The 262,592-nt window shown below is 42.5% G+C and overlaps 5 protein-coding genes, 2 long non-coding RNA genes and 1 pseudogene across 21 annotated transcripts; 3 read left to right on the top strand and 5 right to left on the bottom strand.

The window, feature by feature from the left end:
* The first annotated feature begins 32,094 nt into the window (after positions 1 to 32,094).
* On the top strand, positions 32,095 to 45,733 carry THEMIS2 (thymocyte selection associated family member 2). 4 transcript variants are annotated; one of them, XM_004324419.4, is made up of 6 exons: positions 32,095 to 32,251; positions 34,497 to 34,637; positions 38,691 to 39,101; positions 40,716 to 41,779; positions 44,163 to 44,319; positions 44,751 to 45,733. In XM_004324419.4, exons 1-6 carry the CDS (start codon positions 32,158 to 32,160, stop codon positions 44,801 to 44,803), a joined length of 1,920 nt encoding a protein of 639 aa, XP_004324467.3. In that variant the 5' UTR covers positions 32,095 to 32,157; the 3' UTR covers positions 44,804 to 45,733. The 4 variants fall into 4 exon arrangements, with proteins under 4 accessions (XP_004324467.3, XP_019793907.2, XP_019793904.2 ...); XM_019938345.3 differs by lacking the exon at positions 32,095 to 32,251 and adding an exon at positions 32,527 to 32,617; XM_019938346.3 differs by lacking the exon at positions 32,095 to 32,251 and adding an exon at positions 33,596 to 33,712.
* On the bottom strand, positions 35,615 to 38,500 carry LOC109550353 (programmed cell death protein 2 pseudogene; annotated as a pseudogene).
* A 2,691-nt stretch (positions 45,734 to 48,424) lies between the features above and the next one.
* On the bottom strand, positions 48,425 to 64,703 carry RPA2 (replication protein A2). Its single transcript, XM_033839846.2, is given in 10 exon segments — positions 48,425 to 49,257; positions 50,414 to 50,508; positions 50,683 to 50,790; positions 55,338 to 55,454; positions 56,195 to 56,269; positions 59,213 to 59,326; positions 60,249 to 60,350; positions 64,055 to 64,161; positions 64,401 to 64,566; positions 64,568 to 64,703. Coding segments are annotated over 10 exon segments (1,089 nt in total). The 5' UTR covers positions 64,688 to 64,703; the 3' UTR covers positions 48,425 to 49,172.
* Positions 64,704 to 84,022: 19,319 nt separating this feature from the next.
* SMPDL3B (sphingomyelin phosphodiesterase acid like 3B) lies at positions 84,023 to 107,664 on the top strand. Its single transcript, XM_073803944.1, has 8 exons — positions 84,023 to 84,110; positions 94,330 to 94,543; positions 97,021 to 97,139; positions 102,154 to 102,297; positions 103,322 to 103,494; positions 104,631 to 104,811; positions 104,891 to 105,024; positions 107,299 to 107,664. Exons 1-8 carry the CDS (start codon positions 84,023 to 84,025, stop codon positions 107,662 to 107,664), a joined length of 1,419 nt encoding a protein of 472 aa, XP_073660045.1.
* A 219-nt stretch (positions 107,665 to 107,883) lies between these two features.
* LOC141276662 (uncharacterized) lies at positions 107,884 to 108,808 on the bottom strand. Its single transcript, XR_012326562.1, has 2 exons — positions 108,703 to 108,808; positions 107,884 to 108,195 (listed from the first exon to the last, which is right to left on the bottom strand). It is a non-coding gene; the product is annotated as an uncharacterized lncRNA (long non-coding RNA).
* On the top strand, positions 108,430 to 115,475 carry XKR8 (XK related 8). The gene is made up of 3 exons (XM_004324420.4): positions 108,430 to 108,866; positions 110,923 to 111,119; positions 113,875 to 115,475. The coding sequence occupies exons 1-3, from the start codon at positions 108,574 to 108,576 to the stop codon at positions 114,582 to 114,584; spliced, it is 1,200 nt and encodes a 399-aa protein (XP_004324468.1). The 5' UTR covers positions 108,430 to 108,573; the 3' UTR covers positions 114,585 to 115,475.
* Positions 115,476 to 117,950: 2,475 nt separating this feature from the next.
* Positions 117,951 to 222,062, bottom strand: EYA3 (EYA transcriptional coactivator and phosphatase 3). 12 transcript variants are annotated; one of them, XM_073793386.1, is made up of 20 exons: positions 221,932 to 222,019; positions 188,567 to 188,648; positions 184,824 to 184,924; positions 174,511 to 174,554; positions 171,417 to 171,496; positions 170,293 to 170,329; positions 166,533 to 166,599; positions 163,563 to 163,699; positions 156,039 to 156,176; positions 149,246 to 149,331; positions 146,265 to 146,448; positions 143,886 to 144,025; positions 139,731 to 139,814; positions 138,143 to 138,232; positions 136,012 to 136,070; positions 133,741 to 133,901; positions 131,414 to 131,528; positions 129,966 to 130,087; positions 123,118 to 123,218; positions 117,951 to 121,611 (listed from the first exon to the last, which is right to left on the bottom strand). In XM_073793386.1, the coding sequence occupies exons 5-20, from the start codon at positions 171,471 to 171,473 to the stop codon at positions 121,531 to 121,533; spliced, it is 1,659 nt and encodes a 552-aa protein (XP_073649487.1). In that variant the 5' UTR covers positions 171,474 to 171,496; positions 174,511 to 174,554; positions 184,824 to 184,924; positions 188,567 to 188,648; positions 221,932 to 222,019; the 3' UTR covers positions 117,951 to 121,530. The 12 variants fall into 12 exon arrangements, 11 of the variants coding, with proteins under 11 accessions (XP_073649487.1, XP_073649474.1, XP_019793889.1 ...); XM_073793373.1 differs by lacking the exon at positions 170,293 to 170,329; XR_012326557.1 differs by lacking the exons at positions 117,951 to 121,611; positions 170,293 to 170,329 and adding an exon at positions 127,825 to 128,000 and having other exon boundaries at positions 221,932 to 222,026.
* Positions 222,063 to 256,100: 34,038 nt separating this feature from the next.
* On the bottom strand, positions 256,101 to 259,422 carry LOC117312122 (uncharacterized). Its single transcript, XR_004526287.2, has 2 exons — positions 257,792 to 259,422; positions 256,101 to 256,392 (listed from the first exon to the last, which is right to left on the bottom strand). It is a non-coding gene; the product is annotated as an uncharacterized lncRNA (long non-coding RNA).
* Between the last annotated feature and the right edge of the window lie 3,170 nt (positions 259,423 to 262,592).

The raw sequence follows: 262,592 nt of genomic DNA, 5'->3' as shown, positions 1-262,592 counted from the left end.
ATGCAAAACCTATGGGATGCAGCAAAAGCAGTCCTAAGAGGGAACTTTATAGCTATACAAGCCTACCTCAAGAAACAAGAAAAATCTCAAATAATCTAATCTTATACCTAAAGGAACTAGAGAAAGAAGTACAAACAAAACCCAAAGTTAGCAGAAGGAAAGAAATCATAAAGATCAGAGCAGAAATAAATGAAATAGAAACAAAGAAAACAATAGCAAAGATCAATAAAACTAAGAGTTGGTTCTTTGAGAAGATACACAAAATTGATAAACCATTAGCCAGACTCATCAAGAAAAAGAGGGAGAGGACTCAAATCAATAAAATTAGAAATGCAAAAGGAGAAGTTACAACAGACACCGCAGAAATACAAAACATCCTAAGAGACTACTACAATCAACTCTATGCCAATAAAATGGACAACCTGGAAGAAATGGACAAATTCTTAGAAAGGTATAACCTTCCAAGATTGGACCAGGAAGAAATAGAAAATATGAACAGACCAATCACAAGTAATGAAATTGAAACTGTGATTAAAAATCTTCCAACAAACAAAAGTCCAGGGCCAGATGGCTTCACAGGTGAATTCTATCAGACATTTAGAGAAGAGCTGACACCCATCCTTCTCAAGCTCTTCCAAAAAATTGCAGAGGAAGGAACACTCCCAAACGCATTCTATGAGACCGCCATCACCCTGATACCAAAACCAGACAAAGATACTACAAAAAAAGAAAATTACAGACCAATATCACTCATGAATAGAGATGCAAAAATCCTCAACAAAATACTAGCAAACAGAATCCAACAACACATTAAAAGGATCATACACCATGATCAAGTGGGATTTATCCCAAGGATGCAAGGATTCTTCAATATATGCAAATCAATCAATGTGATACACCATATTAACAAATTGAAGAATAAAAACCATATGATCATCTCAATAGATGCAGAAAAAGCTTTTGACAAAATTCAACACCGATTTATGATAAAAACTCTCCAGAAAGTGGGCATAGAGGGAACCTAACTCAACATAATAAAGGCCATATACGACAAACCCACAGCAAATATCATTCTCAATGGTGAAAAACTGAAAGCATTTCCTCTAAGATCAGGAACAAGACAAGATGTCCACTCTCACCACTATTATTCAACATAGTTTTGGAAGTCCTAGCCATGGCAATCTGAGAAGAAAAAGAAATAAAAAGAATTCAAATTGGAAAAGAAGAAGTAAAACTGTCACTGCAGATGACATGATACTATACATAGAGAATCCTAAAAATGCCACCAGAAAACTACTAGCGCTAATCAATGAATTTGGTAAAGTTGCAGGATACAAAATTAATGCACAGAAATCTCTTGCATTCCTATACACTAATGATGAAAAATCTGAAAGAGAAATTAAGGAACCACTCCCATTTACCATTGCAACAATAAGAATAAAATACCTAGGAATAAACCTACCTAGGGAGACAAAAGACCTGTATGCAGAAAACTACAAGATACTGATGAAAAAAATTAAAGATGATACCAACAGATGGAGAGGTATATACCATGTTCTTGGATTGGAAGAATCAATATTGTGAAAATGACTCTACTACCCAAAGCAATCTACAGATTCAGTGCAATCCCTATCAAGTTACCAATGGCATTTTTTATGGAACTAGATCAAAAAATCTTAAAATTTGTATGGAGACACAAAAGACCCCAAATAGTCAAAGCAGTCTTGAGGGAAAAAAACGGAGCTGGAGGAACCAGACTCCCTGACTTCAGACTATACTAAAAAGCTACAGTAATCAAAACAACATGGTACTGGCACAAAAACAGAAATATAGATCAATGGAACAGGATAGAAAGCCCAGAGATAAGCCCACACACCTATGGTCAGCTTATTTTTGATAAAGGAGGCAAGAATATACAATGGAGAAAAGACAGCCTCTTCAATAAGAGGTGCTGGGAAAACTGGACTGCTACATGTAAAAGAATGAAATTAGAACACTCCCTAACACCATACACAGAAATAAACTCAAAATGGATTAAAGACCTAAATGTAAGGCCAGACACTATAAAACTCTTAGAGGAAAACATAGAACACTCTATGACATAAATCACAGCAAGATCCTTTTTGACCCACCTCCTTGAGAAATGAAAATAAAAACAAAAATAAACAAATGGGACCTAATGAAACTTAAAAGCTTTTGCACAGCAAAGGAAACCATAAACAAGGCGAAAAGACAACCCTCAGAATGGGAGAAAATATTTGCAAACAAAGGAACTGACTAAGGATTAATCTCCAAAATATACAAGCAGCTCATGCAGCTCAATATCAAAAAAACAAACAACCCAATCCAAAAATGGGCAGAAGACCTAAATAGACATTTCTCCAAAGAAGATATGCAGATTGCCAACAAACACATGAAAAGATGCTCAACATCACTAATCATTAGAGAAATGCAAATCAAAACCCCAATGATGTATCACCTCACACTGGTCAGAATGGGCATCATCAAAAAATCTACAAATAATAAATGCTGGAGAAGGTGTGGAGAAAAGGGAACCCTCTTGCACTGTTGGTGGGAATGTAAATTGATACCGCCACTATGGAGAACAGTATGGAGGTTCCTTAAAAAACTGAAAATAGGGGCTTCCCTGGTGGCGCAGTGGTTGAGAGTCCGCCTGCCGATGCAGTGGACGCGGGTTCGTGCCCCGGTCCGGGAGGATCCCACATGCCGTGGAGCGGCTGGGCCCGTGAGCCATGGCTGCTGAGCCTGCGCCTCTGGAGCCTGTGCTCTGCAACGGGAGAGGCCGCAACAGTGAGAAGCCCGCGTACTGCAAAACAAACAAACAAACAAAAAAACTAAAAATAGAACTACCATATGACCCAGCTATCCCAGTACTGGGCGTATACCCTGAGAAAACCATAATTCAAAAAGAGACATGCGCCACAATGTTCACTGCAGCTCTATTTACAATAGCCAGGACATGGAAGCAACCTAAGCATCCATCGACAGATGAATGGATAAAGAAGATGTGACACATATATACAATGGAATATTACTCAGCCATAAAAAGAAACGAAATTGAGTTATTTGTAGTGAGGTGAATGGGCCTAGAGTCTGTCATACAGAGTGAAGTAAGTTAGAAAGGGAAAAACACCATATGCTAACACATATATATGAAATCTAAAAAAAAAAAAAAAATGGTTCTGAAGAACCTAGGGGCAGGACAGGAATAAAGACGCAAACGTAGAGAATGGACTTGAGGGCACGGGGAGGGGGAGGAATAAGCTGGGACAAAGTGAGAGAGTAGCATGGACATATATACACTACCAAACGTAAAATAGATAGCTAGTGGGAAGCAGCCACATAGCACAGGGAGATCAGCTCTGTGCTTTGTGACCACCTAGAGGGGTGGGATAAGGAGGGTGGGAGGGAGATGCAAGAGGGAGGGGATATGGGGATATATGTATATGTATAGCTGATTCACTTTATTATACAGCAGGAACTAACACAACATTGTAAAGCAATTATGCTCCAATAAAGATGTTTAAAAAAATAGATCCCTAGTCATAGAATTGCCCCCACTCCTACAGCATCCAATCCAGAGCAAAGTCCTACTTCCTGAAGCCCTCCCAAATCATCTAACCGAAGTCCAAATCCCATAGTAATTCATTTCTAACACCCTCTTACTGAGTGACCCCACGGTCACCATGGAGTACGCTGTCCCTCACTACAAGTCAGAAACTCAACTTGATAACTGCCCTTTCTGGTGGTTTTTGGCTGGAGGTCCTTCACAAAGTCTTTACCCAGAGGTTACCATCTCCAGTGAAAACTGCAGCCTGCCCCACCCCCCAAGCCTCCCCATTCCCTTGCTCCGTTTCCATCATAGCATCCATCGCCTTCTCCCACACTGGATCGATTTCTTATTTGCTCTATATTGTGTGTGGTCTGTCTCGCCCGTCCCCAACCCCATCTGAATGTGAGCTCCACTAGGGGCATGGATTGCTGTCAGGATTGTTTCAGGTTGTATTCAGGATGGCTAGAACAGGGCCTAGCACATCGTAGGCACGTGGTAAATATTTGTTGAATGAATGAACCATTGCTAGGACCAGAGGTCCTAAGCAGCTTGGCCATCAGGAAGGCTTCCCTGGAAATGGGCTATGAAGGCTGGGATCTGATGGGTAAATAGAGGTAATCCTACCTGACAGTGGGGAGGAGCGTTTCCAGCATGTGCAAAAGGCCTGGGGAAGCGAGGGGATATTTCATGATTGGGGGATTGCAAGTGCTTTGAGATAGCTCAAGAGGGAGTTCTGGAAGGGGAAGGCAAGAGATGAGGTTGGAGAGTTGTCAGGGGCCAAGAGGGCTGGGTCACTGGGAACTCAGAGTTTACCCTGAGGGCCACCAGGAGCCATGGAAGTGCTTAAGCAGAAGGCAGCATTTTAAGAGCAGATGGCAGGAGGGGGACAGTGCCGTGGAAGAGGTGAGGCTGGAGGTGGGAAGACCAGTGGCAAGACTGTAGGAAAATGAGATGATGCCACCTGGGTCACGGTGGTAGCTGGAGAGAAGGGGCTGAGTCCAGGGAGAAGGAGAAAGACCCAGGTGCCTCCTGGGTCCTGGCCTGGGCATCCAGGTGATCAGAGGTGCCATTCACTGCAGAGGGGGAGGTGGGAGGGACACGTTACGGGGAAGGTGCTGAGTGTGAGACACTTCGTGCTGTGGAACATCAGGGGAGATGTCACGTGGGCAGTTGTATGTATACCTGGAGCTCAAAATTGGACTGGAGACACAGGTTTGGAAGATGGACACAGCAGTGCTGAGAGGAGTGGTGGAGAGAGGAATTCTGAAGACTTCTAGCTGAGAAGCCACAGCCTTGGGGGCTCAGGGCAGACAGGGTTTCAGGGAAGGCAGAGGAAGGCCCACTTCCCCCCGCCACCCCTCTTCCACTCTCTCTGGGGTCTCTAGGTCTCACCTTGCTCCCTGGAACTCCCAGTGGCTGGATCACTCGCTGGGACAGAAGAGTCCTCCCTCTCCTAATAATTCACCGCTCCAGGCTTGTTTAGAAAGCAGAGGGGGGGGCTCTGTGCTGCACACAGGCCCTGGGACCAAAGGCGCTCTGGGACCAAAGCCCCACCTGGAGGCGGAGATGGCAGCCCCTCCCCAGGACACAGGCCCCCATTATTCTGGGAAAGCTCAGAAGGGGGTGCTGAAGTCGGGGGGCGGGTAACCAGAGGAAGTCCAGGCACAATGTCACCATCAGCAGCTCACAGACAGCAGAGCCGGGGGGCAGGCCTGGCACTCTCCCTCCTTGTCCCAATGGCCCCAGCCACCTGCCCCCAAGACTCCGACCGGAGCTGACGGCAGCCCTGCCCGATGGAAGGGCTTAACCCAGACTCCCTGGGCTCCATTCTGCCTCCTACATGCCTCTCCCTTCCATCTGCCCACAGCCAGGTGGGACCTCCCTCCTCCCTCCTCCCTCCTCCGAGCACTGCTGCAGTGCCCTTCTCTGCCCACCAAGCCATCTTCCACATTTCCCCGGGGTCTTCTTCCTAAAATGCAATTCACAGCACATCACTCCTCCTTCAGATGTCCCTGAAGCAGGGGCTCATCCCCAAAACATTTGGGTCAAAGGCCAATCTCCCTCCTGGGGCCTCAAACCCTCCCATTTGACTCTTTTTTTAGTTCCTTAGTGTGCATCCTCCCTGCTGCCCTCCCCCTTCATCTGCTGTTCACTCTCGGCTCACTCATCACTTCCTCTGGGCAGCCTTCCTTGGTTCCCAGGCTGCGTAAGGAAGGTCTGCTTGAGTAACCCCCACTCACTGGGTTTTTCCCACTCGGGTGCTGGGAGGGCAGAGTCTGGGTCTATCGTATTCACCACAGCTTCCCAGCAAACCCACAGTGGGCCAGCCGTACAGACAGCATTGAGTTGGAATGCGTCATGAAGCTCTTTCACCCTCCTCCCCTCCCCCATCCTTGGATCCTGCCCCCGCTGGATCAGGTGAGCAGGAGGTGTTATTCCCCATCTCAGCGAGAAGGGGCAGCTGAGTGCAGAGCCGCGTCCCTTCACCTGTGCCACCTAGAGGGTCTCAGCCCTGAACCCAGTGACGTCCCAGGGGTGTTGGGAGGAGACACCAACAACGGAAGTCGTGTTTCATCAAGGCTCCCAAACCCTCAGGGGAAGTAAGGGCAATGAGATAGAGCAGGGGGAGGGCCCCTGAGAAAGGGAAATTGCCCTGTGGCTTCCTGCTCCGAGCAGCAGAGGGGATGCTGGCTCCTGGGAACCTGGTTCGGTCTCTTCCTGGCAGCGGAACTTGGGCACACCGCTTACACTTTCCCACCTGTAAAATGGAAAGCACCAGAGAACCCTGTCTCAGGTATGGTGAGCTTAGCGGAGCAGTGCGTGGAGAGCCCCTTGCACAGCGCCTGCCGCATGGGGAGGCAAGTTCCCCTTCCCAGGCCCCCAGGCCTTCCCATCAGCTTCATGCATATGAAAATTCAAGTGTGTGCAACATCCAGGCCGAGGGTGGATGGGACGGACCCGGCTGAGGGGACAGAGGACACAGGGGCAGAGCTGCTGACTAAGGGCTGTGGGACAGGGCCCTGGGGCTGAGGAAGAGCAGGAAGTCCTAACAGGAGGAATAGGGAGGGGACCTGTGGCCTCTTTCAGCCCCTTTTCATTGCAGCTGGGGAAACTGAGGCTTAGAGGAGGCAGAGCCAGGTTTGCGACTGCAGCTCTCCTGAACCTACCGCGCTGAACGCAAGCTTCGAGGCACACGCTTTAGACGCAGACAATTGTTTGACTCAAGATCACAAGGAAGAGGGTGTGACAAGCCAGGAACCCAGGGTCCTGACTCCCCAGGACCCTTCCCCCTTCCCCAGGAGGCCATCCTCACAGGGTCTGGAGGAAGATGTGGAGGCTGGGAGTGAGGGCAGATCACACAGTCCAGAAGCTTCCCATCATCTAGTCAACAAACGCCAGGCTCTGTGGAAATAGCAGAAAAAGAGACGCAGGCAGCTCTCAGGGAGCATATAGACTACTGGGGAAGAGATATTAAGAAATCACGAATGAATGTAACAGTATAACTGTAATGAGGGCTATGGAGAAGGGGTTCATGGGACTGTGCAAGGATGTAGTAAGGGACCACACTCTACCTGGGAGGTCAAGAAAGGCTTTTGAGGATGCGGTGCTTAGGCTGAGAATGAGGATGAAAAAGGTTACTGTGAGATAATAATTACATATCTATATCGATACCTGCCCCTGGTTCCTGGCCCAAGGCTCCTATAACCCTTGTAATTTCCTGACTGATGAGGACACTAGGAGCATCTTTTGTTTTACTGAAGTCACTTGGCTGGGGGGAGTGGTGGTCCCGAACGGCTCCTGGAGGGGGGCTGTCCACCAGGAAGACCAAGCCTTGATTAGAAGCTTGGAATTTTCACATACGCACTCCTCAATGCCAACTTCTCCAGAGAGGGGAGAGGGCTGGAAATAGTTGATCGTGTCTACACAAAAATCCAAATAGCACGGGTTTCGGGGAGCTTCTAGATGAGTGAACACATCCACGTTCTGAGAGGGTGACACAACCCAGCTCCACGGGGACAGAGGCTCCTGCGCTTGGGACCTTCCCAGACCTCGCCCTATGTGTCTCTTCATCTGGCCATTCATCCGTATCCTTTGTCATAACCTTTAATAAACTACAAAATGTAAGTGCTTCCCTAAGTTGTGTGAGCCACTCTAACAAATTGATTGAACCCTAGGAGGGGGTCGTTGGAACTTTCAATCTGTAGCTGGTTGGTCAGAAGCACAGCTAATTACCTGGGCTTGTAACTGGCCTCTGAAGTGTGTGTGTGTGGGGGGGCAGTCTTATGGGACTGAGCCCTTAACCTGTAGAATCTGATTATATCTCTGTGCAGATAGTGTCAGAATTCAGTTGAATTGTAGGACACCTAATTGGTTTCACAAAGAATTACTTGGTGTAGGGGAAATTCCCTGGGAAGATGTTTTTTTTTTTCCCCCACACAGTTACCCAGGCAAGAGGGTGGAGTGCATTCCAGGCAGAGGGAATGGCATCTGCAAATGTCCTGTCATAGGAGGAAGTACAACATACTCTAGAAATGTGCTCCAAGTTTGCCTTTTCAGGAAGGTGGAGTAAAGGCATCTTCTTCCCCTTTTCTTCTTGAAAATCACCCCATCACACACAGACAGACAGACAGACAGACACACACACACACACACACACAATGAGAACAAGAAACAGAAACTCCATCTTCTAAGAAGATAATTCTGACCTCAAAGTACAATATTGTAGAAAAGCATCAAATGTTCTAGACTCTAGTATTGTTAAATAATGGAATTATTAAACAATTTTGTCTTCTCTCTAGTTCTAGAACTTGGCTTCCTCAGCCCTGCTCTTTCTTATTGCATTAACTAATAAAATTCCAATGCCTGGCCCTAAGAATGAAAATTTTAATTAACAACTTCTATGAAAACAAGCCTCAGAAAGATGGGAAGTACCTGTCTTTTCTCCCCTGAAGCTGTAGAAACACAAATACTTATTATACTCCATCATAAAAATGAGTTTAAGAATCAGACATGATTGGGAATTCCCTGGCGGTTCAGTGGTTAGGACTCCACACCTTCACTACTGAGGGTGTGGGTTTGATCCCTGGATGGGGAACTAAGATACCGTGAGCCGTGGTGCGGCCAAAAAAAAAAAAAAGAAAAGAAGAAAAAGAATCAGACATGATACAGATCAAAACAAGAAATTTCACGAGTGTGTCCATCTTGTTTTTCTGTCCAATGTGGAGACTGTGGAACTATGTGTGAAAAACATGTTAGCTCTGTTAATACAAATCCATCCTGAGTGGGACTTCCCTGGTGGAGCAGTGGTTAAGAATCTGCCTGCCAATGCAGGGTTCGAGCCCTGGTCTGGGAAGATCCCACATGCCACAGAGCAACTTAGCCCGTGTGCCACAACTACTGAAGTCTAAGCGCCCTAGAGCCCGTGTGCCACAACTACTGAGCCCACGTGCCACAACTACTGAAGCCCACGCGCCTAGAGCCTGTGCTCCCCAACAAGAGACGCCACCACAATGAGAAGCCCATGCACTGCAATGAAGAGTAGCCCCTGCTCGCTGCAACTAGAGAAAGCCTGCATGCAGCAACAAAGACCCAACACAGCCAAAAAAACCCCCAACATCCTGGGAAAGGTTGTTTGCACAGAGAGTCTTGAAAGACAGCCAGACTTCAGGTTGTACAAAACTCTGTGGAAGTAACTTTTAAATTCCAAAAATAAGACTGGGATGGCAATTGGCTATTTTAACTGATAATTTGAGCCAGGATAATTATGTTACAATTGTCATCTGTACGGCCCTTATCATAACTGACACCATCTTGGGCCCATTCAGCTCCTCCTGTCCTTCCACTGACCCTAGCCAGGACTATACTGTCCTGTCATCAAGGACTTTGTAGTTAACAGATACTGTTTAATAATTGTGATGTCCAGGTGGCTCTATATTCTGTCAGTCTCCAAACAATGATGAAGACCTGCGCTGACTCTTCCCGGTGCCCATGCGACTAGTTACCCATTTATAAATCTTGACTAGAAATGCACTTCCTGTTTCCAGGCACCTACCCCCAAACCCTAAGTTCACTATAAAATTGTCGCAGTGGCCCCTTGGTGGTGCAGAGTGCAGCTGCCAGTGTTTCTGTATCGTTGTCTGCCCCATCCCACCTTGTGGTTACTCTGTAATAAACTGGTCCTCTGATTATATGGAGTTGCTTGCCTCATTTTTGGTCTCAAGATAACTTCTCAAGGAATTCCCTGGTTGTGCAATGGTTAGGACTCGGCGCTTTCTCTGCTGTAGCCCTGGGTTCAGTCCCTGGTTGGGGAATTAAGATACTGCTAGCCATACGGCATGGCCAAAAAAAAAAAAAGATACCTTCTCAGTTTGGTTTTTGTTACCTCCTACAGCCAACAATTAGCAAACCAGCCAGGAGACTGAAAACGACAGAGAAATGGGTAAAGGGATAGTGTAGAGGGGCTGGGGCGGGGGAGCCCATCTCTGGTGGGGGAAGCCCAGGCTGGCAAGCCACGGCCGCGTGGGGTGACCTGGCTAGGTTTCTGGAATGCTTCCGGAAGGTGTATGAGCATGGGGATGCCAGGAAAACACCAGAGGGCTTACTAGATATATTAATCCAAGCTGTGGGAAAGTGAAAGTGGAAAAAAGAAAGTGAGCAAGCTATCAGGTTGTTGCATTACCTTTGTTGTGTGTTCTGAAGATTAGCACAGACAAGGAATTGCGGCTCAGCAGTGGAACTAGAGCCAACTAGAGAGGCGCAGGGGTTAGAGAGGGATGTCCAGACACCATGGTCCACCACCTCAGACGTTATGTCAAAGAAAATACAACAAGAAGAGCACATTGAAGCGATGCATGTAAGATGGCTCAAATGAAGGGCTGTGGGCTGCCCCATTCAAAGGTGTTATTTCAAAGGTGTTATAAATCAGAAGATTGCCTCTCTGTCCCTTTCTGGTTTATGTTTCGCCCATACCTGATTATGCCGTGGGTTTGGATGTCCTACAGGACTTGGACCTCACAACCACCACGGGCGAGTTCCGGTTCCCGAGATCTGTCACTAGTGTCTCTGTGGAAGAATGATGGATAAGAGTGTATGGCTGTCATACACTCAAGATGTCAGGGGTGGAGTGTACGGCTGTTGGCATAACCGATGCCATCTTGGGCCCATTTAGCTCCTCCTGTCTTTCCACTGACCCTAGCCAGGACTTTACTGTGCAGTAAATGACTTCTCTGTCATCGAGGATTTTCTAGTTAATAGATACTGTTTAATAATCCTTAGGACCAGGTAACCTTTATGCTCTGTTAGTCTCCAAACAATGTCAAAGACCTTCGATGACATATTCCCAGTGCCCACCAGACTAGTTGCCCATTCATAAATCTTGATTTGGGAAGGCACTTCCTGTTTCCAAGCACGTACCTCCATACCCTAAGTTAACTAAAAAATTGTCCCAGTGGCCCCTCAGCCATGCAGAGTGCAGGTGCCAATGCTTCTGGATCATTGTCCACCGGATCCCACCCTGTGAGTAAGTTACCTTATAATAAACTGATCTGTTGAGTACATGGAGCTGTCCGCCTCGCTTTTCAGTCTCCAGATAGCTTCTCAGTTTGGTGGGCACTTTTCATTATCTCTATCCTCCAACAGTCATCTCTTAATTACTTCTAAGGTTTTCTTCTCTGGAAGAGTGAATCAAAGCAGAAGATAATCTTTGGCAACTCCCTCTCTCCCCATGAAATAAGAACAGGATGAATTAAAAGTAGAATTTTAAAGAACTGTTACCAAACCAAACTTGAATCCACTCGCCCATGCCCAGTAAAGCCAAGCTGCTGACACTGGGTTATGGTGAAGGAAAGTGCAGTGTTCATTGCAGGGCACCAAGCAAGGAGTCCGGGTGGCTAGGGCTCAAAAAGTCCAAACTCCCTGATGGCTTTCAGGGCAAGGTTTTTACAGACAGGGTGAGGGACAGGGGTTATGGGGTACACAATTAGCTTGTGGATACTCTTCTGATTGGTCAGTGGTGAGAAAATCAGGAGTCAACGTCATCAACATCATCAACCTTCCAACCTCTCTGGGGTCTACATTCTTTTTTTTTTTTTTTTTTTTTTTTGACAGATGGGGCAAGGGAACAAAACTAGCAAAATGAATTGTAATAAGGGTAAACATAGGTACTGCATTTAAAATTAAGATTCAACTCCATAACTGTAAGTGGGAAATACAGGTATTTTTTTTTTAAAACATCTTTATTGGAGTATAATTGCTTTACAATGGTATGTTAGTTTCAGCTTCACAACAAAATGAATCAGTTATATATACACATATGTTCCCATATCTCTTCCCGCTTGCGTCTCCCTCCCTCCCACCCTCCCTATCCCACCCCTCCAGGCGGTCACAAAGCACCGAGCTGATCTCCCTGTGCTATGTGGCTGCTTCCCACTAGCTATCTACCTTACGTTTAGTAGTGTATATATGTCCATGCCTCTTTATCGCTTTGTCACCGTTTACCCTTCCCCCTCCCCATAGCCTCAAGTCCATTCTCTAGTAAGTCTGTGTCTTTATTCCTGTTTCACCCCTAGGTTTTTCATGACATTTTTTTTTTCTTAAATTCCATATATATGTGTTAGCATACGGTATTTGTCTCTCTCTTTCTGACTTACTTCACTCTGTATGACAGACTCTAGGTCTATCCACCTCATTACAAATAGCTCAATTTCATCTCTTTTTATGGCTGAGTAATATTCCATTGTATATATGTGCCACATCTTCTTTATCCATTCATCCGATGATGGACACTTAGGTTGTTTCCATCTCTGGGCTATTGTAAATAGAGCTGCAATGAACATTTTGGTACATGACTCTTTTTGAATTATGGTTTTCTCAGGGTATATGCCCAGTAGTGGGATTGCTGGGTCATATGGTAGTTCTATTTGTAGCTTTTTAAGGAACCTCCATACTGTTCTCCACAGTGGCTGTATCAATTTACATTCCCACCAACAGTGTAAGAGGGTTCCCTTTTCTCCACACCCTCTCCAGCATTTGTTGTTTCTAGATTTTTTGATGATGGCCATTCTGACTGGTGTGAGATGATATCTCATTGTCGTTTTGATTTGCATTTCTCTAATGATTAGTGATGTTGAGCATTCTTTCATGTGTTTGTTGGCACTCTGTATATCTTCTTTGGAGAAATGTCTATTTAGGTCTTCTGCCCATTTTTGGATTGGGTTGTTTGTTTTTTTGTTATTAAGCTGCATGAGCTGCTTGTAAATTTTGGAGATTAATCCTTTGTCAGTTGCTTCATTTGCAAATATTTTCTCCCATTCTGAGGGTTGTCTTTTTGTCTTCTTTATGGTTTCCTTTGCTGTGCAAAAGCTTTTAAGTTTCATTAGGTCCCATTTGTTTACTTTTGTTTTTATTTCCATTTCTCTAGGAGGTGGGTCAAAAAGGACCTTGCTGTGATTTATGTCATAGAGTGTTCTGCCTATGTTTTCCTCTAAGAGTTTGATAGTTTCTGGCCTTACATTTAGGTCTTTAATCCATTTTGAGCTTATTTTTGTGTATGGTGTTAGGAGTGATCTAATCTCATACTTTTACATGTAGCTGTCCAGTTTTCCCAGCACCACTTATTGAATAGGCTGTCCTTTCTCCACTGTACATTTCTGCCTCCTTTGTCAAAGATAAGGTGACCATATGTGCGTGGGTTTATCTCTGGGCTTTCTATCCTGTTCCATTGATCTATATTTCTGTTTTTGTGCCAGTACCATACTGTCTTGATTACTGTAGCTTTGTAGTATAGTCTGAAGTCAGGAATCCTGATTCCTCCAGCTCCATTTTTCGTTCTCAAGATTACTTTGGCTATTCGGGGTCTTTTGTGTTTCCATACAAATTGTGAAATTTTTTGTTCTAGTTCTGTGAAAAATGCCAGTGGTAGTTTCATAGGGATTGCATTGAATCTGTAGATTGCTTTGGGTAGTAGAGTCATTTTCACAATGTTGATTCTTCCAATCCAAGAACATGGTATATCTCTCCATCTATTTGTATCATCTTTAATTTCTTTCATCAGTGTCTTATAGTTTTCTGCATACAGGTCTTTTGTCTCCTTAGGTAGGTTTATTCCTAGGTATTTTATTTTTTTTGTTGCAATAGTAAATGGGAGTGTTTTCTTGATTTCACTTTCAGATTTTTCATCATTAGTATATAGGAATGCCAGAGATTTCTGTGCATTAATTTTGTATCCTGCCACTTTACCAAATTCATTGATTAGCTCTAGTAGTTTTCTGGTAGCATCTTTAGGGTTCTCTATGTATAGGATCATGTCATCTGCAAACAGTGACAGCTTTACTTCTTCTTTTCCGATTTGGATTCCTTTTATTTCCTTTTCTTCTCTGATTGCTGTGGCTAAAACTTCCAAAACTATGTTGAATAAGAGTGGTGAGAGTGGGCAACCTTGTCTTGTTCCTGATCTTAGTGGAAATGCTTTCAGTTTTTCACCATTGAGGATGATGTTTGCTGTGGGCTTGTCATATATGGCCTTTATTATGTTGAGGAAAGTTCCCTCTATGCCTACTTTCTGCAGGGTTTTTATCATAAATGGGTGTTGAATTTTGTCAAAAGCTTTCTCTGCATCTATTGAGATGATCATATGGTTTTTCTCCTTCAATTTGTTAATATGGTGTATCACGTTGATTGATTTGCATATATTGAAGAATCCTTGCATTCCTGGAATAAACCCCACTTGATCATGGTGTATGATCCGTTTAATGTGCTGTTGGATTCTGTTTGCTAGTATTTTGTTGAGGATCTTTGCATCTATGTTCATCAGTGATATGGGCTGTAGTTTTCTTTCTTTGTGACATCCTTGTCTGGTTTTGGTATCAGGGTGATGGTGGTCTCGTAGAATGAGTTGGGAAGTGTTCCTCCCTCTGCTATATTTTGGAAGAGTCTGAGAAGGATAGGTGATAGCTCTTCTCTAAATGTTTGATAGAATTCGCCTGTGAAGCCATCTGGTCCTGGGCTTTTGCTTGTTGGAAGATTTTTAATCACAGTTTCAATTTCAGTGCTTGTGATTGGTCTGTTCATATTTTCTATTTCTTCCTGATTCAGTCTTGGCAGGTTGTGCCTTTCTAAGAATTTGTCCATTTCTTCCAGGTTGTCCATTTTATTGGCATAGAGTTGCTTGTAGTAATCTCTCATGATCTTTTGTATTTCTGCAGTGTCAGTTGTTACTTCTCCTTTTTCATTTCTAATTCTATTGATTTGAGTCTTCTCCCTTTTTTTCTTGATGAGTCTAGCTAATGGTTTATCAATTTTGTTTATCCTTTCAAAGAACCAGCTTTTAGTTTTATTGATCTTTGCTATCGTTTCCTTCATTTCTTTTTCATTTATTTCTGATCTGATTTTTATGATTTCTTTCCTCCTGCTAACTTTGGGGTTTTTTTGTTCTTCTTTCTCTAATTGCTTGAGGTGCAAGGTTAGGTTGTTTATTCGAGATGTTTCCTGCTTCTTAAGGTGGGCTTGTATTGCTATAAACTTCCCCCTTAGAACTGCTTTTGCTGCATCCCACAGGTTTTGGGTCGTTGTGTCACCATTGTCATTTGTTTCTAGGTATTTTTTGATTTCCTCTTTGATTTCTTCAGTGATCACTTCATTATTAAGTAGTGTATTGTTTAGCCTCCATGTGTTTGTATTTTTTACAGATCTTTTCCTGTAATTGATATCTAGTCTCATGGCGTTGTGGTCAGAAAAGATACTTGATACAATTTCAATTTTCTTAAATTTACCAAGGCTTGATTTGTGACCTAAGATATGATCTATCCTGGAGAATGTTCCATGGGCACTTGAGAAAAATGTGTATTCTGTTGTTTTTGGATGGAGTGTCCTATAAATATCAATTAAGTCCATCTTGTTTAATGTATCATTTAAAGCTTGTGTTTCCTTATTTATTTTCATTTTGTATGATCTGTCCATGGGTGAAAGTGGGGTGTTTAAGTCCCCTACTATGAATGTGTTACTGTCGATTTCCCCTTTTATGGCTGTTAGTATTTGCCTTATGTATTGAGGTGCTCCTATGTTGGGTGCATAAATATTTACAATTGTTATATCTTCTTCTTGGATCGATCCCTTGATCATTATGTAGTGTCCTTCTTTGTCTCTTTTAATAGTCCTTATTTTAAAGTCTATTTTGTCTGATATGAGAATTGCTACTCCAGCTTTCTTTTGGTTTCCATTTGCATGGAATATCTTTTTCCATCCCCTTACTTTCAGTCTGTATGTGTCTCTAGGTCTGAAGTGGGTCTCTTGTAGACAGCATATATAAGGGTCTTGTTTTTGTATCCATTCAGCTAATCTGTGTCTTTTGGTGGGAGCATTTAGTCCATTTACATTTAAGGTAATTATCGATATGTATGTTCCTATTCCCATTTTCTAAATTGCTTTGGGTTCGTTATTATAGGTCTTTTCCTTCTCTTGTGTTTCTTGCCTAGAGAAGATCCTTTAGCATTTGTTGTAAAGCTGGTTTGGTGGTGCTGAACTCTCTCAGCTTTTGCTTGTCTGTAAAGGTTTTAATTTCTCCATCAAATCTGAATGAGATCCTTGCTGGGTAGAGTAGTCTTGGCTGCAGGTTTTTCTCCTTCATCACTTTCAGTATGTCCTGCCACTCCCTTCTGGCTTGTAGGGTTTCTGCTGAGAGATCAGCTGTTAACCTTATGGGGATTCCCTTATGTGTTATTTGTTGTTTTTCCCTTGCTGCTTTTAATATGTTTTCTTTGTATTTAATTTTTGACAGTTTGATTAATATGTGTCTTGGCGTATTTCTCCTTGGATTTATCCTGTATGGGACTCTCTGTGCTTCCTGGACTTGATTAACTATTTCCTTTCCCATATTAGGGAAGTTTTCAACTATAATCTCTTCAAATATTTTCTCAGTCCCTTTCTTTTTCTCTTCTTCTCTGGAACCCCTATAATTCGAATGTTGGTGCGTTTAATGTTGTCCCAGAGGTCTCTGAGACTGTCCTCAGTTCTTTTCATTCTTTTTTCTTTATTCTGCTCTGCATTGGTTATTTCCACTATTTTATCTTCCAGGTCACTTATCCGTTCTTCTGCCTCAGTTATTCTGCTATTGATCCCATCTAGAGTACTTTTAATTTCATTTATTGTGTTGTTCATAATTGCTTGTTTCATCTTTAGTTCTTCTAGGTCCTTGTTAACTGATTCTTGCATTTTGTCCATTCTATTGTCCATTCTATCTCCAAGATTTCGGATCAACCTTACTATCATTATTCTGAATTCTTTTTCAGGTAGACTGCCTATTTCCTCTTCATTTGTTAGGTCTGGTGGGTTTTTATCTTGCTCCTTCATCTGCGGTGTGTTTTTCTGTCTTTTCATTTTGCTTATCTTACTGTGTTTGGGGTCTCCTTTTTTGCAGGCTGAAGGTTCGTAGTTCCTGTTGTTTTTTGTGTCTGTCCCCAGTGGCTAAGTTTTGTTCAGTGGGTTGTGTAGGCTTCCTGGTGGAGGGGACTAGGGCCTGTGTTCTGGTGGATGAGGCTGGATCTTGTCTTTCTGGTGGGCAGGTCCACGTCTGGTGATGTGTTTTGGGGTGTCTGTAGACTTATTATGATTTTGGGCAGCCTCTCTGCTAATGGGTGGGGTTGTGTTCCTGTCTTGCTAGTTGTTTGGCATAGGATGTCCAGCCCTGTGGCTTGCTGGTCGTTGAGTGAAGCTGGGTGCTGGCGTTGAGATGGAGATCTCTCGGAGATTTTTGCTGTTTGATATTATGTGCAGCTGGGAGGCCTCTTGTGGACCAGTGTCCTGAAGTTGGTTCTCCCACCTCAGAGGCACAGCACTGACTCCTGGCTGCAGCCCCAAGAGCCTTTCGTCCACAGGGCTTCTTAATTTGGGATGATTCGTTGTCTCGGGGTCTACATTCTTGTGGGCAGCATAGAGTTAACTTCTTCTGTCTGGTGGGGGTTACAGTATCAGCAAAACATCTAAAAGGATATGGCTCATCATATTATCTCTAGCCCTTGAACTAAAGGTCCTTGACTTTGTTTAATGGGAAAACTATTATTATTTCGTCTTTTGTTTTGTTTTAATATTTATTTATTTATTTGGCTGCGCAGGGTCTTAGTTGTGGCATGCAGGACCTTCATTGCAGCATGCGGGATCTTTTTAGTTGTGGCATGTGGGATCTAATTCCCTGACCAGGGATCGAACCCGGGCCCCCTGCATTGGGAGCATGGAGTCTTAACCACTGGACCACCAGGGAAGTCCTAGTATTTTGTCTTGTTTGACTGTTTTACTTTGTTTCTGCATTTTCTCACTTCTTGGATTAGATTTATCCTTTGGAACTAGGGGAAGGCCTAGGAGGCTAAAGTTTTTCCACAAATAAGAGGCAGGTGGAGGACCTGGGGGGGGGGTGGTCTGTCCCAGGAAGGCACCATAGCATCTTTCTCGGTTACAGAAGGTTCTGGAAATTAAAAATGTAAAAGCAGAAAAAAATTTTAAAAGTTGTAAAACAGTTAGAAGATGAAGTCTATGAAATCTCCTGGAAAGTAGAACAGAAACTCAAGGAGATGAAGAATTGGTCCAGAAGATACAACACACAAGTAAAAGATGCTAACAAAAGAGAGAAAAATGAAAAACAAACAACAAAAAAAAACCAAAACAAGAAAGTTTCTAGACCTGAAGGTGTGAGTCTCCATATTAAAAAGATTCACAAGTGCCCAGAAGCAAGAATGAAAGACCTGCAGAGGGCTGAGCATGTGAAAAGTCAGAGCACCAGGGACAGAGAGAAGACTCCCAACCTTCACACACAAGGAGTCTGGGGTAAAAATGACGCCGGACTCCCAACAGTAAACATGTTACTCCAAGACTATGGAGCCATGTTCCAAGTTTGGGGGAATACTGTTTACAACCTGGATTTCAATACCAGCCAGATCATTGCTGAAGAATAAACAATGCTGTACATTAGATTTAGGCTTAGACACAGTCTGAGAGAACTTGTTTTTTAAAGATCATGATAGGGACTTCCCTGGTGGTCCAGTGGGTAAGACTCCATGCTCCCATGCAGGGAGGAACTAGATCTCGCATGCTGCAACTAAGACCTGGGGCAGCCAAAATAAATAAATAAAAATAAATCTTAAAAAAAATAAAGATCATGATAAAACACACATAACATAAAAGTGATCACTAGGTATATGGTTCAGGAGTGTTAAGTATATTCACATTGTTGTACAACCCATCTCCAGAAATTTTTCATCTTACAAAACTGAAACTTGATCCCCATTTTCCCTCCCTCCAGGCCCTGGCAGCCACTCTTTTACTTTCTGTCTCTATGATTTTGACTACTCTAGATACCTTACATAAGTGGAATCATACAATATTTGCCCTTTTGTCAATGGCTTATTTCACTAGCATAATGCCTCAAGGTTCATCCATGTTGTAGCATGTGTCAGGATTTCCTTCCTTTTTAAGGCTGAATAATATTCCATTTTATGTAATATATACCACATTCTGTTTATCTATTCATCTGTTGATGAATACTTGGGTTCCTTCCACCTCCTGGGTATTGTCAATAACACTGTGATGAACATGTGGGTGTACGAATATCTGAGTCCCTGCATTCAATTCTTTTGGATATATACCTAGAAGTGGCATTGCTGGATCACATGATAAGTCTATTGTTAATATTTTGAGGGAGAGATAAATTCTTTTAATCTCTGCTGAAAGGAGACAGCAGACCCTGCTATTCCCTGCAAGCCCAGAAACTACATAGAGGTTTTTGTAGTGTTTGGAACCCAAAGCCTGACCCAGAGGTCTCTGAGACTGTCCTCAGTTCTTTTCATTCTTTTTTCTTTATTCTGCTCTGCATTGGTTATTTCCACTATTTTATCTTCCAGGTCACTTATCCGTTCTTCTGCCTCAGTTATTCTGCTATTGATCCCATCTAGAGTACTTTTAATTTCATTTATTGTGTTGTTCATAATTGCTTGTTTCATCTTTAGTTCTTCTAGGTCCTTGTTAACTGATTCTTGCATTTTGTCCATTCTATTGTCCATTCTATCTCCAAGATTTCGGATCAACCTTACTATCATTATTCTGAATTCTTTTTCAGGTAGACTGCCTATTTCCTCTTCATTTGTTAGGTCTGGTGGGTTTTTATCTTGCTCCTTCATCTGCGGTGTGTTTTTCTGTCTTTTCATTTTGCTTATCTTACTGTGTTTGGGGTCTCCTTTTTTGCAGGCTGAAGGTTCGTAGTTCCTGTTGTTTTTTGTGTCTGTCCCCAGTGGCTAAGTTTTGTTCAGTGGGTTGTGTAGGCTTCCTGGTGGAGGGGACTAGGGCCTGTGTTCTGGTGGATGAGGCTGGATCTTGTCTTTCTGGTGGGCAGGTCCACGTCTGGTGATGTGTTTTGGGGTGTCTGTAGACTTATTATGATTTTGGGCAGCCTCTCTGCTAATGGGTGGGGTTGTGTTCCTGTCTTGCTAGTTGTTTGGCATAGGATGTCCAGCCCTGTGGCTTGCTGGTCGTTGAGTGAAGCTGGGTGCTGGCGTTGAGATGGAGATCTCTCGGAGATTTTTGCTGTTTGATATTATGTGCAGCTGGGAGGCCTCTTGTGGACCAGTGTCCTGAAGTTGGTTCTCCCACCTCAGAGGCACAGCACTGACTCCTGGCTGCAGCCCCAAGAGCCTTTCGTCCACAGGGCTTCTTAATTTGGGATGATTCGTTGTCTCGGGGTCTACATTCTTGTGGGCAGCATAGAGTTAACTTCTTCTGTCTGGTGGGGGTTACAGTATCAGCAAAACATCTAAAAGGATATGGCTCATCATATTATCTCTAGCCCTTGAACTAAAGGTCCTTGACTTTGTTTAATGGGAAAACTATTATTATTTCATCTTTTGTTTTGTTTTAATATTTATTTATTTATTTGGCTGCGCAGGGTCTTAGTTGTGGCATGCAGGACCTTCATTGCAGCATGCGGGATCTTTTTAGTTGTGGCATGTGGGATCTAATTCCCTGACCAGGGATCGAACCCGGGCCCCCTGCATTGGGAGCATGGAGTCTTAACCACTGGACCACCAGGGAAGTCCTAGTATTTTGTCTTGTTTGACTGTTTTACTTTGTTTCTGCATTTTCTCACTTCTTGGATTAGATTTATCCTTTGGAACTAGGGGAAGGCCTAGGAGGCTAAAGTTTTTCCACAAATAAGAGGCAGGTGGAGGACCTGGGGGGGGGGTGGTCTGTCCCAGGAAGGCACCATAGCATCTTTCTCGGTTACAGAAGGTTCTGGAAATTAAAAATGTAAAAGCAGAAAAAAATTTTAAAAGTTGTAAAACAGTTAGAAGATGAAGTCTATGAAATCTCCTGGAAAGTAGAACAGAAACTCAAGGAGATGAAGAATTGGTCCAGAAGATACAACACACAAGTAAAAGATGCTAACAAAAGAGAGAAAAATGAAAAACAAACAACAAAAAAAAACCAAAACAAGAAAGTTTCTAGACCTGAAGGTGTGAGTCTCCATATTAAAAAGATTCACAAGTGCCCAGAAGCAAGAATGAAAGACCTGCAGAGGGCTGAGCATGTGAAAAGTCAGAGCACCAGGGACAGAGAGAAGACTCCCAACCTTCACACACAAGGAGTCTGGGGTAAAAATGACGCCGGACTCCCAACAGTAAACATGTTACTCCAAGACTATGGAGCCATGTTCCAAGTTTGGGGGAATACTGTTTACAACCTGGATTTCAATACCAGCCAGATCATTGCTGAAGAATAAACAATGCTGTACATTAGATTTAGGCTTAGACACAGTCTGAGAGAACTTGTTTTTTAAAGATCATGATAGGGACTTCCCTGGTGGTCCAGTGGGTAAGACTCCATGCTCCCATGCAGGGAGGAACTAGATCTCGCATGCTGCAACTAAGACCTGGGGCAGCCAAAATAAATAAATAAAAATAAATCTTAAAAAAAATAAAGATCATGATAAAACACACATAACATAAAAGTGATCACTAGGTATATGGTTCAGGAGTGTTAAGTATATTCACATTGTTGTACAACCCATCTCCAGAAATTTTTCATCTTACAAAACTGAAACTTGATCCCCATTTTCCCTCCCTCCAGGCCCTGGCAGCCACTCTTTTACTTTCTGTCTCTATGATTTTGACTACTCTAGATACCTTACATAAGTGGAATCATACAATATTTGCCCTTTTGTCAATGGCTTATTTCACTAGCATAATGCCTCAAGGTTCATCCATGTTGTAGCATGTGTCAGGATTTCCTTCCTTTTTAAGGCTGAATAATATTCCATTTTATGTAATATATACCACATTCTGTTTATCTATTCATCTGTTGATGAATACTTGGGTTCCTTCCACCTCCTGGGTATTGTCAATAACACTGTGATGAACATGTGGGTGTACGAATATCTGAGTCCCTGCATTCAATTCTTTTGGATATATACCTAGAAGTGGCATTGCTGGATCACATGATAAGTCTATTGTTAATATTTTGAGGGAGAGATAAATTCTTTTAATCTCTGCTGAAAGGAGACAGCAGACCCTGCTATTCCCTGCAAGCCCAGAAACTACATAGAGGTTTTTGTAGTGTTTGGAACCCAAAGCCTGACCCAGAGGTCTCTGAGACTGTCCTCAGTTCTTTTCATTCTTTTTTCTTTATTCTGCTCTGCATTGGTTATTTCCACTATTTTATCTTCCAGGTCACTTATCCGTTCTTCTGCCTCAGTTATTCTGCTATTGATCCCATCTAGAGTACTTTTAATTTCATTTATTGTGTTGTTCATAATTGCTTGTTTCATCTTTAGTTCTTCTAGGTCCTTGTTAACTGATTCTTGCATTTTGTCCATTCTATTGTCCATTCTATCTCCAAGATTTCGGATCAACCTTACTATCATTATTCTGAATTCTTTTTCAGGTAGACTGCCTATTTCCTCTTCATTTGTTAGGTCTGGTGGGTTTTTATCTTGCTCCTTCATCTGCGGTGTGTTTTTCTGTCTTTTCATTTTGCTTATCTTACTGTGTTTGGGGTCTCCTTTTTTGCAGGCTGAAGGTTCGTAGTTCCTGTTGTTTTTTGTGTCTGTCCCCAGTGGCTAAGTTTTGTTCAGTGGGTTGTGTAGGCTTCCTGGTGGAGGGGACTAGGGCCTGTGTTCTGGTGGATGAGGCTAGATCTTGTCTTTCTGGTGGGCAGGTCCACGTCTGGTGATGTGTTTTGGGGTGTCTGTAGACTTATTATGATTTTGGGCAGCCTCTCTGCTAATGGGTGGGGTTGTGTTCCTGTCTTGCTAGTTGTTTGGCATAGGATGTCCAGCCCTGTGGCTTGCTGGTCGTTGAGTGAAGCTGGGTGCTGGCGTTGAGATGGAGATCTCTCGGAGATTTTTGCTGTTTGATATTATGTGCAGCTGGGAGGCCTCTTGTGGACCAGTGTCCTGAAGTTGGTTCTCCCACCTCAGAGGCACAGCACTGACTCCTGGCTGTAGCCCCAAGAGCCTTTCGTCCACAGGGCTTCTTAATTTGGGATGATTCGTTGTCTCGGGGTCTACATTCTTGTGGGCAGCATAGAGTTAACTTCTTCTGTCTGGTGGGGGTTACAGTATCAGCAAAACATCTAAAAGGATATGGCTCAGCATATTATCTCTAGCCCTTGAACTAAAGGTCCTTGACTTTGTTTAATGGGAAAACTATTATTATTTCGTCTTTTGTTTTGTTTTAATATTTATTTATTTATTTGGCTGCGCAGGGTCTTAGTTGTGGCATGCAGGACCTTCATTGCAGCATGCGGGATCTTTTTAGTTGTGGCATGTGGGATCTAATTCCCTGACCAGGGATCGAACCCGGGCCCCCTGCATTGGGAGCATGGAGTCTTAACCACTGGACCACCAGGGAAGTCCTAGTATTTTGTCTTGTTTGACTGTTTTACTTTGTTTCTGCATTTTCTCACTTCTTGGATTAGATTTATCCTTTGGAACTAGGGGAAGGCCTAGGAGGCTAAAGTTTTTCCACAAATAAGAGGCAGGTGGAGGACCTGGGGGGGGGGGGTGGTCTGTCCCAGGAAGGCACCATAGCATCTTTCTCGGTTACAGAAGGTTCTGGAAATTAAAAATGTAAAAGCAGAAAAAAATTTTAAAAGTTGTAAAACAGTTAGAAGATGAAGTCTATGAAATCTCCTGGAAAGTAGAACAGAAACTCAAGGAGATGAAGAATTGGTCCAGAAGATACAACACACAAGTAAAAGATGCTAACAAAAGAGAGAAAAATGAAAAACAAACAACAAAAAAAAACCAAAACAAGAAAGTTTCTAGACCTGAAGGTGTGAGTCTCCATATTAAAAAGATTCACAAGTGCCCAGAAGCAAGAATGAAAGACCTGCAGAGGGCTGAGCATGTGAAAAGTCAGAGCACCAGGGACAGAGAGAAGACTCCCAACCTTCACACACAAGGAGTCTGGGGTAAAAATGACGCCGGACTCCCAACAGTAAACATGTTACTCCAAGACTATGGAGCCATGTTCCAAGTTTGGGGGAATACTGTTTACAACCTGGATTTCAATACCAGCCAGATCATTGCTGAAGAATAAACAATGCTGTACATTAGATTTAGGCTTAGACACAGTCTGAGAGAACTTGTTTTTTAAAGATCATGATAGGGACTTCCCTGGTGGTCCAGTGGGTAAGACTCCATGCTCCCATGCAGGGAGGAACTAGATCTCGCATGCTGCAACTAAGACCTGGGGCAGCCAAAATAAATAAATAAAAATAAATCTTAAAAAAAATAAAGATCATGATAAAACACACATAACATAAAAGTGATCACTAGGTATATGGTTCAGGAGTGTTAAGTATATTCACATTGTTGTACAACCCATCTCCAGAAATTTTTCATCTTACAAAACTGAAACTTGATCCCCATTTTCCCTCCCTCCAGGCCCTGGCAGCCACTCTTTTACTTTCTGTCTCTATGATTTTGACTACTCTAGATACCTTACATAAGTGGAATCATACAATATTTGCCCTTTTGTCAATGGCTTATTTCACTAGCATAATGCCTCAAGGTTCATCCATGTTGTAGCATGTGTCAGGATTTCCTTCCTTTTTAAGGCTGAATAATATTCCATTTTATGTAATATATACCACATTCTGTTTATCTATTCATCTGTTGATGAATACTTGGGTTCCTTCCACCTCCTGGGTATTGTCAATAACACTGTGATGAACATGTGGGTGTACGAATATCTGAGTCCCTGCATTCAATTCTTTTGGATATATACCTAGAAGTGGCATTGCTGGATCACATGATAAGTCTATTGTTAATATTTTGAGGGAGAGATAAATTCTTTTAATCTCTGCTGAAAGGAGACAGCAGACCCTGCTATTCCCTGCAAGCCCAGAAACTACATAGAGGTTTTTGTAGTGTTTGGAACCCAAAGCCTGACCCAGAGGTCTCTGAGACTGTCCTCAGTTCTTTTCATTCTTTTTTCTTTATTCTGCTCTGCATTGGTTATTTCCACTATTTTATCTTCCAGGTCACTTATCCGTTCTTCTGCCTCAGTTATTCTGCTATTGATCCCATCTAGAGTACTTTTAATTTCATTTATTGTGTTGTTCATAATTGCTTGTTTCATCTTTAGTTCTTCTAGGTCCTTGTTAACTGATTCTTGCATTTTGTCCATTCTATTGTCCATTCTATCTCCAAGATTTCGGATCAACCTTACTATCATTATTCTGAATTCTTTTTCAGGTAGACTGCCTATTTCCTCTTCATTTGTTAGGTCTGGTGGGTTTTTATCTTGCTCCTTCATCTGCGGTGTGTTTTTCTGTCTTTTCATTTTGCTTATCTTACTGTGTTTGGGGTCTCCTTTTTTGCAGGCTGAAGGTTCGTAGTTCCTGTTGTTTTTTGTGTCTGTCCCCAGTGGCTAAGTTTTGTTCAGTGGGTTGTGTAGGCTTCCTGGTGGAGGGGACTAGGGCCTGTGTTCTGGTGGATGAGGCTGGATCTTGTCTTTCTGGTGGGCAGGTCCACGTCTGGTGATGTGTTTTGGGGTGTCTGTAGACTTATTATGATTTTGGGCAGCCTCTCTGCTAATGGGTGGGGTTGTGTTCCTGTCTTGCTAGTTGTTTGGCATAGGATGTCCAGCCCTGTGGCTTGCTGGTCGTTGAGTGAAGCTGGGTGCTGGCGTTGAGATGGAGATCTCTCGGAGATTTTTGCTGTTTGATATTATGTGCAGCTGGGAGGCCTCTTGTGGACCAGTGTCCTGAAGTTGGTTCTCCCACCTCAGAGGCACAGCACTGACTCCTGGCTGCAGCCCCAAGAGCCTTTCGTCCACAGGGCTTCTTAATTTGGGATGATTCGTTGTCTCGGGGTCTACATTCTTGTGGGCAGCATAGAGTTAACTTCTTCTGTCTGGTGGGGGTTACAGTATCAGCAAAACATCTAAAAGGATATGGCTCAGCATATTATCTCTAGCCCTTGAACTAAAGGTCCTTGACTTTGTTTAATGGGAAAACTATTATTATTTCGTCTTTTGTTTTGTTTTAATATTTATTTATTTATTTGGCTGCGCAGGGTCTTAGTTGTGGCATGCAGGACCTTCATTGCAGCATGCGGGATCTTTTTAGTTGTGGCATGTGGGATCTAATTCCCTGACCAGGGATCGAACCCGGGCCCCCTGCATTGGGAGCATGGAGTCTTAACCACTGGACCACCAGGGAAGTCCTAGTATTTTGTCTTGTTTGACTGTTTTACTTTGTTTCTGCATTTTCTCACTTCTTGGATTAGATTTATCCTTTGGAACTAGGGGAAGGCCTAGGAGGCTAAAGTTTTTCCACAAATAAGAGGCAGGTGGAGGACCTGGGGGGGGGGTGGTCTGTCCCATGAAGGCACCATAGCATCTTTCTCGGTTACAGAAGGTTCTGGAAATTAAAAATGTAAAAGCAGAAAAAAATTTTAAAAGTTGTAAAACAGTTAGAAGATGAAGTCTATGAAATCTCCTGGAAAGTAGAACAGAAACTCAAGGAGATGAAGAATTGGTCCAGAAGATACAACACACAAGTAAAAGATGCTAACAAAAGAGAGAAAAATGAAAAACAAACAACAAAAAAAAAACCAAAACAAGAAAGTTTCTAGACCTGAAGGTGTGAGTCTCCATATTAAAAAGATTCACAAGTGCCCAGAAGCAAGAATGAAAGACCTGCAGAGGGCTGAGCATGTGAAAAGTCAGAGCACCAGGGACAGAGAGAAGACTCCCAACCTTCACACACAAGAAGTCTGGGGTAAAAATGACGCCGGACTCCCAACAGTAAACATGTTACTCCAAGACTATGGAGCCATGTTCCAAGTTTGGGGGAATACTGTTTACAACCTGGATTTCAATACCAGCCAGATCATTGCTGAAGAATAAACAATGCTGTACATTAGATTTAGGCTTAGACACAGTCTGAGAGAACTTGTTTTTTAAAGATCATGATAGGGACTTCCCTGGTGGTCCAGTGGGTAAGACTCCATGCTCCCATGCAGGGAGGAACTAGATCTCGCATGCTGCAACTAAGACCTGGGGCAGCCAAAATAAATAAATAAAAATAAATCTTAAAAAAAATAAAGATCATGATAAAACACACATAACATAAAAGTGATCACTAGGTATATGGTTCAGGAGTGTTAAGTATATTCACATTGTTGTACAACCCATCTCCAGAAATTTTTCATCTTACAAAACTGAAACTTGATCCCCATTTTCCCTCCCTCCAGGCCCTGGCAGCCACTCTTTTACTTTCTGTCTCTATGATTTTGACTACTCTAGATACCTTACATAAGTGGAATCATACAATATTTGCCCTTTTGTCAATGGCTTATTTCACTAGCATAATGCCTCAAGGTTCATCCATGTTGTAGCATGTGTCAGGATTTCCTTCCTTTTTAAGGCTGAATAATATTCCATTTTATGTAATATATACCACATTCTGTTTATCTATTCATCTGTTGATGAATACTTGGGTTCCTTCCACCTCCTGGGTATTGTCAATAACACTGTGATGAACATGTGGGTGTACGAATATCTGAGTCCCTGCATTCAATTCTTTTGGATATATACCTAGAAGTGGCATTGCTGGATCACATGATAAGTCTATTGTTAATATTTTGAGGGAGAGATAAATTCTTTTAATCTCTGCTGAAAGGAGACAGCAGACCCTGCTATTCCCTGCAAGCCCAGAAACTACATAGAGGTTTTTGTAGTGTTTGGAACCCAAAGCCTGACCCCTGCTCCCAGAACTGAGCCCACTTCCTTCCCTCTGCTCGCCAGCCATGCAGGTGCTGCAGTCCCTGCTGGGAGAGAAGCATCTGATGCAGGGAGCAGGGAGTTTCTGTTCTGTCCAGTCCCAGCTGGGACATGTCGGGGCAAAAAGCTCTTTGGGCTCACACTCACTTCCCCTGGCCCAAGCCCCATGGTTCCACTTTCTGTGTTCCCGCTCTGCTCTGCCCCCAGTTCCCTCCTCGGGACCTCGCTTGTTCCCAGGCCTGAGCAGCTCCTGCCCAGCCCCCCTCAGCTGTCACCCCTACTGATCTGCGCCCCTGCAAGATGTCTTGGGACCCTCCACTACCCACACCCCCAGAGCCAGCATGCCCTAGGCCTTCCCTGAGGTCCTGGGGCTTGAAGGGGACTTGCAGCTAACTTTCCACCACACAGGAGGGAGCAGAGTCAGTCCTTCGGAGATTCACAACCACACATGGCTCCTCCTTGAGGAGATGCGAGTACTGAATATCTTTTTCCAGAAGGGATGTTCCTCCAGTGAACATCTACCAGGGAGGGACATCCCTCCAGGATGGTCTCCACAGCTGTCTCAGGGAGGACTTAGCAGAGAGTCATTCATGTGTATAAACCAAGCTACAGAAAATCTAGCAAACAGGCAAAGAAGACAGATTACCCCTCAAGCCCCCATGGTTCCCAGCTCCGGGAGCGTTACTGGTTTCCCGTGAGTTTTCTGCACACGATGGGCAACTCGATGTGTGTCTGCTGCTCAGGTGGGGTGCCCTCGACACCCAGAGGTACCATCACGTGGCAGACTGTCGTTCGATTTGTGGAAGGGCACACGTCTCATAGCCATCAGGGCCAGTGCCAGAGGAGGAAGTCCACAGGAGCCCAGGGAAGGCTCCAGGCTGTGGGACAGAAGCCTCGTAACCTAGCAACCAGCATGCAGAGGGCTTCCAGCCTCTGCCAGCTCACTCACCCCTGAGCAGAGGCAGCCTCCTCCTCTCTCCCATACCCTGCCCTTGACCTTCCTGACTGCTGGCCTGTTTTCCACCACCTTGGGCCAACATGCCACACTGGTGGACATTGAAGTGGACAGCAGGACATTGTAACCACCATGTCCAGCACTGCACCATCATTAGTCCCCTTTTCTTCCTGGAAAGGATCATCCCACCCACTTGGATGTTGCCTGAAAACCCCAGGCCACATGACAACACCTGCAAGAGTGGACGATGCCAATGCAGCAGCAAGGGCCCCAGTCCCCAAAAGTCCCCCTGACCATCGGCTGCCCACAGCAGGTCCCGAGCCAGTCACCTTCAGACTCCAAAAACGCGACAGGGACTGTGGAGGAGACTCCAGCCCTTGGTCCTGGCAGGCACCCTCCTCTCAGCTCCTTCCCACGGCAGCTCCCCAGCCTCTCTGTGAGCCTGGGATTCCCTCTCCACACCCCACTCGGCTCTTGAGGGACCTGGGGAGGCCCAGATCAGTGTTTTGGGAGTGGAAAGGGCTCGGGTGACGGCCAGCATAGGCCTGGCTTCCAATTCCATTTCCTCCATTTGCATATTGCATAAGAGCAAAGAAGAGTTTCCCACTCAGACTATTTCCCTAAAATAGAAAGCAGGGTGCTGGGAGAAGGAAATAAGAGCTGAGATCTCTAAGAAATGACACAGGCACAGGAGGCCCTAGGGAAATAATAGTGATAACAGATATCGAGCGCTTGGCATGTGCCCAGATGCCTATGTTACACTATCATTTTCACCAACACCCCACTCTCACCAGTTCCCATTGTACAGAGGAGACTGAGATTCAGAGAGGTTAAGGAACTTGCCCAAGGTCACACAGCTAAGTGATGGAGCTAGGATTCAAGCTCAGCTCTATCTCCAAAGCCCACCTTTTTTTTTTTTTTTTTTTTTTTTTGTGGTACACGGGCCTCTCACTGTTGTGGCCTCTCCTGTTGAGGAGCACAGGCTCCGGACGTGCAGGCTCAGCGGCCATGGCTCACGGGCCCAGCCGCTCCGCGGCATGTGGGATCTTCCCGGACCAGGGCACGAACCCGCGTCCCCTGCATCGGCAGGCGGACTCCCAACCACTGCTCCACTGGGGAAGCCCCCCACACTGTATATTTCTTACTGATGACTCATTTATTTTGCAGGTGGAAGTTTGTACTACAGGAGCTTCTTCTTGAAGGTCAGGGCTGGACCTGATTTCAGCTGGTTCATGGGACAGGCAGTGGTGTCTGTAAACGTCTATGCAAGGAAAGAAAAAGACGGAAAGAAAACGACAAAAAGTACAGGCAACACAGTGGCAAGGAGCACTCTCAGCGACCAGAGCATGGTTTCTAAACACCATTCTCCAATAAAAGGAACCAAGGCTTCTGGGAGAAATGCCTGATTGTAGGGTGAGGGCAGGGAAAAGACAAGATGACCCTGGAGCATCTGATAGCACCAGGCAGTAAGGAGGTGCTCAGAGAAGGGAACAATGGGGGTATGGCAAAGGGTCCCAGGGGCCAGACTGGGGGAACTCCCAAAGCTGGAACAATCTGAGAAACAAAATAAATAATGTAGTATTAGATTATAGTCAAAAGTATAAATTAAATATACATGAGTCCATACTGACATAAATAATTGAATAAATAAATGGGGGAGAAGAGACAAATCTTTCTTACGGAAGAATTCCAGATAATTGATTTGGATGCTGCCCCTTCCAGGAAGCGGGGCTGAGTTCCCCCTGAGTTCCTTCCAAAGAGCAGCTTTACTGTGGTGAAACCTGGAAACACCACCTTAACCAAGTGGTCAAGTGTAACATCACAGTGAGAAGTCACGTGGATATGTCACGTGCCCCCCGGAGGGTGTGATGAGAAGGACACCTTACCTTGGTAGTATCCTCCCCCTAAAATTCATAACCCCAGTCTAGTCATGAGGAAGACATCAGAAAACAACAACAACAACAAATTGAGGGACATTCTGCAAAAATACCTGACCAGTACTCTTTAAGACGGTCAAGGTTATAAGAACAAGGTCAAGGAAAGGTTGAGAAAGTGTCACAGACAGGAGACATTATGACTAAATGCAATATGGAATCCTGGTTGGGATCCTGGGCCAGAAAAAGCACAGCAGTGAAAAAACAGATAAAATGCAAATAAAGTCTGTAGTTCAGTTAACAGCAACGCAGCAATGTTGGTTTCTTAGTTTTGGCAAATGCACCCTGGTAATGTGAGATGCTACCAACAGGGGAATTTGAAACTAGCTGAGGGATATATGGGAAATCTCTACTATTTTTGCAACTTTACTGTAAATCAAAAATTAAAAACAAACAAACAAACCACACACACACCCAGGCAAAATAAAGAGTAGAAAGAAACACAGCAAAATGTTCGTTATATTTGGGAAAAGAATGTCCTCTTTTTATTTGTCAAATGCCTTTAATTAGGGTTTATTCTTTTCATTTTAAACTTTTGTTATTATTTCTGATTAGAAGTCCTCTGTTATTTTATAGTGACAAAAAACGAAATAAAGCATTTTGTACAATATCTATATTATCTCATTTAATCCTCACGATCAGTTTAGAAAAGATTCTTTCTTCCATTTTACAGATGAGGAAACTAGAACTCAACACCAAAGTGATTTGCCTAAAGTTATATAACAAGCCAGAGGAGGAGCTGGGACTTGAACCTCTGTCTGACTCCTGAGGCACAGGGAGATGGAAAATCCTTATCCCCTCCGGGGTCAGGGGAAGTGGTTGGTCTCTCTCCTAAGCTGATTTCTCTTTAGCCCAAGGAAGAATTTTTAAGTAGAATTGCGTCCTGGAAAGGTAATAAGCGGCAGAGGACCATGGAGTGTCCCGGAGAGGGATTCGGGAGGCCTGATGCTCTATCTTCCTCCTCAGACCCAAAGGGCAGGCTGTGTTCCTCCTGTGAGACTCAGAACTACACCAGGAGGGCCGTGTTTCCTCGTTCGGAGAGGACAGGGGGTATAACGAGGGTGAGTGGGAGTCGGGGGTTTCTCCATCTTCATCCTCGTCTTCCCTCCACTATGGGGCACCTCACTGATGGCTGGGCTCGTAGGGACCAGCTCTTATTTACTCAGAGTCTCCCGGATGTCAGGTCCTGGTCTTGACCTTCTAAATCCTGCCGCCAATGTGAGAGGTGGGTACTGCAACCCCCTTGTAGAGACAAGGGAACTGAGGCCGGGAGAGAGAGGTGGCGCGTCCCAGAACGCGGCGTCGCATCCCCAACGCCCCTGGGCGGGGCGCTCCAGCCACCCCCGCCCCGCTGGGCCGGCCGGGCGGGGCTGCCGCGCTCGGCGGCGGGCGGGCCGTTCAGTGTGCGCCCAGCGAGCCGCGCGGACCATGGAACCTGTGTCGCTGCAGGACTTCGTGTGCGCCCTGGACCCCGCCTCCCTCCCGCGTGTGCTGCGGGTCTGCTCGGGTGTCTACTTCCAGGGTGAGTGAAGGGCCGAGACCCCTCCGACCTCGGCCCCGCGGCGGACCGGTTCTCCCTGCCAGGGCGTTAGAAACCCGGGACACTGCGCCCTGGGTTCGAATTCCGACGCTGCCGCTACCCAAGTTGTGTGATTTGGGGCCACACTCCAACTTCGCCGGGTCACGGCTTTTGCTTGCGTGGAATGCGGGATCACTGATTGCCCCGCAGGGTGGTGATGGGAAGTCCATGAGCTCAGATACTCAAGTGGGTGGAACCGAGCCAAGCTGGGGCGGAACTGCGTTGCGCATTGCATGAGGTCCTACCGTGCAGGGTTGCGGCATTCAGGCGCTCACGACGCCGGGCTATTGCTTGATTCTCAAGAGCCAGGTCAGCCTTCCCCTCCGTATGCCCTCCCACTCCTCCCCTTGGACGTTTATCTACACGTCCTTCTTTCAGTCCCCCCATCCCGCCTTTGCCCTCTGCTTGGCACTGGGCCGTACTTGATCCGATCAACTCTTCAGTTCTCAGCTAAAATGACTCCTCCTCCGGGAAGCCTTCCTGGCTCCTTGCACACCCGCACATCTGCCCACATGGCCGCAGCCCACCTGGTTCACAGGGATGGTACACAGCTGGGGCTTAGTAGTCATTGCCTGAAAGGGTGAGAGGGGAGGGATTGACAGGCAGTGAGGGGAGAGGCGGCGGCTCTGAGGGTGAGGGAGGACCTGTGGGTGACTGAGTAGGAAAGGTGGAGGGCGAGGAGAGAGGGAAGTGAGAGTCTGGGTGGGGTGCAGGAGGCTACTTCCTTAGAGAGCAAACTACGTCTGAGTGCCCTGCCTTATCCTGTTCCCTCCATCCGCTCCCTTGCTCCGCCACAGCAGCTTCCAGAAAAGTGTTCTGAGGCCCCAAGTGGGGTTCCTAGATCAAGGGTGAGACACCTGGAGGGCCCCACAGGGGGCAGGACGGGCCACCACACCATGGGGTCTCGCCAGGCCCACTTGGGAATCTGAGGGATCTGGGTTCAAATCCCGCTCTCCCTGGGGGCTTCCTGCAGGCATCTGTGCTCTGTTTGCCGTCCCCCTGACACCCCGTCCCACTGTGTGTCACAATACTTGCGTTTCCTCATTATGCTCCCCGCCGGGGGGGTGGGGGGGGCTGGAGTGGCGGAAGTGAGGGTAAGAGAAGAACCTGACAGGATGAGAGTGTGGGAGTGGGGTGAAGTGGAGAGGGGCAGATGGTGATACTGATGGGGCAGATGGCTGTGGTCACCGCGTGGTTAGGAGCCCCAATTCGGAGGCAGATTATGTCCTGGGCGGAGTCCCAGTTCTGCCTCCTATTACCTGATAATCTTGGGCGGCCCATTCACCCTTGCCAAGGCTCGGTTTCCGTCTTTAGAAAAGAGAAACTGTCCTTCCCTCCAGGGGCAGTCATGAGTCTTAAGTGTTACGACACGTCTGCAGTGCCGAGCACAGCGCCGGGCATATAGTAAGTGCTCAGCACCAGGGCTGCTCTTGTTACCAGCCCCGAGCGTCTGTAGACAGAAGTGTGTGTTTTATGAGTCTGTGTGTATTTTCCTGGGGATAAGGGGTGGGATTTTCATCAGTTTCTCAGGGCTGTTGTAAAGGACCCTGCCGGGGCTGCCCTGGGGGTACAGTAGCGTCAGGTGGCCTGGAGGCTTGCCCACCTGCACTGTCTGTCCCTCATCAGCAGGATGGGTCGCTGTGTGTGAGAGATCTTTACTGAGCATCTTCCATGCTCTGGACCCTGCTATAGCCCTTTAAACCTTGTAAGTCAGGGCCCAGACCCGCCTACTGGGCCCACCCTGTCAGCAGCCCGCCACCCCCTCCTGTGCTTCTCTTAACAGCAAGTCATCTGAAGAAGAAAACGCCAGTGTGGGTGTTTGGCTTTGTGTGATCTCAGGGCAGTCACCGAACCTCCCTGGGCCTGATTTTGTAGCTAATAAGGGAACTGGGATTTACTGGGTTGTTTATTCATTCATGACTTAAACACACACACTTCGAGGCTGGGCCTGTGCCGGCTGAGATGCATCAGTCCTGCCCTGTGAGCTAAGTTCAGGAGGCAAGGGGATGTGACCACAGAGGGGTACAGTCAGCGCTAAAAGAAGGCAGAGCGGCATCAGGGAAGAGCATTCCAGGCACCGGAACAACGTGTGCAAAGGTGTGACCGAGCAGTGCCTGGGGGGAACAGGGCACAGGCGGCGCAGCGCTTGGCCTTTGCTGAACGGGTGAAACTGACTCTGTCTCCGCAGGCTCCATCTACGAGATCTCCGGGAATGAGTGCTCCCTCTCCACAGGAGACCTGATCAAGGTCACCTGTGTTCGCCTCCAGAAGGTGGTCTGCGAGAACCCGGGGACGGGCCAGACCATGGAGCTCGCTCCCAACTTCCAGGGTAAGGCAGGCACCTCTATCTCCCTGAGTGTCCTGGAACCCTCCAGGCACACCCTCGGGCACATGTGACCCCAAAACAAACTCCCACCCCTCTGGGTTGGCACACACTGCTCTCACATCCACCACTACCCAGCCCCGAGACCCGAATGTCCTCTGAGTGCTCTGACGGTGTCCTGAGCTGGCATGGCTGTGTCCTCTCCGTGTCCATCTCTGATTACATCTGCCTCTTGGCTGGGCCTTTTTTTGTTTCATGTCTTTGTCCACGTGCCAGTTTTCATGTTCGCTCCCACATTCACTCACCAAACATTTATTGACACTTGCTGTGTGCCAGGCCTCGTGCTGGGGGCTGGGGTGTGGGGTTCAGGATGAAGCAGATGCAGCCCTCTCCGGCGGGGAGTTTCCAGGATGGCAGTGAGGAGGACAACAGCACAAGTAGGCACCAGGTTGGAGAGGGCTCCGGGCAAGAGTGGCCTGCCTCTCCAGAGGTCTGTGTAGGCTTCCTGGAGGAGGTGGCACCTCAGCTGGAGGAAGGATCCCAGCTAGAGGGAGTAGCATGAGCACACTGGTGCTCCAGAAACCCCCTGTAGCGCATTCATTGCAGGAGGTGTGTAGTGTGGTGGACCATGGGCCTGGACGCTGAAGCCAGCAGCCTGGATGGGAATCCCACCTCTGCCGGCTACTAGCTGTGGCCGTGGTTAGTTCCTGTGACCTCTCTGCGCCTCAGCTTCCTCTTCTGTAATGGGGCAGTCAGCCTTGATGTGACAAGTAAATGAGTTGCCATGTATGATGCACTTAGAACAGGGCTGGGCTCAGAGCAGGCACCCTCTGTGGGCTTGTCCTCAGTATGGTTTCCTGTGATCGCTGAAGGGGACCAGTGAGGGCATGGGTTCCAGGTGAGAGGCAAGTGGTGGGGAGGTGAGCGGGAGCCAGACTGCAGGGGGGCGGGGGGGGGCTTGTGTGGGGCACGGACACACTTCGTTCTTTTTTTTTTTTTTGACTTAATTAGGCACATAACCCATTTTTATTATAGAAAGAAATATACATATAAGTAAAAAGATCATGTCACTTAGTCCCACTGTTCAGTTAACCAGTTCACATCTAGTGCATATCATTCCAGATATTTTTGGTGTACATACACGTGTATAAATATTTTTACAAAAATAGCATACTATGAATACCATCTACAATGGTACCTTGGCATCTTTATCTTACTTGATGTACATATAAGTCTGTATCATTAAGACTGTGTAGCCTCCTGCTGGACAGATACACAACACCTAAAACAACATCTTTGTGTATCTCTGGTATAATTATTTCCTTAGGATAAAGTCCTAGAAATGGAATTGGAAGGTCTAAGAGATGATGAATATTTTGAGGCTTCACACCGTTGTCTTTAGGCGGTATCTGTTATATCTTGCTTCCAAACAAATTCCTCTGTGTAGCCAGTGCCCAGGCCACAGCTTTCAGCACAGGTGAAGACAGCCAGGACACCCCAGTCGACACTCCTGCCCAGTCTGTCGGCCTTCAGGTAGTTGAGCAGATGAGGCATGATGTGGAATTCAAATATTCTCTTGGCACCACAGGGGCAATCTGGGATATCCTTTTCTTGAGGGATATTTTCACCAGAGATCCAGATGGGGGCAATCCCTCTGCCGTATCTGAGAATCCGTTCTGGCTCAAGGGATATTTTGGTTTTAAACTTCTGGAAAATTCTATCTTCCCTAGATTCATGTTTTGCCATGGAATCCAATTCTTCCTCAGGTGCTTCACCCATGCTACCTATCATCTCTGATTCATCATCTTTTTCCACAACTTCAGGCATAATCTCATCTTCTGTTTCTATTACAATTTCAAATTCTGGAAAAAGGAAGCTGTGGTCTGGAACTGTTACTGTCCAATTCACCTTCTTGTGTACAAGCCTGCTTATGTCCCAATCTCCAGTCCAGAGTCTGATGCTCCTTGCTGCAGTAATGTGCCTTGCGACATCGGGAGCCTGTTTTGGGGCCTAAACAGCCACAAACTCTGCAGAGATGAGCACCGGACTCGAGCTGGAGGCACACGGATTCTCCTGTCTCCGGCGGAGGATCCTCAGAAGGTGGCTCATAGGCGTAGAAGTCATTTCTCCTAGGCAATTGATTTCTAAAAACTCGTAGGCCGGCGCAGCACGGTGGCGTTCGGCAGCAGAAAAGTAAGAGACCGAGGTGGAAGGCGAAGGCGCGGCCCTGAAGCGGTGCGTACAGCTGCAGCAGGAAGGCCAGTGGGCGGCCGCACAGCGCGCAGGCCAGCCCCGCGGGCCCCGGCAGCCCGGCTGCGCCGAGCCACTGCGGCCAGACGCCCACCTTGCTGGGGAACTGCTCGCTGCGCAGCCGCCACGCCGGCGCCGCCTCCACTTTTTTTTTTTTTTTAAAGTCTTTATAAATTTAATTATATTTTTTTATAAATTCATTTATTTATTTAATTTTTGGCTGTGTTGGGTCTTCGTTGCTGCGCATGGGCTTTTCTCTAGTTGCGGTGAGCAGGGGCTACTCTTCGTTGCAGTGCACGCGCTTCTCACTGCAGTGGCTTCTCTTGCTGTGGAGCACGGGCTCTAGGCGCATGGGTTTCAGTAGTTGCAGCACACAGGCTCAGTAGTTGTGGCTTGTGGGCTCTAGAGCACAGGCTCAGTAGTTGTGGCGCACGGACTTAGGTGCTCCGTGGCATGTGGGATCTTCCCAGACCAGGGATCGAACCTGTGTCTCCTGCATTGACAGGCAGATTCTTAAGCACTGAACCATCAGGGAAGTCCCCACATTTCAGCCTTTATTTTGAAGGTATTAAGTAGCCAAAGCGCTTTTAAATAGGGAAGTGATGTGTTTTGTTTTGTATTTTGAGGGTTTTTAAAAAATTTGAAATAATTTCAAATTTACAGAAGACTTGCTAGAACTCCTGTATACTGTTTATCCAGATTCACCAGTTAAGCATGTTGTTACATTTGCTTTCCCTCTCTCTGTATATTATATATACATACACACACACATATATACATATGAACATATTACTATATATGTGTGTGTATATATATCTTTTTTCTGAACCATCTGAGAGTTATAGACATGATGCCCCATTACATCTGAATACTCCTCCCAGTATTTAGCGTAACTCCTATAAAACAAGGACATTCACTCACAAAACTGTAGTTCAGTGATTAAATTCAGGAAATTTAATATTGATACAATACTACTGTCTAACCCACAGTCTGTATTCAGATTTCACCAGTCGCCCCACTAATGTCCTTGATAGCCCGGTGTTTGCCTTGATCCAGAATCTAGTCCCAGATTGCACATGACATTCAGTTGGCCTCCTTTAGTCTCCTTCAGGCTGGAATAGTTCCTCAGGCTTCCTTTGTCTTGCTATCAACATTTTTGAAGAGTCTAGATCAGTACGTTTGCAGAATGTCCCTCAGACCGTCTTTGTGTGGTGCTTCCTTGAATAGATTTGTGTTGAGGGTTTTGGGCAGGAAGACCCTGGAAGTGATATTATGTCCAGACATGGGGTATTTTAGGCCAGTCTGGTGGCAGAAGAATGGACAGGGCAGGGGGAGGGGTAGAGGGGTGGTCAGAGGTCATTTGGCCAGTAGCTCCTGGGTTTCTAGTTTGGGAGGGACTGTGGCACTCACCCACCCAGAATGGGGTGGTAGGTGCTGGTGTGTGGGAATGGAGCAGTGGTGAGGTATCTGGAGACAAAGATGGCAAAGTGAGAGGCAGGTGGGGTCGGCAGGTAGGAAAATGTGGCAGTGTGTCTGTTCTGTTCTGTCTCTGGTGACAATCCCTCTGTGTCCGTGCCTGTGTCAGAAGGAACTGTCCCCACCCTGCCCTCACTGTCCATTTGCAATGGTCACTTGCTGCCTGCCATCCCTCAGCCCTGCAGCCTGGATATCCAAATGCTGGCCCACCCTTGGCCCCTGTCCTCGGGGGATTCTGGCTGGTTCTCTGCAGCCAGACCTGGGCATGGGATATGAGGGCCTGGGCTCGGCAAAGGTCTGCCCCACCCTGACACCCCCTGCTGTGCCCCACAGGCAACTTCAGCCCCCTCACTGGCCCCCAGAGCTATGGAACCCTGGAGGAGCTGGTCTCTGCTGCAACCCAGAGCTCCAAGCAGCTGCCCATCTGCTTCATGTCGACCCACAGAATCACCACCAAGGCCAGGGTGGTGCCTCAGGAGCAGCCCCTCAAGCTTGAGGCTGTGGAAATGCACCTCGGGACCTGCTGTGCCCGCTGTGTGCTGGGCACCGGGGCCCAGCAGGTGATTCTGCACTTGCCCCTGTCCCAGAAGGGGCCCTTCTGGGAACTGGAGCCTGGGCCCCCTCGGACTCTGCTCCAGGTGCTGCAGGACCCGGCCCTGAGGGACACCATCCTCACCTGCCCTGCCCTCCCCTGGCACTCCCTGACCCTGATGCCCCAGTATGAGGTCGAAGCCATCATGCACTGTGAGTTCCCCGGGCAGGTGGGTGGGCCCGGGGGCGGGAGGGACAGAGGGGGCCCTGGGGAGCTGCTCTGATGGGAAGATGCCCCCTATCCCCGTGGATAGTCCAGGGATTCCAGGTGGTTTACCTGGTATATACAACGTAACAGAATAAAGAATCCCCAATAGTGGAAGTTAGGTGCAAAAGGAGATAGGAAAACGGGTAACTTGAGTGAGGTCCCACGTACTTTATAAAGTTTGGCAAAAGTTGGGCTGTGAGGTTGCCCGCAGCTAGGACAAAGAAACATAGTGTTAGAAAGTGCAGCGTTGACCATTTGCTCGGGAGAAATATATTTTCCTGTTGCTGGCGAGAGCAAGATTGTTCGTGAAGGGCCTCCTGTCTGGGAGGGTACTGTCTGGCTGAATCCCCCAGCTGTTTCATAGGTTACTTCTTAGGACAGGCTGGTGGCTGCACACAGAGGGTTGGTGAAACGGAGGCAGAAGCTGGCCAGGTCTGGCCGGTCGGAGGCCAAGCTGGAGCAGAGGTAGAAGAATGTGTAGAGGTCCCCAGGGCACCCCCATTCTTCACCCTCCACTCAGCCTTGGCCTCTTGACTGGCCAGGTTCTGCCTCTGCCCCACCAACCCTGCTCTGGATGCTGCCAGCAGCCTGACTCAGTCCTGTCCTAAGAAACAACCTAGGCTTTGTTTACTAGTTTTTGTAAAAATAACAAGTTGACTGCCCTGGAGAATGAGGCAGCTCAGGTAATTTATAAAGCATTCTGAATTAAAAAACAACAGTATAATGAACCCAGATGTGCCCATCTCCCAGCTTCAGCCGATTATCAGCTCATCTGGCACAGAGCAAAAATCCCAACCATGTGACCTGAGGGAAGTCACCACCACTCCTCGGAGCCTCAGTGTTCTCATCTGCAAAACAGGGAGAACATTCCGTGTGGTGTGGCTCAAACAACATAGTGGGTGGGCCAGTTTTCCTCAGACTCTTACAGAGTTTACGCACCAGGCGCTATCAATGCCAGGACAGGAGGAGGTTGTCCAAAGTCATGTAGTCAGTGTTTTTCTTGATTTGGTTCTATCTATTTAAATCCAGAAAGGATTTGGAAAGACAGCTTATAAAATGACATTCAAAATTCAATTAAAATTTTAAAAGTGAACTGATTGGATATTCAGTGATATTGAGGAATTATCAAATTATTATTATTTCAATGTGATCATAGCCTAGTGGTTATTATTTTTGAAATTTTAATTACCCCTTCTTTTAGCAATACACGTTGAAACAGTCACAGATGGCAAGATGTGATTATTCTGATTCCAAATAATCCAGTGGAAGGGGAATGGATAGATAGGGATATAAAGGAAAGAAAATGGGCCATGGGTTAAATGTTGAAGCTGGGTGACAGGTACATTGGGGTTCACTATACTATTCTACTTTTATAAATATTTTAAAAACTTTTTATAGTAACTTTTAAAAAAGAGGTTGAAGGAAAGAGTGGGCAAGGAATCTGGTACAACAGGAAAACGCTGGTAGGAAAGAAAAGATGAAGACAGGAGAGAGGTTAGCAGGCTCAGACCTCTGAGGGGTGGAGGGTGCGCACCTGAGCTGACCTCTCCCCTCCACAGTGCGCAGGACCATCGTCAAGATCCCCTCCACGCTGGAGGTTGACGTGGAGGATATCACCGCCTCCTCTCAGCACATCCACTTCATACAACCGCTGCTGCTGAGCGAGGCCCTGGCCCGGGGAGGCCCCTTCCCCCTGCCCACAGAGATCCTGGAAGTTCCGGAGGGGCCCCCTATCTTCCTCAGCCCGTGGCTGAGCTCCTTACGGAAGGGCCAGAGGCTCTGCATCTATGGCGTGGCCTCGCCACCCTGGCGGGTCCTGGCCTCAACCAAGGGCCGGAAAGTGCCCAGACACTTCATGATCTCTGGGGCCTACCAGGGCAAGCTGCGGCGGCGGCCGAGAGAGTTCCCCACGGCCTACGACCTCCTGGGTGCTCTCCAGCCAGGCCAGCCACTCCGGGTAGTGGCCACGAAGGACTGTGAAGGAGACGGGTTGGAGAACCCCGGGTTCATGTCCCTGGCCATGGGAGACAGGCTGGAGGTGTTGGGGTCTGGCCAGGCCCTTGGGGTTCAAGAGAGGGACATGAATGTCCTGGTGTGTCAGCGGCTGAGTGACCAGCCTGGGGAGGAAGAGTGTGAAGAGGCAGAGGACCAAGAACAGATTCTGCTGCCCCTCCACTTCTCTGGCGGCTTCGTGGAAGAGCTGGGTGATGGCCGGCGCTACAGCCTGCAGGATCTGATTGCCCAGTTCCCACTGCCCTGTGAGGTCAAGGTGGTGGCCAAGGATGCCAGCCACCCTGATGACCCTCTGCCCTCCTTCCTGGGCCTGCGGCTGGAGGAGAAGATCATGGAACCCTTCTTGGTGGTCAGCCTGGACTCCAACCCTGAGATGTGCTTCGAGGTCCCTCCCCGGTGGCTGGACCTGACTGTCGTGGAAGCCGAGGGGCAGCCAAGCCAGCCGGCTGGGCCCCTCCCCGTAGTCCCAGTGGAGGAGCTGACAGAGGCCTTCTATTATCACCTTCGGAAGTCACCGGCCTTTGAGGGTCAAGCTCCCCCGCCCAGGCCTCCGAAAAGTAAGGGCCTCAGTGGGCAGAAGAAGCAGGTCAGCAAGGCAAAAGGTGTCAAGGTACCAACAGAACCCAAGTGGGCAGGGAGGGGCCACCTGTAGGGATCATTAGGGTCCTGCCATTTCTTCTTTGTCTGTCTGGCATCATGCCTCTTACAGCTGTACAGGACATGCAGTTTGTTTATTTTTGAATTTTATTTTTTTATACAGCAGGTTCTTATTAGTTACCTATTTTATACACATTAGTGTATATATGTCAACCCCGATCTCCCAGTTCATCCCACCGCCGCCACTACCCACCCACCCCCACTTTCCCTCATTGGGGTCCATATGCTTGTTCTCTACATCTGTCTCTATTTCCAGAACGTGCAGTTTATAAACGTGCATGCTTTGTACCTATTATTCGATCCTGACCATCCTGACATTGGTGTGATCATTCATATTTTACAGTCGAGAAAATGAGGTCTCAGCGACTGTGAGACTCACTCAAAGTCACACAGTTTGTAAATGGGGGGGCCTGAACTGGAGCGGAAGCATTGTGACTCCAAGTTCACGGTGCTTTACCTCTCTCTGCTACCCCTGCTGTCACTCCCTAGCTCAAGCTACAGCATTTTTCACCTAAACTCTTCCAGCAGCCTCTTCAACCCCTCCCCACGGCTGTCAGAATGGCCTCCCACATCCTTCCCTGGTCACTATGGGGCCTCAGCCCCACCTCCTGAAACCTTCCATGGCTCCCCATTGCTGGGGGTAACGCGAACCCCTTAACATGGTATCCAGGGTCCTTCATAGCTGACTTCAGTCTCACCTTCCCAGGCCCACCTTCCACCACTGCTCAGCAGCTCCAACCACCGAGGAACTCCTGATGCTCTCGGTATGCCAGGATTCCCGCCTCAGCACTTCACACACACCAGCCCTTCTGCCAGGAACATTCTTGCTCCTTCAGGCTCACGGGCAAGGCTCAGCTCATTTCCTCCAAGGCGGTGACAGTTCTCCCTCTTCTGTAGTCACACTGCACGCTGTACATAGCTTGGAGGTGGGAGGCCATGTAGTTTTAATTAGTTGTACTTGGTCTCTGGCTAGAACAAGAGTCCTGTGGGGCAGGGACCTCCCACTCCAAGGCAGGCAGAGAAAGTGCCAGTGAGTCCGAACTGAACCAAACTGAATCACGACAAGCGGGCAAAGAACCTCAGAGTCAGAAACACGAAGTTCACGTCCCTGTTTCCTCACTCTGTGGGCTGTACTTCCTCTCTGGGCATGTTTCCTCACCAGTGAGCCTGGGATAACATCACTAACTCTCAGTGCTGTTTTGTTAGCCTCTACTCGTGGGGCGCTTACCCTGGGGTGGCCCCTTATGCATACGTACTGCCCCACCCAGCTCTCACGGCGTCCCTCTGAGGTGGGCGCTGATAGCCACGCTCTGCTGAGAATGGGGGGTGTGGTGGGGTGGGGGGAGTGATCTACATAAAAAGCACTTTGTAAACTGTAACAAGCATACTGTTTTGGGATGTGCAGAGACTTGGATTTCGTACTGTGTGGGGAGGCAGTGGGATGGCAGTGGAAGTTAAAAAGATGAACCCTGAGCGATCTCAGCCCCAGAAGGGGCTCGTATCTGTGGGGCAGGGGGTAGGGTAGTCGTTTTCTGACAGAACCAAAAATAGACTGGGACATCTGAAACACAGGCCTTGTGACAGTGCTGGAAAGAATGTGGTACAAAGAGTTGAGACCTCCGTCCCAGCCTTGGTTCCTGACGGCTCCTCTGGGATGGCTCCTGCTTGTTGCCCTAGAACCAGCAATTTCCCTCCCTGGGAATCAGTATTCTCCGCTGCTCATCAGGGAGCCGTACTGTTTGCTGTTGAAAGCATGACGTGGGGGGAAGAGGAGCAGCTTTACAGGTCACTGACATGGCTCTGCGTCTGAAGCCTGGCCCGGCCAGGGGTCCCGTGTGTGGCTTGACATGGCACACTCTTTCTGAGCCTGGTTCCTCACGTGTAAACTGGGAACTCAAACAGCTCCTCAGAGAGTCACTTGAGGGTGAATGAACGGATATGCATACAGCTTCTGGCACATGGTAGGATTTCAATAAAAGTCCTCTTCCTTCTGGGACCCCTCTCAGCTCTGTACTCTGTTTGTCCTGAGGCTTTGTGACTACTTTTTTCTCCTTTAGCAAAAGATTTGGAGGACAATGACCAAATCCCTGTGTAAAAATGCAGAGACAGCCTGTCTCTAGCCCCCAACCCTATCATGTTTCACCCTGGCCCCTTTCTCCCCTGCCAAAGAACAGTTCAAGTGCTTGTAGCAAAAACACCTGGCGTCCTGAGAAGCCATACACTGAAAAGTTCAGAGGGGAGCAGAGGAAGTGAGATTTGAAGGAAATTGCATTTCAGGTACTCTCTTACCCCATTTCTTGGGACCCTGCTAACTTCTGCTTTTTTTTACCACTTAGTCTTCTGAAGCCTTCGAATTGCAGGAACCACCTCTGATGCCTAAACCCAAGAGGAAGACCTTGCGAAAGGTCATCAAGGACAGCTGCAATTTATACAGTGCGATTCCTGGTCACAAGAAAGGTCTCAGGCCCACTAAGCCCATCACTCAGGATACAAGTGAGTCTGTCAGCCCCTGTTCACCCCTGTCTTTCCTTCTCCCCTCCCCCATGCCATTCTGCTGCTGCTTTTGCCTCTGATGGTGCTGGCCATACCCTCAGCAGGGCTCTGCTCGTGAGCGACCCTTCCACAGTCCCAGTTGGATGGACAGGCCTATATGAGATGGGCATAGGCTGAAGGGTCCCTACTGTCCTTCTCCCAGTGGCTCCAGGGCCCTGGCAAGGAAAATGAGTTCATCTCCCAACTACCCTCCCCAAGGCACACAGGAGAATGTTTGCAAAGTGTTCAGACACAACAAACTGTGGTTTCTGGGCTAGCAAGGACCTTAGAGCATCCAGACCAAGCCCTCCCCTGTTCAAGGGACGAAAGTACCCTAAAGAGGGGAAGGAACCTAAGGCCAAAGGTCCTCACTGACTTGGATTCTTTTGCAGATGATGAACACAATTACGAAGAAATACTTGAGCAGTTTCCGAAAACCCTCTAGGTGCTGGAGAAACCTTACTTCCTAACTGCTGCTTCTCAGGGAACCCGAGATATCAGCCAACTATTACAAGCCTTTAGAGGACTCTGGACAAGGTCTCTCAGAAATCAGACTGTGGACAAGGAGTGGCCGGGTGGGGACTGACTGGAAATAGGATAGACCCTGCACCAGCTTCCCTCTGGCTCCTCTGGGCCCAGCACCTTGCATTTGGCTCCTTCAGGTTCAGAGCTTTGGTATCAAGTAGCCAGCTGGGTTCTACTCAATCCTGCACCCCAACACCAGTTGTCCCACTTGTTAGTGCAGAAAGGAATCCAAGACACTGCCCACCTCGGTGACGGCAGCACAGTGCCTCCTGCCTCTTGGTAAAGGGGACTCAATCCTGATGACACACTGCACTGAGAGCCTTCTGTAATGCTGGCCGCCCCTGCTCCACTCTCTCCTCTCTCTCGCCGTCCCCCACCCAAGCTCCGAGCCCCTGAGGGACCAGGACTGTCTTCCTCATCTCTGCAGCACCCAGCACATGACCGTTGTAGGTGACTATCCAAGATTATTTCACTTTAAAAGCACAGAATAAAAATGACATCTGAGCTTCGGGAAAAATGATAAGAGATGATCACTTATTAAGTTCTGTCTGAGTACCAGACCCTTTACAAACCCTATCTAAATCAACTCTCTGAGGTAGACAAGGCCTGGTTTTAAAGATCGGGAAACAAACTAGTCTAGTGTGCTTCAGCAGGCAGGCTAGTCATGGGCCTGGGTCAGGATCCTTGCTCACCACCTACAAGTGATTTTAACCTCTCTAAGCTTCAGTTTCTTCACATGCAAAATGAAACTAAGTTATCTACCTCAAAAGATTGTTTTAAGGATCGACTGAGATAATATCTGTAGAGCATTTATCACAGTGCCTGGCTCATAATAAATATTCTGTAAACATGTTAGTATCATTACTGTTGACCAAGATCTGAGAGCTGTACCTGTCTCTAAAACCAACACCCCTTTCACATGCTTACACTGTCTCCTAGTCATGGAATTCATCCCAGTGTTTATACTGTGTTCCTGGGCTGTGGAGACAGAGCCAGTATAACGAGATAAGAGAAGAAATACAAGCCTGTGCCTATGCAGAGAATAACTCAGTTTCCAGGGTCAGTTAAGGCCTGTTTAGTAAGGTAAGACCACAGGCCTCACTTCCTAGAAGTAGTGGGACTTTGGTTTCTTGGGCTAATGCAGTCACGGAATTAAGCACCATGGTCAGCGGAGGACAGGAGAGAGACAAAAAGATGGAAGGAGTGTCCAGTGGAGGCGGGAGCCGAAAGAGGGTCAAATTCCCACTCCTGGATTCGAGGCACTACACCTGAGTGTGTCCTTCCTTTGCCTCCTAACATCCCTCTGGCTCTCTGGACCCATGTACTTCCCAGGCCGCCACACTCCAGCAGGGCATTCTCCAGGTGACCACTGAGCAGTGACTACGTGCTGCTGGGCCAGTCCCCAGTATCTAGCACCCATGCTCATCTCCACACCAGTTCCCACGCCCTCCTCCACAGACGCAATCTCTACCACACAGGAGGACCCTGAGGAAGAGAGTACTCTGGGAAAAGCAATAAGCAAGAGACAGAAAGTTCCTCCTTGGCACCGAACCCCTAGGGATCAGGACCCCATGCAAATGTCCACAGTTTCACGTTCGCGTTTGCAGTTAATCTTGGCGCCAAATTGAGCAAGATCACAAAAGGGGGGCAGAGGAGAGGGGCCACCAGTTCCCACAAAAGGGGGTTTCTGAGTGGCCAAATGCTGCCATGAGGAGAAAGCCACCAATTTCATAGCAGGGAAAGCTGGGCTTAAAAGGAAAACATGTTTGAAAACCACAACTGTGACTGTCTTACTAGAGCAGTAAGGGTAGGAAGGGAATGGACCAAAGGCAGATACCACCCTCAGGGTGCTTTTGTCTTCTTTACCTCTGGAATAAACCGCTGGGTGGTGGGGAGGGAACTATAATGGGGCTAGAGATTCCCCCAAGCAGTGGTCTCCAAAGTGAGGACACAAGATGATTGACTGGGAAACAGAGAAGAATTACAGTTGACCCCCAACACGGTCAAAAAATCCACATACAACTTTACAGTTGACCCTCCTCACCTGCAGATTCAACCAACTGCAGATCGTGTAGTATGTGTTTATTGGAAAAAATCTGCGTATAAGTGGACCTGCACAGCTCAAACCGTGATGTTCAAGGGTCAACTGTATTGGTACATCCTTTCATATTTATTTTTAATATCCTTTTTCATTTCTAATTTTGAGTGTTTTGTAATATATATAACAAACTAATATAGTAACTGATATAGTAAATAACTGCTAAGTAAATGAATATAACCTGGGGATGCATGCTCAAAAATTTATCGAGTTTTGAATTTCCCTCAACAACATTTTAAAAAACAAATCTATTACTTCACATAGGACACTAATTCTTACTGGCTTTTCTCTAGTTAAATCCAATAAAGTACCACTATTTCCCAAGGAGCCTCATCTCCCACTGTACACCTAAAGAGATCTTCCTGAGACTAGGCTAGACTCATGGCTTGGCTGTGACACTGGGGATTTCTGAGAACTTGGGTCATAGTGCTGTGCCTGCTGTCTCAACAATGTACCAAGAGAACACTGTATACCTGACATCCCAGGTGACGACAAATATCCAAAATGCAAGTTCCCCTGGCTTGAGCAGGTAGAAGCTCTACAGAGGCTGGCGTTTCACTCTGCTGAGCAGTGGCCTACCTCTGCTCAGCCCCACGGGCCTCCATAGTGCTCAGAATCCACAGAGCTCCTGTGATACCGTGTCAATGCCAAGGTGGCAGGGAATTCAGTACCCCTGAGTAGCTACTCTGTGTTATTGGGAATGCTGAATCAGCAAGTCCTGGGACACCAATTTCTTATTTTGCTTTATATTCCTAGTAGCTGACCAATGGGTTGACACAGTAGGTATTCAATAAACACTCGCTGAGGGCTCCCCTGGTGGCGCAGTGGTTTAAAGTCCACCTGCCGATGCAGGGGACGCGGGTTCGTGCCCTGGTCTGGGAAGATCCCACATGCCGCGGAGCGGCTGGGCCCGTGAGCCATGGCCGCTGAGCCTGCGTGTCTGGAGCCTGTGCTCCGCAACGGGAGAGGCCGCAACAGTGAGAGGCCCGCGTACCACAAAAAAAAACAAAAAAAAACTCGCTGAATTAATGAGTAAGTAGTTTTTGATTGCTAAATCATAGAATTCAAAATCAAAAGAAAAAGTGACTTCCACCCAGAACCACTGCTATTGCCCCCTTGCCCATTTGAGGGCATTAGCATGGTAACTAGAAAGAGAAGTCCACCACCCATAGAAGTATCCTATCATGCATTCCATATTCAAATGTATATGCTTTTTTAAACCTGTTTTTAGCCACTGTTCTTTCTTTTAGGCAAAAATCAAGAATGGACATACTTGCAAATGAACATACTGGTTGACTGACTTTTAAGCGTCTGCACAGCTCCCCAGATGGGAACTATCCTGCACGTACAGAAAATAAAAACCACATTGTTGTTCACTGTCAGAAACCAAGGGAGTGGAGCCTTCTCCACACAGCTGCTGGTAGATCTCATTTAGAAACACAGTTGAAGCAGTTACAGAACTTTTATTTGCATGTTACACCTCATTAACTTATCTCTGAATTAGCTGAGATGATAAAGTATTAATTATTACAGTGTAAAAAAAAAGAACATTTTTACAAGTTACTGCAATAATAGAACTATTTTATTAAGCATATGAATGTACTTATTTTGTACAAAACACGTATCTTTCTCTCTGCCCCATGAAGCCACCATTCTAGAACCCCATGCTTATAAAAACACACTTTGGGCAGCAATTATGACAAGGTGAAAGAAAGTGCAATTCTGAAAGTAACAACACATAACCACATAACCAAAGTGGGGAACAAAAACAGGCAGAGGTTAGTGGGCTTTGTGGCTAGCTCTCTGCTGACAGGCCCTAGTCCTGCTCTCAACAGGAAACAATTTAGGCATAAAAACTCCTGAGTATTATTATTATATTATTATTTAAGTAATACCGCCCAACCCTTCTTGGTAGCATCCCTCTTCCAATTCCATTTATCCTGATATTGCAACTAATTTGTAAGTTCTTTAAGAAATTCCGCCCTGGTTTACATCCCTGTCAGTTGCCCATATCCCTCCGAGCTTCAAAAACACAGAAGAGTAGTAAGTTTCAAAAGGATGTCAATTGAAACCTTTTATAGATGAAACCTACTACCTAGAAGTCAACCTGCCAAATATATGCACAGCTGGAGACGAGAGACTGCATAAAAGGTCCAGCTGGAAAATATCTCGGGTACCCAATTAGATCCAGTTATTCTGCATCTGTGGATTTAAAATGATCATCATCCACAGTGGAATAGATGTGTCCCTCGTTGCTTAGAAAATCCACAGCTTGCCTAGAAAGAAAGAAAAAACCAAATGCAGAAGAAAGGAAACTGCCTTTTGGATATGGCCGAATATGTAAACTTTACTCATTTCCCTACTTTCTATCTTAGCTGACAAGAATTCATGGCCATTTTGCTCATGGAAGGCTCTTGCAGGGAGAAACACCAGTAAAATTACAAAACTGAGGTAATCCTTGGAGACAAAGGCTTTAGGGCTGCCTTGGATGCCTCTCCCAAGTTGTGTAAAGCAAAGAAAATAGGACCTCACTTAAATACCAGTGTAAGCAAACTGAAACCAGGATCTAAAGCTATAGTTCCGGTTGCATATAATGTCTCCCAATATAAACAGCTATATAAAAAAATAGCTCCTCACTCATCCACCGACCCTCTCATTCCCCTCTGGGAAATCAAGTTGCAAGAAGGAAAGGAAAGGTCTTTCTAGAAATGGTATGACACCTTCAAATCCTTAAAGGCCCTCAGGGTCAGTGTCAGTAACATATTTAATAAGAGTAACAATTTATAGAGCACCTACTATTGTGACAGACATTCTGCACCTCATCATCACAGTAACTCTAAGATAGGAATTATTATCCTCATCTCATAGGACAGGAAATGGAATTAGACCTGAGTATTCTTTTCTGTCGAGACCTAGAATATCAACTGATTTATAGTAACAACTATCACAAACACCATAATACTCAGTTTGTTTGATTAGTTCATTAGAATCAGGAAGCTGCTTGTCTAACAGGTTATCAGGACAAGGATGTTGGAAGGACTGTCTAATGGCTTCAGGTCCAGATAGCCTGAGGAACACTGCACACTGGGGACAGCAATGCCAATGCAAATGTACACCTGAGGACTAGGAGCTTAGGATCTCATTCCTCCAGACTAAATTCCACGAGAGGTATCTGGTCAATTTTTGCTCAAAATTACATCCCTTGCACATAATGGTACTTAGTATTTGCTGAATGAAAAATGAATGAGTGAAGTGACAGGCAGCACCATCTTTGTGAGTCCTTTTTCTACTTTTCCATGACTGAACAACTTCGCTTTTGTTAGTCAACAGTTTTTTTTTTTTTTTTAAACTTACTTCTCATTACCGGGAAATCCTGGTGAGGGGAAACGGGTACAATTCTGGAGCCCTAGTTCACAGAAACCAAATACTCACTTGATGGAGGGTACGGTCATGTGTTGGAGCTGATTCTTGAGATCCTGAAAGTTCAATCCTTCAGGCCTTGGGCAAGCCTTAATCAAATTCAGTACCTGAAGATTCAAATCAGAAAGATTTTAGCAACTACTCTGAATCAGCTCCCCTATGTAAGCCAGAATCCCTTTATAGGAAAGAAATGAGTCAGGTACTTAGCACCATTAAGGAAGTAACATAATTTACAACTAACTGTCTGTGTCTTGCATGTCTGGAGCCACTCAGCTGTTTACCTGGTTCTGGGCCACAGTGAGGCCATTTGTTGGCATGAAGCTATTCCCACCAAAGTTCCCAGCTTCACCCATTCCTGGATTGCTGACAGGTGCTCTCCCTGCTGAGGGCTGAATTAAGAAATAAGTTTACAACATTAGTAAATTCACCAATTTAAACACAGTCCTTGCTCTTTTAAATAGCTTAATAAATAGTTTACAAAAAAACAATTTAAGCAGTTTTTTTTTTTGGCTGTGCCACACGGCTTGTGGGATATTAGTTCCCTGACTGGGGATTGAACCCAGGCCACGTGAAAGCGTGGTTAGAGTCCTAACCACTGGACTGCCAGGGAATTCCCTAAGCAGAGTTTTCCCAATAACAACTGCTTCCCTTGGAAAGGACAGCTATTATCTAATGAGTATTTCATAGGAAGATAAAGTCATTCTCTGAAGCATATCACATCAAACCGAGAGAAAGGTACTTCCTGGATCCTCCTTTTCTTTTGTGATGTGACAGGAGCCAGAGGAAAAATAGCACTGAGAAGAAAATTACTGAGATCTGCTATAGTGGTATCTACCTCTGGTGCTTCAATCATGCAAGCATTTACTGAGTGTCAACTAGGCATGAAGCATTACAAAGAGAGAAAAGGAGACATAGTTCTCATTACCCTCTCTTTTCTTCTTTTTTACCACCAAACTTTTAAAAAATAATAGATTATAGTCACTGTTTACATTTCCCAGCACTATTTGGATTCTCTCCAAATATACCTCTGAAACAGTTCTCACCAAACATACCAATGCTTATCAACCAACACAGCCAGTAATCCCTTTCAGTTCTCATAACACTTGACCTCTCAGAAGCAGACACTGCTGACCACACCCCTCTTGAAATGTACCCCTCCTTAGGCTTCCTGACACCATATTCTTCTGGTTCTCCACTTAATTTTCAAACTATACCTTCTCAGTATCCTTTCTCAGCCTCTTTGTCTACCTGTCTTCCAAAAAGCTGATAGTTCTCTCAGGATTTCATCCCAGACCTCCTCCGAGGCCACAAATCCTCGTTACCAACCATCTACTGAAGACCTCCACTTAGCTATCTCACGCACTTCAAAATAAAGTTTACTTTCCTCCCCAAACCTGCTTGCCCTGGTATATTCCATTTCTATTAGTAAGTCCAAGCCCAGTCCTGTAGACCTTGGCCATCTTTGAGTCTCCACTCGCTCACCTCCCACAGCCCGTCACCACAGCCCATCACCACAGCCCATTAATACAGCGTTCAGTGGCTCGAATTGATCCTCATCACCCCTGATCTCCTGACTGGTGTCTCAGCTGCAAGTCTCTCCTATTCCAATCAACCCTCCTCACTGCTCCAAGTAATAACTTCTGATCATGTCTCTCCTCCACCTAAAAGCTTTCAGCTGGCTCCCCCTGCCTGTGAAAATAATATAAAACTCCTGGATATTAGACTGACTACAACTAGACAACAAAGTCTGTATTTTATTCTTGACCATCCCCTTTCAACACAGGGAATTCTTGCCAGTCACACACACGCCTCTGACATGTTATTCCATGTCTGGAATGCTCCTCCCCTCATCTGCTTGGGAAACACCCTTCTCATCCTTCAAAGCCCAACTTCACTGCCTTTGTGAAGACTTCCCTGACATCCCCCCAGGCCAAAGTTAGTTGTGTTCTTCCTTCTTGGCTCTCACAGCATTTGGCCCACTCCCTCTCATAGTAGCCATCGCACTGTTTGCCTGTCACTTTCTCCCATAAGCCCCTTCAGCTTTGCACAGTGCCTGGTGGGCAGCAGGTGCTCAGTCAATGTTTAATTTATTGAACTGAATAAAGATGACAAAAGATTAAATATGTTAAGTACTCATTACAAGTAAAAGAGCATTGTGGAAGCTCATCAGTGAATCCCATGCAGTCAAGAGACTCATTCATTCAACAAACGTTCATTAGGGCTTCCCTGGTGGCGCAGTGGTTAAGAATCCACCTGCCAGTGCAGGGGACACGGGTTCGAGCCCCGGTCCGGGAAGATCCCACATGCCGTGGAGCAACTAAGCCCGCGTGCCACAGCTACTAAGCCTGTGCTCTAGTGCCCCTGTGCCACAACTACTGAGCCCACATGCCACAACTACTGAAGCCCGCACGCCTAGAGCCCGTGCTCCGCAACCAGAGAAGTCACCACAATGAGAAGCCTGCGCACTGCAATGAAGAGTAGCCCCCGCTCACCGCAACTAGAGAAAGCCCGCGCACACGCGCACAGCACGGAAGACCCAACGCAGACCAAAAAAAAAAAAAAAAAAAAAAAAAATCATTAAATGCCAATGCTTCGAGGTCATTTAAAAAAAACCCAAAATTCAGTCATGGTCTCCTGTTTTCAAGCTAGATGCCTTCACGTTGCTTGCTGGTGAGACAGAAGTCCTATTTTATGATCCAGTATTACTGAACTGAATGCTATTTCTTCCCTGGATACCTCTGCTGAAATGACCTCATAAACATGCTTCAGGTGCGCCCCTGCTCCCATATGTGTATTTTAAGACTTGGTTTAGGCATCACCTCCTCCAGGAGGCCGTTTTTGATGTCCAGGTCAGGACAGGAAACTCTTCTCTGTGGTTCGACAGCACCCTGCACTTGCCACTCCTCACTGCTTAAGTGATCTGAACCCTCAATGCTTAAGGCAAACTCTTTGAGGGAAAGGATTATTTTATTTACTCCTCAATATAACTGTCTATACTCACAACTTCCACCCATCCTCACTTTAAAACCATTTTTATCACAGAACATTTGATATATATGTATAGGTTATGAAGTATCGTCATAAAATAAACACCCTAAACTTTCTACCCAGTCCCATTCTTTTTAACCCACATTTCCCCTAACCATTGCTGAAGCCTCTCTTCTGAAGATCCACGTTTCCAAATCCGACGGACCTCTCTCATCACCTTACTTGACTTCTAGGCAGCATTCTACTGTTGAACTCCACTCCCTCCTTAAAGTACTCTTTTCAGAATATTCTATAGAACCACATTTCCTGATTTTCCTCCTGCCCAACTGGCAACTTCTCTTTCTCTGGCTCCTGCTGTGCCTCCAGACTCCTAGCTCTGTGTCTCAGAGCTTAGGTCTCTTACCTCTTAACTCACTAGTTATCTCGTCTCATCCGAGGCTTTAAATACCATCCACACAATGACTCCCAATGCTCTCTCTCTACCCCTGACCTCTCCTTTGAGTCCCAGCTTTATACAGTCAGCCGTCCATTCTGGTCTCCATTTGGGTGTCTGACACGTTGCATTTGCTAAGTCCAGAACAGAACTCTGGAGTTTGCCCTTCAAACCTGCTAGCTTCATCTAGTTACTCAAGCCCCAAACCTAGGAGTTATTTTTGAACCCTCTCTTTTCTTTATATCCTATATCTAAACCATTAAGTCCTGTCAGCTCTACCTTCGAAATGTATTAGAATCCAATCACTTCTTACCCAGCTGCTGCTACCATTCCCCAGAATTACTTCTGTTGCTATTGTTGGTGCCTCATAGTCTACTCTCCACACAGCAGCTCAAGTGAGCTTTTAAAAAGGTAAATCAGACCACATCACTTCCCTAGTCAAAACCTTCTAAAGGTTTAGTGTCAATTAGAAAAAAGTAATCCTTACCATGGCCTACAAAGCCCTACATGATCGGGGTCTCGCTCCCTTGCCTACATCCCTGTACCACGTCCCATGTCATTTGCTTCACTCCAGACAGTCTGGCCTTCTTGCTAGTCTCAAGTATGCCAAGCTTGTTCCAGTCTCATGGCTTCTGACACCGCTTGGAATGTTCTTCTCTCATTTAAAATTATACCATTCTTATTCCCTCCATCACTGTCTTCTCCTACTCTGCTTAATTTCAGAGTACCTATAACTACCTAAAATTATATATTTGTTTTCTTGTTGATGGTCCATTTCTCTCAAGAATATAAATTTGAGGGCAGACACTTTACCCATCTTGTTCACTGCTTTATTCCCAGGGCCTAGAATGATGATTGGCATATAGTAGGCTCAATAAATTGAATGAATGTATCTTTGTATCCCCAGGGCTTAGCAAAGTGCTTGGCACAAAACAAGAGGCAACAGCTCCAGTCCCTCCTACTGTAACCAGTCTTCCACCTTGCCACCAGAATCATCTAAGGGCACTCTAATACTCAGATCAGCAAACCCATTATGTGGTCCTAGATGGACTTGCCAAACTCAATTTGTACCACAGAAAATGTTGAGAAATTTCGATATGAAGCAAGAAATATAGTTGCAGGGACAAAATAATGGTGCATAAATAATCCTGTTTAGCCAATAGGTTGGAAGGAAAGCAGCAAAATGCTATCTTAGTTGGGGTTTTTCTCTGAATATGGACTGAAAATCCTGAAGCTAAGAGCTCAGCTGATAATTATGTGTCTACACTTGAAGCTTGTCTTGGCCTCAGCCATCCAAGCCACCGGGGTTAGAGGAACTTGTAATTTTGAGAGGAAAGTGTTTCACCAGGAATAAAATAGCACAGCAAAGCTCATGGAGAAAATTTTTTTTGAGGACTGAATGATGACTTTCTTGTGGCTCAATCTTCAAAATGTCAAGGAAATCAAAGCCGGAGCACAGAAGTGGTTTAGGTTTTTTCAGGGAAGAGAAAAAACGACGAGAATGAAGCTGCTCACCTGGCTGCTAGACTTGCTGAGCATCATGTGTGCATTGACTACTTCCAGAATATGTGTGGTGAACTCATTCATATCCTCCAGGGGCATGATCTTAAAGGCTACCAGGCTTTTCTTGTTCTATCAAAATAAAGAGAGAAATGTGAACAAATAATGAGCACATTCAAGTCAATTTCAGGTCAAAACATTGTGGCTCCTTTCTTGGTTATAGTATTTTACTAACTGAGGAAAATGTGTTATATACTGAAAATTTTTAACTCAGAGTTAATCCAAAAACAGTCAATGAAATATAGTCAAAAGAACAAAACTAGCACAGAGATGTTCAATGACTTTCCCAAGGTTATACAACCAGAGTCCAGTCTCCAAATCCAGTGTCCGCCTTCTACACCTAATGAATGCCATAGATGGCAACTGTAGGCTGAGATCTTGTTCTTTCTCTACCTTTCTGTTTGTTTTATATTGAGGAAACCCATTATTTCCTTTTGAAGAAGAAAATAATGAATTAACTTCAATATAACTCCCATTAAACATAGAGACTTACTAAGTCTTAAGTATCCTAAACTTAGGCATGACCCCAGAAACTGCTTCATGCAGATACATTTTTTTTCACCCCGTACGCGGGCCTCTCACTAATGTGGCCTCTCCCGTTGCGGAGCACAGACTCCAGATGCGCAGGCCCAGTGGCCATGGCTCACAGGTCCAGCCGCTCCGCGGCACGTGGGATTCTCCCGAACCGAGGCACGAACCCGTGTCCCCTGAATCGGCAGGCGCCACGAGGCGCCGTGTCCCCTCAATCTCTGCGCCACCAGGCAAGCCCCATGCAGATACATTTTAACTGTCGTTTTTTTTCCTGACTTTACCTGAAAAGATCTCAGATGACCAGCCACTTTCACATATGTTTCTGGAGGAACCACAGTGTTTTCACTGCTGGCATCCTAACAGAAAAAATACAAACACACCACTTAGGTTTTAGCGATGCTGGTGAAAGCCTCTTCAAAATTTCTAAATTATGTACAGAAAGAGAAAGTTACAAAGTAAGAGCTAAAGGATCCTAATGTAGCACTACCTAGTTTGCCCTGCCTTTTAGAATTTAATTTTTAAAAAATAAAACCAGGAATTAGAATAAAAATATCCAAGTTCTATGTTATGCACATCAAAAAACAAGCAAACGATTATGGCACTCTCATTCAGTGTTCTTAGGCACACAACTTTCTGGTGGACATACTTATTGGCATAGCAACTGTACTTTTAGAAATTTAAGAAAATAAAGAACATGTATTAAGATTTAGTTTTAATATGGTCAACTAATCTATGACAAAGGAGACAAGGATATACAATGGAGGAAAGACAGTTGCTTCAATAAGCGGTGCTGGGAAAACTGGACAGCTACATGTAAAAGAATGAAATTAGAACACTCCCTAACACCATACACAAAAATAAACTGAAAATGGATTAAAGACCTAAATGTAAGGCCAGACACTATAAAACTCTTAGAGGAAAACATAGGAAGAACACTTTTTTTTTTGGAAGAACACTTTTTGACATAAATCACAGCAAGTTCTTTTTTGATCGACCTCCTAGAGTAATGGAAATAAAAACAAAAATAAACAAATGGGACCTAATGAAACTTAAAAGCTTTTGCAAAGCAAAGGAAACTACAAACAAGACGAAAAGACAACCCTCAGAATGGGAGAAAATATTTGCAGACGAAAGATTAATCTCCAAAATATATAAACAGCTCATGCAGCTCAATATTAAAAAAAACAAACAACCCAATCCAAAAATGGGCAGAAGACCTAAATAGACATTTCTCCAAAGAAGACATACAGATGGCCAAGAAGCACATGAAAAGCTGCTCAACATCACTAATTATTAGAGAAATGCAAATCAAAACTACAATGAGGTATCACCTCACACCAGTTAGAATGGGTATCATCAGAAAATCTACAAACAACAAATGCTGGAGAGGGTGTGGAGAAAAGGGAACCCTCTTGCACTATTGGTGGGAATGTAAATGGATACAGCCACTATGGAGAACAGTACAGAGGTTCCTTCAAAACCTAAAAATAGAATTACCATATGACCCAGCAATCCCACCACTGGGCATATACCCAGAGAAAATCATAATTCAAAAAGACACATGCACCCCAGTGTTCATTGCAGCACTATTTATAAGAGCCAGGTCATAGAAGCAACCTAAATGCCCATAGATAGACGAATGGATGGGCTTCCCTGGTGGCACAGTGGTTAAGAATCTGCCTGCCAATGCAGGGGACACAGGTTCGATTCCTGGCCCAGGAAGATCCCACATGCTGCGGAGCAACTAAGCCCATGTACCACAACTACTGAGCCTGTGCTCTAGAGCCCGTGAGCCATAACTACTGAGCCCACATGCCACAGTTACTGAATCCCATGTGCCTAGAGCCCGTGCTCGCAACAAGAGAAGCCACGACGTGAGAAACCCGCGCATCACAACAAAGAGTAGCTCCCGCTCGCCGCAACTAGAGAAAGCCCGCGCACAGCAACAAAGACCTAACACAGCTAAATAAATAAATAAATTTTTAAAAATAATTAAAAAAAATAAAAAGGGTAAAAGGAATATATTTTCTTTAAGTCTATTTTCTGCATGTTTATACATATACTCATATATATGTTGCTTTGCAAAAATTGGGCCACACCATGCATACTACCTTTTTTTTTTTTTTTTTTTTTTTTTTGGTACGCGGGCCTCTCACTGTTGTGGCCTCTCCCGCTGCGGAGCACAGGCTCAGTGGCCATGGCTCACGGGCCCAGCTCCTCCGCAGCATGTGGGAACTTCCCGGACTGGGGCACGAACCCGTGTCCCCTGCATCGGCAGGCGGACTCTCAACCACTGCGCCACCAGGGAAGCCCCATACTACCTTTAACATGCTCTTTTCCTCTCAACAATTTATGGTAAACAATTCTTTGTGACAATACATACATTTCTACATCATTTGCAGTATTTTAAAAAATATACCAGGATTTAATTAATAATATCCTACTGCTAACATTGAGATTCCTTCTAGTTTTCCATTATTATAAATAATGATGATCAACAATCTTACAACTGAATCTTTGCGTGTATCTTTAATTATTCCTGAATGCAAATTTCTGGCAGTGGAGTGGTCAACATTTCTGAGATGATTTTGATCATCGGCTGATTTTTGAGAAAGGTGATGCTCATAACATCAAGGTAGGGCGGTATCCACTTCCCCAGACAAACAGTGACAAATCACTCCATAAATTAAGCTCCTACTACTCTCAATAGAAGTGGACATTGCCATTCTCTTTTCTCCTCTGCCAATTTAATAAACTAAAAATGGTATCTTAATGTTAAGTAAACTTGCTTTTCTTATTGTTGTTGCAATTTGTATTTCATCTATTATGAATTACTTGTGCATTTCTTTGCCCGTTTTCCTAAGGTGTGGTTGCTTTTTCCTTTTTGCTTTGTAAGAACTTTCAATAATTGAAAATTTTAAATGTTCGTAATATTTTGCAAAAAATTTTCCCACTAATTTAAATAATATTTACTCAGGGCCCACTATGTAACTGGCACTGTTCTAGGTGCTAGGGATACAGTGCCAACATAAAAATCCTTGTTCTCACAGAGTTTACATTCTAGTGTGTCCCGTCACTTGCCCTTTAACTTCGTTTATAGTATTTTGGGAAGTTTAAAAGATTTAAAATTTTTTATGACATCAAATGTATTGGCCTTTAATGTTAGGGTTTCTGCCTTTGATGTCTTGCTTATGTTTTATTTTTATAATAAGATCCACCTTTAAAAAGTAAGACTAAAAAAGTTCAACATCTCCAAAGTCCCAGAGTAACCCCACCCTGATTCAAAACCAACTACTTACATCTGTGTCAACCCACTGGCGAACATCCATGGGTGCAGCCGTCATGTCATCTATTTTGTAAACAATGTTGGTTGCAGCCTTCTCTGCATTTCTGATTATCCCCACAATAGTGACCTAGACCAGAAGAAAAAAAAATTTGGTTTTCTTGGAAACCAAAGCAACACTTATGTATTTTCTTAAAAATATTTATTTATTTATTTATTTGGCTGCACTGGGTCTTAGCTGTGGCACGTGGTATCTTCACTGCAGCATGCGGGATCTTTAGTTGTGGCACATAGGCTCTTAGTTACGGCATGCAGGATCTAGTTCCCTGACCAGGGATTGAACTTGGGCCCCCTGCATTGTGAGCATGGAATCTTAACCACTGGACCACCAGGGAAGTCCCTATGTTTTTTTTTCATAAATTTATTTATTTTAGGCTGCATTGGGTCTTCATTGCTGCGCGCAGGCTTTCTCTAGTTGCAGTGAGTGGGGGCTACTTTTTGTTGCAGTGCGCGGGCTTCTCATTGCGGTGGCTTCTCTCGTTGCGGAGTATGGGCTCTAGGCGCACGGGCTTCAGCAGTTGTGGCTCGCGGGCTCTAGAGCACAGGCTCAGTAGTTGTGGCGCACAGGCTTAGCTGCTCCACAGCATGTGGGATCTTCTCAGACCAGGGCTTGAACCCGTGTCCCCTGCACTGAGGCGGATTCTTAACCACTGCGCCACCAGGGAAGTCCCCTATGTGTTTATTTATTTTTTTTTTGTGGTAAGCAGGCCTCTCACTGTTGTAGCCTCTCCCGTTGCAGAGCACTGACTCCGGACGCGCAGGCTCAGTGGCCATGGCTCACGGGCCCAGCCGCTCCGCAGCATGTGGGATCTTCCCGGACCGGGGCACGAACCCGTGTCCCCTGCATCGGCAGGCGGACTCTCAACCACTGCGCCACCAGGGAGGCCCACCCCTATGTATTTTCACCCCTATGTATTTTGTTGAGATGTTAGTTTTATCTCATTCTTCATTCCTATGATTAAGTGACTCTTCCACAAATTATTTTCACTTACCTGTGAAATCTCAACATTTCCAATTCTGAACACTTCATCAACCAGAGTAGCAGAAAGCAGCTGAGATATGGTACAGGGTACAATATGCTGAGCTCGGGCTCTCTGAAAAAAAAGTATGCATACATCCAATTAAGAAAATAATAACTACTGTTCATTTAGCACCTGTTATGTGCCAAGCATTTTACATATATTATAACATTGAATCTTCAAAATGCACCTCATTATCCCTGCTTCACAGAGATGAAAACCAGGGTTATATAGCTAACAAATGCCACACTTTAGATTTCAAACCCAGGCTTGTCTGACTCCAAAGCTCCTGATGAATGGATAAGTTTGTGCAGTACTAGGGATCACCAAAATGAGTAGGCCAGAGTGCAAACAGCATAAGGAAGATGACCTGCTTCTGGAACAGACTTTTAAAGGAAACCCCACCTTTAGGAGCTGGCTTTTTATCACAGATGAGATGGTACTCAGAAGGGGTTTGAGAGATGGCCAGCAGAGACAGAACATTGGAGTTGTTCTAACTCTCATGATAAAATATAACAGAAAGTTAGAGGTACAGCTTTAGGATAGATGTTCTGACAATCAAACGTGAGTATGGGGAAAATGGGATAAGGGCTTGGCCACACTGGACATCTTAAAGGAAAGGGACAGGAGGTGATGGGCAGAAGAGGACACCCAAATCACATCCAGAAGCAGCCTAACACCAGCATAAATTCTTATTTTTGCCTACCACTGGGCAGAGGTTGTTTGGGGAACATAAAGATGAGTAGAATGGAATAGGATTTGCCTTCAACATACTCCTAACTTAGGGGAGGTAAAAATGTAAATAACGAGCCTGATCTTGATACACTATAGAATGAGATGCTCTATGTAGGATCTCGGAAATATTTTTGGCCATTTCAAGAAGAGGGAGCATTTAGGCTGGACCTTGAAGCACAAGAATTTCGACAGTGAAAAAATAGTGGGTAGGGAATATGCATTATAGGCTGAGGGCAAACATGCACTCTCATAGACTCTTAGAGGGACCATGTACAAGATGGAAAAAGCATGGTGGATTAAAGATTACGGTTCTTCCTGTTGGAGATCAACAGGATGTAACCCAGTAACTGTTCCACATGTAAGACTGAACATAGCAGACTCTTGGTCTTCATGGATTTAGCAGTTGAAGCTTATCCCTGAAGGTCCATGATACTCGCAACATTTCACTTTGCTGAAGCCTAATTTTGAATGGTGAGTACTGCCAGGATGGTAGAAAGTAAGCCTAGCCAACTACCAGCACACATGTCACAACAGGCAGCAGCCAAGCTTGAGTGTAAAGATTATGGCTCTACCACTCAGGAGCAGTGTGTTCTTGGTCACATTTCTCTATTCATCTGTACCTCAGTTTCCTCATCTATAAAACTAGGAATAATAAAATCATTAAAAATCATTATGAAAATTAAATATATGGTGAAGTACCTAGAATAACTGGCACACTGTAAGCACTCAATAAACATTAGGAATTATTAGGTCAGCTATTGTTCCTCACTCTTTATAGCTGCAATAGCTTTTAACAAGGATATAAAGGAATCAACTGTTTTTCAATTTTACTTTATAGTATTTTATAAGTGAAGTTATATGCTATATTAGTATTTATATATTTAAAATTTGCTGAGGTCCCAGGATTTAGCTCTCATAGTCTACTATACAGTTTTCACCTATCACACCTGAGATTTTCATTGTATCTTCAGCATAAGAAAACTAAGAGCCACTGTGGTAACAGCAGCAAGAATATGGGCTTTGGAGCCAGAAAGTCCTACAGACCTGTGTTCAAATCCCAGCTCCACAGCCCTGGACACACCACCACCTATTCTATAAAATGAGGATATCTACCTTTTGAGTTGTAAATGAAATATATAATGTATATGAAAATGCTAATCCCAAGCGCCACATGTAGTAGGTATTCAATAAATATTATTACTCCTCAGGGAAAAACGTTACAGATGGGTAATTATTGAGGTGTTAGTAAATACCTTCAAATTCATCTCAAATCACAGCAAGTTCTTGTTTTTTAATGAGCACCTATTATGTGCCAAGAACTGATCACAAAGAGTTTCCAGTTTGTTCCAAAGAGATTCACAGAGAGGGTGTCAGCACAAGTACTGATATGTTTAATTCTGAAAAAAATTCTTTTCTAGCTGACTATGAACCACTGGCTACTCTGACAGTACTATAAAAAACCCACCATTTTTAAAGGCAAAACATGGCATTAGAAATTTCACATGATTCAGTCAAATATAACAGGTTTATAGTCAACAGGAAACATTTTAGATAGAGTGTTTATCTAATTTACTGTGGAAAAGGCACTAGATTTAAACATAAAAAGACCTGGGTTTGAAACTCCAGTTTATAACCATCATTGTTCTCTGAAAAGCAGTCTTAATACACAGCCCCAGGGAGGGATACTGAGATTAAGAATTCTAACAACCAGAATGAAGAAAAATAGTTAAGATAAAGGAGAAAAGATGAGAACCAATGATCTATCTTTTGTTTTTTCCTTTACAGCCTCAAGGAAGACAAAGTTAGAGGACTTGGAGTCCCCTCTGGTCTTCCTGGGAAAAAGAAAATTACAATAGACAGAAGTTGCTCATCAGATTTTGGATTTGTGCAGCATCAATGTGTGGACTGTCTAACTAGCTATGCAAGCTCAGGTGTCCCTTAATCTCCCTGAGCCTCTGTTGTGCAATGCAGTAAATAATAATTAACTCACAGGATTATATAAAATAATCATATGAAAAATATAAAGCAATGCCCAAATGTATGGGAATTATCAATGGATTTTTTTCCCACTGACACACCCTTGTGAATTACCAGTTTAGGTAAAAGCTTATCAATCTGGACATAAAACACAGAAGCTACTAATACTGAATCTTAACACCAAATCCTATATTTTTTAAAGGATGAAATCAACAGCAGCTATTAAATTGAAACTCATTTCTGAAAGAGTGAGTAACAAGCATTTGGACAGCTTTTTACAGATCACTTTCCTATACGTTACCTCATTTATCAATTCTCAGAACCACCCTGGGACATGAGTAGTACTAGTACTATTATCAGATGAGAAAAATCAAGGGCCACCAAAACCAGCAGTGGAAGCTGCTTCGCTAAACTCACACCACCAGTTAAAAGGCAAAGTTGATTCTGGACACCACGTACTCTGGCTCCAATGCTCAGGTTCTTTTTAATAATACTCTCTGGGACCATTTACTGAAAGCAACTCTGGGGCAGGTGTAATTATATATATATATATCATAATATTAAGTCTCACAACAACCTCGTAAGGTATCTATTATTAATCCCATTTAGTAGGTGCCAAACAGATTTCCAAGAAGGTATCATTTGTCCAATGATACCCTGCAAGGAGTGTCAGAGCAATGGTGGATCATAGATCCACTAGACTTCAAAGACCATGTTCTTTCCACCGCATTAGAGCACCTCATTACATTTCATTTAAAAACGACTTCCAATACATGAAGAATGTAAACTAGGCTATACAAACAAGTTCACTTTTCCCACAAAGTTGATTTCATTAGTTCTATTGGTAAATTTCAAAATAAAGGCAAGGAAACAATGGATGCAAAATTAGGGGAATTTCATTTTTCAAAATTACAGCACTCAATTATAAGATTCGAAAAGATAATAATTGACAATTATCGTATCAGCTCAAGTTTAACACCCTTCCTTCATCGCATAAATTTTCTCTCACAGATGAGTCAGTAGCTTCCGGACAGTATAAGATAAAACGAAGTACGCTTTCAACCTACAGATTTCTTTTCGGCCTGGGAAGGTGTCGGTGATCCAAAGCCCCCAGGGGACTGTGTGTAGCTTCCGGTTCCCCCAAAAGAGGAACTGCTATAGCTTTCAAATCCACCTGGTTTTAAACAACAACGGTATTAATACCTGTTCCGCCCTCCAAGCCTCTGAAAAATCCACAGGACCCCCAGACTTCACCCTAGCCACTTCCAGCGTCTCCTTAACCTCCCCCCGACCCCGCACGCCCCCGCGGCCGGCCCCCGCCCCTCCCCCACCCCCGCCGCCACAGGCCTCTCCCACCCAGCCCCTTGCTAAATCCTTCTTGCGGGTCTCGTAATCCGCCCCACTCATCATTACTGGTCCACATCTTCGTCACGATTCCCTCAGGAAAGAGTTGCAGAAGGTTCCGGTCTGGTGGGTTCCCCTAACCGCCTCCGAGCCCTGAGGCGGCCGCTCCGCTATATCTACTTTTCGCAGGAGCCACAAACTCCTTCCCGCGAAAGACGGAGCCAGTCAGCAGCCAGAACTCTTCTCGCTTCAGCCAATCAGTGCTCACGAATCTTACGCCTTTTCCCGTCTTCTCCAGCCGCGCTCCCGAAAACGCGCACTCTGCTCCCGGGAGGGTAGGAAGCCTCTGCGGCCATCGTTACTAAGGGCAAAAAAGACTGCGCAAGCGGAAGTAAGGCTGAGGGACGTTGTGATAGGACGGTGTCTCGAAAAAATAACCAATCAAGATGATATTTCCGCTCCTCTGGCCGTGTCACCCCCCGTGACACCTTACATCACTTCCTTTGTACGGCCTCCTCCTGTTCCCGCCAAATTCTTCCCAAGCGACGCCTTAATCTAAAGGGTTGTAGTAGAATTCCTGCTTCCTCTTCTGGGCCTGGCGATCACGCAGCATTTGCGCACCCGGGGAAGTCAGTACTGGCTTCACGGCACCTCGTGGAGTTGCATGTTCTTTTCCTTAAAAAGCCAAGTTCAGTTCTTTTATTGCCACCTTCTCGTCCTGATTTTCCCCAGTGAGGCAATGAGAAACCTACACTGTCTTTCCCAGAATGGCAGAAGATCTGAGAATGACATCCCCCCAACCTGTTCCTCACCCCGCTCTAATCCAGTTTCGCATCCTCGGTTGCTTGAAGTATTCTTCATATAACACAGTTGTGTCCCTACTATAGAGAGTGGAACACGTCTGTCAGTTCTTTGCTCTAAATACTACTATACTGTTAGGACTCCTCCTCCCTCCCCCAATTAATTTATTAAAAAATATTTATTGGGCTTCCCTGGTGGCGCAGTGTTTGAGAGTCCGCCTGCCGATGCTGGGGACATGGGTTCGTGCCCCGGTCCGGGAAGATCCCACATGCCGCGGAGCGGCTAGGCCCGTGAGCCATGGCCGCTGAGCCTGCACGTCCGGAGCCTGTGCTCCGCCCACAACGGTAGAGACTGCAATGGTGAGAGGCCCAAGTACTGCAAAAAAAAAAGAAAAAAAAAATTTATTGATGTCTCTTTTGTTCCCAGCTCAGTGCTGGCCACTAGGATTCAATGGTAAATAAGATAGACATGGTCCCGGGCTTTTGGGCCATTGTATTTCCTTTGCTAAAACTGCAGGCACTGTTTTTTTTTGTTTGTTTTTGGGTTTTTTTTTTTTTGGCTACGTTGGGTCTTTGTTGCTACTGCACGGGCTTTCTCTAGTTGCGGCAAGCAGGGGCTACTATTCGTTGTGGTGCTCGGGCTTCTCGCTGCGGTGGCTTCTCTTGCTACGGAGCACGGGCTCTAGGCGCGCAGGTTCAGTAGCTCCACGACATCCGGGACCTTCCTGGACCAGGGATGGAACCCGTGTTCCCTGAATTGGTAGGCGGATTCTTAACCACTGCGCCACCAGGGCAGTCCCGCAGGCACTGTCTTAAATATTTTACATTAATTAACTCAGTCCTGTGAGGTAGGTAAATACTGCTGTTGTCCCCACTTTACAGATGAGAAAACTGAAGCTAAGTTGTGGGCGTCTATACTGAAGCCCAGGAAGTCTGATTCTATCAACCAGTGTAGTTAGTATACCTTCTTGAACATCCTAGACCTGGGGCACAAACTCACATGACAACTGGGCTCAGGCAGGAAAACTGTAAATATAGTGGATTGAATAATAGAGGGGAATTTTTTTTTAATTGAAGTATAGTTGACTCACATTGTGTTAGTTTCCGGTGTACAGCAAAGTGATTCAGATATATGTATGTTCTTTTTCCTTGTAAGTTGTTGTTTTTTTAAATTTTATTTTTTTATACAGCAGGTTCTTGTTAGTTATCCATTTTATACATATTAGTGTATACATGTCAATCCCCATCGCCCAATTCATCCCACCACCACCACCACCCCCCAGCCACTTTCCCCCCTTGGTGCCCATACGTTTGTTCTCTACATCTGTGTCTCAATTTCTGTCCTGCAAACCGGTTCATCTGTACCATTTTTCTAGGTTCCACATATACACGTTAATATATGATATTTGTTTTTCTCTTTCTGACTTACTTCACTCTGTATGACAGTCTCTAGATCCATCACATCTCTACACATGACCCAATTTCGTTCCTTTTTTATGGCTGAGTAATACTCCATTGTATATATGTACCACACCTTCTTTATCCACTCGTCTGTCAGTGGACATTTAGGTTGCTTCCATAACCTGGCTATTGTAAATAGTGCTGCAATGAATACTGGGGTGCATGTGTCTTTTTGAATTATGGTTTTCTCTGGGTATATGCCCAGTGGTGGGATTGCTGGGTCATATGGTAATTCTATTTTTAGGTTTTGAAGGAACCTCTGTACTGTTCTCCATAGTGGCTGTATCCATTTACATTCCCACCAACAGTGCAAGAGGGTTCCCTTTTCTCCACACCCTCTCCAGCATTTGTTGTTTGTAGATTTTCTGATGATGCCCATTCTAACTGGTGTGAGGTGATACCTCATTGTAGTTTTGATTTGCATTTTTCTAATAATTAGTGATGTTGAGCAGCTTTGCATGTTCTTCTTGGCCATCTGTATATCTTCTTTGGAGAAATGTCTATTTAGGTCTTCTGCCCATTTTTGGATTGGGCTGTTTGTTTTTTTAATATTGAGCTGCATGAGCTGTTTATATATTTTTGAGATTAATCTTTCGTTTGCAAATATTTTCTCCCATTCTGAGGGTTGTCTTTTCATCTTGTTTGTAGTTTCCTTTGCTTTGCAAAAGCTTTTAAGTTTCATTAGGTCCTATTTGTTTATTTTTGACTGGGGTCAGTCAGGAAAACTGTAAATATAGTGGATTGGATAATGGAGGGGAATTTTTAAAACTTTTTTCTCCACAGTAAGAAAAGCAACCACACAGGCATAATGGTAAATAGCAACTGACATGAAGAATATGGGGTCAGTGTTGCCAGGTCATCTTAAGTTTTTTTAGCAGGTACCAGAAGCCTGCATTTTTATGTAAACATTTCAGAATTTTGTTTATAAGTAAATTTAAAAATTAAAAGGAACTTCCCTGGTGGCGCAGTGGTTAAGAATCTGCCTGCCAATGCAGGGGACATGAGTTCGAGCCCTGGTCCAGGAAGATCCCACATGCTGCGGAGCAGCTAAGCCCGTGCGCCACAACTACTGAGGCTGTGTGCCACAGCTACTGAAGCCCGTGCACCTAGAGCCCGTGCTCCACAACCAGAGAAGCCACTGCAATGAGAAGCCCGAGCACCACAATGAAGAGTAGCCCCGCTTGCTGCAACTAGAGGAAGCCCATGTGCAGCAACAAAGAAACAAAGCAGCCAAACAAACAAACAAACAAAAAATTAAAAATGCTATGTAGGCCAAAGAAAAGGTATCTGTGGGCCAGATGTTGCTTGTGTGCCGTTTCTTTCCTACGTAAATTCTGTTAGCGTCCAAATCATTGCTGAGAAATAAACAAGATACAGCCAAGAAGAAAAGTCATATCAAGATAACATTATTATATTAAGCCTAAGGTGATTGAAACTTTCATAGTCTGACAAGTAAGAGCATATTTATGATATGTAGGATTAAATGTTAGCAATTAAGAGTAATTGGGAAATTTAAGATGTGGGTTCACTTGGAGTAGTCAGCCTCATTTGCGGTTCAACTAGTTATAAATTCAGCTGAGAGGATCATACTTTTAAAAATAAATAAAATGAAATATGAATATCTTAAAATATAACAATGCAAAACGTCAAACTAAGGTTTTTGCAAATCTTTTCAAGAGCTTGATGATCTGATAAATTGAGCAGAGGGCTCAGTTTTCAATTAGCGCTAAAATGATTAGTATTTACCTTTTGTTTGGGGAGGGGCAGTGAATTCTCTCAAGGTTTAGTTTTATCAAGTTGAAGTCTTCCTGTCACATAGAAGGGATTTCTGAGAAGTCTTCCGTTTCCCTCTCCAGGTAGACTGTTATCAGGGAAACCCACAGCAAGACTGAGAAAAGGAGAAATCACCCTTTAAAAGCAATCTGGTGACACATCCATTAGGATGGCTACTATTTTAAAAATAGAAAACAAGTGTTGGTGAGGACATGGAGAAATTGGAAACTTTGTGCACTGTTAGTGGGAATGCAAAATAGTGCAGCCACTATGAAATACGGTATGGCAATTCCTCAAAACATTGAAAATAGAATCATCATATGATCCAGCAGTTCCATTTCTGGGTATATACACCAAAGAACTGAAAGCAGGGACTCAGTTACTTGGACACCCATGTTCATAGCAGCGTTATTCACAAAAGCCAAAAGGTGGAAGCAAACCAAGTATCTATTGACAGATGAATCAATAAACAAAACGTATGGGACGTACAATGGAATATTATTCAGCTTTTAAAAAAGGAAAGAAATTCTGATACATGCTAAAATATGGGTGAACCTTGAAGACATTATTCTAAGTGAAATAAGCCAGTCACAAAGGACAAATATTGTATGATTCCACTTATATGAGGTACATAGAATAGTCAAATTCATAGGGACAGGAAGTAGAATAGTGGCTACCAGGGGCTGGAGAAAAGGAAGAATGGGGAGTTATCATTTAATGGGTATGGTTTCCACTCGGGAAGATTAAAAGTTTCCCTACTTCCCTGGTAGCAGAGTGGTTAAGAATCTGCCTGCCAACGCAGGGGACATGGGTTTGAGCCCTGGTCTGGGAAGATCCCACATGCTGCAGAGCAACTAAGCCTGTGCACCACAACTACTGAGCCTGCGCTCTAGAGCCTGTGAACCACAACTACTGAAGCCCATGGACCTAGAGCCCGTGCTCCGCAACAGAAGAAGCCACCACAATGAAAAGAATGCGCACCGCAAGGAAGAGTAGCCCCCGCTCGCCAAAAAGCCCACACGCAGCAACGAAGACCCAACGCAGCCAAAAATAAATTAATTAATTAAAAAAGAAAAGTTCGGGCAATAGATAGTGGTGATGGTTGCACAACAGGAATGTAGCTAATGCCACAGAACTGTACTTGAAAATGGTAAAAAGGTAAATTTTATGTCGTTTGTATTTTAACACAATTAAAATTTTTTTAAAATCCACCCTGGTATTCATTGAGTATATGCCACAGGCCAGAAACGTGCATTATCTCTGCTAAATTCTTCGTATGCATTATCTCCCAAAGTTTTTGACCTGCCATTTAAACCTCCAAGTTCATTTTGCCTCCACATTATAAATACACATATTTTAATCAGAATGTTCTCAATACTGATGAATTTTCATTTAGACTTAATTTCCTGTTCAATTTTTTGTACAGTGAGATTTAGCCATTTCTAATTTTTCCATTTTCAATTTTGCAGAAATCATTGTGAATCCATTCTTCCCTGGGCAAACTTTACAATGAGTGTTAAATTCATCATTCAAATTTGATTCATACCAAATTTTACTGGTTTTTCACATCTGCCACTATAGTTTCATGGGTGCTCATTTCTATCAAGTACAGTTTGATTCAGGGAATTTCTGGTAGTTTTCAATGTTCACAAGATGTGATTCTCCTTTTTTTTTTCCTAAGACAATTTTACTGGATGGAGTAGCTATTTTCAGTTTTATATTGTACTGATTATTTCCACCAGTAATAATCATTATGAATTGGATAATACTGATAGAATTCTTTTAATATCAAAGAGGTTTTTAGAAGTGGTGCAGAACACTATTTGTTTAATGCTCAATTTTTTAACTCTTATAGGTAATAATCCTTGAAATCAATCTTTTGGGTATTTAAACATTGTTTACAAACTTAAATATCCTTAAATTTTTTTTTTTTTTTTCGGTACGCGGGCCTCTCACTGCTGTGGCCTCTCCCACTGCAGAGCACAGGCCCCGGATGTGCAGGCTCAGTGGCCATGGCCCACGGGCCCAGCCGCTCTGCGGCACGTGGGATCCTCCCGGACCGGGGCACGAACCCGCGCCCGCTGCATCGGCAGGCGGACTCCCAACCACTGCGCCACCAGGGAAGCCCATCCTTAAATTTTTAAACTGCAATTAAAGTGCTAGTATGGCTGGCTGATTCTTATGAATACTTCAAATATCTTAAAGAGCAGACAAAATACAAAAATGATAATTGTGAAGTTAATGAAGTTGAAGTTTCAGGGCTCTTTGCTTGCACAGCCTCTTCCAAAGCCCTTCTTTTGTTTAGATACCTCTTTAATATCTTACTTTGCATTCTTTTTCTTTTTCTTTCTTTCTTTTTTTTTTTTGCGTTACGCGGGCCTCTCACTGTTGTGGCCTCTCCCGTTGCGGAGCACAGGCTCCGGACGCACAGGCTCAGCAGCGATGGCTCACGGGCCTAGCCGCTCCGCAGCATGTGGGATCTTCCCGGACCGGGGCACGAACCCGTGTCCCCTGCATCGGCAGGCGGACTCTCAACCACTGCGCCACCAGGGAAGCCCTGCATTCTTTTTCTTAAATAGGGCTACACAAATTGTTTAAGCCTCAGGCCCAACAAAATCTGGTGCCTCCTTTCTCCTGCTTCCTTGGATCATTGCTTTATTTATTTTATCATCCTATGGTTTCTGTAGTATTATCCTTGGCTTTCAAACATTCAATCAGACTGAAAAGAAAAAGATATGTCATCTTAATCCAGTTGAGGTTATTGGATCTGGGTCTTCAATCAATTTATTCTTAGTCAGGTCTCATGACTTGCTTGTGTGGTCCAAGGGGACTGTCACCAGGCCACAGATGACTAAGCTGAGCTTCCTTTTTGTAATATCTGTTAGACTTTTAAAGTCATACCTTTCTCTTAGGTTTTCATTGTTTGCAACCAAATGTCTTTTCTCAAAATCATGGGCTTTCAGTCTCACTTGGGCAGCATTATATAAACTGCTGTCCTGTTGTTTTCTTTTAATTAGTTAATTAATAAATTTATTTATTTATTTATTTTTGGCTGCATTGGATCTTCGTTGCTGGGTGCAGGCTTTCTCTAGTTGTGGAGAACAGTGGCTACTCTTCGTTGTGGTGCGTGGGCTTCTCATTGCGGTGGCTTCTCTAGTTGTGGAGCACAGGCTCTAGGTGCTCAGGCTTCAGTAGCTGTGGCATGCAGGCTCAGTAGTTGTGGCTCACGGGCTTATTTGCTCTGTGGCATGTGGGATCATTCCCGGACCAGGGCTCGAACCCGTGTCCCCTGCATTGGCAGGCGGATTCTTAACCACTGCGCCACCAGGGAAGTCCCCTGATGTCCTGTTTGATACATTGATGGGGACTTTTGCAAGTTTGAAAATTCATGTATTCTTATTGATATACTATTTTGTTATATTCATAGGGCCACCTGAAGGCTTCACTTCCTAGAAGAGGAGGAGTAGTCTTTGGTGTTAGCGGGACTCTAGGATGGTTGGCTAATTAGCTCTTGGAGCCCCTTCTTCTTGGTTATTGTTTGTGAGCAGTCCAGCCTGTCAGCCCATCTTGTTCTGCACACAATTCCCATTGTCTGGGACTATTTGACTTCTCACAGGTCTGTGAATTTCTTCTTTACCCAAGTGGGAACTGTACATATGTATACTTTATAAATAGGCATCTAATTAATAAAAGAAGCAAAGTGTCCATGTGTGTATACTTATGAAAATAAGTTAAACATATCCTGTACTAGTCACAGTCTTGTGTGTTTCAACTACCTTTTCGTGTTCTTTTCCTATGTGGACTGTTATCCTCATGGCCTTTCACAGATGCAACTTCTTCCAAAAACTGTGACAATAACAATAAGAAAATCGTTATCATATTATTATTAATGCTGCAGTTGTCACATCTTGGCCAGCAATGGGTTGGTTCCTTGGACCTATCAGCGCTAAGGAACCTCATGTTCCTTAAAGCCTTCTGGCTTTCTGGCAGCAGGAGCGCATCCCACCCCATCCAGCCTAAACTTTTTCCCTAGACACGGCCTCAGTGCTCCTCCTTTGAATGGAGAACGGTACAGGGGGCCGCTGCTGTTAGAGCCCTCTTAGTAGTCACTCAGGAAGGGAAACATTTATCTTTTAAGGTTAGGAGTTTACATGTATTTTTCCAGTTTAACATAGCATGTTGCTATACCTTACATTTGTTAAGCTGACAGATAAATTGTGGATAGTTTTTTTAATGTCTTGGAGGAAAGGGCATTAGATTGGCAAAGACATAGGATCTGGGTGTGTCTCTGGATTGGGAGGGCAGGATCTAATGCCCTGCTTTATTCACTTCATCTTCACAACAACCAAATGAGGTAAGCACTATCATCATCCCCATTTTACAGATGAGGAAACTGAGCTTCCCAACCTTTTTTAAAATTATATGCGCATGTAGAAAATAGTGCTTGTTGGCACACTGGACTAAACACATGAGGCTGGCAGGGGCCAGAGGTGCAGGGGCTAAAGGCGCACTCATCCCAATTTGCCCAGGACTTTCCCATTTTTAAAACTAAAGGTCGGAAAAAAAAAAAAAAAAAAAACTAAACTAAAGGTCGGGACTTCGCTGGTGGCCCAGTGGTTAAGAATCTACCTGCAATGCAGGGGCCACAGGTTCAAGCCCTAGTCCGGGAACATCCCACATACCACGGAGCAACTAAGCCTGTGCGCCACAACTACTGAGCCTGCTCTCTAGAGCCGGCGAGCCACAACTACTGAAGCCCGTGTGCCATAAGTACTGAAGCCTGCACGCCTAGAGCCTGTGCTCCGCAACAAGAGAAGCCACCGCAATGAGAAGCCCATGCACTGCAACAAAGAGTAAGCCCTGCTCAACACAACTAGAGAAAGCCTGCGCACGGCAACGGAAGACCCAGTGCAGCCAAAAAATAAACAAACAAACAAACAAATAAATAAATGAAATTAATCTATTAAAAAAAGAAAAAGAAAAAAAGAATTAAAAAAAAAAAAAGAATCCTCTTGCCGGTGCAGGGGACATGGGTTTGAGCCCTGGCCTGGGAAGATCCCACGTGCCATGGAGCAACTAAGCCTGTGCGCCACTACTACTGAGCTTGTGCTCTAGAGCCCATGAGCCGCAACCACTGAGCCCACAGGCCACAACTACTGAAGCCCGTGCACCTAGAGCCCGTGCTCTGCAACAAGAGAAGCTACCGCAATGAGAAGCCTGCGCACCACAACAGAGTAACCCCCGCTCGCTGCAACTAGAGAAAGCCCCGGTGCAGCAACAAAGACCCAACACAGCCAAAAATAAACTAAAAAAAAAAAGACACACACTCAAAAAAACTAAAGGTCTCTTGTCCTGGAAACCCCTCTAGTCCCATTCAAACCAAGATGGTTAATCACCCTTCAGAGGTGTTTGGTTAGCGTCTCCAGCTGCACTAAGCCCAGCCTGCCTGGCTGACCTATGGATGACTATCTCCTTGCTCCTGTGAACTTTTAGTGATGCACTGGTGTGCCTGGACATTCCATGTGAGACTCAATAATCAGCCTGAGGTCACAGAGCTAGCAAAAAGACCAACTGGATTGAATGCAGCTCTATGTGACTCCTGAGCCCAACTCTTTTTAAAAAATAATTAATTAATTAATTTATTTATGGCTGCATTAGGTCTTCTTTGCTGCACGCGGGCTTTCTTTGGTTGCGTTGAGGGCTACTCTTCGTTGTGGTGCACGGGCTTCTCATTGTGGTAGCTTCTCTTGTTGCGGAGCACAGGATCTAGGCACGCGGGCTTCAGTAGTTGCAGCACGCGGGCTCAGTAGTTGTGGCTCATGGGCTCTAGAGCACAGGCTCAGTAGTTGTGGTGCTTGGGCTTAGTTGCTCCGCGGCTTGTGGCATCTCCCAGACCAGGGTTCAAACCCGAATCCCCTGCATTGGCAGGCGGATTCTTAACCACTGTGCCACCAGGGAAGCCCCCTGAGCCCAACTCTTAATCATGATTTTTTTTTCCTATACCTCCTTTTTGTCCATCCCCTCACCCTTGTCAGCTCTTCTTTACCTTCAAATGCTTAGTACTTTGATGCTGTTGTCACATTAAACAAACAGAGGTGAAAGGGGCTTATTCTTGTTTTTCTCAAACATATTTGCAATTTTAAAGAGTGCCCAGGGTTTACTGCCGCACTATTTACAATAGCCAAGACATGGAAGCACCCTAAATGTCCATCAACAGACGAATGGATAAAGAAGATGTGGTAGTATATACAATGGAATATTACTCAGACATAGAACAGAATGAAATAATGCCATTTGCAGCAACATGGATGGACCTAGAGATTATCATACTAAGTGAAGTAAGTCAGAAAGAGAAAGACAAGTATCATATGATACCCCTTATATATGGAATCTAAAAAAAAAAAGATACAAATGAACTTATTTATAGAACACAACCAGACTCACATACATAGAAAACAAACTTATGGTTACCAAAGGGGAAAAGACAGGGAAGGGATAAATTAGGAGTTTGCGATGAACATATATACAGTTCTATATATAAAATAGATAATCAACAAGGACCTACTGTATAGCACAGGGAACTATACTCAGTATTTTGTAATAAGCTATAAGGGGAAGAAATCTGAATAAGAATATATATATGTATATGTATATGTATAACTGAATCACTGTGCTGTACACCTGAAACGAATACAACATTGTAAGTCAACTGTACTTCAGTTTAAAAAAAGACATTTAAGAAGACCTAAATACGTAAAGAAATAAACCAACTTCATGGGCAGAAAAATTCAATATCATAAAAATATCAAGTTGAGAAGAATTGGCCTGTAGATTCTATGCAATTCTAATAGAGATTCTCAACAAGGTTAAAAAAAAAAAAGGGTGCGCTGGAAGAGGACACGTGCCCAGGAGGACTGATAGAACAGAGATACCTACAAAAGGGTGACAGTGTCCGGTCTGGATGCCTTTTATGAACTTTGGACTTTTCCCCACAGTCATGGGGAACCACTGAAGGTTTTGAAGCAGAGCAATTACATGATCTTGCTGGCAGATTGAGGGAGTACTGACAGACAGATTGAGGGACTGCCCAAGACTGGAGACAGGGTTATCTGTTAGGAGGCTGGAGAAGCGACCAAGGTAGTAATGATGTGGGCCTGAATCAAGGCAGAGGGAGTGAGAAAGAGAGGGACAGATAAAACAGAAGTCATAGGAAAGGGGAAGGTTTAAAATGTCTTCAATTTATTAATTTTTTATTCATCCAATCAGTCTTATTTAGTCCACTATTTATTTATTCAACAAATATATTTTTAGTGCCTATTAAGTGCCAAGAGCTATGCTTCCCCTGAACTGACTCTAGTTTTTTTTTTTTTTTTTTGCAGTATGCGGGCCTCTCACTGTTGTGGCCTCTCCCGCTGCGGAGCACAGGCTCCGGACGCGCAGGCTCAGCGGCCATGGCTCACGGGCCTAGCCGCCCCGCGGCATGTGGGATCTTCCTGGACCGGGGCACGAACCCGTGTCCCCTGCATCGGCAGGCGGACTCTCAACCACTGTGCCACCAGGGAAGCCCCCTGACTCTCGTTTTGAAGCTGGGTCACAATGAGAAATAGATCAGGAACTCAAGAGCAGAAGCAGGCTTCTTCAGTTCATATTTGGCCATGTGAGTTTGTCAGTTGTGGCCAACTTCAGAATTTCTCTCTGGGACCTTTAAGGACCAACCATTACAAAAAACCCAGCTTAGAGAAGACACAAATTATATAGTATAATTTGAGGCCCCTCAGGTTTCCTCGTTAGATATTCATTCTTTTGGATCAGTCACTGCAGCTGCAAAGGGAAAATTCAATTAATTATTTTATGATCTTTTCACTTCCCTGCTCCAAAATCTTCAGTGGTTCCCCATGACCTATAGGATAATGTTCAAGGTCCTTGGAATGGAATCCTAACGGGGCACCATCACAGTTATAGTTTTAGGTTTATCTGTATGAATCTTACTGAAGCCTATTTGTCTCACAAAACTATAAATTAGTTTTGTTCATCATTGTATCGCCAGCACCTGGCACTGTTCTTGACCTTCTTGGACTAAGCCCTCTGTGGACTTGGACCCCAGGCCAACCACAGCTTCCCAGGAGCTCGGAGGCCAGGAATGGACAAAGGTCCTGGGCACTGAAGGACTGACCCCCTCATTCCCATTAGGGTATTTGTTTTATCTGCATCACTGAGGTTATAGAACTAAAAGGCTACAGCAAAAACGTGAAGAATGCTTGCCTTTATCAGCTTTCATACCACATGTTTTTCTCCTAAGAGTGATGTGTATTTTCTGGAGATGACAGCTGCCAAGAATCAAATAAGTGCTTTGGGACAATTTGAAGAAAAGCCGCTGTTTTGTACTTAAGAAGGAATGGTCCCAACCCTTCGGATTTCTCTGCCTCACTTACCTTTTCCAGCAAACCCAGGTCCAGCAGGCCAGGCTGAACCCAGGGAGAAGCCATTATCATTTAGGTAACCGGCTCCTGGCAGAGGGCTGAGTAGGGCCTGAAATACTCCCTGGCTCCACTCTGAGCCCTGCTGGGGTAACTTTTTCTTTCTTTTCTGGCCACACCGCGCAGCTTGTGGGATCCCAGTTCCCCGACCAGGGATCAAACCCGGGGCCCCTGCAATGGAAGCATGGAGTCCTAACCACTGGACCGCCAGGGAATTCCCGGGGTACCTTTTTCTATTCGTGAAAAGTTACCTTGTGGGTTAGTGGTGGTGACAGTGACCAAAAAGCTGTGGTATTTAAAAGAAGTCCCTGCATCCAGCGTAAAGCTGAGTAAGACTCTAGCACCCCTCGGAGGGGTTTACAAGGAGCAGCTAGGCTTTCTCAGATGTCTCTCCCTTGTTCCAATTTCAAGCCTAGTCATTGCCAGCTCCCTGCTCAGCCCTCAGGGAGCTGCCTGCCCTAGACTCCTTGCCTGCCCTCCTTCCCTATGGGTCCCACGGGTTACCTTCTAAGCTAACCTCGATGTGCCCTAGATACTGTCGAGCAGGTATGAATCAGGCCATAAGCTAAGAAAAGCACACTGACTTATTTTCATTAAATCAAAAGCAGTTGGTCCCTGAGCCCTCTTCTCTCTGTACTGGCAGAAAATTCATCTTGGTGGTTATTTTGATGCCCTCCTCCTCCTTGGGGTGACCCAGGGCCTGAACACAGATGGCGCTGTAGTCTTTTTTTTTTTTTAATTGAAGTATAGTTGATTTACAATACTGTGTTAGTTTCAGAAGTACCACATAGTGATTTGATTTTTTTTTTGCAGATTATATTCCATTATAAGTTATTATAAGATATCGGGTATAATTCTCTATGCTAAACAGTAAATCCTCGTTGCTTATCTATTTTATGTATAGTAGTTTGTATCTGTTAATCCCATAATTCCTAATTTGTCCCTCCCTCCCCCTCCCCCCTTTGGTAACCATAAGTGTGTTTTCTATGTCTATGAGTCTGTTTCTGTTTTGCATATAGATTCATTTGTATTGTTTTTTAGATTCCACATATAAGTGATATCATATAGTATTTGTCTTTTTCTGTCTGACTTATTTCACTAAGCATAATATTCTCTAGGTCTATCCATGTTGCTGCAAATGGCAATATTTCATTCTTCTTTATGGCTAATATTCCATTGTAATAGTCCATATATACACCACATCTTCTCAAGCCAGTTGTCTGTTCATGGGCACTTGGGTTGCTTCCATGTCTCGGCTATTGTAAATAGTGCTGCTATGAACATTGGGGTGCATGTATCTTTTCAAATTAGAGTTTTTGTTTTTTCCAGATATATACCTAGGAGTGGAATTGCTGGATCATACTGTAGTTCTAAGTTTAGTTTTTTAAGAAACCTCCACACTGTTTTCCATAGTGGCTGCACTAATTTACATTCCTATCAACAGTATAGGAGGGTTCCCTTTTCCCCACATCCTTTCCAGCATTTATTTTTTATTTTTATTTATTTATTTTTGTCTTCATTGCGTAGGGTCTTCATTGCTGCGTGCAGGCTTTTCTCTAGTTACAGCGAGCAGGGGCTACTCTTCCTTGTGGTGTGCGGGCTTCTCATTGTGGTGGCTTCTCTTGTTGCGGAGCATGGGCTCTAGGCTCGCGGACTTCAGTAGTTGTGGCACGAGGGCTCAGTAGTTGTGGTGCACAAGCTTAGTTGCTCCGCGGCATGTGGGATCTTCCCAGACCAGGGCTCGAACCCGTGCCCCTGCATTGGCAGGTGGATTCTTAACCACTGCGCCACCAGGGAAGTCCCTATTTGTAGATTTTTTTGTTGATAGCCATTCTGACCAGTGTGAGATGATACCTCATTGAGCTTTAGATTTGCATTTCTCTGATAATTAGTGATGTTGAGCATCTTCTCATGTGCCTTTAGCCACCTGTGTGTCTTCTTGGAGCTTTAGACTTTAGTTGTCCATGGATCCTGCTGATATAGTCAGCGACTAGCCTTGTACGGTTCTGAGGGGCCAGAGGTTCTGCTGTGACTCTGACCCCAGGGCTTTGCCAGGCTGGGAGCCTTGTTGATTAGTTTGTGTAATGTCCTTCTTTTTTGCTGAATGTAAGCTCCATGAGAGCAGAGGCTTTGTTTTTCTCACCTCTGTGTCCCTAAGGCCTAGAAGCTAATAGAGTTTGGATATATATTGAACCCAAGTGAGTTATCTCAGACTTCATGTCTGAAGACCGGCTTCCTCCTGGACACCTTGACACTTTTGGAACCCAGCAACTTCCCTCTGCTTCAATGGTTGGGCCAGTCTCCCTTCTCTTGTAGGTTCTTCCCTTCCCCTTTCTAGAGGACAAAATCTGGAGGTGGCTGTCTTCAAGAAGCTGTGGCCTTCTACCTGGCCACAGCCTCCCCCAAGGGAGGGGGTCCTTACTACCTGCTTAGATCAGGTTTTGAAAAAAGATACAGGGAGAACATAAATTAACACAACAACTCCCCTGCTACACTCTATTAATTCCACTGTACTACGAGTTACTCACTCCCTCATGTAGACCCTCATTGCTTTTCTCTAGGACTTCTCTGCCTCAGCCTCCTTGCTGGTCACCCAGAACAACCACCTTCTACAGAGCCAGTGCGTCTTTCTAAGATGTTAATTTGGTTGCGTCTCTCCCCTAGTTAAGACTCTTCCATGGCTCCCCACAGCTCTCAGCTCAAACCACTGAGCACGGCTTGGCTCCTGCTTGCTGCCCCTGTTCAGGACCCCAAGCCCCAATATCACCCAACACAGCTCCCTGGGATGTTCCAGCATCTCTTAGCAGGAGTTGTTTCTTCTTCCTGGAATACCCTCTTCCCCATTTTCTCCTTCTTCTGGCTAACTCTTACTTGTACAGGCAGGCCTCCTGTTTTGAAAATTTTTATTTTATATTGGAGTATAGTTGATTAACAATGATGTGTTAGTCACAGTTTTACAGCAAAGTGATTCAGTTATACCCATACAAGTATCCATTCTTTTTCAAATTCTTTTCCCATTTAGGTTATTACAGAATGTTGAGCTGAGTTTCCTGTGCTATACCATAGGTTCTTGTCTGTTATCTATATTAAATGTAGTAGTGTGTACATGTCAATCCCAAACTCCCAATCTATAGCTCTCCCCACGCCCTTTCCCCCTAGTAACCATAAATTCGTTCTCTAACTCTGTGAGTGTTTCTGTTTTGTAAATAAGTTCATCTGTATCATTTTTTTAGATTCTGCATATAAGTGATATCACATGATAATCTGTCTTTGTATGATAATCTCCAGGTCCATTCATATTGCTGCAAATGGCATTATTTCATTCTTTTTAATGGCTGAGTAATATTCCATTGTATATATGTACCACATCTTTATCCATTCCTCTGTTGATGAACCTTTAGGTTGCTTCCATGTCTTGGCTATTGTAAACAGTGCTGCAGTGAACATTGGGGTACATGTATCCTTTTGAACCACTGTTTTCTCCGGATATATACCCAGGAGTGGATTGCTGAATCATATGGTAGCTCTATTCTTAGTTCTTTAAGGAACCTCCATATTGTTCTCCAATAGTGGCTGTATCAACTTACATTCTCACCAACAGTGCAGGAGGGTTCTCTCCTCTCCACACCCTCTCCAGCATTTACTGTTTGTAAACTTTTTGATGATGGCCATTCTGACAGGTGTGAGGTGATATCTCATTGTAGTTTTGATTTGCATTTCTCTAATACTTAGTGATGTTGAGCATCTTTTCATGTGCCTCTTGGCCATCTGTATGTCTTCTTTGGAGAAATGCAAGCAGACTTCATTTTCTTGTGCTTCACTTTATTGAACTTTGTAGATGATGAGTTTTTTACAAGTTGGTGTTTGGCAGCCCTGCATCAAGCTAGTCTGTTGGTGCTATTTGTCCAACAGCATTTGTCAGTTCGTGTCTCTGTGTCATATTTCAATAATTTTCACAATATTTCAAACATTTACATTATCATTATATTTGTTACAGTGATCTGTGATAATAAGTGATCTTTGATGATGTTACTATTGTAATTGTTTTGGGGTGGCATGAAACGTGCCCCTGTAAGTCAGAGAACTTAATCCATAAATGTTGTGTGTGTTCTGACTGCTCCACTGACCAGCTGTTTCCCCATCTCTTTCCCTCTCCTTTAGCCTCCCTATTCTCTGAGACACAACAATATTGAAATCGGGCCAATTAATAACCCTACAATGGCCTCTAAGTATTCAAGTGAAAGGAAGAGTCAATTGATGAGACAAAGTTTATTGTCTTATTTTAAGAAATTGCCACAGGGACTTCCCTGGTGGCGCAGTGGTTAAGAATCCACCTGCCAATGCAGGGGACACGGGTTCGAGCCCTGGTCCAGGAAGATCCCACATGCCACGGAGCAATTAAGTCCGTGTGCCACAGCTACTGAGCCCACGTGCCACGACTACTGAAGCCTGTGCGCCTAGAGCCCGTGCTCCGCAACAAGAGAGGCCACCGCAATAAGTCCGCGCAGGGCAACGAAGAGTAGTCCCCACTCGCCGCAACTAGAGAAAGTCTGCATGCAGCAACGAAGACCCAACACAGCCAACAATAAATAAATAAATAAATAAATAAAAAGAAATGTCCACAGTCACCCAAGCCTTCAGCATCCACCACCCTGATCAGTCAGCAGCCATCAACATGGAGGCAAGATCCTCCTCCAGCAAAGAGATTATGACTCACTGAAGGCTCAGATGATGGTTAGCATTTTTTAGCAATAAAATATTTTTAAATTAAGGCATGTACATTTTTTAAACATAATGCTATTGCACACTTAATAGACTACAATATAGTGTAAACATAACTTTTACATGCACTGGGAAACCAAAAAATTCATGTGACTTGGTTTATTTATTTTTTATTTATTTACTTTTTAATAAATTTATTTATTTATTTTTGGCTGCGTTAGGTCTTTGTTGCTGCGCGTGGGCTTTCTCTAGTTGCGGCGAGCAGGGGCTTCCCTTCGTTGCGGTGCACGGGCTTCTCATTGTGGTGGCTTCTTTTGTTGCGGAGCACTGGCTCTAGGCACGTGGGCTTCAGTAGTTGCGGCGTGTGGACTCAGTAGTTGTGGCTTGAGGGCTCTAGAGCTCAGGCTCAGTAGTTGTGGCGCACGGGCTTAGTTGTTCCACGGCATGTGAGATCTTCCCAGGCCAGGGCTCGAACCCGTGCCCCCTGCATTGGCAGGTGGATCCTTAACCACTGCGCCACCAAGGAAGTCCGTGACTTGCTTTCTTTGATATTCACTTTATCGTGGTGGTCTGAAACTGAACCTGCGATATCTCTGAGGTATACCTGTATGTTAAGATTAAGCTGGTGGAACAAGCATACAATTACGTGCCTTGCGATGCAATGCAGCAGGAAGGACACAAGGCCACATGAGACGTCATCTTGCCAAAAAAAATCAAATCTAAATGTCATCAAACCTCTAGATCTAACTACCAGTTTATAGGAAATATGGGGGACAGAAGAATAACTTAAATGATACCATGAAGAAACAATCAGCCCAATACTCCAGAATGTGGGAGATTTCATAGGACAGATGACCTGGTTCCACTGACAAAGAACAAGCAAAAGTCGGGGAGGGAGAGAGGCCTAACATTAAAGAGAGACTTAAGAGACACATCAACCGCATGCAATGTGTGGACCTGGTTTGGATCCTGATTTGAACAAACCAGTTGTAAAAAAAGTACTATGAGACAATCAGGGAAGTTTAAACATTGACCAAGTATCTACCTGGTGGTAGTAAGGAATTACTATTGAGATAGGCTGGGACCTGGGACCCTCTATGGGAGTGCTTTCACTTGCACCTGGGCAAATGTCTCCTTGAGCAACAGAAGACAAAGAACCTATAAGGGGCTAAAAATAACTGCGAACATGAGCAGTTGGGACAATTATGAAGAATAAGATACAAAAAGGCCACAAACCAACTGCCACTTCTGAGGTGCTGGGAGCAAAAGCAGGGTACTATGCATGATCCCCACACACAGCACTACCAAGGGATGGGCAGACCATCTAAGTCACCCCTTCAGCCCAACCCACTGATCCGCCCCTACCCTCATCGCATTTAAAGAGCCAGCCCTCCTCCTTGGAGCGCAAGCAAGGGCACCTGTTTCTTGTTTTCCTCCCTCGCTGCAGCACGAGCCCCAGTAAAGCCTTGCCTGAATTTCTTATCTGGTCTCTTATGAATTTCTGTTGATTGAAGAGTCCAGGGATCCCAGGTTGGCAACATTATTATTTTTTTAGATCTGCTATGGTATTATCATTGGGTTAGCAAAAGAGAATCCTTATCTTTTAGAGATATATACTAAAGTGTTTATGGGCAAAATGATATGATCTCTGGACTTGACTTTAAAATAATCCATCGGGGTTGGGGTGGGGGTACAGTAGAAGTAAGATTGGCCGTGAGTTCATAACTGCTGTTGCTGGAGGATGGGTACTGGGGTTTCCTTACACTATTCTCTCTACTTTTATTTATGTTTGTCAATTTCCATAATGAAAGAAGAGATGAAGTCTGCGTCACCTCCTCCCAGAAAGCCCTCTCACTTTCCTCAGAGGGTTAGATCCCTCCTCTGGGCTTGTCAAGCCACCTAACACAATGAACGGCAGTCCAGTGGCTTACTTCTCCCTCTTGAGGGCAGGGTGGCCTGGGGTCCCCTCTATCTCCATGGGACATGGTTTCCGGCATAAATGAGCAGATGACTCTTAGTCTTGATTCATTTGTGGTCAAGCATCTCAATCTCCAACAAGCAGTTATGTTCCTTTGATGGCAGAGGCCTGACATTTTATACGGTATGTTTGTTCTGCTGGGGTGGGCAACATGAAAGCTTCAAAAGTAGTTATTTGCCTGTCATTGACTGGGGTTGAGTGAGTCTCTTGGAGAATCCAGTTGCTGGCTGTACCAACATTCTTTGAGGAACTGGCAGGACTGGTGCTGCTTCCTACTTGAGAGTCCAAAGTCCTGGCAGGTACAGCTCTTTGGGCAAACCCTGCTCACACCCTGCCGGGCAAAGGAAGAAAAGCCAGAGGAGACAAAGGCCTCCAGTGTCTGGGACACTCAGCAACAGGACAGGAATTCTGCTCTGGCACGTGGCCACCAACACCTAGTTGGGAAGCCTGTGGCTTGAACACTTGCTCCGGGAGAACCCAATGGCTCCCATGAGACGAGTCCCCAGGATGAGGCTGCCCGAGCTGCTGATTTTCCTGGCCCACTGGGGAGTCACCAAGGCTGGACAAGGTAGGCACTGAGAATGCCTGTGATCTCTCTGTTTGGTACTATGAACTCAGGGTCTAGGGCTGCTGGAAACTGTTCACAGAAAGCTGAAAATGCTGATAAAACTAGCAAGGCAGGGAGCTAGGCTGGGGAGACTGGGTGAGAGAGTTAGTGGGTGGTGGAGGTGCTGTTTGAGCCTGAGATTTTAAGTGGGGGTGACAACTGGCCACAGGAGGGACATTGACATTGTTCAGAGGTGTGGGTACGTAAGAGCCAGCCAGCTGGTAGAGGTAGAAGGCGGCAGGAAGGTTCAAGAATTCATTCAAAAAATATTGGTTGAGTAGCTCTCAAATCTAGTATTTTATTCAAACTCTGTTGAGGCATTTTACTAACCTCATTCCCTTTTTTTTAAAAAAAAATATTTATTTATTTATTTATGCTGGGTCTTAGTTGTGGCATGCGAACTCTTAGTTGCAGCATGCATGTGGGATCTAGTTCTCTGACCAGGGGTCGAACCCCAGGCCCCCTGCATTGGGAGTGCAGAGTCTTAACCACTGCACCACCAGGGAAGTCCCCTCATTCCCTTTTTGACCTGTAAAACACTTTAGAATTTCCTAACAGAGTTTACTCTTGTTTAGAAATTTGCAAGGGCTTCTTTTCTGCAAATGCCACTGGCAGATTATAATTTTGGCAGCAATGTAGGTCTTAATACCACCAGACTTTGACCTACATCATTCATGGTATAAACTTTACCCTTGCAAGATAACTCCTATCTCTCTCTTGAAACAAAATCAGTTAGCCAGACTCATCAAGAAAAAAAAAGAGAAGACTCAAATCAATAGAATTAGAAATGAAAAAGGAGAAGTAACAACTGACACTGCAGAAATACAAAGGCTCATGAGAGATTACTACAAGCAACTATATGTCAATAAAATGGACAACCTGGAAAAAATGGACAAATTCTTAGAAAAACACAACCTTCCAAGACTGAACCAGGAAGAAATAGAAAATATTAAAAGACCAATCACAAGCACTGAAATTGAAACTGTGATTAAAAATCTTCCAATAAACAAAAGCCCAGGACCAGATGGCTTCACAGGCGAGTTCTATCAAACATTTAGAGAAGAGCTAACACCTATCCTTCTCAAACTCTTCCAAAATATAGCAGAGGGAGAAACACTCCCAAACTCATTCTATGAGGCCACCATCACCCTGATACCAAAAACAGACAAAGATGCCACACAAAAAAGAAAACTACAGGGCAGTATCACTGATGAACATAGATGCAAAAATCCTCAACAAAATACTAGCAAACAGAATCCAACAGCACATTAAAAGGATCATACACCATGATCAAGTGGGATTTATCCCAGGGATGCAAGGATTCTTCACTATACGCAAAACGATCAATGTGTTAAACCATATTAACAAACTGAAGGAGAAAAACCATATGATCATCTGAATAGATGCAGAAAAAGCTTTCGACAAAATTCAACACCTATTTATGATAAAAACCCTCCAGAAGGTAGGATAGAGGGAACTTACCTCAATATAATAAAGGTCATATATGACAAACCCACATCCAACATCCTTCTCAATGGTGAAAAACTGAAAGCATTTCCTCTAAAATCAGGAACAAGACAAGGTTGCCCACTCTCACCACTATTATTCAACATAGTTTGGAATTTTTAGCCACAGCAATCAGAGAAGAAAAAGAAATAAAAGGAATCCAAATCAGAAAAGAAGAAGTAAAACTGTCACTATTTGCAGATGACATGATACTATACATAGAGAATCCTAAATATGCTACAAGAAAACTATTAGAGCTAATCAATGAATGTGGTAAAGTAGCAGGATACAAAATTAATGCACAATCTCTTGCATTCCTATACAGTAATGATGAAAAATCTGAAAGAGAAATTAAGGAAACACTCCCATTTACCACTGCAACAAAAAGAATAAAATACCTAGGAATAAACTTACTCAAGGAGACAAAAGACCTGTATGCAGAAAACTATAAGATACTGATGAAAGAAATTAAAGATGATACAAACAGATGGAGAGATATACCATGTTCTTGGATTGGAAGAATCAACATTGTGAAAATGACTATACTACCCAAAGCAATTTACAGATTCAATGCAATCCCTATCAAACTACCAATGGCAATTTTCACAGAACTAGAACAAAAAATTTCACAATTTGTATGGAAACACAAAAGATCCCAAATAGCCAAAGCAATCTTGAGAAAGAAAAACGGAGCTGGAGGAATCAGACTCCCTGACTTGAGACCATACTACAAAGCTACAGTGATCAAGACAGTATGGTACTGGCACAAAAACAGAAATATAGATCAATGGAACAGGATAGAAATCCCAGAGATAAACCCACACACATATGGTCACCTTATCTTTGACAAAAGAGGCAAGAATATATGATGGAGAAAAGACAGCCTCTTCAATAAGTGGTGCCGGGAAAAGTGGACTGCTTCATGTAAAAGTGAAATTAGAACACTCCCTAACACCATACACAAAAATAAACTGAAAATGGATTAAAGACCTAAATGTAAGGTCAGACACTATAAAACTCTTAGAGGAAAACATAGGCAGAACACTCTTTGACATAAATCACAGCAAGATCCTTTTTGACCCCCCTCCTTGAGAAATGTAAATAAAAACAAAAATAAACATATGGGACCTAATGAAACTTCAAAGCTTTTGCACAGCATAAGAAACCATAAACAAGCCGAAAAGACAACCCTCAGAATGGGAGAAAATATTTGCAAACAAAGGAACTGACTAAGGATTAATCTCCAAAATATACAAGCAGCTCATGCAGCTCAATATTCAAAGAACAAACAACCCAATTCAAAAATGGGCAGAAGACCTAAATAGACATTTCTCCAAAGAAGATATACAGGTTGCCGACAAACACATGAAAGTATGCTCAACATCACTAATCATTAGAGAAATGCAAGTCAAAACCACAATGACGTATCAACTCACACTGGTCAGAATGGGCATCATCAAAAAAATCTAAAAACAACAAGTGCTGGAGAAGGTGTGGAGAAAAGGGAACCCTCTTGCATTGTTGGTGGGAATGTAAATTAATACAGCCACTATGGAGAACAGTATGGAGGTTCCTCAAAAAACTAAAAATAGAACTACCATATGACCCAGCAATCCCACTACTGGGCATATATCCTGAGAAAACCATAATTCAAAAAGAGATTGGGACTTCCCTGGTGGCGCAGTGGTTGGGGGTCCGCCTACCGATGCAGGGGATGCAGGTTCGTGCCCCGGTCTGGGAGGATCCCACGTGCCGCGGAGCGGCTGGGCCCGTGGGCCATGGCCGCTGGGCCTGCGCGTCCGGAGCCTGTGCTCCACAAAGGGAGAGGCCACAATAGTGAGAGGCCCGCGTACTGCAAAAAAAAAAAAAGAGAGAGAGAGACAGGTACCACAATGTTCATTGCAGCACTACTTACAATAGCCAGGATGTGGAAGCAACCTAAGAATCCATCGACAGATGAATGGATAAAGAAGATGTGGCACATATATACAATGGAATATTACTCAGCCATGAAAAGAAACGAAATTGAGTTATTTGTAGTGAGGTGGATGGACCTAGAGACTATCATACAGAGTGAAGTAAGTCAGAAGGAGAAAAACAAATACCATATGCTAACACATATATATGGAATCTAAAAAAAAAAAAAAGGTTCTGAAGAACCTAGGAGCAGGACAGGAATAAGGACGCAGATGTAGAGAATGGACTTGTGGACATGGGGAGGAGGAAAGGTAAGCTGGGATGAAGTGACAGAGTGGCGTGGACATACATACACTACCAAATGTAAAATAGATAGCTAGTGGGAAGCAGCCGCATAGCACAGGGAGATCAGCTCTGTGCTTTGTGACCACCTAGTGGGGTGGGATAGGGAGGGTGGGAGGGAGACACAAGAGGGAGGGGGTATGGAGATATATGTACACATATAGCTGATTCACTTTGTTATACAGCAGCAACTAACACAACATTGTAAAGCAATTATATGCCAATAAAGATGTTAAAAACAAAAAATAACGAGATCAGGTTAGCAAATGATATAAAAACTTCATTGTTTGGGACTTCCCTGGTGGTCCAGTGGTAAAGAATCCGCCTTCCAATGCAGGGAATGCAGGTTTGATCCCTGGTCAGGGAACTAAGACCCCACATGCTGCAGGGCAACTAAACCCGTGCGCCACAACTATTGAGCTCCCGCGCCTCAACTACAGAAGCCCGCGTGCAGCAAACTACAGAGCCCATGTGCCCTGGAGCCTGCCTGCCACAACTAGAGAAAGAAAAAACTGCACGCCACAACTAGAGAGAAGCCTGCGCGCCGCAACCAAAGATCCCGCATACCTCAACTAAGACCTGACGCAGCCAATAAATAAATAAATAAATGATAAATTTAAAAAAAAAAACTTGTTGTTTTTCAAGAAAAAGACAAGCTTTCCTAAGCTTGAATTTATAGTTATTAAAAAAGAAAACAAAACAAACAAGCAAACAAACAACAATAAATCAAGACACAAGAAAAAGAATGTCCTGGGCAATAAAAGAATGATTTTAAACCAAAAAATATGTCATGCACTATTCTAGGAACCAGGGACACGGCAGAAATAAACAAAAGTCCCAGACCTGGTGAAGCATTCCTTCACCTCCGGAGAAACCTCTGAAAGACACATGAACAAAGAAATACATATTCCAGGAAATAACAAGTGTTATGGAGAATAATAAAGCAGAATAAAGGAGTGGAGGGGATGGCAGGGGGAGATACTTAAGGGATAGCCAGAGAAGAGCTGTCGAATAAAGTGACATTTGATCAGAGATTCAAGGCAGCAAAGGAGAGAACCATGTGGACGTCCAGGAGAAGAACATTCCATCAGGATAGGATGGAAAGTGCACGGGCCCTGAGCGGGACGCACAGGCGATGTGTGTGAGAGAGAGCCTGAGGCCAGCTGGCTGGAGCAGAGAGGATGGGGAGGGTGTGGGGAGGGGTGTCAGGGGTTACAGAGGTGGGGGTGGGGCTGGTGGCAGCTCATGTACAAACCTATAGACAATTTTAAGAACTCAGAGTGAAATGGGACATCCTTAGAGGGTTTGGGACAGAGCTGTGGTGTGATCTGACTTGTGTGAGTTTAAAAGGACCCTTGGGCTATTGTACGGAGAAGCGCCTGTGATGGGGTAAAGGTAGGGTGAGCAAGTGATCTCAGTTTGCCTGAGACTTTCCTGGTGTTAGCACTTAAAGTTGGGCGGCCTTGGCAGTCCCTCAGTCCTGGGCAAACTGGGATGACTGCTCATCCTGGTAAAGGCGAAAGAGCAAAACCAGTGACGAGGCTACTGCCATCATCCAGGGAGAGGAGGGTTGCTGGGAGATGGTCTGACTCAGGACAAGACTTGCTGACAGCACTTCCCTGGTGGCGCAGTGGTTAAGAATCCACCTGCCAATGCCGGGGACACGGGTTCGAGCCCTGGTCCAGGAAGATCCCACATGCCGTGGAGCAACTAAGCCCGTGAGCCACAACTACTGAGCCTGCGCTCTAGCACCTACGAGCCACAGCTACTGAGCCCAAGTGCCACAACTACTGAAGCCCGTGTGCCTCGAGCCCGTGTTCTGCAACATGAGAAGCCCGGGCACCGCAACAAAGAGTAGCCCCCGCTCGCCACAACTAGAGAAAGCTTGTGTGTAGCAACGAAGAACCAACGCAACCAAAAATAAATAAAATAATAAAAAAAAAAGACTTGCTGACGGAGGGTGTGAGAGAAGGAAGACTCAGAGGTGACTCCAAGGTTTTTGTATCAGCAGCTGGAAGGACGAGGTTGTCATTTGCTAAGATGTGGGAGGAGGGGAGGGCGGTTTGATTTGGGAAATGCCCTGAGAGGATGTGTCATTCCCTGGGAGGGTGACTGCTTGGGAGAAGGTCAAGAGTGGCCGTCCTCCATCTACTTGGACACAGAGACCCTGTTCCCCTCTGGGGGACTCAGGGCCCTGCCAGTCTGACTGGAGACTTAGGAATGATTGAAAGTATCTCCACCCCCTCACTGTTTCACTTTTAAATATGTTTTCTTAGAAATCCAAATGCCAGCAGGCACCCCCTTCCCAAGCCCAGGGTCTTAGTGGTTAAAAAGAATCTCACCTGCAACCAAAGCACTAAGATGTTTATTGCAGTGTTGTTTATAATAATGGAAAATGCTAACAGCAATAGAATAGTTGAATAGATTATGGTAAAACCACCAGACAGAAAAGTTTCAAGATAATACCATAAATTGAAAATATTAAGTAACATTTATTAAGTACTTACTATGTGGCAGGCACTGCTAAAATTTTTACATGATATCCTCACAACAGCCTTGTGAAGTAGGGATTATCAGCAAGGAAACTGAGCCTTAGAGAAGTTAAATAACTCACTCAAGGTCGCACATCTAGGTAAGTGTCTGAGTCTGGACATGAACCCCGGCTGTACATCTTCAATCTGTTTATAAAATAATGTTATATAAAAACACACAAAGAGGGACTTCCCTGGTGGCACAGTAGATAAGACTCCGTGCTCCCAATTCAGGGGGCCCAGGTTTGATCCCTGGTCAGGGAACTAGACCCCACATGCCACAACTAAGAGTTCACATGCCGCAACTAAGAATTCACATGCCACAACTAAGGAGCCTGTGTGCCACAACTAAGGAGACCACATGCTGCAACTAAGGAGCCAGTGAGCCGCAACTAAGACCCAGTGCAACCAAATAAATAAATAGATAAATAAATAAATTAAATAAATAAAATCACACAAACAACAGTAAGGAAAATAGCCAAGAAGTGCTAACATTTATTTTCTGAGCACTTACGATATGCCATGCTTGTGCTTGGTGCTTGACATATGTTGTCCCTTTAAAACCTATTTGAAAAATGAAATGAAAAGACCTCCTTTGATTTTTATAGTCCCTGTAAAGTAGGTACTATTACCATTATATCCATTTTGCAGATGAGGAAAATGAGACTCAGAGGGGACACAACACCCGCCCAAGATCCCGCAGCTGGGAAGTGGCAAGACCAAGTTTGTACTCAGCCACTTTATCCGTCATGCCCTTTGATGGGTCCTCTTGGGATGGTGGGTTTTATAGGTACTATTTTCTTTTTCTCTTTTCTCCAAACTTTCGGGAATGTATACGTCTATAATCTAAAAATGGAATTAAATTTAAAAAGAATTCCACAGCACCTGTAAGATTTTTCAGAATCCGAGTCTCTTCCTGGAGTGCAGACCTTTGAGACACCAAATCAGATAGCGGTCATCCCTGCTTTGCATAAAACCGTGGGGATTCTAGAGCCAGCAAGTCACAACTACTGAGCCCGTGAGCCTAGAGCCCATTCTCTGCAACAAGAGAAGCCACTGCAATGAGAAACCTGCACAATGCAACGAAGAGTAGCCCCCACTCACCGCAACTAGAGAAAGCCTGTGTGCAGCAACGAAGACCCAATGCAGTCAAAAATAAATAAATTAATTTAAAAAAAGACCTTATTAGACTTTAGGAATGATTTTTGCAAGTCTCCTCCACCCCATCGTGAATCATTGTAGAAGTATCTCACATTATCTATGATTTTATATATATATATGTGATTTTTAATATTGCATTTGAAATGGATTGTTGGTTTCGATACCATAGTTTTTTTTGTTTTTTTCTGAACTTCGGAAGCAATGCACTCTTTTTCAGGCCTCAGACATTTCCATGAGTCTTACAAAACTATTAGGCCCTGGGCCCTGTATCTGTTGTCCCCAGTGTACAAGGTGGGCCTGATGACTCCTTTGGTGAAGAAGGAGGAGGGCCAGGAGACTTTTGCCTGCCCAGGCACAGGGAGCAGAGCTGAGCTCTCAGAATTAAAACTAGAGGGTGTGCTGTGCCACTGGTCCTCCACTCAAGGAGGACCAGCCAGGAGGGGACAGGATCTGTTTTCACATTGTTCTGTTTCAAATGTCCTGGCCCCAGACCTGCACTTTCCTGCAGAGGACAGCAGCTGAGGGGACGCTGGGGCAGGCAGGGGAAGGACACAGCCACTCCCCTGGTCCCTTCTCCCTTCCATGGTGAAAGGGGACTTTCAGGACACCCCAGGGACCAAATTCAAAGTAACTGCTGCTTGGCTTTGCTGAGTGCTTATGCATATTCTCATATTCTCTCATTTTAAACCTCACAATAACCATAAAAGCTGGGGGGCGCTGTTGTCCCCATTTTACAGATGAGGAAACAGGCACAGAGTAAGTTCACCCAGCTAGTGGGCACTGGAGCTGGAATTCCAACCCAGGTCTGTGCCCTCAACTTCTCACTGGATCTGATGCTAAATTTATTCATAGTCTTAATAATTAATGAATAACAATGACAGCTAAGATTGGTATACCTTTTCTTAAAACTCAAAGATTATATGAATACTTTCTTACTGTAAAATATCCAAGCAGTATGAATATAGAAAGCATCTTAATTTTCATGAGATTCCCCAGGTGAGGCAACTGCATGGTAATGTTTGAGAAGCTCTGGTCCAAAGGATAAAGTGTTAAAGTGCCCAACTCCCCACACCCTCCCAGTCTCACTCCTGGCCCCGGAGGTAATTGCCAGGGACAGTGGTGTGTTGAGAGTCTTCTGGACTAGCTCTTTCTTGTTCACTGTCTTATTTGATGCTCACAACAAGCAGGGCAGACGTCAAACACCCTCAGGCCAGCTGGCTTGCCCAGAGAGCCTGGATTAGAAACCCGATAACCTGCCTCCCTCTCCAGGAGGTGCCCATCCTCTTCTCCATGACATGATAATTAGAGCTTAATTCCTCACATTCTGTGACCAACTCCATAGAAGCCTGTGGCTCCCATCTTTTATGGGTAACATAGAGGTATTATAAAAGCCTTCTGGGGGCTCTGAGTCAACATTGTGTCTCAGCTTTGCAGTCAGAGAGGTTGGGTTTGAGCCTCAGTTTCCTCATCTGTGAAATGGGCAATAGAATCCCACCTCACAGAATGGTTGCAAGGATGAAATGAGATGAGCATGTGAAGGGCACCTGGCTAACATTCTTTGAGTGCTTACCAGTCCAATCATCCTCCCCACAGCCTTGCTCATTCATCAACTATATGGGCATCTTCCACATCCCAGGCACTGTTCTGGGTGCTGAGGACACAGGGATGAACAAGACAGGCTTTATGCCCTCATGGGACTGACACTAAAGAAGGGGAAGTTGGCTGACAAGCAAGCCAACAAGATAAGTTCATATGTGAGAGTGCTCAGAAGAAAATAAAACTGGGGGAGTCACATAGCTAGTGACCAGAAGGGTGGGAGGAAGTGGAACTTGAGCAAAGGTAGTCGGGGGGGCTTCTCTGAGGAGGTGACCTTCGAGCTGAGGCCTGAATAAAGAGGAGAAAGCAGCCATGCGATGACCTGGGGAGGACTGGGGAAGGTGGCAGAGGAGCCAGGAAAGAGGCCCTGTGAGGAGAGCGGGTGGGTGGGGTTGGGCAAAACAGCAGAGGAGGGAGCTGTGATCAGACTCCACAATGAGGGCACTGCAGCCTGAGGTGGAGCCCCTGCCTGGATCTCTGGCTCTCTCTGCCATTCTTTTCTTTTTCTTTTTAATTAATTAATTAATTAATTTATGGCTTGCGTGCGGCCTTTCTTTTTAATTGCGGCGAGCGGGGGCTACTCTTCATTGCGGTGCACAGGCCTCTCGTTACGGTGGCTTCTCTTGCTGTGGAGCACGGGCTTTAGGCGCGCGGGCTTCAGTAGTTGTGGCACGTGGGCTCAGTAGTTGTGGCACAGGGGCACTAGAGCGCAGGCTCAGTAGCTGTGGCACACGGGCTTAGTTGCTCCACGGCATGTGGGATCTTCCCGGACCGGGGCTCGAACCCGTGTCCCCTGCACTGGCAGGTGGATTCTTAACCACTGTGCCACCAGGGAAGTCCCCCAAAGAATTCTTGAGGGTCACGCAGTCCATCTCTCATGCTGCTGCTGGGGACACTGAGGTGGGGAGATAGAAAGGGCCTTGTCAAAGGTGAGAGGTCAGGGACAGAGCCAAGCCTGTTTTCTGCTCTGCTCAGGGCCTCCCTGGGCAAAACCAGGCCCTGGGTTTGGAGAAAACTTCCTTTTACCTGTGCAAGCTCCCTTCCCCCAGCCCAGGGTTCCCTTGACTCCCTCCACATCCAGGCTCGGGGAGAGACCTGCACTGAGCAGGGACTCCTTGCCTCTGCAGGGAAGTTCTGGCACGTCTCTGACCTGCACCTTGACCCGGACTACAAGGTGTCTGAAGACCCCCTCCAGGTGTGCCCATCCGCTGGCTCCCAGCCGGTGCCCAATGCGGGCCCCTGGGGCAACTACCTCTGCGATTCTCCCTGGATCCTCATCCACTCCTCTATCTACACCATGAAGGAGATCGAGCCACAGCCAGATTTCATCCTCTGGACTGGGTGAGAGCCGTCACCACAGCTACCCTTCCCCGGGCCACCGCCTGTGCCCCCTGCCTGTCTGGCACCTTCCCCACACCATCTCCCTTAGTCCTCACCAGCCCTGTTGCGGAGAGGATGAACTTGAAGCTCAAAGCTTGTCCAGGGGAGCCTGGGCCTGGCTGATTCCAGGGTCTGTGCCCTTGATCTTGTGTCTTACGGCCTCAGCAGAATATGGCTCTCACTGAGGCTGGGGACATGGTCATGGCATGTCTGGGCATGTGGGGAACTCCCGGATTTTTAGTTGGGGGTGGGAGTGGGGGTCGCTGAACACTGGTGCCACTCCCAGCGGGGTTTGGGGACTGCAAGCCCCAGAGGTCCAAATACAGGGAGGGGAGAAGGTAGAAGGGCTGAAGGTGAGCCAGCATTGGGACCAAATGTCCTGGTCAGCTGCAGGCCAACCCCGGCTGCCTGGCCCTGGGGATCCTCACTGGTCAGAGCGCTACTCTGTGCGGAGAGAGCTTGAGGGGTGATTTCAGCTCAGCCACAGAGATGCCATTCCTGCTGCTCATCCATGAATGCTGCTGGAAGTCCTCTGAGTTCCCTCAGCACTCGAGGTCCTTCCTTCACTCATTCGCTCCTTCCCTCCCTCCCTTGGTAGGTCAGCCTGTCTTGTGCTCACCCCCAGGAGACGGGAGGAACAGAGGTGATAGGGACCTGGACCCTCCTTCAGGGAGCTCGTGGTCTCCCGGGCGACACAGACAAGGCCACTGACCGTTATATCCCAGCGACGAGAGAGGGTCACCGGGTGGATGCGGGAGCTTCCCAGGGCACCTGACTCCCTCTGGGGGGATTGGGGAGGACTTCCTGCAGGAAGCGGTGAACCAGGGAGCGGGTGAGGAGCGCTGGCAGGAGCTCGGGCTGCTTGTGTCCTCCTCCAGCCTCTATGGACACTTCTGTAGGGAAGGCGGGATCAAACCCATGGCGTCCCCAGCTGTCCCTCAGTGTGACATGGGAGCGATCGGAATGACCCTCAGATGGACTATGTGGTCAGCAGGGGGAGGGGCAAGGCTGGACACTTAAGAAACGTGACAGTGTCTCAGGAGAGGCCTGGGCAGCTCTGGCTTCCCTGGGCTCAGGAATCCATCTAAGGAGAGAGTGAGATTTAGGCCACGACCCTGGCCTCCTGCTGTCTGAGGAGGGGCCCTTGGAGAAATGCGTAACATTCTAAAAGATTTGATCCCTCTGGGAAATTGATGACCCTTTAACAGAAGCATGATTTTTCTGGGAAATCTCTGGGACTTGCAGAGGTGTATGGCATTGGACAAGATGACCTCTAGGACCCTTCATAATTCTTCAATTTCTAAGAAATTGGACCTCTCCGGGAGAATTGCAGTCCCCTGAGGGATAACCTGTAGAAATTGGATATGTTTTCTATCACACAGAATTAAATGCTCCAAACTAGAAAAAAAAAGGAATTTTGTTCTATCTTCGTATTCCTGGCCTGTCCCCAGGGAGGACGGGGCTAAAAGGCCCCTCTTACTGCCCTAATGAGGGAATCAGAGTCACAGTAGGATGTAATGGATGTGAGCACAGACTCTGGAGCCAGGCTGACTGGTTCAAACTCTGACTCCACCACTGTCTAGGTGTACACATTAGGCAGGATCCTTCACCTTTCTGTGCCTTGGCTCCTTTGTCTGTCAAATGGCACTAACAATAGAACCTATGTTGTAGGGTTATTATGAAGAACAAATTAGTGGATAAGGGTACAATACACAGAAAGTACCCAGCACAAAGTGAGCCAGTGTGGGCTGCCAGTAGCGGTCTCAGGGCGATTCAGCTAATTAACTTCCCTGGGGAGTCTCTGGGCAGCAGCTGCCTCGCCCCGTCGGTCCAGCAGAGTCCTCAGGCTTTAGCTGTGAGGGCTCTTAGCACCCCGCAAACCTCCTTGCCCACTTCATCCCCCACCTTGCTGCATCTTTCTAAGGTTGATCCAGGAATTTAGGTCTGTCAAACGTGGGGGATTAAATGGTCCTGGGGTAGGTCCTCGACCTACCAGAGTAGATCTGAATTCTATATTCTGAAGCCTTGGGGAAGCTCAGAACTCAGACATGGCTTCTTCATCCCAAGCTCCCCAGGGGCTTGCAGATGAGACTGGAAACCCAGAGCTTCCCTCTCAAGACCATGTTAACTGCAACCTAGCAGCTACTACACTTTATATATATGTTTTTCCCCCTTTATTGAAGTCCCATAAATACTCTGTGTGTAGATACCATTATTGTCCCTATTTTATAGATGAGCTAATAGAAGCTCAGAGAGGTTAAACAACCAGCCCAGGGACTCACAGCCGGTCAATGGCAGAGCCTGGGTTTGGACTTTGTCCCACGTGACTCCCAACTCCAGTCCGGTCATTCCCCTTCAGTAGATGTCTGAGGCTCAGTTCTCCAGTCTCTTTTCTTGTGGTAGAGCCGTCCCTTCTTTTCCTTGTGCCACTTCCCGAGCTGCCCGGCGGTGTTTTGCAGCGATGACACGCCCCACGTGCCCAACGAGAACCTGGGAGAGGAGGCCGTGCTGCAAATTGTGGAGAACCTGACCAAGCTCATCAGAGAGGCCTTTCCAGGTAAGACTGTGCCCCAGGTCCCCACAGCACTCCCTGATGCCCAGGCGGTGCCTGGCACAGTGGGACGACAATGGCAGCAAGATGCAGAGGAACGACCTTCACCCGTGGACAACGATGGCTGCTGGCCAAGTCCCGGGCCAGGCACTTCACAGCGATTGTGTCTTACCTTCCAACAACCCTGTAAGGAACATGAGAGTTTGTCGGCCTGTGGATACACATAGAATCCTGTTAATGGTGTTAAAAAACCAAATTCAACTGAGTAAATCTGAAGATCTATTTGGCTGTATTCAACAATCACGAATCAGGCAACATCCCATCTAGCAAATAGAAAGGAGCTCCAGGAACTTCCCTGGCGGTCCAGTGGTTAAGACTCTGCGCTTCCACTGCATGGGGCGTGGGTTCGATCCCTGGTCGGGGAACTAAGATTCCGCATCCTGTGCAGTGTGGCCAAAAAGAAAAAAAAGAAAAAAAAAAAAAGAAAGGCACTCCAAGGAGCTGTACGAATGGAAGGTTTTATAAACAGAAGGCGGTGGAAAAAGGAAGATTCTAGCAAAAAGTGGATTGTTTCAGGCAAGGTTACCTTCATTTAGGGGAAGGGGTGGTGTCTATCAGGCAGATTTCCTCACTAGTGCTGACCAGGTAATTCCAGATTGACTGTTTAAAGGTCACATTCTTGGGAGAGGCTGAAACTTCAGTTAGGTTAGGTATTAACTTGGTTAATACCTAACTTGGTTTGCTGACCTGGGACTTAGCACAAGTAACTCCATTTTGAGCCTGTTGTTTCTTTTTTAATAATGGAAATGCCTGACATTTCACTGGCTTCTGTCCTGACAGTTTAACACCAGACTCACAGCCCCTTCTCAAGGCATTTACTGTTATATTTAGGCATCTTCCCTGGGTGAGTCTCACGTGTGCTCACACACAGCCCTTGCGTCCTGCTGTGGCTCTGGAATTGCTATCTACTGCCTTTAAACCGTCCCAGCTGCTGGGACTTTGGGGAGATGCTGATTTCCAGCCAAAGTGCTGTTTCGTGGTGCAATCCAAGGCCTTCAGAGCGTGGGAGAGCAGGCCAGGACTGTGAGTGATTACGATAGCAGCCCCACGGGACTTGACAGGGAGAACGTAGCCTGGGTGCTCCATCTAATGGCCCTTGAAAATGGCTTTAATCAGACTGTGCCAAACACAAGGTCCTGGGGGCTGAATCAGGCTCTCAGCCCGCCAGCTGGACACCTGTGAAAGCAGACTCCTAGGATCCCCCCCCATCCCCCAGTCTCCTTTGGGTTCCAGCACAGCTGCTTCCTCTAAAGGTCTTGGTCATGGGTCCCCAGGACCCAGATATGAAATAATGATAATAAAAATAAGTAATAGCAGCGGCAAGAACCACTATATGTATCCATGTATCAAGGGCTAAGTGTCAGGCACTCCTCTAAGAATATTATATGCCTCAGCTCATTCGCTGTCAGGAACGAGACTCAGGAGACGCATGGAGAGTGGAGCTGTCTCACGTTTTTACTGATGACAAATGTGAGCCTTGGGGTAAGGAAACAGGCAAGGTTGAGGATGCAGATCCTGGTTTGAGGACATCTCTTACCTATCACTCCTACTGCCACTCCAGGAGGGGCCCCCGAGCTGCTGTTACCATCCCACATCTGTCCCCGAGGCAACCTCATTTCTGACACCTCCTTCCCTCAACGTAAATCAGTTTGTGCAAAGAAGTTGCCTTGATGCCTCTAGTCTATGTAACTCAACCCAACCCAGATATGCTTGGGCTAGTTCTTCTTCCAGCAGAAGTCGCTACTAGGTTCAAACCAGGACACTCTCCCCCATGGCAACAATAGGTATCATTACCCCCAGTGTATAGATAAGGAACCTATGGCTCAAAGCTAGTCAGTTCCTAGGGAGGGATTCAAACTCAGATCCAACACTGAGCACTCTTTTCTCTGCTCCACATGGGGCTTCAGGAATAAAAGTGAAATAATGGATAAGAAAATGCTTTATTACTATGACTTAACATACAAGTGTAAATAAGATTTTACAGTTTATAACATGCTTGCACATTTATTGAATTTCCTAAATCCAAGGTACCATTGGCTGTAAGATGTTTCATTATTTTATGTATTGCTAAGAAAAAAAATGCTCTCCGGGGAATTCCCTGGTGGTCCAGTGGTTAGGACTCAGACCTTTCACTGCAGGGGGCGCGGGTTCAATCCCTGGTTGGGGAACTAAGATCCTTTAAGTTGCATGGCGTGGCCAAAAGAAAAAAAAGAAAAAAAAATTGCTGTCCATTAAAGTATGACACAGAACTTTCTCATGGCCTCAATGGTAAGACATATCCCACTTATAGAGATGTTAAAATATGAACACATTGGAAGAGGTGAAATGAGGCATTATCTTATTTGAGAATGGTAGCAACACAGGTCAAGCAGAACACTCCCTATCATAGAGATAAATAAGCTGAAGCAACTTGTTGGAGAAGAGGAAGGGACTGAAATTTGAGCTTTTGGTTCCATGTCATGAGTTCTTCCTGCCACGTGCACCTGTGTCCCCCCCATCAGAGTCACTGTGAACACTGGTCCCTGTCTTTCCACCGATGGTAAACACAGGTGTGCAAGGCAAACTGGTCTAGGTCCCAATTCAGGTCCTGCCACGCTCTAGCTGGGCCATCCTCTGGACACTCAGTGTTCTCCCTGTGCAAAATGAGGAAAATAATGGTACCTGACCAAAGGGTTGTTATGAGGATTAAATAAGGTAATCCATACATTCATTTAGTCAGTCAACAAATACTTGAGTGTCCTCTACAGGTGAGACAGCACGCTAGGGGTAGGGGATGTGGCCGTGAACAAGATGCCAGGTCATGCCTTCATGGAGCTTAGGCTTGTAAGGATCTTCTAACAGTGCCCGACACATGGAAGTGGCAAAAACCTGTTACCCCAAAACTGGGTTTGCCTCTTGGTGGGTGTCAAGCCAAAAGACACAACCAAGCCAAAGATCAGGAGAAGGAAGGATTGATTACTTGCAACAAGTAAGGAGAAAACAAGGGATCTTTCCAAATCAGTGTGTCCTTGAACAGCAAAACTGGGGAAGCTTTAAGCTAAGAATATATGCATATTCATGAAGGGGCTTGAGCAGGAGAATGCAACTTAGAATTGGGGCAAAGGTTGACAGAGTCCGAGCTTTAGTTGATTGAAGTCACAAGGGTCAGCAAAGGTCAGTATCATCATTCCTTAGGTTCCAGTTGATCTCATGGTTGAGGGGGTTTAAATTCTGCCAAACAGCTCAAGACAGTGCTTCAGGCTAATCTTGACCATTGAAACAGAACTGGGAGTCTTTACAACTGATTTATTATCTTTGCCCTTGTTACTTCTCTTGCCTGATAACAGTAGTTTGTTCTTTTGTTCCCTTAAGATCAGTGTTACTGAGATCTGTTCAAGGGCAAGCACTGTAGCCAGGCTCAGATCCCAAAATGGCTTAGGCCAAAAATGGCTTCTCTTATGTCTCTGGGCACCTCCCACCTTATCTGCTTATAAACCGGGAGAGATAACCTCCCTTCTCATCTGCCTTTGGGATGCCAGGGATTTGTGTTTTCTCTTAAATGAATTCTTTTTTTTTAAAAAATAAATATCAGAGCTGTATTAATTCTGTTGTTTATTTATTCATTTTTGGCTGCATTGGGTCTTCGTTGCTGCGCGCAGGCTTTCTCTAGTTGCAGTGAGGGGGTGGGGGTCATGGCAGTGCGCAGGCTTCTCATTGCGGTGGCTTCTCTTGTTGCAGAGCACGGGCTCTAGGCATGCGGGCTTCAGTGGTTGTGGCATGCAGGCTCAGTAGTTGTGGCTTGTGGGCTCTAGAGCGCAGGCTCAGTAGTTGTGGTGCACGGGCCTAGTTGCTCCGCGGCATGTGGGATCTTCCCAGACAAGGGCTTGAACCCATGTCCCCTGCATTGGCAGGCGGATTCTTAACCACTGTGCCACCAGGGAAGTCCTTAAATGAATTCTTATGGCTGCCTCCATCTATGTTAGAGAGGTGAGGTTTTCTTTCAGGCAGTCACAGCCATGACTTCTGGCCTTGTGAATAATTCCTCATGGGAATTCTACGGCCTCCTCCTTTGGCAGAGCTTAGCATTTCCAGCTCTTGTAGGCTATACAGGGTAAAGGGTTTGTTAGAATCATTTTTTCAAGTAGGAATTGGAGGCGCCAGGCTTCCTCATTGGTTCAAGTTCACTCCCTGGGGTAAGCCAAGCTCATATAAGGGCAAGGCCCTGCCTTGAGCTCAGAGGAGTTTTTGTTTACTCTCAAATATTTATTGAGCAACTACGACATGCCAGACACAGATATAAAATAAAAGCAGGAGTGAGGCTACTCACAAGGAAGAAATGAGTCTGACAGGCTCCCCTCTCCCTCCTGGGTTCATTCACAGGCCACATCCTCAGGGAGGCTCTCCTGACCCCCACTCCCACCCCTGTTATACACTCCCACAGCAAGTGGCTCTTCCCTTTTTGTGACAGCCATTACTCAATGCCTATCAACCCTATTGCACTGCCAGGCCTCTGGGCCTGGGCCTGGGGGCCCAGGTCTACACGTTTGCACGTACTAGGTGCTCAATAAATATTTGTTGATTCATGAATGAGTGAAACTCCCAAGGCCTTCCAGGGTGCAGCAGACCCCTTCCCTGACAGTAAGATGGATCTGGAATTGACAAGAACAAGGCACACTAAATGACCAAGTGGCTGATCACGGATCTAAAGGTTATTTGGATCTAGCTTTCTCCTCCTCATCTCATGCTTCATTTCTGACCACGGAACTTTCTGCTGGGAATGGAGTTAGAGAACTCACTGCTCTTCCTTCCCAGATCTGAGCCAAGTTCTGCCAGATTCTGTAATGTGGTTTTCTGCTTGGCTCTGTATTTTTCCTTATCTGTGCTATAGCTCTTCCCTATTAGCTCTGATAGCCAGTGGCTGAAACTAACTCCACTAAGCACTTTTGCATATATATTCTTATATATTTCTTTTTCCTCCCAGATACTAAAGTCTATGCAGCTTTGGGAAATCATGACTTTCACCCCAAAAACCAGTTCCCGGCTGGAAGCAACAATATCTACAATCGGGTAGCAGAGCTGTGGCGACCCTGGCTCAGTTACGAATCCTTCGCTCTCTTCAAAGAAGGTACTAACACCATTTGCTACTGTAAGGAGCACTTTATGCCAAGGTCTGATCTAATTTCATCTTCACAACATCCCCATGAAATAGGGACTGATTTTATCCCCATTTTACAGATAAGGAGACTGAGGCTTGAACATACCAAGTCACTTGGCCAAGGTCACCCAGCTTAGAGGAGGCAGACTTGGAAGTAGGATCCAGGGCTGATTCCAACGCCCATGTTCTTAACTCTACAGCACTAGTGAGGATCATAAGAGAATATTCACTGAGCATTTCCTGTGTGCCCGGAACTGCCCTCAGCACACTGCTAGACTCCTTACAACAATCCCAGGTAGGGGCAGTGGCCTTCAGTTCAGGCCAGGTTTCTCTTGCCACTGTTGACATTTGGGGCTGGATAATTCTTTGTTGGGGGGCTGTCTTGTACATTGTAGGGTGTGCATCCCTGGCCTCTATCCACTAGTTGCTAGTAACACCTCCAGGTGTGAAAACCAAAAATGTCTTTGGACATTGCCAAGTGTTCCCTTGGGGACAAAATCACCAGATTGAGAATCACTGGTTTGGAGACACAGTATCGCAAAGTGACCTGACCTCCTCTCCTTCCTTTCCTCAGTCCCTTGCTGTTGGGGCTCCCCACTGGTCAAACCCAACCAGAAGCTCACAGCACAGAAGCCCATGGATTTAACCCACAGCTCCTGGGGCAGAGAGCTGAGTGGAGAAGGGTTGACAGTGGATCTGGAGGGGCAAACACACCTCCATGTTATTCCCATTATACGGAGGAGGAAACTGAGGCATAGAGAGGTTAAGGAACTTTCCCAAGTTGTACAGCTAGAAGTGATAGAGCCAGGACTTGAACCCAGGCAGCCTGGCTCCAGAGCCTTTGGTCTTACCCACGATGCCACTCCTATGGGAAAGATGGGAAGGGAGGACGCAAGGGAAGGAGGAGGTGGGGGAGTGAAGTGGAGGGGGACAGAGGTGTGTCTGTTCGGAGGCTGGAGACCCTTTCAGATTCCTCCTGGCTGTGATGTCCTAGGTGCCTTCTATTCTGAGAAACTGCCGGGGCCAAGTGCGGCTGGGCGAATCGTGGTCCTCAACACCAATCTGTACTATAGCAACAACGAGCAGACGGCCGGCATGGCCGACCCTGGCCAGCAGTTCCAGTGGCTGGACGATGTGCTGACCAATGCGTCCCGAGCTGGGGAAATGGTAAGGGCTCCCCACTCCTCCTCTTCCCTCCCTGGGGTCTCTTCCCGTACAAGTCCCCCACTTTAGCACAGACTCACCCACTCACTTGAGATGCCCACATCCCAGAGGGTCCTTCATCAGCTTGGCACCTGAGAGGGCTGCTTCCATCCTCACAACAGCCTGTGAGGCTGGGACCCTGGAGTCCATTGTAGATGTGAGGCTCCTGGTGGGCAGTGACAGTCTCAAGTCACACAATAAGTGGTGGGGTCTAGACTAGAACCCCAGTCTCCAGAATCCAAGGCCAGCACAGCTGCAGCCACACCATGGGCTAGACCTCAAGGGGATGCCCTGCCCTTGAGGTGTGTCCGTCTAGTCTGCTGGGCTAGCAGGTCCCCGATGACTGACCCTGTGTCTCATTTGCCTGAGTCCCTGCTCTGACCAGCGCATCCCAGCAGGATCTCATGGCCAGTGCTTTCGCCCTCACGATGCATCAGATACGTTGCTAAGTGCTTTACGTGGATGGTCTCATTTAACTCTCATATCTCCACCAGTCAGGTGTCCTTCCCGATGAGAAAACTGAAGCTCAGAGAGGTGACACACAGCTGGTGTCCAGCTGCAGCTTGGCTCCAAAGCTCATGCTCTTAACTGCCCTTCCTACCACTGCCCCCGCCCCCCATTCTACCTCTTGCAACGGGGAGCAAGGGCACAGGCATTGTTAGCTGAGAGACTCGAGGAATGTAAGACGTGAACACACATTACCACACAGCATATGCTACACAACCATGCAAGGAAGGTTTGGTTACAGTGCCTGAGCGCTCCAAGAAGAGAAGACTTGTCTCTGAAGGATCAGAAACGTTTCAGGAGGACGTATCCTTTGAGCTGGGTTTTGAAGCATGAGTAGCATTTACAGAAGTGAAAATGAGAAGGGCGCTCCAGGTGGCAGGCATAGGATGGGTAAAGGCACAGCGGGAGGGAAGCATGTGGCACATTCATTTCTGGGTACAGGGAGATGCCGGATCACCTGGGAGAGGGGTGGGGGAGAAGGTACCTTTGAGCCCATCTGCTTGCCTCTGGGGAGACGGGCAGGTTGTGAGAGGTAGAGATGAAGCGTTGTGGAAGGGGTCTCTGAGCCCCTGCTGGGCACCCCTTCCTCGTAGGTGTACATTATCGGCCATGTGCCCCCTGGGTTCTTTGAGAAGACGCGGAACAAAGCGTGGTTCCGGGAGGGCCCCAACCAGCAGTACCTTAAAGTGGTCCGGAAGCATCATCGAGTCATTGCAGGGCAGTTCTTCGGGCACCACCACACCGACAGCTTTCGGATGTTCTATGATGATGCAGGTACCCAACCTGGAGGGCCACGGCCAGACCAACGCCCTCTTTCCCTCGCCAGCCTCTCAGCTCCACTCTCTCTTGAAAGGTGTCCCCATCAGTGTCATGTTCCTTACACCTGGGGTCACCCCATGGAAAACCACGTTACCTGGAGTGGCCAACGGAGCCAACAATCCAGCCATCCGGCTGTTTGAATACGACCGAGACACACTGAGCCTGCAGGTCAGGAGCCTTGGGTCTGCTGGGGCCAGAGGAGGAGGGAGGAGGGACCTGATAACACCACTGCCTTCCCTAGCTGATCCACCCTCTACTGACCCCTGAGACTCAGGAAGGTCAAGTTACTTCCACCCTTTTAGAGCTCAGGATCAGAAGAACCCTGGCTCTACCTCCAAATCCTGCCACCAAGTCAGGTCAATTCTCCAAATTGCCCTTTGCCCTGGATCATTGTCAAGGCCCCCTACTTGTTCTCCCCGCCTCCAGCACTGCCCTGCTGTAGCTCATCTGGTACAGCTAAGGGGGGGATTAATCTTTTTAAAGCACTTCTTGTCTCTTTCCTGCTCAAAAACCTTCAGTGGCTCCCCAGTGCTCCCAAGATAAGTTGGATCTCTTTGGCCTGGTATTCAAGGTCTCTCACAGTGTGACTCTCCTTGGCCTGGTATTCAAGGTCTCTCACAGTGTGACCTCAGGCCCACTGCCAGGTCTTCTCTACACTGACTATGCTGCAGCTAAGCAGGCCCCTAACTCAATGAGCAATCCCACACCTCCTGGGATGTGCTTGTGATTACTGAAATGACAAAGAAATATTATTCCTTAATGTATTCAACAGAACGTGTTAAGCCTCTGTCATGTGCCAGGCCCCGTGCTAAGCTCAGGAGATACATAAGCAAACAAAAGTCACTGCTCTCCTGGAGCTGACAGACAATAAACAAACACATGAAGTTAAGTGTGGCATGAAATAAGTGCTAAGGAGAAAAGAAAACAGGGTGAGGAGGCAGGTGGTGACACTTACGGGGTACATGTATATGTGTGTGGTGTTAGATGGGGCAGGGAAGTGTCACTGATAGGGTGACATTTGAATTCTGAGTAACTTCAGGGAGTGAGCCGTGGGAGCATCTGCGGACGGGGCAGGAAGAGCACGCCAGGGGCCCAGGGTGGGAATGTGCTTGGTGTGTTAGGGGAGGAGCACGGAGGCCCACGAGGCCATGGCAGAGGTCGCGAGCGGATGGGGCGTCAGGTAATGTAGGCCATGAGGACGACTCTGGAATTTTAGAAAACCACCATTCTGCTGGGTGGAGAACAGGCTGTAGGGGGCAAGGGCAGACACAGGGGGATCAGTTAGGAGGTGACCACAGCCACTGAGAGGTGATGGTGGTGTGGGCCAGGGTGGCACCCGTGGGTGGTGAGGAGAGCCAGATCCTGGATGTATTTTGAAGGCAGAGCAGACAGGATTTGCTGGTGGATTGGATGAAGGGTGGAAGAGAACGCGAGGAGGCAACGAGGGCTCCAAGGCTTTGGCCAGAGCACCTGGAAGGATGAGGTTGCCATTTACCGAAACGGGCTCACTGCAGGAGAAGCAGATTTTGGAGGAAGACCAGAAGCCTGGCTTTCCTGTTAACTTTGGGATGTCTAAGTGGCATCCAGGTGAAAATGCTGAGGGAAGAGGCAGCTGTGTATTCATGTTGGAGTTCCAGAAAGTGGTGGGTACAGAGATTTAATCTGGGTGTTGAGAAAGGACATTTAAAACCAGGGACTGCATGAGTTAACCTGGGTCCTCGACTCTAGAGTGAATGTATATGGAGAAGAGGTCTGAGGATTTTTAAGAGTGTGGTCCATTGTCCACACGGGCACTCAGACCACAGGGTTCGGGGAAGACTAAATGAAATAATGTAAGGTGCCTAGCAAGAGATTGCCATCCATCCACGGCAGCTCCTCTTACCCCACCTCTCCTGACCTAAAGCAGATCTGCAAATTTAGGTGGAAAGTGTTGCACAGATAAACCCTTCCAGATTCTAGTCCTGAAAATGCACCTGAGTACTCAGGTTCTTGGGTGTAGCCCAAGCCCCCTTCAAAGCACAATTCAGCCAGGCACTCCACCCCACTGCTTTTATATTGCATTTTATCCAGTCTTTCTGCAAATATTTACTGACAATCTTCTGCGTACCCGGGAGCTTGCTAGAACAGAAAATGCACAGGCTATGGGGTAAACAAGCTGGGTTCCAATCCTGCCTCAGCCACCTGTGGGACCCTGGCCAAGGGAATTAACCTCTTTAGGACTCAGTTTCCTCATCTGTGAAATGGGGACAATAAGCACAGTTACCTCATCAGATTCAATCAGAGGATGTCTGCCAAGCATACCCGGCAACTAGTAAATGCTCAATAACTAAGAGCGGTCAGGATTATAGCTATTAGAATCTGGGGGCAAATGCAAGGTGGAGGATTGGGGGCGGAAGCGGACAGCTGCTCACAGCCGGGCCGCCTCGCGCGCCCCCTCTGCAGGACATGGAGACCTACTTCTTGAACCTGAGCCAGGCGAACGCGCTGGGGGCACCGCGCTGGAAGCTCGAGTACCGGGTGACCAGGGCCTACGGCGTGCCCGACGCAGGCGCCCGCTCTATGCACGCGGCGCTGGGCCGCATCGCCAGCGACCAGGACGCGCTGCAGCGCTACTACGTCTACAACTCGGTCAGTTACGACACGCTGGCCTGCGACGAGGCCTGCCAAACTGAGCACGTGTGCGCGCTGCGCGAAGTGGCCTTCGACGGGTATGCCGCCTGCCTGCGCGCCCCCGGCGTCGCGCCCGCGCCCCGCCTCGCACTCCTGCTGTTGGCGCTGCTGGGCCTGCGCACGCTGCTTGTGCCGTGACCTTGGGCGCCGCCCGCTGATTGGCTTGGCTCGCCTTCCTCCTGGTAAAATGGGGAGAGCATCACCCCCGAGAGCTGGACTTTCCACCCTTTCCCCGGCCTCCGCAGAATGAACTGGGACGGGACAGCCGATCAGGAAATGAAGCCCCAAGGGCCCCACCAGAAGCACATTTCTTTCAAGTTTCATGTTTTATCCCAAACACAATGCTCGTCGTGCATGTTCTGTTATTAATCTGTAAATCATGTTTAAAGTAACTCCCTTGCCCACTTATTGAATCCCCCTCCTCTTATTCGGATAATCCGAGTAAAATGAGCTGCCAGGAAGATGCGCCTGGTTGATCCAGTGCCCTCTGTCTCCCCTGGCACACGGCCCGGACTCGGAGGCAAACTTAGCAAAGTCCCTCAGTCAGGGATCGGAACGGGCCTTGGCGTTCTGTTGTTTTGTTTTGCAACAATGCAGACGTGAGACATCGCAGTTCTAGCCTGGGCGCTAATCTCCGGGCCAGATTCGCCGTTTTGGGTCTCCAGGAGCCTCAAATGTAAAACAAGGCAATTAGAAGCCTCCTAAGCTAAGGGCATTGCGCCTCGGACGGTCCGTCTTCGGGCCTAGCGGTCCTCGGGGCCCTCAGGGCTCAGCGGGGCTGGGGTGAGAGTGCGGGGATGCCTAGGCAGGCGGCAGGGCCAGGGATCTGTGGCACCGCTGATACCCCAACCGCGGGGTCTACGGACCTCGCTCCTCCCCGGACAGGGCGGGACGGGGAAGTCCCGCCCCGCAGCCCGAGTCCTGGGCGGCCCCGAGGGCTGTGTCCGCCTCCTTCCTGCCACCGCGACCCTGGGCAGGGAGGGCGACCCTGGGCCGGGAGGGTGGGTCCGAGCCCAGAAGAGAAAGAGGGGCAGAGGCTGGCGGGTCATGCCCTGGTCGCCACGCGCCGCTCTCTTCTGGGACCTGGTCCTGGGCGTATTGGGCACCCTCGCCTTCCTGATCGACCTGGGCGCCGACCTCTGGGCCGCGAGCCAGTATGTGCTCAGCGGTCGCTACCTGTGGGCCGCGCTAGTGCTGGCGCTGTTGGGCCTCTCCTCAGTCGCGCTGCAGCTCTTCAGCTGGGTCTGGCTGCGCGCCGACCTCTCCAGCCCGCACGCGCCGAAGCCCCCGGGCCACTGCCTGGCGCTGTTGCATGTCCTGCAGCTGGGCTACCTATACAGGTGAGCGCCCTGCCCTCCGGGAGAGGGAGGGGGAACGGAAGTCAACGTCACCTCCTGAAGCTGGGCTGGTAGCGCAGGTGAGAGCCCTGACCCCGCGACGGGGGCGGAGAGGAGAGGACTGAGACCCTGAGGAGGAAACTAAGCCCCTTGTAGTTTAGCGGGCGCCTCCCCCTACAGGTGAGCTCCTGATCCCTGATGAGGGAGAGATCCGGCTGGCAGCCCTCAGAGCTCATGAACAGCACCCTTCCTGGCACAGCTGAAGAAACTGAGGCCCAGAGAGGGAAGGGAGGCACATGACTTGGAGTTGGACCCTTTGGGATCCAATCCTGGCTTTACCACCTGTGTGGCTTTATTCCTGCCTTTCTCTGAGCCTCAGTTTCCTCCTCTGTTAAAGGAGGTAGTGATCTCGAGATAGGTGTGGCTGGCAGGCCTGTGGTGAAGGGCAGAGAGGGAAGTGCCCCGCACAGTGCCTGGTGGCAACAGACCTCCCGTTGCTTTTAGCTGTGGGTGGAGCCTTGGGCAATTCACTTGACCCCTCTGGGTCTCAGTTTACTCATTGTTCCAGAGGCTCACAGTGTCAGGATTAAATGGAATGAGACCTGTAAATTGCCCTGGTGCAGAGTAGGCAGGCAGCATGTGTCAGCTAGCTTCATGATCAGCTGGGTCACCCTGGAGTTGCAGCAGCCCTGACCCCCAGAGCAGCGCTTGTTCCCTCATGGCCAGTGCCTCCCACCCTGTCTTTCCCAGTTGTATTCTCCCTGAACACTTGCTCCCCACCCCACCCCCTCACTCCCAGACCAAGCAAGAGGGCAAAGGTGGGGTCTGACACATCCATGTCCCTGGAGCCATGTAGGGTTGGGCTCGGGCGGGGGCCCTCTAGAGATGGGGAAACTGAAACGAAGGGGTCGGAGTCATGTGAAGTCAGGACATGATGTGGTCTGGGTTGGCATGGGATGGACGGAGCCAGGATCTGCTCTTGAATCCATGTTTACAGATTCTCTCCAGATCTTGCCTTGAGTCTCGAGGAGTGGGCGAGAGGAGCTTTGAATGTTGCAGTGTTGCCTGAGGGACTGTCCAGGCATCAATAACACCTTGGGTGAACACGAAGGGGCACAGTTATTGCAGTCCTGGCAGCCCGCAGTGAGCCCTGAATCTATAATTACATCATGTATCTTCTGTTTCTGCTGAGCATGAGTCAGACAGACTGTACTGAGCTTTGGTTGAGAAAACGGTGTCTCTGTTCCTGCCTGTGACTAGGCTGAGGCCTCTGCCAGGGCACTGGGGGACCTCCCCCCGCCCCGAACTCGGGCCTGCTCCCTGAGTGTGTTGTCAAGTTCATCCAGGGGAAGTGACAGTAAACATCTGATGAATGAACTTGCAATGAGTGAATGGCCTCACCTTCCAATAGCCAACTGAGGTCAGTTCTGGGCGGGGGGAGATCTTGGTCCATCCTCCACTGCCCCCTCATGCCAGTGGATCTCTCAGGCCTGTCTGTCCAACCTCTGGACTCCCTTAACTCTGCCCCGTCTGTTCCCATCACTCTGGGCAGGCCTGTTAAATGGATCCCTGGGTGCTCTTTCTGTAGCACAGTAGGACCTGTCTTGCCTGTGCTCAGAAGCTCTCAATGGCTTCCTTCCCCACAGGATCCTAAGAAATTCTTACACTTGCTAAAATTTGAGAATGCTCACTTTAGGCAATTTCCCAGTACACCTTTCAAATTCAAACAGCTTTGGGTCCAAATCCTGTTTCCACTGCTCATTTGCTCTTTGGTCCTGTTTCCCCATCTGTAAAATGGGGATATTGTAAAGGAGTAAAAGGGACAAGGTTTGTGATGAGCTTGGTATGGTGGCTACCGCAGAAGTAATAGCTGTTGTATTTATCCCCACTTCACAGATGAAGAAACAAGTTCAGTGAGGTAAGTCGCTTGCCCAAGGCCTTATAGCATGTATGTGACGAGCTAGGATTTGAGCCTGTCTGCATCCACTCGATGGGTAGGGAAAGAGGAATGCCACAGGATGCTAACTGGGCCCCTTGGGGCATCGTGTGTACTGCCTAGGTGCGTGCAGGGGCTGCGGCAGGGGCTGCTGGTGTGGCGGCAGGAGGTGCCTACCCAGTTCGACTTGGCCTATGCCGACTTCCTCTCCCTGGACATCAGCATGCTGCGGCTCTTTGAGACCTTCCTGGAGATGACACCGCAGCTCACACTGGTGCTGGCCATCATGCTGCAGAGCGGCAGCGCCGAGTACTACCAGTGTGAGTGTCAGGCCCTCGGCCAGCCTCCCTTTTACACCTTGGGAAAGTTGCCCACAAGTGTCAGAAAGGTTTTCACTCTTTTATAAAGGCTGCTTAGAAAATAGGAGAATGTCCTTTAGTCGGGCAGGTCTGTGTTCAAATGCAAAGTTATGCTCTAGCCTTGAGTTTGGACAAAGGACCCCACCTCTCTGAGCTATCAGTTTGTTCTCATCTGGACAAATAAATGGATGTCATAAATGATCCTACCTCATAAGGTTAATGGAAGGTTTAAGTGAAGTGATGCCTATAAAGCCTCGTGCCTAGTGCATAATAAGTCTTAAGTGTAATTTTTACTATTTTGGAGACAACAGGTGAAGTGTGTAGGGTGCCTGATGCCTAATAAGCAATTTGTTGATTAATAGATAAATTCCTGAGCGCCTTTGTACATGCAGAGTGCCTTTTTTTTTTTTTCTGTTACGCGGGCCTCTCACTGTTGTGGCCTCTCCCGTTGCAAAGCACAGGCTCCGGACGTGCAGACTCAGCGGCCATGGCTCATGGGCCCAGCCGCTCCGCGGCATGTGGGATCTTCCCGGACCGGGGCACGAACCCGTGTCCCCTGCATCGGCAGGCGGACTCTCAACCGCTGCGCTACCAGCGAAGCCCCGTGCCTTTGTTTTGATCGAGCACCTTTGTGCCTGTCCCTGTGTTAGGAACACCACAGTGAATAAGGAGATGGACACAGCCCCTGGCCTGTCGGGACCATAGACTGTAAAGCAGGTAGTTACAGGAAAGCATGTGGAGTGATCTGAAAAGGAAGAGGCGGGTGGCCCCGTAAAACACAGGAGAGGTTTGTGCAAAGAGAAGCTTTGGGAGGGCTTTCAGGGAAGTTGCCCAAGGTCACAGGCCAGCTGGCAGCCAAGTTAGGACTCCAGCTCACATCTGATTCAGGGTCTAGGCTTCCCCTTCTCCTCCTCAGCCCTCGCACACCTGCTGCCGTACCAGGCACAGCCTCCCAAGGAGCCAGTCCCAGCTCTGCCTCCACTCTCTGCGGGACTTGGAGATCCCCTCTCTGGCCTCAGTTTCCACAGCTGTACAAGCTGGGGCGTTGGACTCCGTCTCCAAGGGCCCTTTCAGCTTGCTAATCTGAGTCTGCAGTATCAATTGAAAAACAAAACAAAAACCAGTAATAGCGGCCATCACGATTGAGCGCCTGCTATCAGCCAGCACTGAGGAAAGTGCTTTATTGTCATCATCGCTCACATTCATAGCGCCTCTAGTTTGGTGCTATATTTATCTCCATTTTACACAAGAGGAAAGAGATGCCGAAAGGTGAAGTGATTTGCCCTGGGACACACAGCACTCACTGTGCGCGTACCGTCGGGCCTCTGTCTGTGAGTCCGGCATCCACAGATTCAGAGGGCTGACTCTTATGCCATTTTATATTAGGGACTTGAGCATCCGCGGATTTTGGGAACCAATCCCCTGTGGATACTGAGGGATGACTGTGTTTTTTGTTTGTCTCTTTGGAGGCAGTGGGTGTCTAGGACCAGGGCTAAATGGGGACAGTCTACGCTGTGTATGGAGGGAGTGGGGATGGGGGATTGAGGGAAGAGACAGGTTTTCCCCAACTTTTGTTTAGCAAACATGTATTCAGCTGCTGTTATATGCCAGCTTCTGGGGGATCCCTGGGGAGCAGAATCTGTTTCCTACCCTGAAGGAGCTCAGAGATAAGGAAATAATTACTGTGTGATAAGACTCCAGAGAGGAATGGGGTGCTATAGGAGCCGCACAGCGGAGTGGGGTGGGGTGGGGTCCAGATGGGTGACTATAGGGGATAATGAAGCCAGAACTTGCAGGGTAAGGAGGAGTAGGCCAGGGGAACCAGGGCGTGGGTCCACCGAATACCAAGGGCACCGCTTGTCAGGTCAGAGAATGCGGCACGCTGGCAAACTGGAGGAACATCAGCCCTGACGAGACCCTGAGTGTGGGGTGGTTACAAAGGCCACAGATCTGATTCCAGGCTGGGAGTGGGTTCCTGACCCGTAGCAGGTCCCCAGCGAACATCTGTTGACTGAATGCAATAGGGAGGGGGCGGGGAGGAAGCAGTCTAGAGATGCTTCCAGCCCTCGTTGGAGGGCCTGGTGCTTCTAGTCCAGGATGGGCACCTAGGAGGTGGGATAGGATCCCCACTGTACACTTCGAGTCTTGGAGAATCAAAACCGGGGCCCAGTCTGAGGGTGGAAGGGAGTAGAGGCTGAACCACCCATATAACAGGGACATCCCTTTTGGCCCCGGAAGGCAGCTTCAGCTAGAGGCCTGTCGCCACCCCATGGGATTTCCTGCTTCCCTTTCTGAGACTAAGAAGGGGGAACTGGACTGCTGATTTTCAGATCCAAGAAAGGCGTGGGCTCTTCCGGGAAAGGAAGGGGTACAGGGCCCTAGAAGATGCTCAGGGTGTGGCCAAGGCCCAGGGGTGCCAGATGCTGGGTGACAGGGGTGCCGATGAGAGTGTATAAGTCACACAGCTTCTCATCCGTGAAAAATATAACCGTGGTAGCACCTGAAAAGGAAAGGTTTGCGGTGAAGGGCAGACTCCATATGGATCCTAGCTCTGTTTGGGGTTGTGTGAACTTGCTGGTCTCCAGCTGTTTTCAACAAATTGGGGTCCGTAATACCCACGTCAGCGTAGCTACGAGGCCTTCGCAGTACCCGTGGCCTCTGGGGAGTGCCTGCAGGCTGCCCGCAGGGCTCACCTGTCTCCTCTTCCTCTTCGTAGGGGTCAGCATCTGCACGTCCTTTGTGGGTATCTCGTGGGCACTGCTTGACTACCACCGGGCCCTGCGCACCTGCCTCCCCTCCAAGCCCCTCCTGGGGCTGGGTGCCTCCGTGATCTACTTCCTGTGGAACCTGCTGCTGCTGTGGCCCCGAGTCCTGGTCGTGGCCCTGTTCTCGGCCCTCTTCCCCCGCTGTGTGGCCCTGCACTTCTTGGGCCTGTGGCTGGTGTTGCTGTTCTGGGTGTGGCTTCAGGGCACGGACTTTATGCCAGATCCCTGCTCCGAGTGGCTGTACCGGGCGACGGTGGCCACCATCCTTTATTTCTCCTGGTTCAACGTGGCTGAGGGCCGAACCCGAGGCCGTGCTACCATCCACCTGGCGTTCCTCCTGAATGATAGCCTTCTGCTGGTGGTCGCTTGGGTGACTCAGAGCACCTGGCTGCCCAGCGGTTGCCTGCTGCAGAGGCTGCTGCCTGCGGCCGGCGCCTGCTTCCTCCTGGGGCTGGCTCTGCGGCTGGTCTACTACCGCTGGCTGCACCCCAGCTGCCGCTGGGAGCCTGACCAGGTGGACGGGACCCGGGGTCTGCACTCCCTCGAGGGGCGTCAGCTGCCTCAGAACAGGCGCATGGCCCATTTGGCTAAGAACTTTTTCCCCAAAGGTAGGGATGAGGCTGCTTTGCCATGGAAGGGAGAGGTGAATGGTGTCCTTTGAGGCAGGGTCAGGCCCAGCCAAGGGGACTGAAGGCCAGATGGAATCAGTTGGTAGAATGTAGAAGATAAGCTGCTTATGCTGCTGTGGGCCTTGATTCACTCAACGAGCGCTCGATGCCTGATCTGTGCCAGGCGCTGGAGACCAGAGTTGAATAAGGCAGAGGCCTGCCCTCAAGGAAGAGAACAAGATGAGAAGGGCTGGGCCCTGGAGGGTCCAGGGCCCCAATTATGTATGAAACACTTTGGGAGGAAAGAAGAGACCGCCTCTTCCCTTCCCCCCAAACAAGTATAACCCCAAAGCATCCCAGTGTTGGTATTTTTACCTCCCTGGCTACCTCTAAAATAATTGGTGGAGCTGTTGTCCCACCCTTGGTTCCCCTGTCCTGGGCTGGAAGGCCCCAGGACCTCCAGGATGTGTTCTCTGGAATTCTTCCTCCCCTGCCCCACCCCAGTCATTCAATTCATTTAGCAAATGTTTACCGAGGGCCTTTTACGTGCCAGAAGCATCATTCTAGCCTTGGCAGATCAGCTGCCATTCCAGCTTCACCCCTTACCCTCTCCAGATACTCCAGAACAGGCTCTCAGGCTGGAAGCCAGGGATGCCTGACTGCCTGTCAGCCCTGTCAGCCCCTCCAAGGCCTTAGTGCAGCTGGCCCGGCCTCTGCCTCTGCTCTCAAGGGGCGACCTTTCAATCAAGTGCCTTGTGAACCTGCGGTCTGGGCCGTGGCTCGGCCCGCTGAGTATGTTTTTGTGCTTCAGGCAGTGTACTTTCTACCTCAGTCTGTGTGGGTGGAAGAGGTGTGTGTATCTGCGTCTCTGTAAGCGAGAGACACGTGTGTTGTCTTTGTTGAACAGTATTATTAGATTATTATTAAAACCTCATGAAATCCCCTAGCCTAGTTGTGTCATTAAATCTGCCACCAAGTTCAAAGCTGCCTGGAAAAAAGGGGTCAGGGACGCAAAGTCCTCCTCTCAAAGTCGGTAAAGGCCCTGGGACCAGAGAAGAGGGCTGGCTTAGGCAAGACTTCTTAACCTTGTTTTCTAAGCGTCAGGAGCTGGTGAGCCAGTGTGGTGTTGACCGCTCAGGTGGGCATCAGAACCCAGATCTGGGCTGACTCTAGCTTGTGCTCTTAGCCGGCTCTGCTGCTGGGCCTGGCGGGAGTAGGTACACCTTTGGTATCAGGAAGTGAATACGCGAGCGCAGGTGAAGAAAGGTCTTTTTGCTGGGAGGTCACTGGGAGCGATGCAGTGATGACAGGGGATGTGGATGTGGGCAGTGGTGTTGGGGAAGTCTGTGGTTTGGAGAAAGAAGGAGCAGGGAAAGGGCACTGGAGACAGAAGGAAAGGTTCATCACCACTGGGACGGGATCCAGGAGAGTCTGTTATTCATTCATTCATCTAGTGGAGACACAGTAAACAGAATAAGTGAAAGAATGTATCAGATAGTGTTAAGTGCTAAAAGAAAAATAAGGTAGGGAGAGTGCGTGTGTGTTGTAGGTGGGAGTTACAATTTTATATAGAATGGCCGGGAAGGCCTCCCTGAGAAACTGATATACGCCCTAAAGGAGGTGAGGATGACAGCCACGCAGATGTGCTTTATTCCAGACACCAAGTCAGCAGTGACTGGATGAAGGAGGGCTTGTAGCAGTTATACTGGCCTGGAGCCAAGGCTGACACAGAGATGAAGGTTGGGAGCAGGGAGGAACTCTGGGAAGATGATGCTGGTGCTTTTTACATACACAGAATGGTAGAGGTAGAAAGGATCTCCAGGATCACTTAGTCCAATGATTTTCAGACTTCTGAATTTCATGAACCAATATAATGGCCAACATGGTTGCCAAGTTAATTTTAATGAAAAAGGGCATAAAAACTACCACCATCTATTATCTTGTCTTATGAAAGGACATATAACCTCAGAAAAAGGATCATTTTTTTAATTGACTATAAACACACATTTGCACACACACAAAAGTGAAATCATTATCTTTCTCAACTCATAGGGAATATCAAGGGTTGAGACCTCAGAGAGCAGGCTTGGCCTTTATAAATCCCTGGGCTTAGTGTCCAACCTAGCCTCAAACATAGCTTCTAAGGGGTTCACTAAAACAAATACTTGCTCTCAACTATACTTCAATTAAAACAAAACAAAACAAAACTTGCTACATTGACTTTTCTCTACTTCGTCCTGTCATATGTGGAGAAGACTAGGCTCTGGGGAGATGCCATCCATGCCCAAACAGATGATGCAGTGTAGTGTCTCAGGCTATTTCCCCTGAGAAAATCCAAAGAGATGTTTAATTTTTTGGCTAAGCTCTCATCTGTATTCTCTAGATGAAATTGTCAAAGAAGGGTAACAGGTATGTAATTTAAAAAGCTGTGGAATTTAGTGGTCGTTTCATTTGTAAATAAAGTTTACAGAATCAAGAATTTAAAAAAGATGACAGTGATGTTACTTGTAATTAGAAATTTCCTTTGAAGATTTTCCATTGTCAAGAAACTTGTTTTTGAAGAATAAAAAAGCTCTTGATTTGCTCATTTTAACCTGCCACCGGAAAGGTTCTTGAGAAACGTGCAGACGTTATACCTATGGGAGGGGGAGATGGAGATGTCTACTCTTTGGGCTTAAAAACTAATAACACTCTGATACCTGTACTTCTGACCGATTAACAAGTTTGCTTCAACTATATTGTGGCTCAAAATGTGCATCTTTTGATGCAAAGATTTAATGCCTCAGAATACAAGACAACCCCCTCTTTTCTGGGGGGAATTAATTTGGGGAAAAATACATCTTATAGTCTGACATGTAAGGTACTTGGAAGCTAGAACCCAATTCTAATCTCCGTTGGAAAAAAAGGCAAAAGGATTCCTGACTGTTTTCCAGACCAATGAACAGTCAGACTCAAATCTAAATAAATGAAAAGAGAAAAAAGTAGTTGATGTAACATGAAAACAAGCCAGATCAAACAGTTTGGTATCAATTTGTCAGTTTTATTGCTTTTGCATTTTCAGCTCAGCACAGCAAGGTATTGATTTTTTTAATAATTAAATTTCAGCACATTTGACAGCAAATGAAATCTCTTGGCGTTCCAGTCCTAAACTTTGAAAAGTGATGTATTTTAGAAACAATTAAGAAATAAACTTTCCCTTGCAAATTATTTTAAAATATTTACTTTATTTTCTCATTTATTTATACCAAGTGGTTAGTTTTATTTGTTTGTTTCTTTTGGTGAAATTAATGACTCAGTTACTGAAAGGGTGGCATCTTTCTAATGAGCTCTTCTGATTTTTTATGAAGCCCTACTTAGAAGCCTACTCAGCTGGGCAACTGGGCTGATCCTACTCAGAAAAGACACAGGAGCAAACCATATAGAAAATAAAAACTTTATTTTTTCAAGTTTATAAGATAGTTCCCATTACATATAACATTATGGTCAAGGACTCTACAGCCACAAATGCCCGCAGTCACATAAATATATCTAATCAGTGCCTTTTCCTGCTAAATGAGGCATCTGAAGTCCAGAGGGTCATGTTTGGTGTAGAGGTCGTCCTTAATGGGATGGCTCCCATCAGTGCATTAGGAACTAGCTAAGTAACCTTGCTTGCTAGAGCTGTCTGACTCAGAGGAGAGGAAGGGACAGAGGGCCTGCTGATCAGAGGTGGGACAGAACTAGATTTTCTCTCGTGGTTTAAGATATTTCAAAATCTCAGAATTCAGATTTGGCCTCTACAGGGTATTTGGGGAATTCCAACTTTTGGATGAAAAAGGAAGCCAATTTAGTGGTAAGAAACAGAAGCCTGCTTAAGAGGGGTCCTAACTGCCCCCTTCCTGCAGGAGTGAGGAGGGGAAGGCCCCAAGCCCACCAGCCCTGGGCTTAGACCATCACTCTCCCAGGAAGAGGGAGAGCGTGGCTCCGCCCCTCGGCTCCTCTCCCCCACGGTTCAGTGGCACCGACACCCATTCAAGGTAGTGAACATCTAGAAGCTCCATATACTGCAGCTGGAGTTTGCCGATCAGATTCTGCTTGGAGCTTTAACGCGAACAAGATTTTATAAACTGCGAACAAGCTGTGGCACAAGTCTCCTGGGACACTAGCTTTGCTCCCCCAACTTGCAGAAGACAGGAATACCCCAAACCAAATAAAAGCCCAAGTAGGCATCTGAATCTGGAGCAGGCATCCACTCTCCTGGACACCACCAGCTGCCCCAGGGGCACCGGACAGGGTGATGCTAAGGCACAGTCAGTTTTACATTCGAAAGTAAAGCCACCTCTTAAACCCAGGACACAGCTGACAACTCGATTCCCTACTAGAGACGGCCTAGCTCTCACCACGAAACGTGCAGACCCATCTTACAGAACCCACGGTGCCCAGCTGGGAAAAGGACTCATCATGTGGCTTATTCCATGGGGACTCTTTCTAGTCAAGAGGGCTTCCCCCTTGATGAAAGGACCCACAGTATCCTTTCGACCTCAGCCTCCAAGAACTCGTGGTGCTGCCTACTTATTTTCCTCTCCAGACCTCTGTGCTGGGGAAGAGGAAAACACAGGCTCCAAGAAGATCACTGGGCTCCCTGAACAATTCATTTTGGCAAAGAGGAGCCAGGAAGCTCCATTTTCTGTCTACCCTCTAAACAACCAGAAAAGAGCAAAGGCGGCACTGCTCAGAGAGCTTCCTCACCTCTCTTAGCCAATTTCAAGTTCCTTTTGCAAAGACCTAAGCCGTGCAGTCAGAGCAGGAGGGAAAAGGCCATCGCAAAGGGACTCCAAGTCATATTCTAGGAATAAAGAGCTTGTCCCAGTGGGCAGGGAGAGGGAAGTGTGTGTGTGTGGACCCGTGTGCACGACGTGGGTACCGCTCTGCAGCCTGAAGCACAGCACCAACAGAGTGGCCTTTGTCCAGGGCAAGAAACCAACAGCTCTACTGCCGGTACGGGGAGGGCTTGGGGCCTGGAAGTACAGACCCACCCTAAAGCATTCTAAGATAAATTACCAAGCAAGGCAGAGCAGCATCTGGGCAACTATGCTGAACTCAGACCAAGAAGGTCCGCCTCAGGCTTTGTATTTCCCGTCCAAAGGAAACAGGCCAAAGAGGCAGCTAAGTAATGAGCACTGACTTGAGCTCCTCTCCAAAAACATCTTCTCTAAAAACTGAGTCACGAAGCACTTCCTCAATCAGTTCTGAGGGAATGTGTGTATACCAGCCTTTCTCTGGGTGACCTGGCTTTGGAAGGAACCTGACCCCTTTGTGCTGCAACATCTCTGAAAATGGATATGCAGAATCTCTGAGTACAAGCATTTGTAGCTGGGGTTGGTCAAGGATGCCTCCTACTAAGGACCCAGACTGCACCTCTCTGAGGTGCTTATAAAATCACCTCTCTCTGTGCAACCTGGAAGAGGCCGAACTTCCTCAGCTCTACGGAAGTTTATTCTGCCTGAGCAGATGCCCAGGCCAGTCTTGGAGGGATGGGGCATCCACAAACACAGCTGGACTGAAGGCTGCGACCAGTGCCTGGGCACCCACCGATCCTCCCAGAAGTCAGGTTGAGAGATGTTCCTGCATTGGGCCCAAGATTGAGTTTTCAGGCATGGAGTAGGGGGTCTACAACCTCATTTAAATCAGGAAAGTGTTTCTGGCCTTCTGGTTTCCCATTTTAGAAGGGGATTTGAGAAGTGGGAAGGGTATATTCCATGGGAAAACTGGGTTGTGATCATGGCAATCTGTTCTTCAGTTTCAGGCTGAGATCTGGGTAAATACATGTCCAGAACACCTTTCAACAGGGCTTAAAGGATTCAAAGAAAGTCAAATCCCTTCGTAGTTTTGGCCAAAATGTGATTATGAACCTTTTCTCAGACTTGACTACTTGGGTCCAAAGCCTGGGGACTGGCCAGAGCTGCATGGGGGTGGACATGAGGTACAGAGGGCAGGAAAGGGCCAAGAGCCCAGCACTGATGACTAAGAAGGGCGAGGGCGCTGTAGAGGTGAACATGTGTTGGGGAAGGGTGCTTCTCTGCAGGAGGAAAAGGTGGAATCTTCTTGTTTCAAGAGCCAAAGAAGTGGAAATTCCTAAGAAGCCTTAGTTCTTCTCTCCAGTTTGGAGGTAAGCCCCTTGGGACATACCCTTTGACTAAGAGTCAAGCTGAAGGCTTACAATTTACTGTCTAAGAGAAGGAGTTTCTAGGGTTGTGCCATTTGGTGAAAGGGGAGAGGGACTGGAAAGGGGACTAAGGCTTCTAGGATGGGAACCAGCAAAGTCTACAGTGAATCAGTGTCCATGCCCCACAGTGCAGCCAGCCAGGAGATGGAGGAGCCGGAAGGAAACCGCCCGAGAGAGCAGGGCGCTGGGCAGCTGAGGAGGTGCTACCGTCACAGAGAGGTATCTCAGATAGTTCAGTTACGAGTTTCCAAGGAAACTTTACAGACCCCTTTCTTGCTAGAAAGAGGGCGGGAACCTGCTTCAGAGACCAGACCCTTACCTATAAAAATAACATATACATTCACTGGGAATATGTTCTACAGCTAAGGAGATTACAAAGACTGCAAGAGATGTTATTATAAAAGTCTGCTGCGTTTATCCTATCACCACAAGTTAATGGCAGTTCTCAATCTGGTCACGGACGCAGAGTGCAACTCTGCCCCAAGAATTTCCTTTTCTTTTTCTTCATTTATTTTGACACAAAATAAAACAAAACAAAACCCAGAAGAGTTAAAAGCACTGTAGCTGCGGTGAGTCTATTGTTCTCTCAATCCAACTGTCTTCCGCTCCTATGTGAGGATGAACACGGGGCTGCAGCTCACTCTTAGCAAAAATAAGCTTCATCTCTTGCAGCTGTTGGTTTTGATTGTGTTCTCGCCAGCATTCCATGGAGAAAGAGTTCCCAGTTGGTTCCGGTCTCTAGCTCCTCTCAGGAGTGAAAAGGAGCTCGCGGGGAAGGCTCTTCATTCCAGTTCTTAGAGAAAATCAAGCTCCAAAGCCTGGTGGAGGGACACCAGGTCTCCGTGGTTTGTGATCCTCCAGAAGGGCATGTTGTGCTGGAAGGGGGAGGAGGGAGGGACACTGGTTAACCCAACTTCTTTTGGGAGCTTATATTTACCCACACCCCTTCCTCCACAGACCTCTCCCCAACGTACTTGGTAACCCTCCTTACTCCTGCCCACCTCATAAGACTGTCATACGGATCAAGTAAGTCATGTGTAAAGGGACATATGTATACTACAAGACACTTACAGATGGGAGAGATTTTTATTAGGTTTCAGTGGTAACTCTGTGCTTGTATGAGACAGATTTGTTCTAGCTACTATGTACGATCCTCAGGATCAAATAAAATGACCCATGTAAGAAATCAGTATTAATACAGTATTGTATTTTCTTATGGATAGTCTATTTTCTATAAGGTTCAGAGCTGCAAAGCCCAAATCTTGTCCATGACCAAGATGAAGAACAGAGAGATCTAGAAAATAATAATCCCACTATATTATGTGATCAGAGTTATGTCCAGAATACTGTGTGCCATTCTGGAAGCCATATTTTAAAGAAGGGCTTTGAAAAACATGAGTGTTGGAAACCATGTTCTATAAAGCTGAGGAAATTACCTTTACTAATCATTTTGTTCAGACTGGTTGCAAGTTACCTGGAATACTGAAAGTCCTAGAACACAGTTCTTTTGGCATGTAACTCAGTGCTTTTTCAAGCCTGCTGCTCACGCATAATATTTAAAAGGCCTTGAATATACTGAAGAGGAAGCAGACTTGTTATGTTGTGCTCAGAAGTGCCAGATTAGGACCAGGATACAAAACAGAAATTTTAGTTCAATGGAAGGAGGAACATCCTAAGAGCCTGGATGACCCCACAGTGGAACAGGATACCTGGGAAGCAGTCTCCTCACCCTTAGGTATATTCAAGCAAGGACTAGAAAGTCTTCCGTCACAGAGGGTGCAGAAAAGATCCCTCAGAGGGAGGAGACTGAGATCTAAGGCATTTTCCGATGGGTGTACTCTGTGGCAGATGACTAGAAGCGTGCGCTTAGAGACACAAAGTCTGATAATGACTTGAGTTGTTCTTCTATCTCCCCCACTCCCTTCTTCTTCAGACCAAGAAGCACTGATGTCTACATCCACTAGCGTCTTCCCCAGAGGGCAACAAGCACTTTAGAATTAAAGCTGGAAAGCCTGGAAAAGTCTGAATGATTGGCCTTTAGTGTAAAGTCTCACGCTCTTGAGAAAGCATTGACCTCTAAGACGAAGATGGAAGACGGGGCCCACGTCAGGTTTAATGATTGGCGTCCTTGTAGCAGGGCTCAAAGATTTTAAGATTTTAGAGTGGCAGGGAGGAGAGAGAAGGGGAGGATCTAACAACTTACAGGGAAAACTCTGCATGGGGAAAAAAATGACCCTCTTTTTTTTTAAAAGAAAAATGGGAGAGGAATAGGAAGAAGAGAACACTGTAAATACACAACAGATTACTACAATTTCTGAGTCTTACCATTCTTCTAATTGCTCAATGTATTCCCATACAGACTATTTACTTTGCCATGTTACCTGTTTGGCTGCGATTTCTTCATCCCGTCCATCTCCAATCACTACGTATGTGACTTTCTTTCCAAACCTTGACACAATTCTCTCGAAGCAGCTCTCTTTACCTGATGAGAAAAAGAAATTTCCTATTGGGACATTCCTCCCTTTCTTTTTTTCAATACCAAAGAAAAGGGCTGCTGCTAGGTTCACCTGCCTGTGCTTAGACAGAATCAGGGCAGCCCATGTGGTTTGCTTGGTGGGGAGCAGGGGTGGTAGCTAGGGATCCAACAGGCTCTCTGCCCAAAGAATGTGAAATTGTGCCATTCACACAACAGACTTTCTAGGCACTGTGCTCTCTAGGTTATTTTAATTTTCACACTGAGGGTGAAGTACCTAAGATCTTAGTGTGGGATGTTTCTATAAACACCATATGAGAGCTGTGCACACTCCCTCCCTCTTCCATAGCTCCTGTACTTTACAATATACAAAGCAGTTTCAAAGTGTTCGTTCACTTAATTCTCAAAATAATCTGGTGAGACGGGTCCCATCCCCTATTCTGATAGATGGAAATGGACCCAAAGGATTTGTGACTTGCCCCAGATCACAAACAAGCTAGTAGCTAGACTCTGAGCCTCTCACTCCAGAGTCTAGGCTCTGGTCATTGTGCCATGACGAAAGGACGTTTTTTGTTTTTTTTTTTGTGGTAAGCGGGCCCCTCACTGCTGTGGCCTCTCCCGTCGCGGAGCACAGGCTCCGGACGCGCGGGCTCAGCGGCCATGGCTCACGGGCCCAGCCGCTCCGCGGCATGTGGGATCCTCCCGGACCGGGGCACGAACCCATGTCCCCTGCATTGGTAGGCGGACTCTCAACCACTGTGCCACCAGGGAAGCCCGAAAGGACGATTTCTGAGGGGAAACCGTTAGTGTAAGAAAAAGAAGTGGAAGTCCCCAATTTCTGGTTAGTAATTAGGAAAAAAACAGCCATTTCCTTCCAACTCTACATTTCCCAGAAGCAGTCCTAGTCCTGGGCCTTATGTCTTTCAGGAGGGGAGGAGTCTCAGAGTACCAATGAATATGGCAGCAATATTTGTCACATCTGGAATTTCCTATTATACTGTGTAACTGCAACTGAGATCCTGTATCAGTGACATTAACCTTGGGAAATGGGTGATTTAAATCCACTGCAGACAGCTCTTAGAAACATGGTGATGAATCAAAATTCAAATCCTACCTGGAACCAACACCTAAACGTGCACACATAATACTGCTGTGGCAAAGACACTGTACTTGCATAAGTAAATAAAAAGAAAATTATCTCTCGTGCTCTTCCTTCACCATCTCTTATGTTTTATTAAAACTGCTTCTGCCACCTTCTTCAGTTAAGCAAGGCGCTAACTCTGCTTCCTTTTTATATCCTGCTGCATTAACTTTCTCATCCTATCTTCTTGCCAGATTCAGTGACTTAGCACCAGGGTTCCTGTGTGAATAAGAAAAAGGCGCGGGCTTCCCTGGTGGCGCAGTGGTTGAGAGTCCGCCTGCTGATGCAGGGGACGCGGGTTCGTGCCCTGGTCCGGGAGGACCCCACATGCCGCGGAGCGGCTGGGCCCGTGAGCCATGGCCGCTGAGCCTGCGCATCCGGAGCCTGTGCTCCGCAACGGGAGAGGCCACAACAGTGAGAGGCCCGCGTACCACCAAAAAAAAAGAAAAAAGAAAAAGGTATCTCTTCCTCAAGGCACTTGACTGCCATCTGCTGGAAAACTCTTGTAATAAATATACAAATATAGAAATATACAAATCTAAGATGACTACATCATATCTGACAAGAATCTTTACACCCATACTCAGAAGTCCTGATTGGTACATCTAAGCAACTGCAAGTCTATGACATGCCTAGCCCAGGTGGCACCTCACACCTGGACCAGACACTAGTCCACTTGGGGCTTCAGTCTCCCACTCTTAATACAGGGCTTGGCTTAGGTGCACTTAGGTCCCTTTCAGTGCTACCGTTTTATAATAGCATTGTCACACCTTATGTTCATATCAAGCATTCAATCCATGTGTGCTAAGTAAATACATTTTAATTTCACAAATGATTAAGGGGATGGCTCTACTCTATGCCTTGAGCCCCAATTTAAACATTAAATAATACAACTAATAATGAGTTCTTAACATGTTCTTATTAAGTGTTAAAGAGTTATTTGTCTAATTCCATTCCAACCATTAGGTCCTTACCTAAGCCAACCTCTGCTAGACCCACAGTCTAATTTATGATTTATAGAAAAAGCTTCTACGTCGGTAGGATTTTAGAAATTTCCCCTAAGACCCAACAAAGGGAATGTCTCTTATTTAGAAGACAGGGACATAGAGATGTTTTCATTGTCCTGGCCTTCAATGATCAAGGAAGAAATACAATTAAGAATGTTTCCTCTAAAAGGATTAAGAGTAAGTTATTAACAGCTCAGGGTAAAGAAGTAGCCATATGAAAAAATAATTCCAATACAGTTGGTAAATACGCTGCTTCCATTTTATACTTTCAAAACAATCCTAGAGATGAGCTCTCCTGTTCAGGAGGATAAAACCAATGACTAGTCAGTTTACCAAATGTCAAGTGATAGAAGCTGTCACTGCAAGACCAACCAAGCCTTCGGAGAAGATTAGGTTCTTGAGTTTCCTCTATCAGAAAGACTTCTGGGCTTCCCTGGTGGCGCAGTGGTTAAGAATACGCCTGCCAATGCAGGGGACACGGGTTCGAGCCCTGGTCCGGGAAGATCCCACATGCTGCAGAGCAACTAAGCCCGTGCATCACAACTATTGAGCCTGTGCGCCACAACTACTGAAGCCCGTGAGCCACAACTACTGAAGCCCATGCGCCTAGAGCCCATGCTCCGCAACAAAGAGGAGCCCTCACTCGCTGCAACTAGAGAAAGCCTGCGCACAGCAACGAAGACCCAACGCAGCCAAAAATAATTAATTAATTTAAGAAAAGAAAGACTTCTGACATCTTCAGAAATGATTTTGAGAATTCTCTTCAATGTCACAGAGTGTCCATTAAGAGAACTGCAATTCTGAAACCATTTCAGAGGAACCGAACAAACATTTCCTCTCCCTGCTCTCATCTCATAGTTCTGTAAAGGAAAGCCTCAAGCCTCTCACTGCGGTTACCATGGTGCCAGGTACCACTGTAGCTCTGCTAATTAGCTCTGGACGAAATTGAGAAAATCACCAAATAAGCACACTTACTGTCAGAAGGAATAAAATCATGTCCATTAGTTTGATGAGCCTCTGAGTGCCAGGATGCAGCATCAAGCACTACAGAAATCTACCTTTCAGGTGTGGGAAGGTTAGCGAGTGCTCTGAGTTCTTACAAAATGCATAGTAAAGCAGGGGCAGCAGTAGCAAAATCTGAAGGGGGGTTACAGATGTATCTCCCCCATCAGAGCCCTTGTAAATGAAGTAATTCAACCATACAAAAAAGAACAATAAAAAATAAATGCCTATATAGCTACCACCAACCCAGCTTTATCAAATCTTAACACTTTAGAGTTGCTTTAGATAAAAAAATATAAAAATGAGATCGTACAGATTTATTTGAAGTTTCCTATTTACCCCTACTTGATGACATTCTTCCTCCTTTCTCTCCCTGAGCGTGTATCCATAAACGATGTATGGCTATTATTGTGAACGTTTTTTACCTTTATATAAATTATATACTGTACATACTATGTGTAATGTGTTTTTTGTGTTCAGCATTGTTTTTAATACTAATCCTTAGGGATATATGTAGTTTTAGTTCATTCACCTTTTTTTTTTAAATTAATTAATTAATTTTTAGCTGCGTTGGGTCTTCGTTGCTGCACGTGGGCTTTCTCTAGTTGCGGTGAGCAGGGGCTACTCTTCGGTGCAGTGTGCAGGCTTCTCATTGCAGTGGCTTCTCTTGTTGTGGAGCATGGGCTCTAGATGCGCGGGCTTCAGTAGTTGTGGTGCACGGGCTTAGCTGCTCCACGGCATGTGGGATCTTCCCAGACCAGGGCTCGATCCCGTGTCCCCTGCGTTGGCAGGCGGATTCTTAACAACTGCACCACCAGGGAAGCCCCAGTTCATTCACTTCTAGCTGCTATACAGTATTCCATTGTTTGACTATTTTCTGTTCATAGACAGGTTCATGTGCTGTTTCTAATTATTTTCTACTATGAACAAGGCTGCATCAAAAAAAAAATTCTTGCACATACCTCCTTGTGCAAATGAGAATGAACTCAAGGGAAGGAGTTGGCATATTTCAAGCTTTGCAGGTCATATGATCTCTGTTGCAATTATTCAACTCTACTACTGTAGTGTGAAAGCAGCTATGGAAATGATTACACATGGCTCTGTTTCAATAAAACTTTCCAAAAACAGGCAGTGGGCAGAATTTGGTATGTGGGTTATAGTCTGAGACCCCTGCTCTCGAGTATAAATATCTAAAAGTAGAATTGCTTGGTCATAGGGTTATGCACATCTCAAACTTTACTAAACATTGACAAACTGTTTTCCAGAAAGTTATATCCATTTTCAATCCACTAGCAGAGTAAGCTCTCACTTCCCTGACAAAGTTTGGCACTGTCAGACTTAAATTTTTGTCAATCTAATAGACGAGAAAGGCATCACATTTTAATTTGCATTTCCTTAATTTGCAGATCCTTAATTGGTGAGGTTAAAAAACTTTTCATATATGTTTACTAACAATTTGGGTTACCTTTTCTGCAAATTGGCTGCTCCAAGGTTTTTGCCTACTTTTTAAAATTATGTTGTCTGTTGCTTATTGATCTGCAGGAGTTCTTTATGGATTCTGTATACTAATCAACAAGTAAATGTATTGCAAGTATCTTCTCCCAGTCTGTGATTTGTCTTGTCACTTTATGTCATCTTTCACTGTATATAAAATTAAAAGCTTCACACAATCAAAATGATCATTTTCTTCTGTTTTTTTTTTTTTAAGTACTATTTTTGGGGTCTCTTAAATGAGATCCCTCCCTACCTTAAGGTCATACAGATACTCTTCTATTTTCTCTTCTAAAAATTAACGTTTTGCTTTTCATGGTAAATTTTTTATCCACCTGGAATTTATTTTTGCAAATAGCATAAAGAAGGAATACAGAATCTGCTTTCTTCCCCCGTAAGGATAACCCAATTATCTGAGCACCACTGACTGAAGGTAAGTTCCATGAGGACAGAGGATTTTGTCCCTGCTATATTCTGAGTGCCTTGGCAATGCCTGACATTTTTTAATCTAGCAAGTAACTACAACTTATCTGCAAATGAGGACTGTCTCCTTGGCTGCAATAGGGAATTAGGAACTGTAGGCACAGACTAAAGGGTCTGGAGGGGTAAGGAGATAGCTGTCATAGTCCTCTTTCCCCGGACCATGTACAGCACATAAGATTAGAGTGACACATTCTGCTGTCTTCTCAGCCAAACAAGTATAAATCTGGTGCCAGTTCACTAATCAATTCAGCAAATATTTATTGAGTACTTACTATTTCATGTACTTAGAACTGAATACATTTTTAGGGGATAAAAAATATCTTCACATACACAGTCTCATTTGATTTTCAAAACCTCTCTGGTAGTTTTTCATCTTACATGAGAAAACTGAGGCTCAGGAGATACACTAATTTCCCTAAAAGCTAATAAGTGGGGGAGTTAGGACTCTATCCTAGTCCTTAGTTTTTTGTTTTTCCTTTTCAAAAAAGTATGGTAAAAAAACACATAACATAAAATTTACCATCCTAACCATTTAAAAATACACATTTCAATAATATTAAGTATACTCACACTGTTGTGCAATAATTCTCCATAACTTTTCATCTTACAAAACTGAAATTCTATACCCATTAAGCAACAATTCCCTATTTCCCCTCTCCCCAAGCTCCCATTAACTACCATTCTATTTTCTGTTTCTATGAATCTGACTACTCTAGGTACCTTATACATGAGTGGAAACATACAGTATTTGTCTTTCTGTGATTGGCTTACTTCACTTAGTATAATGTCTTCAAGGTTCATACATGTAGTAAGCATGTGACAGGATTTCCTTCCTTTTTAAGGTTGACTAATATCCCACTGTATGTATATACCACATTTTATTTATCTATTCATTTGATGGACAGCTGGGTTGCTTCCACCTCTTGGCTACTATGAATAATGCTGCTATGAACATAGGTGTGCAAATACTTCTTTGAGATCTGCTTTGGATTCTTTTGGATATATACCCAGCAGTGGGATTGCTGGATCATGTGACAGTTCTATTTTTAATTTTTGAGGAACCGCCATACCGTTTTCCACAGCAGCTGCACCATTTTACAATCCCACCAGAAGTGCACAAGGGTTCCAAATTCTCCACATCCTTGCCAACACTTGTTATTTTGTTTTTTGGTGGTTTTTTTTGATAGCAGCTATCCTAACGAGTGTGAGGGATTTAACCATTTAAAGTATGTATCTTAGTCCTTGATTTTTAATCTAGTGCTTTTTCGATTATACTACATTACAGTGCACTCTCTGTGAAAGAGGAATTTGAAATGAGGCATAGTGGATTTCTAAACTAGATATTATGTTCTTTCAAATATTATAAAAGAAAAGAGCATGATAAATTTTAAGTCCAACAGACCTGGATTCGAATCCTGTTTATGTAGCTTACTAGCTGTGAAGTCTTGAGCAAACTACATAACTGATAAGCCTGAACTGCCCCATCAGTAATGTCAGGAGAAGAATGCTGTGAGGATTATAGATATATGTATATGTAAAGTGTCTAACTGAGGAACTGGTAAATAATAAGCACATCCTAAGTAGCAAGTATTATTGAAAGGCTAGTGACAAGAAACAGAATTGAACCCATACCAATTTTGGTAGCACTGTAGATGTTTTCAATAGGAAATATTTCTCCTAGCCCATATAGGAGAACCTTGGCCAGAGCTGGAACCAGTTGGGTTGTAGTGATCAGAACATTCACACAATTCTTTCTGGAAGGGAGAAAGAGGGAAAAGAAAAGAAAAAGGTGAAATCAAACCCATCTGCGAACAAGAATTCAAATGGATCTTCTCTGTAGGACCTGCTTGTGAAAAATTAACCTCAAAATGCCTAGCATGGTATCTGTTCAGTGCCAATGTTCACTTTTTGCTCTAATTATCTCAGGTTTATTTATTTTCCCAATTAAAGGACAGAGACTTTTGTGGTGGACACAGAGCAGCAACTTGATTCTTGCCTCACTTCCTTCTGACCATTCTAGCTCACTGCATTGTTAGCAAACCCCACCAACCCACGGCACTGGTACCACACTCCAGAAAACACAATGAGGCTTTCAGTCACAGTGCCATTTCATCTGAATGAGATATGACTGAAGTCCAGTCCTCTCTGCTCATCACACCATGGCAACATAAATTTCAGAATACATATTATTTTCACGAGTCCTTTACCTTCACAGATATCCACCCCTTGGTGTCAGTTTTACTGTTTAGTAGGCTGTGAATCTGGAATTCTTGCTTTGAGGGAGGGACGAATAAGGGTATGTATTTATTTCCCATTCTAAGCTTCAAGCTCAAATCTCCTTAATCTGCTTAATGTACCCTTTTTCTTTTCTTTTTTCAAGTTATTTATTTTTGGCTGCGCTGGGTCTTTGTTGCCGTGCGCGGGCTTTCTCTAGTTGCAGTGAGCGAGGGCTACTCTTCCTTGAGTGCGCAGGCCTCTCATTGTGGTGGCTTCTCTTGTTGCGGAGCACAGGCTCTAGGCGCACAGGCTTCAGTAGTTGTGGCTCACGGGCTCCAGAGCGCAGGCTCAGTAGTTGTGGCGCAAGGGCTTGGTTGCTCCGCGGCATGTGGGATCTTCCCAGACCAGGGTTGGAACCCATGTCCCCTGCACTGGCAGGCGGATTCTTAACCACAGCACCACCAGGGAAGTCCCTGTACTCTTTTTCTTTTGAATCCCGCCTTCCTGCGTAGGTTTTGCTACATTTCTCTGGCGCTTCCTACACTTAGGATGTTTGTGATATAGCTCCTACATGTATTCTTTGATGTCACCAGGCCCACCCACGTTCTGGGTTGGAGATTCTGGGTTACTGAGTATAATTTAGTGAGCAAAAAGTAAGAGAAAAGAAAAAAGCTTTCAAAGCTCTTCGGTGTGCTTTTAGAGTAAAATGACCTTGCCTCCCACCTAACCGAATCCTTCCCTGCATCATTTGAACTCTTCTCACCCCTGTCCCACAGTCTGTTTTAGGGAATGGCCTATCCTGGACTAGGGTGGAAGAAAGCATCTCTCTGAGAGGATGAAAACTAAAATTATTATTTCCATACCTGGACTGGATGAGAAGTAAGGACTTCAATGCAGTTCCTAACCAGGAATCTGTTAAAACTTCAATTTCTGCTCTTAGTCTCTGCAGTGCTTCCTTTCTCTGGGGACTGAGGAGCCCTTTGGGAATAAAAGTAGACACATTCATCATCTGACAACATCCTTGCTGGCACAGAGAAAGCGACTTCTATATTCAATTTGGAAATAGCGTGAGTTACTGAGATATTCTACTGAGCTAACACATCTCTCTCCTTGATAAAACCCTAGCCTACTCAAAATGCCTTTTTTACTTTCTTCACCAGAATATTTTGCTGGGGGAGGGGGGAGGTGCATAATCACAACAACAAAATCAGTGATAGAAACACTGTGATTAGGTTCTGGCAGAGGCTCTTTCATCACCAACCGGTAACGTAATTTGCAGACCAGTGGACCATACTTGAGTAGCACTGCTTTAGATGTGACATCAAGAACCAAAGGGGAAAAAATTACAGATGGAGAGTCCACAGCATTTCCAATCTCTTTCTAAAGAAACCGAGGCCCACAGAGGAAAGGGGGCTGCCTGAGAATACACAGCAAGTTAGTGGCTTTTGGTCACTGAAATCTTCCCACTATCATACACTGCTCCCACAGTGACTGCTCTCACCCACTTCAGAACACATCAACCGAGATCCCAGGCTGAATCACCAGCTTTCTGAATGTCATTTATTTGTACTGTACTTCTGAAACAACTCCAGCTGGTAAGAGACTGAAACACTTCTTTAAGATCAGATGATTAAGCACAAAACAAAAAACAATTCATCTGATGGGAGCACGTTACCCGACACTTGAGTTACAATATTCAAATGATAAACCTGGCTCTGAATTTTCTGTAGTGAAGGTAAAAAGAGAAATTCTGCATTCTATTACCAACACTCCATAAAAACAGAAGTCATTTCTATGAGTAGAACTGTGTGTAATTTGTTTTCAGTCTGATGGTTTTTCACAATGCAAGCCTAGAATTAGATGGCTCTCAAAATTTCTGATAAAACAAAACAAAAACCAAACAAGTATCTATACGTCATGTATGACATATACATAAGCACGCATATGTCATATATTTAACTAATATCATGTGGCACTTTTGTTAATTCATATTTTACAAAATACAGGTGGAGATTACTTTTACTATGTTCCCCAGGGTGGGCTCAGGGGAGTCTCACAGAGGGTTATAAATCACTTTCTTCAGGAAACCACATCCAGACACTCACTGGGCAGAGAAAGGACCAGAGACTTAGGTTGTATATGAAAATGAACAAAAGAAAGGCAAATGTCTGTGAGAGAGAAAGAGCAAAAAGACTTGGTTACCAAAATAAAAAGTACTGGCTCTGAATCATGAAGAAAAAAAAGCAGTAAAGAGAGGAATCTGAAAAAAGTAAATAAATTAGATTCCCGAAAGCCCAGATGCCTATGATTTTTTCTGGTATTGGAGCACTGTAACACGAATGCACCAAACTGATCTTTGAAGCCCTATTTTTACTTTCTGCCCCACACTGTAGTAGTGGTATGGGAGGTAGGAGGGCTCTCTTGACCTGAGGTAATATACTTCTAGGCAGTCTATGGAATCCCTGAAACTTCACGCAACATTTTGTGCAGATGGAGGTGTTTGAGGGTGATGGTTCACAGTTTTCAATATCTTCTCACAAGGGTATATCACTAAAAAAGGAATTGCATGAATGTAAAGTGCAGTGGACCAAGAGTTCGGGATTCCAGTTGTGGTATGGGCACTAATTTGCTATGTGACCCGACCTTGTTACCCTCATGATGGACCATCAATTTTCTCAAGTGCAAAATGAAGGATTTAGATTAGTTCCCTAATGTCACTTCTAATTTGAACAATCTACGGCTAATTAATTAATTCCAAATAATAGAATTTTAGGCATAATGGCACCTGACATTTGAGATATATCTGGGCAGAAAGAATTTCCAAGGTCCTTCAAATCACAGTGCACGGATACTGTCAACCTATCACCCTGGACCTAGTTTTCCATCCACTATAAACCTGGTTGCTAGTTCTACCTGACTTGTCCTGATGGCTATGTAAATCTGTTCAAAAATATGGCAACCTATTAAATATTACTGATAGTCGTTGTTTGCGAAGTTATACCATGAGAAGTCCATGAGAAAGGCAGAGCTTCCTCCCCAGAGGGTTTCAATCAAACCTGTTTTTTAAATACAGAGTTCAAATGTTACTGTGGCACAAATTCATAAGTCAGGGAGCCCTAAGGAAACCCTGGAAAAGAAAACAGGAAATCAGAACAAAACAGAAAATTAGCTGGTTGTATGCCACACTTACCAGCCACATTGCTTTTATGCTTATCATAGATTTCTCTCACTTTTCGGTAACGGAAAGCCAGTTTCCTCATCCAGTCCACACCTCCCTGGACGCCCACAGAGGAACCATGGCTGCCACTACCTCCTGAGCCACTGAAACCATCTGTTGAGAAACTGTAGTTGCTGTAGAGAGAGAGGATGATGAAAATTAAAATCTACACTGCAGAGTTTTTGGTTGAATGCCACCTCGGATTGATTCTCTGTCCTATTCCTGGCATCTGACAGCAAGGCCTTGAGAATCTTCTTTCTTAATCTCTGTATGTCAGAGTCTATCTTTTCATCAGTCCTCCATCTCATCCCTATTACTTCTATCAAAGAAAGGATGGAAAGGGAGAGCAAGAGAGGCAAGACTTAATTCAAGCACCAGCATCCCCTAGAGGTTGGCTTCAGACAGACCATCTTTTCATTAATGACAGAAAATACCTTACAGTGAAAAAAACCCGGAATACAAAACTTTTGTGTACACACCCACCCACAGACACACACACACACACAATGATTGCAACTATGTAAAAAGGAGAAACGTGAAAAAGTAATGGAAGGAACTAACCCCAAATTCTAATAATAGTTAGAAAATGGGAATGTTTTCCTTCAGTGATCTTTTGGCTAGTTTAATAAGTTCATGGGTCACATATAAAATATGTCCACAAATTCTTTAATACTCCTCTAACTTTGCTCCCTGTAGGTATGGACCGTATTTGAACGTAAACAGAATGTGGTGGAAGTGATGGTGTTGGACTTTAGAGACCAGGCTTCTCTTACAGCACCTGCTCTAAAAGAAGTCAGCTGTCACAGGAGAACACTCAAGCTGCCCCATGAAGAGGCACATAGTGAGGACTGAGGCCTCCTCCTATCAGCCACACATGGAAGCAGGTCCTCCAGCTCCAACCAAGCCTTCAGATGATTTTAGCTTCAGCTATCTTGACTTCAGTCTCAGAGACCCTGATTCAGAACTACCCAGCTAAGTCATTTTCAAGTTCCTGACCTACAGAAACTATGAGATGATAAATGGTAACTGTGTTAAGCTACTAAATTTGGGGGTTATTTGTTACACAGCAATAGACAACTATTATAGCTAAACAGGTTGGGAGGGATTAATACTTCCTAAGTCAAGATTTCCAAATGACTGACAGAATTAGAGACAACTTGGTTCAATCAGAAGTCAAAATAGAGTTCAGTGTAAAATTCTACATTTAAGAAAATAAAGCTGCCAAGACATAAGATTGGTAATTACTAGTTAGCCATATGCATAAGAGAAAAAAAAAATACTAGGGTTCAGAGTGGACTGTAAACTGCTTCAGACCAGGCTTTTTCCTAAGGTGAGTAAAATCTCTTAAGACTGGTACCCTCCAAGGCTGTGGAAGGCACAGCATACATGACTGAATCTGCTCCAGAAGTGAAACCTTTCTATCCTTCTCGGCACCAAAGGGTTACGTCCTTACTAAGTGACATGTCCAGTTCTGCTCTAGATTTGAGAATTCACAGAGGAAACAATTTTAGGGTAGACACATGGAAAAACTTTTTGCCTATGAAAAGGGATAAACATTAAAACAAATTAACATGAAAAGATGTGACAACTTTTTTTCTAAAGGTCTTTAAATGTAAGGTAGATAAATTTTTGGATTATTCTTAGCTAAGACTACTGAGCTAGAAGACAGTAGCCAAGAGAGAAAGGAGGAGACCGAGCAAGCATTTTGCCACTGAGACCTCCTTGGTTTAGCGTTCACTGTGATATTAATGTTTAAGATTGTCTTCCATAGGGTCAATCCTGACACCATCAGACCCCCCACAATTAACTTCCTTGGTAAAATCCCTGATGCTTATTTGTATCTAAAACCAATCAATCTGGAAGCACACTTTTCCCGACTGAAAATCTGGCCAAAGAGAAACTAGTATATCCTTTACTTTGGAATGCTTTTTTCTCATTCCATCATGCTACCCAGTCATCAAGGTCATACTTAAATTCTACTGTGCTGAGAAGGCCACCCCAATGTTGGCACCACGTACTCCCCACACCCATCAGAATTACTTTCTATTCTGTGTTCCATCACATTTTCTATTGTCACCTTCTCACACTACATGCAAACGTTAACTACGTTTGTTTCTATCTCCTCTAATAGACTGTGAGCTCTTTTAGGGCTGTGTCTTATTCATCTTTGTTTTCCTCTGAACCTAGACAGTGTCTTATGCCTAACAGGTGTACTGATGTTTAAGACATCATTGTTTTTATCACCTCAAGTCTTGGCCATTGTCATCAGAAGCCACATCTTCCACATGCACCTGGTCACACTCCTGTTAAAAGACAAAACCACACATTATTTCAGTCCAGGGAGTAGAAGTGCTATTACCACCACAATATATTGTAAAAATATCACAAACAATGGCGAGGTGATGAAATACCATATGGTCTCTTATGTGTGGAGGATCACTCTCACCCCCCTTTCTGTTCAACTTCTTTTAAGGCCTAATTTACATTCCTCAGTCTTCATGAAATCTTCCTTAACCATCCCAACCCTCAGTTATGCTCTTATCTCAATAGTTCATTTTTCCAACAGTCCATGGGTATAAACACAAGCTCCCTTACACTGTCAGGTGTGCCTATGTCCTACACTAGACTGTAAGCCCTATTACATTGTAGGTCCCTTACGGCACGACCATGCCTTACATCTCCTTTGTACCCCTCTAGTCTAGTCCAGTGCCCTTATATAGCATGTACTCAATACATTTTTGCAGATGAAACAGATGCTGGTAGAGTGCGTGTCGTATCAAAACTGAGAATGACTGAAACAGAAATTTGTAAATTCAAACTTAGGAATTAGAAGAGGTCATCTAAGTCAATCTCCTCATATTCTAAAAGTGAGGTAAAACAATTTGCCCAAGATCATAAAACTAGTGAGTGGCAGAAAGAAACTAGAAGGAGCCTGGGTCTTCTAATCTGAATCCAAGGTTCTTTCCTTTAAGCCCACACTACTACGGACATAAAACGCCACCCACTGCCTAACTGACAGATTCATTCCTCTGACACCACCTAGGGTGGTGCCGTGATGTCCACCTGCATCAGAATCCTCTGGGGAAGATTTTTAAAAATGCATATTTTTGAACAGAATTTCTGTGAGTGAAGTCCTAGAATCTTCATTTTTAACAAGCTCCCCAGGTGATTCTTATGCCCCCTGAAGTTGAGAACCACTGACCTGGGGGGCAGGAACACATTCAGGTCAAATTCTTCACAGAACTTTCAGTCCTGAGTGAGGACTATGTCTAGAAAATCATTACAAATACAATTTGGCAACAATTACTGGCACATAGTAGGTTTTCAATAAATGTTTGCTGAATAAAACTATAATGTCCCAACTTATCAACATGTGAAGTTGAGGGAAGATTAAAGCACTGTGGAGCTTATACAAAAGTATTGGAGTTTAGAGCCCTATTAATTTAATTTGTTGGAGAATTGTCTGTTGAGTAGAACTAGACTGTATTTTATAAGAAAGAGGATTACTTCATGTTCATTTTACTTTAAAATTTTCACTATTTAAAACACTAGGTAATATATGTAGTACACAGTTCAAAATTCAAAAGGACATTAAGTGACAAGTCTGCTCCTTCCCACCTCTGTGTTCCAGCAACACATTCCCATCCTGAGATAGAACAACTGTTACTAGTTTGTTGTGTACGGTAACTGCTTAACTGAGGCCCAGAATGGGGAGATAACTTTCCTAACTTGGTACTCGCAGTCTGGTCTCCTGATTCCCAGTCCTGTGCTCTTTCCACTACACGATGTTCACCTCAAAGATGAACTCAAATGTCAAAACCAAAAAAATTAACCAAGAAGCTCTCAGTGTTTCCTGGTTTCCCTCCACCTAACTATAAAATGATCTGACACCAAGGCTAACCTATACATGGACAATAAGCACGTATAAAATACAATGAGTTAGAGCAGCCATCTACAGATCTGACAAATCAAGAGGCTATCTTTTAAGAAGGTAAAACTGAAAAACATTCAAGAGTACAAATAATCAAAGCCACCTTCTATATGTTATTTAGTATAGCTGAATAAACTGGAACGTTGGTTTATATATCAGTGTTTTGCCTGATGGGGTGGCACTGCCCCTAGAGATAGATCACTTCCAAATAGGCTAACAAAAATCAAGGTTTTGAGCCAATAAAACTGAAGCCCAGAACTAAGACTGTGGTGACCTAACCAAGGCACTATTTCTTCAAGACTATGTGCACCCAAGTGCCGAGCTGGCCTCTCCATACCTACCCTGTCTAACCACATTTCCTCTAAATACAAAAAGCACAGGCTCAATAAATAGTTAGTGAACAAAGTGTTTCACTGAAGTGCAGAAACAATTTAAAATGCTTACCTCTAGGTCATTGAAAAATAGATGTGTGTCAGCCACTTCAAAAATCATTTCTTCCATTGTTAAACCTGAGCCAATCACTACTGTTGGGTCCTGAAAGACAATAAGAGAATAATTTGCTTGACTTGGCACTCACAGCATTGGTTCTTATCTTTAAATGATTCAAAATAGTTTGGGTCAAGGCCAAAACAACACTGGCCCACAACAGTGCTTCTCACTATTACTGATGCAATTTCATTCACAGTTATAAGAATCTGGGATTGTGCAAAGTTAAACATTTCAGGACTTTAGGACTTTAGTTTCTAGAAAACTTAACCCACTTAAAAAAAAAAAACACTTAATTTTCAGAGAAATTCTGTTTCAGGAGAAATTCTAACTGTCACTGAAATATTGCTCTTATAACACCCATTATCGTCCCCCCGCCCAACCTCACACACACAGTACAACACCAGAAGTCAGTAATCTGACAATCTCAACAACGAGGAAATCAGTAAAGAAATATTTGCAGGAAAACCAATGCACGTAGCTTTAAAATGAACTATCAGACCTTCCCTTAGAGGCAGTATGCTCTTATTTTATATATTCTCATTACCAGACTTGTTATATAGTATATGAGCTTATGTCAGCTTGCCAGTCTAGATACTAAAAGCCTGTGGGAAAGTACTTCTAACAGAAACATTGGTGACAATAAGAAATAATTAGGAGCAGTAAAAGTAGGAAAGCAAAGGAGGCTGATATTTTTATAAAATGTATTCATAGAAACTAAAAAATAGGAGCCTGGAGGTAATTTAGTACAGAAATATACAGCCACTACCTCAAAAACAGCTCATCCCTCTATCAAAACTGATGTTAATACTGATGACTAAAGTTAAATTCTGCTTGGTATATTTCATTTAAGAAGGTATATAATCTATTTTATTTTATTTTAAGGTTTTTTTTAAAGATTAATTTAGACTGTGCCGGGTCTTAGTTGTGGCATGAGGGCTTCTTAGTTGCAGCATGCGGACTCTTCAGTTGTGGCATGCGGACTCTTCAGTTGCGGCATGCAGACTCTTCAGTTGTGGCAGGCGTGTAGGATCTAGTTCCCCAACCAGGGATTGAACCCGGGCCCCCTGCATTGGGAGCGTGGAGTCTTACCCACTGGACCACCAGGGAAGTTCCTAAGAGGGTATATAATCTATTTTAGAAAGATATTTTATATTTTAAATGTACAGATCTGGTATATTCTCAGCTAAATGGAATGCTCAGTTTAGGCTGTTATATGTGACACAGGGATAACAGACTAGTCTTTGGAGTAGATAATCCTGAGACTCCACTCCGTTTTGAGCCTCAGTCCCATACTTAGTCTTTGCAAAATACCGCTCTCCAACAACTTCAGCTTTCAGTACTGGTCCCAGGTCTAGTCTCTACCTTTATCATCAGCTCTGCCTGACCATGTAGTCTGCCTGGTATAAGCCATTGGGTGAAGCTTTATGTGAAAGGTGAAAGGTCAACAGGGTAAGATGGAGATAATAGAGACAGTGATTTTGGTTACCTGCACACATAGTCAGGAGAGGGACAGTTACAACAAAGGAAGAAAGACTCAAATTACCTTTCCATACTTCTGGGCATAGGATCCAGTAAGAAGGGAGTGGAAGATGATGATGGTTTCATCTAAGTCCCACAGAAATACCCGCTGAGTGAGGAAAATATTTTAAAAAATGAGTGAGCATCTTTTTTAATCGTAATGGAATGAGACAAGAAATCAATAACAGAAGGGAAACTGGAAAATTCACACATCTGTGAAAATTAAACAATAATCTTAAGCAACCAATGGATAAAAAAGAAATAAGTGAAATTAGAAAATACCTTGAGATGAATGAAAACCAAAAACAACATACCGAAATTTATGGGATGCTGTGAAAACAATGCTAAGAAGGAAATTTATAGCTCCAAGCGCGTACCTTAAAAAAGAAGATCTCAATCAAAAACCAAACTGCACAATTTAAGTTGCCAGAAAATGCCAGTAGAAGGGAGGAAATAATAAAGGTTAGAAGAGATAGATAAAGCAGAGGGTAGGAAAAAAATAGAGAAAATCAACAAAACCAAAAGTCGGTTCTTTGAAGAGATCTACAAAATTGACAACTTTTAGCTAGACTGGCTAAGAAAAAAGAGAGAAGACATAAATTACTAAAATCAGAAATAAAAGTGGGACATTATTACCAATATTACAGAAATAAAAAGGATTATAAGAAAATACTATGAAGAGTTATACACCAACAAATAATCTAGATGAAATGAACAAATTCCTAGAAATTCACAATGTGCCAAAACTGACTCAAAAAGAAACAGAAAATCTGAACAGATCTTTAACTGGAGGAGGTTGAATCAATAATAAAAAACATCCCAAGAAAGAAAAGCCCAGGACCAGATGGCTTCACTGCTGAATTCTACCAAACACTTAAAGAAGAATTAACACCAATCCTTAAGATCTTCCAAAAAAATTGAAGAGGAGGGAACACTTCCTAACTCACTCTATGAAGCCAGCATTACCCTGATACTGAAGACAAAGACACTGCAAGAAAACCGCAGACCAATTCTCCTATGAACAGTGATGCAAAAACCTCAACAAAATACTGGTAAACAATATTCACCAGCATATTTAAAGAATTATAAATCATGACCAAGTGGGATTTGTTCCCAGAATGCAAGAATGGTTCAACATAGAAAAATCAATATAATATACTGCATTAACAGAATAGAGGAAAAAACCCACATGGTCATCTCAATTGATGCAGAATAAGCATCTGACAAAATTCAACACACTTTCATGATAAAAACACTCAATAAACTAGCAACTTCCTCACCATGATAAAGGACGTATATGAAAAACCTACAGCTAATATCATACTCAATGGCGGAAAATTGAAAGCGTTACCCCTGAGATTAGGAATAAGAGAAGTATGCCTGTTTTCACCACTTCTATTCAAATGGTACTGGAAATTCTAGCCAGAATAAACTGGCAAGGAAAGGGGAAAAAAGGTACCCAAACTGGAAAGGAAGAAGTAAAATTACCTCTGTTCACAGATGACATGATCTTATACATAGAAAACCCTTAAGAATCCACAAAAAATTGTTGAGAGCTAATAAATGAATTCAGAAATCAGCTGTATTTCTATAAGCTTGCAATGAATAATTCTAAGAGGAATTTAAAACACAACAGCATCAAAAATAATAAAATATTTAGGAATGAATTTAACTAACAGTTCAGGACTTGTACACTGAAAACTATAAAACATCACTGAAGGAAATCAAAGAGGACACACCTAAATAAATGTAAAGACATTCCATGTTCATGAATATAAGACAATATTGTTAAGATGACAATACTACCCAATGTGATCTACAAATACAATGCAATCCCTATCAAAATCCCAACAGTGTTTTTTAAGGAAACAGAAAAACTAATCCTAAAATTTGTATGAAATCTCAAGGGACCCTGAAGAGCCAAAATAATCTTGAAAAAGAACAAAGTTGGAAGACTCACACTTCCCGATTTCAAAACTTACTACAAAGCCAGAGTAATCAAAACAGTGTGGTACTAGCATAAGGACAGATATACAGACCAATGGAATAGATGAGAGAGCCCAGAAATAAATGCTTATATATATATATATACATACACACACATATAGGCTCAATTGATTTTTTTTTTTTTGCCAAGGATACCAAGACCATTCAATGGGGAAAGGAAACTGTTTCCAAAACCAGGTCCTGGGAAAACTGAATATCCATGTGCAAAAGAATGAAATTAGATCCCTGCTTCACACTATGTACAAAAATTAACTCAATATGGATCAAAGACCTAAATTTAAGAGCCAAAACAAAGCTTAGAAGAAAACACAGTTGAAAATCTTCATAATCTTGTTTCCTTAAATATAATACCAAAAGCACAAGCAATAAAAGAAAAATAGAACTTTATCAGAATTTAAAACTTTTAAGCATCAAAGGATACTATCAAGAGTGAAAAGACAATCTGCAGAAAATACCTGCACGTCATATATCTGATAAGGGATTAATATCTAGAATATAAAGAGTTCCTAACATTCAACAACAAAAAAATAAACAACCCAATTTAAAAATGGGCAAAGGATTTGGACATTACTTCAAATAAAACAGACAAATGGCCAATACACATATGAAAAGATATTCAACATTATTCATCATTAAGGAAATGCAAATCAAAACCACAATGAGACACCACTTCACACCCATTAGGATGGATTATGCAAAAAATGGGAAATAACTGGAACCCTGGTACATTGCTGGTAGGAATGTAAAATGGTGTAGTCATCTGGAAAACATTTTGGTGGCTCCTCAAAAAGCTGAACATAGAACTACCATATGATCCCGCAATTCTACTCCTAGGTTTATACTTTTTCAAATAATTGAAAAGAGGGACTCAAAGAGATACCTGTACAGCAGTGTTATAGCAGCATTATTCACAATAGCTCAAAGGTGAAAAAACCCCAAGCGTTCTTCACAGATGAAAATGGATAAACAAAATGTGCTATATATACACAACGGAATTATTCAGCCATAAAAAGGAATGAAGTTCTGATATATGCTACAGCATGGATGAACCTTGAAAACATTATGCTAAGTGAAGTAAGCCTGACACAAAAGGATAGATTTTGTATGATTCCATTTATATGAACTATCTAGAATAGGCAAATTTATAGCGACAGAAAGTAGAACAGAGGTTACCAGGGACTAATAGGAGGGGAGAATAGGGAATCATTGCTTAATGGGTGCAGAGTTTTTGTTTGGATCATGAAAAACTTCTGGAAACAGATAGCAGTAACAAACAACACTGTGAATGTACTTAAAATTGCACACTTAAAAAATGGTAAATTTTATATTATATATACCTTACCACAATTTAAAAAATGAGTGAGTTCTCCGTTTTTTCCAAGAAATATATCAGGTCTTTAGATTTTCTTTCTTTCTCCTCCTGCCCTCCCCGCTGCCCCCAGTAACAAAAGGGAAGAGAGGTTTCAAACATAGCCTCAATTTACCTATGTCTTCTGAACACCTCTCAATGGACTCATTTTTAAATATGGCTTTTCCCTCTTATTAAATGATCACATTATAGAAAAATTGAAGAAAGAAAACAAAAGGATTAATATCAAAACTCCATTATTATTAGAATTTGTATGACTTTCTAGTCTTTTAATAATGAAGTCAAATGTATGCCCATAATAAATTCCTATAGTGTTTAAACTACAGAATAAGTGAGAGCCAATCTCATTAATAAGTTACCAGATCTGGTTGCATGTTTCACAGAAACTTGGCCTAAAGCACTTTAGTTCTCTCATTTTACTTTGAGATTTTTAAATGGAGAACAGTATATTACTGTGACACCCTCTGCTTTCTCAATATGATGCATTATTCTTTCTGTTCTCCTCTGGAATACAGAAAACAGTTTGTTCTTTCCCTTAAAAAGTGACCTGGCTACCTAAATTCAAAAAAGCTTTTTCAGTGCTCTTGGTGAAAAGGATCTGAAAGTGGTATGGTAAGATATGGGCATAGAGTAATGTGTTTTTACATTTCTCTTTTCACTTGGCCAATTCATTTTCTCTTGCTCAGGAATTATAGGGTATACAACACAGAACCACATAATCTCATGAGTTTCAGATATGTATTTGATAAATTTAAGAAATGAGAAAAAAAAAAGGTTGCAACTCAAATGAGTTTCTTCCCATACTTCTAATTCACTGTCCTGGGAAGAGCTGGCATCAGCTTTCCTCTTGCCCCGGTTCTTGCCAGTCATGTTTTTCCTGGATTGGTCATCAGCATCTTTACTTGGTGTAGTCTGGGTCAAAGATGGGCTTGTAGAAGGGTCTCCTGGAAAGGAAAAGTGAGACACCGGTATTGCCAGTGTAGTCACAGGCTATAAGAACCAGAGCAGAATGGTCAGCAGGTTCTCTGCCCTTAAGAATCATGTTGCAGGGATAAAGGCTGGAATACCAAACTTTACTTAAGCAATTTGGAAATGTAGACCAAACATCATGAAGAGAGTTATAACTAGAATTTATATGCCTTCCTCCCAATGGAAGAACACATCTATAAGTCATTTTGCCAAAAAAAAAAAAGTAAACCTGAACCTGATCAAGGTTCTAGATCAGGGTTTCTCAACTTGGCACAATTGACCTTTTTGGACCAGATAATTTTTGTTGTGAAGGGATGTCCTGTGCATTGTAGGATGTTTGGTTAAGCAGCATTCTTGGCCTCTACCCACTATATGCCAGTAGCACCCCCTTCCCAGTGTGACAACCAAAAATGGGTCCGTACATTGCCAAATATCCCTGGGTGTGGGGGCATGGGGGTGGAGGCAGGGGGCACAGAACCACCTCTAGCTGAAAAACCACTGCTCTAGATCCATTTACCACTTTAAATAAAATACAGAAGGCAGTGGGCTGTGGTAAGCTACCCTCTAAGGTTATAATTGGCGAAATTTAGACTGAGAAATGGTATGGGACAAACAATCTATTGATTGTTTCTTCAACAAATAAATTACAATCGGAAATAAAAAGAGATAGGGGAATTTATAGGTTAAAACAAAATATCCACCAATCACAATGTATGGACCTTACTTGGCTCTTATTTTAAACAAACTGTAAAAAGAAAAACAAAACTCCTAACATTTATAAGAAAACTAGAAATATGATTAGCCTTTGGTATTTTATGTTATTAAGGAATTATTGTTGAATATTTAAGATGGGATAATGGCATTGTGGTTATGTTACCAAGCATTATAAATAAATATGATACCTGGCATTTGAGGAGGGAATTGGATGAAGTATAGTTGAAACAAGATTGCCTATGAGTTGTTAATTGCTGAAGTTGGATGACAGAATATAAGGGTTCATTATACCATTCTGACAACTTCTGCCACTGTTTGAAACTCTCCATTATTAAAGAGTTAAAATTGTTATGAAGAACAAAGATATTTAGAGAAATGAATTCAAAACTAAGGCATCAACACATGTAATGATTTCAGAGTTATGTACGTTCAAAGCAGCAACCATTTGTATGTCTTTATCTAGAAGACCAGTAGAGGCAAGATGCACAGAAAACTGCATTAGTTGATGTAGACCACTTTTTAAAAATGCATCAGTGTTAACGATAAACAGTCCTTCCTCAAGTTACATGATGTGACAGCGAACCACCAAATTTTCATGAAAAATAGGGATAAAAAGTATGTGCATATGTTTACTGAATGTGTGCATAAAGTCTTTATGTCAGGATTTTTTTTTTTTTAAACACTAGTCCTTTGGTTTTTTATTAATTAATTAATTTATTTTTGCTGTGTTGGGTCTTCGTTTCTGTGCGAGGGCTTTCTCTAGTTGTGGCAAGTGGGGGCTACTCTTCATCATGGTGCGTGGGCCTCTCACTATCGCGGCCTCTCTTGTTGAGGAGCACAGGCTCCAGACGCACAGGCTCAGTAGTTGTGGCTCACGGGCCTAGTTGCTCCGCGGCATGTGGGATCCTCCCAGACCAGGGCTCAAACCCGTGTCTGCTGCATTAGCAGGCAGATTCTCAACCACTGCGCCACCAGGGAAGCCCTATGTCAGGATTTTTTAATCTGGACATCATAATTCATTGATCCATTTCAAAGCTACAGGTTTACATTTGTAGGTTAAATTTTATGTATTTCTTTGGGGAAAAAGAACCATACCTTTCTTCAGAATCTTAAAGGGATCCATGACACAGAAAAAGTTAAGAACTACTGTTCTGAGGCCTAACCAGAAGTCAGTTATGCACAGACTAAAACTGGAGTCCTCCAGCTTTTATAAAATGTGCTAAGATTCTGAAGTTCTCTGTGACAAGCATATTATAGCTACAGGGAGAGTGGAGTGGGAGTCATAAACAAAGTCTTTTCATTCTTGGTACTTTTCTGTTCACAGCATCAGGTATTATATTCAGTCTGCCAACGACTCATCGTTGTCTGGTTACAGTGTTTAAATACTCCTCACCTGAGAAGGAAGGCCAATAGCATGGTAACAGTGACTTAGACCAGAACAAAGTAATCTTCATCATCACCTGTTGGATGAAATGCCCTTAAGCCAAATGTAGAGCTTACCAGAGGAAAGTCTCTGTGCTGCAGGAGCAGGTACCATGACACTAGGCTTCTCCGTCTGGTATGTGGCTGCTGCTAAAGTGGTACTCTCAGCATCACTGTTAGTCTGGCCTGTGACTCCAAAGCTGGAGCTGGGGTAGCAAGCCTGGTACTGACTTTGACCAAGGATAGTATAGGTGGGATAGTCCTGTAGGTCAAAGGGAATAAGGGAGGAAAATAAGCCACTTAGCCAGAGCATAACATTAATTTCAACACAAGAGACTTTCATGTCCCTCTTTTTCATAATTATTTCCCTAAAACATTAACCCGACTTCTTATTTACCTAACCTATATAGTCTTCCACCTAAACCAATGATTTTCAAAATGCATTCTGTGGAAACCTAAGAGTCAAGAGGACACGCCTCAGGGACTGTCTTTGGGATGAGGTTAAGGCTGAGAGCAAAGTGTCCCATGCACTGTACACACAATGTCCCTTTTCTACTATACCAGCCTTTTTTTCTTCTACTTTATGTACAGAATTTCTGCATAGAATTTTTGAAGGAAAGAGTCTACTCCTTAAGAAGTTTATAAAACACTGCACTAGATGATAGTGCTTTTAAGGACAGATGAGCTTAAACAAAAAAGTGAATATCCTACATTAAAGTTTCCCAGTTTAAAAACTGAGTATCTCTCTCTCTCTCTCTCTTTAAAAATATTTATTTATTTGGCTGTTCAGGGTCTTAGTTGTGGCATGCGGGATCTTTAGTTGCAGCATGCAGGATCTAGTTCCCTGACCAGGAATCGAACCTGGGGCCCCTGCATTGGGAGCATGGAGTCTTAACCACTGGATCACCAGGGCAGTCCCCTCTCTTTTTTTAAATAATCAAGCTTTCTTTAAAAATAAAGTTTCTTTAAAATATTTGAAGGGAACCTTTGGTAGTTTCACAGGCACATACATGACAAAACTTATCAAATCATACAATTTATATCTGTGTAATTTACTGTATGTCAATTACACCTTAAAAAAGCTGTAAAAAATGGGTATGATGCACAGCTCAAATACACACCTTAAAAAAATTCCACTGATAACTGATATTGGTGACAAGCAGGAAAAAGCTAACTGATCAGACCAATTATTTATAAAGAACACTGAGCATCTACCATAAGCCAAATATAATTCACAGTGTGAGTGTGTGTGTATATGTGTTGGTACATGGGAGTTAAAAATCTAGCAGGATAGAAGACCAAAACCCATTTCCAACAAATTAGCAATAAACTGTATGTCAAATGAGTAAAATACAGAGGAAGACAACTATCACTGCAGACTGTGACAGAGAACTTTCTGAGACAAAGAAGCACAGGGGATAGGAAAAGGAACAGGCCCTGGAAAGGTTTTATTAAGCGGCCAGAGATGTTGAGTCTGGATGAAACAAAGGATCTCTGTAGGCCTGAATGACTGGTTAAGGATTGGATTGGATTCTTTACGCAGTGGTGCATAGTTTGTGTGGGAGCAGAAAATGGGGATCATCAAATTCAAATAAACAAAAATATGAAAAGATTCTGAGCAGGTGAGTGACAGGATAAAATGTGGCACTTAAAGAAAATTAATCAGTGTTTTAGAAAATGTACAGGCACGGTGAAAAATTAAAGATGAGATGAATAGTTAACTCAAGATTAAAGAGGAAAAAGCTAAACCATGGGAAATGACAGCAAAAATGAAAAAGCAGGGATTTCCCTGGCAGTCCAGTGGTTAAGACTCCACGCTTCCACTGTAGGGGGCACAGGTTAGATCCCTGGTCAGGGAACTAAGATTCTATATGCCATGTGACGCAGCCAAAAAAGAAAAAAGAAAAAGAAAAAGCAGGAAAGAATTCCAGAAATGGCTGGATTAGGGCTGGGTAAGGAAAAAAAAAATCGAAGATGACTGGTCTGGTTTTAGGCCTAGGTATATTAAAAAATAGTGTAACTGACAAGAATTGAGAAGCCGTAGGAAAAAGTGGTATTACTTTTGGAGGACAGGGAAACGGAAGAAAGGGTGGAAAGAAAGGCTGGTTTTAGATATGGTCAACTTAGGGAAATAATAGGATATTAAAAAAAAAAGCCCATCAATCAGCAGGAAGCCTGTAGATATCAGTGGTCAGGACTAGAATCTTCATTTTGGAAGAAGTAAATGGACATTGTGAATGTGGTTAAACATTCCTGGTGATGAAATAATAAGCATGTGGAAAACTAAATAGAGACTGTCCATGACAGAAGACAGGATATGCAAAGGGAGAGAGATGTTACCCTGAAGAATTCCAGGTACACAGCAGGAACTCAATAAATACCTGTGGACTAAAAGAATGAACAAATGCAAAAACAGTCAAAACATAAAAAGTGAACCAGAATAGCAATGTTAACTGCAGCCACAAAAAAAGATCCATGGAGGCAGTGGTTGATAATACTAATTGCTGCAGAGAAAACAACAAATAAAAACAGAACAACAAAACCAAAAAAACCCTAAAACACTGAAGATGTTACAAGTGATCTAAACATACAGAGTTAGTAAAATAGTGATCAAGACCAGACTAATTCACAAAGAAATGAGTGGCTAAGTAAAAAAAAGTCAAAGTAATATTTCCACAAACATTTATTATGTGCCTTCAATGTGAGTACTAGGCATTTTTCTGAACTCTCAGAACAAATAACTAAACAAAATAGAAAAATAAATCCCTATCCCCACGGAGCTTACATTCTTGTAGCAGCAGGGTAAGAGACAGACACACACACAGTAGATAAAGGAGCAGATATAATCATATCATTCATAGTCTTGGCAATGGAATGAGAGAAACTGGGTAGTAGCCTGAGAAACCATCCAAGGTTTCAGTCCTGAGGGCATCCAGAAAAAGGCCTCTCCACAGTCCATACTGGTTGTTCCTTAGATTGGCAAACTGATAATGGAAAGAAGAAAGGAAGGGCTAGCTAGATGAACCATATCAACAGGAGGAACAAAAGCAGCACCGTACCTGGTTTGAGATGCTGGACACTGCTGCTGCTGGAATATTGGCAATAGTAGATGAAGTGGATATCAGGCTGGCATTTGTGCTTGAAGCTATAAGATTGAAAGTGTTAAAAGATATTATGTAAACGCCTAAATGAAACTCAAAATATATTCTGTCCTAAGTAAACAGATCTATAAGGAGATAAAAAACATTGGCAAAGGAAATAAATACTATATACTGGTTTTGCTCTTTTGCATGCCATACCTTAATTTAGACTTGATTAGAAATAAAACAGTTCACACATTTTTGTTTCAACTTGAGTCTTCAATTATTCCTACTAAAGTCCTAGAAGGATACAACACAATGCACTGGTTCATACTAATGATACCAGTGAAATCAGAACCTAAACCAAATCACTCCAGTCCATCTTCTCTGGCAGCTGAAAAATAACTCACCTGCAGTGTGACCTACTGACACCAGTAGAAACAACAAGAACTCTGGTAAATCCACGTGTTAAGTCCTACACTGTGATATTTACTGTCACTTGCCCCAAATTATGCCTTTCCTGGTGCAACACAATTACTCTGAGAAATTGATGGAGTTTTCCAAATTCTAAAGTGCTTGGAGTTGCTTCAACAAACACCATGTTCTGGCATTTAATGATTTCACCCATGAGCCTGGAAAAATTCGGAAAATATTCAATATTATTCTGGCCAGGTAAAAATTTACTTCATAAGCTACTTAGGCTGCCTGTCTCACGACAAGAAATTTGGGTTTTTTTCACACCCTTCTATCACAGATTCCACCAGGGTTTTAATAAAATCCTCAGTGACTAGTATTTGTCACAGTGACGTTTTCCAGGTGGACAATGTAGGTGAAATTGTGAGGTACTGCTCTTGAACTCCTCTCTTTTGCTCATCATAAGCATACTTATACATGGTTTCTACCGCAGTCACACACACCATAAAGGCTCACCATCAGGTAAACCACACTATCTGACTACCTATCCCATTGGCGACAAAGTCCTCTAGAGGGAAAGTTATTAGGAAAACCTCCATTAAGAATAGTGCAGGTGGGACTTCCCTGGTGGCACAGTGGTTAAGGAATCCACCTGCCAATGCGGGGGACACGGGTTCGAGCCCTGGTCCGGGAAGATCCCACGTGCCGCAGAGCACCTAAGCCCGTGTGCCACAACTACTGAGCATGTGCTCTAGAGCCTGTGAGCCACAACTACTGAAGCCCTTGCACCTAGAGCCCGTGCTCTGCAACAAGAGAAGTCACCGCAATGAGAAGCCCGCACACCGCAACGAAGAGTAGTTCCCGCTCAAAACTAGAGAAAAGCCCGCGCACGGCAACGAAGACCCAACGCAGCCAAAAATAAATAAATAAATTTAAAAAAAAAGAAAAAGAATAGTGCAGGTGAACAAATGCAGCAGAAACTTGAGAGGACTGGTCAAAATCATAGGGAATTTGTATCCCTTTCACCAAGGGTACTCTGCTTAGAAGAAAGTCTAGAAGAGATTGAGGTAAATTAGATATAAGGAACAGCTACTGCTAGCTTTCAGAAGAACTTGGGACAAAGAAGAGTTAGAGTAATTTGTCCACAGTCATGGGGTTAAAGGTAGATAGTCAAAATGACAACTGTGATCTCCCAATTCTTCATCCAGTGCTCTTTCTTTCCTGAGTCGGTGGCTGAGCTAGGGATCAGATTTCGTCACTATCCAGGGAGATTTTCTTTTCTACAGTACTCCTTCCCCCAGGTAAACTAAAGGATTCTTGTTTACTTTCTTAAACCCAACACCTAAATGAAACAGATTTTATAATTTATAGATGATATTTTCTTCCCATCAATATTTTTCCCCCTAAGGGGGAAGTCCTAAGAAATCATTGTATGTAAGCTAAATGACTCTACAAGTAGTTTTTAATTATTCTTGTAGGAAAAGAATTTTGAGTACATTCCAGATTCTATTACCAGTACATTATGCTAGGCAGGCCTGCTGGCTAAACATAGGTGATTTAATGTGGGAAAGAAAATGAAGTATTTAATCTCTTAAGTTTATCTCTCCCAGCAAACTCCATTTCTAGATCAATTTTTCTTTAGCCCTAATCCTAACATATATTCCTCTTTTCCTCCCATTTACCTTTAATTCTATTCTACCTTCTTAATGATTTATAAACGGTTACAGGTACAACTCATTCACATCTGATATCTGCACACATGGGGAAAAAGCTGCTCTGACTGACAAGGTAGTTTTATAAATTTAACAATTTTCAGATCACTTACAGAATTGGGCTGGAGGTAAAAAGGTAGACCTTACAAACAACTGGCCACATACTCTTAATTATCCCTGACAGGAAGTTTAATGACTTGATTAGCTAGTTGTTGATACCAAGTTTTTAACAAGTACAGTACTAAAAATCACAAATTCCTCTCAGCAATAGTGGCTTCTATTACAGGAAATGTTGGTCTGCTAACCTAGAAAGTTTACAGGGCTCAATTAACAGTTCTTTCTCCAACTCAATCAAATCATTTCTAACATGTGTTATTCATTCATTCATTTGTTCATTAAACCAGGGTCTACTATGTGCCCAGAAACAGTTCCAGCCACTGAGGAGTAGAGTAGTGAACAAGACGAAGTCCCTGCCCTCATGGCGTTTAAATTCTAGTGATAAAAGTTAGATGATAATTAAAGAAATAGTATTTATTTAGGCTCTTGTAACCAGCATTGAACCCAAGCTAAACTCATTTTAAAATATACACAATCACTACATGCCGTACCCCCTGCAAAACTATGACTAAAAAGCCAGGCACCTCAAAAAAAAAAAAGCAATGATCATCCTACATAAATATACATCTAGGTCTCAACAACAACAAATTCAACTGCAGATTTAAAAAACAAAAGCAGCAGCAATAAAATATGCAACAAAAATAAATTTAGAGGATAAAATAAAACTCAAGTGGTAACTCCTATTGATACATGTATTTTAAAGACTATTAGCTCTCCAAATGCCAGTGGCATGGCCAACTGTTTTCCGATAGTTCCCACTCCTGTTTTGCAACAGAGCTGTGAAATCATAGACAAAGCTTCTGAGAACCATGCCCCACTAGAGATCCACCTGAAACAGTCAGGATACAGAGATAGCTTTAATCAGAAGACTGTGGTTATAGAACTGTGAGGCACAGCTGAATTAAGTGACATTGCCCCAAAGCTGGAGGGTAAACCCAAGGCTTAATGGCACATAGAAGTTGGTGCAAGATTTAGTTTCTACCCACCTCTCTAATTTTATGAATGTTTCTCTACCACCCATGCTCACCCAGCTTTCGAGTTACTCAAAACAAGAGAGACTCTTTCTCACTCAAGGACCTTTGCAATGCTGCTCTCCCTGCCTCAATTGTTGTTCTCCCTGGTCTGTCCCTCTTGCCCTCCAGCATGATCATTCCTTCTCAGCATGTCTACTTCCAGAGAGACTCTCTCTGGACTCCTCTATTAGAACTAATTCCTTTCTTGTTTTCCCAGTCACAACAAACAATTCTTTTTTCCTCTCAGAGCACTTTTCAAAACCTATTTATTTACTTGTTTGTTTTCTGCCTCCCCTCCTAGTCTGTAAGCTCCATGAAGGCAGAAGCTTACTACCTTATTCGTCACCTCCAACGTCTAGCAAAGCACCCGGCCTACAATAGGTAAAGCTCAATAAATACTCGTGGGATTCATGAATAGCATGTCAAGGTTATCAAAAACAAGCAAAGTGTGAAAAACTGCAGTCAAGAGAATCCTAAGGAGCCATGACAATCAAATGAAATGTGGTGTCCTGGATGGGATCCTGGAACAGAAAAAGGACATCAGGTAAAAACTAAGGAAATCTAAATAAACCTAGGATTTAATTAATAATAATGTACCAATATTGGTTCATTAATCATAACAAATGTTCCATTCTAATGTGAGATGTTAATAATAGGGGAAACTGTGTGCAGGGTAGGGAGATATATAACTCTCTGTATCATATGCTCAATTTTTCTACAAATCTAAAACTACAATAAAAAATAAAGTCTATTAAAATACACAACAAATCTCCTAGTCAACGAAAGACTCTTGTGTGTTACCAACACTATCAGAGCCCAAAGACATTCACTGAAATTCAAGGTTGGGTTAAAATCAATTCTGAAATTTCTGAAATTAATTTTGCTACTTGAATTTTAATTATTTAAATCATCTCAATTGAAGAAAATAACCAGAGATTGGGCCACACAGTCACAGACACTCTAGGAAAAGGTTGATATAAAGAAGCCAGATCTATTTAATCAAAGGGTTTTCATGAGCATTGAAGTATAAACTAAAGAAAAGGTTTTGGTCAGAGCTGATCAAGCCAGAAGTGGAATTTGCTGTAATTTCCCTAACTTGCCCTGGGAAGATGGGCTACTGTCAATTGTTGAAAGCTTCTGGAGGGGATGAGGGGACATTGCTGTTTTGACCACTTTAAAAAAAAAATCAATACAATGCTCCTTGTTTTTACTCAGTGGAATGACTGGGTAGTTACACAGGGGGGAAGATGAAGCTCTGGAGAGCTGACATTAATTATCTGTGCTAAAGGAAATGAAAAGTGGGGGTGAGGAGAGTGATACTGATAGAGGAGAATCCAGGTGATTCAAATGTGCCAGTAATACCCATATTTCCTTTTAGCCAATTGTTACCACTTGCTTTCTACCAACTTTTTCTCAGAATAAATGGCAAAAATTGATAACTTGATGCTTAATTTCTGCCTTAATTTCTACCCTTTGCCAAAGTTCTAATGGCAATATAATGGGCCAATAGGTTAACCAGAAAAGGGAAGGGAAATGAATTTAAATACTTGCAAGTATAGGTTCTCAATTATGGGAGTTGATATTGATACCATGACTTCTACATTGAAAATCATAAACATTACACCCGTGTGCTGGGGTCAGGCTGCCCAGCTTACATCCTTGACTTATTTTCTGTGTGTCTTATGTGCCAAATCTGTAAAATGAGATTAATGACAGTACTTCCCTCATAGGTGTGTTGTGATTACATGAGTAACACCTATCTCTGCTAAAATAATGCTAAGCACATAATATGCACTTAACAAATACCAACAGTGATCATTATTAGCACAATGGAGGAAACTGGGTTAATTGATCTAAAGGGAAAAAATGTACTAAAAGGTAAGAAATTAGGATAGTGGCAAATGAGGTTGAAAGCACAGCTTCGTGACTTTTTTAAAGCAATGGGTCATAAAAGACCCCCAAAAGGTGGTTCCTCTTGTTTTACAAAGAGGGAGAAGTAAGCACAGCTATCAGGCTCCTCAAATTCAAGGTACAGGTACAGATGAGTGGTGGTTCTACACCTGGGGAGAGGATTATTAATATAAAGGAAGAGAACTCCTTGCTTTTCTTTCATGACCTAGGTGTAGTCATCAGAGATATATCAGTTTAGGAGGAACTTGGCTACTAGATTTGCCTGTAGTTGGACCCCAAAGCCTACCAAAGTAGAGGAACACTTTATAAAAATGAAAGGGAGTAGAGGAGAAGACAAAGTCATGCTCTTGAGTTTTTTTCCTCCTGGTTTGTTCCCATTTTAGAAAGAAAGAAGGGGGAGGGGACAAACATAAAAAGAAGGGAAAATAATTAAGAGGAGACTCCATAAACAATAAGAGAAAAAGGTAGCTCAGAGCAAGGTCTTAGGAATGTAGTAACCAGTTGTTCCCAACAGACTAAGAAAAAGTAGTCCTCAGTCATTTTATTGAAAACAGTTAATACTGAAAATCAAAATATTTTGTTTCATATAATCTACATCAAAACAGTTTTTCATCATCAAAGTTTATATTTTAAGAATACCTAGGACTGGGCTTCCCTGCTGGCGCAGTGGTTGAGAGTCTGCCTGCTGATGCAGGGGACACGGGTTTGTGCCCCGGTCTGGGAAGATTCCACATGCCGCGGAGCGGCTGGGCCCAGTGAGCCATGGCCGCTGAGCCTGCGCGTCCAGAGCCTGTGCTCCGCAACGGGAGAGGCCCGCGTACCACACACACAAAAAAAAGAACACCTAGGACTGGTTTTATAAGGAATAATATTTAAAAGCTGGGAGAAATCAGGAGAAAGGAGGCAGATGAGAAGCCAAGTAGATGGACATTAATTCCCAATTTGGAACAATGATAAATTCCCTGCATTGGACTTGGAAGGGTAAGGAATTAACTCCACAGTGCCTTTTGAGTTTCTTTGTCTTCATTCCAAATAGTCCTGTCATAATTCTAACCTTTTAGAGGAAGAACTCAGGAAGGCAGAGGTGTTTAGAGTTCAAGCTTTAATGCTATGCTTTCCATCACAAAATAGAAACAACATTGAATTTTTTGAACGAGAAAAGCTCACCAAGAAGTAGTAAATGGGGGTGGAGGTATAACAAAAACCACAGCAGAAAAGCAGCACACATCTCACAAAGCAGCACTCAATCTCACTTTCCATTCTATTTGGACTTCACATAAAAGAAGTCAGCAAAGCTCTAACCCATGGAGTCTTCTGCTCATTTACAGGACAAAATGCCACTGAGAACAGACTAGAACAAAATTAGACAGGTTTTCTGGACACCAACGTGCAAAAGAGGAGTCTTCAATTCTATTAAGCAGTTCACAAAAGCTTAAACTACTTATGAACCACACTCCTAGGTTCTAGTTTGTCTAACACAAAAAGCATGCACAAATGCAAATATCCTATATTACCCAGTATGTTTGGAGATACAGGTAGATTAAAAACAAAAAACAATAATAATTTTTTTAAAAAAACAAAACACACACAACCATGCCTGTTTACCTTGAATGGGATAAGAATAATGTGCTGGGCTTGGCTGGCTTGTGGTTAACCCTGTAGTGCAGGTAAGAACACTGTGTTGACTTGGAGATGGAGTCTGAGTTAAACCACTTTCAGGTTTCATACCTGGCCACAATGCACCTGAATCAGATAAATTGGACCAATTACAAACAAAACACTGGAACTGAGGAGCATGGTTATGCTTTCAAATATCAGCCAGTAGGTTTAAAATCAAAATCTTAAAACAAAAATAAATTTGCTTGTAAGAGAAAATTATTGAATCTCCCACTCGTAATATACCACAAGCAAATACAATTTCAAAGAATTGGGGAATGGGGCCATAGAAACAAAAATCTTGTCAAAAACCCAACAGTGATATGCATGTATGTAAGTTCACTTCAATGGATGGGGAAAATTGATCAGCATTCAGAAAAAGGGCTACTGACACCCTACCATTGTTGTAGAGTGCCTGACATTCCTGTAGAGTGATAAATCATTTATCTGCATTGTCTAGGTAGGAGACATTCCACATACGTTTAAAATTCACTTACCCATTAAACAAGCACCAGATTTTTCTAAAATGTATGTATACTTCTCTGCCTTCTTAAGCTGGTTATTTTGTTACCTTTATTTCTTCTGATTAGGAAAGACATACCTGCTTACTTTTATAAATTAAAAAACATTAACAGAAATATAATTTCTAATTTTTAGAAATAATAAAGTCATATATAATCCCACCATCCAGACTTAACTGCTATTCAGTTTGCATAAGAGTCACTCAGATTTCTTCTGTTTACTAATCTTTTTTTTCTTCTTTTTAATAAAAATGGGATGTTACATGCTGTTCATAATTTGCTTTTCCACATAATACCTGAGACATATCTTTCCCTGTTAGAACATATAATAAGACATCATAGCTATTCAGTTTTATTTTTATCACAATGCTCCTAAGTGACAATCTTTCTAAAAAATATTTATATCCTTTCCTGCCTTCTTAGCAGGGAGGAAATAGTGACCATACCTTTTCTCAGATCTATACTGTGCTGTGCTATGTACATTACAGAAAAATCCCCAGAGGCTACTGCAGTATGTGAAGACATTTGCTTAGTACTAAGTAGAACTCAATTACAGTTCTATGATTTGAACGCTCTTGTATCACTTTGTCTTTTCTCTGTGATCTGTCACTTCTTGACAATCTCCTGTTTCTGGCTGTATCTCCTTTTTCATTTGCAGTAAACTAGGAAACCATAAAAAAAAGCTTGCTTCTACACGACAGCCTAAGGATATCCTTTATGAGTGAAGAGTTTTTGTCATAATTTTTTTTTTTTTTTTTTTTTTTGGCCACACTGTGCAGCATGTGGGATCTTGGTTCCCCAACTGGGGATCGAACCCATGCCCCCTGCATTGGGAGCACGGAGTCTTAACCACTGGACTGCCAGGGAAGACCCCAAGTTTTTGTCATAATTTTGGCTATGCAAAAGTCTATTAAAAACCTCACTGTAGGGAGAAGATATGGGGATATATGTATAGGTATAGCTGATTCACTTTGTTATAAAGCAGAAACTAACACACCATTGTAAAGCAATTATACTCCAATAAAGATGTTAAAAAACAAAACAAAACAAAAAAACCCTCACTGTGCTCTGAATAGTTATAGCTACTGGATCAATATAGTTGAAGCTGATGATTAGGCCCAAGAAGATTCATCAAACACATTCCAGGTAAGAAATCAATACCAAGGTCAGCCACAGATTCAAATTCAACATTACCTCACTTCATATACTCTTAATCTGATAAGAAATTTATAAATATATAATGCTTTGAGAATAAGGACCTCTGCTTCACCAGGGCCCTCAGATATCTTAGTGTAACTCAGATCTGTAAAATTTGTTGACAAGTAAATGTAAGAATAGTAAAAGGAGATGTTAGGACTTCCCTGCTGGCGCAGTGGTTGAGAGTCCGCCTGCCGATGCAGGGGACACGGGTTCGTGCCCCGGTCCGGGAAGATCCCACATGCCGCGGAGCGGCTGGGCCTGTGAGCCATGGCCGCTGAGCCTGCGCGTCCGGAGCCTGTGCTCCGCAGCGGGAGAGGCCACAACAGTGAGAGGCCCGCATACCGCAAAAAAAAAAAAAAAAAAAAAAAAAAAGTTAAAATCTGAAAAGGTTCACAGTGGAACATGGTAATTGCCTTGTCTCAAACTTTTTTTTTCATTGAAGTATAGTTAACTTACAATGTTGCTAGTTTCTGCTGTAGAGCAAAGTGATTTAGCTACACACACACACACTTTTTCAGATTCTTTTCCAGTATAGATTATTACAAGATATTTAGTATAGTTTCCTGTGCTATACAGTAGGTCCTTGTTATTTACCTATTTAATATACAGTAGTGTGTATGTGTTAATCCCAAACTCCTAATTTATCAAACTAAAGCATTAAAAAAACAAGACATATTCTTTTCTCACCTACTAAACACATGAAATAACATATTTGAGGAGATTAAGGAATGCCAACATCTCTATAGCACAAATTAGGAGGGTTGCCCTCCACCCCCTTCCACCCCTTGGTTCATGATGATTTTCAGTCCTGCCCAGGTAAGCCACAGCTTAATTCCTTGTTATGGCTGACATTTAACAATAAAAAATATTTGAGAATGTAGTTTTTTTAAACATTTATGATGTGAAATTTGAATATTAGTGCTAAGATTCTTGGTGGTTGACTATCACACTTTTTAGAAACATAGAAACAACTTGCCTTTTCAATGTCACAATAACTTTCAGATTTATTGTAATCAATGTGTTTTTTTTCTAAATAGGTTCTGAACCTGAGGTGTTGGGTTTGTAAACATGTTTATTATTACACTGTCCTAAAATACTATCTTACTAATAAGAATAGTATTAACTGAGAGAATTTTGTTAGTTTCATTATTCAGTATGTATTTTTAAAGTTTCAAAATGTAAAATTTCTATAAACTGGTCCATCTTATAAGGTCAGAAATTAGTGCAAAATGTCCAAGACAAGTAGAGAAAATAATAGATAGTTTTGAATGTTTTGGGGCAGAAACATAAAGTAGCTATTGAATATTATTTTATGAAGAACAGAGGAATAAAAGACAATATGGACACTGCCTCCAGTATCACTGTAGCCCTGCTCTTTAAGTGTGTGTGTATCTATCTGTCTATCTTCCTTTAAAAGCACTCTTTCCAGAATTCCAAGTAACAAGTAGCATGACCAAATGGTGTGACTGTAGAGCACTAATGCCGGCAGCAAAGAAGAAATGAAATCCCGGCTTCCTGACTCCTGGTCCACTGTTCTTTGCCTACAAGTAGACTTTCTCAAGTCATTTTAAGTACCAAGAGCCTGATGTAGAGCAGCAGCTGATCTAAAAATGGCAAAGGAAGTCTGCCTCTGAGTGCTGTTCTCGTGCTGCCCCACAGTGGGGTCTTATCACAAACTCTACCCAAGTTTCTCAGCACAAATACTTCCCCCCTATTGGCTAGTCACTAACCAAACTAATCTGAGCAGTTCACTTTGCAGTAATATATATCAGAGTAGTGGAAATTTAGAGAAGATTAGTTTGGTTAAGAATCGAAGTACAGGGCTTCCCTGGTGGCGCAGTGGTTGAGAGTCCACCTGCCGATGCAGGGGACACGGGTTCGTGCCCCGGTCTGGGAAGATCCCACATGCCGCGGAGCGGCTGGGCCCGTGAGCCATGGCCGCTGAGCCTGCGCGTCCGGAGCCTGTGCTCCGCAGCGGGAGAGGCCACAGCAGTGAGAGGCCCGCGTACCGCAACAACAAAAAAAAGAATCGAAGTATATATAAATGCTAAAAAAACCACATGAAAGAATATCTTGATTTAATACCTCACTGGGATGAGCTCTTATAAATACTAAGTAATTTAATCTGAGTACTTTCGTTAACTATAAGTAGATGTATATTATAGAAAATTGGGAAAATATAGAAAGTGAAAAGAAAAAAATTGCATAGTCTCATCACACACACAAAAAATACAGACAGGGCTTCCCTGGTGGCGCAGTGGTTGAGAGTCCGCCTGCCGATGCAGGGGATACGGGTTTGTGCCCCGGTCCGGGAAGATCCCACATGCCGCGGAGCGGCTGGGCCCGTGAGCCATGGCCGCTGAGCCTGCGCGTCCGGAGCCTGTGCTCCGCAACGGGAGAGGCCACTACAGTTGAGAGGCCAGCGTACCGCAAAAAAACAAAAAAACAGACAATTCTCACTTTTGCACGGGACTGTGTTAACTGAAACCTGTACACACTGGAACTGTGTCCTCACTTTGCATGATTCCTTAGTAATTGAGATCAAATCTGTACTGCCTGTACTGTTAACATTCAGTTTTTCTTCCAAATTATTCTTTATGTACATATTTTTAAAAACTACTAACTTGGTATATTATATTTTTAGTTTTATATACTGCTTTTTTCAATTAATAATAAACTTTTTTCAAGACGCTAAATATTCTTTAAGAATATGATTTATAATGGCTACACAGTTTTCCATTCTATGGATACACTGCAATTTAACATATACCTTTCAATTCAATATGTCTGTTGTTTCCAGTCTTTTGCTATTATAAATAATGCTGTGATGAATATCTTGGTAGTAAATTTTTGTGGTTATCTCTAATTAATTCCCTAGGATAAATCCCTAAAAGTAAAATTACTGAGGGATATGGCATGAACATCCTTAAGACTCAATACATACTGTCAAATCTCCATCTCATATTAAAGTTCTTTTAAAAGAAGGTAGAACAATGGCAGTTAAGCCAATCTTTTATGAGCCCCTAAAAACGAACGAGTACCCTTTCTCTCACATGTACTCATGCAGATCACTGGAACCTCAAATCCTCATTCTACCATCTCACCAGATTTCTATATAGCCCTGAAAAGATATGACCACCATTCCTTTACTTTTAAAGATTAGTCATAATATGGGCTTCCTAGATTTCCTCTAGTCTTTTCTCACTTCTTTAAAAGGAGGAAACTTTTAAATTTCAAAGTCAACTGTGAGATTAACTTTTTCATACAGACCTAAATTTATGAGCACTTCTGGAATTAAACAGACTGGGGTGCACTTCTAATCCTAGGCATTTACTAACTGTATGACCTCAGGTTAGTCACTTAATATTTCTAAGCCTGTTTCCTCATCTATAAAAAGGGATAATGCTGCCACTTACTTTTTAAGGGTGGTCCTGAGGATTACATAAGAAAGTAATGTAAAGTGTGAAGCACTCATTCTCAGCATACTGCTTGCGCAGTAAGCACTCAATATTATTACAATATATTATTACTGTATAAATATATAACATACAATCGTTTTACAGTAAGATTTTCTAAAGCTCTGTTTACATCTGAAATAAAATAACAGACTAGCTAATCTAGTTTTAGTGCTAACAGGTAACACTAAGATAATAAAATTACCAAAATCTTCACAAGAAAAAAAGAAATGTAGTCTTTTTTTTTAACTGAAGTGTAGTTGATTTACAATACTGTGTTAATTTCAGGTGTATAGTATAGTGATACAGTTTTTTTGTTTTTTGCAAATTATATTCCATTATAGGTTATTACAAGATATTGGGTATAATTCCCTGTGCTATACAGGAAGAAATGGAGTGTTTTACAACTGAGTGATATAAAAGAAAAGAAGCCATGTGTTAAAACATAAGAAAATGGCTTTCAAAAATACAGGCACTTTAAAAAGCATTACACACACACACACACACACAAAGTATTATAAACATTTCCTTAAAATTTCCTTTATAAAATTTAAGAATATGCCATACCTATCATTCAAAGGCAAATTAAGCTAATGAACAGTTCTCTCTGAATTACTGATAAGAAAAACGTATTAAACAAGTTTCCCTCACCCCCAATTATTAAACAGAAATAGATTAATAAGAGCCTGTTATAACCAATATTTCTATATAAAATAAACACTGTTTCCTTCAAGTTTTTAACAGGGATCTACCTATTTTACAGATTTTTCTTTCTTTCTTTAAAATGAGAGAAATGCTGTGATTATAAAAGATACCATAATATCTAGGACCTATATGCACATGGCATTGTGCTAGGTATTCCAAAATCTGAGTTCAGAGATATAATAGGAGTTTTATTTAACACTGAACAGTAGGATCAATCAACTGTTCAACAATGTCATAAAGCGCTTTTGGCTTTCTAATAAAGAATTTAAATAAAAACAGAGAGTAAAAAAAAATGTGAAATACTTTATACTTGCTAGCCTATTGTTAGCCAGCTGTTGATAAATTAGCTTTAATATATGCAAAAAGAAATAAACACAAACATATTCACAGAGTCCTGCTTCCAAAAGGACTGCTCAGTCTTGTCTGGTTAAATATATCAGAAACATAAAAGTTTAGTATATACCGACAGGCACGAGGCATGGGTGTACAAACAGGAAAACAAGAGCATTTCTGTTTCTCTTCTCTCATGAAGTTATCAACTACCACTACCATTAAACATAACCCCCAATTTTTGTTTCTAGTAGTTGTCAGGAGCTAAGGAATGCTAACAAGCCTCAAGATAAGAAAGCTGTCAGTATCATAAAAGAGCAGCCAAATCGGCCAGGAAAACTAGGAATCTCAAAACGAAAGGCAAGCAACACCCAGAATCTGTGGCAATCTGAAAGATTTTTCTAATTCCTAGCTAGTTTCAATAAAGGCTACACAGTTATAATTTTATTAACATATTGAATATTTTTTAAAAAATACAGTATTTTCTTAATTTTCTGACACCAGTTCTAGGAAAGCAGGGAAGGGGCAATAAAGCACACTGACAATATCTATCAATTCACACACACACAGAAAAAGCACAGATATTAAGTGCCCAAAGAACCTCAAACTGACTTCTAGTAAATCATTCTAATTTATAGTTCATGTACAAGATACCTAAAACCAAAGAACAAACCTCTCTATGCACATGATAAGGTTGTACAAAATTGGGGATTTCCCCCTCTAAGACGACTTTCTGGTTCAGCAGAGCAACAACTGATCAGTTTGGGGCAGCAGGGAAGGAGAGGGAGAAATTGACAAAACAGAGCAGGGTTGGTGGGGGCAGAAAACTATAAGGTATATTCCATCCGGAATATGTAGATTACTTGGTTTTAGCAAGAAATTAGCCACCTCAAAATATATTTGTCATGGTATCATGTTTTGTATGGTAAGTCAAATCAACTGTAATTCCTCAAAGAGTTTCCAAACACTTGAAGATTCCAAGCTTTACAGTCAAGACTTAGTATCCTGGAAATAGCTACATTATGGCAGATAAAGAACTGAGTATTGAGAAGTTATGATTTTATATGACACGCATCAAATATACTGCTGGAAAGTTGCATACCCAACTTCTATCACACCTGTGCCTGAGCAGGTGCTCTGCCAAGAACAGCGTGGCATCTCTCAGCTTCCTGATCAGCCGTGCTCGCTTTTGGGGGAAAGACGGACATTTCTGGGGGATAAAATCAACATTCTTAGCAACTCCTCACAATAGAATGCCTTACCGAAAGGAGGTAGTCCATATGTTTGGGTTGCCTGAGGGTAGACAGCATAGGGTTGAGACTGCTGCAGTGGCTGATACTGGGTCTGCCCAGGGTAAGCAGTTTCCGAAACAGGAACTGAGAGGATATGTGCATAAGGTCTAGAAAAGTTCAAGAAAACAAAAACTTTCATGTGAGAAAAGTAGGGGAAATAGCTATACCACTAACAGCAAAGCGTCAGCAATGAGGAGACTAACCTGCCACGTAAAATGTCTCTTACTATGGTCAGAAAGTAGAATTATTTTTTCCTTTCCAGGTTCTACTGTCACCTACCTAACTATTTTACAGAAAATTTAATAGCTTCAAATATCTTCCTCCCAAGGTCCAGTTACTATGCCTCAAACATTTGTGGTGTGCCACATGCAAGGCCCTATGTGAGATGCAAGTATGGACTAAACTCATTTATGCCCTTATGTCTAAATATAGAATAAAACCCTAAAATGACATAAAACTGGACAGAACAGGATTGGCAATTGGCTCCATTCTCCACCTAGCCCTCAGGGCCAAACTAAAGTTCTGAGAGGGAAAGTGGGACTTAGAGAAGAGGGTGAGGCTGGCAGAGAAAAGGCAAGCAACCATATTAGAAAACAGGGAGTACAGGTGTGGCCCAATATCCCCAGATCGAGCCTATAAAATAGAAGTCACATAACTAATAAAATCCAGGAAGTTCTAGACAGGACACAGAATTGCCCTGCTGATACTTAAGCCAGAGTACTGCCACTAGTTGGTGCCAACCACATCAGGTTTAGCTAGAGATTTGAACTTAACAGTGAAACTTCTGGGATTTTAAACTAGCTAGATGACCTCGTCATTTTATCCATGGAATAAGATGGTGCCACATTTTATGCACTGAATTTTTAGATACCGGTTATTTTATTTGATAAGTTATGCTGTACTCATAAGCAAGAAAGTGTCATATGTACCATATAGATCATAACAATAACATAATGGGGGAAAGGGGTGTTTCAGAAAGGAAAAGATTTTTTTTCCCCCAGTTTTGGGGAAGAAGAAAATGAAGGAAGACTATAAAGAAATGGTCTGTAAGCTGAGCAGATAGCATGTGCAGAAATGGGAGAGAAAGGGTGTTTTAGGAAAAGAGAAAAACTCTGGCAAAGGTACAGAGGAAGGGCTTCAGCCTGCAAGGAGCACATATTATATTAAGGCAAAGTATAAGAAGATAGACAGCAAAGACCTTGAATATGAGGCTAAAAGTGTTCAACTGGGAGTCACTGAAATTGTTGAGCAAAGAATGACAAGATCAGAGCTGTTCTTTAATAAAGATTGGTTTGACATTTCTTTGTAAAATGGATTGCGGAGGGTGGTTGAAATAGAGGCAATTAAAAAATGCGATGGTTTTAGCTAAGTGGTAAGGAGGTCTGCATTAAGATAGAAGGCATAGGGACTCCCCTGATGGCGCAGTGGATAAGAGTCCATCTGCCAATGCAGGGGACACGGGTTCGAGCCCTGGTCCGGGAGGATCCCACGTGCGGCGGAGTGGCTGGGCCCCTGCGCCATAACTGCTGAGCCTGTGCTCTGGAGCCCGAGAGCCACAACTGCTGAGGCCCACCCACCTGGAGCCCGTGCTCCGTAATGGGAGAGGCCGCCAAAGTGAGAAGCCTGCATACCATGGCGAGGGGTGGCCCCCGCTCACAGCAACAAAGACCCAACACAGCCAAAAATAAATAAATAAAATAAATTTTTAAAAAATTAAAAAGGAAAAAGATAGAAGACATAGCTAATAAGGTGTCCTGAGTACAGCAGGTATACAAATATTTTTTGAACAAATGAATGAATTTGGAATATGCAATATTCACATCTCGGTAGACCCTAAAAGACTGAATTTGAAAATTTCTATTCTTCTTAGCCAGATCTGAGACCAGAAAATAGCTCAGGTTGTAGCTGTTAATCAAATCACGTGGGAATGATTTAAAATCTTAGTGACTTCAAATGGATTAACCTCCAGATATGATAAAGATCATAATATCATTTTTTATATAGTGTCTTTATAGCTCAAGTTATTTTCTTATCTTCTTCATAATGATCTCAGAGAATAGGTTCGGTCATTTCACAGAAGAAGAAAACCACATGAAAATGACTGGCCCAAGAATGCTATTAGTGTTAATACCAGGTTAGAATTTGAAGAACTCATTGAGCTGACTTTTCAATTAGCTCATTTTTTTAACTGACGCAAAATTCAAAAGGAAAAAGTTTTTTTATAACATACCCATACATATCACTCACCTGTGTTACCAAAGGTGAGTGTTCCTTATGTACCCTGCCTATGTAAGCACATCAGAATTTATCCCAATTTAATAAAGCACACTTGTATGTATCTATGTATGTAGGCTCACTCTATCAATGCACAACTGCTGGCTCGATATACACACTGTTCTGCACCTACTCATCTTGGAGATGATTAACTTAGTGGACCTTAAATGCTGATCTTACCCCATGAGGCCCAAAATATTGCCTCTTAATGACTTCAACCCACTAAACCTGTTTAATCTCAAGCCTAGTTCTACTCTTCAGGACACTCCTAAAACAATAAACTGAACATAGATTAGGCTGAGAAGTCCCAGTCTGAGGCTGGCTTTAGCTTTTTAAATTGATCTCTCTATTAAAGTAGAGCAAAGACAGAATGAGCAGAGGTCAATCAGTAATATGTTTACATCACTAAGGGTATTTTGCATTTTTCAGTGCCTATTCATTTTGAGCAAGCTCCTGGGTAACAGTGATCTATTCCAGACAATCATCAACTTTTTAAAAGGATGTTATATAGACTGTATTTAGAGGGAATGAAAAAACTGGAGTAGGGAAGAACAAGAAAGGTGAAAATAAGTTAAATGTCAACTTAATAACTTAAATATCAAGTTAAATTTTGCAATGAATCTAGAGAAAAAGCATACAGATTTTTGAAATAATTATTCAACTTACTTTGCAGAATACATTTGTGAGGTATAATCATTGGATGAGCGAGGGATGTAATCGGTGCATGTCATAACTGAAAGAAAGATATCACCAGGAAAAAGTTAGAACATTTCAAAAATGAAATGGGGAAATTTCATGTCTCACTGTATAGTCTTTCAAACTAAATAACAGAATACAACTTGGGCATCAGAAATTTAGAAAGACTATGCAGTAGGAAATACCTCACTCTTCTAATAATGGGTTTAGAGACTTTTAGAGACAGTAAAAGGAGCTAGAGTGCAAAGGGTATGGTAAAGCACTCGAAAGTCAGTACCAACAGACCTCTACCTTCACCCATCACTGATCTACAACCATAGATGAAGCAACTTCCTAAGCTCTCAGCTGTGCTCATAGGCAAACTTAAAATGCAAGATCTATGTCTAGGAAACCACATTATACTTCTTCAGCTTATTCATTCTCTGGGTGCTTACCCTATTCTGAATAAAAGGTCATAAGAATGACTTGCAGGAAGACAGATTTGGAGCAAGAACTCAATTTTATTAGAAAACTGTAGCTACTGCTATATATAATCAACAGCAGAAAGACCTAAGTATGCTTCTGTATTACTATTTTTTAAGCTTTGTAGTAAAGGCTTTACGTTTGGCAAAGCAGACACACACCTGAGGAACTGATGTAATACTCTGATAAACCATCAAGTAAAGAGACTTTCACAGCTAGTGTCCTCTTCACCTCCATGACTTCATCCAGAATAGATACCGTCATGAGGCTTGACCCTAATGATTTCATCTGGGATAAATACTGTAAATATTCAACTCAAGTTTGACAGATAGCAGAATCCTATTCATTAGCACTATTTCAGTCCATATTGTAGACAGAGTAACATCACACAGAGCTTGTACCAGACTCCTCAACTGTTCAAGAACTTCCTTCAACAACTATAAAGGAGGTTGCTCTATTGTGATTAGGGACTAAGGGTGAACCAACTAACTTTATGTCCAGCTGGGTTCCCTGAGTGTCTGACCCAAAAAGGGAACCCTGATCAAGATCAGATGCAGGGACAATTCATGCCCAACAGTACGATAAATCATCATCTGTGAGTTTATCATGAATCTTGTCCACTGCCATTGTTCAAAGTCTTTGAAAATACTTAATGGCAATTTGCAGATTAAATCGTTAATCCATAATCACTTTGACAAAAATGAAGGGGATCTCAATTAGATCTAAAGTTCTTAGCATTCATCGCATAGAATGGAAGTTCATTTGAAATTCTACATAATGGTTCCTTCTCTGCTGACAAGTACATTCAAAAACCCAAATCCTTCTCCTCCTCTGATTTAATTTAATTGTAGAAGAGGTCCACAAAACATCCTGGGAGATACAGGCCAATTTTTACTTCTCTAGAGAATGAATGAGACTTGATCTTTGCAGTACTTGGGAACTTAACAAGAGTCAGGGCAAGGGACTTCCCTGGTGGTCCAGTGGTGAAGAATCCGCCTTCCAATGCAGGGGACGAGGGTTCTATCACTAGTCGGGGAACTAAGATCCCACATGCCAGGGGCAACTAAGTCCACGCGCCACAACGACTGAGCTTGTGCGCCTCAACAAGAGAGCCCGCATGCCGCAAACTACAGAGCCCACGCACCACGAGAAAGAAAAGCTCGCGCGCCACAACTAGAGAGAAGCCCACGCACCGCAACGAAGAGCCCATGTGCCGCAATGAAAGATCCTGCATACCTCAAGGAAGATCCCATGTACCGTAACTAAGACCTACTGCAGCCAAAATAAATAAAGAAAATAAATAATTTTTTAAAAAAAGAGTCAAGGCATAATCTGCTTAAAATCTGTAACTTCTCTGTCCCCTTGCCAAGCTGTGGGACAGCTGCCTTCCTACTAAATTGCGAAAGTATTAAGATCATTATTGTATGTGCGCTAAATACCCAAGTCTTCTGTTCCCTTGTGACAAAAAATTGCATGTGAGGTGGGATAATCAAGTTTCAATGACCTATGTCAGCTACACAACAAAGCCAGACCCCAGAATAAAATTACACAAAATGGAAACAGAACCCAAATTTCTTGAGCTTTGTGTAAATAAATCTGGATGTGTTTAACTTTGTACTGGTTAAAAAAAAAAAAGCAGTGGAGATGAAGCAAAACCTTGAAATATATCCTGAAGGTAAAACTAACACGACATCCTGATAAATTTGTAGGTAAGGAATGAGGAAAACGGGAAAACAGGATAATTTCTAGGTTTTCAGCTTGAGTAATTAGATGGATAGTGAAACCACTTCCAAATATGGGGAAATTCGGGAAGAGAACAGATTTGGTGAGGGCTAAGGGAATAAAAAGCTTTCACACATTTTAAGTATGACTTTCCTTTTAAATATCTAAGTGGAGATGTCAAGTAGGCAGCTGGATTCACAAATGAAATTAGGGGAGAAGTCAGACTAGAAATACAAATTTGGAATTCGTTAACAATGTATAAAACATTTAAAGTAATGTAGTAATGGATGAGAGGATGCAGAAAGAGCAAAGATGGTAGACTAGAACCAAACCCTGAGGCCCACCAACATTCAGAGTTCAGATAGTAGAAGAAAGGCCAGCAAAGGAGAAAGGTGGGAGAAAAAATAGTGGGAGGCAGGATACAAGGAGAGAAATGTCCACTAGAACTAGCACTTTCAGTTACTGAAAGTAACTAATGACCTTGACAAAAGCAATTTCATTGGAAGAGTGGTGACAGAAGCTAAATTTGAGAGGGGTGAAGGGCGAATGGGAGGTGAGAAAGCAAGTGAGGGCAACTCTTTCCAGAGGTTCCAATGGGTCATGGAACAAAGAGAAGGTCTATATCTAGCGGGGGATGTGGACCCAAAGGATGGTTTTGTGTTTTAAGATGGTAGATACTGAATCATGTCTCTTTACTGACAGGATGGATTAAGAAGAGAAGAACATGATGATGCAGGAATGGTATTAGGATAACCAAAGTACCAAAGTACCAAAGTACCAAAGTCCTTGGGGGAGGTGAGAACAGACAGGTATGAAGCACAAATAAAAGGTTTTACCTTTGACAGGAGCAAGAATGCTATTCCAATTCTGACAAGAATGAAGATAACATGGGTACAAACACAAGTAGCTTTGAAGATCCGGTGGTGGTAGGATAATAAGGGAGCTTCCTGTCACAGAGAGCTTCTATTTGAGAAGGAGTCATCAGGTAAGCATGAAGGAAGGTGAATGAGTATGGGTGCTTCGAGAGGAAAGAAGTGGTGTGAAATATTAAAAGGTAAAACTCATGAGTGAAATGTAGTAGGGTGCCCACTTGAGGCCCTGTGAGTAAATAGTCAGCTAGGTGTATAATTCATCCAATAATGTTCAGCTATTTGAATGCACTTATAGAGAAGGTGGAGAGTTGGATTAAATTATGGCTGGGGTTTAGCAAGAAGAGTACAAGAGGCCAAATTATTGAAGATATTTGTAAGGGAGTAATTATAATAAAGAACCATAGAATCTATGCTGAGTAAAAAGGGACAGGAAAACAAGAAGGACATTATGGGTATTGGATAGGTCATCTACATGAATGTTGAAACTACCAAGAATAATAAGAGTCTGGATGGAGAAGAAAAAGAAGATCTAGTCTTTAAAGAGCAAAATGACTAGGAGTTCAGTCTGAGGTAAAAAGAAATGTGGGGGAGGGGCATAAATATAGACTTCAAAGGAACTAGAGTTTTTGAGAAAAAAAGAGAAATGCTTTTCAAGAAGCAAGAAGACAACTTACCTCTGGGCCCTGAAGTATATAAGGAACAGGCCTTTTTCTTGGGGATGAGTGAGATATTAAAAAAATTAGAGTAGACACTTTTCATTGATTAGAGCAGTTTCCCATATGTATCAGAATTAGCTATCTTCTTGGAAATGCAGATTCCCATCCACATCAGGTCTACTGAATGATAATCACTGAAGATGAGGCTAGAATTCTACATTACAAACAAGCTCTCCAGATGACTCTTAGGTATGTTGAAAGTTTGAGAACCACTGGAACAGCATCTTTGAGGCAATAATATATACAACTCAAGACATACCATTTTTTTTAAAAATAGGCACACCATTTTTTAACACATGGGAATTATACAAGGTTAAGCATAATCATCTTAAGATATATCCCCCAAATAAATGTCTTTTCAAAAAGCGTCTTACACAAATTTATCCTTTCAAAGTGTGTGGGAAAATATGGAAGGGCACAGCTATTGGGTTGGCCAAAAAGTTCGTTCAGGTTTTTTCCGTAAGATCTTACTTTAATTTCAAGGAGGACTATTTGCCCTATGGAGCATACCACCATGATATGTCAGAGAACGCTCATGCCTCCACAGGAAAAAAAAAAAGAACATTCTACAAATTTTTGTCTAATGCATGAATATAACTGTTCTACAAGAGAATAAGGGTTGGTAAGTGGATACCTGAGATGGATCTCCCTCAGGGCCCAGTATCAATCCTGGGCTCTCAGGGGATTACTTTTCTTTTTTTTGGCCTAGATGGATAGGTAGAATTATTTGGTTATTAGGAAGGTAGAAAAATATCAAGCCCTCTGGAGGAACAGTCAGAGGTTGGCCCACAAACTTTTCTGATTTTGAGTAAGGCACTATTTATTACCTTTAGAACATCCAACCTCAAAACAAAAACACAATCACCAATCCCTGGGGAGTGAATTCCATGTGATTTTGTTCCTTAGCTGGTATGTCAATAAGGCTTATAGGAGAGCACAAGGATGAACACACAAACAAGGCAATGAAAGGATTCTGGATATTCTGAGACAAACAAGGCAATCAGTGAAAACCAATTATAAAAGAATAGCATCACCTGGTCACAGGAGCACCTCTTCCATGGTGCACAGAATATGGTACTTACTTTCCTCCGACATGGTAAGGTTTGAAGCAAGGCTTGAAGTTTCAGGTTTCTGATCATTGACTTCGGAGTTGCTTACTTGACTGGGAAAACCAAAATGATACATTAGCCCCTGACTGACCTGCTGCATTGCTAAAAGTGATTAAATCAAACCCTTTCTTCCTAGGTAAGTTAAGAGGCAAGGTAAGTCTACTTTATGAAATACTTATTCTTGGATTTTAGCGGCTACCTAAAGAGCTAGGGCCAGGGCTAGTACCTTCAGCATTCTACTGTTCTTCGTCATCACTTCAATCTTTTTATCACTTGGAAATTCCACCTAAGCCACAGGCAAGTTGGATTTTCTCTGAAGACCACATGGTAAAAGAAAAGTTCCATAACACCAAAAACTGCTGTCACTTTATTTCCAAAGTACCAAAGGGAAGTAGGAAGATGCTTGATTTCAGACAATGGTCCTCATAATCACTTGACAAGTTTTTTCAAATCATACACACTTGCTTCCAAAAAGGGGTTCTGAACCTTAAAATGGTACATTCCGCTGTATTTCCTTTCCCCCAATTAAAAATAAACAAATTTTTATTTTTATCATTCCCAAAACTTAGCAACATCTTTTTAAAAAAACTTGTAAGACAAATTAAGAGAAACTGTAAAAGATAAGTCATGTAAACTGGGAGGACAAGTCATTATGTTAGACACTTTAATGTTGGGAAGATCCTCACTGAAATTCTGAATTGGAGATTATACTTTCATCCCTCACAATGTCCTCTCTCTTCCTTCTACCTTACTTTCCACTCTCCACATATTCTCTCAACTACCAGTATAGCACAGTGCTTAAGAGTGTGGATTCTAGAACCAGATTGCTTGAGTTCATATTCCACTTTGCCAAAACTAGCTTTATGACTTTAAGCAAGTCACTGAACTTGTTTGTGCTCCAGTTTTTCAACTGTCAATGAGGGATAATTATAGAAGCTACCTTTTAGGGCTGTTATAGAAATTAATGAGTTAATACATGAAAAGTACTTAGAACAGAGACTAGAACAAAGTACAATATAACTGTAGCCAGTATTATTACAATACAACTTCTCCCCAGCCCAGGTATTCTTCCCACATTCATGTTCCCTAGCAAGAAATCTGCTTTGCTGTTCTACACTCTAGGGAGACGTGGAGGACACTGTCCCAGACACTACACATATCTGGAAAGAGTAGTTTTAAAAAGAAAAAAATTTTAAAAAGAAATGTTATTTATAAAAAAAATACACAGCACCAAAATTCTTAAAGCTCTCATTATCTTTTCTGAATGGACCTCTAATATTCAAGCATAATAAAGTTTTTTTTTTCCGGGTATATTCTCAATGTTCAAACAATTTTCCCTAAGATGTAATTAATTTTTAAAGGTAAATCCCCAGACGAAGTTTATTTTAATATATTTACTCAACTGTCTGTACTTCTGGAATAGCGCTTAATATACCAACCAAGATATTACTATGGGAATTGAGGGTAAGGGTCATACTGAATAGTTACATCATTGTTTCCCAAAATGGCTTATTTCTTATAATTACCTGAGTGGTAAAAATACAGACTTCTGAGCCCCATCTTATGCCTAATTAAATAAGATTCCAAGGAGAAAGGTATAAACCCAGACAAGAACTTCACATTTCTGACTACAATGACTGGTCTTCTACGTGTACCTGAATAAGTCTGGGGTTCACTGTTATACCCACTGTTGAAAGACTATTTCTAGATCCTGTATCTTAGAAGGTATATTTGTATGGTCTGGCATACAATGGACCAGTGCCTAAAATCCTATGGTCCTGTAATCTTATAGCAAAATCCCCTACCTATTCAACTGAGTATCTAGAGATTAAATAGAAACAACAGCACCAAGACAGTGAATTAACTCCAGTACTTTGCTAAATATTTAAAGTTATTGTATCTAGAAAAATTATTACTGTCTCAAAATATAATTATTTTCAGTTATATAAACATAAATTTTACTTAACAATGTGTGTATATTAAAATAAATGCTCCAAAATAAAATTTCCCTCCTCCAAAAAAGAGCAAAAACACCCAAACTCCAAAAGTAAGCACCACAAATATTTCATTCTCATTCACTAGAACTCTTGTCAATAATTAACACAACCAACTAAAGAGTGGATAAACAAAGTGTGGAATAGACATACAGTGAAGTATTATTCAGCCTTAAAAAGGAAGGAAATTCTCACACATGCTACAACATGGATAAACCATGAAGACATTATGCTAAATGAAATAAGCAAGTCACAGAAAGACAAATAACTTATGATTGCACTAATAAGAGGTACTTAGAGTACTCAAAAATCACAGAGACAAAAAGCAGAATGATGGTTGCCCAGGAGCTGGGAAAAGGGGAAAGTGGAGTTACTGAAGTCTTTTTTGGGGAAAGGGTCAATGCTTGATAGTGAAAATATGACAGATCATTTAATTGGAAGTGTATAAGACACAGGGCTAGTGTGACAATAGAATAAATAAGCTGGAATGATAGTGTGTGTGGTGGTATAAGAGTAGGATTCTTAAAATTTAGATGTTAGAGGTGATGCAGTTACCGGTTCATATGGTTGGTAGACAAACAACAGAAGGTAAGAACTGTGGACAACTGAAAATCATGGTGTTGTGGAAACCAGAGCATGATATGCAAAGAAGCTGCCTCTTTTCAACAAGGGGAGCCAAGCTAATGACTAAGGTGTCCCATATCCATTTGGTAATTAATGATTAACCCCTTGGATTTTCCTTATTTCTGTCTTCCCTATTAAGTATACAGTACATCTGACTGAAGAATATTCACCATTGTGTCTCTTCCACATATCACAGGATCTGAGAGATACCATGAGATTGGTATATATTGTTGAATAAATAATGAATAAATGAAGAAAATCAGCACCTATGTGTTTCAAGGACAAACTTTTAGAGGAAAATCTTCACCTTAAACCAAATAATTTCAAAACGTAAAGACTGATGCTAAAAACCAAAAAGAGGGTAGTCAACACAAATCATGCCCATATACTAATCAGCATGTAAAAACAATTATAAGTAGGTCATTAGAAAGAAATTCAACTCTGTATACCTTAAAGTTTGCTCTCCTGATTCCTGCATCTTGGCTTTTTTCACCTGTAAAACAATTATACAAAAGCATCAATGTCTTGATCTGTTTTTAAAATCATCTAGCTACTCAAGTGGCAGCCTAATATTAACGAATAAATTACAGGGTAACTGTTTCCTTTTGTTTCCCTTAGATTTATTTTATTAATCCCTATTATATTTTAGAGTTAGAGATGTACTTTTTTTCACATGAGGCTCTCTCTTTTTTTTAAATGAAAAAAGTGTTTTTCAGATTCAAGGTAAATAAAAGGTTTACCAGGATTTTTACTCAACACAGAATGTTTACCAGGATAAGGTATCCAAACTCGGATATAAACTGGTTAGTTTAAAATTTTACTAGACACACAGTTTTATTCTCAAACAGTAAGTATGGCAATCTCACTATCATCTAATCATTTAGTTAACAGAAATATCTTTATATTCAAATTACTTACATGCCAAAAATAAAAATAAATTCTAATCAGGTTACCAGTAATCTAAAAAATATTCTTCACACTATACTGTTTTTTCCCCATATTTTCACCTTCTCTAATTCCTTCTAAGGTAAAAGCATTTTCATTGAAACAGTTTAAGAATCCATAAATGAAAGATCAATGGTTAATACTACTAAGTTTCCCCTGTTTTTTTATATGACAAAGAATCTGATTTTAGAGTTTTCTGATTAGAATTACTAGTTATAGCAGAAGTATGCTTAGTGTGCTTAGCCATACAAATTATGAACACTTAAAGTATTTCAAGCTGACAAAGAGTACTGCCAACCACTACAAAGAGTAAGAACTCACAGAGGCAGCAACTTTGCTAAACAATTTTAAATAAACATATCCGGTGGGAATATAGCTATTTAATATGATTAAATTTAACAATTCAGACAAGGTAAATAATAAATACAAGTTAAATACAAGGCCCATACAATTTCTCATGGACAGCCACTCCTCATGAGAAAACATGACAAAATAAATAAAACCAAATACTCTTGGTTATTTGCTTATGGCATATCAACTCATTATATAATGCTGCCTAAATTTTCAAAGGTACCAATAAAGATAAAGAAAAAAGGGGCATTAAAAAAGAACCCTCTAGGGACTTCCCTGGTGGTGCAGCGGTTAAGAATCCACCTGCCAGGACTTCCCTGGTGGCGCGGTGGTTAAGAATCCGCCTGCCAATGCAGGGGACATGGGTGCGAGCTCTGGTCCGGGAAGATCCCATATGCTGCAGAGCAACTAAGCCTGAGAGCCACAACTACTGAGCCCACAAGCCACAACTACTGAGGTCTGTGCACCACAACTACTGAAGCCCACGTGCCTAGAGCCCGTGCTCCACAACAAGAGAAGCCGCTGCAACAAGAAGCCTGTGCGTCACAACGAAGAGTAGCCCCCGCTCTCTGCAACTAGAAAAAGCCTGAGCACACCAATGAAGACCCAACACAGCTAAAAATAAATTTTTAAAAAACCCTCTAAATTTAGAAACAAAATTATAGAAGCATATGAAGAAAAAAGAAAAAAACAAAGAAGTTTGAGGTAGATAAACCCTTACTAAGCATGATATTAAATTCAAAAGCCATAAAGGAGAAAACAGACTGATTTTACAAAAATTCAAAACTTCTGTATGATAAAAGATACCAAAACCAACCAGGAGGTCAAGGAATTCCAGAATGGTATACATACTGTGACAAGAGAATTTAATTGTATTACAAATGTATGACATAACCTCACTGAAAGGCATAGGAGAAAAATGTGCTGGTGGAGTAACGCTGGAAAACACGTTTTGACTGGAAACTGCAAGGCTAAAGATAAGAAAAATTCAACTTTCTAGTTTATCTACTTAAACTTTCTAGTTTATCTATTTATGTCATTTCACAAATGACAAAATACAGGCTCTTGCTATAATATAAATGTGCTGCCCCTCCCACCTGAAGATGACAGTATTTACATAAGGTCAGATAATACTGTAATTTTCCAATAGTGGTGATGAATCTATGCTTAGCTCACCCAAAGACCTTCTTTGCGATCAAAGAAATAATTTTAAAACAGTCTATGGTCTCCTAACAGTAATCCATATAAAAAAACTAGAGCACTGAGGAATCTAATTTATCAGTCTTCATTTTATTAGCGCCACAGAGTAACAAACTTAGCTAGAGAACTAAAAAAAAAAGCCCTGGAGCAAAATTTTAAAATATACCATAATGGCCTTTCAAGTAAGAACTACGCTTTTTTACTTTCTATTTACTACAGTGCCAACTCGGTACAAAGAGTATGTACTCATAAATAGAAATGGAGAAAATGTACTTAAAGACATATCTACCAAACAAAAACGTCTGGGGGAGGAAAATGTGTTATCAACTAATTTTGTACCTTTCACAGCCCATTGTTAGCCTTGATTTGGGCAATTATGTCCTCCTGTAAGTCAGGGATAGGAAACCTTGGCACTAGAGGCAGGTAAACTAAAAGGATACAGACAGATTTCACTGGATTACAAAAAGGATGGGTTCAAACAATACAATCCAGAAACTGACAGAATGTAAAATAGTACAGCTAGTTTGGAAAACAGTCTAGCAGTTCCTCAAAAGGTTAAACATAGAGTTACTATTACATATGATCCAGAAATTCCACTCCTGACTATATAACCAAGAGAAATGAAAACTTATGTCCACACAAAAACTTGGACATGAATGTTCCTAACGGCATTATTCAAAATAGCCAAAAAGTGGAAACAACCCCAGTGTCCATGAACAGATGAACAGATAAATACAATAATGATAAATAAAATGATGAATGATAAAATAAATCCATACAATGAAACATTCAGCAGTAAAAGGGAATGAAGTACTTATACATGCTAACACAGATGAATCTTGAAAAGATTATCCTAAGTGAAAGAAGCCAGTCACAAAGGACCACATATTTTATGAATCCATTTACATGCAATATCCACAAATAGGTCAATAGGAAAGTAGATTAGTAGTTGCCTAGGACTGCGGGAGGGAGGGAATTGAAGGGTGGCTGCTAATGGGTACAGAATTTCTTTTTGGAGTGATGAAAATGTTCTAAAATTGACTCTGGTGATAGTTGCAAAACTCTGTGAATATACTAAAACCCATCAAATTGTATACTTTAAAATGGATGTGAATTGTATCTCAATAAAGTTGTCATTTAAAAAAATGACAATCTTACGGGCATGTTATGACTAAAGGTTACACAAAAAGGAAGAACCACTGGCAAATTCATGAATCAGAGCTCTACTTGTGCCTCTGCTTTAAAAAAAAAAAAAAATCAGGCTTTAGATATAACAGCGCAAAGGAATACATATAACCCAATAAACAAATTCAGAATATCCAGGCTCAAGGCTCAGTTCTGAGAGTTAATTCACTGTATGTCTACTTCTCTACATCTGTTTTCTCAACTGTAAAAGAAAACTATGACTATTTCACAGGCCTGCTGTGAAGATGAAATTGGTGGTGGTAGTGGGGCGGGTGGCAAGGGAGAGCGAATGAGAGAGAGGTGTTTATGAAAGACAAAGACATTGTTAAATTTTAATGTTACCACCAAAAACAGCAAAAACAAAGCTCAATTTCCAAAATTTCAAAGACCAGATTAAGAAATACCACCTTCTAGATAAGAAAATTACATTATGCATCTCAAATGTCATTCCAGAACTATTCTGATATGACTTTCAAGTATGTAACTATAGTGCCTCCTAAGTTTTAACAAGAGGCTAAATCATACTAGGGCTTGGTAAACTATAATCTTGGGAATAATAAATCCAACAGAAGTCTGCATGAAGCCTATAAAAAGGAAGATGTTTTTGTCAGAATTTATCCACCACTGTCAAACAAAGCGTATCATTCTCTTTACTAGAAAGTCATACTCTATATTCTAGAAGGGGAAAGGGCTTGATCATAACCTGGATGAAATTATACACAAAAAACATTTAATGCTATTTTCTTTGATTGTGCTTACCAACAGTCTTTTTTTTTTTTTTTTTTTTTTTTTTTTGCGGTACACGGGCCTCTCACTGTTGTGGCCTTCCCGTTGCGGAGCACAGGCTCCGGACGCGCAGGCTCAGTGGCCATGGCTCACGGGCCCAGCCGCTCCGCGGCATGTGGGATCTTCCCGGACCGGGGCACGAACCCGTGTCCCCTGCATCGGCAGGGGAACTCTCAACCACTGCGCCACCAGGGAAGCCCACAGTCATCTAATTATTAATTTTACTTCCAGAACTTGACATAAGGAAATGAGTATGTGGAGAGTGAGAGTAAGCATTCTAAATCACTAGAAACTAGAAAGGTAAATACCCGTGGCAGAGACAACTGCCTGCTCCACCATTGCATGTGGGGTGTGACTTGCGATGGGAGGCAAAAAACATGTCTTTTAAGTTCACAGGTACCCGTCCAAAAGAAGTCACATCTGGACCTAGTAGAAACTAGTGGGCATCAGATTCTGGATTTGATCTGGATTCAACAACTGATGGAAGCTGGGGCTGTTTCTCTTAAGAGGAATGTGTGGGGTAAGGAGTTACATATTGTTCTTTAGATGTAAAAAATGAAACAGGTGAACCAAAGAGAAGATTACTGTAGATTCACTTATAAATATTCAGTGGTCTTTTTCCTGTTCCTGGGCACACAGGATGCTATAGACTGAACGTCTGTGTCTTCCCCCAAAATTCATATTTTGAAATTTTATCCCCAATATGATGAAATTTGGAGGTGGGGCTTTTGGGGTGATTAGGTCATGAGGCTGGAGCCCTCATGAATGGGATTAGAGGCCTCCTGGGAATTCCCTGGCAGTCCAGTAGTTAGGAGGTTCACTGCCGGGGGCCCAGGTTCAATCCCTGGTCAGAGGAACTAAGATCCCGCAAGCCGTGCAGCAAAAAAATTAAAAGATAAATTAAAAAAAGAAAGAGATCTCCTTTTCCCTTTCCACCATGTGAGGTCACAGCAAAAAGATGGCAGTCTATGAACCAGGTAGCAGGCCCTTACCATACACCAAATCTGCTGGTGTCTTGATTTTGGACTTCCCAGACCCCAGAACTGTGAGAAATCAATTTCTATTGTTTATGAACCACCAATTCTATAGCATTTTGTTACAGTAGCCAGAATAGACTAAGACACAGATTGATGGCATTTTCCAGACCCCCTTGCTGTCAGGTTGGAGCCAACCACATAAGCCACTTCTACAACTACCCCTTAAAAACATCTCATGTGATTCTCCAATCCTCTCTTCCGTTTCTTTGGCAACCATGGAGGCCACAGTTGAAGATAACAGCATCAAAGATGAAAGAAGCCTTCATGGAAGACTGGCCCAGGAAAGCTGTCAATCCACATGAGACTAATGTGAGAGAAAAATACACTGCAGATTCATTCTCCAATGTTAAATGCCTACAGTGAGAATTCTAGTTCATATTCACGCTATCATTCATTCAACTGACTGTTCTCTACCAAGCCCTCCTGAAAGGGAATATAATGATAAACAAAATACAGTCCTTGACCTCAAGGAAGTTATAGTCTGGTTGAAAAGAAATAGATAATTTCTAAAACAGTGAAACAGGGACTTCCCTGGTGGCATAGGGGTTAAGAATCCGCCTACCAATGCAGGGGACACAGGTTCGAGCCCTGGTCCAGGAAGATCCCACATGCCACGGAGCAACTAAGCCCGTGAGCCACAACTGCTGAGCCCGCGTGCCATAACTACTGAAGCCCGTGCACCTAGAGCCTGTGCTCCACAACAAGAGCAGCCACCGCATGCAAGGAAGAGTAGCCCCTGCTCACCACAACTAGAGAAAGCCCACACGCAGCAACAAAGACCCAACGCAGCCAAAAATAAATAAAATTTTTAAAAAGTAATAAATAAAACAGTGAAATAATGATTCTGATAGAAGTTCAAGGTTCTATGGAACACAAAGAAGGAGCACCAAACCCAGTCTTTTTACTGGGGGGAGTCTAGAGAATTAGAACTCATTTGAAATAACTTAGGTACCTGCTTATAAATGTGGAAATAAAACATTTTTAATTGATATGGTATCCTTTATAGTTTGAAAATTACCCTCCTTTTTTTTTTTTTTTTTTGCGGTACGCGAGTCTCTCATTGTTGTGGCCTCTCCTGTTGCAGAGCACAGGCTCCGGACGCGCAGGCTCAGTGGCCATGGCTCACAGGCCCAGCCGCTCCGCAGCATGTGGGATCCTCCCAGACCGGGGCACGAACCCGTGTCCCCTGCATCGGCAGGCGGACTCTCAACCACTGTGCCACCAGGGAAGCCAAAGATTACTCTCCTTTATCGATAAGACAAAAAGAAATTAGGGGTTGAGTACAGTCGTTCTCTCTTAGCCACTTATTCCATCCTTTTATTCTCCAAGACAAAAATACAAATTTTAGGGTCCTTTTCATTGCTCTCAATCAACAATATTTCCCAAGCTTCACTCCTTTTCCATGTTTTAGCCTAGAGTACACTGTGGTTGTAATCATGTACCACCTCTTTTGTCTACAGTATTACTAATTTCTTTTTAATATTTAAATACAAAAGGCACATATGCTCATAGTTTTAGAAACCCAAACCATACAGATATGTATAAAATAAAATATAAAAGACCTTATTCTGCCCCCAAACCTCCATGATTTCAGTATTAAGTTTTGTGTATATTCTTCTAAAAAATTTTCCTATGTATATATGTCCTTTTAAAACTTGAGCTCAAAGAGCACCCTGATAGCTATAAAGGAGTTTTTTAAGTGCTTCCAGTTTGCCAGGAACAGTGTTAATTTATACCTCCTATCCTAAAACCGAGTTTGGTTAGTGCCTCCTTTCACTCTACAAAAGAGTTCTAGTTTGGACAATAATATGAGCTGCTTCAGAGTAGCTGAGAAAGATGAAGACTAGGGTAAAAAGATGGAGTGATGTCAAGGTAAATGATGACCATAGATAGAACCATTTCTGACTGCAGAGGATTGAGGACTGACTGGCAATAGGGGAAAGTGAAAGAGAACCTGAGGCTAGGATTTATGTTGTATTGTGAACAATGACTGGAACAATCTTGAGATAGAGCTAGCAAGTAGTACAGAAACAAGAAAGGGATAACTCAATAAGGAGGAGACAATGTGATTAAAATAACTCCAATAGTAATGCTCATCAGCAACATCTCTCTTTATACACAAGTAAACAGCAGGGTTAAAAATCTTGGCTTTATTCAAGATATGGAAACAACCTAAATGTCCATCGACAGATGAATGGATAAAGAAGGTATGGGGTGTGTGTGTGTGTGTGTGTGTGTGCGTGTGTGTGCGTGTGTGTATAATGGAATACTACTCAACCATAAAAAAAGAATGAAATAATGCCATTTGCAGCAACATGGATGGACCTAGAGATACCACACTAAGTGAAGTAAGTTGGAAAAGAAAGACAAATGCCATATGATATCACTTATATGTGGAATCTAAAACACGATGCAACTGAACTTATCTATGAAACAGAAACAGACTCAGACATAGAGAACAGACTTGTGGCTGCCAAGGGGGAGGGGAGTTGGGGAGGGATGGATTGGGAGTCTGGGATCAGAAGATGCAAATTATTATATATACGTATAACTTATCACTTTGCTGTATACCAGAAACTAACATAACGTTGTATATACCTCATAAACTATACCTCAATAAAATAATTTTTTTTTTAAATCATGGCTTTATCATCAGCAACTTGGGACAGGACCATTCTTTCCACTCAAGTTTTAGATTTCTACTACAGCCTGTGAAAATTAGCTTTACTCCTCAACATCTGACATTTACTCTTCTTATTCTAATTATTTTTAACAGTTAATAAATGCTCTATATTTTCTTAGATTCTATATTTGTCTGTTCAGCACCCACTAATCACAGTGCCAAACTAAGAGCCAAAGTTGCTTACATCTCCCCTGCAATCTAGAGCCTATATTCTGAACCATACTCTGAACCATATTCCCCTGCTGTGAAATCAGATACCTAGTGATAGCTTCTATACCCCAAAACCCTCTGCAATTATTCAAACTAGCCAATCCTAAATAAACAATTACCCTATGTTACGTTGCTTCACCTTGCCTGTGGAAACCTCAATTAAGGCTGTAGCCTATGCATTCTCTTACAATTCCCCTATGCATCTCTGCCTCCTGAATGACACTGGTGCTCACCCCCGTGACCCTGTGTGGTCTGCTACATCTCTCATCTCTAAGAGAAATGTAACATGAAATTTTAAAAAAAAATAAATTTATTTATTTATTTGGCTGCGTTATGTCTTCGTTGTTGCACATGGGCTTTCTCTAGTTGCGGTGAGCAGGGGCTACTCTTCGTTGTGGTGCACGGGCTTCTCATTGTGGTGGCTTCTCTCGTAGCAGAGCACAGGCTCTAGGCTTCCAGGCTTCAGGAGTCGTAGCACACAGACTCAGTAGTTGTGGCACACAGGCTTAGTTGCTCCGCGGCACGTGGGAGCTTCCTGGACCAGGGCTCAAACCAGTGTCCCCTGCAGTGGCAGGCGGATTCTTAACCAGTGTGCCACCAAGGAAGTCCAAACTTTCTTTTTTCTTCTTTTTTTCAATGGCACTGACCTGTTCATGTAGTCACTCAATCACCTTTATAAATTTATAAATTAAGACCCAGGTACAAATCAATTAAAAAAAAAAAGATGCCTCATGACAATCACCATTTATAGTCAGCAGAAAATTTGTGGGTTTAAAAAAAATTTTTTTTTAGTATTTAAAAAAAAATTTCTTTTTTTAATTTTTTGGCCACATCACTTGGCTTGTGGGATCTCAGTTCCCAACCAGGGATCGAACCCAGGTCCCTGGCAGTGGAAGCACAGAGTCCTAGTGACTGGACTACCAGGGAATTCCCAGAAAATTTGTTTTTAAAGCACTTTAATTTCTTAACTCTCTCTGAAGTAACGATCAGATTTTGCACATCATATTATAGATACTGAACAGAACAGCAAACAAATGAAGCAGAGAGGAAAAAATGACTCACCACCAGGTCAGCTTCACAATTCTCATTACCTTAAATAGGTAAGGGGTGACTAACAACAATACTCATTTCAACAGTATGTCAACACTTACATAAGTCTTTTGAAACTATGACTAGACCTTTGTCTTACTATATTAAAAACTCAATGACAGAATCTTCTTTGGTACCTTTAGTGTCTCTAATTCAGCTATTTGTTCTTATAGTGTATATCTTAGATACACCGCTGAGGATGATTTTTAACCCTACCATTTCCCTGATTATTAATGTTCCACCAGGGATATGGGATGACATTTTAAATGTTTCAAAAGGTCCTTTTACCAACTGCTTATGTCTTCCTAGTTTTATACTTAAGTGAGGGGCTAAAAGACTAATAGCAAAAGAATCACCAGTATGCACCAGTATGTCTCAACATAAAGTAAAATATTAAAAATGTATCACTGATGTAAAGAATACATCTAGAACATGAAAAACATACCCTATTATCTGCTTTCAAAATTCAAAGTTTTTTAGGTTGGATTTTCATAGGGAGGTAAACATGTACCACTCTATATTCTCTCTTAATATAAAATGCAAGAGGCTCATTCAGGAGAGCAAATTGAATAGCAAATTGAATCAGTATTTATCTAATTTCAGAAAAAGAAGGTCAAGCCAAAAGGAAAAGATTCTTTAACACAAAAGTATCTTAATAGAATGATTACTATTACCTTCCTTTTTTAAATGCTAAGGGTCAAAAAACACTTCGGAAAAAACAAAAAAGCCATGGCAAGGCAATAAATCTGTATCACTTGGGCACATTTAAAATGATTTTATTTATTTATGTTAAATATTTAAAAGAAATTAAGAATTCAACCTATTCTCGAGGGTCTTATCTATTTTTAAGAATTAGCTAGTGGTCAAATTATACTTTCTTCAACTACTACTACTACTTTAAAAAAATTAAGTCAGGGAAATTTAGGTAATGATAAAACTAGATTTTCTGGCAGAAATGGTATATACTGTTTGGTAAATAGATGTCCTCTTTTATTTTCTAAAAACTGTAAGAGTAGCCATTGTTTTTTTTAAATGACACTTCTAAAGACAATATTTATTTTGTAATGCTGAATTTTCTAAGCAAGTCCTTGGCATTAAGTTAGCAAAATATGAATTTAGGAACACAGAACATCGTTTCTTAGAAGGAAAGTATTAAGGAGTCCTTTCCTTAATTTTATTTCTGATTTAGAATCTGTAGTACAACTGAATAATATTTAACATCTCTTAAGATTAGCTTTTCTACAATCAACTTTAAATTGTTAAAGGAAATACTTACTGGTTGCTCTGGTAAATCTTGCTCTTCTTCCATGAGGACCAATATTTCTTTATTACACTTATGTGACTGGACTGCAAGTGTCTCTCAGCAGTCTTCACAGTCTATTTAAAAAAGAGGGGGGATTCAAAACTTTATGTACTCTTAAAGCATTATCATTGAGGCCATCAGAGAATAATTTTAAAAATATTTTGCTACCTCAATCTTTCTACGTGAGCTCCAATCTCAAAATCTCAAATCTGCACGTGGCTTTTCAAAATGGACATACTGCACCAAGTCAGGATAGGTTTACACAATGACTTTTATAATTCCTTGCAAAAGCCAACACGTGGAGCCACTTCTGCTGTACTTAAAACATGGTTACTATAGTGCCCAACGCATTAAACGCTTTATAGCAGCCATGTGCAATTAACTAAAACACAACTTTTTTTAGAATTAGGGTTACATTAAAAAATGATAAAAACTAGCTTAGCCAGTCAAGAAGTTATGATAACATCTAACCTGCTTTAATGGGGAACATTTACATAACTGTTAACACACAATCACTTTAAATAGGGCACACTGGAATATCAAATAAATACTTTTGCAACCAACTATCTGTATATATGTAATCAGCTTAAAGGAAAACTCAACTCTTCTGGATCTATCTTAATAATGCAAATAAATAAGTAAAGTGAAACACTGAATTTTAGAATTAAGGAAAATAATCATGTAGAGCTAGGACCCAATTTATCCTGAAATAGCTCCACGACATGTATTGCCTAGTCAATTATTTAAGCAAAATCTTTACCTTCTCAGACCCTGCTCTTCCTGCCCTGGTTTTCGAACTAAAAAAGAGAAATAGGACTCTAAGCCCCACATTTACTGGTAAGAACACCTTATTGTGCCCTGCTGCCGAGTGAGACAGAAAGATGTTAGAAAACTAAATAATTATAAAAACTATAAACTCCATTTCTATTTAACAAAAATGAAAGTAGCACTTCTCCAAAACAGATGTGACTGTTGATGCATTTAATTAAGGTCACACCTGTTTTCACTTATTTTACCAACCACTGTAACCAACTTAACAGACAAAGCTAAAGCAAGTATAGAATCTTATTGCAGAAGTAATGAATAAAAAGGGAAATGAAAAACTTCACTTATACCAATTTACCACCACTCCACTAATACTGCTCTATTCTGGTGTAATACAACACACTTTATTTTAGAGTCACACTCTAGAATGGGAAAAGGAGAGAAAACACATATAGGGGACACAATCAGACGCAAAAGTGTCCACCTCTGACACAGCTTTCCTCCCTGCCCTGATCTAGAATGTCAAAAGAAAAAAAAATTTAAAGGTCAGAAGAACTTGATGCTCAATGCACTCACGTGTAACTCATACACAGAGCCTCAAAAGCTAAGTTTTCATACTACGTGACATAGATAACTAGTACTGCAGAATTACAGCAGGCAATAACTAAAGCTCACAGGAGCTATCTTCCCTGCATTTGTTTTGCTCTACTCACAAGAGCACAACCAATGTGACGTGAAACTGATTCACAATTGTGAAAGATGAACTGTTTGTTTTACCAGCTTATATCTGTTTTAGCTTTAAAATGAAATGTCTTGTCTTTATGGGATTTTAACAGTGTCAATGTACATAATGTATTTAATACATATATGATTTCATCCCAAAAGAAAAAGCAAACTAGGGTCAAATCATTAGAGAAATGTAATGCCTTTAATACCTCATTTGTTAAACTTTTGTGTGACCAGATCTCTTCTAAACAAAAAGTGATAATATCCCAGGTTTTACTCAATTGAAAGCCATAACTGTAATGACTGCAATCTCTAATTAGTAGATTCTCAGCAAAGGAGAAGGAAGGGATATTCTTTCTCATGGAGGAAGGGTTATAAATCTACACCTAAACAAGAGGAAAGTAAGAAAAATTGTGTTAAAAAAAAAAAAGAAAAAAAAGGTACTAATAACATGTCCTTTAATTTTTGTTTTAAACACAGAAATGAATTTATTTTAAAAATATGAACAATGTTAAAGGAGAACATAGATTTTTTTATAAATCAAAAGGGGTCATGGGTTTTATTTATTATTATTATTATTTTTTTTGCAGTACACGGGCCTCTCACTGTTGTGGCCTCTCCCGTTGCGGAGCACAGGCTCCGGACGCGCAGGCTCAGCGGCCATGGCTCACGGGCCCAGCCGCTCCGTGGCATGTGGGATCTTCCCGGACCAGAGCACGAACCCATGTCCCCTGCATCGGCAGGCAGACTCTCAACCACTGCGCCACAAGGGAAGCCCGGTCATGGGTTTTAAAAGGTAAGAAATACTACTCTTAATAGTGGGGAAATAAATTCTCAAGCCATATAAAACAAAATGTTAAAATCTTGAATTTTGTTTCTTAGGAATATGGTAATATTACAGTGATTTTATAACAGAAAGGGAACAGCTTTCTATTTTTCTTGAGATAAATTCTATAAGTTGAAAGAAAACCTTCTTTAAGGGAAAAGATTGGAAGACATTCTTTTCTACCTCTGTTTCTTCTTTGAAAATAAGCACCTTCTGTAGTTTCCATCTTAAAAATCACCTTTACCTTCTTCATTTTTCAATTTAGGGAAAGAAAAGGTCACAGATAATTTCTACATTTGGAAAAAAACCTTAAAAAAATCAAGTAATTAATCAATGACCACCAATAATTTTGATAATTTTACAACAAAAAAAAAGGCAACCTACAAAGGATGCATATGATTTATTACAGAATTTCTGGGATTCTACTGGCAACATGTGATATATGTGAAGTTTGTAAACATACATTCTGGTACACTTGTATATAAAATATATTAATAATGACTATAAATTATGTAATTCCATTACAACATGCATCTAAGATACTACTTTCCATCAATATAGGATTCTTCCTTCCTTCCAATATTTTGTAATGTCAAACACCTAAAATATACTAGATAAAAGAATGCAAATATTTATCATGCTTCTAGCATTTATCAGTGTGATAATAAAACTTTTAATATTAAGATCTTACACCATTTTCTACAAGTGGCACATGCTTACAATCAAAAGTCACATTTACTAACCACCAGATGAAAGTGTTATATAACACAGACAAGGTGCTCCAGTACTGGATAATAAAAAAAAGTACAGAATTACCATACAAACCTTAGTTTTCTCACTTCCATGTACTAGTTCTAGAGTTTAATTGTGTATTTTGATATTTTCTTACCATTAATATAACCTGACACTGACAATGGCTCAAGATGGTGGAATAGAAAGACATGCGCATACACCCTCTTGCGAGAGCACCACAATCACAACTAACTGCTCAACAATCATCAACAGGAAGACACCGGAACTCACCAAAAAAGATACCCACATCCAAAGATAAAGGAGAAGCTGTAATGAGACGTTAGGAGGGGCGCAATCACAATAAAATCAAATCCCGTAACTGCTGGGTGGGTAACTCACAGACTGGAGAACACTTACACCACAGAAGTCCACCCACTGGAGTGAAGGTTCTGAGTCCCACGTCAGGCTTCCTAACCTGGGGGTCCAGCACCAGGAGGAGGAATTCCCACAAAATCAGACTTTGAAGGCTAGCGGGATTTGACTGCAGAATTTTGACAGGACTGGGAGAAACAGAGGCTCCACTCTTGGAGGGTACACACAAAGTAGTGTGTGCATCAGGACCCAGGGGAAGGAGCACTGACCCCATAGGAGACTGAACCAGACCTACCTGCTAGTGTTGGAGGGTCTCCTGCAGAGGCGGGGGGTGGCTGTGGCTCACCGCGGGGACAAGGACACTGGCAGCAGAAGATCTGGGAAGTATTGCTTGGTGTGAGCCCTCCCGGAGTCCACCATTAGCCCCACCAAAGGGCCTACAGGCTCCAGTGCTGGGACAGCCCAGGCCAAACAACCAACAGGGAGGGAACTCAGCCCAACCCATTAGCAAACAAGCAGATTAAAGTTTTACTGAGCTCTGCCCACCAGAGCAACACCCAGCTCTACCCATCACCAGTCTCTCGCATCAGGAAGCTTGCAAAGGCTTGTAGATAGCCTCATCCACCAGAGAGCAGACAGCAGAAGCAAGAAGAACTAATATCCTGCAGCCTGTGGAAAGAAAACTACACTAACAGAAAGACAGACAAAATGAAAAGGCAGAGGACCATGTACCAAATGAACAATAAAACCCCAGAAAAACCACTAAATGAAGTGGAGATAGGCAACCTTCCAGAATAAGAATTCAGAATGACAGTGAAGATGATCCAGGACCTCAGAAAAAGAATGGAGGCAAAGATCGAGAAGATGCAAGAAATGTTTAACAAAGACTAGAACAATTAAAGAACAAATACCGAGAAGAATTAAAAAACAAACAAACAGAGATGAACAATACAATAACTGAAATGAAAAATACACTAGAAGGAATCAATAGCAGAATAACTGAGGCAGAAGAACGGATAAGTGACCTGGAAGACAGAATGGTGGAATTCACTGCTGCAGAACAGAATAAAGAAAAAAGAATGAAAAGAAATGAAGACAGCCTAAGAGACCTCTGGCACAACATTAAATGCAACAATATTCACATTATAGGGGTCCCGGAAGGAGATGGGAGAGAGAAAGGACCCAAGAAAATATCTGAAGAGATTACAGTCAAAAACTTCCCTAACATGGGAAATGAAATGGCCACCCAAGTGCAGGAAGTGCAGAGAGTCCCAGGAAGGGTAAACCCAAAGAGAAACACACTGAGGCACATAGTTATCAAACTGACAAAAATTAAAGACAAAAAACATTATTGAAAGCAGCAAGGGAAAAAACGACAAATAACATACAAGGGAACTCCCATACGGTTAACAACTGATTTCACAGCAGAAACTTTAAAAGCCAGAAGGGAGTGGCAGGATATATTTAAAGTGATGAAAGGGAGGAACCTACAACCAAGATTACTCTACCCAGCAAGTATCTCATTCAGATTCAATGGAGAAATCAAAAGCTTTACAGACAAGCAAAAGCTAAGAAAATTCAGCACCACCAAACCAGCTCTACAACAAATGCTAAAGGAACTTCTCTAAGTGGGAAACACAAGAGAAGAAAAGGACCTACAAAAACAAACCCAAAACAATTAAGAAAATGGTACTAGGAACATATATATCGATAACTAGTTTAAAAGTGAATGGATTAAAGGCTCCAACCAAAAGACACAGGCTTGCTGAATGGATACAAAAACAAGGCCCATATATATGCTGTCTACAAGAGACCCAGTTCAGATCTAGGGACACATACAGACTGAAAGTGAGGGGATGGAAAAAGATATTCCATGCAAATGAAAATCAAAAGAAAGCTGGAGTAGCAATACTCATATCAGATAAAACAGACTTTAAAATAAAGAATGTTACAGGAGACAAGGAAGGACACTATATAATGATCAACAGATCAACCCAAGAAGAAGATATAACAATTACAAATATATATGCACCCAACACAGGAGCACCTCAATACATAAGGCAACTGCTAACAGCTATAAAAGAGGAAATCGACAGTAACACAATAATACTGGGGGACGTTAACACCTCACTTACACCAATGGACAGATCATCCAGACAGAAAATTAATAAGGAAACACAAGCTTTAAATGACACAATAGACCAGATAGATTTAATTGATATTTATAGGACATTCCATCCAAACACAGCAGATTACACTTTCTTCTCAACTGCGTACAGAACATTCTCCAGGACAGATCACATCTTGGGTCACAAATCAAGCCTTGGTAAATTTAAGAAAAAGGAAAACGTATCAAGCATCTTTTCTGACCACAACGCTATGATATTAGAAATCAATCACGGGAAAAAAACGTAAAAAACACAAACACATGGAGGCTAAACAATACGTTACTAAAACCAAGAGATCACTGAAGAAATCAAAGAGGAAACCCAAAAGATACCTAGAGACACATGACAATGAAAACACGACAATCCAAAACCTATGGGATGCAGCAAAAGCAGTTCTAAGAGGGAAGTTTACAGCAATACAAGCCTACTGCAAGAAACAAGAGAAATCTCAAACAATCTAACTTTACACCTAAAGGAACTAGAGAAAGAAGAACAAAGAAAACCCAAAGTTAGCAGATGGAAAGAAATCATACAGATCAGAGCAGAAATAAATGAAATAGAAACAAAGAAAACAATAGCAAGGATCAATAAAACTAAAAGCAGGTTGTTTGAGAAGATACACAAAATTGATAAACCATTAGCCAGACTCATCAAGAGGGAGAGGACTCAAATCAATAAAATTAGAAATGGAAAAGGAGAAGCTACAATAGACACCGCAGAATACAAAGCATCCTAAGAGACTACTATAAGCAACTCTATGCCAATAAAATGGACAACTTGGAAGAAATGCACAAATTCTTAGAAAGGTATAACCTTCCAAGACTGAACCAGGAGAAACAGAAAATATGAACAGACCAATCACAAGTAATGAAATTGAAACTGTGATTAAAAATCTTCCAACAGGGCTTCCCCGGTGGCGCAGTGGTTGAGAGTCCGCCTGCCGATGCAAGGGACATGGGTTTGTGCCCCGGTCCGGGAAGATAAAAATCCATGTGGTCATCTCAACAGACGCAGGAAAAGCTTTTGACAAAATTCAACACCCATTTATGATAAAAACTCTCCAGAAAGTGGGCATAGAGGGAACCTACCTCAACATAATAAAGGCCATATACAACAAACCCACAGCAAACATCATTCTCAATGGTGAAAAACTGAAAGCATTTCCTCTAAGATCAGGAACAAGACAAGGATGTCCACTCTCACACTATTATTCAACATAGTTTTGGAAGTCCTAGCCATGGCTATCAGAGAAGAAAAAGAGATAAAAGGAATACAAATTGGAAAAGAAGAAGTCAAACTGTCACTGTTTGCAGATGACATGATACTATACATAGAGAATCTGAAAGATGCCACCAGAAAACTACTAGAGCTTGTCATTGAATTTGGTAAAGTAGCAGGATACAAAATTAATGCACAGAAATCTCTTGTATTCCTATACACTAACAATGAAAGATCAGAAAGAGAAATCAAGGTAACAATCCCATTCACCACTGCAACAAAAAGAATAAAATACCTAGGAATAAACCTACCTAAGGTGGTAAAAGACCTGTACTCAGAAAACTATAAGACACTGATGAAAGAAATCAAGGATGACAGAAACAAGATGGAGAGATATACCATGTTATTGGATTGGAAGAATCAATATTGTGAAAATGACTGTATTACCCAAAGCAATCTACAGATTCAATGCAATCCCTATCAAATTACCAATGGCATTTTTTACAGGACTAGAACAAAGATATCTTAAAATTTGTATGGAGACACAAAAGACCCCAAATAGCCAAAGCAATCTATAGGGGAAAAAATGGAGCTGGAGGAATCAGACTCCCTGAATTCAGACTACACTACAAAGCTACAGTAATCAAGACAATATGGTACTGGCACAAAAACAGAAATATAGATCAATGGAACAGGAAAGAAAGCCCAGAGATAAACCCACACACCTATGGTCAACTAATCTATGACAAAGGAGGCAAGAATATACAATGGAGAAAAGACAGCCTCTTCAATAAGTGGTGCTGGGAAAACCACTGGGACAGCTACATGTAAAAGAATGAAATCAGGACACTCCCTAACACAATACACAAAAATAAACTCAAAATGGATTAGAGACCTAAATGCAAGACCAGACACTACAAAACTCTTAGAGGAAAACATAGGAAGAACACTCTTTGACATAAATCACAGCAAGATCTTTTTTGATCCACCTCCTAGAGTAACGGAAATAAAAACAAAAATAAACAAATGGGTCCTAATGAAATTTAAAAGCTTTTGCACAGCTACAGAAACTATAAACAGGATGAAAAGACAACCCTTAGAATGGGAGAAAATATTTGCAAATGAATCAACAAAGGATTAATCTCCAAAATATATAAACAGCTCCTGCAGCTCAATATTAAAAAAACCAAACAACCCAATCCAAAAATGGGCCGAAGACCTAAATAGACATTTCTCCAAAGAAGACATACAGATGGCCAAGAGGCACATGAAAAGCTGCTCAACATCACTAATTATTAGAGAAACACAAATCAAAACTACAATGAGGTATATCACCTCACACCGGTCAGAATGGCCATCATCAAAAAATCTACAAACAATAAATGCTGGAGCGGGTGTGGAGAAAAGGGAACCCTCTTGCACTGTTGGTGGGAATGTAAATTGATACAGCCACTATGAAGAACAGTATGGAAGTTTCTTCAAAAACTATAAATAGGATTACCATATTACCCAGCAATCCCACTACTTGGCATATACCCAGAGAAAACCATAATTCAAAAAGAGTTATGCACCACAATGTTCATTGCAGCACTATTTACAATAGCCAGGACATGGAAGCAACCTAAATGCCCAGTGATAGATGAATAGATAAAGAAGATGTGGTACATATATACAGTGGAACATTACTCAGACATAAAAAGGAACGAAATTGGGTCATTTGTAAAGCCGTGGATGGATCTAGAGACTGTCATACAGAGTGAAGTAAGTCAGTAAGAGAAAAACAAATATCATATCTCAACACATATATGTAGAATCTAGGAAAACGGTACAGATGAACCAGTTTGCAAGGCAGAAATAGACACACAGATGTAGAGAACAAACGTATGGACACCAAGAGGGAAAGCGGGGTGGGGTGAGGGGGGCAGTGGTGGTGGTATGAATTAGGCGATTGGGAATGACATATATACACTAATATGTATAAAATAGATAACTATTATATAAAATAGATAACTAATAAGAAGAACCTGCTGTATAAAAAAAATAAAATAAAATTCAAAAAATATGTATATAACCTGCCATAATTCTACATTCAATGAGATTCATCTTTTGAAATATCCAATAATATAATGGCTTGACATAGAAGTGGAAAGTGGATACTTAATGTAGTGTAAATGAATATAATTTTAACTTAGTCAAACAGCCAATGAAATAACATAACATACTCTGAGTTAACTTTTTGTTTTAAGTACCTTCAAGGCATTTGGATAGTAATGTCTTTTCATAATTTTCTAGTTTCAATTCTTACTGTTGGCTTCTAAATACAGCTGTTTTACCACCTTTTTTGGAGAGAATTTATTAGTATCCACATGCCTTCACAGGCAGAAATCTGGGAAAACCTGTAACTGAGTACAGAAATAGTATTTCCTAAGACTTCACATTTCCCTACCTGCAAATACTAACAATGAAAAAATAGGAATTTTGGTTTGTTTGAAAAGATCACATAATTTTAAACATTGTGATTGCACACGCTCATAAAGCAGGATTCTTTTGTAATATGACAGTCATAATTTTTATTTTTAATACTTAAAAATTACAAGGGAAATAAAAAGGAACAAATATTTTATTTCAAAATTCTCATTAGATTCCTACCTCAAAATTTCTGTTTTGTACCAATTTCAACATACTATTTACCCTGTAATTATAAATGGTCACAAGCAAGAACTTAGATTACTTCAATATGTTATTATAGCTCTTAAGTATAGGAAGGGGAAATATATATACTGTGTATATACATATTTATATTTTAAAACACAGAATAAACGTCAAATTGTTTTCAATGAAAGCAAAGTATACATCACTCTTAATTACAACATCACGAGAAGTGTCAAAATAGAGCAGAACAGTCTCATTATAGGTCCTAGAAGGGGAATTTGCATATGGCAAAGTGTGCACAGAGATATTCAGGAGTTAACTGAATATCTTTTTTTTTTTTTTTTTTTTTTTTGCGGTACGCGGGCCTCTCACTGTTGTGGCCTCTCCCGCTGCGGAGCACAGGCTCCGGACGCGCAGGCTCAGCAGCCATGGCTCACGGGCCCAGCCGCTGCGCGGCACGTGGGATCATCCCGGACCGGGGCACGAACCCGCATCCCCCGCAATGGCAGGTGGACTCCCAACCACTGTGCCACCAGGGAAGCCCTAACTGAATATCTTTTGTTCAGCTGTAAGTAGAAAACAGGTAGCTCATAAATTTGACCATTGACTACACTGTATTTTAGAAGTCTATTTACTACCCCCTTCCAAAGCCTTATATGTATTTTTAGAGCACACCACAGAAAAGGCTACAGAAGTTTCCCTGGGGAAAATGAACAGCACGTTTCCCAAAATTAAATATATCTCAACAATAGTTATAAACAACAGTAGCCTGAAGAAGGTATCAAAAAAGTAGTATTATCATCACTTATGATTTTTATTAATATGTGGATTACTTTAGGATATAAAAGAAGTAGGTAATTAGCAAATGTTTACCATGGTGTCCTCAAATATAATTATACGTATGCCTTGAAGAATAAAAACAAAGAGCAAAATACCCTGTTCTAGGTGGCTTGAAGAAAACTACTTCAAGTATTATTATTCAACAATAACTGATTCTTCTAAAGAGGATCTATTAATTAATTCAGAAACAAGTGTCCTAACACCCAAAGTACCAAACATAAAGCCTAAAGATATCTCTTCAAAATAAATTCTATTTTATAAACTAGGAGGCCTCATAAAGCATAATCGGAAAAGATGTCAGGAAAATGATTTCAAAACATAAGAAAACATTTCTATGGTCTCTTGCAGAACAGTAATGTCAGTAATGTCAGTGGGGATGATACTAAATACTAATTTGGGCTTCACAATCTATAGAACACTTACAATAGGTTTCAAACAAGAAGTAAACAAAGGTTTATTCCAATACCTACAAATTTCTTACTGAAAATTAGGCAAAAATAATAATGAACATCTTGGAGGAGAATAACAGAGGCAATTAAGGAAGATCTGCCCTACACCAGTCTTTAAAATCAATTACAGTGGGGAGGATAAGAGACCTATCATTTACTGAGCATATAAAATCCACCAGGTATTTTTACATTCGTTGCCTTACTTAATTTTATCTCGTCAGCCATTTTAAAACACAACTGGTACCATCCTCATACTATGGACAGGGCAACTGGGATTCAGAGACTTAAACAATCTGCCTGAGAATAAGAGCAATCATGTTTTCAGACTAAAGTAGAAATATATCAAATAAAGACAATAGAGGAGAGTGCTGATGGCTGTGCAACATTGTGAATGTACTTAATGCTACTGAACGGTATACCTACAAGTGGTTAAAACTGTTTATTTTGTTATGTATACTTACCACAAGAAAAAAAACTACAAAAAGACCCCTGAGACTAGAAAGAGCAAAATAATGACCAAAGCCAAAAAGTGCTCATAAGTGGAGAAAATCATTATTTAAAAAATATTGTCAGGGGGGCTTCCCTGGTGGCGCAGTGGTTGAGAGTCCACTTGCCGATGCAAGGGACACGGGTTTGTGCCCCAGTCCGGGAAGATCCCACATGCCGCGGAGCAACTAAACAAACCCATGTGCCACGACTACTGAGCCCATGAGCCACAACTACTGAAGCCCGTGCGCCTAGAGCCTGTGCTCTGCAACAAGAGAAGCCACTGCAATGAGATGCCCATGCACTGCAACAAAGACTAGCCCCCACTCGCCTCAACTAGAGAAAGCCCGCGCACAGCAACGAAGACCCAATACAGCCAAAAATAAATAAAATTTTTAAAAAATGGTCAGAAAAACTGAATATCAATGTGGAGAAAAACATAACCACACCATACACTATGAGTAATTCTAAATATATGAAAAACCAATAAGCCTGCAAATAATTTTGGAGAAAACAGAAGAGCATATTTATTGCATCTGTGGGAAAGAGATAAAATTTGGGGCAATGAAGGAAAGCATAAGCAACAAATTGACAGATCTGGTTATGTAAAACACACTTTCATGCAGTGAAAAAATACAAATCTAAAATTAAAAGGATATAACAGGGCTTCCCTGGTGGCGCAGTGGTTGGGGGTCCGCCTGCCGATGCAGGGGGCGCAGGTTCGTGCCCTGGTCCAGGAGGATCCCACATGCCACGGAGCGGCTGGGCCCGTGGGCCATGGCCACTGAGCCTGCGCGTCCGGAGCCTGTTGCTCCGCAGCGGGAGAGGCCACAGCGGTGAGAGGGCCGCAAAAAAAAAAAAACAAAAACAAAACAAACAAACAAAAAAAGGATATAACAAATGGAAGCAATGCCTGCAATAATTATGACAGATAAAGCTTAATGTCTACAATATAAATCCAACCAGGGCTTCCTTGGTAGCGCAGTGGTTAAGAATCCGTCTGCCGGACTTCCCTGGTGGCACAGTGGTTAAGAATCTGCCTGCCAATGCAGGGGACACGGTTTCAAGCCCTGCTCCGAAGATCCCACATGCCATGGAGCAACTAATCCCCTGTGCCACAACTACTAAGCCTGCTCTCTAGAGCCCGCAAACCACAACTACTGAAGCCTGTGTGCCCAGAGCCTATGCTCCACAATAAGAGAAGCCACTTCAATGAGAAGCCCACACACCGCAACAAAGAGTAGCCCCCACTTGCCACAACTAGAGAAAGCCCGCATACAGCAATAAAGACCCAACTCAGCCGAAAATAAAAATAAATAATTAAAAAAAAAATCTGTCTGCCTATGCAGGGGACACAGGTTTGAGCCCTGGTCCAGGAAGATCCCACATGCCACGGAGCAACCAAGCCCATGAGCTACAACTACTGAGCCCCTGTGCTACAACTACTGAAGCCCATGTGCCTAGAGCCCATTCTCTGCAACAAGAGAAGCCACTGCAATGAAAAAGCCCACACAACACAACGAAGAGTAGCCCCCGCTCGCCGCAACTAGAGGAAACCTGCGTGCAACAACGAAGACCCAACACAGCCAAAAATAAATAAATAAAATAAAAATAAATTTTAAAAATAAAAAATAAAATAAACCCAACCAGTTCAACATTTACTGCTCATCTGTTATGCGGCAAATGATGACTAACATACACATCCATCAAAGGATACAAACAGTTTAAGTAACAACCAAGATCAAATCAGCACTTTGGAAAAAAGATTCTCACTAACTGAATAAATTTTAATATTTTTAAGATACCACTTCACACGTATTAAATTACCAAAAATAAATCTAAACAATAAAACCTAAAGTTATGTGGGCCATAAGAAGAAAAGAAATATTCAGGCACTGCTGTAAAATTGTATGTATATTCAGACTGTTCTCTGGTTAGAGTATAAAAGAGGTCATAAAATTGCCCATGGCCTGAATAATTTTTCTTGGATTTTCCCCCCAAAATTAAATAGAGGAGTAAAAAGCTAACTCTACTTTAAAAATTGAGTAAGTTTCTTGTTCACAGTAATGAAAAATTAGAAACAACCAACATGTGGAGAATGATTTATCTAAGCTGTAATTCTATATTCTATATTAAATGAAACTGCAACCTATTTCAATAAAAGCTCATTTAAAAGATGAAAAAAAAAGTAGGATTTTACATTAATTACAGCATAATAATAATACCTTAAATAGTTTAATAAAAATCAAAAGTAGGGCTTCCCTGTTGGTGCAGCAGTTAAGAATCCACCTGCCAATGCAGGGGACACGGTTTTGAGCCCTGCCTGGTCCAGGAAGATCCCACATACCGCGGAGCAACTAGGCTCGTGTGCCACAACTACTGAGCCTGAGCTGTAGAGCCCATGAGCCACAACTACTGAACCCGCGTGCCACAACTACTGAAGCCCGCATGCCTAGAGCCCGTGCTCCGCAACAAGAGAAGCCACCACAATGAGAAGCCCGCACACCACAACAGAGTAGGCCCCACTCGCCACAACTAGAGAAAGCCCACGCGCAGCAATGAAGACCCAACACAGCCAAAAATATAGATATACAGATAGATAGATAGATAGATAGAATTGAGCACACGACCCTCCCTTTTAAAATTACATTCCTAATATTAACTTAAGCTATTTACTCCTTTTCTTACATTAAATCTCAAACTATTCTGTTACATTAGTTTGACCTCATGGTCATACTCTTGAAAGTTTTAAAATGTTTTAAATTTATAAACTCAAAATTTCTTTTTCACTACTGTTAACTGGTACTTTAAGGACTGTCTAAAAATCCTAAAAAGATTCTTCTTTTAAGCTACTTTTTAATTTCTTGTACAATCTAGCAAAAATAACAATTTGATTTCTCTTTATAGCCATAAGTCTTTAATTTACAAGATACAAACTTCGATCTATTGTTAATGAAACAGGTAATTTTAATTATACAGGATATAAAAATAAATTATTTTACCATTTCTAGTCAGAGATGAGTATCATGGTTTTGGAAAAACAAAATATCTCCTAACCTACCAAAACCTCAAAGTTATTAGTGAAAGAGTTCCCTGCTTCATTATTAATTAATAATTAAGAATTCTTCAAAACTACTTCTCTGACCCTTACTGTGTTCTATAAATCTGGCAGTTAACAATTCTGTCAAAACTACTAATTTTCCTTTGGTCCTAAGATTCCTGTGGAATCTTGATCCTAAATTCCACAATGGCAGAGACCACCTTCTTTTTAGTATCTGAGAGCACATAGCAGGCAATCAATAAATATTTGTTCAATCAAGTACAATTTCTAGGCTCTTGATTCCTCTAAATATCTACTTAAAACCAGTTCATTAAGAACCTTCAATATATTTAGAGGCACAAAGAATTCAAAACTTCACTTTTCTCATTTCTCACCAGGAATGCCTAAGTCTTTAATTCTTTACAAGGTTTTATTAGCTAATTTGAAGAACATCATTTTGAAGTCTGTGTTAAGTGAAAAGCTCCCTTCAAAAAAAAAAAAGGACTGATATGCTTTAAATCAAATCTTAATATCACATACATAACAAGGGATCACAACACACGCACTACTTACTTAGAGGTGAGGAGTTAGGAGACCTTAAGTTTCTACCCCTTAATAGGCTGAGAAAGGAAGGAGGGAAGGAATGAAGGAAAAGAGGGAGGGAGGGAGGGAGGGAGGGAGGGAGGGAGGGTGGGGAGAGAGAGAGATCAAGTATGAAATCACCTTCCCCAAACACAAATATACACAGCTATCATGAAACATTTCTGGCCAAAGATGGGTCCGCATCCTAATCCCCAGAACCCATAAATGTTACCTAATTTGGAATAAAGAGTCTTTGCAGATGTAATTAAGGATTCTGAGATGAGCAGATTATCCCGGATTATCTGGGTAGGCCATAAATGCCATCTTAAGAGAAAGGCAGAGAGAAATTTAACACCCACACACATACAATGAGGGGAAGGCGATACAAATATGGAGGCAGAGACTGGAGTGATATGACCAAAGAATGCCAGCAGCCACTAGAAGCTGGAATAGGCAAGGAACGGATTCTACCCCTAGAGCCTATGGAGGGAGTGCAACCCTGCCAACACCATGATTTTAGACCTCTGGCCTCCAGAACTGTGAGAGAATAAATTTCTGTTGTTTTAAGCCTCCAAATTTGTGGCAATTTATTATGGCACCCACAGGAATCTAATACTATTTGTAAAGAAGTTTATTTTGTTTTTCATTCGTTTTTGCTATTACCTCTCAGCTTGGGTTTGTTGGCCATCTGGCCACTGAATGAAACACATAAGCTGAAAACAAAGGTAGGAAATGAAGAAAAGTATGTAAATAAGACGACAGAACATGATTATACATACAGTTGCAAAAATGCTTCCAAACATTAAGAAGAATAAAAAGCTTTCCAAATAATTGGACAGTTTGCCTAACAGAACTGTCATATTACAAAATTAGCATTTTCCTGCTTTCACTCTGGGTCAAATCCTAAATTTATAGTTGAAGAAATTTCCAGGTAACATAGTAAAACTGGCAGTCCCAAGTGTTTCATGGATCTTGAGACACCTTAGTGATCCATCTAATGCCCTGAGAACAAACAAGTATTAGTATCTGTAAGATAGCATTTAAAACCAGCATACAATCACTGTACTGGACTATTTGATGTGTTCTGCCTGGGGAAAAAAAAAATACTGCTAGAGCTAAACCTGAAAGATAATCAAGTCCTCCTTTCCAGCTGGTCTTGAATAACTTTCTTAGGCACACCATGCCTCAAGACTGAAGCTCATATTTTTCTATTTTGATTGACTGAAGTTCCTATTTTGTATTTCTTTCATGAAGTCATTTTGTGATATCTATAGAGTAGTATGCTTCTTCATAAAAGCATTTACTCAACATTTAGCTTAAAATTTTGTAACACTGTGCTAAGCACTGTATTAAGAACATTAATAAACAGATTACAGAATGATACTGGATAATCAGAAATTTTTGTCATTAGAAAAACATGACTTTTCTAACTAAGCAAATACCTCTTTTTGGAGGGGGCATATACTTCTTTCTTTGGAGCTTCCTTTTTTGTTTTTCTTGAATAGAGCCCTAGAATTCTTTCTCAACATAAAATATTCATAGAATATCTGAAACCAGAAGAAAAACACTAAAATAAAATAGAGGATAGAATATGCCAGGTGTTTTAAGACATATTCTGAAAGAAATCATAATTAGTGTGTTTTGGCTGCTTTCAAAATTTTATGTCAGTGTTGAAAATGCCATTTAACTAAACACTAAAATGTATATATCAGAGTAAAAATATAAAGGCTTCATTAATTTAACCAATAAAAGCTGTTAATGCTAACTTCAAGCAACAAAGTAAACAAGAAGAGTAAATTTTAGGAACTTACTCTTTTTCTTGATAAAGACTCTTAATTGAAACAATTTTCCCAGAGGCTATTATTTTCTGGTTGGTCTAAAATGAAGGGATCAAATCTACAGAGGCCAGCAATCTCAAACTCTGGAATCTCCTCTGAATGCAACTCAAAAAGGATGATACACAAATTAAACTTAATCACTAAAAAAAAGTATACGCTTTCCAAACAAACTTCAGGGTAATGTTATCAAAGTTTTTTAAAAAAATGATATCTTAATTTAAATGCATTAAACACATAAATTAATTTAGGAGGAAATGATGAGTTTACAATATTGTGTTCTCCTATCTAATAACACAGTATGTATTTCCAGTTACTTAATATTTTTTTAAAAACATCTCTTAGCAGATCCTCTACGTTTCTTTATGTTGGCATTTTATCTTTTCATTTGTTATATTTTTCATTTCTAAAGAAGTTATTTTTTATATATAGGATAGTTGTTGATATTGGTACATTAATTTTGTAAACTCCCATGTTACCAAAGTCTCTTATTGTTTCTAACAATGAGAATAGTAAGATGGTTGATTCTTGAGTTTCACGTATATATTTTCCCCAGCTGCATAAAAATAGCTCCTCTTTCCCCAATATTAACTTTTTTTTTTTTTTTTTTTTTTTTTTTGTGGTACGTGGGCCTCTCACTGCTGTGGCCTCTCCCGTTGTGGAGCACAGGCTCCGGACGCGCAGGCTCAGCGGCCATGGCTCACGGGCCCAGCCGCTCCGCGGCATGTGGGATCTTCCCGGACCGGGGCACGAACCCGTGTCCCCTGCATCGGCAGGCGGACTCTCAACCACTGCGCCACCAGGGAAGCCCCCCAATATTAACTTCTTTATTTCTTGTTCTTACCTAATGATATTGGCTTACACCTCCACTATAATATTAAGTAACAGTGCTAATTGTTGGGCATCCTTTTCTTGTTCCTCACATTAACAAAAATACACCTAGCATACCACTACTAAGCATGACATTGGTCAAGTGCTTTTTTGGCATCCAAAAAAATGACCATCTGGTTTTTCTCTCGACTATTAATATAGTATATTACTAGATTTCCTAATATTGAACCACATATGCATTTGGTTCAGAGATGAAACTCTGGCGTTGTAGAATATTATTTTAATGTACTGTTGAATCTATTTTCTAGTACTGAATTTATGATGTTCAATAACTGCTTTTAATTGTTTTAAATGAACACCCTGAGAGGGGAAAAGCTATTTGTACAGGGTGAGCTCCACTCAGGTCAAATATAGTTTTGAGAATGAGGTCTTTCAAGGAACCTCCAGACAGGTCAAATAATGACAATTTTCTGGGAACAGGGCTGTGAAGGAGCTCCAATCTTGTTCTGCCCCTTCCAGTGGCTTCCAGGTTGCTAGTTCTCACCATGACTGGGGGCTGCTGTTTTCCAAGGCTACTATGGAGCTGGAGAGAGGAGAATGGGAACAATGCAAGCTAAAATGCTATACAAAGTTCACTGTTTTTGCTGAGATTCAGCCATTTTTCTTGAATAAATGTTCAGATTACTGCAAGCCTATAGTTAATTTTCAGAGTCCTGAAAGAGTTGATTCTGACTATTTTTGCCAGTATTCTCACTGCTTTTACGAAGAATTTTCAGAAGTTCTTACTCTGCCATTATTGTTGACATCCTTTGCATTTCAATTCAGCTCAATCTTTATACTTATTAATTTGCTATTCACACTTTCTGATTCTTAAAATTTCAATATTTACATTTATTTCCTTTTTCATTTCCTCTGAAATTACTAATGATGGTTATCTTTAAAATCTCCTTCAGTTTATACTATTCACTATTTTCTTTAGCGTTGGAAGCATTTCGTACCTCTCTTGCATAGAATTAATTTTTCTTAAATGGCCGATAAGTCTAGGTTAGTAGTTCATATTTGCAGTCAGGAATTTCTTTTTTTTTTTTTTTTAATAAATTTATTTATTTTTGGCTACGTTGCTTCTTCATTTCTGCGTGCAGGCTCTCTCTAGTGGTGGCGAGTGGGGGCTACTCTTCGTTGCAGCATGCAGGGTTCTCATTGCGGTGGCTTCTCTTGTTGCAGAGCATGGGCTGAAGACGTGCACCCTTCAGTAGCTGTGGCACGTGGGCTTCAGTAGTTGTGGCTCACGGGCTCTAGAGCGCAGGCTCAGTAGTTGTGGTGCACAGGCTTAGTTGCTCTACGATATGTGGGATCTTCCTGACCAGGGCTTGAACCCATGTCGCCTGCATTGGCAGGTGGATTCTTAACCACTGTGCCACCAGGGAAGCCCCAGGAATTTCAACTAAACAGTGTATCCTCAGAGTGGGTGAGAATCTTTGTTCGTATATTATTATATGCAGGTTCTAGCTATATACATACACTTCTAGTAACTATGGAAGAGGGGTGAAATATGCAGTTAGGCAGTGTCGGCAGGTCTCCTGCTTTCTGGATATGAATTCTTTCCTCTTCTGAACATCACATAAATTACTAGGGATATCTCTTGTCTCCCACGCCAGGACTCTAACTTTAGAGACTAGCTATCATAGCTTTATCTAGGGGAGAAACACTTCGTTAGCTAGCTACTCACTTTGCTTTTTGCTTCCGCTGCTTTTGGGTGGAAGTCTATAGTTGCTTCAGGCAGTGCTTGCTTCTTTCTCTAACCTCCAAATTCATTCATTCACTTACAAAATATTTATTGAGTGTCTACTACGTGCCAGGCACTAGTTTAGATACTGGGAATTCAGTGATGAACACAAAGTCCCTAGTCTCAAGGAACTTATATTCCAAAAGGAAGATAAACAAATACATAAGGTAATACAATTTCACAAAGTAATAATGCTTTTCTTTTTAGATCTTTTTCCTTGATGTGGACCACATTTAAAGTCTTTTATTGAGTTTGTTGTAATATGTTTTCTGTTTTGGTTTTTTGGCTTCAAGGCATGTGGGATCTTAACTCCCTGACCAAGGATTGAACCTACACCCCCTGAATTGGAAGGCAAAGTCTTAATGACTGAACCAGGGAAGTCCCCAAAGTAATAATACTTTGGAAAATAAAACAAAGGAAGGAGTCCCTCCCATCAGGAAGCTTGCACAAGACTCTCAGATAGCCTCACGCACACGAGGACAGACGGCAGAAGCAAAAAGAACTACAATTCTGCAGCCTGTGGAAGGAAAACCACATTCACAGAAAGACAGACAAAATGAAAAGGCAGAGGACTTTGTACCAGATGAAGGAATGAGATAAAACCCCAGAAAAACAACTAAATGAAGTGGAGATAGGCAACCTTCCAGAAAAAGAATTCAGAATAATGACATTCAACATGATCCAGGACCTTGGAAAAAGAATGGAGGCAAAGATTGAGAAGATGCAAGAAACGTTTAACAAAGACCGAGAAGAATTAAAGAACAAACAAACAGAGATGAACAATATAGTAACTGAAAAATACACTAGAGGGAATCAATAGCAGAATAACTGAAGCAGAAGAACGGATAAGTGACCTGGAAGACAGAAGGGTGGAATTCACTGCAGCAGAACAGAATAAAGAAAAAAGAATGAAAAGAAATGAAGACAGCCTAAGAGACCTCTGGCACAACATTAAACGCAACAACACTCACACGATAGGGGTCCCAGAAGGATGAGAGAGAGAAAGGACCCAAGAAAATATTTGAAGAGTTTACATTCAAAAACCTTCCCTAATATGGGAAAGGAAATAGCCACCCAAGTCCAGGAAGCGCAGAGAGTCCCAGGCAGGATAAACCCAAGGAGAAACACGCCAATGCACATAGTAATCAAACTGACAGAAATTAAAGACAAAAAAAACTACTGAAAGCAGCAAGGGAAAAACAACAAATAACATAAAAGGGAACTCCCATAAGGTTAACTAACAGCTGATTTCTCAGCAGAAACTCTACAAGCCACAAGGGAGTGACAGGATATATTTAAAGTGATGAAAGGGAGGAACCTACAACCAAGATTACTCTACCCGGCTACAACCAAGATTACTCTACCCGGCAAGGATCTCATTCAGATTCGATGGAGAAATCAAAAGCTTTACAGACAAGCAAAAGCTAAGAAAATTCAGCACCACCAAACCAGCTCTACAACAAATGCTAAAGGAACTTCTCTAAGTGGGAAACACAAGAGAAGAAAAGGACCTACAAAAACAAACCCAAAACAATTAAGAAAATGGTACTAGGAACATACACATCGATAATTACCTTAAAAGTGAATGGATTAAATGCTTCAACCAAAAGACACAGGCTTGCTGAATGGATACAAAAACAAGGCCCATATATATATATGCTGTCTACAAGAAACCCACTTCAGACATAGGGACATATACAGACTGAAAGTGAGGGTATGGAAAAAGATACTCCATACAAATGGAAATCAAAAGAAAGCTGGAGGGGCTTCCCTGGTGGCACAGTGGTTGGGAGTCTGCCTGCCGATGCAGGGGACATGGGTTCGTGCCCCGGTCCAGGAAGATCCCACATGCTGCGGAGCGGCTGGGCCCCTGAGCCATGGCCGCTGAGCCTGCGAGCCAGAGCCTGTGCTCCGCGACGGGAGAGGCCACAACAGTGAGAGGCCCGCGTACCGCAAAAACAAATTTAAAAAAATTAAAAAAAAGAAAACTGGAGTAGCAATACTCATATCAGATAAAATACACTTTAAAATAAAGAAGACAAGAGACAAGGAAGGACACTATATAATGATCAACGGATCAATCCAAGAATAAGATATGACAATTATAAATATATATGTACCCAACACAGGAGCACCTCAATTCATAAGGCAACTGCTAACAGCTATAAGAGGAAATCGACAGTAACACAATAATAGTGGGGGACTTTAACACCTCACTTACACCAATGGACAGATTATCCAGACAGAATATTAATAAGGAAACACAGGCTTTAAATGACACAACAGACGTTATAGGTATAACTGATATCTATAGGACCTTCCATCCAAAAACAGCAGATTACACTATCTTCTCAAGTGTGCACGGATCATTGTCCAGGATAGATCACATCTTGTATCACAAATTTAACAAAACTGAAATCATATCAAGCATCTTTTCTGACCACAACGCTATGAGATTAGGAATCAATCACAGGAAAAAAACGTAAAAAACATAAACACATGAAGCCTAAACCATACGTTATTAAATAACCAAGAGATCACGGAAGAAATCCAAGAGGAAATCAAAAAATACCTGGAGACAAATTACAATGAAAACAGGACAATCCATAACCTATGAGATGCAGAAAAAGCAGTTCTAAGGGGGGAAGTTTATAGCAATAGAAGTCTACCTCAAGAAACAAGAAAAATCTCAAATACAATCTAACTTTACACCTAAAGGAACTAGAGAAAGAAGAACAAACAACACCCAAAGTTAGTAGAAGGAAAGAAATCTAAAAGGTCAGAGCAGAAATAAATGAAATAGAAACAAAGAAAACAATACCAAAGATCAATAAAACTAAAAGCCGGGTTTTAGAGAAGATAAACAAAACTGATAAACCTTTAGCCAAACTCATCAAGAAAAAGAGAGAGCGGTCTCAAATCAATGAAATTAGAAATGAAAAAGAAGTTATAATGGACACCACAGAAATACAAAGCATCATAAGAGACTACTACAAGCAATTCTGTGCCAATAAAATGGACAACCTGGAAGAAATGCACAAGTTCTTGGAAAGGTGTAACCTTGCAAGACTGAACCAGGAAGAAACAGAAAAATGTGATCAGACCAATCACAAGTAATGAAATTGAAACTATAATTTAAAATTTTCCAACAAACGAAAGTCCAGGACCAGATGCCTTCACAGGTGAATTCTATCGAACATTTAGAGAAGAGCTAAAGCTAACACCCATCCTTCTCAAACTCTTCCGAAAAATTGCAGAGGAAGGAACACTCCCAAACTAATTCTATGAGGCCACCATCACCCTGATACCAAAACCAGATAAAGATACTACAGAAAAAGAAAATTACAGATCAATATCACTCATGAATATAGATGCAAAAATCCTCAACAAAATACTAGCAAACAGTCCAAGAACACAGTAAAAGGATCATACACCATGATCAAGCGGGATTTATCCCAGGGATGCAAGCATTCTTCAATATATGCAAATTAATCAATGTGATACACCACATTAACAATTTGAAAAATAAAATCCATGTGGTCATCTCAACAGATGCAGGAAAAGCTTTTGACAAAATTCAACACCCATTTATGATAAAAACTCTCCAGAAAGTGGGCATAGAGGGAACCTACCTCAACATAATAAAGGTCATATACAACAAACACACAGCACACATCATTCTCAACGGTGAAACACTGAAAATATTTCCTCTAAGATCAGGAACAAGACAAGGACGTCCACTCTCACCACTATTATTCAACATAGTTTTGGAAGTCCTAGCCAAGGCAATCAGAGAAGAAAAAGAAATAAAAGGAATACAAATTGGAAAAGAAGAAGTAAACCTGTCACTGTTTGCAGATGACATGATACTATACATAGAGAATCCTAAAGATTTCACCAGAAAACTACTAGAGCTAATCAATGAATTTGGTAAAGTTGCAGGATACAAAATTAATGCACAGAAATCTCTTGCATTCCTATACATTAATGATGAAAAGTCTGAAAGAGAAATTAAGGAAACACTCCCACTTACCACTGCAGCAAAAAGAATAAAATACCTAGGAATAAACCTACCTAGGGAGACAAAAGACCTATATGCAGAAAACTACAAGACATTGATGAAAGAAATTAAAGATGATACACACAGATGGAAAGATATACCATGTTCTTGGATTGGAAGAATCAATACTGTGAAAATGACTATACTCCCGAAAGCAATCTACAGATTCAATGCAATCCCTATCAAATTACCAATGGCATTTTTTACAGAACTAGAACAAAAAATCTTAAAATTTGTATGGAAACACAAAAGACCCCGAACAGCCAAAGCAGTCATGAGTGAAAAAAACAGAGCTGGAGGAATCAGACTCCCTGACTTCAGACTATACTACAAAGCTACAGTAATCAAGACAATGTGGTTCTGGCACAAATACAGAAATACAGATAAATGGAACAGGATGGACAGTCCAGAGATAAACCCATGCACCTATGGTCAACTAATCTATGACAAAGGAGGTAAAGATATACAATGGAGAAAAGACAGTCTGTTCAATAAGTGGTGCTGGGAAAACTGGACAGCTACATGTAAAAGAATGAAATTAGAACACTCCCTAACACCATACACAAAAATAAACTGAAAATGGATTAAAGACCTAAATGTAAGGCCAGACAGTATAAAACTCTTAGAGGAAAACATAGGCAGAACACTCTATGACACAAAACACAGGAAGATCCTTTTTGACCCACCTCCTAGAGAAATGGAAATAAAAACAAAAATAAACAAATGCGACCTAATGAAACTTCTAAGTTTTTGCACAGCAAAGGAAAACATAAACAAGATGAAAAGACAACCCTCAGAATGGGAGAAAATATTTGCAAATTAAGCAAGTGACAAAGGATTAATCTCCAAAATTTACAAGCAGCTCATGCAGCTCAGTATCAAAAAAAACCCCACCCAATCAAAAAATGGGCAGAAGACCTAAATAGACATTTCTCCAAAGAAGACATACAGATGGCCAAGAAGCACATGAAAAGCTGCTCAACATCACTAATTATTAGAGAAATGCAAATCAAAACTACAATGAGGTATCACCTCACACCAGTTAGAATGGGCATCATCAGAAAAGCTATAAACAACAAATGCTAGAGAGGGTGTGGAGAAAAGAGAACCCTCTTGCACTGTTGGTGGGAATGTAAATTGATACAGCCACTATGGAGAACAGTATGGAGGTTCCTTAAAAAACTAAAAATAGAATTACCATAGGACCCAGCAATCCTACTACTGGGCATATACCCAGAGAAAACCATAATTCAAAAAGACACATGCACCCCAATGTTCACTGCAGCACTATTTACAATAGCTAGGTCATGGAAGCAACCTAAATGCCCATCAACAGATGAATGGATAAAGAAGATGTGGTACATGTATACAATGGAATATTACTCAACCATAAAAAGGAACGAAATTCGGTCATTTGTAGAGACGTGGATGGGTCTACAGACTGTCATACAGAGTCAAGTAAGTCAGAAAGAAAAAACAAATATTGTATATTAACACATATATGTGGAACCTAGAAAAATGGTACAGATGAACCGGTTTGCAGGGCAGAAATAGAGACACAGATGTAGAGAACAAACATATGGACACCAACGGGGGAAAGTGGTGGCGTGGTGGTGGCGGGATGAATTGGGAGATTGGGATTGACAAATATACACTAATATGTACAAAACAGATAGCTAATAAGAACCTGCTGTATAAAAAAATAAAATAAAATTCAAAAAACAAATAAAATAAAATTGGTTGTGGTGATGGTTTCACAACTCTGTGAATGTAGTCAAAACCAATGAATTATATACTTTAAATAGGTAAATTGTATGGTATGTGAATTATATCTCAATAAAGCTGTTACCAAAAATATAATAAGTAAATAAATAAAACAAAGGAAGGAGTAGAGCATGACTAAAGGGGAGCTATTTCAGATTTGGTGATAATTTCTCTGAGGTGGTAACAACATTTCAGCAAAGATGTGAATAATCAAAAGTAGAAAACTATACAAAGATGTAAAAGAGGGCCTTCAGAAGGAAACAAGTGTAAAGAAACTAAAAGGAAAACAGCCTGATATGTTTGAGAAATAGCAAAAAGGCTGATGTTAGTAAGTGAATAAGTGGTAGGAAATGAGTCCTGAGAAGCAGACAAGGGCCAGGTCACACACAGCCTTGTAACACATGATAAGCAGTTTGGGGAGGTAATGGGTGCTTCAAGCAAGATAATGACATGATTTGATTTATATATACTAAATGCCACGGGGAGAAGAGACTATAAGGAAAGCCCTCCCCAGGCAGATTGTTCCATATGTTTGGAAAGCATTTCTCTGGGCTTTATCCAGGGGACAAACACCAGAAGCTCAAAATAGAGCAAGGACCGGGAAACTGATGAATACTCCAGGGACTCTTCCGTTCTTCATATTCATTACCTTGGAGTCTGGTATATTTCTGAAACTTCTACACATACTTTCCGATGTGATTTCTTCTCCTAGTTTCTCTATCAATCCAATTTCACTGTTTCCTATCTTTCAGAAATTCACTGAAGTCTATCAGCTGATGGCAATCTTTCTCAAGTACTACCTTTAAAAAAACTTACCTAACTTATCTACTAACACATTCACTCAGAGTCCTCTGTACTCAAGAGTCCTGCTAAGTAGACACAAACATCCAGCAGACCTGCACGCAACTGACCTCCTTTAAGGCTCCCTTTAAAGTAACCCTAAGAGAGCCTTTTAGCTCTCACAATTCAGGCATCAGCACAAATCACATTTCTGTGGCCAAAAAAACTGCAAACAACCATACCTTCTCTGCTGGACTTCCTGTGGACGGACAAAAGCCATCACCATGTTGGTTAACTCCCTCCATAAATAAACAGCCCAGCCAACTGACTGTGGTAAAGTTGGTGAATTCTTCTGGCTACTTTATTTGAGAGGCATGACTAACACATCATGGTACTGTCAGCTGTAGGAATATTTATAGCAACTTTACACTAAACAGAATACTATCAGAACTTACTGAGAAAGAATTTTTTAAAAAATACACTTAGGCTATACCAAATTCTTAACAGGAAAAAATATTTTATCAGGAATAGATTCTCCGAAAAGAACTGTTTTTACAATTTCTAACCTTACTTCTTGGAAAATCATCCTTTGAAGTTGTCTGTAAAATTATCCTTAATAAAAATTAACACAGGGCTTCCCTGGTGGTGCAGTGGTTAAGAATCTGCCTGCGAATGCAGGGGACACGGGTTCAAGCGACCTGGTCTGGGAAGATCCCACATGCTGTCGAGCAACTAAGCCTGTGTGCCACAACTACTGAGCCTGCGCTCTAGAGCCCACAAGCCACAACTACTGAGCCCATGTGCCACAACTACTGAAGCCCACGTGCCTAGAGCCCGTGGTCCACAACAAGAGAAGCCACCGCAATGAGAAGCCCGCGCACCGCAACAAAGAGTAGCCCCCGCTCGCTGCAACTAGAGAAAGCCCACGCACAGCAACGAAGACCCAAAGCAGCCAAAAATAAATAATAAAATAAATTTAAAAAAAAATTTAACACAAACTTTTCCCCACAAGCTTCCAATAAAATTGGGAGATAGCGTTCCACAGGAAAACTTCCAAAACCACAGTATAAAGTATTGAGAAGGAACGAGTTCATCTGAATTAGAGTGTCAAAATGACCTTAATAATAATCCAACAGTTCTACTACATTCCTTCCAACGCTCTTTGGACCTCTCTTCAGTTTTTAGTAACGTGTCAGTCACAAAGCATAAGAGTTTCTCTAATGCATGGAGATCCAGACTCCATAAAACTCTCAGCCTCCAAAACTTTATCTCCACCCTCCTTTAATCTAAAGTTAACATTTCTAAGAGAATCACATTTTTTTCTATAGGTGCTGTGGCCTGACACATGGTATACTCCAACATGAATGTTCTATAAATGTGTCTATACTACCCATTTTCTAAAATCAAAATTCTATATAGCATTCTATATATCTATCCATCACATGTTTCTATCAATCCACTATCCAGTATTTGAACAAAACTTACTACATGCTATATTAACAGAACTGAGCCTTTTGGAATGCATGTCTTTAGCTCTCAGAACTATAAAATCTAGGTACAGATCTTTTATTAATATTTTACTTCGAATTTATTTATTCCTTCAAAACTCCATCAGCCAAAACACCATCACACGTAATTTCAGTGCTGTCATTCAGTACAGAGAGTAAAGAACAGTGAAGTAACTTTTAACACTTGCTATTTTACCCTTTTCAACATAATTCATCTCTGTAAGAGGCAGGCTTGGCAAGCTTGAAGCATGAACTCTGGAGTCTGACTCTTAGGTTCAAATCCCAGTTCTGGCACTGATGAGTGGTGTGGGAGCTTAGACAAGTTATTTAACTTTTCTGAGCCTCATTTACTTCATCTGTAAAATGGGAAAAATAATAATTAGTGTTTTCTCATAAACTTGTCATAGGTTTAAATGAGTTAATATCTATAAAGCTCTTAGAATAGTGTCTGGCACATAGTTAGGATGATATAACTGTTAAAGAAAAATAAAATAAAGAAATATCTTAGACATAAGCTAAACAGACTCAGGACAGAAATGTGGTCCTGAGTGAAAGTCAATTCATTAACTAGTTCCTCTTAGTTTTTCAAAGGGCAAAATATTAAAATTACTAAAGGTAAGGTCCAGGGACTTCCTTGGAGGTCCAGTGGTTAAGACTTCACCTTCCAATGCAGGGGGTGCAGGTTCAATCCCTGGTGGGGGAGCTAAGATCCCACATGCTTCACAACCAAAGGCCAAAAAAACAAAACAGATGCCAAACTGTAACAAATTTAGTAAAGACTTTAAAAATGATCCACATCAAAAAAAAAATCTTTAAAACAAAACAAAACAAAACCCAACAACAACAACAACAAAGGTAAGGTCCAAATAACAAGAGATTCCTGTGAGAGATTAAACAAGTTGGGCCTGTAGCTGATACTCTGTCCCTGGCTTTGATTCCAACACTCTGCACAAGAACTTCCTTCCAAGTCCTCAGGAAAGCTGTTTTCAAGCTCCTGGGCAATAAAACATTGAGTATCAATCACGTCCTGTTACTTAGCAAATATGAACTCATCATGGTCACAAATACTTTCAGGAGATCCAACTGTGAGTTGTGAGTTACTAATAGCTAACATTTATGTAATGTTTTTTATGGGTCAGGCACTGTTCTAAGTACTTTACGTATATTAACTCTTTTAATCTTCTCAATAAGTCTATAAGATATGTACTGTTTACTATTATCACCATTTTACAGATGAGAAAACTGAAGCGTAGAGAGTAACTCAACCAAGGTCAAATACCTAATAACTCACCAACGTGGAATTCAAGCCCAGGCAGCCTACCTTCAAAGCCTGAGGTTTTAAACCATAGCTTCGTGCCTAAGTACAGAACATCACAGACAGGACTAATGATTTTAAAAAGCTGGCCAAGTTAAAAATATATGCTGGGACTTCCCTGGTGGCACAGTAGTTAAGAATCCGCCTGCCAATGCAGGGGACACCGGTTCGATCCCTGGTCTGGTAAGATCCCACATGCTGTGGAGCAACTAAGCCCGTGCGCCACAACTACTGAGCCTGTGCTCTAGAGCCTGCGAGCCACACTACTGAGCCTGCGTGCCTAGAGCCCGTGCTCCGCAGCAAGAGAAGCCACCGCAATGAGAAGCCCATGCACTGCAACGAAGAGTAGCCCCAGCTCACCGCAACTAGAAAAAGCCTGCGCACAGCAACGAAGACCCAATGCAGCCAAAAATAATTAATTTATTTATTTAAAAAAAATGTATGCTATGTCATGCTACAGTCACCAATAGCCAGAACTCACAAGCCAGGTAATGAGAAGATACTAAGAAAGCCAGTTTTCTTCTTTATTCTTTCTCATTCTCGTTCTTCCCCCAGGCCTCCCAAATAAATATGAGTTAATACAAGAGAAATGCTTTAAATAGTGCCTGGCACATAGGAAGTGCTCATTACGTGTTAAGAGGAGGTAGTGGTAAAAACAGTAGTGTATGCCTGCTGACCCTGCCTCACTCTAATAGCTGTGATATGCTAGGAACTGTTGATATCTCTACCATCTTTCCCCCTTTATGATTAGAGGAAATGAAATCAGGATAATAAATAAATACGGTCCACTGTAACAAATCCTAATGACTCTTCAATTGTGTTACTTTGACCTGACTATATACACAGAAGGAAAACTGCTTCACTCCTTGGCTCTCTTTTCTTGGTTTACAAAGACTGGAATGGGGCCAGAAAAAAGCAGAATAAAGCAGCTTTGTAACCTTTTGACTACTTGCCAAGAACAGAAGCAAGGTTTGTGAAAGGAACTTAATCAAACTAAACTTTGTCAGATGGAAACTAGAAAAGGATTCTAATGATAAAAGCTCTACACATGACCAAGCGTCGTCAACCTCATGATTCTGTATCACTGCAGTTTTTTAAATGATGTGCCTAGACACAGAGTAAAGGACAGAGGTGACAGTAACAATAATTGGGGCAACAGGGTCTCCCTCTCTCAACTGTTCTGCACAATTATTTAGGTTAAAAGATTAAGAAAATCAAGATATATTTCAGTGAAAAAAAACCTAACAAACCCAAACATCTCCAATTCCCAAAAAACAATATTGGAAAAAATCTAGCAGTCACTAGAATTTTTCAAACTGCAGGTTCAACACATTACTGGGTTATCATATCCATTTAGTGGATACCAACAGTTTGTTTTGAATGAAATGCAATTAAACAAAATAAACAGAAAACATTACAATGCATCACCAATAGTAAAAATAAATATTGTTTCATGAAACGTCTGTTTCAATTTTAAATATTAATATGTACATATATGTGTATAAGTACTGGATGACAATGAAAAATGCATCTTATAGTGGGGTTGTGATCAAAAAAGTTTGAATGCCATTTTACCCAAAGACTTTAAGAAACTGACCAGGGACTTCCCTGGCGGTCCAGTGGTTAAGACTCCGTGCTCCCAATGCATGGGGGCCGGGTTTGACCCCGGTCAGGGAGATAGATTCCGCATGCCACAACTAAAGATCCCGCACACTGCAACTAAGACCCCGTGCAGCCAAAATAAATACTTTTTTAAAATAAAAAAACTGACCAGTCAAAAAGGAGGGAAATATCCACTTCAAGCTACATATGAAAGAACACTCAAAGTTTTAGTGGTTCTCTAAATTACAGTTTTTTAAAGGCAAGCCTCTGAAAATGAACAAAAAAGGAAAAAGGAACCATCTGGGTAAGAATCAATAGTTTACCATAGTTATTTCAAATAAGCAACAATTTCACCGAATGAGAGGTACCAAGACTAAATAAATATTACTAACAGGAGATAAACAGAAATGAGATAAAGCAAAGATTTTCAGTTCATCTAGCTATTAAATACCACACTAATATGACAGATGGTGCATAAGCAAAAGCTCTAGTACTCACTCTCAAGAACACTTATTTTTTAATGTTATCTAATCACTGCTTCCTAACCTATAGCAAAGTTAAAAACTGATGAAAAGGAAAAACAGATTTGAAAAACTCAGTGAAGTAATAACACACTGATTACTAGGGTATGTTTTTTAATAAGATATGTATGTACTCTTTTGTATCCTAAAATGTTCTCTAAATTCTGAAACATTTCAAGAAAAAGTCATACACACGCATTTTGGATTATGCTGTCAGTAAAGAGAGTGAGATTATCATATTAATATAATCAATCTAGTAGGAAAAAATTAACATCGTTGTGCTAAATTAAAATGCCCTCTTATTTTGAAAAAAGGAGGAACAACAGGTGAATCTGACCTAAATCTTTTTCAACTACTATGGAAACTAAAGAATAAGTTCAATTCCACCTAAGAGCTAATCATTCTAATTTATTCCCATAGTAACAGTGCTGATAGCAACAAACTACCAATTTTCCTAAATTCAGTAACTGTTACATTATTAAATTTCAGGCGAAAGGAAACTATTGAAATTTTAGAAAATAAACTGATTACCAAACCCACATATAAAAGAGAGTTGCTTTTGAAATAAAAATCAAATGTTTAAATCAAAGTAAAGAACATTCTAAATACCAGTAAGTAAATCATCATAGCAAAGCTTACACTTTTCACCTCAATAACAATACTTTTCTGACAGAGAAAAAAAAAATCAAGACAAAAGCTACTATTAAAAATCAGTGCACTTAATTAACATGTCTGAATTAATAAAGGGGGGTTAATAGTATATAAGAATGAAAATAAGTAGTATTCCTAACCAAGTGTCACTTCTGACTAGAAACAACGGTAGTTTTTTTGTTAACCAGATTCCATGATTCTCAAGTGTATTCAAAAATACTCAGAAAAATAACTTCTTATCACATGTAAGTCCCAGGCTCTTCCATTAAGCTGCACTCAACTGATATAAAATCATCTCCTTCCCTTAGAGATGCAACAAAATTTTTAAATCTGGAAATAATAAAAGTACAAAAAAGTAATAGTAATATGATTAACAATATTCTAAATGATTATTTGCATTTTTATTTAAAAAGGAATTGTTTTATGAAAGTACACCTCCTCTTTTCTAAAGTAAAAAGACTAATTTAAATATATTACTCTAAACATGTAAGTCCTGAAGAAATGGATGCACTTAATTTTGTACAAATTTCCAAATCTCAAAATGAGACTATAGGTAAGTCAGAAATTTCAGCTTTAGTCTTCTGTTTTATATTTCAAAGTTGCTAAATTCATATTGGGGACAGTAAGATTTCAGAGTTCAAGACTATTACATAAATTTATTTACTATTCTGCAAATCAGAGAAAGGGAAAAAATTAATGTCAAGGGGTAAACATTTTAGTAACATAGAATGCATTTTATTAAATAAACTGCCTTTTCTCCAAATAACTCAAAAGTAATTGACTTCCATATGATAATTTTTTTAAGAGGGAAGGATATGGATATTACTTGCTTTCTTAATATGTTGTTTTTGCCATCTAAGAAACCTAGGTAGTAAAGGGTTTGCTATTTGCCTTAAGCCAGCATTTATAAAAGGACCAGGTAAAACCCCTCTCTAAAGTTCCCAACCAAATGCAGTATTCTTCTATGTTTCAGAGAAATTGGATTTTTTAACTGTTTTAACCTATGAAGGAAGAAATCATTAAACTAGTAGAACTTTGTACAAAAAGGTCATGAACTCTGGAGCTAGAAAAGCTAAGTTCAAATCCACCTCTCCTGCCAACTAGCTGTGGTACTTTGGGCAAATTGTGTAACTTCTGTGCCTTGGTTTTCTCATTTGTAAATGGAGATAAATATAGTACTTACTTCATAGTGTTGTAAGGATTAAAGCGTTAATACTATATGTAAGCCACTTGGTAATTCCTGGCACAGAGTAAGTGCTACACAAAATGTGCTTTTTTAAAAAAATTACTGCTTTACCACTACAGATTTTTACAGTTCAGTTGTGAAAAAGTTTCCCAAATGAAAATTATTTAATTGTATGTATAAAGAACATGACTTTATTTATATTAATTAAGCTGTGATACAGATTAATGCAAGAACCTTAAACTCAAATAATGAAATCACTGAGTGTTTTGAAAATAGAAAATCATAAAATCTAGTTAAAAAAATCATATGCCGTTGTACTGATAAGAATTGACACCTTTTTAGGATTAAATAAAGCTTATTTTCATTCTAATATGTTAAGTCTTTCTTTTTCCCTACACCCTGGTGATGCAGGTTATGTTTAGTCTTATAGTTTAATTCAGATATATACAAATAAAGTCAAATTCAGAATCTAAGTGTAAATGTCAGCCTTGTATAATGTCACCTAGTTCATATGAACTGTCTATATATGTAATATAACTGTACATAGTAGGTATCCAATAAAAAAATTGCTGAAAGGAATGTATTACAAAGATTATTACTATTTCCTAACTACTATAAAACTATTTGGTTTTATTTCCTAGGGAATAAAAACAAATTTAAGTAGTACAAATATTAACCAAGCTAATAAGTTAAAGTGCATCCAACACAATCTGTAGCAAGATCTTTAAGATATTAAGCGCTGACCGCCTTGGGCTAATCTGTTAATTAACTTACAATAAGTCAGCACTATCTACAGTTCCTCTTCTGGTTTAAAATACTACTACATATTTAAAAGGGGAAAATAGCAAAGATAAATTTTATGAAGCCCATATTTCAAATATCCTTTTTAATATACTATAAATAATAGAGAAAATACCCTAATTATTTCTACATTTAATAATTAGATACCCTAGATCTTAGGTTAATGGGATCAAATAAAAACATCAAGATGATCAGGTCGCTGCTGTTTGCTGTGTTCTCTGCCAATAAAACATAATAAGGCAGTTTTTGCTTAAGCCATATATTCTGTACAAGAACATGCACCTGTATTTTTAAGTTAATCCGCAGATAGAAAGTCCACATATTTTTCCACTTTACTATAAATATTACAATTCGGCCCCTTGGTATAAACCAATTAAATGAATGTATTGGAAAAAAATAACTATTCTTAATATCCTTAAATACATTTGGAACTATTTCTATGTTGAACTATATTCTATGTTGAACAATTCTGAACTATTCTTCCTCCATTTAAATCACAAAGAAGTTAAAATATCCTGCTATTATATGCAGAACACAAAAATCTTTTAGACAACTACCAAAAAAGAAGTTCTATGAGCCTTTTGTCTGTAAACAAAACAAAAAGAATGAAGTCATGGAGTGGCTTAGGCAGATCACAGAAACCATCATACCGCAAGGTACAAATGACCAGGACACTGTAAAAATTTTAAATTTTTAAAACTGCATTTTCCTTAAAACATATCCTAGGGTTCAAGGATAAAAATTAAAGCATGTAAAACAAAGTACAGTAGCAAGTAAAATGACAAAAAGTAACAATCAAAAATAATCAAACAAAAAAATCCTGCAGGCATAAAACTAATATGCATAAATGTATTTTAAATTGAGCCATCGGGGTTACAAACTAAGACTTTGCCAAACTAAAGCAGAAATTTTTATAGGAAACCGACAGTCATTCCTCTCCTGACCTTTAAAAACACATACACTATGTTGTCTCTAGTGATATTTTTTCCTTTGGCAGCTAAGCATGAGGTGTAGGCTTTTCAGTAATTATAAAGTCTATCACTGTTCTGTACAAACAATAGGACTATGAATACAACTGCTCCAATGAGACCACAGGATGTTCGTTTCATGTTAAGGGCTTTTATGCAGAATTTGTATCATAATAGGCCAAAGAGATTTTAGAAGAAAAGAGAGAGAGAAAGAGACTCCCTAAGACTTTTCAACTTCTACTTCTGTACAACAGTTTCTTTCTGGAGTCCCTCTTTGAAGGCAAAATGACTTCAGCCTTGAATTTTAAATTCTGCATCATAGATTTCTTAACCTAAAACGTTTATTCCTATGACATAAATTTATTGAAATGAACCACTAAATACAATATTGTGCTCTCCAGCCTACAGCTTTGAAAGAACTAAAACCCATTTCTCTAACACATGAACAGGACTTATTTGTGAATAATGACGTTGGGGAAAACACCACCAATTTAAACCCTGATTTCCGTATTTTGTAAAATAAAGGGATAAGTTTGAACTCTTATGGTTCCCTCCAGCTGTGAACTATAGAAATCAATCTAGATTTAAACAGGCATGCTGAAGAAGTAAAAAGTTCAGAAATGAAAAAGGGTGAAAGAGGGCCTTGCAGCAATCCAAATATGGGTATGTATGTACAAAAAACAAAGGGTCCCCCAGTCTGGAGGTAAGAAAACATAAGAGTGTCAGCCCATATTCATTGGGGTTAGTTTTTAAAGATTGGGAAATGATGAGGCCAGGATGAACAGAAGCTAGAGTTTCCAATGTAGGTGCTGGGTTCGAGGAAGTACTACTAAGGAGCTTTCAAAAGGGCTTCCCTCAGCAGTGAAATAATTCCTGAAAGCCAACCAGAAGGGTCCTTCTCTGTGGCTTCTAGGACTAATACGGCCAAGTTCCAAAGTCCTTTGCTAAAAATAGCTGAAGGGATCAGCCCAATTTTGGAATACGCCAAGGTCTATGCGATGTTTGCATATGTATATGTCTCATATAATGAGGGAGACTTTTCTATAACTTATTAGTCAAAAGAAAAGCATATGCTAAAAGCTGTATTTATTCTGTTCACTGAAGTACTAAATTTTAGAGCACAATTTACATGAGAACAGAAACTGATCACACAAAAACATTTATAATCAAATGCTAGAAATACACCATAAATATTGGAAAGACAAAAATAAAAATTATCCAACTGTGTCTCAAAATATACCTCAGATAACAAATTTTGGAAAACAGGACACTAACCCTTATTAAAACTAATCCCTTCATTTTAGAGATGACTAAAAGCCTACAGAGACATTTAAGAAATTTACGAGAAACTGAAGTGTCAAAATGAGAAAAAGATGGTTTCAAGACGGTGAAAACAGTAAAGAAAAAAAGAGTCAGAAGAATATGCTAAGTAATAAAGTAATGTAATGTCTGGTCTATGAAGAAAAACAGAAAACTTGTCAATACAGTAACAATGAAGAAACAATGTATAAGAAGCAAAGATAAAGATACACATGCACACTGAGTTCAACTAAAGAAAATGTACTTCGAAACTACTATAATGAACTCTAACAGAAATTTTTTCAGTAACAGTACACTAAAATTTTTGTCAATAAGCTTAAAAGTCTGGGGCTAATAATCTCCCAAGAAACTCTGTCCTCCAACATAGCAACTGTCCTGTAAGTAAAGCCCATGCAGAAAACAGAGCTGATCATCCCAGAACATCCGCATTTTTGCCTCAGTTGTGCATATCCATTCCCATGGGACAGAGAACAAGAAAATGACAGAACGTCCTCATGACCTGTCGATTAACAAGATGACACAAGCCCAATCTACCAGCAATTCCGAGTGCCTGCCACCTGTTAGCCTGCTCTAGCGAAAGCCCCCAAAACTGTGCTCCAGCGAAGAACTGGGAACGCCTTTGTTGTTCCCTAACCATGGAAATTCAGTCTAACCCAGCGCCTTAAGGAAAACTTCCCCCAGGCCGGGTAAATCTGCCCAGATCCGGGCTTGGGCAAAGGCCTCCTCTAGCGAAGAAAAGGAGGGAGAACCCCAGGCGAAGCACAAATGTCACCTACTCGTCCCGGGAGGAGTAGGGGTCAAGGATGAAGGAAGTTGGAGAACCAGGACCTAGGACCCCAGAGAGAGACAGGCTCAGTTTCGCAGTGGAGCAGGGTGAGCACAACGAGGAGGTGGGTCGTCCTGCTGTGTGAAAAAACAACAAGATCCCAGGATCAACAGTCGGGGAAGAGAGGTGCTAAAGTGCGAGTAGGGGCAAAACCGAGGGGCAGTGGCTTAGGTAAGCGCTGAGGCGAAAAGGCAAGAAACCAGGGCTTTTAAAAGGCGGATGAGGCGGATGAGGCGGAGGAAAAATAGCAAGGCGAGAGGTGAGCGGCGACAAAACAGGCTCAGCTGAAGGGAAAGAGGCGAGGCCGGCTTCGGGGGGAAGGAATGAAATGAGCTCAGGAAGCATTGCAGGGACAAGGGACAGGCAAAGAGAACCCCCACCCACAGGGACCGGGACACAACACTTGACCCGGCCCTCTACAGGCTGTACTCGACCGGCCGCACTCAGAACCTGTCGGGAGCGGAGACTCACCCAAAGGCTGCAGAGGCCCCACAGCAGGACATGGGGACCGGTCCAAACACACAGGAGAACCAAGCGACTGCAGGAAACGGCGGCGCTGGTGCGACCCGGATGCGCATCCCTAGAAACCGGAAGTTGGCGGCCAGGGTCATCACACAATCCACACCTCGTTCCAACAGAAGCCTTTGGGCGCATGTGTCAGGCCTCACGTGGAGGGGCGGGGAAGCGCCTAGACCCCGCCCACTCGACCGTCCCGGGAGCCCCGCCCCTAGTTACGGCCCTCCCGGCCCCTCGGTGGTGCTTGGGGCGGGTAGGTTGGTTCATGCGGCGCCTGGGTACCACTGAGGCCCAAGCAGCACCGGTAAAAAAAAAAATACTCAGCACTCATGTTTCAGGAAGGTGTTTTAAGTTGCGTGTAAATCTTGTCTCTCTAAAGCGAAAGTGAAATGTTGGACGTATTTGGTAGATTTAGAAAAACTGTGGGAGGAAGAATCGCTAGGAAATTATGGAAGGCACTTGGAGGGGAGGCTAGCCCAAGGTGATGGTTTTATTCCGGTATTAGTTTATTCCTAATATTGTATTGAGCTTCCAGTTAACTTCTATTTCGTGCACAATATTTTATGTAATAATTTTATCAGAAACAAGGTTTTTAAATGCTTCGTTAACGTTAAATTACTACCCCAATATGGAAAAGGAGCAGGGTTGAATTAAGGTTTTGTGGGGGCCTGAAGTTTATTCAATTCGGGGGCTCTCTTTAAGTAAACCCACAATTACAAATACAATATTAGGTCTAAAAATGAATCTTTAGTGTTAGCAAAGAAATCACAAGTTAAAAAATTTCATAAATAACACAAAATCCAGAAAAAATAAACACTATTAGTTGATACACCTCTAAAGTACGTTTTTTTCCTACCTTTTTTGGCTGTATCTTCTTTGATCACCTTTTCCTATGACAATTTACTAAGCAATATCATTTACCAAGATCCTTGACTCCTGTCTCTGACACCATACATCTAAATCATCAGCAAATTCTTCAGGATCTACCTTTAAAATCTGTCCAGATTGTGACTATTTACTGCCTCTGTTGGTATAAGCCACAGTTAATGTGTGGCTGTTTGCTGTTTTTATACACTTGCCCTTCCAGGGTCTATTAACACAGCAGCAGTGGGCTCCTGTTAAAACCTTAATCAGATCAGGTCCCTCCTCCAGTGGATTCCTATTTCTAAGTGAAAACCAGAATCCTGCATAAGCCTAGAGGACCCTCAAGACTTGACACCCCCCAGTACAAATAACCTCATCTCCTACTCTTTCCATTAACCCTCTTTTCAAGGCACATTGGCCTCTTTGCTATTCTTCTAACCTGCACATAGACTCAGGGTATTTGTGCTTGCTGATCCCTCTGCCCAGAATGTTCTTCCTCCAGATAACTGCATCTTTCACCCTATCACTTCTTTTACATCTTGGTTCAAATGTCACCCTCTCAATGAGAACTTTCCTAACACTATATTTGAAATTAAAGTATTACCCACAAAAATAAACTCAAAATGGATTAAAGACCTAAATGTAAGGCCAGACACTATAAAACTCTTAGAGGAAATCATAGGCAGAACACTCTATGACATAAATCACAGCAAGATTCTTTTTGACCCACCTCCTAGAGACATGGAAATAAAAACAAAAATAAACAAATGGGACCTAATGAAACTTAAAAGCTTTTGCACAGCAAAGGAAAACATAAACAAGATGAAAAGACAACCCTCAGAATGGGAGAAAATATTTGCCAATGAAGCAACTGACAAAGGATTAATCTCCAAAATTTGCAAGCAGCTCATGCAGTTCAATATCAAAAAAACAAACAACCCAATCCAAAAATGGGCAGAAGACCTAAATAGACATTTCCCCAACAAAGATATACAAATTTCCAAAAAACACATGAAAGGATGCTCAACATCACTAACATTAGAGATGTTAGTGATGCAAATCTCTACGAGGTTTTGATTTGCATTTGCATTAAATGCAAATCAAAACTACAATGAGGTATCACCTCACACCAGTCAGAATGGCTATCACCAAAAACTGTACAAACAATAAATGCTGGAGAGGGTGTGGAGAAAAGGGAACCCTATTGAACTGTTGGTGGGAATGTAAATTGATACAGCCACTATGGAGAACAGTATGGAGGTTCCTTAAAAAACTAAAAATAGAATTACCATATGACCCAGCAATCCCACTACTGGACATATACCCTGAGGAAACCATAATTCAAAAAGAGTCATGCACCACAATGTTCATTGCAGCACTATTTACAATAGCCAGGACATGGAAGCAACCTAAGTGTCCATCAACAGATGAATAGATAAAGAAGATGTGGCACATATATATAATGGAATATTACTCAGCCATAAAAAGAAACGAAATTGAGTTATTTGTAGTGAGGTGGATGGACTTAGAGTCTGTCCTACAGAGTGAAGTAAGTCAGAAAGAGAAAAACAAATACTGTATGCTAACACATATATATGGAATCTTAAAAAAAAAAATGGCTCTGAAGAACCTAGGGGCAGGACAGGAATAAAGATGCAGACGTAGAGAATGGACTTGAGGACACGGGGAGGGAGAAGGGTAAGCTGGGACGAAGTGAGAGAGTGGCACGGACATATATACACTACCAAATATAAAATAGAAAGCTAGTGGGAAGCACCCGCATAGCACAGGGAGATCAGCTCGGTGCTTTGTGACCACCTAGAAGGGTGGGATAGGGAGGGTGGGAGAGAGATGCAAGAGGGAGGAGATATGGGGACGTATGTATATGTATAGCTGATTTCACTTGGTTATACAGCAGAAACTAATACACCATTGTAAAGCAATTATACTCCAATAAAGATGTTTTAAAAAATTAAAGTATTACCATCCTCCCTGCACTTCCTAGTCCAGTTCCCTCACTTAATTTTTCTATAATAACATTTTTCCCGTCCAACAATTTGCTAGTGAATTTGGTTTAACACCTTGCCCCCACCCCCATCTCCCTCCCCTTCCTCCCCCCACCAGAATGTGAGCTCCATGAGGGCATGCATGTTTGTCTGTTTTGTTCCCAGATGTATTTCAGTACCAGAACAGAACGTTGCATGTGGAGGGCACCCAATAAATGCTTGTTGACTAAAAGGATCAATTGCTCATTTACTTTGCTTTTGCTCATCCAAAACCATGCAAGCTGAGCCAACAACTCCACCAGGGGGAGCACATGAGTAACCAATGAGGTCTCCCCAGAAAAGTTTTTCCTAAAGCGTACACATACACATAATTCTAAAACACACCCACAAGAAAGAACACAAATACCTCCCCAGAGCAAAGAATGCTGCACCTTCTATCAATAAAAACCCTCCAATGTCTTCACAGTCCCTTAAGAACAAAATCCAAGCTCTTTATTATGGTCTACAAGGCCCTTCTTGGCCTGCCCTTCCCAACTCTGATGTCATTTCCAGCCTCCCTTACCCTCACGTACAGCCATCCTGTTCTCCTTTGTGCTTCTTGTACAAACCAAGCTTTCTTGCCTCAGGGTCTAAGCAAATACCCTTTCTGTTCTCTTGAACACTCCTCTCCAAACCTTCCAATGAATTATTCCTTCTGCTACTTTCAGTTAAATTTCAGTTCTGAAGGCTTCACGCAGGCCCCCCATGACCCCCATCGCCCGTCTAAAGTAGCTCTTCCATCCCCTTCTCATACCTTATCTTTTCTCCATGGTCCCTATCACTATCTGAAATTACCTTGTTTATTTATCGTCTGTCACTAGAAAGTAAGCTCCATGGGGGTCTATATCTCTCTTGTTCACTGCTAAATTCTCAGCACTAGAAGAGTGACTGGCATATAGTAGGTGCTCAATAAACAAGTAATTACTAATATTTACTGAAGCTTTACTATGTGTTACTTACCATACACAGTAAATATATAAATGCTCATATTTCTCTTTTAATCCTCCCAACAATCTTGGGAAGTATTATGATTATCTCCATTTTAGAGATGAGGAAACTGAGGCAGGGATAAGTTAAGCAACTTGCTCAAGGCCACATAACTGGCAAGAAGCAAACCCATGACTTGAATCCAGGTCTGCAAGACTACAGAGCCCATGATTCCTCTCAAACGACAGGAACAGGGCTTCCCTGGTGGCGCAGTGGTTGAGAGTCCGCCTGCCAATGCAGGAGACACGGGTTCATGCCCTGGTCCGGGAAGATCCCGCATGCCGCGAAGCGGCTGGGCCTGTGAGCCATGGCCGCTGAGCCTGCGCATCCGGAGCCTGTGCTCCGCAACGGGAGAGGCCACAACAGTGAGAGGCCCGCGTACCGCAAAAAAAAAAAAAAAACCACACTGCAGGAAGAGTAAGTATGGATTCATTTATTTACTAGTTTCTTTTCTCTGACTTCAGACAATTGTGCTTGCTGTCATGGTCAGCAAGAGTGGAAATGTTTGTTGGGGTTTTTTTCCTGCCCTACTGCACTACTCCTGGGGACAGATATCAAGAAATATGCTAGGGACTTACCTGGTGGTGCAGTGGTTAAGAATCTACCTGCCAATGCAGGGGACACGGGTTCGAGCCCTGGTCCAGGAACATGCCACGGAGCAACTAAGCCCGTGCACCATAACTACTGAGCCTGTGCTCTAGAGCCAGTGCGACATAACTACGGAGCCCGTGTGCCACATCTACTGAAGCCCACGTGCCTAGATCCTGTGCTCTGCGACAAGAGAAGCCACCACAATGAGAAGCCCGTGCACCGCAATGAAGAGTAGCCTCCGCTCACTGCAACTAGAGAAAGCCCGCGCCCAGCGACGAAGATCCAAGGCAGCCAAAAAAAAATAAATGAATGAATTAATTTTTTTAAAAAAAGGAATATGCTAAAAATATGGTTTTGCTCAAGCCGAGTTATAACTACTTAGATATTTGCTATATTATTTCTGTAGATTTGAAATATTTCATTCAAATAGTCCAAAAGTATTATGGCCATGTCTTTCTAAACAAAAGCCAAAATGTAAATCAAAACACAAGCCTAATTACACTAAAGCTATCTAAAAATAAGTTCTCTAAATTATATATTTCCATTAAAAACACATAATGAATCACTGTTTTGTAATAGTTACCAACTTAAACTCTCCTGATTGATCTGAGAGGCTAATGGTCTAGCTTTTGTTTCTGTTGACTTCTCTATGGTACTTAAGGCAATATCTTATTATGTACATGATAGTTCAGCCTCTAAAAGCAATCGATAGTTGATGGGATTGTAAAATGGTGCAACTGCTATGGAAAACAGTAGGCCAGTTCCTCAAAAAATTCAAAATCAAACTACCATATGACCAGCAATCCCACTTCTGAATATATAGCCAAAAGAATTGAAAGCACAGTCTCAAAATGATATTTGCACACCCATGTTTATAGCAGCACTATTCACGATAGCCAAAAGGTAGAAGCAACCCAAATATCCATTGACAGATAAATGGATAAATAAAATAAGGTATATGCATACTTTATTTTTTAAATATACTTTAGAATACAAAGCAGCCTTAAAAACGAAGGAAATTCTGTCACATGATACAATATGGATGAACCTTTAGGGCCATTATGCTAAGTAAAATAAGCTAGTCACAAAAAGACAAATACTGTATGATTCTACTTATCTGAGGTCTTTAAAGTAGTAATTTATATATATGTATATATATATATATATATATATATATATATATATATATATATATATACCAGTGGCTGAGGAATTCCATGGTGGTCCAATGGGTAAGACTCCAAGCTCCCAATGCAGGGGGGCCAGGTTCAATCGCTGGTTGGGGAAATAGATCCTGCACGCATGCTGCAACTAAAGAGTCCGCATCCTGCAATAAGACCCAGTGCAGCCAAAATAAATAAATAAAAATAAACATTAAAAAAATAAATATACCAGTGGCTGGAGGGAGAGAACAAAGGGGAATTGTGTAATTGGTAGAGAGTTTCAATTCTGTAAGATAAAAAGACTTAGGAGAACTGTTTAACAAAAATGTCAATATACTTAACACTACTGTTAAGTGTACACTGAACTGTACACTTAAAAATGGTAAAGGTGGTAAATTTTATGATATGCTCTTACCACAATAATTACTTAGCTTTTAAAAAGAAATCTACAGCAATCTAGTCATTGATATAATAAAGACGTGGGTCACTTTATGCCTACTCGGCCCTGCATGGACATTATCATAGTCTTTTTCACAGTTTTGTCGAAATTTATACCAGTAGGAAGGCTCTGGAGTGGAATAAATTCACATTTTCAAGATGCGCAGTAACCATTGCTGTCTTTTTTTCTTTTTTGAATTTTCTTTCATTTATTTTTTTATACAGCAGTTTCTTATGAGTCATCCATTTTATACACATCAGTGTATACATGTCAATCCTAATCTCCCAATTCATCACACCACCTACCCCACCGCCACTTTTTCCCCTTGGTGTCCATACGTTTGTTCTCTACATCTGTGTCTCTTCTGTCCTGCAAACTGGTTCATCTGTATCATTTTTTCAGATTCCACATATATGTGTTAACATACGATATTTGTTTTTCTCTTTCAGACTTACTTCATTCTGTATGACAGTCTCTAGGTCCATCAACATCTCTACAAATGACCCAAGTTCGTTCCTTTTTATGGCTGAGTAATATTCCATTGTATATATATACCACATCTTCTGTATCCATTCATCTGTAGATGGGCATTTAGTTTGTTTCCATGACCTGGCTATTGTAAATAGTGCTGCAATAAACATTGGGGTGAATGTGTCTTTTTGAATTATGGTTTTCTCTGGGTATATGGCCAGTAGTAGGATTGCTGGGTCATATGGTAATTCTACTTTTAGTTTCTTAAGGAACCTCCATACTGTTCTCCATAGTGGCTGTATCAATTTACATTCCCACCAACAGTGCAAGAGGGTTCCCTTTTCTCCACACCCTCTCCAGCATTTGTCGTTTGTAGATTTTCTGATGATGCCCATTCTAACTGGTGTGAGGTGATATCTCATTGTAGTTTTGATTTGCATTTCTCTAATAATTAGTGATGTTGAGCAGCTTTTCATGTGCTTCTTGGCCACCTGTATGTCTTCTTTGGAAAAATATCTATTTGGGTCTTCTGCCCATTTTGGATTGGGTTGTTTGTTTTTTTAATATTGAGCTGCATGAGCTGTTTATATATTCTGGAGATAAAACCTTTGTCTGTTGATTCACTTGCAAATATTTTCTCCCATTCTGAGGATTGTCTTTTCATCTTGTTAGTAGTTCCCTTTGCTGTGCAAAAGCTTTTAAGTTTCATTAGGTCCCATTTGTTTATTTTTGTTTTTATTTCCATGTCTCTAGGAGGTGGATCAAAAAAGATCTTGCTGTGATTTATGTCAAAGAGTGTTCTTCCTGTGTTTTCCTCTAAGAGTTTTACAGTGTCCAATCTTATATTTAGGCCTCTAATCCATTTTGAGTTTATTTTTGTGTATGCTGTTAGGGAGTGTTCTAATTTCATTCTTTTACATGCAGCTGTCCAGTTTTCCCAGCACCACTTATTGAACAGACTGTCTTTTCTCCATTGTATATCCTTGTCACTTTGTCATAGATTAGTTGACCATAGGTGTGTGGGTTTATCTCTGGGCTTTCTTTCCTGTTCCATTGATCTATATTTCTGTTTTTGTGCCAGTACAACATTGTCTTGACTACCGTAGCTTTGTACTATAGTCTGAAGTCAGGGAGTCTGATTCCTCCAACTCCGTTTTTTTCCCTCAAGACTGCTTTGGCTGTTTGGGGTCTTTTGTGTCTCCATACAAATTTTAAGATTTTTTATTCTAGTTCTGTAAAAAATGCCATTGGTAATTTGATAGGGATTGCATTGAATCTGTAGATTGCTTTGAGTAGTATAGTCATTTTCACAATATTGATTCTTCCAATCCAAGAACATGGTATATTTCTCCATCTGTGTGTATCATCTTTAATTTCTTTCATCAGTGTCTTGTAGTTTTCTGCATATAGGTCTTTTGTCTCCCTAGGTAGGTTTATTCCTAGGTATTTTATTCTTTTTGCTACAGTGGTAAGTGGGAGTGCTTCCTTAATTTCTCTTTCAGACGTTTTATCATTAGTGTATAGAAATGCAAGAGATTTCTGTGCATTAATTTTGTATCCTGCAACTTTACCAAATTCGTTGATTAGCTCTAGTAGTTTTCTGGTGGCATCTTTAGTATTCTCTATGTAAAGTATCATGTCATCTGAAAACAGTGACAGTTTGACTTCTTCTTTTCCAATTTGTATTCCTTTTTTTCTTTTTCTTCTCTGATTGCCGTGGCTAGGATTTTCAAAACTATGTTGAATAATAGTGGTGAGAGTGGACATCCTTGTCTTGTTCCTGATCTTAGAGGAAACGCTTTCAGTTTTTCACCATTGTGAATGTTGTTAGCTGTGGGTTTGTCATACATGGCCTTTATTATGTTGAGGTAGGTTCCCTCTATGCCCACTTTCTGGAGAGTTGTTATCATTAATGGGTGTTAAATTTTGTCAAAAGCTTTTCCTGCATCTATTGAGATGATCATATTGTTTTTATTCTTCAATCTGTTAATATGGTGTATCACATTGATTGATTTGTGTATATTGAAGAATCCTTGCATCCCTGGGACAAATCCCACTTGATCATGGTGTATGATCCTTTTAATGTGTTGTTGGATTCTGTTTGCTAGTATTTTGTTGAGGATTTTTGCATCTGTATTCATGAGTGATATTGGTCTGTAATTTTCTTTTTTTGTAGTATCTTTTTCTGGTTTTGGTATCAGGGTGATGGTGGCCTCATAGAATGAGTTTGGGAGTATTCCTTCCTCTGCAATTTTTTGGAAGAGTTTGAGAAGGATGGGTGTTAGCTCTTCTCTAAACGTTTGATAAAATTCACCTGTGAAGCCATCTGGTCCTGGACTTTTGTTTGTTGGAAGATTTTAATCACAGTTTCAATTTCATTACTTGTGATTGGTCTGTTCATATTTTCTATTTCTTCCTGGTTCAGTCTTGGAAGGTTATACCTTTCTAAGAATTTGTCCATTTCTTCCAGGTTGCCCATTTTATTGGCATAGATCTGTCTGTAGTAATCTCTTAGGATGCTTTGGATTTCTGCAGTGCCTGTTGTAACTTCTCCTTTTTCATTTCCAATTTTATTGATTTGAGTCCTCTCCCTCTTTTTCTTGATGAGTCTGGCTAATGGTTTATCAACTGTTTTTATCTTCTCAAAGAACCAGCCTTTAGTTTTATTGATCTTTGCTATTGTTTTCTTTGTTTCTATTTCATTTATTTCTGCTCTGATATTTATAATTTCTTTCCTTCTACTAACTTTGGGTTTTCTTTGTTCTTCTTTCTCTAGTTCCTATAGGTGTAAGGTTAGATTGTTTATTTGAGATGTTTGTTGTTTCTTGAGGTAGGATTGTATTGCTATAAACTTCCCTCTTAGACTTCCCTGGTGGCGCAGTGGTTGAGAGTTCGCCTGCTGATGCAGGGGACACGGGTTCGTGCCCCGGTCCGGGAAGATCCCACATGCCGCGGAGTGGCTGGGCCCATGAGCCATGGCCGTTGAGCCTGCGCATCCGGAGCCTGTGCTCCGCAACGGGAGAGGCCACAACAGTGAGAGGCCCGCGTACCGCAAAAAAAAAAAAAAAAAAAAACAACTTCCCTCTTAGAACTGCTTTTGCTGCAACCCATTGGTTTTGGATCATCGTGTTTTCATTGTCATTTGTCCCCAGATATTTTTTAATGTCCTTTTTGATTTCTTCAGTGATCTCTTGGTTATTTAGTAACGTATCGTTTAGCCTCCATGTGTTTGTGTTTTTTACGTTTTTTTTCTGTAATTGATTTCTAATCGCATAGTGTTATGGTCAGAAAAGATGCTTGATATGATTTCAATTTTCCTTAATTTACTGTGGCTTGATTTGTGACCCAAGATGTGACCTATCCTGGAGAATGTTCCGTGCGTACTTGAGAAGAAAGTGTAATCTGCTGTTTTTGGATGGAATGTCCTATAAATATCAATTAAATCTATCTGGTCTATTGTGTCTTTTAAAGCTTCTGTTTCCTTGTTTATTTTCATTTTGGATGATCTGTCCATTGGTGTAAGTGAGGTGTTAACGTTTCCCACTATTATTGTGTTACTGTCAATTTCCTCTTTTATAGCTGTTAGCAGTTGCCTTATGTATTGAGGTGCTCCGATGTCAGGTGCATATATATTTATAAATGTTATATCTTCTTCTTGGATTGATCCCTTGATCATTATGTAGTGTCCTTCCTTGTCTCCTGTAACATTCTTTATTTTAAAGTCTATTTTATCTGATATGAGTATTGCTACTCCAGCTTTCTTTTGATTTCCATTTGCCTGGAATATCTTTTTCCATCCCCTCATTTTCAGTCTGTATGTGTCCCTAGGTCTGAAGTGGGTCTCTTGTAGACAGCGTATATATGGGTCTTGTTTTTGTACCCATTCAGCAAGCTGTGTGTTTTGGTTGGAGCATTTAATCCATTCACGTTTAAGGTAATTATCAATATGTATGTTCCTATGACCATTTTCTTAATTGTTTTGGGTTTGTTTTTTGTAGGTCCTTTTCTTCTCTTGTGTTTCCCACTAGAGAAGTTCCTTTAGCATTTGTTGTAGAGCTGGTTTGGTGGTGCTGAATTCTCTTAGCTTTTGCTTGTCTGTAAAGCTTTTGATTTCTCCATTGAGTCTGAATGAGATCCTTGCCGGGTAGAGTAATCTTGGTTGTAGGTTCTTCCCTTTCATCACTTTAAGTATATCATGCCTCTCCCTTCTGGCTTGTAAAGTTTCTGCTGAGAAATCAGCTGCTAACCTTATGGGAGTTCCCTTGTATGTTATTTGTCATCTTTCCCTTATTGCTTTCAATAATTATTCTTTGTCTTTAATTTTGCCAATTTGACTACTGTGTGTCTCAGCATGTTTCTCTTTGGGTTTATCCTGCCTGGGACTCTCTGCGCTTCCTGGACTTGGGTGGCTATTTCCTTTCCCATGTTAGGGAAGTTTTCGACTATAATCTCTTCAAATATTTTCTCGGGTACTTTCTCCCTCTCTTCTCCTTCTGGGACCCCTATAATGCAAATGTTGTCATGTTTAATATTGTCCCAGAAGTCTCTTAGGCTGTCTTCATTTCTTTTCCACAGCAGTGAATTCCACCATTCTGTCTTCCAGGTCACTTATCCATTCTTCTGCCTCAGTTATTCTGCTATTGATTCCTTCTAGTGTAGTTTTCAGTTCAATTATTGTATTGTTCATCTCTGTTTGTTCTTTAATTCTTCTAGGTCTTTGGTAAACATTTCTTGCATCTTCTCGATCTTTGCCTCCATTTTTTTCCCGAAGTCCTGGATCATCTTCACTATCATTATTCTGAATTCTTTTTCTGGAAGGTTGCCTATCTCCACTTCATTTAGTTGTTTTTCTGCAGTTTTATCTTGTTCCTTCGTCTTGTACATAGCCCTCTGCCTTTTGATCTTGTCTATCTTTCTGTGAATGTGGTTTTTGTTCCACAGGCTGCAGGACAGTAGTTCTTCTTCCTTCTGCTGTCTTCCCTCTGGCGGTTGAGGCTATCTAAGAGGCTTATGCAAGTTTCCTGATGTGAGCGACTGGTAGTGGGTAGAGCTGGCTGTTGCTCTGGTGGGCAGAGCTCAGTAAAACTTAATCTGCTTGTCTTCTGTTGGGTGGGGCTGGGTTCCCTCCCTGTTGGTTTTTTGACCTGATGCGACCCAACACTGGATCCTACCCAGGCTCTTTCGTGGGGCTAATGGCAGACTCTGGGAGGGCTCACGCCAAGAAGTACTTCCCAGAACTTCTGCTGCCAGTGTCCTTGTCCTCACAGTGAGACACAGCCACCCCCCGCCTCTGCAGGAAACCCTCCAACACTAGCAGATACATCTGGTTCAGTCTCCTATGGGGTCACTGCTCCTTCCTCTAGGTCCTGATGTGCACACTATTTTGTGAATGCCCTCCAAGAGTGGAGTCTCTGTTTCCCCCAGTTCTGTCGAAGCTCTGCAGTCAAATCCTGCTAGCCTTCAAAGTCTGATTCTCTAGGAATTCCTCCTCCCGTTGCCGGTCCCCCAGGTTGGGAAGTCTGACGTGGGGCTCAGAACCTTCACTCCAGTGGGTAGACTTCTGTGGTATAAGTGTTCTCCAGTTGTGAGTCACCCACCCAGCAGTTACGGGATTTGATTTTATTGCAATTGCTTTCCTCCTACTGTCTCATTGTGGCTTCTCCTTATCTTTGGATGTGTGGTATCTTTTTTGGTGAGCTCCAGTGTCTTCCTATTGATGATTGTTCAGCAGTTAGTTGTGATTCCGGTGCTCTCACAAGAGGGAGTGACAGCACGTCCTTCTACTCTGCAATCTTGAACCAAATCCCATTGCTGTCTTTCTATTTATTTATTTGTTTGTTTATTTATTTATTTACTTATGGCTGTGTTGGGTCTTCATTGCTGTGCATGGGCTTTCTCTAGTTGCGGTAAGCGGGGGCTACTCTTCCTTGTGGTGTGCAGGCTTCTCATTGTCGTGGCTTCTCTTGTTGTGGAGCATGGGCTCTAGGTGCACAGGCTTCAGTAGTGTGGCACATGGGCTCAGTAGTTGTGGTACACCAGCTTAGTTGCTCAGTGGCATGTGGGAATCTTCCTGGACCAGGGCTGGAACCCGTGTCCCCTGCATTGGCAGGCAGATTCTTAACCACTGTGCCACCAGGGAAGCCCCCCATTGCTGTCTTTAGAGCAAAGCATTTCCAGTCTCCTGAGTATGTTATCTTTACTTTAACCACAGACATCTTTTCCATACGGTTGCTATTATTCATATTTTTCCCCAACAAATCAGTATCATTTGGAAATACCCAAGATCTGTTGCTCTGTAGAGAATAATTCTTGAACAAAACTAGGGTGTTCTAGTACATCTCACCAGACAGGATTAAAATTATGACCCTGGAAATCTACATGAGATATAAATGGAACATTTTCTGCATCTTTACCACAGGCAGTTTTGTATTCATTAATATCACACTTGAAGTGTATTCTGGTTATCTATTGCTATGTAACAAAACTCAGTGGTTTAAAACAACCACTGTATAATATCTCACAAGTTTTGAGTCAGGAATTTGGGCAGGCCTGATTTGGGTGATTCCTTTCTTCCATCTGGAATGAATCAGAGTTCATTGGTAATGTTCTAACTGGCAGCTAGGCTGATCTGGAGGGTCCAACACAGTCTTATTCATATGCCTGGCACTTGATGGGAATGCCTGAAAGGCTGGGTTTAGCTGTGTAGTCTCAGAGCCTCTCCACATGGTCTGTCCATCAGGGTAGTTGAACTTTTTACATGGCAGAGACAGGTCCTGGAAGCTGCATTTCTTTTAAGGCCAGCCTGGAAACTGACAGAGCATCACTTCCATCCACTGGTCAAAACAATCATAAAGCTCATCTAGATTCAAGGAAGGCAACGTAGACCCCAGACACTGTCAGAGTAACTTGGACCTCTTGCCACTATTGTTATCTTTCTGATGTTCACCCGAAGAGCTCCTGAGGAGACATTCATTTTGATGTGTATCTACCCGTTTATTTAGCAACTAGTTTGTAATATTTTAGGCTCTGAGGACACAGCAGAAAACAAATCAGACAAAAACCTCTGCCTGCATGGAGCTCACATTCCAGTCAATCCATAGTCAGAAATCTAGTGAGTTGACTAGCTTCAGTTGGGGTTAAACATCTATTCCCACTTCCTTCTAGTGAGCCTTTTTATATTGTAGAAGTGAGAAGGTTAAAGATGGCATTTCTCAGGCTCCCTTTCAGCTAGGATTCTGTTGGGGTTTTTTTGTTTGTTTTTTTGTTTTTTGCGGTACGCGGGCCTCTCACTGTTGTGGCCTCTCCCGTTGCGGAGCACAGGCTCCGGACGCGCAGGCTCAGCGGCCATGGCTCACGGGCCCAGCCGCTCCGCGGCATGTGGGATCTTCTCGGACTGGGGCACGAACCCGTATTCCCTGCATCGGCAGGCGGACTCTCAACCACTGTGCCACCAGGGAAACCCCAGCAAGGATTCTGGATGAAAGCTCGGTATTGCCAGTTAGATGCACTTGGGTAAGATTTACAAGGTGGAAATGAGGAAGAGACCATTTTCCTGCACTTTGGCCATTTCTACTGGCCAATAGGGTCATCACTGGAGACATGGGGTTTTCCTGCAGCAGTCTTTCCATTTCCAGTCTCCAGCTCCATGAGTTGGGAAGGCAGCTGTAGCAACAGTGGCCACCAAAGGAGAGCTACTCAATCCTAGCTTTCTGACCCCTGAATCTTAATTGTAGAGAAGTATGACTATGTTCTTGAAATTAGTGATTCTTGAGTTGACCTCTGATTCTCTCTCCTCCAGATTTTCAATGATTTACAATGATTTTGTAAGCATTCAATTTCCTGAAATTAATTGCTTTCTGCTTTAAACATCTAGAAAGATTTCTGTTGCCTGTGCTGAAAACTGACTGAGAAGGTATGATATTAAAATTAAAATACTCAGTTCCCACCAACTCTGCCTTCTAGGTAGACCCTTTATATTCATCTGATGATTACATTAGAATCCCTCACATGGAAATCTGAGCATCTGATGTTCTTGACTTTAGCCCCTCCCAGACAGCTCTGCAGCTTTCCAGGCACAGGGTGAACCTGACCAGGTCCCTGGTAGAGAGAAAGCCAAGTGTTAGACCAGAGAGCAAGTCCCGGGAATCACGTGAAGCTTGGAAAGTGCCATTGCAGCAACCAAGGGACCCAAGGTACCATCTCAGCATTAGCTGTTGAGAGACAGGACAGCCTAGTTCCTCCCCTGCTCCATGGCAGTGTGCTTTAAAGCTCTGAAATGGGAATAAGAATACTAGTCCTAATTCACAGAGTTTTGTAAACTATACAGTACTACACAAATATAAGAGGCTACATAGTATCTGGACTGGTTGTTCTTAAAGTATGGAGGTCTCTGAGCCACTATCAGGGAGTAAGTGAAATTAAAAATAATATTAATGCAGCATTTTATTTTTTTACCCTTATTCTCTCAGAAAGTGTGGTGTTTTCCAGAGACTCTCTGATGCCATAGCTGTTCTGATGGCTAACTGGAATATATGCTGGTGTATTCTTTATTTTTTAAATTTCTGTTTTAATTTCTAAAAGAGAAAATATTAATAGCTGTAATCCATATAAACAAAAGTTCTTTGGGGGTCCTAAATAATTTTTAGGAGTGTTAAAGGATCCTGAAATAAAAACATTTGAGAACCGCTGACTTAGGCCCTTGTGTATACCCATTCTCGTACTATCTGTAATGGCCCCCACTCTAACCATTTCTGGTTGCCTGATTCCCACTCATGGTCATAACCCTGCCATGTCCAGCACTCTTCTACTAGGATGCCTTTCTATTTTGATTAACATACTTGAGACAGTATGTTCTTGCACAGATGTCTAGTAGCATTTGTCTTGGCACAGCCTTGGGACGCCATATAACTGTGACCTGTCTTCATGGGCAACACTAAACCCACAGCCCAGTCCCTTGCTTTACTTTCCTTTCTGGCTGGACTCATCTGGGATACCTGGTTTCTGCCCCTGCTTTCACCCTATTTAATATTAATCTCACCCACTTTGGCCCCCTGTTCCTACTTGTTGTTCCCCTCCTGTTCAAGTGGCCACCTGCTATGGGGATCATTGCCAGCTGCCCACAGCTAAACTGAGCCATCCCCACCCCTTAGCCCTGTCCAGTTGGATAGCTTGAGCTGGGTCAGACTGAAGCCTCTTGGAAGTTTCCTGCCAACCACATAATGGATTAATACTTGCTTTTAATTTTGACTATAACTTCCACCAAAAATGTTGTTATCTGTGTATTTGTACTCTATAACTAGATTTAAAATTAAAACATAAACTGTTAGCACTGAATATTTCTTGTGGGTAGGATTAAAGAGACTTAATTTCTATGTTGTATGTATCTGTAAAGTTTGCTTTTTGTTTTTTTTTTTTTTTACTATAGTGAGAATATATAGAGGTTAAGAACAAAGGCTCTGGAAAGAGATTGTGTCTGATCTCCCAGAACTCCCTGGCTATCCCACCACTGTGTGACACTGGACAAGTCAAGTACTTTCTCAGTGCCTCATTTTTCTCACCTTTAAAATGGAGATTTTTTTTTTGCAGTACGCAGGCCTCTCACCACTGCGGCCTCTCCCGTTGCAGAGCACAGGCTCCGGACGCGCAGGCCCAGCGGCCATGGCTCACGGGCCCAGCCGCTCTGCAGCATGTGGGATCCTCCTGGACCGGGGCATGAACCCATGTCCCCTGCATCGGCAGGCGGACTCCCAACCACTGCGCCACCAGGGAAGCCCTAAAAAGGAGATTTTAAAAACCACTTATCGAAGAAGAAGGAGGAGGAGGGGGAGAGGGAAGGAGAGAAGGAGAAGAAAGTCCTTATAGGGTTGTATGAGCATTAAATATATGTAAAGTGTTTAGAATTATGTCAGATATCTATCTATATAAGTGATTAAAAATCAAAATAGAATGGAGAAATAGAAGGTACATTATGAAGCTTTCATGAGTTTAGAGATACAGGAAAACATTATAATAAACCATAAAGGTCTGATCTTTATCAGGAAACTTGAGAAGATGAGAAGCTATTAATCTAAGTGCTTTAGAGAATGCCAACACCGGATTATCCATCCTCCTTTGTTTAGAAAGATAAGGAAGAAGGCTAGTGAATTTTTACATAGGAGTTACTGTAAAATTTAAGACAGATCCAAATGGCTTCCAAATCATGTCATTATAAAAAGACTGTCTAAGTCTTTTAATTAAAAAGACAAAGAGCTTTTCTATAATATTGGAATGTTTGTTTTAATGATTCCAGGAAGTATTTACTTGTAACCCTGAGGCTAATAATTCTTATTATAGAAAACTACATTTTTTTTTAGAAAGCTACATTTTAAAAAGAATGTTTGTTGTAGAAAACAGTGGTTATTCATTTAAAGCTGTAAACTATTTTTGTTATAGAAGGTTAATTTTATCCCAGTTTGGTGATAAATTAACCCCCTATGACCTCACTGATCTAGATCTAATTAACTTGACAAGTATAAAAGTCTAGGCAGAGTCTCTTAAATTTGATAATGCATGGAAATACTTTCCTTCATGTGAAAAAGTTATCTTATAAAAGATTAAATATAAAACTCTAACAGATTAACTTTAAAAAGCAATACAAAGAATGAAATTCTGATACATGCTACAACACGGATGAGCTGTGAAAACATTATGTCAACTGAAATAAGTCAAACACAAAGAACAAATACTGTATGATTCCACCTGATGAGGTGCCTAGAATAGGCAAATTCACAGAGACAGAAAGTAGAATAGAGGTTACCAAGGTTACCAGGAGCTGGGGGAAGGGAGAATGGGGACTTATTGTTTATTGGTACAGAGCTTCTGTTTGGGATGATGAAAAAGTTCTGGAAATAGATAGTGGTGATGGCGTACAACCTTGACAATATACTTAATGCCACTGAATTCTTCACTTAAAAACAGTTAAGATGGCAACTTTTATGTTATGCATATTTTACCACAATAAAAAAATACTATACAAAAAAAAAGCAGTTCAAAGGAAACAATGTAATATTTTCTAAAAGACAACTAACCTGGATTAAAACATCAATGACATGAAAAATCCAAAAATGTAGAGGAATTGCTCTAGATTTAAAGAAAATAGAGGGAATTCTCTGGAGGTCCAGTGGTTAGGACTTGGCCCTTTCACTGCTGTGGGCCCAGGTTAAATCCCTGGTCGAGGAATTAAGATTCCACAAGCCACGCGGTGCAGCCAAAAAATAAATAAATAAAAGAGAATAGAGAGACCCCAAAACCAAGTGCAATGAGTGAACTTTAATTCAACTCTGATCTGGAAAAAAATCTATAAAATATATTCTTGTATCAATTGAGGAAATTTGAACATGAACTTGCAATTAGAAGATATTATAGAATATATATTAACTTTCTTAGATGTGGTAATAGTATTGCATTTATGTAGACGAGTGTTGTTATCCTCCGGAGATACATGAATTATTCACTATTTAAAGGCTAAAGGGCCATGATATCTATGGCTTTCAAATAGTTCATAAAATTTTTAAAATGCAGAGAGAAATTAAAGCAAATGTAGCAGGACTTTCCTGGTAGCGCAGTGGTTTAGAATCCGCCTGCCAACGCAGGGTGCACGGGTTCGATCCCTGGTCCGGGAAGATCCCACATGCCACAGAGCAACTAAGCCTGCGTGCCACAACTACTGAAGCCAGCACGCCTAGAGCCCGTGCTCCGCAACAAGAGAAGCCACCACAATGAGAAGCCCGCGCACCGCAACGAAGAATAGCCCCCACTCTCCACAGCTAGAGAAAGCCTGCGCAGCAACGAAGACCCAACGCAGCCAAAAATAAATAAATAAAATTTTTAAAAAATAAAGCAAATGTAGCAAAACGTTAGCAGTTGTTGAATTTAGAGGAAGGGTAGATGTGTGCTCATTGTTTTATTCTTTCAACTATCGTGCATATTTGAGAATACTAGAAAAACCCAGAATCTTGATATTTCATCACAGGGAGAACAGTGTTTGTAGGGAACACTTGCTAGTTGTGCTCACCCAGCACACATAGCCCTCTTCCTGTAACAGCACTTCCATTTACCTTCTGGGCATTACCCTCCCCCAGTGTATGCCCACTTACTCTAAATTTCAGTCTAGGTGTCCTCTCCTTCCCTGAACCAAGAGGGTAGGTGCACAGCCCATGTCAGGTCAATCAAACGCTCCCTTGTAAGAACTTAACCCAGGGTAGATTAACACAAGGCACACCTGAGAGTGCCTGGAGGTACCGCTCAGCACTTCCTGCTTCCCAACTCCCTAGAGCTACCCTGTGTGCTTTTTCTGAGGCTTGCCATTTAGCTTTTGCCTCAGTGAGCTAACCTATTCTTTCCAATAAAATATTGTTGTTGTCATGAAGACCAGAATTGGTCACTGATTTTGACCAGTGAACCATTTTAACACCAATCCAATGTTTTTTTTACAAAAAACAAACACACAAAAAGCAAACAAAAACAAAAAAACACCTACAGAAGAAAGAACACCTACAGAGAAAATGCCTAGCATGAAAAATCTATTGCTTTTATAGGAGGGTTAAAATCTTCCAGGCCGGAGACAAATTACAATTGTGAAGTGAGCTGTGAACCATAAAAACAATTTAAAAATTCAGAGTTTGAACAAGTGAAAGGTGAGAGACATATTAAATTTACTCTCTCCCTGGAATGCAGTCTCACCTTACTACGAAAGTAGGCAATGGGAGTGAAAGCAAGCGGAAAGCAGAAAAAGCTTCACCGCCTCAGCAGAGGATGGAATCTCGCGATAATATGGCTGCCGTTTACCAAGCGCCCACCGCCCTAGGCACCGAGTTAGTCCTTCATATCCGTCACCTCACTGAATTCTCCCAACGGCAAATTTATTATCTATTATTTGGCTGTATATACTCTGATTATCTGCACTACACAAACCTGGGGCTCAAGATTGTTAAACCTCTAAGTCGTAGACCTAGAAGGAGGAGGGGCAGGATCCAAACTCAGACGTGTGACTACAGCACTGGGGCCGTAGCACCAGGAGGGCGAGCGAGCTCCAGCTTCCTGGTCCAGCCTCAGATCAGCATCCCAGCGGCCTAAGCCGCTCCCCTTCAAGTTCCTGAGCCAATCCAGAGAGCGGTCAATAGATGCTGAGAGACTCTGCTTTTCTCCACCCACTCTGGACCCAAGAGCCTCCTTTGCAGACACCTTCCACAGCACCCAGTTCCTGGCTCTCAAGGGTCTCCTGAGTCACCTCTGCTACCCGCAAGAACTGGGTCCGGGGGAGCCGTAGCCACCTCTGTGCCACACACTCCCAAGTTATGGCACCTGCTAACCCCCGCTTCGCCGTGTTAACTTCATCGACAGAAAGTAGATTTCTCCCGCTCCCATTCACCTTGACCTAGTAAAGCCTAAAGGATATAAGCATGGCTTTTGGAGCCAGATACACCTAGGTTCAAGTCCCTGCATCACCACTGCCTGCCCGTGTGTAAGTTTCTTCATCTTCAGGCTCCCAACCTAAAATTACGAATGATAACCCTATCTTTATAGCAGGCTTGTTGTGAGGATAAGATGCACTAACCTACAGAAAGCATCTAGCACAGTGCATGGCCCTTTGTAAGCACTTGATAAACAACAGTTCTTATTTTCTTACTTTCATTGTTATCCCCACACTGTAGTCTGTCCAGCCTTTCAACCCTGATTTTGTACTTTGGGGTCTAGATCTCCTGCCTTCTCTTGTCAATTTTTTTTTTTTTTCTCTCTCTAGAAGTGAATCCAAACCCTGGGAGGGTTCCCAGTTCACCGGTGGGTCTTCTTCATTTAGACAGATCTTCCAGAAACAAGAATTTAGCTTGCCTGACGTTTTCATTTATAAAACTTATTTCCAGGTAGAGTTTTGCTGCAATGCCCACCAGTTTTCATCTAGAACTTGAATGTAGGTGATTATGCCCCTGGGAGCACCAGTAAAGGATGGAGAGGTCACGAGGTGGGGCTGGAGCCTGGGCCTCAAGTCAGCTGGGCCTGACCCTGCTCTTGCTGGCTGTGAGGCGTGCACACTACTTCTCAACTCCGAACCTTAATTTCCTCAGCTATAACATGGAGAGTCTGGCTCTTAAGGAATCCACGAGATAGCAACTGGAAAGCCCATGTGCCTGGCACAGAGTAGGCAAGGGTAATGTCAGTTTCCTTTCCCCTAGCAGACCATCACTGTCTTGAAGTACTACCATTAGCATCCTAAAAGAGAGGTCCCACCCCTAAGGAAGCAAGGCTTCCCCTCTCCTATTGCATTTTCTGCCTTTTCCCTAGTCACTCCTTTTGCTTCTCTGAACCTTAGTCATTCTGCAGTTGGGGGTGGGGCAACACAGGAAAGAGAGGCGGTTCCTGGGACTCAGCCAGCCGCAAAGTGGCCCTGCTCAGATGCCATCTGGTCAGGAGCCAGACTTGCTGCTTAGAAAAGCACATACGTTCTGAGCACTACTACCTAAGGGAAAACTCTGAGACACTTCAAAAGCAGCAGTAAAGATGATTAAAGAGCTAGAGAAAAGGGCCTGTGAGGAAAGTCTATAGAACCTAGATTGTTAGGTTAAGGAAGTGAAGGCAGGAGGGGAAGCCTGGGCTTCTGAGAAACAAGTTTCCAAAGAGACGAAGCCAAACAAAATAAAATACGTACAGTGGTAGGTCAATGTTGTAGATTGGGAGGGGTGAGTGGTGGGTGACAGTGGAAGGGTCTTGGCGGGTCCACTGAGGCAGGACCTGAAGTCGGGGGATTTCTGTAAGAAAAAGAATGCAAAATTATTACCACAAAATTGCTAGGGCCCTTCCTGGGCTTTGAATGGTATATGCTGGTGAGGGACCCTGAAGCTCTGTTGATATCACCTCTAATCAAGTAAATTTACTTCCAATCGATGGTGTGACAAGTGAGCTGGTAACAGATCTGAGAAACGATCACAAAGCTTGATTGTTCTGCAAACTCTGCCTGGCAATGCCTTCTTCCCCTAACTAATGCCTTTTTAGCCTGCAAAACGCAATGCCAGCCTGCTCTCCTCTCAGACATCTTACCAGATGCAGCCCTTCCCCGCCACAGTGGTTCAGTGCCTCCCCTTCACGTGTGCACCAGTCGTCTGTCACACACTGCGCTTATATTGACCACTCCACCTGTGCATTAGTTATCTAATGCTGCATAACACATTTCTCTAAAATGTAATGGCTTAGAACCATAGGCATTATCTCACCATTTCTGTGGATCAGGCGTCCGGGCATGGTTTGTCTTAAGGCTCAGCTGGAAGAGATCGGCTTCCCAGCTCACATGATTGTTGGCAGGATTCAGTTCCTCATAGGCTGTTGGACTGAGGCCTCAATTCCTCAAGAGCTGCTGGCCGGAGGCCTCCCTCAGTTCCTTGCCATGTAGACCTCTCCGTCAAGCAAGCATGGCAGCTGGCTTCATCAGAGTGAGCACATGAGAGGGCAAGAGACAGAGTGGCAGCAAAGTGACAGTCACAGTCCTTTGTAACCTAATCACAGAGGTGACATCCTATCACTTTGGTCATATTCCATTCATTAGAAACAACTCACTAGGTCCAGCTCACACTCACATGCAGGGAATTACACAAAGTCATAAATACCAGCAGGTGGGGGTCATTTGGAACCTTGTCCGGAGCTGCCTACTGCAAATGTCACTCCTGCTCCATCTTGTCACTGCCTGTTGTCCTGCCTGTCCCTGCCAGTCCATTATGAGTGCTTTGAAGACAGGAACCACAATTTACTCACATCTTAGTGCCCCTTAGCGACTAGCACAGGCCTCTGGGGCTTGTTCAGTGAATGGATAATGAATAAATGAATGACTGGTTATTCCCTGTAGCAGAAATGGAACCAAAGGCAAGTGTATCATTTTAATTAAGAGAGTGTGCTATTTATTACCTTTTCACCCAGTCACTGCATTTCTAGAAAATTAAGGAAATAATCAGGAAAGTAATTACAAGGATATATTTAGAAGTTTGTAAGTTAGTTGCAAGGATGGTCTATAGAATTGTTTATAACAGCAAACATCCCCCTCAAAAACAAAAACAACTAACCTGTAAACTACCTGAATGTCCAATAATAAAGGATTGATTAAATGCATTATGTTACAGTCCTACAATGGATATTCTGAAGTCATTAAGGTGAAAAATATTGAACAGTAGTAAATGACAGGGAAAGATGTACATATATATAGATGTAGGTATATATAATACTGTACATTATTTTAATATTGTATAATGCACATTATTTATTGTACATCTAGAAAGCAGGTTACAAAGCAGTGTATGTATTTCACATTTTTACAAAGTAAATATACACATAGAAAAAGTCTGGAAGGATTTAATCAGTTTTGAATGGCCATGAGGTTCAGATAAACTGATTTTAAATTGCTTAAACAAACAGGTATGTGTTTCTTTTTTTGTTTGTTTTTTTCACATAACAAGATGTCTGAAAGTAGGCAGCCTCTGGCCTTGGTTCTCTCTGGCTCAGTATCACCGCAGTTCTTTAGGCCTTCCCCTCATGCTTGCCACCTCATGGTCATAAGATGGCTGCCCCAGCTCCAGGAATCACATACACATTCAAAGAAGGAAGAACAGCTAAGGGGAAGCTCCAGTCATGACTAACTCTTTACTAGGAAAGCAAAAGGTTCTCCAGAAGTCCCCCACTATACTTCCCTAACTCTCTCATTGGCTGAGTGACATGGACATTCCCAGCTACAAGGGAGGCTGGGGACACTAGAAACAGAAATTTCATGATTGGCTTCAAAAGTCATGATGTATACCCTAGTTACACAACTACCTAAACAAACTTGAAGGTCTGTTAGCAAAGAAGGGAGCAGGGACATTGGGTAGGCAACTAGATCTTGCCCCCTTTAGATAGGACATGCTGTCCACTTTGTCACTGTCACTATCACCTCACTCCTTCTAGTCTTACACCTGGATTGCTCTACTCAGTTAATCATCTGCTAGTCCCTGAGGGCATCTGAGCTTTCAACACTTGAATATAAAACTCAAGATTAGGGGGCTTCCCTGGTGGCGCAGTGGTTGAGAATCTGCCTGCCAATGCAGGAGACATGGGCTCGAACCCTGGTCTGGGAATATCCCACATGCAGTGGAGCAACTGGGCCCGTGAGCCACAATTACTGAGCCTGCGCATCTGGAGCCTGTGCTCCGCAACAAGAGAGGCCGCGATAGTGAGAGGCCCGCGCACCGTGATGAAGAGTGGCCCCGCTTGCCACAACTAGAGAAAGCCCTCACACAGAAATGAAGACACAACACAGCCATATCTAAATAAATAAATAAATTTAAATCATATGGGCTTCTAAGAAGACCTCTGCTTAAAAAAAAAACCAAAAAAACCCAAGATTAGAAAATGTGAAAAAATTGCTAGCTGTCCTTCATTATTCATAACTTCCTTCTTTCTTCTGGTAACAAAGCAACCTTCACCCCAAGAACTAGCAGGGCATATGGCTGCCCAGCTCAGGATCATATCTTCCAGCCTCCCTAACGGCTAGCTGGGTGTGACCATGCAAGTGCTCACCATTGGAAAGTGACTAGAATTGATATGAGCATCACTTCTTCTACATCATATCCTAAAAGGAAATGTTAGCCATCTATGCCCTCTTTTCCCCCTTTCCCACAGGCTGGGAATGTAGATGCTTGCTTCAACAATGTTCTAGGAGAGGGCAGAGCAACAAGATAGAGGGAACCCGTGTCCTTAAAATGACCACGTGGGGCAGAGCCACTTACTCACCACTGGACTCATGCTGACCCACTCATAGGCTTAAAGAGATAAAACAACAACAACAGCTATTAAACAAGATGTGTATTTTTAGAGTATCCTGTATTTTTTTAATCTCTTTATTAAAACAGCTATTCCGTTCCCCAACTAATACAGAAAACAAACCACATTATACTAATGTTTGTCGTTAATAGTTGAAAAGGGGGTTGGAGCTGAGTTGAAAAAAGAGAAGAGTCAAATAAGTGCTGGAATAGGAGAAGATGTTTTTGTAAAGAGGTCTTGGAAAATACAAAGGCCTTCATTACCGGAGGAGGCACCTGAACTATGAACAGGCAGGACATTGATGGAGCTTGGTCAGAAGCCCTGCTGGGCTCTGCTTTGACCTAGAATGGAATTAATATGGTTGGGGCTGAACCTAAATAAAGACCAGGGTGAACCTGAACAGTGCAGCCTGAATGGCACAAAGACCCATCGTTCAAGAAGGGTCTGTGCAGTTATGAATTAGGTGACAGGGCCATCAGTCAGGGTGTTTAGGTTGGAAGCAACAGAAGGCAACTGTGACTCTCTCACATAAAACAAAACCAAAAAGGAATTTATTAGAAGGACACGGAGGAGGTCAAAGAATCTACAGAAGATCTTGAGAGCCAAGTTCCAGGAAAGAACAAGATCCAGGTAAGCTCTGGGAATCCCGCTGGCAGAAACCTAATTTCCCAGCATTAGAAGTCAGAATCACCTGGAGGGCTTGTTAAAACAGAGATTTCTGGGGCCTACCCCCAGAATTTCTGATTCAGCTGATGAAGGGTGGGACCCTGGAATCCGTATTTCTAACATTTTCCCAGCTGCTGATGCTGGTGGGCCAGGGGCCGCATATGAGAACCATTTTTCTAGGTAAACACATCAAATGATTCAGCACCGACTGCCTTCCATCTCCGTGTCCCCACTCAAGATTCCAAAGTCCTGCGAAAGTCTAGTTGACTCAGAGTTGAGTCACTCCTGTGGTCAGAGGGATAGAGTCCTGTGACTGGCAGCCCTTTGAGTCTCACATGGGTTGGGGGCAGTGGGGGGCTGGGAGGGAAGTTCCCCAAAGGAAGTCTTGCTGGTCAGACAACAATAGAAGATGGCCAAGCTGAATGCACAACTCTCAACATCTGGAGCAAGATCTGCTGCAGCAACTGCTCTCAGCACAGACAGTTCCAGAGGAGAAAACTTTTTAAAAAGAAAAGAAAGAAGGGAAGGAAAATGTGGACTCTTGGACAGTTATCTTTATTCAAACTTCATTCTCTTTTCCAGCCCAAGATAGGAGACTCCTGCCCCCTAGAGGCCAGAAATCAATTCCACAGCCGTCTTGGTGACTTAGAGAAGCCCCGAGGAGGCAGTGGACTTTGCACTGGGGACAATTTTGACCAGTTAGGCCACGGCCCAGGACAACGTGTCATCATGCCTGCTGTAGCTTTTCTCAGCCGCAGAGAGACTGACACCAACAGATATTTCCTTAAAAAGCCTAAACATATTTTTGCATTATATTTTATATGCTCACAATGAATTTTTTCCTTCAGAAAAACTTAGAGAAAAAAAAATTTGTTAACCTAAGTAACCAAGCCTATACTTCCGTAAGTCTGTATTGCCGTCTATCAAATTTTCTTAAAATGAAGCTCACTTGAGCTTATAAACCAATGTGATATGATGATTTAACATAGCAACATGGAGTGTGTTAAAAACATCATGTTTGTATTTACACAGCAATCAATGTCATATGCCATATTAACAGGATAAAGGACAAAAATACATGATTATCTCAATAGATGCATAAAAAACATTTGACAAAATCCAATACTCTTTCATGATAAAAACACTCAACAGACTAGGAAGAGAAGGGATCTTTCTCAACCTGATAAATGTCACCTACAAAAACCCCACAGATAACACCATACTTAATAGTGAAAAACTGAATATTTTCCCTTAAGATCAGTTGTAAAGATTAGTGGTTGCCAGGGGCTGGGGGAGGGGGAAACAGGAATTTACTAATGGGTACAGGGTTTCTTTTTGGGGTGATAAAAATGTTCTGAAATTAGATAGTAACAATGGTTGCACAACCTTGTGAATGAATGTACTAAAAACCACTGAATTATTCACTTTAAAATGGTAAGTTTTGTGATATGTGAATTATATCTCAAATAAAATTGTTATTAAAAATATATATTTACATGGGGGCAACTATTGATTGTGTAGCTAGAAGTGGGGAGAAATCCCATGATCCCTGGAAGCTTGTTTGGGACAGAAGGAGAATTATTTGTTATAATATTCTCTTTAACTTCCCAAAAACTGGTTACAAGGGAGCCCAGTTGAAGAATTTAGTTTTGTTAAAGAAAAAAAAAACAAACCCTATAATTGTCAGGTATACTTGCTCCTTTGTTTCAAAGGGCACTTTAGTGTTCCCTGGGTCAGTTTCAGCCTGAGGTTTAGCCTGGGGTCTAGAACAGAGAAGAAAATACTTCACCTTATAGAGTAAGAAGTTTTAGAACAGACTGCTGGAGACTAGACTGGAGCTGGAGGCTGGAGGAGATGGTAGCAAGCTGACTCCCAAGGAGGGATAGAGCCCGAAAGAAATTCCTCTTGGCAGTAATGGCCCATGAACTTTTAGGACAGTGATGTCTTATAGATAACTCTAAGTGGGTGCCTCTACTGTGCTGAAATTCTCCCTGTGTGTCACTAAAGCCTCAGTAGAACCTGCTAAATGTTAGGAATACTTGGAGAAATGAAGGAATCAACAGCTTGTCCAGAAGGGGCTGAGAAAGCCTGCCAGAAAAAAAAATAGCACCCAAGGAAAAAGAGTAACAATGAGAAACAAACTATTTCTTGGGCTAGCCTGGGGGGTGCGGCTCCAAATCCACTCAACCCCTTGGCTAAAATCACCGGAATTACGGGGAGAGGCCTGGAGACCAAGTTAAGGATGGTTTTGTCTACATGTAAGAAAAAACCCAATTCATGATCACTTAACCAATAAGGAAATGTTATTGTTTCACAGAATGAGAAATCCTAGATTAGATTGGCTTCAGGGCTGGTTAATTCAGTAGTTTAATGATGTCATCAAGGGCCCAAAGTTCTTTGCCTCTTGCTGCTCTGCTATCCACAGCTGTTGGCTTATCTTCAGGCCATCATAGATCCAGCTACCCTGATTGCATATTAAAGTAAATCCATGTCTTGATTAGAACGCTTTTGATTACAAACATCAGAAATCCAACCTAGATGAGCTTAAGGAAAATAGGAATCCAAGGGGACTTCAGGCATATCTGAATCCAGGAGGGCATCAGAACTTTCTTTCTTTCCATCTTTCGGGCTTATTTGACTCTGCTTGGCGTCACTCTCAGACAGGAGATGGCTGCTGGCATGCCAAATCTTCAATGCCGTGTATCTCATGCTGAGCGTGAGAGACAGAGACAGAGAGACCTTTTTTCTAATGTCCATTTGACAAATTTCATGAAGGGATTCTGATTAAGTCACCGGCCCATCCCTATCCCTGGATCAATCACTAGAGACGCAGGACAAAAACCTTGGATTGGCCAGCCTTGGGTCTTCTGCCCACCCCTGGGACTTAGAGTCAGAACCACCCAAGCCACAAGGACTGAGCTGCATTTGGGGGAGGAGGAATGCTTCTCCATTGGAAGACAGTCTGAGCAATGAAAGTGTGTCTGCCATTTGCCAGAAGGCTGTCAGACATGAGTACGTGGGATTCCAATGCGAACTAAGGTTTAATAGGCACCCTCCAAGAAACCAGAAGGGAAGGGTGAAAGGAACTGGAAATTTTGGGGGGCCTACCATGTGCTTTCCCAAGGTCGCAGAGCTAGGACATGGCGGAGCCTGGATTTAAATCCATGCCTTTTTAGTTCCAAAATCCATGCACTTAGCACTGGGGGGACTGAGCAAAGGCAGAGGGGCCACGACAGAGCAGAGCTGTGCTGTTGAGACAGAGAAAGCTGTCCAGCAGACACCATGGCGGAGCACTTAGCCCAGCCTGGATATGAATCAGGAAAGTCTTTCTGGAGGAGATATTTGAACCGAGGCTTAAGGGACAGCAGGTGTTTGTCAAAGGAATAAAGGAGAGAAGCAAGAAAACAGGTTGTCTGGCTAGGCGGAGGAGGTCACAGAGGCCAGAGTTTCGGCTTTGGACACTGTCTCCATGAGATAGGGGCTTTCTTATCCTGTCTCCTCCCAGCTCTGCCCCCATGCCATCACACCACAACAAGCCATCCTTGTTCTGACAAACATAGTTATTCAAGTGGGGATTTCCAGAGATATTCTCATAGTGGTTGGGACAGTGGTCTGTGATCTGCCATCTACATCCTGTGTGACGATTACCTAGTCATGTCCCCTCTTTGGGATAGAGCTACCTTATCCATAGAGTTGTAGCGGGCAAATTGACTGTGGAGATGGTTGTACATATCTGTGACTATACTAGAAACCACTGAATTATACACTTTAAATAAGTGAATGTGAATTCTATCTCAATAAAGCTGGGAGTTGTTTTTTAATTGTAGTGGGCACGGTGATGGGGGAAGTTTGGCCTAAGGGCTGCAGAGCTGTTGCAGTCAAGGCTCTGTTACTTTATAGCCAGGTGGCTTTATGTACATTTTTCTTTTTACTTTATCTCTCGGAACCTCATTTTCCTCATTGTAAGAGGGGAATTATGTCTTTATCTTGTTTAGGTGGTGAAGGAACAGATGCAGTCGGGGGCTGGAATGCTTAGAATTCTGGCTCCATCACTGACAATCTCTCTGTGCCTGCACATCTTCATCTATTTAATGGAGATAATAGTACCTTATTTATTGCATCGTTGGGAAGATTGTACACTTTGATACCTAGCGTTGATACCTATAAAGTTCTTAGACCTATGTCTGGCATGTGGGTCAGTAGTTCATAAAAATGGTAGCTAGTTTATTATCTCTATTTCATAACCTGGATTCCACTTGGGATCTTCTAGACAAGGTTTAATTGCCCACCCAAACCTAGTACTGGACTCCCTGAGGACGGGGGATTCCCCATACCTGAGCCTTTTCCTAGAGGTAGTACACAATTCCGAGGGTGGTCTTCCAGCCCATGTTCCTCTTTTCTAAAAATGCCTTTCCCATAGAAGTGGGCTTCAGCAGTCCCCAGCCATAACTGAATGAATAGGGGTGGATCCCCTCATCCAAGCTGGACCAGTCAACTTCTCTCTTCCAGATATTTGGACTCTGGGATGTGTTAGCAGGTGATGCTGAAGCTGAGAGGTGACATTGGCTGGACAGCCATTTTGCACCATGTGAATGGGAATGGCAAGAACTCAGAGAGAGAACCGTGGAAGACTCACAAAGAGTGACAAGAAACCTCAGAGGGAGAAGGAGAGGATGGTTCTGCCAGGAATCCTGGTGCATTTCCATTCAGTCAATCAACAAATTTATTGAGCACCTACTATGTGCCATGCCCAGGGATATAGCAGTGAACAAGAGGACAAATTCCTGCCTTCAGGTACAATGGGACACCGCTGAAAGGTTTTGTACAGGGAAACAACACAATCTTATTACATTTTTAAAAGATTGCTCTGGCTGTTGTGTGAGGGGGACAAAGGAAGTGGGGGGGGGGACAAAGGAAGAAGCAGAGAGAATGTCGCAACCACCCAGGCAAGAGCTGAAGATGGCTAGGCTAGGGTGGTGTGGAGGGAGTGGTGAGCAAAAGTGGGAGTTTGGTTCTATTTAGAAGTTTCCAGTTCCTGGTTCTAGTTCCTCATGAGACCTGTCTACCTCCTGCCCCCAAGTGTTCATCTAGATTTCCCCCTTCCTTCCTCCCCCATGATGTTTTTCTTGCTTTGGTTAGTGTGTGACAAGGATTCTGTTATTTGCAACTGAACCATTCCTGACTAAGACACCTTGGCTCTTCAGGCTGGTCTAATTCATCACTGTCTAGAACATGACCAGTTTCATTTTCCCTGTGTTAAGGAAAGTGTTTTCTCTTATAAGTAACCCACATAGGAATTAACAACCTCCTGAAGGAAACTTTTCTTCCAGAGAACTTTCAAAGGAAGCAAAGATTTATTTTATGATGTGAGAAAAATGCTTGTATCATATGCCGCCTCCAGTTATGCCCACAACATCAGATAAGGGGACAACAGTTGCTAAAATATGGAGCTGATTATACTCCAGGCCTTGTCCTAAAAGCTTTATACGTATTGGACTTCCCTGGTGGTGCAGTGGTTAAGAATACACCTGCCAATGCACAGGACACGGGTTCGAGCCCTGGTCAAGGAAGATCTCACATACCGCAGAGCAACTAAGCCCGTGAGCCACAACTACTGAGCCTGCGTGCCACAACTACTGAAGCCAGCATGCCTAGAGCCCGTGCTCCGCGACAAGAGAAGCCACCACAATGAGAAGCCTGAGTACCACAATGAAGAGTAGCTCCCGCTCAACACAACTAGAGAAAAGCCTGCACCCAGCAGCGAAGACCCAATGCAGCCATAAATAAATAAATAAATAATATTTTTAAAAATAATAATTATTTTTTTAAAAAAGCTTTGTACATTTTAACTCATTTAAGCCTCAGAGCAACCCTGTATAAGGTAGGCTGTCATTGTTCTTATTTTACAGATCTATCATTGCTCCCATTGTACAGATGGGAAAACTGAGGCACAGAAGGTTCAGTAAGTGTCTAAGATCACAAAACTAGTAAGTGATAGATCTGTGATTCAACCCAGGCATTCAAGTTCCATGCTCTTAGTCAGTGTTTCTCAACTAGGAGCACTGATGGCTTTTTAGGTGGGATGGTTCTTTGCTGTACAGAACTGTCCATCTCACTCTTGTGGTTAGTTTAGTGTCCCTGGCTTTGCATACATGAACTCAGTTTAATCCTCTTGATGACCCTATGAGTTAGGTATTGTTATTCTCATCCCCATTCTACAGAAAACTGAAACCCAGGGAGGTTCGTAGCTTACCCTGAGTTACCCAGCTCATAACAGGGGAAGCCAGGATTTGAACCCAAGCAGTCTGACTCCAGGTCCTGTGCTTTTAACCATCCTGCTATCCTGCCTCACTAAGAGTTAACAGACTAGACTAGGTAGGGGGTGCCCTGGCCAGATAGGACCTTTAAGTAGAGTCCAGCAGGCCTTTTAGAGTGGGCTCGGCAGCTCAAAGGAGCCACTCCAGGCTGGAAAGGCAAAGACTGGCAGGAACCAGTGACCCTTTCCTCATGCAGGACTGGCCAGCAGGTAAGGGGGAAAGTGGTATGATTAGAAAAAGTCTAATCTGTAAAGGACACAGCCCGGGAATGGGATAATCAAGGAGTGGGTATCAGGAATCCACAGCAGAGTGAGGCCAAAGGAATGTCAGGAACTCTGGACTGCTGGGTGAGTGCCTTGTGTTCCCCCACTTGTTTTTTCTTCAGCTCCTCCACCTGCAGCTGGTCCTTCCCTTAAAGGTATAAAGTTGCCAGGGACATCCTGGGCACTCCTTTGCCTGTAACTCTGTACTTTCAGACTCCCAGATATGCTCACACATGGCTCATGGCAGGGCTAATTAGTACCATTTTGGATAAAGCCACTGGTGGCTAATACCAAGAATCAAATCTTCTGGCTCTATAATCCCACTCCAAAAATAACTTAACAAAAACCGAAAGCCAGGGGCCTGGAGATATTGGTGGCTGCCATCCCTGTCCTTGTACCTTTAAGCCAACTGCACATCACAAGCTACAGAGTCTGAAAAGCAAAATTGTGAAAAGCAGGACACCACCCAGGACACCCACTGTCCATTGCCCAGGACACCACCTCACTTTGTTTTGTTTGTTTGTTTTTGCGGTACGTGGGCCGCTCTGGACTCGCAGGCTCAGCGGCCATGGCTCATGGGCCTAGCCGCTCCGCGGCATGTGAGAACTTCCTGGACCGGGGCACGAACCCGTGTCCCCTGCATCGGCAGGCGGACTCTCAACCACTGCGCCACCAGGGAAGCCCATTTTGGATTCAACCTTCTCCTCTTTAATTGAAGTTCAGCTCTGGGGCCTGGCCCTGACCCTTAACTCTGACTTCCATTTTCTGCCCTTTGAACTTTTGGGGATTTTAACTCAGACTCTCTGCTCTGGTTCCTCTTATTCCTGCCCGCTTCAGGAGGAATGCCCCATCCAAGCTCAGATCTTTAGGACCTACGCCTTGGTGAGCAATCACTTGTTTGCAAGTAGAAGAAACCCACTCAAACCAAAAAGGAAGAACGTATTATGAGAGCCCAGAGGTCTTACAGAACCCAAGGTCATAATTGCAGTCATGTAATAGGATGTTGAAATGGGGCCTTTCCCCACCTCTGTTTCTACAGAGATGCCAGTACATGGATATCATATCCCAAAGTGAATGTGAGGCTACCTCCTACATAGAAGTTACAGAGGAAAAGTATAGAATCAGCTTTATTACCATCTTCAGACCTCTCAGCCAGATCAAAGATATTAAAAAGTGGTCCGAATGCAGAAAGGGGAGATTTGATGAAGAGATATCTTTGGAGAGAGCCGTTGTCTGTACTGTTGTTCCCACCATCTTACCAGCCCAGGGTGGAAGGGAGAGAGGTGGAGAGGAACAGCATACATTATTTCAAACCTAGGGAGGCAGTTCTTCAAGAGCAGGGTGCCTCTCCACACTGTGGCCTGGGGCCTGACTTCTCCCTAAGAAACCCTGAAGATGAGAGATGCCTCACCAACTACTTGGGCAACACTTATCAAGAACTTTCCATGTGCTAGGAACTGTTTTCTGTGCTTTCCCTGTATTAACTCATTTAATCCTCCCAACAACCCTGGATGGTTAGTGCTGTATTTTGAAATGTGATGCTCTCACTCACCAACATATTGTGAATATTTTCCCATGTCAATAAATATTCTTCTGCCACATGGATTTAATGGCCACATGGTCTTCCTTTGCACAGCTGCAAGCCCTGATGGCTAAGCACATGGATTCTGGAGTCAGCCTGCCTATTTTCAAATCCCATCTCTTCCAGTTACATATGGTAGAGGACCATTTTTAGAAAGGAAATGAATGTATGTAACCCGTGACTTGGCAGCCTGGATGTCCCCCACATCTCCAGCCCCCTAGTGTCACCTGTCACTGCATTAATATTCCTTGAACATCTAGCAGCTTCCAGAAACTAGAGATACAACAATGAATGAGACAGATGTATTCCCTAACTTCAGAGAGTTTATACTCTAGTAAGGGAGACAGGTAGTAGCCGGTAAAAATGCCAAAGACGAATGCAAAATCATGTAATTGATAGATTCAATGAAGTGAAAAAAACAAGGGGCTGCTGAGATGGAGCAAACAATAATTCTTGGGAAGTTAAGTAAAATTGGCTTGAACTCCCAGATCCTGGAGAGTGGGCGACTCACGAGTCCCTCCCAATATCTCTAACGATGTGATGGGGCATGGAGGACAGTGGATCTATGGCTTCTGGCCTACTCTAGCTCCACTTCCCTTCTCTTGGTTACTTAACTCCTTGTCATTTGATAATTTCCTGGGATGAACAAGCAGGACATCAAGAATCACAATGCTGTTTGTTCTTGGATTAAATCCTCCTCGTCTCAAGACATGTTTTTCCAACCAAGTCCTTGCAGGTCTTTGCAAACCCATGAAGCTTCTCTTTGGACATTATCTCATCCCAACCTCCCTCTCCCATTTTACAGATGGAGAAACTGAGTCTCATCATCTTCAATAATTTTCTAGAGAAATTTCAGCTTCTCCTCTGATTTGGAAAGTTTTCATGAGAAAATGCATATTCAAAGAGACATAGAAATTGATCCGAAAGTTCATCAAATGTTTATTTCAAGTTGTTAAATCATCATCATCATTCAGGGTACTTCCACATTCCAGATCTACAAGTGTCAAAGCCAAGGGAACTGAACAAGTTATATAGAAATGGATGTCTCAGAAAAGAGAAGTAGCTGCAGTGGACAGGAAGAACAACATCCTCAATTTTCAGGATATTTACAAAGTGTGTGTGTGTGTGTTTCTTTGTAAGTTCCCTCTTCAAAGAAAGGATCCCTCCTCAGTCCTGATGAACTTTTACTTATTGGCACACCCTGTTCACCTATGCTGTGAAAGGAACAAAAACTAAGTCAACTATGAGACACTTAGAATAATTATAATGGTCAGTGCTGGCAAAGATGTGACAAAACCAGTATTTACACAATTTGCTGGTGACATTGTAACTGACATAGCCCTTCTAAAAGCATTTTTTTTTTAAGATGGAGAGCACAAATTTTATTCTAAAAATAGATCTCAGTAACAATGAAATACCAAAAGCTGGTCATTATAATAAAAAAGGTAACAGGAATTTGCTTTAATTTTTTTCCTGAAAAATACAAAATTATCACTATAATATACTGCCAACTCTCATTTATCTGTATTTGAATTATTCATTTTATAGATTATCCAAGGACATTTTAAAATCATAGATTGAATTCTGCCTAATATTTAGACATATACTTAGATTGATTTTATCCTCAAGTAAACACATTCTCAAAGAATGCAAACAAAATTGAACATTTGCTTAAATAAACATAATTAGGAAGATAAAGTGATGTTGAGGAAATGTTCTCCGAAGTGAAATTCTGGTTTGCATCACTGTTTTCCCCAATTTTTGCAGATAACCAAAAAAAAAAAAAAAAAGGCTGCGTTGAAGTGCTGGTATTTGAAAGTAACAAATTATACAACTTATATGCAGAGGAAAGAGATAACTAAATTATTTCAAACCCAAAGCACAGGAAACTTTATAGGCAAATAACGACATTCAGTACTTAAAAAGTGGTCTTAGGGCTGGGTTTCCCTGGTGGTGCAGTGGTTGAGCGTCCGCCTGCCGAGTTAGGGGACACGGGTTCGTGACCCGATCCGGGAAGATACCACGTGCCGCGGAGCGGCTGGGCCCGTGAGTCATGGCTGCTGGGCCTGTGCCCCAAATCTTTGAGTAAAATGGACAGTGAAGCAGCCCCACAATCCCTGGCTTGATAAACACAGCATTCATCAGTAGCTCAGAATTCTAAGTGTTGTTTTGGAAATCATATGATGGGCTTTTTTTTTTTCTTTTAATTTAAGTGTGTTTCCATTACACCAAACATTTCCAGATATAGAAAGAAGCTCTACAGCTCTTAAAAATATTCACCAAATATGAAATTAACAGCTAAGTATGAAATGAAGCAGTATGCAGTGGTGAGAATATTCTCACGGTACCAAATAATCCAACTTATTATTTAATACTGACAACTAAGTCTTTAAAACATTAGCATGTTAAACATTGCAATTCACTGAAATTATATCAACTGTCATGGAATGCTCAAAAGAAGTTATTAATAAAAATACAGCCTCTCCAACAGCTCTCTAACAGAGTTAAGCCCAGGTATTTTTTCTGGGTTTATCTGGTTTTTTTCTGGGGTTTTTGTTTTTGTTTTTGGTATGTGTTTTGTTTCTAAACCAAGTACTAAGTTTTGGGAATTACCTGATGGTCCAGTGGTGGTTAGGACTCTGCACTTCCACTGCAAGGGACACGGGTTCCATCCTGGTCAGGGAACTAAGATCCCACAAGCCTCGTGGCAAACACACACACACACACACACACACACACACACACACACACACACACACATCAAGTACTAAGCTTTAAAACATATAAAATACTGATGCATTCTGAAGAGACATTGAAACTAAAATTATGCTTAAAACCTGGTTTGGGGCTTCCCTGGTGGCACAGTGGTTAAGAATCCACCTGCCAATGCAGGGGACACGGGTTCAAGCCCTGGTCTGGGAAGATCCCACATGCCACGAAGCAACTAAGCCCATGCGCCACAACTACTGAGCCTGAGCTCTAGAGCCCGCAAGCCACAACTACTGAGCCCACATGCCACAACTACTGAAGCCTGCGTGCCTAGAGCCCATGCTCCGCAACAAGAGAAGCCACCACAATGAGAAGCCTGCGCACCGCAACGAAGAGTAGCCCCCACTCACCGCAACTAGAGAAAGCCCGCTCACAGCAACGAAGGCCCAACACAGACCAAAAAAAAAATCAAACCAGGGACTTTCTTGTCAGTCCAGTGGTTAAGACTCTGCGCTTCCACTGCAGGGGGCACGGGTTCCATCCCTGGTCGGGGAACTGGGATCCTGCATGTCGCGTGGCAAAAAAACCCAAAAAGCACCCACACACACACAAAATCCAAATCCTTTTTGCCTTTAGTAATCGTGAGGAAGCTTTACACATTCATATAATACATTGTACATTATAGGCACTGGCTCGTTAATACTATTTTCAAGAAGAGAATATTGTTTTAAACTAACAATAAAACAAAGTTAACTGACTGGGCTGCATCAATCTTTCTTCTTTCCGTTGGTTCTTGGATTTCCTTAAATGATGGCATCATGTTCACAGATGGGTCTATAACAAATGCCTCTTCTTGAATAGTACATTTTGCATCCAATGTAAAGCATAGAATAAATTCCATAATTTAATATAATACTACCAACAAAGCTGCCAGTATCAAATTTTGATCTTTTATTTTCTTTAGAGTTAAGAGTTGCTGTAATTGTTACCGATGAAGAAACAAATGTCATGTAACTACTGTGGGTTGTAGTCATTGTGGGTGTTGATTGACATCCGGGATGTTTTTCGAAACGCTTGTTATTTTGGGTGTAGACTCTAAGGTGGTGGAAGTTATATCTGTTGAGACCCCTGTTGTCATTTTAGATGTTACTATGGGTTTCACCGGTGGTGACTGTCCCATTCTTTGAGACTGAGGAAACTGGAGTCGTTGATGGTTTCATAACGCGGTTGGAAGATTCATTTGCATGGCTGAAAGCCACCCGTGGGGTCTTCCCTGTTGAGTTAGCATTGGAGTTTTCTAGAGACAGCGCTCTTTGTGCTTCGCGACCCTCTGGGTCTGTGCGGTCCATGGCGGCCTGCGGCAGCGGCAGCACTAACCTGCATCACCGCCCCAAGTTGCATCACCGCCCAGACACCTCGCACCAGTCCTGCTGTTCCGAGAGGACGACATGGCGCCCCACGTGTCCCCAACTGAGGTGGCCATTGCGCTGGTGAGAGCAGCCGCTTTGCTCAACTGAGCCCCGCTGCGCGTTTCCTCTCGCCGCCTGTTCCCTCCCTCCCAGTACGCCCCCACTCCCCCGCTCCCCCAACCTCCCATTTCCCCTCACCTCCCCCCACCCCCAGGATCACCAAATAGGGCGCGGGTGCCCTTTTAAGAGAGCTGGGCCCTTTTAAAAGCAATTTGGCAATCTATTTTAGGAGGCGGTAATTCCTCCCCTGGAACTTTATCCGAATAAAATCATCTAAAGAGACAAAAACTAAAGTAGCAAAAACTTGAAAACAACTTACGTATCAAAGGTGTTTTGAGTGCTCACTTTGGAACAAACTCGTGTTATACACAAGACACAGATGATCTCATTTAGTTCTCAAAAAAATTCTAGGCAGCATATGCTATTTTACCCCTCATATACCAAATGGGGAAACTGAAGCTACAGGAAATACTGTGGTTTGGCCAGAGCTCAACAAAGTTAAAGCTGGGGTTGGCACCCAAGCCATCTGCCTCCAGAGTCACATGCTTCACCACTGCATTTTGCTGCCTCTGCCAGGTCTCTGTCTTTAGTGACCCTTTGCTTCACTGCAGTTTCCTGTTCGCAGACCGATGCTGATATCTTGATCTGATAAGAGGCTCATGAAAAGCTTCCGCAAGGGATGACAGGTAGTTGAGGAGTGATAATGATACAGAGCTCCTTTCCCTTCTTCAGAGCTGTGTGGAGCAGGGGCAGTGAGCAGCCATTTCTGGAGCCTCCAAAAGGCGCTGGGGTCTGTAGATAGGTAATCTCATTAGAACCTCCCAGCTCCATTGCAGGGGATCATTAGGCTCTTTGACAGGTGTGGAAACTGAGGCTCAGAGAAGGGCGGTGACCAGCTCAAGGTCACACAGCAAGAAAGTGATAATGGATCCAGAATCCTAGCCCAGGGTGTCTGATTGTAGAACCCACCCTCCTTCTCCCGGCTGTCTCTTTGACAGAGACTCAAAATATAATTACTGTAGTGGACTCGGCATGGGGAATGTTGGGCTGGTGCAGGCGGGGAGGATGTTTGGTAGATAGGTCTAGGGGACACTGACCCAGCTCCAGTAGCAGATCCAGGACAGGAAGTTAGGCAGTCCCAGGTCTGGGATCCAATGGGTCCCTCCTCGGATCCCAGACCTTGGCAGATGCTTGACTAGTGCAACTAAGAAGAAGGTCATATGCAAAGTCTGAAGCTACGTCCTTGTGCAAGTGGAGAATACATAGGGAAACAGAGGCAGAATCCCAGTCAAGGACTGGGGTCAACAGGGCAGAAGGAGAAGCCTGCAGCACCATGGGTCTATGGGTCCCCCGAAGCATCTGCCAACTTTATGGCCTTTTCCAGTTCACAACTTTTTTCCCCACAAGAGAGAAGGGGAAAGGGACAATGACAACAGCTGACTCATCTCAGGGAAATCACCCTCCTGCCTGCCCCCCCTAACCCAGAGGCAAACGAATACAGAAGACAACTTTATGCACTGTTGGTGGGAATGTAAATTGGTGCAGCCACTATGGGAAACAGTATGGAGTTGCCTCAAAAAATTAAAAATGGATCTACCATATGGTCCAGTGATTCTACTTCTGGGTGCTTACCCAAAGAAAACAAAAACAGTAATCCAAAAAGATGTATGCACCCCTAGGTTCATTGCAACATTATTTACAATAGCCAAGATGTGGAAGCAACCTAAATGTCCGTCAATAGAAGAATGGATAATAAAAGATGTGGTATATATATGCAATGGAATATTACTCAGCCATAAAAAAGAATGAAATTGTACCATTAACAACAACATTGGTGGACCTAGAGGGTACTATGCTAAGTGAAATAAGTCAGACAGAGAAAGACAAGTACTGTATGATCTCACTTATACAGTAACAAACACAGTAAAACAGAAACAGAGTTGTAGATACAGAGAGCAAACTGGTGGTTACCAGGAAGGAGTGGGGGGTTGGGCAAAAGAGGTGAAGGGGATTAAGAGATACAAACCTCCAGTTATAGAATAAACAAGCCATGGGGATGTAATACACAGCATAAGGAACATAGTCAATAATATTGTTATAATTTTGCATTGTAACAGATGGTTACTGGACTTGTGGTGATCATTTTGTAGTGGATTTAATTGTTGGATTACTATTTTGTTGACCCAAAACTAACATAATATTGTACATCAACTATGCTTCAATTAAAAAAAAATGTTCCTAGAACCTCCCATCCCACTTACCCACACGCCCTGCCCTTGCTGGGCTTGGCCCAGGGGCTGAGCTGGGTGGTCATAGAGTAGGGGCCTCAAAGGGAGGAGCTAGGAGGGCTGAGGAAGCTGGTCAAGAGGAAGAAAACCTCCCTGTCATGGAATTATTCACCCCCGAATATTATCACATGAATCAAGAAGCTCTGTCCACATCTCCAAGCCTCTTGCCCCTGTTCTCTTAAGCCAGTGGCCCAGTTTTCTCCTTTCCTATATAGCTCTCAAGGACCAGGAAAAGGACTGTACCAGCAGGGGACAAATAAGGAAGGGGTAAGGTTCAGCTCTCTTACCCCTGTTGCCCACACCACCCCTGCCCCCACCAAGAGCTGCTGTGCCCTGGGTTACTTCCCCAGTAATGAGAAAATCTAGAGTGCATCGGAGATGAAGTCTTCTCAGGGGGGAAGGCACCTCAGGATCAATGAGTCACTCCTCTGAGTGCAGAATGAAGTATTGAGACGTGTGGTTCTAAGAACCTTGTAAGAACAGATCAGACTCACCTTAGAAAGGAGCCAAACCAAGCTGTGGCCAAAACCGTCCACACCAGAAGCACCGTCTCCCATGCGTGGCCCCAGTTGGAGTCTGAGGAAGGCAGGGTAGGAAGGATGAGAAGCATGTAAATATTGAGTACCTACGGTGTGCCACGAGCTGTACTCATCTCATTTCATCCTTGCTGCTACTCCAAGAACTCAAGATTCTTAACTTTCCCCATTTCACAGGTGAAAATGGTATTAGTTCAGATTCTTTGCACTGGAATCAACAATCCACTGAAGTGAGTGTTTCCGGAAAGGGGGTGGGTGGGGTGAAAAAGGGGTATTAATTTTAAGGATCAGAGACTATGACCTGGAAACACATGGATTAGTACTCACCATGCATTAGATATAGTTGTATGCACTTTTATTTAATCATTATGGCAACCCCATGAAGTAGGTATTAATGTCATTCCCACTTTAC

The sequence above is a fragment of the Tursiops truncatus genome, chromosome 1 (assembly GCF_011762595.2).
Source record: "Tursiops truncatus isolate mTurTru1 chromosome 1, mTurTru1.mat.Y, whole genome shotgun sequence".
NCBI lineage: Eukaryota > Metazoa > Chordata > Mammalia > Artiodactyla > Delphinidae > Tursiops > Tursiops truncatus.
This window is presented reverse-complemented; position numbering and strand designations above follow the sequence as displayed.

Excerpts from the sequence above, each read along its gene's own strand:
- THEMIS2 (XM_004324419.4), top strand. The coding sequence starts at position 32,158 with ATGGAACCTGTGTCGCTGCAGGACTTCGTGTGCGCCCTGGACCCCGCC. Across the intron at positions 39,102-40,715 it reads GGTCGAAGCCATCATGCACT|TGCGCAGGACCATCGTCAAG; the intron begins GTGAGTTCCCCG and ends TCCCCTCCACAG. Across the intron at positions 41,780-44,162 it reads GCAAGGCAAAAGGTGTCAAG|TCTTCTGAAGCCTTCGAATT; the intron begins GTACCAACAGAA and ends TTTACCACTTAG.
- SMPDL3B (XM_073803944.1), top strand. The coding sequence starts at position 84,023 with ATGGCTCCCATGAGACGAGTCCCCAGGATGAGGCTGCCCGAGCTGCTG. Across the intron at positions 94,544-97,020 it reads GATTTCATCCTCTGGACTGG|CTGCCCGGCGGTGTTTTGCA; the intron begins GTGAGAGCCGTC and ends CCACTTCCCGAG. Across the intron at positions 97,140-102,153 it reads CATCAGAGAGGCCTTTCCAG|ATACTAAAGTCTATGCAGCT; the intron begins GTAAGACTGTGC and ends TTTTCCTCCCAG.
- XKR8 (XM_004324420.4), top strand. The coding sequence starts at position 108,574 with ATGCCCTGGTCGCCACGCGCCGCTCTCTTCTGGGACCTGGTCCTGGGC. Across the intron at positions 108,867-110,922 it reads CAGCTGGGCTACCTATACAG|GTGCGTGCAGGGGCTGCGGC; the intron begins GTGAGCGCCCTG and ends TGTACTGCCTAG. Across the intron at positions 111,120-113,874 it reads CAGCGCCGAGTACTACCAGT|GGGTCAGCATCTGCACGTCC; the intron begins GTGAGTGTCAGG and ends TCCTCTTCGTAG.
- EYA3 (XM_019938330.3), bottom strand. The coding sequence starts at position 184,856 with ATGGAAGAAGAGCAAGATTTACCAGAGCAACCA. Across the intron at positions 156,177-163,562 it reads ATATGGACTACCTCCTTTCG|GTGCATTGTGGCCAGGTATG; the intron begins GTAAGGCATTCT and ends TATCTGATTCAG. Across the intron at positions 136,071-138,142 it reads TATTTTTCAATGACCTAGAG|GAGTGTGACCAGGTGCATGT; the intron begins GTAAGCATTTTA and ends GTCTTTTAACAG.